Source organism: Neovison vison, chromosome 7, assembly GCF_020171115.1.
Source record: "Neovison vison isolate M4711 chromosome 7, ASM_NN_V1, whole genome shotgun sequence".
NCBI lineage: Eukaryota > Metazoa > Chordata > Mammalia > Carnivora > Mustelidae > Neogale > Neogale vison.
In genome coordinates, this window is record NC_058097.1 from 43280591 (window position 1) to 43504229 (window position 223639).

The 223639-nt window shown below is 39.5% G+C and overlaps 3 protein-coding genes across 30 annotated transcripts; 1 reads left to right on the plus strand and 2 right to left on the minus strand.

Annotated features, from left to right (window-relative positions):
* Window positions 1-8190: 8190 nt before the first annotated feature.
* Window positions 8191-78121, minus strand: ZNF568 (zinc finger protein 568). 9 transcript variants are annotated; one of them, XM_044256424.1, is made up of 9 exons: window positions 77963-78121; window positions 73666-73942; window positions 72145-72203; window positions 66928-67054; window positions 66564-66659; window positions 26300-26352; window positions 16564-16687; window positions 15465-15563; window positions 8191-11565 (listed from the first exon to the last, which is right to left on the minus strand). In XM_044256424.1, the coding sequence occupies exons 2-9, from the start codon at window positions 73739-73741 to the stop codon at window positions 10124-10126; spliced, it is 2076 nt and encodes a 691-aa protein (XP_044112359.1). In that variant the 5' UTR covers window positions 73742-73942; window positions 77963-78121; the 3' UTR covers window positions 8191-10123. The 9 variants fall into 9 exon arrangements, with proteins under 9 accessions (XP_044112359.1, XP_044112360.1, XP_044112358.1 ...); XM_044256425.1 differs by lacking the exon at window positions 77963-78121 and having other exon boundaries at window positions 15465-15560; window positions 73666-75287; XM_044256423.1 differs by lacking the exon at window positions 77963-78121 and having other exon boundaries at window positions 73666-75287.
* A 17-nt stretch (window positions 78122-78138) lies between these two features.
* Window positions 78139-207817, plus strand: LOC122911601 (zinc finger protein 30 homolog). Of its 20 annotated transcripts, none has more exons than XM_044256475.1 (8): window positions 152648-152754; window positions 153305-153376; window positions 158975-159059; window positions 160904-161030; window positions 161980-162075; window positions 166372-167722; window positions 206511-207514; window positions 207588-207817. In XM_044256475.1, the coding sequence occupies exons 3-8, from the start codon at window positions 159051-159053 to the stop codon at window positions 207752-207754; spliced, it is 2754 nt and encodes a 917-aa protein (XP_044112410.1). In that variant the 5' UTR covers window positions 152648-152754; window positions 153305-153376; window positions 158975-159050; the 3' UTR covers window positions 207755-207817. The 20 variants fall into 20 exon arrangements, with proteins under 20 accessions (XP_044112404.1, XP_044112407.1, XP_044112403.1 ...); XM_044256461.1 differs by lacking the exons at window positions 206511-207514; window positions 207588-207817 and adding exons at window positions 155629-155676; window positions 156066-156126 and having other exon boundaries at window positions 161977-162075; window positions 166372-169071; XM_044256460.1 differs by lacking the exons at window positions 206511-207514; window positions 207588-207817 and adding an exon at window positions 155625-155676 and having other exon boundaries at window positions 161977-162075; window positions 166372-169071.
* Window positions 112919-131072, minus strand: ZNF793 (zinc finger protein 793). The gene is made up of 7 exons (XM_044256520.1): window positions 130991-131072; window positions 129601-129742; window positions 126692-126801; window positions 122019-122064; window positions 117130-117256; window positions 116086-116181; window positions 112919-113942 (listed from the first exon to the last, which is right to left on the minus strand). The coding sequence occupies exons 4-7, from the start codon at window positions 122031-122033 to the stop codon at window positions 112990-112992; spliced, it is 1191 nt and encodes a 396-aa protein (XP_044112455.1). The 5' UTR covers window positions 122034-122064; window positions 126692-126801; window positions 129601-129742; window positions 130991-131072; the 3' UTR covers window positions 112919-112989.
* Window positions 207818-223639: the final 15822 nt, after the last annotated feature.

The window sequence follows — 223639 nt, forward strand, 5'->3', positions numbered from 1 at the left end:
CAGGACCCTGGGATCATGACCTGAGCCGAAGGCAGCGGCTCAACCCACTGAGCCACCCAGGCTCCCCTAGGTGATATTTTTTTAAAACAATAAGTTCTTCTAGCTTTCCATTACTCAGGTGTATTGTCCTTCAGACTTCTACTTCTTTGGTATCCCAATGCTACTCATGATTTCTCTGCTATAACCAATACATTCAGAACCTCATCCTCTAGGCCGTATGTGCTATTTTTTTTTTAAAGATTTTATTTATTTATTTGACAGGCAGAGATCACAAGTAGGCAGAGAGGCAGGCAGAGAGAGAGAGAGGTGGAAGCAGGCTCCCTGACAAGCAGAGAACCCGATGCGGGGCTCAATCCCAGGACCCCGGGATCATGACCTGAGCCGAAGGCAGAGGCTTTAACCCGCTGAGCCACCCAGGAGCCCCCCTATTTGCTTTTTTGAGGTAAGTACTGACACGCAACAAAAACCTTCAGTCTTATTAGATATTTCAAACAGTAGATACAAGAGTGGCCAATAAATGCACACAAAAGGATGCTCAACATCATTAGTTATCATGGAAATGCCATTTAAAACACAATCGGGGGGTGCCGGGGTGGCTTAGTCAGCTAAGTGTCTGACTTTTGGTTTCACCTCGGGTCCTGATTTCATGGGTCGTGAGAACCAGCACCATGTCAGGCTCTGAGCTCAGTCTGGAGTCTGCTTGAGGATTCTCTTCCTCTGCCCCTTCCCCCACTCATGCATGCACATGCTATCTCTATCTCTCAAATAAATAGATCTTTAAAAAATAAAAAGGCACAGTGAGCACCTGGTTCCGTCAGTATTGCATCCAACTTGGATCTCAGGGTCATGAGTTCAAGCCCCATATTGGGCATGTAGCCTATTAAAACAACAACAACAACAAACCACAATGAGACCCTGCAACTAAGCAATAGAATAGCTAAAATTAGAAAGATTGACAGTACAGGCTGAGGGTGGGGGAGGGAAAAAAAGATTGACAGTATGAAGTGTTGGTGAGAACATAGAGTACCAGGACTCTCCAATACTGTTTGTGGGAATGTAAAATGAAATGACCTCTGTTGAAGACAGTTTAGCAGTTTCAAATAGGGTAAAATATAAACATAACAACTGACTGAGGAATTCTACTCCTGGGAATATACCCAAAAGAAAACCATATGCCCAAAGCACTCTAAGTGAAAGAGCCATACATGAATAAATACTGTATGATTCCTTTTTGCAAAATTCCAGAAAATACAAGCTAATCTACAGTGACCGAAACCAGGTGTGGTGGGAAAGGTTATAGTTAACTTCTATAAAGGGCCATGAGGAATGCTCTCAAGCGATGGAAATATTCTGCATCTTACTTGTCATGGTAGTTACAGGGGTATCACCTTTAAAAATTCAACCGTAGACTAAGTGTAATTTATTATATATAAATTAAATCAGTAAAATTGATAAAACGACATTAAGCCGTGCACTTCAGATTTATGCTTTTTGGGTGCATGGTGGTTCAGTTGGTTCAGCGTCCAACTCTTGGTTTTGGTTCAGGTCATGATCTCTGGGTCCTGAGACGGAGCCCCATGTGGGGTTCTGTGCTCAGTGTGGAGTCTGCTTGGGTTTCTCTCCCTCTGCCCCTACACTATCTCTCTTTCTCTTTCTCTCTCAAATAAAATCTTTGGGGGAAAAAAGATTTATGCTTTTTATATAGTTGAGAAAGAGAGAAGCTGCTGCTGACATGTAAGAACTAGCCTGGTACTGTCAACGAGATCTTGTTATAAGTTCACGTAACATCAGCAGTAGGTAGGCAACTCTGTGATCCTGATGGATCAAGAACAAGGTCACCCTGTAATCATATCTAAATACAGAAAAAACATGAACATTATTCAAGCCACAAAATTCTAAACACCCCTGGACACTATCAATGACTGCTACTTTTTTTTTTTAAAGATTTTATTTATTTATTTGACAGAGAGAAATCACAAGTAGACGGAGAGGCAGGCAGGCAGAGAGAGAGAGGGAAGCAGGCTCCCTGCTGAGCAGAGAGCCCGATGTGGGACTCGATCCCAGGACCCTGAGATCATGACCTGAGCCGAAGGCAGCGGCTTAACCCACTGAGCCTCCCAGGCGCCCATTACTTTTCATTTTTGCTGTAAGTCATTAACAGATTATTTCAGGCTGAAGAGTCAGTCCTTTATTCTCTAAAAATTCAACAATTCCCTTAATATAATGTGTCATTTGTGAGTTCTAAATGAACTCTAAAGATCCCTTTACCCTGGAATGAATGCAGTTATGGTTTAGAAATGAAAGCAAAACCCATTATACGAAATAGGTAAATTAGCACAGGTGATCATTTTTTTTTTAATCCATAAGGGATGAATGAGTCATCTGAGGAATCTCCTTAATTCCATGAACAATGTGTTATAAAGATGCCAACTGTATTTCAATTTTAAAAGAATATATTACACATTTACAATAGCCAAAAACTGGAAACAAAAGAGGTAAATGTGTAAATAACTGAGAGGTGAAAAATCAATGTAATTATAGTATCCACCCAGTTTTCTATGTTGTCACTTAAAATTTTAATATGGCCTGTCACGTCAGTTATTTCTCTTATAGTGTTACTTTAAAAAAAAAAAAGATTGTATTATTTTTATTTTTTTTAAGTTTTTATTTATTTCTTTGACAGAGAAACACAGCGAGAGGGGGAACACAAGTAAGGGGGAGTGGTAGAGGGAGCAGCAGGCTTCCCGTTGAGCAGGAAGCCCGATGTGGGGCTCGATTCCAGGACCCTGGAATCATGACCTGAGCGGAAGGCAGACACTTAATGACTGAGCCACCCAGGCGCCCCTAAAGATTGTATTTTTAAGTAACCTGTACACTCAGTGCGGGGCTTGAATTTACAACCCCAAGTTCGAGAATTGCATGCTCTACCAACTGAGCCAGTGAGGTGCCCCTTTAACAGTTTCAGTTTGGTTCAATTTCATCCATTAGCTTACCTCTTCCATTGGAGTAGGGCGTTATCTTGAAATTTTCCTGGATTCTTCTCATATAACTGAATGAAAAACAAGGAGTGGGAGTTGGGGTGGGAGTAGGGAATAAACTGCAATGTAATCATCACATCTCTTTGGAAAGGGCTGAACGGCCCTGTGATTAAAATAGCAAAGTCCTGGGTCATTGCATTTATGTGAGAGTGGTAGATGGGGAGAGAAAGCCCTTTTGCCTCAGGACATATATACTAATATGTTAAGAACCAATATAAAATGATCCAACTTACCTTTATACTAATAAAAAAAAATAATTACATTTTTCTCTTACCTGTTTGTTTTCATTTCTTCATTCCCAATCACAGAATAGTACATCCTTTAAGCGTATACAACTTACAAAGAAATATTAAAAAGGAGAAATCAATCATATTGCAACTGAACTATTACAACCTTTTGTTACTTTCTAATTTGCAGCCACCTTCATAAATGTCAGACATTCACAGTACTAAAATTTTAGTTTTTTCTTATCTGGTGCTGTGGTAAAATAATTACCACATTATGATACAATACTGATTTTCCATAATTTTATAAGTAAAAATTTTAGGTTTTCAAATGTTCTACTATTTAAGTAAGTTAAAGTGAACATCTTTAGGAACATGATTTGCATTGGTTCCTTTAGATAAAGGGAAAAAAATTCTTACATTTACAAAGTATCTTTTACTAAATTCCTTGCTATTGAAAATACATAGAAAGGGGGAACTTGGGTTACTCAGACAGTTAAGGATCTAGCTCTTGATTTCAGCTCAGGCCATTATCTCAGGGTTGTGGGATTGAAGCCCCAAGTCAGGTTCCACATCAGGCATGGAGCCTGGTTGGGGTTCACCCTCTCCCCTTCACTCTGCCCCTCCCCCACCCAGTGTGTGCATTTGCTCTCTCAAAAATAGATTCTTACCTGTGATTGTTTTTCTCTATTTCATGAATAAAAAGACATATAAAACCCAGCACATAAAAAAAGATATTTTTCAATAGTTTTAGATCCTACATATTGTCAGTTAGAAAAATTAGAGAGATCTATCACTATTTTGCGTAACTTAGAAATCAGGGGCACCTGGGTGGCTCAGAGGGTTAAGCCTCTGCCTTCAGCTCAGGTCATGATCTCAGGGTCCTGGGATCGAGCCCCACGATGGTTCTCTGCTCAGCAGGGAGACTGCTTCCCCATCTCTATCTGCCTGCCTCTCTGCCTACATGTGATGTGTCAAATAAATGCAATCTTTTAAAAAAATCTATAGTCAGGGGCGCCTGGGTGGCTCAGTGGGTTAAAGCCTCTGCCTTCGGCTCAGATCATGATCTCAGGGTGCTGGGATCGAGCCCATCGGGCTTTCTGCACAGCGGGGAGCCTGCTTCCTCCTCTCTCTCTGCCTACTTGTGATCTCTCTCTGTCAAATAAATAAAATCTTATAAAAAATAAATAAAAAAATAAAAAATCTATAGTCATATGTACCATGTGTGTATATTATAGATACTACTTGCACTTATTGCCTCTGCAGACACAGGGAGAACAGGACTGAAGGGGTAAAGAGAAGGCTTTACCTATTTCTGAAATGATTTGCTTCTTTTATAAACATCTTTTTAAAGATTGTATTTATTTACTCGAGAGAGAAAGAGCACATGAAAGCAGTGGAAGGAGCAGCGGGAGAGGGACAGACTCTACCCTAAGTACAGAGTCCGATGTGGGGCGCAATCCCAAAACCGTGATATCATGACCTGGTCTGAAATCAAGAGTGGGATGCTTAACTGACTGAGCCGCCTAGGCACCCCTTTTTTAAATAAAATTTTAATAAAAAACAATTAGATGCCTAATTATAGGCAGCAGTTAAACAGGTGCTACTGTTCTCCTGAATTATTCTTAGTAGAAAATTTAAAAGCATAAAACAGAAGAAAATTTGTAAAGATTAGGAGTAAGAGACAATTTAGGAACAAAACCAAAACAGTAGATATCAAACAGCAAGAAAGAATTATTTAAAACAGGGATGGCATCTTGCTTGTCTGTGTAAATTGTTTTTTTTTTTTAATATTTTATTTATTTGACAGAGAGATCACAAGTAGGCAGAGAGGCAGGCAGAAAGAGAGAGGGGGAATCAGGCTCCCCGCTGAGCAGAGAGCCTAATGCGGGGCTCAATTCCAGGACCCTGAGATCAGGACTAGAGCTGAAGGCAGAGGCTTAACCCACTGAGCCACCCAGGCGCCCTTGTGTAAATTTTTTTTTTTTTTTAATTGGAACACAACCATACCCATTTTCTTACACTCAGGATTTCTCAACGTCAGTACTTAATGACATTTTGGACCAGATCATTCTGTTGGGAGGGGCTGTACTGTGCTTGGCAGGGTGTTCAGAGCATCTCTGGCTTTATCTACTAGATGCCAGTGGCCCTCTCCCTCAAAGTGACAACCAAAAATGTTTCTGGACACTGCCCAATGTCTCCTGGGGTTAGGAGGAGGAAAGGCAAAATTACCCCTGGTTGAGGACCACTGGTTTATGTATGTTTTCATATTACAAAGGCAGAGTAGAGACTCTAAGACCACAAAGCCTAAAATATTTACTATCCAGCCCTTCACAGAAAAAGTCTGTTGATTTCTTTTGTCATTAGAAAAGGCAGAAAATACATGCTAGGCTAAGAAAACCAACTGCAAAGTATATGACAAAACAAAATTCCTATAAACTGCTTTAAAAACTACTCCAATTTAACAAAGGGAATACATAAAAACAAGCAATTGTTTTTATGTATTGAGAGAAATAAAATTCAAATAACTCTTAGGCATGATACATACTCAACCTGACAATTAAGAAAATGCAAATTAAAGGCACTCTCTTTTCTTCAATTTAACAAAAGGTTCAGTCCTTGCTGAAATTGTTGGGAATGCACATAATTGCTAGATTAATGCCGAATTTAAGAAAATAAGGCATTATCCACTGCATTTGAAATATACTATGCTGTGGGGTACCTGGCTGGCTCAGTGGGTTAAAGCCTCTGCCTTTGCTCGGGTCATGATCCCAGGGTCCTAGGATTGAGCCCCACATCTGGCTCTCTGCTCAGCAGGGAGCATGCTTCCTCATCTCTCTGCATGCCTCTCTGCCTACCTGTGATCTCTGTCAAATAAATAAATAAAATCTTTTAAAAAAGGAAGAAAGAAATATACTATGCTGTAACACAAGGGATCCAACTGGAGGGAATCTACCCACTCAGCAAAAATATAAACACCAACATGAAACAGTACATGAGTAGTAAAATTGTACAATTGACTGTAAAATAATAAACCTGAACTTTCACTGGTGGCAGATTTGGGTACATATATTATGCTGTCTTTATGATGAATGAGTCTAAAGCTAAAAAGTTACACCTGTAGGTACTGACTGGAAGGAAGACCAGTTATGGTATGTTGCCAAGTGAGAAAAGGTGACTGCACTTCAATGTAAGCACAATCCCATTTCAACCATGCTAAACACACACATATACACCACCACCACCACCACCACCAAAACAAACTTTCTAAACATGGGCATGCTTCCTGAGTATGGCAGAAAGTATGGAAGGCTATTGGTATTGGCAATTCAGAGAGTAAGTGTAGTTTTTTTAAAATTTCATTTATGATCTCTACACCCAGTGTGGGGCTTGAACTCATGACCCCAAGATCAAGAGTTGCATGCTCTTTGGGCTGCCTGAGTGGTTCAGTTGGTTAAACATCTGCCTTAGGCTCAGTTCATGATCCTGGAATCCTCAGCAGGGAGTCTGCTGCTTCTCCTCCCTCTGAACCTCCCCCCTGCTCGTGGCTCTTGCTTGTTCTTGCTCTCAAACAAATAGAACAAAAAAAAGTTGCATGACCTTCAGACTGAGCCAGTCAAGCACCCCAACAGGTTTTTAAAAATCTTTACAATATACCCTTTTTTTGGGTAAAACATGTTCTATAAAATTAGAATACAATTTTTAAGTCTTGAAAACAGAAATATGTATACATGGGCAAAAACTGAAAGAAAATCATCTAACATTGTTATGACTGAAAAAAAAAATGTTAGAAATTTAATGAAACCAGTACCATGATCATGCCTAATTTTACCTACCTTTATAATCCTTCAGTACCTTCTATGGGCATAACTTGTCCTCTTAGAACAGTATACAAAACTTTCAGGAAGAGATTTATGAAATAATCATGCCAGTGCAGATAAAATTTAGCTATCATTTCCCACCTTTAAAAAAATGCTTAGGGGCACTTGTCTGGCTCCCTCGGTAGAACATGTGACTCTTGATCTCAGCATCTTGAGTTCAAGCCCCACATTGGGCATAGAGCCTACTTAAAAAGATAAAAATAAAAAATGCTTGAATTTTTATTGTAATTGTTATCCAATGGGCTGACATTCTCTATGACTGATTTAATGTACCACACATAATACATGTTTACATTAAACTTATTTGAAGTATGTATCATTTTCTGAAGTATGAGGCTAACATGGAATACACTCGATGGTGATTATTCCAAATATATCTGCAGCCCATGAGGTAGGATTAAGTGGATAACTGCAGTGACTTCATAGCAGTTGAATATACATACGCTGTAATAGTTTCTCATTTGCTACTTTCTGTGGGAAATCATCATTTTAGGGTCTAGTTTTCAATGTGTAAATACTACCTTTATGCATTACATTAAAAAACAATTGGACAGGTCACGAACCATTTTATTCCAAACAAGACAAAAACAAACAAAAAAAAACGCTTTCTTCAATGGGCTGCTAGATTTGATTTGCTATTTTAATTGGAATATTCATATACCATAAGTACAGTAGATTATTTTTAGAGCTGATTTGAATGTTGTCCTTTTCCAAGTTTCTTTTTTTTTTTTTTGGAGAGTAACAATAGTATTTTATTTTTTTTTTCCAAGTTTCTTTATAGGGTTATGCTAGCCTCATAGCTGTGACTGTATCTTGGAAACTTAGAAGATTTTATCTGTTAGATATGCTGATACTAGAGGAATCATGAATACCTCTTTAATCAGTTTTTTTTAATTGGTTCTTACTTTATTCAGAAAAATACTCTTTCAAGATTTCAGCCATGCTTTAAAGAGCTGAATATACACACACACAATACAATGCTGAATGTAAAAAGCAAACAAAAACCATTTCCCATGTCTTACTAAAGCAAAGTAGAATATATGTGTACCTGTTTAAAAAATATTTAATAATGCTCTTCCACATTTTCAGATATAATATAAAAAGCTGAATATAAACATTTCCTCATCTTACTAAATTAAAGGTGTACACACACACACACACACACATACATTTTTTCCCCAGGACTCAGGTCTATCATAAAAAATTGAGTACAAACTTAAAACAGATATGCATGAAGTTTGTTATTTTACTCAAAATTCAGGGGCAGGGCAGCTCTGCAGTTCCTCAGTTCAACAACGTCAAGGATGCAGGTAATTCCAATCTATCCTGCATATCAATCTCAGCCTTTCACCCCTCCGGTAGCAAAATGGCCACAATTCCAGTATCACACAGACAAACAGACATGCATCCTGTATATAAGAGGACTATTTCCTCCTATTTTGTTGGGCAAGAAAATTTAACCTGAAGCCTACTTGCAGAATTTTGCTCAGATCTTGTATGGCTAGGACTGTTACATACATGCCCAGATGCAAAGCAAACTAGGAGAGCAAGACCTAGACTTTAGATGAGCAGCGGACAGTCCTGGCAAAGGGAGAATGGCTAACACCAACAGATAGGCAACCAACAGTATCTGTCACAACAATATTGCCTTTTTTCTTTAAAACTCTTTTTTAGTTACATTTCCTCTCATTCATGATGCTTGAGGGTTTTTTCCTCCCACCTCAGGAATTTTTTTAGGATTGTTGTTGTTGTTGCTTTGTTTTTGGCTTTGCTCTTAACTGGTTAGTTAGAGCTTTTCTACACACTAGAGCTGACTGCTTATTCATTCACTCTCTCATTCCTCAGATATCAACAAGGGTTTCCAGGGAACCTATTAGAACAGGCTGTGTACCAAGTACAGTGCACCGACAATGAATCGTGGCCATTAACTGTCCATATTTTCTACACATATTAAAAGAAGTTAATTTTCCTAAGGATAGCTCTATTGCATCCTACAACTTTCAACATGGAGTTTTCTGTCATTCACTCCAAATTGTAACTTGCCTTGATTTTTTTTCCCCTAGTGAGGCAAGAGGGCAAGGTGAACAAAAAGTTTGGTTTTCAATTATTCTCCAGAAGGAATTACCTGACATTCAAAAGATGATAGAAGATGTTCCCATAGTCATGGTACATATAAAAGTCTTCCTCTCATATGATCTCTATCCACAAATATGAAAATAAATAGAAGCAGCTATTTAACTCACTTTCAATATGAGCCATACAATGTTCTATGGGATATAATGTAATTATTTAATCTTATAATGCTAATAAGATGGTGCTAACATTAATTTATAACTGAGAAAGTTTAGATCTAGTTAAGTAATTTGCCCTAAAAGGCAAGTAAGACTGAGCATTGCTTAAATCCTTTACCACTCTGCGTCAGTTTAAGTTAATTTTAGAGGAAAAGCTTGCAAATATTTAAGATCTGAGTGGGATGGAAGAATCAGCTGCACTTTTAACATTACTGCAGTCTTCCTCAAGTATGAAGTGAGATGAGTAATTTGTTAGCTAAAGCAAATTGGTCTCCTATATTTATGAAATTTATATTATAAATCCTCTTGATTTCCCCCAGGCCAAATGACCTTGATGTTGCGAATTGTTGGTATGAGTCTCTGACACATTAACTGCCTTCCAAAGCCTTCCCACTTTCCTTACATTCAAGGAGTCTTTTCACTTTTATATCATTTGAACCTTGGTATCTAGTAAATTTTGAAACATAAATAGAACCCTCTCAATCCCTAACATTTATAAAGTATATCAACATTAACACATGTCAAATAAATTATGGCCCTCAAATAAAGGCCCTGTATCCACAGTGTAAGCTCCGATATGAAGTTATTTTCAAAGGCTATCCCACATTTCTTAAAATCACAGGGGTTTTCGTGTTTTACTAGTTTGACTTTGCAGAGGTCCATAAAATTTTGAGCCTTCCCACATAACTTCATTCACTCCTCTTTCCTGTGTGAATTCTTTGATGTTTACTAAGGTGTGAACCACGAATAAAGGCCTTCCCACATTGCTTGCATTTGTAAGGTTTCTCACCAGTATGAATTTTCAGGTGTCGATTAAGTTCTGAGCCACGACCAAATGCTTTTTCACATTCCTTACACTTATAGGGCTTTTCACCACTATGACTTCTCTCATGATGAGTAAGTTCTGACTTTCGAATAAAGGCCTTCCCACATTCCTTACATTTATGGGGTCTCTCACCAGTGTGAACTTTTTGATGTCGAATAAGTTCTGTGCTACAAGTAAAGGCCATTTTACATTCCTTACATTTATAGGGTTTCTCACCAGTGTGAGCTCTCTGATGTCGAGTAAGTTCCGAGCCACGACGAAAGGCCTTCCCACATTCTTTACATTTATATGGTTTCTCACCAGTATGAACACTCTGATGTCGAATAAGATGGGAATCAGAGATAAAAGCTTTCCCACATTCCTTACATTTATGAGGTTTCTCACCAGTATGAATTCTTTGATGTAGACTCAGTTGTGAGGCACAACTATATACCTTTCCACACTCCTTACATTCATAGCGTCTCTCACCAGTATGAATGAGCTGATGAAGACTAAGTTGCGTGTCGTAACGGAAAGCTTTCCCACATTCCTTACATTTATGGGGTTTCTCACCAGTATGGATTCTCTGATGTCGAAGAAGATGTGAGGGACGGGTAAAGGCTTTCCCACATTCCTTACATTCATAGTATTTCTCATCGGTATGAATTCTCTGATGTAAACTAAGTTGTGAGGTAGACGGAAAGGCCTTCCCACACTCCTTACATTTATAGGGTTTCTCACCTATGTGGATCTTTTGATGTTTCCTAAGTTGTGAGTTAGAATGAAAGGCTTTCCCACATTCCTTACATTTATAAGGTTTCTCACTAGTATTAATGCTCTGAGGTTTAGTTGTTTCAGAGCCATGAATAACAGCACATTTCTTATTTTCTTTACTTTTTTTGCTTTCATGAATTCTCTGATGCTTAATCAAGTCTGACTTACTACTAAAGGCTTTCCCACATTCTCCACATTTAGAGTCTTTTTCCTTATTACGATTTCTTTCATGTTGAATATGGTGTGACTGGCACCTGGAAGTTTCCTTACATCTCTTGCATTCGTAGGTTTTTACTCTGGTGTGAACTGTCTGAGGCACTCTCTGAACTGTGTTCTGAGTGGAAGTGAACCTTTCCTCAGAGGTTATAACAGGTTGTCTGAAATGTCCCTCCTGTTGTTTCTCCAAGTGGCATTTGATTTCTCTGCTATTTCCAAACCTAGTGCACTCAAGGTCGGAGCTTGTGAGTCTTTTTATCTCTAGGTGCAATGATTTAATTTCATAACTGTGCTCCTTTGGACATAAATTCTTGGTTTCTCTTCTGGACTCCCAATCTGTAAGGTAACAAGAAAGAAAATAGGAGGTATTTTCATGTGGCAGGAGAAGGGAAGTTCTAAGGTAGAAATGACAAACTAAAAATAGTGAATAATTTAAATAACTCTTAACACAGCACTTAAATTTGGCAGGGTGGGCGGGGGGAGAGCCCAGGGTCAAGGGTCAGGGGAGAAGAGAATAGAGAATATGAGGGGAACTTGTGAAGGAAGTAGTTCTTCACCTCTGGTGAAAATCAGAATCAGTTGAGGAACATTACAAATACGATGTCCAGGAACCACCTAAGACCAACGAAATGAGAATCTAAAGGAGGAAGACATTAATTACATCTAACAGCAAGTCTTCTCATCTCTAGCTTCAAAATATATCCAGATCTTGACTACTTCTCTCTACCAGTATCTCTACCACCTTGTCCAAAGCCATCTCTCACCAGGTTAACATACTTTCTTACTTTCCCTGCTGCCCTCCTAATATCCCATACCTAACACAGTGGCAAGAGTGTTCTTGTTAAGTTAGATTAAGCCTTTTGTCTGCCTCAAAGTCTCCACCGGATTTCCCTCTTTGGCAGAGTAAAAGTCCAAGTCCCTATGTGGTCTATAAAACCCTCCCTGAACTTGTCCCACACTACTCTCTTTCTGATCTTAACTGCAAATCTCCTCCCTTCAGCTGACTCTGCTCCAGCTCCGTAACCAACTGGATGTTCTTCAAACTTGTGAAGCACATTTCTTCTTCAGAATCTCTGCCTCTTCCCTAAGATATCGATATGGCTTAAATACTTCATTCTAATCTCTACTCAAACATGAGGCCACTCTTTACAAAACACGCCCCTTATTACTCTACTGTATTTTTTAGCAGTGCACTTATCACGTATCATTTTATCGATTTCTCCATTATTTTTTAAAGATTTTATTTATTTCGGCCATCTGGTGGCTCAGTCGTTAAGCATCATGATCCTAGTGTCCTGAGATCGAGCCCCACATCGGGCTCCCTGCTCAGAGGAAAGCCTGCTTCTCCCTCTCCCACTTCCCCGGCTTGTTCCTTGAGAGAGAGTTCCTTGTTCCTTGAGAGAAGAGTTCCCTCTCTCACTGTGTCTCTGTCAAATAAACAAATAAAATCTAAATAAATAAATAAAAAGATTTTATTTATCTGGCACACAAGAGGGAGCGAGAGAGTAAGCACAAGCAGGGGGAGTAGGAGAGGGAGATGCAAGGTCTATATAATGATTGATAAAATGATGTTGGTATTTTATGCTGTATGGGAAGTTCCAGAGAGATGTCAGAAGATGCTATTATTTCAAATATTTTGGGGGAAAAATCTGGTAGAAAAGGAAAGCTATAAAAAGCATGGATTCAAATCATAAATTTGGACCTTAAAGGAATGCTCAAATCAAAAAGTAACATTCATCAAGGATGCTCCCGTTGCTCCTCTCCTGTGCACTCTTCAGAGCTACAGAATCATTCCCCTAAATCGACCGTGAGTCTCTCTGCTTTCCCTACTCCATGGTCTCATTCTAGCACAAGGTGAAATCACCTGGACTTCCCAAACAGGCTCCTTCCTAGCAAGTTATACCATTTTCACTCATGAATCCTCTGATTCAATCTGTACAGGACAGCCAGAGAGAGGTCTTAGAAATCCAATCCAATCATGTTCTCATCTTGTTTAAAACCTTCAATAGCTGCCAAGTGTCCTTAAGGGAAAAAATCCAAAGTCCTAGGCATGGTTGAGAAGGGCCTGCATGATGTGGACCTCCATTCAGGTCTACCAGGACACCCACCCAATACTTCTCTCCTCAGGGCCTTCAATGAATAGGTTCCTCTACCTTCTACAGCATTTCCACCATACCACCTAGATTCTACTACTGCTCCTTCCCAGCTTTGTATCCTTTGCCAAGACCTGAAAAGACTTACCAGTATGGTAATATTCTATTAGTAATGTTAGTAATATTACTAATATTGGTAATATTCAGCCCCTAATATTCTCTCACAGCAGACCCTTACCCATAACCTTCTCCCCCAAAGACCCTCATTTCTCCAGCCAGTTTTCTAAAAAAGAAAACCTGCAGGGTTATCAGTGATTAGGGATTTAAATCAGTCCTTAAATCAGAATACTTCTTGACCCTAGCTACTTCCTAGGTTATTCATGGTTACCTTTTATTTCATTCCAAATATTTTGTAGCATCCTTTTTATACAACTAAAACAATGCTGACTCTAAAAGTTATGTATCTGGCTTTATTCAACTAAGCCTTATACCACTGTTTCAAATATATATATATATTTTTAAAGATTTTATTTAGTTATTTGACAGACAGAGATCACAAGTAGGCAGAGAGGCAGGCAGAGAGAGGAGGGAAAGCAGGCTCCCTGCTAAGCAGAGAGCCTGATGTGGGGCTCAATCCCAGGACCCTGGGATCATGACCTGAGCCGAAGGCAGAGGCTTAACCCACTCAGCCACCCAGGCACCCCGTGTTTCAAAACTATTTTATAAAAATATCTAAAATGCTGAAGGTTCTGTATCCCAATTGTGGTAATAGTTATATAAATCATAAAATTTCATAGTAATATAATTTCATAAAATTTCATAGTAATATACACCAAAAAAATAAAAATAAAAATAAATGAGAGTATGTGAAAATCAGTGACTTCTGAATAAGGTTTACTTATTGTTTCACCACTACTATTCTGTCAACATCAATTTCCTGGTTTTGACAGTGTACTAGGAATCGGTAAGATGTTATCATTAGGAAAGCTGAGTAGGGTGTAAGGGAACTCTCTGTATTATTTTTGTAACTCCTTTAAATCTTAAATTATTTCAAAATAAAAAGCTAAAACAGAAATGGTAAAAGTTATAAGCATGTATGTACCTAATAAGAGAGCCCCAAAGTAGATGAAGCAAAAACAGAGTGGAAGAAAAACGGACAATTCAACAAATTGAAGACTTTAATGCTCTACTTTCAATAACGGATAGATCAACTAGCCAGAAGATCAACAAGGAAAGAAAAAATAACATGTTCTTAAATAACTGATGGGTCAAGGAAGAAATCAGAAGAGAAATTAGAAAATGCTTCAGGTGGATGAAAGGAAAACTTAACACACCAAAACTTATCGGGTACAGTTAAAACAGATTCTAAAGGGAAATTTATAGCTTAAAATGCCTATATTAAACCTCCCCCCACAAAACCCAATAAAGATCTCAAATCAGATTATGGAACTAGATAAAGGACAAAGTAAACCCAAAGATACCAGAAGGAAGAAAATAACAAAGATTAGAAGGCAGATAAACAAAATAGAAAAAGGAGAACAGGGAAACCAACAAAACTGTCAAACTTTTAGCCATACTGACCAAGAGGAAAAAAAAAAAAAAAAGAAAGAAGACAAATATTGATATCAGGAATGAAGGAGGGATAACACTACCAACCTTACAAAAATAAAGGGCTAGGGCTAGGTGTGGGGACTGACTGCTTATAGGTATGGGATTTCATTTTAGGGTGATGAAAAGATTCTAAAATTAGATGGTTGTTACAGTTGCAAAACTCTGTTACTGTATTAAAAACCACTAAACAGGAAACTTTAAGTGAATTTTAGGATATGTGATTTCTATCTTTATTAATAGCTGCTTTAAAGAGGACAAAACTGGACCCAAAGTGCTGGGAAAATGGTTGTCTCATGCGAAGGAGGAAAGTGCTTCCTTCCTGAAATCAGAAGCAAATATGAGGAAACGTAGCAAGAGTGGTAAGCAGAAAGAAAATCTGAGCCCTCATGCTGAGATATCCTTCCTTTTTTCTCCAGATCTCAGACCTTTTCAGCCAGCTTTCCTACTAAGAGCTCAGCCATGTTGCTTTCTCACTGGCCCCCTGGGTGACCACCTGCCACAGTTGTCCTGACAGGAGTCACCATCACTCACCTGGGCACCATTCTTTTTTATCCTGATTTTTAACCACCCAGGGCTCCTTTCCCTGCTCCAATAAGGAAATCACATCTGGCTTAGAATCAGAAAGTCCTGCTCAAAAAACAAAACAAAACAAAACAAAAAGAAACAAAAACAGACAATGTTATTGTATATACACCAGAATTAAAATCAATCCATGATCATCTTTTAAAAATTATTTATTTATTTATTGACAATTTTATTTATTTATTTGACAGACAGAGATCACAAGTAGTCAAGAGAGGCAGGCAGAGAGAGAGGAGGAAGCAGGATCCCAGCGGAGCAGAGAGCCTGATGTGGGGCTCAATCCCAGGACCCTGGGATCATGACCAGAGCCGAAGGCAGAGGCTTTAACCCACTGAGCCACCCAGGCACCCCTAAAAATCAATCCATGATTATCAAGAAAGAGTAAATAGGTTAAAGATCAATAGAAGGGGTGAAGGTCAGAGAAGCAAAACAAAAGAGAAAAGCTGTCCAATGGAACAGTCAATTATTATTATTTTTTAAGATTATTTATTTATTTGACAGAGAGAGAGAGAGAGAGTGCGCGCGCGAGCAGGGGGAGTGGGAGAGGAAGAAGCAGGCTTCTCGATAACAGGGAGCCTGATGCAGGTTTCAATCCCAGGACCCAGGGATCTTGACTTGAGCTGAAGGCAAACACTGAACAACTAAGCCACCAGGCACCCCTGGAGCAGCCAATTCTAACTTCATAAGGGATAATCCCTTTTTTGGGAAGCAACAAAGAATCATTAATTCAGCCAGGCATTTGAGAAGCACTCATGAGAAATTCATAACAGGGCGCCTGGGTGGCTCAGTGGGTTAAGCCGCTGCCTCGGCTCAGGTCATGATCTCAGGGTCCTGGGATCGAGGCCCGAATCGGGCTCTCTGCTCAGCAGGGAGCCTGCTTCCTCCTCTCTCTCTGCCTGCCTCTCTGCCTGCTTGTGATCTCTCTCTGTCAAATAAATAAATAAAATCTTTAAAAAAAAAATAATAAATAAATAAAAAGAAATTCATAACAAAGAACGTAAAATTCCAGAAGACCAATTCTGAATTGGGGGGGGTGCACATAACTTACCCAGTGAGATCAGGTTGTTATAATTCTCCAACATTACATCGCAGTACAAACCCTTCTGGGCAGAGTGCAAACATTCCCACTCCTTTTGAGAGAAGTAAATGGCCACATCTTTGAACGTGAAACCCTGAAACCACAGATCAATATATTTATTATTTTAAAAATTGACAGGCAAAATCTTTACAAGGGAATAAAAAAAAAATGGAGAAGGCAATTTAGTAAGGTAACAATGTTGACAAAACAGACCGTGCTGGGCCCTTCAGTGTAGAAACAAGAGAGACCAAGGTACACACTATTCTTGGTGCACACATCATGCTTAAGCATGCCTGGGACACTACAGGAGTAATCACTTGGGCTCTATCCTCTTCCATTAACCTCCCCTAGTCTGGGAATAACCAAAGTTTAGACAACTGGTGTTTCCCAATTAAATAAAACTATACAAGCAAGCATACTCTATGTTCACTGCACAACACCTGTGGCTATCTCCTTCCCATTCTCCCAATAAAGAAAAACTTCTTAAAACTCTGAATCATTCAAAAAATATTTTATAGGGCGCCTGGGTGGCTCAGTTGGTTAAGCCGCTGCCTTTGGCTCAGGTCATGATCTCAGGGTCCTGGGATCGAGTCCCGCATCAGGCTCTCTGCTCAGCAGGGAGCCTGCTTCCTCCTCCTCTCTCTCTCTCTGCCTGCCTCTCTGCCTACTTGTGATCTTTCTCTGTCAAATAAATAAATAAAATCTTTAAAAAAAAATATTTTATAAAATTTCTATTTCTGAAAATAGGATTTGAATATAACTTGGTGATTTCTATGATGCTTTGCAACTTAAGATTTAATAACTTCTTAACAACACATGCCCATAAATATGCCAGAATATTAAAGCTTGAGCAGTTTTCCATGTGACCAAAAATTCTAAAATAGACATCAATGTTCTTATTTTGGGGTACTAGGTTGCACAAGTTCTCTAAAGTTCTTTTGCAGTATGAGTCTTCTCTCCTCAACAATTTATACATATCTGGCTATAATGTTCCTGTTCCTGTAAACTGTCCTTCACTATACTCTCCTGATCTGCCAGAACTGATGGGAGGAAGATCCAGACTCACACTGATGTGACCCAGGATGAACATATACTACAAAAGTGTGTGTTTCTCCTTCTCTCTCTCTCTCCATGAGTATCTTTCTTGATTTGAGGGAGGGTAACAAAACTTTGCCTGCCCTGAACCCCTGAGAATCCAACTATATATTATGTATTTAGAGGAACCAACCTTCCCAACTGACCTGAGCCCCAGAAGAGCCTGTTCTGACCTGCCCCGGGCAGATTCTTGTTCTACGACCTGAAAGACACTGAGCTCCTCAGCCATGCAGGCATTCCAAAGATATGGTGGAGCCCCCAGGCCCAGGAGCACAGAATACTTGGGCAGGCCCAGCCCTGGACAGCAGTTTCTGCAACAGAGGTGTCCAGCCTCTCTCTCGCCTAACAGACTCAGTTTAGCAGGTACCTCCTTAGCTTTGTTCCCACATCCCAGAACTGGGGCCCTTAAAATCCCCGAATGAAATCTCTTACCACAAAGACCCTGTCCAGAATCACCACTACTGAGCCAGACCAGCACCCGCAGGTCCTAAGTAGTCTTGGCAAAGCTCAACCATCTGGACACAGGTTACATTGGCTTTATAAGAAACCACAATTCTCAGAATCTTTGTGGCCAACATATTCTGGTTCCCAATGAAGATCACAAGTTTTCTAAACTTGGCTTTCCTAATTGACATTATTCCCTCTCACTGCTACCCCTAGCCTTGTTGCTGATAGTCAGTGTTCACTGCATCGCAAGTACAGTTACTGCATTTTGAGCAGTTTAAGTTTCTGGTGACTTCTATGTCTGAATCCTCAGAAGAAGCCCGTAAGTCCTAATTCAAAGGAAACTTTAGCTCAAATAAGTGAAGTCATTTATTTAAATCTGCAGTTAGCAGTGGCACTGCTGGGTTTTGAATCTGGATTTCTCCAACTCTGTAGCTGATAGTCTTCCACTTCTGGCTCTTACAGATGCAGCCATTTCTGAAGAGCCTAAAAGAAAATCCTGAACTGGGCTCTCTACTTGTCGAGCAGAAGATGCTTGGTCTGCTCTGTGTGTCACTACAGAGCACAGCCTTCTATGAGGGAAAATTAAAGGTAGAAAGGAGAGGAAGGAAAGAAGCAGTTCTGCAAACAAAATGCCTTTATCTGATAATATAAAAATTTCCCATGACTCTGGCTCTGTGTGGGGACTTGGGGATGTGATGATTTAGATCCAGCACCTGCCCTTAAAAAGCTCAGAAGCAGGAAGGAAAAACAGAAAAGTAGAGACAATCACAGGATATCAAGCTCTGTGGGGACTGGTTACCATGACCAAATCACCAGTGAAAAATAACGTTCTGAATATTAAAAACATTTTGGGATGCAATGATGATCTGCCAAAGAAGGAAAGTAATCTTCAGAAGCTAAAATTGAATCAAACGGGGAACCAATAGAAGTGTGCAGAGCCAAGACGACCGTGAGCTTTGACATTCAGAGAATCGGTGGAGAGAAAACCAAGCCTAAAGCTTGTCAAGATGGGAGTCTAAACAGTTCTATACTGCAAAGACCTGGGACATCTAGACCATCCCCACAAAATACAGAAAAAATAGAAGCAATACTCCCATTTTTGGATGCTACAAGGAAAACAGGCTGACTTGAATCCTGGCAATTGGTAGAAGAAAAATATTTTCTCCTGAGGAATTATAATAACAAGTCAGCTCTCCCACAGGTCTGTGGCTCACATGCACATTACAAAGGTGAATCCATAAAACTTGTCATCTATAAACTACTTTTTTTTAAAATTTATTTTTTATTTATTTTCGGCATAACAGTATTCATTATTTTTTCACCACACCCAGTGCTCCATGCAATCCGTGCCCTCTATAATACCCACCACCTGGTACCCCAACCTCCCACCCACCCGCCAATTCAAACCCCTCAGATTGTTTTTTAGAGTCCATAGTCTCTCATGGTTCACCTCCCCTTCCAATTTCCCCCAACTCCCTTCTCCTCTCTAACTCCCCATGTCCTCCATGCTATTTGTTATGCTCCACAAATAAGTGAAACCATATGATAATTGACTCTCTCTGCTTGACTGATTTCACTCAGCATAATCTCTTCCAGTCCTATCCATGTTGCTACAAAAGTTGGGTATTCATCCTTTCTGATGGAGGCATAATACTCCATAGTGTATATGGACCACATCTTCCTTATCCATTCGTCCTTTGAAGGACATCTTGGTTCTTTCCACAGTTTGGCGACCATGGCCATTGCTGCTATAAACATTGGGGTACAGATGGCCCTTCTTTTCACTATATAAACCTACTTTAAGGTGGCTCTGGTTTGGCAGTGTTCTTGGCGGAAGCAAACACAGACCTGGCCTAGAAGAACAACCTTCAACCAGGCCTCAAGAATCCATAAACAGAATTTCAAGGAAAATGCCTACACACCACTAAATTGTACACTATAAAATGGTTAATTTATGTTACATGAATTTCCCCTAAATAAAAATAAAACATGCACAGAGGCATAATTCCAGGATCAGAGAGTCAGGAAAATCAATCATGCAATTGTTTCAAATTTCCACTATATTTTAAACTTTCCACAACAAAATAAAATGTTAAGGAAAAAATGTCACATCTCTAAAGATTCATACAAAACAGGTGTGTTACAAAAAAGGGGCAAGATGGTGAGAAACAAAACCACAAAAATGACAGGTAGATTTTTTTTTTTTTTAAAGACTTTATTTGTCAGAGAAAGAGAGCACAACTGAGCATAAGCAGGGGGAGTGGCAGGCAGAGGGAGAAGCAGGCTCCTCACTGAGCAAGGAGTCCAAGCTGGACTGGATCCCATCATGACCTGAGCTGAAGGTAGATGCTTAACTGACTGAGCTCCTAGGCACTCCAAATGACAGGTAGACTTAAAAGGAAAAAATAGTGGCACCTGGGTGGCTCGTAAGTTAAACGTCTGCCTTCATCCCAGGTCATGATCCCAGAGTCCTGGGATTGAGCCCCACCTCAGGCTCCCACTTGGTGGAGAATCTCCTTCTCCCTCTGCCCCTGCATTGTGTTCTCTCACTCTCACAAATAAATGAATACAATCTTAAAAAAAAAAAAAAAAAGGAAAAATTATTTCTAGAGCAAAAAACCCTAATATTTAAAATTAAGTCATACACAGGCTAGAATAAATACCTCCGAAGAGAAAAATTACTGGACTACAAATACAAAAAAAGATTGTGCAGAATGCTCTCTTCATTTCCACGTTGTCCTTTTTGATAGCAGGGGCAGTAAATGAAGAACTAATAGGGGCACCTAGCGGCTCAGTTGGTAGAGCATATGACTCTTGATCTTGGGGTGGTGAGTTTAAGCCCCACATTGGGCACAGAGCTTGCTTATTTAAAAAAAAAAAAAAAGGCCTAATGGCTAAGAAATTTTCAGAACTAGCAAAAGAAAGCATTATTCAGGATGCCTGGGTGGCTCAGTCAATTATGCGTCTGCCTTCTGCTCAGGTCATGATCCCAGGGTTCTGAGATCGAGTCCCGCATCGAGCTTCTTGCTCAACAGGAAGCCTGCTTCACTCTCTGCCCCTGCCTGCCACTCTGCCTGCCTATGCTCTCTCTCTTTCTCTGACAAATAAATAAATAAATCTTAAAAAAAAAAAAAAAAAGAACAGAACTATAAAACTTCCTACAATCTAAAAAAATCTACTACCTTAAAAAAAGAGAAAAAGAAGGCATTATTCAGAAGCGCAATGAGTCTCAAGGAGAATAAATAGAAAGAAACCCTAGACAATTATACCAAAACTGCAGAGCACTAAAAACAAAAGAGAATATGTTAGAAGCAATTTGAGATTAAAGACAGATTATCTACACAGAAACACCAGTCTGATTGACAGATGGTTATTCAATAGCAACAGTATAAACCAGAAGACAGCAAACTACTTCAGTTAGCTGAGAGAAAATTACCTTTCACAAATGGGGGCAAATCAAGACATTTTTCAAAAAAACCCCAAATCAAAACCCTCACAAAACTCATTAAAGTATGTACTTCCATCTAAAGGAAAATGATCCCAAGGTAGAGGGTTTAAGATATAAGAATAATGAACAAAGAAAGTGGTAAATATGTGGAGAGATAAGCTAACATCAAAATACATAAAATAATAAAAATGTTTTATGGATTAAAAAAAGTGTAGGATTAAAACATCTGACAACAGGGGCGCCTGGGTAACTCAGTCAGTTAAGCGTCTGCCTTCAGCTCTGGTCGTGATCCTGGGGTCCTGGGATCAAGCCCCGAATAGGGCTCTCTGCTCAGTGGGGAACCTGCTTTACTTTCTCTCTGTCTGCCTGCTGCTCTGCCTACTTGTGATCTCTCTCTCTCAGTCAAATAAATAAATAAAATCTTTAAAACAAAACAACAACAAAAAAATCTGACAACAATATAAATTGTTTAATCAGTTAGATTAGCCTAGTTCCCTAACTCAGCAAGAGCATAAAGATGTTCTTTAGTTTTTGACACTAAATTAAAATACATTAAAATTTCCTGGGGAACCTGGGTGGCTTGGTGGGTTAAAGCCTCTGCCTTCAGCTCAGGTCATGATCCCGGGGTCCTGGGATAGAGCCCCGCATCGGGCTCTCTGCTCCTCGGGGAGCCTGCTTTCCCCTCTCTCTGCCTGCCTCTCTGCCTACTTGTGATCTCTGTCTGTCAAATAAATAAAAATAAAATAAAATACATTAAAATTTCTAAGGTAACCACTAAATAACTGAAACTAGTTTATAATTTTCAGATTCACGCAGGGGTGAAAGGAGGTTAAAACAAAATGGAAAAGGTAGGTTAAAAAGCACAAACTAAGCCAATAATGATACTTTCAATTATATCAGCAATTTTTTTAAAAAGGACTTTATTTTATAAGTAATTTCTGCACCCATGGGGCTTGAACTTACAACCCCAAGATCAAGAGTCACACGCTCCACTGACTGAGACAGCCAGGTGCCCCTTTTTCAGCAGTTAGTATTAATGGGCTAAATGATCTCATTAAAAGACAAAGGTCAAAAACCAAAGCCCAAATATACGGTGTTTATAAGAGATACAACCAAAACATAAATAACCAAAAAGACTGGAGGTAAAAGATGAAAATAAACACTCCTAATAAAAAATAAATGTATTGAGACACACATACACATAAATAAAAGAACAAAATTATGACAAATCATCATCATTATGAGAGAACACATCACTTGAAATAACTGACAGACACGAGACAAAATCAGTAAAAACAGAAATTATTTAAATTACAAAATAACAAAATTAACAAGCTTGATTTAATGGTAATATATAGAATAATGCACCCAATTCAAATATGTGCCAGTTTAAGCACACATTCAGGTGAATTTCCATCACTATCACATTCTTCTCAGACATATCTGGAGGATTCAGAAAACTGATCACATTGGGTCTTAACACACGATAATCATTTTGCATGAACTCATAGTAATAAAAAGATGCACATTAATAGGATTGCCTGGGGGCAGGGGTGGCAAATGGAATGGAAAGGTCTTGGATGACAGGTCATCCCTGGCAGGACTAAATGCATCCTCACTTACTGCTTTATTCCAACATTAGGATTGGTGCTCCAATAAATATAGAATGTGCTTTACAGAAAATGTATAACAAATGTGAAAGAGTTAGAGCCTTGTCCTAAAAGTAACAGGGATTCACTCAATAAAGGATGTGACATGACTGGACTATTTCATAGGAAAGGAGTAAAAGTAGAGCCAGGGAGCCCCATTAGAGAACAATATACTATCCACCCCTACACAAAAGGTCTGATGTGGCATGCAGACAGTGGAGTGAGGTTAAAGGCATGAGATCAGGGAACTGGAAAGGCACAGAAGCAATGGGATTGAGACCAGGAGGTAAGAGTTGGGGGAACTCCAGGTTGCCAGTTAAAGGACACATTCAGGTGGATTTCCATCACTATCACATTCTCCAAACCTTATATAATGACATTATATAGAGGAAGTTATGAGGAAGTCCATGGTCATATAGAAAAATAGGTAAGACTCTACCATTTTTTTTTTTTAAACAGTACATAGCTTCTCATGAAGACACAGAAAGGGGGGCTCCTGGGGGGCTCTGTAGGTTAAGCGGCTGCCTTCAGCTCAGGTCATGATCCCAGGGTCCTGGGATTGAGTCCCACATTGGGCACCCGGATCCATGGGGAGTCTGCTTCTCCCTCTCCCTCTGCCTGCCTTTCCCCCTGATTGTGCTCTCTCTCTCTCTCTCTCTGACAAATAAATAAATTAATTAAATAAAAGAAAGAAAGAAAGTAAAAAAGGACAGTTCACCACTCTGAGGAGAGGAAATAACGGGAAATGGACAGTTGTCCAGGATTTAGGGCAAGGGAAGCTCGAGTTCCTTCCTTACCAAAATGTGCTAAGACTGGATGGGGAGGGTGTAGTTTTTCCTCTGAGAATCTGAGGAAGGTTCTAGCCAGGATGGGAATGGGAAAGCAAACACAACAAGTTCTCACAGAATTCAGAAGAAAAGGCAGAGAAAAGAAACAGATTAATCCAGAATACAAAAAGTATTTTATTAGTCTTTTGAGAGAAAGGAACCCTTGAGAACTAACTGACCAGAATTAATGAAGAGCCACACTCAGACACATCCAAGAAAAACACCCTGAACATACTACCAGTATTATGCCATTCTTTAAAACTCCAAAGTCACAGAAAAGAAAAATCTAAATAAACACCCCAAATTAGGAATTTTACAGCCAACATTTGCTGGTCATATCTCACACCAGATGCTTAAAGATCGAATCATTTGGGTAAAAGACAAAGTACTTTAGGAAAATGTGAATGACTTTTTAAAAAAAGATTTTATTTATTTGTTTATTTATTTAGAGAATGCAAATGGGGAGCAGAAAGAAAGGGGGAGAGAGAGAACCTCAACTAGACTCCATGCTCAGCATGGAGCTCGACACAGGCTCAACCTTGCAACCCTGAGATCATGACCTGAGCATCTAACTCTTTTTTTTTTTTTTTAAAGATTTTATTTATTTATTTGACAGACAGAGATCACAAGTAGGCAGAGAGGCAGGCAGAGAGAGAGGAGGAAGCAGGCTCCCTGCTGAGCAGAGAGCCCGATGCGGGGCTCGATCCCAGGACTCTGGGATCATGACCCGAGCCGAAGGCAGAGGCTTTAACCCACTGAGCCACGAGGCGCCCCTGAGCGTCTAACTCTTAATTTCAGACGCTTAACCGACTGAGCCACCCAGGCACCCCTGAATGACTTTTCCATATTTACAGTAGAGAAGGCCATGGGATAAAGGGAGAAAACATTTTTTGAAAACTCTGAATCTAAAACACATGCAAAATAGATTAACTGTGAAAAAATATTTTCAAAACATACGACAGAGAATATGTTTAACATAAAAACTTGTTCAACATAAACCAAAAAAGGTAACACTCTCTAACAAATGGGCAAAAGTAGAGGGATTCTAGTTTTACTACTTGTTAACTGTTTAATTTTGGAGTGACTTAATAGAATTTATTTCCTTATCTGTCAACTTAAAATAATACCGTATTTCATCAATTCTAGGGTACCACTGATTGTAAAGCCACCATTACTTACACCAGTAAAGAAAAAATACCACTGATGAAACTATGACTTGCCAAGAATTGCAAAACCAGTCCTGATTTCAAAGAAGTTTAACAGAATTGAAGAAACACAGTTATACCTGTCTTAAAGGGTTATTAATGTGGATTCAACAAGATAACACATGTAAAGAACTTGAAACTACAAGCTGGTTGCTTCTATCAGTAGCATGATCCCATTCTGAAAACAAAATTACATACCTACACATATGTATAGACAAAATTTAAAAACATTAATCATGACTATCTCTAGATGGGGGGACCATGGGTGACAAACTTCCTTAATCAACTTTCTCAAGTTTTGAAATTTTTGCAAGAATCCTGTATTACTTTTGTCATTAAAAAGAGAGCAGGGACACCTGGGTGGCTCAGTTGGTTAAGCAGCTGCCTTCGGCTCAGGTCGTGATCCCAGCGTCCTGGGATTGAGTCCCACATCAGGCTCCTTGCTCGGCAGGGAGCCTGCTTCTCCCTCTGCCTCTGCCTGCCATTCTGTCTGCCTGTGCTCACTCTCTCCCCGTCTTTCTCTCTGATAAATAAACTAAAAAATAAATAAAAAAAAAATTTAAAAAAAAAGAGAGCAATTAGGTTCTTTCTATCTTGGGGGAAGAAAGTATGTAGAGCTGATAGGAGCAGGCAGGCCCTCCAGACTGTTAGAAATTTGGAAGCAAACAGGCTACTGCATGTTGACTCTGAAGCGGACCACAAAGAAATTAATTAGTGAGGCTGAAGCGAGTAACCTCATTCTGTTCTTTAACTTCCCTGCCAAATCAGTGAGGCACATGTGTCACAGCTGTTCTGGGAATTAATAAAATCCAGGGAAATGGAAATTCTAGATTGATGAGACAATGTATGCAAAGCAGACAGCCCTGGTTTAGACTTCTGTCTGGTTTAGGAAAACTCCTCCTTAAAATTTAGTTTCCTTCTCTTTTACCCTTTTTCCAAATCACTACTGTAAATCTTTTGGATAGAATCCTGAAACAAGACATTGTTCTGAAAACCAGGAAGCCCTTTCCAAGAAGAATGCCAAATACAACTTACCTCTGCCATGACTTTTGATGTACAGTGGCTTTTCTCTCCTCTTCTGGATTCTTCTAGAATGAAAAAGGGTTAAACTATGAGACAACAGACCTTCCAGGAGCTCAGAGAAGGCCAAATCACAGCTAACCTTGGCTCCACTCCAGGCACCAAGGGTGAAACCAAAACCAAATAAGCCTGTAACCCCACCCCCACTCCTATCATCATCACACAAAGCAGGCCACCTTAGCTGCCCAGATGGGAGTCCTGGGAGAGAACTCCAGACTGTGGCCTCCTTTCTCCATAGGAGCCTGTCTGGGTTCTTTCAGGCCCTGTATCTTAGACTGAGCCCAGATCTGTGGCCCTAAAACACAACCTACGTGGTTCCATCAGTCGGAATCTCACACCCCTGTCCTGAGCCCTCAGAGTAAAAGCATAGGGAGTGGAAGGAAGTGCTCCCAGGGCCAAGCTCTGCAAAACCCTGGGACACCAGAAATAGCCCCGGGGAGAAGGCCATTCACCGCGCTGAAGAGCGAGTGGCGGTTTCTGCGTCAGTTTCGGCTGGAATCCAGAATCCAACAGGGACTACTGGGACTAAAAAGGCTCGAAATGCAGGCGGGTTATGAGACTGACCCACAACCCATCCATTCGCTGACCCGGCTCAACGTCGACCAAGAAAGTACGAAGGGAGGCGCTTTTCTAGTTCTAGCTCCAGAGGCAGAGCCGGCGACGTGGCCGGCCACATGGGGCTCTCACACGGGGCCATAGAGAGATTCCTAGTGTCCTAACCACGGCCCCGCCGGCAGTGGTTGCCACGCACTGGAGGTCGGACGCACAATCCAGTCCGGGGAGTATCGCACGGACTTTGTGCACAGGCAGGAGACCACACACAGCGACACCTCTGACCTCCAGACACCGCCAGCCAGCTCCAGAGCCAGCCTGAAACCGCTCGCCCACCCGGTGGAGGTGCACGGCTGATACCTCCCTCCCCCGAGGGAAGAGTAGCGGCCTCGACATTCCCAACTTTCCCGACGTCCTTTACTTTTTGAGCGCGAGGACGCAGCCTAGAAATGCCCCACGGCCACCCCTAAGTAAGACTCCAGACAGACCCCGGTCCCGCCCCGGAGCCCCTCACCTTGCACTTCTCCCGGGTCCTCACACACCAGTCTGGTCGAATCCGCAGGCGGACCGCAACGCCCCAAACCCTCGCGCCCGAACTCCCGCCAACTCACTAACCGCCAGCCAACTTCGGCCGGAAGTGGCAAATGCCGCAGAGCCCTCAGGAAAATGTAGTCCCGAGGAGGAAAAATCCAGCCAGAGCCTGGCCGGTACAAGGTTTCACCGCCCAGTGCGCGTCGCGTACTTAGCCTTCAGGCCAGTACTGACGGCCCACGCTAGCCTGAGCATCCTGAGGACCTGGGCGAACCAACAGGTCCAAGCAGCAGGAGTCGTCTGCTGAGGTTGGGGGTGGGGGGGAGAGAAAAAGTTGTGGACCGTGGAGGCTTCTGGGAAATGTAGCCCACAGCGGAGATAAGGGTGGGCTAGTCGGCCACCAGCACAACCCGAGTCCTCAAAGTTAACCCGTGAGCAACAGTCCTCGCTGCAGACTGCGCAGCGCACAGAGGCGGGAAGTTAAAAGCCGGGAAGCAGGGCGCCTGGGTGGCTCAATGGGTTAAGCCGCTGCCTTCGGCTCAGGTCATGATCCCGGAGTCCTGGGATCGAGTCCCACATGGGGCTCTCTGCTCAGCGGGGGCCCTGCTTCCCTCTCTCTCTCTCTCTGCCTGCCTCTCTGTCTACTTGTGATCTCTGTCTGTCAAATAAACAAAATCTTAAAAAAAAAAAAAAAAAAAAGCCGGGAAGCAGTTAAAAGCCAGGAAGCAAACGGTTCAGAGTTCTCTCCGCCAGGAACCGCGCTCTGAGAGCGGGATCAGAGGGGACGACTCCCCGCTACACCACGAATTAGGAGTCCTCCCGGACCCGGGCTATTCAGCCCGCCCCATGATCCTGCCTGGTGGAGTTTGGGTGCTCAGCTTTCGGTTGAGAATTCATCCCCCAGTCCCGGGCGCCACCAGAAAGTGCAGTACTCCCTTAGTCGATACTGCTGCAAGGTAGCAGCCCGGCATCCCGACCTTTCACCCAATTCGGGCGGGGCCGCAGGGACTCCCGGTTAAGGGCCCATCCTGGAGGCGTTTGGGAAATGTAGTCTCAGCCTAACGAGTTGGGAATGCGGCGAAGAACCTGAATGAGGACGGGTGGTAGTAGTCTTTTTTTTTATTTTTTATTTTTTTAAGATTTTATTTATTTATTTGACAGAGAGAAATCACAAGTAGACGGAGAGGCAGGCAGAGAGAGAGAGGGAAGCAGGCTCCCTGCTGAGCAGAGAGCCCGATGCGGGACTCGATCCTAGGACCCTGAGATCATGACCTGAGCCGAAGGCAGCGGCTTAACCCACTGAGCCACCCAGGCGCCCCGGGTGGTAGTAGTCTTGAACTGAAGATGCAGGGGTCTGAGAAGTCAATTAAAGGAGGATAAGCTGAGGTCCCGAGTAGAAGTCATAGAATACCAATACTGAGCTCTATATGCCACGTATTAATGTTTCCAAACTTTTTCTAAGTACATAAATACAGAAAGTTACACTAACATTTGTTAATAGTAAATTGCTAAGATGTGTATATGTGCTGCCGAAGCGAGCACAATTGCTAGGATGTGTAATTGGTTTTTGTTGTTGTTGTTGTTTACTTTAAGAGTATTCCCTTAGTATTTTGGCCATTATCGTGTCCTTATGAGACATTACCCAATTTTGTTAGATATAAAATGAGTAAGTATAGACTCTGAAATTGGTGAGCTAGAAAACAAAAAGTGGGCCAGATTTTTTAAATGCACGGTTTGGTTCTAAAAGATAATTGAGGGGCGTCTGCCTTCAGCTCGGGTCATGATCCTAGGGTTTTGGGATCCAGCCCCACTTGGGCTCCCTGCTCAAAGGGGAGCCTGTTTCTCCCTCTCCCTCTACCTGCTGCCCCCCCCCCACCGCTTGTGAGCGCACTCTCTGTCAAATAAATAAATCTTTAAAAAAAAGTTAAGTGAGGGGCGCCTGGGTGGCTCAGTGGGTTAAAGCCTCTGCCTTCGGCTCAGGTCATGATCCCGGGTCTTGGAATCGAGCCCCGCATCAGGCTCTCTGCTCAGCAGGGAGCCTGCTTCCTCCTCTCTCTCTGCCTGCCTCTCTGCCTACTTGTGATCTCTGTCTGTCAAATAAATAAATAAAATCTTAAAAAAAAGTTAAGTGAAACGCAATATTCATAAACAATAACAAAACAAAAATTAAAACACGAATATTACAAAAGGGAAAGGTTAAACCATAAACATGGAATTTAAAATAATTTTTAAAAAAGATTTTATTTATTTATTTGACAGAGAGACACAGTGAGAGAGGGAACACAAGCAGGGGGAGTGGGAGTGGGAGAGGGAGAAGCAGGCTTCTGGCTGAGCAGGGAGCCTGATGCGGGGCTCTGTCCCAGGACCCCAGGATCATGATCTGAGCTTAAGGCAGCAGGTTAACCACTGAGCCTCCCAGACGCCCCTAAAAGAATTTTGAGGCTGTTATCAGCAACTCCATGACAACGGTAGAGGTAATTGTATATTTTCCAGTAAAATTAAAGTTACTACTTTCTACTAAGAAGTAGAAAACCTGAATGGAATAGCCAAAATAAAACTTAAACATCTCTTTAAAACTGTACTGGTAGAAAGGTACCAGATAGTTATAGTTTATTTTTAGCTACTTTTTGAATAATGAATTTTCAGTTTATTCAGATCCTGGAAAAAGATGAAGTGCCTTTTTTTTTTTTTAAAGATTTTATTTCTTTTAGATCAAGAGAGAACTCTCCAGAGACTATGAGTGGGAGGAGAGGCAGAGGGAGAGAAAGAAAAAGAATCCCAAGTAGGCTCCTCACTGAGTGCAGAGCCCAATGCCAGGCTTGATCCCAGGACCCTGAGATCATGACCTGAGCTGAAATCAAGAGTCAGTTACTGAACCAACTGAGCCACCCAGGTGCCACAAGATAGAATGCTTACTAATTAATTTTGTCTAACTGGAAAAAATCTGACAAAGACAGGCCAAAAGAAAAGTATTGATTAGTTTCATTTGGGTTCAAAGGATAAAATGAGGCACTCTAAAAGTTTCAGGAATTTATTTGAGCATACATCTACTTGAATCAGGCAATATCAAACTGAAAGTGTTAGGAGTGCCCCACCAACAGGAACTAATGGAGAGGTTTTTACAGAGAAGACCCTGAAGCAAAGCAAGGAAATTATTTGATTAGCTATAGCTTAAGTAGTCGCCCTGTTTGGCAAAGCTAAGTTGGCTTTTTGTTATTAATTGTTCCTAAGTTTTATTTTCTCTGACTGGGTTGCATTGATTTTGACTTAGGTTTTGGTTTGCTTTCGTAGGCTAGCAATGCATAAGAACTACTTCAGTCTAATGGCATCCTTGTTTAATTATTTTAACATTTGTGGTTATAGGTGCAAAAATTCCCAATAAAAGGCTGATATCAACATGTACTATAAATTTTGCACAGGGATTATGTCAACAGATTTCCTATGTTGAAGAACACTAAAAGCATATGAAATGTATGAATAAATCAAAGGAGAAAAATATAAATGTCAATCAATGGCAATAAGATAATGTGGTAGATAGGATAATGTCCCCATTCAAGATGTCCAAGTCCTAATCCCCAGAAAGAACCTATGAATGACTATGTTATCTTACATGGCAAAGAAACTTTGCAGATACACTTAAATTAAGGATTTTTTTGAATGAGAAAATTATTCTGGATATCTGAGTAGATCCAATGTAATCACAAGCCTCCTTAGAGAGGAAGGCAGGAACATCAGAGCCAGAAAAGAATTGTGAAAACAGAAGAAGAACTTGGGATTACATGCAGTGAAGATGGAGTAAAGGACCATGAGCCAATGAATACAGGCAGCTTCTAGAAGCTGGAAAAGGCAAGGAAATAGATTCTCCTCTAGAGCCTATAGAAGAAATGCAGCTATGCCAACAATTTGATTTTAGCACATTGGAACCATTTCAGACTTCTGACCCCAATCTCTGAGTGAGGAAATCTTCCTTCAGAACAGGAGGATGGACTAATGTGTCAGTCATCAGAAAACCATGTTCTTGATAAATTAGTCCATCTGCCTTCCTGAGATACACTCCTTCCCGCCCCAACCAGGATATTCTGCATTCCTTCTCCTGAAACTTCTTTTATAGAAACAGATTGAGGATCTGGTTCCCTAGTTCTCCTGGGCTAGTGGGGTCTATGGATACATCCACAAGCGGCTCAGTGCCCTCCCACATTTATTTCTCCCATATGATAGAGTGCAGTCACCTAGTAGGTACATTGTTTTCAACTATTTATTTATTTATTTATTTATTTTTAAGATTTTTTTTTTTTTATTTATTTGTCAGAGAGAGAGAGAGGGAGAGAGAGCGAACACAGGCAGACAGAATGGCAGGCAGAGGCAGAGGGAGAAGCAGACTCCCTGCCGAGCAAGGAGCCCGATGTGGGACTCGATCCCAGGACGCTGGGATCATGACCTGAGCCGAAGGCAGCTGCTTAACCAACTGAGCCACCCAGGCGTCCCTTCAACTATTTATTTTTTAAAGATTTTATTTATTTGTCAGAGAGAGAGAGAGAGAGAGAGAGCGCGAGCGAGCGCACAGGCAGGCAGAGGGGTAGCAGAGGCAGAGGGAGAAGCAGGCTCCCTGCCGAGCAAGGAGCCTGATGCGGGACTCGATCCTAGGACGCTGGGATCATGACCTGAGCCGAAGGCAGCCGCTTAACCCACTGAGCCACCCAGGCTTCCCTATTTATTTTTTAAAGATTTTATTTATTTATTTGACAGAGAGAGATCACAAGAAGACAGAGAGGCAGGAAAAGAGAAAGAGGGAAGCAAGCACCTTGCTGAGCAGAGAGCCCGATGCGGGACTCGATCCCAGAACCCTGAGATCATGACTTGAGTCAAAGGCAGCGGCTTAACCCACTGAGCCACCCAGGTGCCCTGTCTTGAACTATTTATTTTGAAAAATTTCAAGTTTCCAAAAGCATTGAAAAAATAGTACAAAGGATTCTTATATATGCCTATCCCTGGATTCACCAATTGTTAACAATTTGCCATTTTTGAAAATCTCTCGCTACCATTTGAAAATAAATTCAAGCATCACAACACTTCACTATTAAATATGTCAGCATATATCTCCTAAAAACAAGGACATTTTCTTACCACACATAACTAAACACCATATCTTACATATATATCAATATGTTCCACAAAACACAGTTTCACACTTACATCAGTAGACACAGTAGTACATTCCATGTACCTCTAACTACAACACTATGATCAGATCCAAGGAAATGATTAATTCTATAATTCACTTATATTCAAATTTCCCTCAAGTGTCCCCAGAATGTCTTGTATAGGTTTTTAAGTAGGACACAAAGTTCAAGCATTGCATTTAATGTTATGTCTCTAGTCTCTTTATCTAGAACAATCTCTTCACCTTTCGTTTTCTCCACTGACTTTTTTAAAGAATCTAGATTATTTGTTGTACAAAAATGTCTTATATTCTGGACTGTCTAGTTATTTCCTTATGGTAAAATCCAGATAAAACACCTTTGTCCTCTTGCTGTATCACATTAGGGGAAACATGAGGTTGTGTCATTTCACTATTAGCAATGCTAAATTTGATCATTTGGGGGCACCTAGGTGGCTCAGTGGGTTAAACCTCTGTCTTCTGCTCAGTTCATGATCTCAGGGTCCTGGGATTGAGCCCCACATCCGGCTCTCTGCTCAGCAGGGAGCCTGCTTCCCCCCCTCTCTCTGCCTACTTGTGACCTCTCTCTCTCTCTGTCAAATAAATAAATAAATAAAACTTAAAAAAATAAATTTGATCATTTGGTTAAGGTGGTAATGGCCAGATATCTCCATTGTGAAGTTATGCTTTTTTCCTAATTGGCAAGTAACTGGAGGGCTCATGACTTAGGACCATATGAATCCCCCATTTCCCAACAATCATGTGCATATTTACTATAAGGTATATATTACTCTTTCATATAAGTTAATATATGTGTTACTCTTTCATATAAATATGAATCATGAAATTATATTTTGTATATAATTATATATGCATTTTGATGGTGTACTTTTGACATACATATTATTCTTTAGTATTGGATAAGCTATGTTATGTTTTGTGAACCATTTAAGATATTTTATAGAATAATTTAGAATACAACAAATTTTATTTTGTTTCTGACTTTAGAACTTAAACCCCTTAAAAATATAACAATACTGTTAAAAGGTCTTCACTTTTAAGTTGTTGAACTTCTCCGTCTCCTGTGTTCTGTTAGAGCTCTGACCAGCAGAAATACATATCTTGGAGAGAAAGATGAGAGTTTTTAATGTGGAGATTCTCATCTGCCACAGAAACAGAAGGCAAGCTGTCCTGCCTTATGAGACTTCTAAGAGTTGGGTATCATGGAGAACCTAAGTGTGAAAATCTTGGTGAATGATGGTGGGCTTCTGCCAAAAATGGAGAGAAGCTTTTTGTATCAACATCCAATTCCTATAGTCAGTTTGCATTAACTTGGGTTCATTCAGGAAACAGAAATCCCACCAGAATTTAAACAGAGTTTTAATATAAAGAACTGTTAAGCAATGATGAGTAATATAAAGACATCAAAGAATTCTGAAGGGCCCCTGAGGGCTGAAGGAGAGTCCCTAAGGAAGGACAAACTTGGATCCTTCCCAGAGACTTGGTTTCAGACCTCATTGGAGAAGATGCAATTGCATCCCAATGGATGGCAGAGAAATTTCCTGGGTTGCCAAATGCTTAGAGAGCTGGAGCAGGACTATAACCTAACAGCCAAGATGCATGGTATCCACATCAGGAAGGCGGCAGGAGATACCCCTCTGTGGCAAATACAAGCCAAGACTATGGGCAGGCATACAGAGAAAGCTGGGATGCCACTGTGCACATGTGACCTGGAGCACACAGTGTGTCATCAGTATGGTCTCAGCAAGGTGGTCCCTGGGTCCAGGTCAGGTCTTTGAGGTCTCTAAGACATGTATGCTCTGGGGCACAGCTGAGGCTAAGCATCACTTAATATTTTCACATACACATAACCCATAGACCATGAAGCAAGAACAAGAAAAAGCAAAATGCAGCAACCAGCCAGAAGAGAAACCAGGAAGAGAAGCCCCTTTCCTTCTCCAGTGCCCTCTACTAACATAGCCTCACATCATACTCACTGTAAAGAAGAAATGCTTAAAGAATCCAGTCCCTTTTTACAGAGCAGGTATTGAAGGCTGAGAGGCAATAAATTGATAATAGCACACTGGAAACCTCTGGCCCTCAGTTTCTACACTTCTACACACATATGAGCTCTCATACAACAACAAAACAACTTTGTATTTCTATCTAGCAAGTGGCTTTATTAATTACTCCTTATATTCATTTGTAGTGCCACTGAATATGCTGTTGTCTAAAGAGTAAATTGTAAAGAATATAAAATCAAAATGAGAGAGAAAAAAATGGTAGTTAGTATATACAAATAAACAGATATAACAATCAAAGAGAAAATATGCAAGGCTACTACAGTCCTCATATTTGTAATTGAATATGAGGTCAGTTGATGTTTATGACTTCCTTCTTTGACAACACATTCCCTATTTCTGTTGCTTTCAGCAAGAACCTCAAATGCTCTATGTTTGTTATCTGGTAGAGTGACTCAAGCCCTCATTCCTGAAGATTCTGAGTCCTCAATCATTCTATATGTTTTTTTTCTCTTTATTGCTGTCATTTTCCCACTAACCTTTATAATTGGACATACACAGTCTAAAAGGAATGCCAGAGAATCCCCTGGGTTTCAAATACAGGCCCATTTACCTCCATTGCATATCATTAACCTGATTCCTTCTTGGTAATTAGGATCAGTCATTCCAGGCAGTGGATCAACTTTTTTTTTTCTTGTTCAGTGTTAATTAAAGGAGGTAAAAACGTTCAAGATGTAAGTCTCATCTTCCAATTCAGTAGCACTATTGCTATAGGTGTATCTCCAGGTGCAAGCATTGCCCTTAGGGGACTAATACCTCTATACAAGCAAAGCTCAAATTCTTTGAGTAGGCCCTTAGGTATTATAGTGAGAGAAGTCACTCCCACTTAACCCCTTCCTGGAGCATGTATTTGAGTATGGGGGGAGGCCATAATGGTCTCAAATTCAGAATATATTCTATGTCCTATAATACAGAACTCCTGCCTTTTAGAATGATGTCTCCCACTGGCACTTTCAGTTGGTCTAGCTGATTCTAGGTGATGGAATTTGTCTTAAGACCCGTTAATTCCCCAGGCATGAATGCGTTGCTCAGACAAAATGCTGTGCAGGATGCCAAAGAGGTAGATAAACATTCTGCATCTGTGGTTGGTGATGTTGTCAAAAACATCATAGGCAGAGAAGAAAATCTAAGAAAATATGTGTCTATACTTGTGAGGTGACTCTCTATCCCAGCCATGATGGAAAGAGACATCTAACATAACTGACCTTCTACCAGGTGGTTGTCTCTTCCTCACAGGGAATGATGCCTTATAAGGGACTCAAGGTTGGTCACCACTGTTTAGCAAAAATTAAGGGGAAGGACTGTGCTAGCTGATTATATCCCTTTTATTACAAAAGAAAATGTTTTCAAACACCCTTACCCCCAAATATTTCTGCTTATAACTAATGGCCAGATTCATGATACATGGGCTGCCCTTAATCACAGGTAGGCTTGCCAAACTGTGGAAAGAGCCAAGATGCCCTTCAACAGATGAATGGATAAAGAAAATATGGTCCATATATACAATGGAATATTACAGCCACTGGAAAGGATGAATACCCAACTTTTGTATCAACATGGATGGGACTGAAGGAGATTATGCTGAGTGACATAAGTCAAGAGAGAAAGTCAATTATAATATGTTTTCACTTACTTGTGGAGCATAAGGAATAACATGGAGGAGATTAGAAGAAGGAAAGGAAAAGTGAATTGGGGTAAATTGGAGGAGGAGATGAAGCATCAGAGACCGTGGACTCTGAGAAACAAACTGAGGGTTTTGGAGGGGAGGGAGGTGGGGAGATGGGTGAGCCTGGTGGTGGGTATTAAGGAGGGCACGTATCTCATGGAGCACTGGGTGTGGAGTATAAACAATCTTGGAACACTGAAAAAATTAAATTTAACAAAATAAATTTAAAAAAGAAAAATATTGAATTCTTCTAACATCTCTGATGGAAATCAGCAGAGAAAAGATAGACTGGAGCTGTCTGTTGTGCTGAACACAAGTACTCACCACCAGAGAATTGGCTTCTTGTAGAAAAGATATGAACTTAAGCCCCAGAGTGAAGATTCCACATAAAGGGACAATATCTTGGGGCACCTGGGTGGCTCAGTGGTTGGGTGTCTGCCTTTGGCTCAGGTCATGATCCCAGAGACCTGGGATCGAGCCCCGCATCAGGCTCCTTGCTCAGTGGGAAGCCTGCTTCTCCTCCCAATCCCCCTGCTTGTGTTCCCTCTCTCGTTGTCTCTCTGTCAAAAAAATAAATAAAATCCTTAAAAGAGAGAGAGAGAGAGAGAAAGGGAGAAAGAGAGAGAGAGAGAGAGAGAGAGACACCATGTCTTTGGCTTTAAACATCAGCAAAAATCACAGAACTAAAGATACCTGCAAATCAGATTCTTTGGAAGGAAGGAAGAGAACAATGCTTCAGGAACAGAAATCACTCTTGAGAAGAAGCCCAGGTGAAACTTGTGAGGTGGTTGAGACTGTTGGAAGTGGCAGAGGCATTTCTTACTAGGGTAGAAGAAAGAAGGTAGACTCTGGGGCCTGAGGACAGATGTGAGAGTGAAAGGTGGCTGGGGATTTGGTGGCATAGGAGAGAGAAGTTCCTACTCCACAAATTAAACAGCTCATTTGTCACAGATTAAACAGCTCATTTGTCACAGAAATTCTGAAAAATGTTATGTACTGTGTGCAATTTGTGCATATAGACACCTTATGGAGAATTGCTATTTTTTTTAAAGATTTTATTTATTTATTTGACACAGAGAGAGAGATCACAAGTAGGCAGAGAGGCAGGCAGGGTGCGGGGAACAGGCTCCCTGCTGAGCAGAGAGCCCGATGCGAGGCTCGATCCCAGGACCCTGGGATCATGACCTGAGCTGAAGGCAGAGGCTTTAACCCACTAAGCCACCCAGGCGCCCCGAGAATTGCTATTTTTTTCATATTTCATTTGCTTATGATTATGAATCTATAAAAATTATGTGTAATAAGAATTCTGCATATCATTCATCCCTATGCACAAATTAATGAAAAGTGTGAACAGATATTTATACTCTTTTTTTCCCTATGTTATGTTTGTTCTGGTTATATTTATGGAAATCTAATTCTATGTCTGTTAAAGCTAAAACTAAAAAAAAATTGGAGCTTGTGTTCTGTCTTTTTTTCTTTTTCAAGCAATTTGTATTTATTATATTTTCAAAAATTCTTGGTTCACAACAGATTGCAGACTTTAAAAAAGGAAAAAAATCTTTGTATTTCATCACAGACAATTTTAGAAGCACTACTTGAAAACACAAATGATGTGATTGGATATTCACTTGGTCTTTGAAGAAATAGCTAAGTGGCTTTCTGTATTCTAATTAATGTGAACAAAGACTCCCAAGAAAACAAGATCACATTTACATCCTTAATGAAAATTTCAAGACTGGCTATAATCTCCCTCTTGTAGCACTTGTTTGTCCCACCCTGGGGTGTATACTAAAGATTAGACTAGTGTCTAAGAAAGTGCAAGAGATAAAGTCTTTTATTCAGAGGTGCCCCTCTTGCACCTCTAACATGAAGGCATTAGTTATCCTATGGGACATGCCTTATTGCCTTCTGCTGCAAAGTCATCCACCTTTGTGTCCACCTCCACTTTATCACTTTGATTTAAAGATCAGATCATTTTTGATGCCTCCCATTTAAATAACTCTTATGGCTTATTCTCTCCCCTTAGTATTTGTCCCTTCAAACAACTCCCAGACAAAGCAGAAATCACACGTGCACCTTAGACTAACCAGATCTTAGAAAGTTACTATCCAACATGCAACAAGAAAGTAAAATCAGAAAGGCTGAGGCTAATACAAATTTGATTGTGACTTGAACCTCTCTAAAACTTGCAGAAGTATCATCAATGGGAAGAAACAACTTTGGAAGGGGGCACCAGTCATAGCATAGCTCTCTACCAAGCTCATGTAACAGAAACTATATTGGGAGTATTACCTAAAATGGCTGCTCATGTTGCTTTCAGTTGTTAAATTTAGGTAGAGGAGAAAGAGCAGCTGGTTATCTGGGAACACTAGACTAGTCATTAATTATGCTCCAGAAACAGCTGCTGAAGCTCTGCCTTGGCACTCTAACCAAAGCAGCTGCCAGTGAAGCTGATGTTCATCTGTATTTGTTGGTATACAAAGATATCAGTATAAATCAGTGGCTAAGTTTCCATGACTTGCCAGGCTAAGAAAAATGAATCTACTGACACTGAATTAACAGTATCAAAAATTGAGAACTTTCATAAGCATATACATCTGTCTGATCCACCTAATCCACTCCTAGGTGTTTATCTAAGAGAAATGAAAACATAGATCTATACAAAAGACTTGCATATAAATGTTCATTGCAGCTTTATTTGTAATAGTCCTAAACTGGAAAAACCCGATTATTCATCGACTGGTGATTGGATAAACAAATTATGCCCTGATTACTCAGCAATAAAAAGAACCTACTGCCACCACAGAAACATTGGTGAATCTCACAGTGTCTAAGCAAATGAAGCCTGATACCAAAAACACTGTCGACTCCATTTACATAAAGCCCTAAAACAAGAAAAAACTAATCTATGGAAATGGAAGTGGGAAGAATGATTATCTCAGAAGGGGATGGTTATTGTCCAGGAAGAAGCCAAGGGAACTTTCTTTCTTTCCTTTTTTAAAAAAATTTTATTTATTTACTCGACAGAGAGAGAGACATCACAAGTAGGCTGAGAGACAGGCAGAGAGACAAGCAGAGAGAGGGGAGGGAGGCAGGATCCCTGCTGAGCAGAGAACCCGATGTATGGCTCAATCCCAGGACCCTGAGATCGTGACCTGAGCCGAAGGCAGAGGCTTAACCCACCGAACCGCCCAGGTGCCCCGCCAAGGGAACTTTCTGAGGGAATGGAAATACTCTATTTCTTTAGCTGGGTGGTAAATACACAATTATATACATACGATGCATACTTAAGATTTTTCTATTTTTACTGTATATAAATTATACCTCAATTTTAAAAAGAATAAAAAAGAAAAGAAAAACTTCAGTCATTAAATAAATGGGTGGGGAAGTTTTAGAGACAAGAGTCAGGGCTGAGAAAAGGAAAAAAGTAATGATGGGCAAACAACCTGACACCTGTGGACTAATCAAGGGCCTACACATATTTTGGACCTATATAGAGGCTTTATGGTATGAGAACTACAATATAAAAATTGCCATTTATAATCTCAAGTCTCTAAAATTCAATTTGCAGATTTAATTCTCAACACAGTTTTATGTAGACATATAAAAATAATCTTGATGTAGGCTGTGTGTTTTTTTTGGTCACATTTGATTTTAAGTGTGTTGAAGCCTTCATAAGTCCTGAAAGTTTATTTCAATCTTACAATAGCACTGACCTTTCATTTCCTCTTTGCCCTCATTCCCACACTTCTTTTTTTTTTTTTAAAGATTTTATTTATTCATTTGATAGAGAGAAATCACAAGCAGACAGAGAGGCAGGCAGAGAGAGAGAGAGAGGGAAGCAGGCTCCCTGCAGAGCAGAGAGCCCCACGCGGGACTCGATCCCAGGACCCTGAGATCATGACCCGAGCTGAAGGCAGTGGCTTAACCCACTAAGCCACCCAGGTGCCCCATCATTCCCACACTTCTGAATTGGAAATAACCCTAGACCCCAAGGATCTTGGCCTCTGCCCTACACATTTTAGAGTGTTTCAGCATACTCAGTCCCCATTCAACTGGTTAAAGGACTTACTCTAGGCTGGGTAGGGATCAATAGGTCATGGGATTCTGTCCCGTTGGAGATCTTGCCCATTTCCGCCCCACCCATACAGACCTCAAAATAATCAAACTTTCTCACAATCAAAACTAACCTAGATCTAGGTTGCCTTTTGGCAAACTTTGAGACCCACTACATTAAATCCAAAAAGAAAGGCTAATGTTAACATGATTAAATAAACCATGTACTCATCCTTCTTACTTGAGCAAAATCCTACAAACCCTTCCTAGTAATTCTTGGGACACAGTTGATAGAGAAATGGAGACTTCCAACTCACCTTCTGAAAATCATAGGACACCTAACTGCACTCTTGCATCACAATTTCATCTGAAAATTTTGACTTTACAGATATTATACCTTAATCACAGCTTGGGAAGAAGATGGTCTCATATGTATGTATATATACATATACATATATGTATTTTTTTTCTCTCCCAGAACTACTTCTTTTAGAGCTCATTCAGTCAAGTTTTAGGACGTTGTTTGGATTTGAGAATTATAAGGAATGTAATTCAATTGAAAATAAATGTAAATACCAGATCCATGCCTCCTAATGTTATCTTTTGTTTTGCTTAGTTTTGATACTTTTACTTCAGGTGCACATAGGGAATGCACAAAATTTTTTTAAAAGTTTTTTTTTAAGAGTTTAAATAATCTCTACACCCGATATGAGCTCAAACTTACAACCCTGAGATCAAGGTTGCTCCACTGACTGAGCCAGCCAGGCACCTCTCAGGTGCACATAGTTATAGTTTCATATATATATACATATATATATGTATATATATATACACACACACACACACACACATACACACACACATATATATATATATATATAAATTGTGCTGTTATATATAAAAACAAATATATTTATTTTAATATAGATTATTATATATATTTTTTCTATATAAATATATAAATATAAACCCTTGGGTTATACACATACAATGCCATCAAGTCCACTCAGGGCCTACATTGGGTTATTTAGTTGGTTAGTGTGGTAGATTTCAATATTAAAACATAATATCAGTATTATGCTTCCTGTCCACTGATACCAGACATGGAACTATGTAAAAATGAAATATGCCAGTTCAGAGAAGAAGCTTTAAGAGCTTTAAATGGTTTTACCATCTGTCTTTCCCTCTGCCATGAGACTGTCATGTTCTACGAAGTGCTGCTTCTTCCATCTGGGTCCTGCAATAAAGGTGATATGGAGCAGAACAGCTGCCAGTTTACAATGGATGTGAATATGAGAAATATTTCCTTGTTGTTGTAAGTCATTAAGACTTTGGACACATTTGTCACAATATCATAATTTATCCTAAACTGATTGATGAAATTATTTATTTTAAATAATGTTATAAGCACTCATGAATCCACCACCCAGCAAAATATCTATAACCTTGATAATAACCTATATATAATTATATATAGCCCTTCCCATCCCCCTTCTGCTCCCAAAGGATCAAATATCATCCTGAATCCTATGTTCATTCATCCCTTGTATTGCTTTTTCTTTTAAGATTTTTTATTTTTGTATTTGAGAGAGAGAGATAGACAGAGAGCACAAGCAGGAGAGGAACAGAGGGAGAGGGAGAAGCATACTCCCTACTGCATCTGGGGAGCAGCAGGCAGAGAAAGCAGGCTCCCTGCTGAGCAGGAAGCCCAAAGTGGGGCTTGATCCCACAACGTTGGATCGTGACCTGAGCTGAAGGCAGATGTTTAACCAGCTGAGCCACCCAGGTGCCTCTTAAGTTTTCTTTTTAACATGAAAACCCTTCATCTATGGCTTTATTTCTGTGTATTGTTGAAGGTCAGATTTCATTGTTTGGCAAATAAAATACCAAATTTTCCTGCTCCACTGATTCAACAACTGTTCCTTCTTTCTCACTGGCCTGATATGGTTTCTCCCTCAGTACTGGAATGAATGGTGGCCTAAAAATACCACTTCATTGATTTCTAAAAAAAATTCTAGGGTTGCCTGGGTGGCTCAGTGGGTTAAAGCCTCTGCCTTCGGCTCAGGTCATGATCCCAGGGTTCTGGGATCGAGCCCCACATCGGGCTTTCTGCTCGGCAGGGAGCCTACTCCCCAACCCCCCGCCTGCCTCTCTGCCTACTTGTAATCTCTGTCAAATAAATAAATAAATAAAATCTTTTTAAAAAATTCTAAAAACTATTTATTTATTTATAGAGCACATACGAACAGGGGCAGAGGCAGAAGGAGAGGAAGACAGAATCTCAAGCAGACTCTGCACCAAGCAGGGAGCCCAACAGGGAGGACCAATCCCATGATCCTGAGATCATGACCAGAGCTTAAATCAAGAGTTTAAAGCCCAATCGACTGAGCCCCCCACCGTACTCCCCACATTCTTTGATTTTAAGATTGTTATTAAAACATCAATTTTCACTCAAATTGATCTATAAATTCAATGTGCTCCCAATAAAAATTGCAGCACAATTTTTGTGGAAACTGGTAGGCTCATTCCAAAAGAAGTACAGAAATGCAGAGGATCTGTAAAACTAAGGAAATGTGAAGAAGCTGACAGATTAATATTACCACATATGGAGACTGTGGTGAAGTCACAGTAAATAAAACTGGTTTGGTGCAAGAATAGGTAAGCAGATCAACAGAACAGAATAGAAAGTCCAGAAACAGACAGCATATTTAAATATATGGTTTATGACAAAGAAGCCACTAAAATTCAATGGTTAAAGTATGGTCTTTTCTTTCTTTTTTCTTTTAAGATTTTATTTATTTGAGAGAAAGAGTGAATGCAAGAGAGAGCATGAGTGGAGAGAAGGGCAGAAAGAAGGGAGAAGCAGATTCCCTGCTCAGCAGGGAGCCAGATACAGGACTCCATCTCAGGACTCCAGGATCATGACCTGGGTTGAAGGCACATGCTTAACCAACTGAACCACCCAGGTACCCCACTAGAGGCAAAGATATTTAAAACTGGACACAAAAAGCACTCACCATAAAATAAAATATATTGATAAATTAGATGTCACTAAGAAATTCTGCTCACTAAAAGACACCATTAAAAAAAGTAAAAAATCAGGATGCCTAGGTGGCTCAGTTGTTAAGCGTCTGTCTTTGGCTCAGGTCATGATCCCAGGGTCCTGGGATGGAGTCCCCCGCATGCAACGTGGAGTTGAGCTCCCTGCTCGGTGGGAAGCCTTCTTCTCCCTCTCCCACTCTGCCTGCTTATGTTCCCTCTCTTGCTGGGTTTCTCTCTGTCAAATAAATAAAGGAAGTCTTAAAAAAAAAAAAGTAAGAAATCAAGCTACTGGGAGAAAATAATGCATACATCTGACAAAAGTTATATATCCAGAACATATATCCACAGATTAATAAAGACAGACAAGCCAATAAATATATGGGCAATAGACTACAATAGGCACTTCACAAATGAAGATTCTAAATGGCCAACAATATATGAAAAGGTATTCTACATCATTAGTCATCAGAAAGATGCAGTAAGTTACCACTATACTTACAAACATCTTTTTGCTATTGTTTTCATAAAAAAAGTACTCAAATAGGGTTCATGCATTGCATTTGATCGTGGTCTCCCAAGTCTCTTAATCTAGAATATTACTCTTTTCATGTCATTGTCTTAATGAATTGGGTAAGTGAGTTGTACTAAAAAAATATATTTGGGACTTAACTGATTGCTTCTTTTTGGCATTATTTAACTCTTTTTTTTAAAGATCTTATTTATTTGCCAGCGAGAGTGAGCAAGTGAGCACAAGAAGAGGAAGTGGCAGACAGAGGGAAAAGCAGGCCTCCTGTGGAGCAAGGAGTCTGATGCAGGACTCGATCCCAGGATCCTGGGATCATGACCTCAGCCACAGGCAGACGCTTAACTGATAGCCACCCAGGTGTCCCATGGCATTATTTTTTTCCTCCTCATTTTATGTATATTGTTAATTAAATGAAATTAAATGTTTGATTAGATTTTAAAAACTATTGGCTCTGTCTTTATATAACATCAATTAGTACATAATATTTCATTGTTCTACTTTGAGGCTGAGATTGGCCAGTGGTGAAACTGATCTTTCCACTTCAAAGTTGCATTTTATGTAGAGTGACATTTTGGTATCCTAAAAATATCCATTTCTCAATCAACTTTTATTTAGTTTTAGCATATATTGATGCTTAATGCTTGAATGGGTATCTTGTTGTGGTCATAAAATACTGCTTTTTCTAATTCTCGCCTTCTTCTTACAATTATTAATTTAAAATTTTCTGTATAGAACTTTTTCATATAGATTATTTAGCTATTTGATATTTCTATTAGGACTATTTGGTACTATGAAATAGAATTCATATGGAGAAAGCAGGATACATTTTTAATTGTTTTCTAAAAGATATTTTCTATTTATTTGACAGAGAGAGAGAGAGCATGCTCACACCAGGGGGAGAGAGAAAGAGAGAGAGAGAGAGAGAGCGTGCAGCAGGAGTAGGAGCAAAGGGCCAGGGAGGAGCAGGCTCCGTGCTGAGCAGGGAGTTTGATGCAGGGATAGATCCTAGGACCCTGGGATCATGACCTAAGCTGAAGGCAGACTTTTATTTTTTTTTAAAGATTTTATTTATTTATTTGACAGACAGAGATCACAAGAAGGCAGAAAGGCAGGCAGAGAGAGAGAGAGAGGAAGCAGGCTCTGAGCAGGGAGTTTGATGCAGGGCTTGATCCCAGGACCCTGGGATCATGACCTGAGCCAAAGGCAGGGGCTTTAACCCATTGAGCCACCCAGGCACCCCGAAGGCAGACTTTTAATCCACTGAGACACCCAGGAGCCCCATATTTTTTCTTTTCCTTTATCGTGTTTTCAATATAAGGAGTTGGTACCACTACCATTGACAAACAGTGAGTTTTGATTTCTTGCTTTCTTCCAGCATTTGATCTTACGGATTTTACAAATTGCTGTATTTCAGTCCTCTGTAGTCATTAGTCGTTTCCTTGTTATAATTATCTTTGGCCAGTAAAAGTCCTGTCAATTGACTCCTATGTCTTTTTGAATGACCCCAAGAGTCTTTGGTAACTTGTTTTCTGATACACTGAGAGGTCGTACTTTTTTTTTTTTTTTCCACTGGGTCGTACGTTTTTTGTAACAGATGGCTGGTCTAACTGCAATGTGATGAATGCAGTTTGAGATACCATTTACTGATATTTGGTTGATACTTTTTTTTATTGAAGTATAAATAACATACAGTGTTACGTTTCAGGTGTACAATAAGATTCAACAATTCTATACATTACTTAGTACTCACCATGATAACTAGAGCCTTAATCCCTTTTATTTATTTCACCATTTCCCCCACCCATCTTTCTTCTGGCAACCACCAGTTTGTTCTCTGTATTTAAGACTCTTCTTTTTGGTTTCTTTCTTTTTTTCTTTCGTTTCTTAAATTACATGAGTGAAATTGATCAACTTCCATAAATGCTTCATATTTGCTTGGAAGGAATGTGTATTTTGAAGTTGCCAGCTACATGTTCTAGGTATGTCCCAATAGATCAAATTTGTTAATTGCTGTTCAAATTATCTATAAGCCTAATAACATTTGTCTGCTTAATCAGGCAATTAGAGAGATTGTAAGTCTCCCATCACTAGAGTCATTTTACCTCTTTACTCTCAGAATTCTACTAGGTCACCAGTGACTTTAACATTGGTAAATAACTCAACAGTTTTTCAGACTTGTCTTCACTTGACCAACTAACAAAATTTGATAAAGTTCATTATTTTCTCCTTTTTAAAACACTTCCTTCACTTTTCTTCCAGTACGTTACCCTCTTTGGGTTTTTTGTCCTAATTCCCTGGCTCTCAATTTCTTGCCTCCTATGCTACTTCCTCTTTATTTCTCTGACATCTAAATACTGGAGTTCCCCCCACCAGTCAGTCGCTAGATCTTTTCTCATCCAGTCCATTGACTTTAGTTACAATGAATATTCTGCAACTCATGAAAGTGTACCACTAGTCATACTTCTCCCCTGGATTCTAGATCCTTCTGTCTAGGATATTCCTGTGTTTGGAAATCTAGGCATGTCTTCCTATCCATCTAGACTCTACTAACAGTTTACCCTGCAACTCTTCCATCTCAACAGAAGGACACTGCTTCCTTCAAGTTGATCAGGCCAAAAATCTTCGCAATGGCTTTGATTCTTTTCTTCCTCTAATGAACCACACCAAACCTAATGGCCAAGTCTTTAAAGCTCTACCTTGAAAATATCTCAAGAAATTTCTATTTCTCAATACATCAACCACTATCACCCAGATTTAAGTGACTATTACCTCAAGTCTCTTGGTTTCTACCTCTGGTTCCATACTTCCTCCTCTACCCTCTATTATCATTAGGTCTTATAAGGCAATTCCTTTAAAACATAAAAGTCAGATTGTGTCAATTCTTTGCTCAAAGCCTTCCAATGGTTTTCCATTTTTTACAAAACCTATTTTCCCTCCTAGACTCCTCTTCAAGGTACTACTTATCTGATCTCCAACCTCTTAATAAACTTCATCACTTACTACTATCTTCTTTTACTTTGACCATAGTGTCCTACTCCTTACGATTCTTTGAATATGTCAAGCATGCCCTCATTGCAAGGTCTTTGTTGTTGTTGTTTTTAAGATTGTATTTATTTACCTGAAATAGAGAGCAAGCGAGCGAGAGGGAGAAGCAGATTCCCCACTGAGCAGGGGGACCAATATGGGGCTTGATCCCAGGACTCTGGATCATGACCTGAGTTGAAGGCATACACTTAACTGAGTCACCCAGGTGCCTGGACCATTGCAGAGTCTTTGAAGTTTGTTCTCTATAGTTAAGTGTTCTTTATCCTCCATCACTCATTCCCTCACTTCCTTTGCTCAAATGTCATCTTCTAGTTCTACTTTTGCTAGTGGCAAACTACCTTATTTCAGACTACCATAAAAGATAATAAACTCTAGACTACACAGATTTTACACACACACACACACACACACACACACACACACGAGTACAATGTGAAGGCATTGGGGAAGAACTAAAAGCAGGCAAAAAAACGAAGGGGAGTTGACCTTTGGAAAAAAGTATACTATGAGACATTAATATTTATACAGATTATCACATAATGGTACTTCCAAGCCTCTGTGGCATAGGATAGCTGAATTCAAGTAGAAAGCCACAGTCTAAACGGCCTGAGAAGTTGGACAACAAAGTTTGAGGCTGCTAAAGTAGTTCAAAAATAGTTAATCCCCAAAAGGAGGGAGCTACAGAGAGGAAATTCAATATCAACATAAAAATTTGGCCCAAATCTTTGACGGATGCCTGAACCTCACAATTTTATGTAAACTCCATAGTCTATAGGAATCAACAGAAGACTGAAAGAATAGCAGATATTTCAGCTACTGCTTTTCTGAGGGGAGAAAAACAGGATTTTAAATCTAGCCAAGGTAACTGTTTTCAGGACAAAAGTCAACATTCTCCAGAAAATTATAACAAAATTGAGAATCTCGGGTGCCTGGGTGACTCAGATGGTTAGCCATCTGCCTTCAGCTCAAGTCGTGATCTCCAGGTCCTGGGAATAAGCCCCACATTAGTCTCTTGGCTGGTTCAGCGGGGAGCCTGCTTCTCCCTCTCCCTCTGCTTCTTCCCCTGCTTGTGTGCTAATCTCTGTCGCTCTCTCTCAAATGAATAAATAAAATCTTTGAAAAAAATAGGGAATCTCTACAACATATCATTTACAATATTCAGTATACAATCAAAACTACTACACAAGCAAAAATATAGGAAAGGTGAGAAAGAATCAAGAGAAAAAGTTATCAACAGAGAATGACTTAAATAACTCAAATGTTGGCATTACAAAATAGGGTATTTTTAAGCTTGTGTATGTGCATGTGTGTTAAAATATAAATAACATAAGACAATATTTTAACAATTTTTATGTGTACTATTAAGTGGCATTAAATACATTCATAATGTTTTATAATCATCATCACTATTTTCTCATATGCAACAGAACCAATGTCCCCATTAAATAATAACTCTCCATTTCTACCTCCCCACCTCAGTAAACTGTTTATTCTACTTTCTCTATGAACTTGCCTATTTTAGTTACCTCATATAAGTGGAATCATACAATTTTTGCTCATAAAGGAACATAAAAGTTCGGCTTAATTCACTTAGCATAATGATTCCAAGGTGTAAATTTACATTGTGGTATGGGTCCGAATTTCTTTCTTTTGTGTGGCTGAATAATATTCCGTTATATGTCTATCTCACATTTTGTTTATCCATTCATCTACTGCTGGACAGATGGATTGTTTCCATTTTTTGGCTATACTAAATATGTTGCTATGAACATTGGTGTACAAGGATGAATTTGAGAGAGAGCAATTGAAATTGCTTTCAGTTCTTCTGGATGTCTACTTAGGTTCTGAAATGCAGAATCATATGGTAATTATAAGTTTAACTTTTTGAGAAACTGCCCAACTGTTTTCCTCAGAAGCCATACAATTTTACATTTCTACCAAAAATGCACAAGATTTTCAATTTCTGCATGTCCTCATCAAACACAGGCCTTGTTACGCAGATAACACACAAAGGTTGAAAATTATTTTTTAAAAAGTCTACAAAAATTAGCTGTGCTGGCAAAATTGGACTTAGCATAAAACCTGTTAAAGAAGAGACTATGAAATGACAGTATTCATTTAGATACTTAAGTTTTGGTAAACTGTTATTTACATGAAAATCACTCCCTGCAATTTGTAACTGTAATAAATCACTGTCAAGCTTTTAAAAAAAGCTAATAAAAGTAAAAATTGAAACAGTCATGCTTATATATCACAACTGTAGTTTGAGGTTTTGTTTTGCAGAATCACCTTCAAACAAATTTACTTAACATTTAAACATTCATTGCTAAAGTTCCCTTTTGATCAACAGCCCCAATTCTAATCTCCTTTTTATAAAGGCACTAATGGTTTTCTGTATATCAAGTAATATTGTAGAGATGTTTTAATAAAACATTACCTTAAGGAAGGGTTGGTTCATATATTGTTATAGAGAATGAGATCTTTTTAGAGGAATTCTGTTATCACTGCTCAGGGTCTGAGACCACTACCACCCAAAATGAGACAGGTCATGTAAATTAGGGGTTGAGAAAGGAATAAAATGATCTGTAGGTTTAAAGTGAAGCTATGTTACAAAACTGCTTATGGCCATCTCACGAAAATAAAAGGTTTTCTCATTTCAAAATGTTGCAATGATTAACAATGATATTAATGTTTATCTGGGTTGTATGGACAAGACAACTGATGTCACATAGTCAATTTCTCAGGACAATCTTACTGTCTCCACAATGACTTTAAATATATTACTAATTAAATCACTAAAAATACGACAAATCTATTGCCAAGTAACGTGAGACATACTGAGAGAAGGGATCATTAGTAGACAATGATGCCCTAAAATGGTAAATAAAATCACACTGCCATCTGATTTTCAAATTCTTAGTAAGTACATATTTACTTAAATCTAAGACATAATTGATTGAAAGACAATTTTAGAAATGTTAAAATGTGAATAAAAGCATCAAAAGATTGATAAAGTATGATAATTTCATATCATATGTAGTAAATAGGACTATTACTTCCAACTACTACTTTTCTGGAAATATTTTTGATAAAATAGTTCAGCATCTGATAGGGCATAGGGATCCATCATAATATTTTTTTCTATGGGCACAGGCTTCCTGTAGCCCATTAATTCTAAGAAATAACTATAAAAAACTCCATTAAGACAAGACATCCATATTGCCACTGCTTATCATTAAGATTTTATATGCTATCTATCTTCTTTTTTAAGGCATAAAAATTACAAATAAAGCTAAAGCCCCTTTTGATCAACACTTTCAAACCTAATCTCTTGCCAGAGACAATACTAACAATAATTTGGTATGTACCCTTCTAGTCTATTTTACATACATACATATTTCAATACTAAAAACATATTTCAATACTAAAAACTGTTCATGATTTAACTCCAGTTTACATGAATGTCATTATTTAATGTTTCATTTGGGGATTTTTTTTTTCACTCTACACTGTTTTACATAACTATCTATGTTACAAAATACAGATCTAGTCTTTTACTTTTAACGGCTGTATACTATTCCATCACTCGACTGTATCACACTTTATTTATCCATTACCCCATCAGTATTTAGCTTGTTTTCAATTTATATATATATTTCTTATGGGTGTTTTTTCTTTAGAATGAACATACAGAAATGGAACTGCAGAGTCTTTCCATCTTTTAAAAAATGTTTCCCTGCCTCAAAGTCATAGACAACATCCTGTATTTCCTTCCAAGAACTTCAGTTTGCCTTTCAGATTCCAGTGTTTAAATCCTTTGGAATTCTGTTTCTTTATACATAGAAGGTTGCATGTAGTTATTTTCTCCCTAATATGGAGAACCAAATACTTCAACAAATTTTATTGGCTGTTTCATTTCTCTACTGATTCATGATATCATGTCTACTAATACACCAAATTCATGTATATTCACTGATTTCTAGGCATTCTATTCTGTAAAATCTGTTTATTTACCTATTTATGCTCTAATATAAGACACTATTTAACAACCACAACTTTTGTGTAGTATATGGTAGAAGATGTGTCCTGTCTCCTCCTTTTCAAAATTGTCTTGGCAATCCAGGGACTTCCATTTCACATGAATTTTAGAATTATTTTGCAAAGATCCTAGAAAATTCATGTTAGATGTTTGGAACTATATAAGGTCTATAAATTAATTCTGGGAGAACTGATATTTTTATGATATTGGGTTTTTCCATCTGTATATATGGTATTTCTCTCAATTTATTCAAGTCTTATGCCCTTCAATGAAGCTTTACAATTTTTCCATAAAGATCTTGTTCATTTTTTTGAGTTTATGCCAGTAAGTTTCAAAAGCAAAGCATGGGTTGAATTTAAGAAAAGACCTTTCCCTCATTTAGTACACTCGGCGTTTCTCACCTGTATGCCCTCTCTTATGTATAGAAAGGGATGCTCTTTGAGAGAATGCTTTCCCACATTCATTACATTCAAAAGGTTTCTCACCGGTATGACTTCTCATATGTATAATAAGTAATGAGCATTGAGAGAAGGCTTTTCCACATTTATTACATTCGTACGGTTTCTCCCCTGTATGACTTCTCACATGAAGAGTAAGAGATGAGATTCGAGAAAAGGCTTTACCACATTCATTACATTTAAACGGTTTCTCTCCAGTATGAATTTTTTCATGCTCAAGGAGATTTTGTCTCTGACTGAAAGCTTTTCCACATTGATTACAATTATAGGGTTTTTCTCCAGTATGAATTTTCTCATGTTCGGTGAGATTTGATTTCTGACTAAAGGCTTTCCCACATACTGTACATGCATAAGGTTTCTCACCAGTATGAATTCTCTGGTGTCTAATGAGGTTTGACATCTGAATAAAAGCTTTCCCACATTCATTACATTCATATGGTTTCTCTCCAGTATGAATTTTCTGATGTGTAATGAGATTTTCTTTCCTGCTGAAGGCTTTTCCACACTCGTTACATTCATAGGGTTTCTCAGCTGTATGATTTCTCATATGTACAGTAAGGGATGAACTTTGAGAGAATGCTTTCCCACATTCACTACACACATAGGGTTTCTCACCTGTATGACTTCTCATATGTATAATAAATACTGAGCATTGAGAGAAGGCTTTTCCACATTTATTACATTTATAGGGCTTCTCCCCTGTGTGACTTCTCATGTGTAGAGTAACAGATGACATTCGAGAAAAGGCTCTACCACATTCATTACATGCATAAGGTTTCTCCCCAGTATGAATTTTCTCATGCTCAATAAGGTTTTGCTTCTGGCTGAAGGATTTTCCACATTCTTTACATTCATAGGGTTTTTCTCCAGTATGAATTCTCTCATGTTCAATAAGATTTGATTTTTGACTGAAGGCTTTCCAACAGTCCTTACATGCATAAGGTTTCTCCCCTGTATGAATTCTCTGGTGTCTAATAAGGTTTGACATCTGAATGAAAGCTTTTCCACATTCATTACACTTATATGGTTTTTCCCCAGTATGAATTTTTTGATGTGTAATAAGATTTTCCTTCCTGCTGAAGGCTTTTCCACATTCCTTACACTCATAGGGTTTCTCTCCAGCATGAATTCTTTCATGTCTGATGAGGTCAAATTTATGACTGAAGTCTTGTCCACACTGATTACACTTAAAGGGGGTTAGAGCATGGGATGAGCAGTGGTAAAAAGGCTTCCCATACTTATTATAGTCATAGTTTTTCTCTCTTACACAATTCTTCTCATAAGTAAGTAAATCTAAATTATGTTCCAAACCCTTATCAAGTGAGTCACAGTCAAAGAAGTTTTGTCTTGAAGTAAGAATATCTGAGCTCAAAGGAAATATTTTTGTAACTCTTTTACATTCAATGACATTTTCCTTAATCAGAGTTTTCTTGGAGATGGATGTGACTTTCCTCACAAGTGTTTCCTGTCGCTTCTTGCTCTGTTCATCAACTTCCCAAACTTCTAAAATGGAGGACCAAAGATTATTACTTTTGAATTTTTCTGCTACTACACTATTAATAATATTTCAGAAATTTGCTCTTATAAGAATTGATTTTTTATGTTGATTCTAGTTTCCCAATATGAAAGAAATCCAAAGTGCAAATTACCCTAGTTTCTAAGTTTTAAGAGGTTAACTGCTATAGAAAATATTTTGGAGAGAAAACTGACATTGATAGGCCTAAATAGCTTTGACTGCTTTTAAAAGTATGCTTATACAATGCAGAAATCAGTAACATGAACAGAATAATTAAAATGAAAAGGGTGACCATATAAATGGATAGGGAGTCAAAATGATCAGAGGATAAAATTAACACTGTGGTTAAACACAGTAGATTGAATGTATATGTTTATTTCTCCTCTTCCCTTAAATTCCATTAAAATGACAGTAAAGAAAATAAAAGGTCAAACCCACAACAACAAAGGAAATAGGGGTGTAAAGAAGGGTGAACAAGAAATTTCAACCAAAGAACAGAGATGAAAGGGATAAAAGGAACTATTAACTAATGGAAGAGCTAAGTTAACATAAAAGAAGTTAAAGTACATAAAAATGAAAATCTCAAACAACATACTGATTTAGCCACAAAACAAAAGAAAAGCTAACAAATTAGAGGATTCAGGTACTCAAAAGGTACAGGAAAGATGTCTGAAGAGGATTAATTTAAGGTCTGAATAGGAAACACTTATACTTTCTAGGCAAATATTTCAGACTTGCCTAAGTTAACATCTTTCCAACCTCATTCTATGTTTTTCCAACCTGCAAAGGGTGAGTTATAACTGTATTTCCTAGACATACTTGCATGTAGGGTTCTGGATGTGATTTAGATTATCATCATACAATTTTTTAATTCAGAAATGAATTAAAAGTAGAAATAAAATAGGCATTTTACCTAAATATTATAGGAGAAGTGGTAGGGTTCTGAAGCTCATGGTTATAGAAGCATTTCCCTGGTTCAATCAGAAACCATTTTTTTTTTCTTAAAGATTTTATTTATTTGAGAGAAAGAGAACACGAGCAGGTTGGGGGGGGAGGGCAGGTAGAGAGAAAAGCAGACTCCCCACTGAGCAGGGAGCCAGATGTGGGGCTTGACTCCAGGACCTGGGATCATGACCTGAGCCTAAGGCAGATGCATAACTGACTGAGCCACCCAGGGGCCCCCTATTTTTTTTTTCTTTTTTTAAAGTAAGCTCTATTCCCAATGTGGAGCTTAAACCCGGAGATCAAAAGTTGCATGCTCCATCAACTGAGCCAGCCAGGTGCCCCATCAGAAGTAATTTCTTGATCATGGGGGAAAAGAAACTCACTTAGCAGCGTACTCTCTGATATAATGCTGTAACTCATTCCTAAAAGCTTAGTCAGTCCTCTCAAAGGTTTTCTAGGACATTTAATACCTTCATGTAAATCCCTTCCTTCTTAAATTAGCTGCTAATAAGCTCTTTGTAACTGCATCTTTACCATTACCTCCCCACCCTCCACACACAACCCACACAGGAAGTGGCTATGTATCCATCATCTGAGCAGGAAAAGGAAGGCTTACCTCTTTAGAGAAAATGAACTATACATGCTCTAAACTTAGCAGATGTAAAGGGAGGCTCATACTAAAAAACTAGGAATTATGGGGGCACCTGGGTGGCTTAGTGGGTTAAGCCTCTGCCTTCGGCCTAGGTTATGATCTCAGGGTCCTGGGATGGAGCCCCACATCAGGATCCCTGCTCAGCGGGGAGCCTGATTCCCCCTCTCTCTGCCTGCTGCTCTGCCTACTTGTGATCTCTCTGTCAAATAAATAAATAAAATCTTAAAAAAAAAAAGCACTACGGATTACGTAAACTCGTCATATTGAGTGGTATGCTTTCTACTGCTTGCCCCTCATGAATGCTGGCATTTACCTCCAGATAGGAGATGAGAAGATTAAAAACAAAAGACCCACAAAACTGGAGCTCTAGAACTGGCATTTGCAGCTCCACAAAAAAACTCCTAGGTTCTACTAAAAGAGCATCAAAAATTTGTTAGATTTTTAGAATTTCTTTTTTATCCTTTCATTCATCAAAATGAGGAAAACTAGTAACACTGATGAATTCCCTATTTAAACAAAGACTTGAGTCTCATTAAAATTAAATACATATAGAAAACAAAGCAAACAGAAAAATTAGGCAAGTAGTAACTCCAGGAATGACAAAAATCTGTATAAGGATATGTAATTAATAGTCATTTCTTGGCTCAGTATAACAGTATGTCAATCAAAAGAACAAAGTAAACAGTGAAAGCCAATTTGGCCACAAATTGTGATACATCTATATCCAGAGAAAAAGGAAAGGGGAAGTGGTGGTGTAGGAGTACTAAACCTCATCTTTCATTAATATCAAGTTGATGATAGTTAGGAATTACCAATCAGCAGCATATTCAGAGAATAATAGCTTCCATCCTATCTCTGAAACAATGATTCTTCTTCCACTGCCTGACATGTAAGCATTTTTATTAATTTTGGGGTTAGTCTCATATTCTTTTAAAATACATATATTAAATATATATGTATATGTGTGTGGATATATATATATGCATATATATATATCCACACACATATGCCTCTCCCACTCATTATAAAAAAGCATATCCTAAATGCTGCTCTACACACTGATTTTTTTCCACTTATATATCCTGAGTGGAAGCATGACATCTTTGACTTGTTTTATAGTCACTGGAATCATTTAGGTGTTTTACATAACAAAAAAGTTAAATCAAAAAAAGAGGAAAAAAACCCCAAAATAACTCTTAAAAATTGAAAACGAATAGAAATGGGTAAATCTACATATGAAGTTAGGACCATAATCATTCAAGTGACTTCAAACACAGTAATTTGACTATATCCTAAAGGAGAAAAAAATACAACCAAAGAAACCTTAAACTACATCCAGCAGTCTCCCCCAACCCGACCCCCGATTTATATATTTATTTTAGAGAGAGAGAAGAGTGCTCATGTGCGCAGGGGAGGGGCAAAGGGAGAGGAAGAGAGAATCTCAAGCCAGACTCTACACTGAGAACAGAGCCCACATGGGGTTCCATCTCACAACCCTGAGATCAACACCTGAGCTGAAACCAATAGTGGGCTTCTTAACTGACTGTGCCACTCAGGCACTCCAGTAGTCTTTCTCATTATTAGTAAAATTGGTATTATTGCTAATTTGGAACTAACTAGCTAACTAACTGAATATATATATATATATACATACATATATATATTGAGAGAGAGAGAGAGAAATATCAGTTTGGGTCCACAAGGGATATTCGGCAATGTCTGAAAGATCTGGAGACATTTTTGGCTGTTACAACTCAATGAAGTGGGGAAAAAGGGGATTGATGCTCCCAGCACCAAATAAAGTAGAAGACATAGAGGCTGCTAAACATTCTACACCTTATATAAAGATCCTACAATGCACAGGATAGTGCCCTACAGCAAAGAATGATCTGAACCAAAATGTCAGCAATGCCAAGGTTGAGAAATACATATGTACTAAGCAAATAAATATTTTAATGCAGTAAGGAGCCAGGATTTTCAGTATAAATGATATAAAAACAAAACAAAAAAGGTAAGTAACAACCCCTACACTCTTTAATTTGAATTGGCCATATCAATATAACTACATTTTTTTCTTTCTAAAAAGTGTGTTTTCCTAGCTTTGTCCACTTACAAACTCTATAAGCAATGACAGCCTAGTACTAATGAGTAACCATTGTGTCCAGATTGTGGTCTCCGAATAATTTCCCACTAAAGGAAGCAGGAGTTTCTAGAGAAATAGCTATTTTATGTCTGGAGCAGGAAATTTATAAAATTAGCTAAAGAATCCTCTGGCTAATGATATGACAATTTGAACATTAAAATAAATATTATATTGTTAATAATATAGACTTATTAATAAATAACACATATAAAATATATCTAAAACATAATTTACATATTTTATAAATACATAAGCATATTTTTAAATGTTTTCCATATATATCATTTATATGTGCTGAATAATATTTATTTTGATGCTCATTATATAAATTTATAATGATTTAACTTGGCAAACTGGAGAATGCTAGGACACCAATCATTCTCAAAGGTTTTAAAGGGGGATGCCTGGGTGGCTCAGTCAGTTAAGTGTCTGACTCTTGGTCTCAGCTCAGGTTTTTTTTTTTTTTTTTAAAGATTTTATTTATTTATTTGACAGAGAGATCACAAGTAGACAGAGAGGCAGGCAGAAAGACAGGAGGAAGCAGGCTCCCCGCTGAGCAGAGAGCCCGATGTGGGGCTCGATCCCAGGACCCCCGAGATCATGACCTGAGCAGAAGGCAGCAGCTTAACCCACTGAGCCACCCAGGCGCCCCTCAGCTCAGGTTTTGATCTCAGGGTTGTGAGTTCAAGCCTCATGTTGGGCTCCATGCTGGGAATGGAGACTACTTGAAAAAAAAATGTTTTTGAAGGAAAGGAGTCAAGTATTTTTCTTTCCTGCCCTGCAAAAACTATATTTCAGAGTAATCAAACAGTTACTGACAAAGGTTTTTTTTTTTTTAAGGTTTTTTTTGTTTGTTTGTTTATGTAATCTCTACATCCAGTGTGGGACTTGAACTCACAACCCCCAAATCAAGAGTTGCACACTCCACTGATGGAGCCAGTCAGGCACCCGTTGAGCTCTTTTTTATGGGAGAATTTCAGCTAATAAAAGCAGAAGGAACCTCTAATAAAATATTGGATCTAGCCAAAGATTACCAATGGCTGCTAAAAGCCTTAAATGAAAAGTTAATAAGAATCTTTAAAATAGATGGATTCTGATTCATAATACATGAATCTATTCATCAGTTTTTAAAAAATATTTTATTTATTTATTTGACAGAGACCACAACTAGGCAGAGAGGCAGGCAGAGAGAGAGGAGGAAGCAGGCTCCCTACTGAGCAGAAAGCCTGATGTGGAGCTTGATCCCAGGCCTCTGAGATCATGACCTGAGCTGAAGGCAGAGGCTTTAACCCACTGAGCCACCCAGTCGCCCCATCTATTCATCAATTTTAAAAAAGATTTTATTTATTTACTTTGAGAGAGAAACAGAGTGAGAGCAAGGGGAGGGGCAGAGGGAGAGGAGAGAGAGAATCTCAAGCAGACTCCATGCTTAGTGTGGAGCCCCAGCTGGGTCTTGATCCAGCACCCCATGTTTTTTACATTCTTTTTTTTTTTTTAAAGATTTTATTTATTTATTTGAGAGAGAGAGACAGTGAGAGAGAGCACGAGCGAGGAGAAGGTCAGAGAGCGAAGCAGACTCCCCATGGAGCTGGGAGCCTGATGCGGGGACTCGATCCCCGGACTCCAGGATCACGCCCTGAGCCGAAGGCAGTCGTCCAACCAACTGCGCCACCCAGGCGTCCCTGTTTTTTACATTCTTAAAGGGTTGTTGAGAAAGAGAACATGAGACTGAGACCTTATCTGGCCCTCAAGCCTATTTATTATCTGGCCTTCTAAAGAGAAAAATTGCTGACCCTTGTTTTAAAAGACAAATGACCTGGATTCTACACAAATAAAATATGTGGGGAAAAACGGGTTGGGAGGAAGGGGGAGGAGAAACACTTATGAATTAGAACAGACCTAAGAGATGTATCAACCAAATGCAATGTGTTAATCTTTATTTAGATCCTGAATCAAATAATCCAACTATAACAATAAATTCTTGAGACAACTGAGGAAATAGGAACAGAGACTAAATATCAGATGATATAAGAAACTATTATTAATGTTATTAGGTGTGATAATAATATTGTAAATATTTAAATAATTTCACCTGTTAGAGATACCTACAATGGTATTTAAAGGTGAAATGTAAAATAGTTCAGCAAACAAAACTAAAACAAAACTGGGGAAGACAGATAAACCAGTCTGGCAAAATGCTGATCACTGCTGAAGCTAAGTAATGAATACCATGAGGATTCCTTATACTCTATTTTTGAATGTCTGAAAATGACTACAATAAAATTCTTAAAGTACTTATTTAGAAACAAAGATCAATACTAAAAGAAATAGCTAAGTAAGCTGAAATGAAAATAATGGCCTAAATGGGGGCACCTGGGTGGCTCAGTGAGTTAAGCCTCTGCCTTTGGCTCAGGTCATGATCTCGGGGTCCTGGGATCGAGCCCTGCAACAGGTTCTCTGCTTGACGGGGAGCCTGCTCCCCATACCCCCGCCTGCCTGTCTGCCTACTGGTGATCTCTCTCTCTCTGACAAATAAATAAAATCTTAAAAAAATATATCACAGCATTATCCCACCAACACATGTATTTAAAAAAAAAATTGCCTAAATGAGGTGAAACATGAGGTCAGATGAAGGGACTGTCATAAGCCTTGTATTTCTGTTTTTAAGAAGTACATGTATTGGGGCACCTGAGTGGCTCAGTGGGTTAAAGCCTCTGCCTTCAGCTCAGGTCATGATCCCAGGGTCCTGGGATCGAGCCCCGCATCGGACTCTCTGCTCAGCAGGGAGCCTGCTTCCTTCTCTCTCTCTGCCTGCCTCTCTGCCTACTTGTGATCTCTGTCTGTCGAATAAATAAAATCTTAAAAAAAAAAAAGAAGTACATGTATTACTTTGAGAAAAATTAAAAATATATATTAAAAAGGAAAGAAATAATATAAAAAGAAAATAATAACGGTAACATAGAAGCAAATTATAACCCAAGTTCTCATTACTTTTGCATAGATTAACTGCCATATGATCCTAGGAAATTTAGCACTCGTCTAATCTGCAGATGACAAGTATACCAATTTTCGTAAAGTTTTAATTCCTTTATTTCTGTATAAAAACACTTGAAGCTTAGGCTATCCAAACTAAATCCAGCCCCAAACTGGTAATAATGATGGAGACAGCTTCAATTTTCAATTTAATTGTAAGTCATTCTCATATGTGTTTAAAGAACAAGGCATATAAGTAAATATCCAATGAAAAGATCACAAGGCAAGTCATCTTTGTTCAATATCTGATGCACTGCATTGTGCTAATAGCAGGTACTATCATTTTATCCTGTGTTCATTTCTCGATGCTGAAACTGTCCTTACCAGCAAATCCTGCTGTGTTTTGCTTTTATTCTTTCTTCATGGAGGACATACTGTTACCCAAAATAATATTCTTTTCTACATTATTAGCTCTATAATGGCTTCTCTAGATTCAACTGTGGGTAACTTAGAATTCAGATAATTAGATATTTTTTAATCTTTATATTCAGTTATCTTCCAACTCCCTGCCTGTAAACTACTGTTGTAATCTGTCACCATATATAAGGTAAAATTACAGCTCTAGTTCAGTGATTAAAAAAGGGAAAAAATCTTTTTAAAAAATAAAAAAGGGAAAAAATTGAACTAAATTATCAACAAAATTTAAAAATACAAAAGAGGGCATGAAGGTTGGCAAAGTTCAGACTTCTCTGGCTCTCTACACTAGATAATCCAGCCTCCATTTCACTAATTCCTTAAGGTCTCCCCTTTTCCAATTCAGGCTATGCTTCAAATTTTACCCCATGAACATGTCATGCTAATTTTACTCTCTAAACTTTTATGTTTTGCTTTTATTTTAATGTTATGGTTTTCTCATTTTTATTTTTTTTAGAGTGTGTGTGTGTGGGTACGAGTGGGGGTGAGGGAAAGGGAGCGAATCTATGGTTATACGCCCAGCATGAGCCCATCAAGGGGCTCAATGTGGCGCTCTATCTTAGGACTCTGAGATCATGACCTGAGGTGGAATCAAGTTGACCCTTGGGGCGCCTGGGTGGCTCAGTGGGTTAAGCCTCTGCCTTCAGCTCAGTGGGAAGCCTGCTTCCCCTTCTCTCTCTGCCTGCCTCTCTGCCAACTTGTGATTTCTCTCTGTCAAATAAATAAATAAATAAATAAAATCTTAAAAAAAAAAAAAGTTGGATACTTAACCGAGCCACCCAGGCACCCTCATTCTTCTCATTTTTAAAAATAAGTCTAAAGAATCTACAAATCTTACAAGAAAACAGCTTTAATGTCAAGGTTGCTTAAACATTTTTTTTCATAAACTTCCTCAAACTGATTCTTCCTTCTATAGCCCTTCTCTTAAAACTTTTAAGGTATTTTCTGTCTGAGTCTTTCATTTGCTAAATAAATGCTTCACATGCAATTTAAGATTTCAACAATATCTTATGTGGCTCTGCCCTGTCTTTTTATTCTGACCTGAAATCCTCTACATTTACTTGGAAGGTCTTCAAATAAATATTTTATTTATTTATTTATTTATATTTTAAAGATTTATTATTTAAGATTTTATTTATTTATTTGACACAGAGAGACAGTGAGAGAGGGAATATAAGCAGAGGGAGTGGGAGAGGGAAAAGTAGGCTTCCCACTGAGCAGGGAGCCCAATGTGCGGCTCGATCCCAGGACCCTGGGATCATAACCTGAGTCGAAGGCAGATGCTTAATGACTGAGCCACCTAGGTGCCACTGTTTTAAAGATTTATTTAATTTATCTGAGAGAGTGAGTGAGCACAGAGCAGGAGGAGGGGCAGAGGGAGATGGAATCACAAGTAGACTCCCTGCTGAGCATGAGCCCCAGGCAGGGCTCAATCTCATGACCCTGAGATCATGACCTGACCTGAAATCAAGAGTGGGGCACTCAACAAACTGAGCTACCCAGGAACTCCAAATAAATATTGTATTTATTTATTTATTTATTTTAAAAGATTTTTATTTTTTTATTTGACAGACAGAAATCACAAGTAGGCAGAGAGGCAGGCAGAGGGAGAAAGGAGAAAGCAGGCTCCCTGCTGAGCAGAGAGCCCGATGCGGGGCTTGATCCCAGAACCCTGGGATCATGACCTGAGGCTAATGCAGAGGCTTTAACCCAGTGAGCCACCCAGGCGCCCCCCAAATAAATATTTTAAAACAACAAAAGCAATAAGAAAAATTTCTCCAAATATAGCTCTACACCAACCAATTTATGAATCATTACATGAAGAATAAGATAGTCTTTCTTTGGTAGATTAAACCTCAGAAATCAAGTATGAAAATATATATAAGCAGTAGATTTTAAGACTCCAAATCACTCTGGTATATAAACTAGAAAGTTAGCTCAAAGATGAAGGCAGATCTATAATGGCTAGAAGTGTTGGGGACCATTTTTTAAAAAAAAGATTTTATTTATTTATTTGACAGACAGAGATCATAAGTAGGCAGAGAGCCAGGCAGATAGATAGAGGGGGAAGCAGACTCCCTGCTGAACAGAGAGCCCGATGTGCGGCTCAATCCCAGGACCCTGAGGTCATGACCTGAGCCAAAGGCAGAGGCTTAACCCACTGAGCCACCCAGGTGCCCCAGTGTTGGGGGCCATTTGTTAGAAATTGAGCTCCAAGATAATAACAGAGCCAGAAAAGGTAAGAACCCTCATCATTAAAGGCAAAGATGTGAAGCTTTTCACAATATTAGAGACATTAAATGTTGCCATTTCTGTAGTTAAATACTGATTTAAAAAGACATGAACACACCTATGTCATGAAGGTACAAAAAGGATAAAGGATCTATATGTAATTTATAATGACTCTGGATAATGTCCAGTGAGGGCCGAAAAAAGAAGTAATATAAAAGACATTTCCTAAAGGAACAGGAAATAAACAATAAACAGGAACTAAGGCGATATCAGAATCCTTTAGACAGGACAAAAAGAAAGATATTTCCAAGAAGGGAGATCCACATGATCAAATATAGCATTGAGAACTTCCCATTTCAATATGGTGAAATTTAACATCACTGTCTCCTCTCCTCTCTCTCTGCAAAAGTGAAGAAGAAAACAAAAAGACAATGTGTCTTGAACTAAAAGGTTGCTAAATGCCAATTCTAGAAAATAAAGAGCAGAGGATAAATTGGACCAGGTAGTAAAGAAACTCAAGAGACAGTGGCTGTTCTTTCTTATCTCGACAGAAAACACAGTGAACAGAGTTCCCCCAAAATAGAAGGCACACTCTGTGGGCAGAATGAACTAGTTATTTTTTGCAACAGTGGGATCTAGATGTGTGGACACTGGTGGCAGGAACATGATAGCCTTCATCTGGCCCTGTCAAATGGTAGGGAAGACAGGGCTAAATAAGAAGATGCAAATAGCCATGATTCTTACATAAGCAGTCTGCTGGCATAGGAGAGTAGAAAGGACACTTCACGCTGGAGGAGGCATGCAACTGATAATGTCTGATTTGGAAGAAGTAAAGGGCAAACCAATTCTCAATACAAAACTCTTTTTTTTTTTTAAAGATTTTATTTATTTATTTGACAGAGAGAGAGAGAGATCACAAGTAGGCAGAGGCAGGCAGAGAGACGGGGGGAAGCAGGCTCCCCGCTGAGCAGAGAGCCCGATGCGGGGCTCGATCCCAGGACCCTGAGATCATGACCTGAGCCGAAGGCAGCGGCTTAACCCACTGAGCCACCCAGGCGCCCCTCAATACAAAACTCTTAATGCTAAAGTAGGTTGATATGAGTGACAAGGGCTTCCTATTCACTCAGAGCATTTTTCTGGCCAATTTTCAACACTCTTTTATAAATAGTTGGTCCAGCAAGAAGTAACCTCATTTAAAGATAAGTAGTGGTGATTATAAAAGCAATCTGCATAAGCTCTATGCAATAATGCTAACTAGAACCAAAAAAACATGAATATACAAATCAAAATGAAAAACTGATAATCATTTGATCAATAGGACTCAAACTTCCTAAAGTTTTAAAGAAAAAAAAAACTATGGGCATCCAAGGCAAACAAATCAAGTCACCTATGAGGGGAACCAATCAGTTTTCAGAAGTCTCCAAGCAATATTCAAAGCCAGGAGACAGTAGAGGATTATCTAAAGTCTTCAGAGAACTGTCTACAAAGAAAGCAGTCTAGAAAAAAAGTATGACTTAAGAATTTTATACACAGTCAAATAATAAAGGGTAAGAAAAAATATGTGTTTTCTTACATGCAAAAACTGAGGGACTTTAGTTCCCACTAAATTTATAAGTTCCATGAGGACAGGACTTTGTTTTGTAGGGTGTTATATGTTCATGCTCCAAATAGTATTTTATCTTTATTGTTACAACTATAAATGTGGTTTTCTTTCCTTTATATCTTCTACTTGGTTGTTGAAGTATATATGAAACCTGCTGATTTTTATTTGTTAACTTGTATCTTACCATCTCACTGGATTCTTTTACTGTTTGCTATACTTTTTCCGTTGATTCTCTTGTGTTTTTCAGGGATACAATTTTATCTTAAAATAAAGATGACTTTATAGATTCCTTTCCAATTGACAGAAAGCACAGTGCTGAAAGCAGAAACAGCAAGTACAGTACTGATTTTTTTTCTCTTATCTAATACTTAGGTATAAACTTCAGAAATATACAAAAGCTATAAAGGGAAAACTTGGAAAGCATTTCTGAAGGATACAAAGTAGATTTGAAGTGGCGGGGGGGGGGTGGGAGGTTGGGGTACCAGGTGGTGGGTATTATGGAGGGCACGGCTTGCATGGAGCACTGGGTGTGGTGAAAAAATAATGAATACTATTTTTCTGAAAATAAATAAATTGAGAAAACAAAACAAACAAAACAAAAAAAAAGTAGATTTGAAAGAAGACAGAGCAAGTTCTTTAACAGAAAAATCTCAACATTCTAAAGATGTCAAATTTCCAAAAGTTGGGGCACCTGGGTGGCTCAGTGGGTTAAAGCCTCTGCCTTCAGCCCAGGTCATGATCCTAGGGTCCTGGGATTAAGCCCCACATCGGGCTCTCTGCTCAATGGGGAGCCTGCTTCTCCCTCTCTCTCTGCCTGCCTCTCTGCCTACTTGTGATCTCTGTAAAAAAAAAAATTCCAAAAGTTTATTTATGTATCTAATACATTCCCAATAAAAAGTCCAATAGGTTTTTCTCTGGAAATAGAGAGTTGTATCTAAAATTCATATGGTAGGGGTACCTGGGTGGCTCAGTGGGTTAAGCCTCTGACTTCAGCTCCAGTCATTATCTCAGAGTCCTGGGATTGAGCCCACATCGGGCTCTCTGCTCAACAGGGAGCCTGCTTCCCCCTCTCTCTCTGCCTACCTCTTTGCCTACTTGTGATCTCTCTGTCAAATAAATAAATAAAACTCTTTAAAATTCATATGGTAAAATAATACTAATCAAAAAGAGCCGGCACAACTCTGAGAAAGAAGTGTATGCAACTGGGAAAGAAAGGTATTTGGTGTCAAGGATAAGGCAGAGACTTATTTTTTAATGTAAGAGACTTATTTTTTAATGTATCTTTTGGATTATTTATGTTCTTTAACCGTGTGTGTGTATGTGTGTGTGTGTGTGTGTGTGTGTGTATTTTAGAGTGAGCAAGTAGGTGGAGGACGAGCAGAGGGAAAGGGAGAGAAAGAATCTCAAGCAATCTCCAATGAACCCAACACAGGGCTTGATCTCATGATCCTGAGATAATGGCCAGAGCCAAAATTAAGAGTCAGATGCTCAGTTAACGAGTCAGTTAAGGAACTGAGCCAACCAGGTGCCCTGAAGGGTGCATATTTACATTAAAAAAATTAATGTAATGGAAGATGGGAATAAGTAGGAATAGGGCACCAATTTCTAATCCAGAAACTTAGATTAGAGGGTTGTGAAGATGGGATGTGAGGGTTGTGAAGTACAATGGAAACTGTGAGTACTGTTACAGAATACATGTTTATAGCTTTTCAAAATGGAAAGAAACTGAATGAAATCTAAGTGTGAAACAAATATACTTTTAAAATACTACACTTCTGGGCCCTGGGTGGCTCAGCTGGTTAAGCAACTGACTTCAGCTGAGGTCATGATCCAGGAGTCCCGGGATCGAGTCCCATATTGGGCTCCCAGCTCCATGGGGAATAGCTTTCTCCCTCTGATTTTCTCCCCTCTCATGCTCCCTCTCAAATAAATAAAAAAAATCTTAAAAAAGGGGGGGGAGGGGCGCCTGGGTATCTCAGTGGGTTAAAGCCTCTGCCTTTGGCTCAGGTCATAATCCCAGGGTTCTGGGATTGAGTCCCGCATGGGGCTCTCTGCTCCTCGGGGAGCCTGCTTCCTCCTCTCTCTCTGCCTGCCTCTCTGCCTACTTGTGATCTCTGTCAAATAAATAAATAAAATATTTAAAAAAATAAAATAATACATATCTGTGAAATACTGAATGCATAAGGAAATAAAACTAAAACTATGAGCACTAAGGAAAAAGAGAGATCACAGTGAAAGAAAATAATCTTGAAAGTAAGGTCATAAATGAGTTAGAGAAGGCTGGCATCCTGAATTCAGCTGGGATTACCAATCCTTTAAAATCTGGAAAAGGAAGATAACTCCAGTATAGGAAGTGGAATCTGGAAATATATCTAGAAACGTCACAGGAATTCAATCCATTTATACTATTTGTCACCCTAGAACACTAGGGCCTTTAAGAAAATCTTGGAAAATGTAAAATGGTATCAACCACATGAACTACTGTCATGTGGCTTTCTCATTCAGAGCTGCCTTTTTACTTATTCACCTGGACAGTGCCTTCCAAGCATTTCCTCCTCTACCACCCATGGTTCCTCTTCGTGCTCCAACTTGAAGATCACATCTGGTTTGGTGACTTGATAACCTATTACAGGAAACAGCAAAAGACTTGGATGTTAATGCTGGGGACCACCATCCATACCTTGGGCTGAGTCTTAGGGGCTTGAGGGCCTATGAAGGATGAAGACAAAGGAATTTCAAAAGTAAGACAAAGTAATCAAGCTTTACCCTGAAGAGGAGTACACATAATCATGTGAAGTCAAGGAAGGGTAAATTCACCTGGCAAGTTAAAAGTCTTCATACACTTCGAAAATGGAAAGGAATTCCATTAAAAATTATAAAACTACCCTTACCAACTGTGACTAGGTTGCTATAGTTCTCTAGCATTACATCCCGATACAAGTTCCTCTGAGCAGGTTTCATTTGCTGCCATTCCTCCTGGGTGAGGTCCACAGCAACATCCTTAAATGTCACCGTTTCCTGTAAAAACCAATCCTAATTAATATGAAGTTATCAAACTTCAATGCAGTGGTGAAAGTATGTAAGAACTCATGTACATCATGAACTCAGGGATCAGAGTTCATTACAAACTGTATAGGAAGTCTTCATATTTACCTAACCTTATTTTACAGTGTGAGGGAAAACAAACCATAATAGAAATATCCTGTAAGATGTTGACTATTGAGGGGTGCCTGGGTGGCTCAGTGGGTTAAAGCCTCTGCCTTCGGCTCGGGTCATGATCCCGGTGTCCTGGGATCGAGCCCCACATTGGGCTTTCTGCTCGGCAGGGAGTCTGCTTCCTCCTCTCTCTCTGCCTACTTGTGATCTCTCTCTGTCAAATAAATAAATAAAATCTTTAAAAAAAAAGATGTTGATTATTGAGTTAGCAAACTTAAACATTCATCATCTATTACGCAGGAAAACTAAACATAGTGGTCACTGATCTGTACTGGTCTGTGATGGAAGTGAAAGAGTTAGACATGACTCACAGGTAACTGTCTCAGAACCTGTCCAAATGAAAATGTGAGCCAGTGAGAAAGGGAGCATGGAGAAAATGGGGATGGAAGAGAAATAAGGCAGGAGGAATGAGGAGAGGTATGAAAATCTGAATATCCTGGGCGCCTTGGTGGCTCAGTTGGTTGAGCATCTGCCTTCGGCTCAGGTCATGATCCTAGTCCTGGGATCGAGTTCTGCATCAGGCTCCCTGTTCCGTGGGAAGCCTGCTTCTCCCTCTGCCTCTACCTCTCTCTGTCTGTCATGAATAAAAGAAAAAAAATCTTAAAAAAAGGAAAATATGAATTTGCAAAATTTGAAATTCCTATGGAACTTCTGGATGGAAATGTCCACTACATAGTTAAGAGGTATAAAGAAAGATGAGAATTAGCTATCAACCTAAAATTGAGAGCTGAATTCATGACTAAAGGATAGGAATAATTGTAGAGAACATACATAGTGGATAAAGGTCCAAGGACAGAATCAATAGTTAGGCATCAGGGAAAGGGAATCAGGTTTTTGTTTCTTATTTGTTTTATTTACAGAGGATGACAATTAAAACCATGACAGCAATGTAACAAAAGCCAAGAAACTAATAAATTTCTGGAAAAGAACATTACTTGATCACATCATATCCAACTCTTTCCCCCACTTAAAAACTTCAATATTCATGTTAGGAAGTAAGGAAAAAATATTTATCTGTAAAGGCTCTAAGATAAAAAAGCACCCACATATCCCACATTTGGGAGAATTTATTCAAGAAACAGTACTGATAAGATAAACAAAATGGGAAATACAAATGAAAATCCCCAAACACTTGATTGCAATTAGTGTTTCTTTTTTTTTTTTTTGAAGATTTTATTTATTTATTAAAGTGAGAGCGCATATGTGCACATGAGCTGGAGGAGGGGCAGAAGGAGAAGCAGACTTCCTACTGAGCAGGGAGCCGACATGGGGCTCCATCCCAGGGCCCTGGGATCATAACTTGAGCCAAAGTCAGACCTTAACTGACTGAGGCATGCAGGTGCCCCTGTAATTTTTGTTTCTGAGGCACCGTCTTTATGATCTATGATCATTACTACCATCATCATTACCATCACTCTCATCTATTGAGTAGTTATTATATACTAGGTAGTGTAATAATTTCTTTAGGTATATTAACTACTAAAATAACCTGAAAAGGTTATGCAGTGGCTACTATTATCCACTTACAAAGTAAGGAGGGGCACCTGGCTGGCTCAGTTGGTAGAGCGTGTGACTCTTAACAGGACAAATCTTTTTTTTTTTTAATTTTATTTTTTATTTTTTTAAAGATTTTTATTTATTTATTTGATAGAGAGAGATCACAAGTAGGCAGAGAGGCAGGCAGAGAGAGAGAGGGGGAAGCAGGCTCCCCGCTGAGCAGAGAGCCCAATGTGGGGCTCGATCCCAGGACCCTGAGATCATGACCTGAGCTGAAGGCAGAGGCTTAAACCACTGAGCCACCCAGGCGCCCCTCTTTTTTTTTTTTTAGTAACGTTTATAGTAAGAGCATAAAGGCAATTACATGTCAGTTCTGCAGTATATATGATGACTGGCAACTTTTTCTAAAAAAGGATTTTTTCTTAAAGATATATAAATATTAAATATGCCTTTAAAAATTTGGAATATGACACACTTTTTTCATTTTTTTCTTGGATATTTTATATTCTTATCTTTCAAATATATTCTAGACTCAGCTTGAATAGACTTGCCTTACTCTAAGAAAAATACTTAGAATTCTTTTTTTAAAGATTTATTTGAGAGAGAGACAGACAGTCAAAACCTAACCAAATGAGCCACCCAGGTCCCCAAAATATTCAGAATCTTTATTCAGGTAAGTCTGACGATTAACTTAAAAAGAAGTTATAGGGCGCCTGGGTGGCTCAGTGGGTTAAACCTCTGCCTTCGGCTCAGGTCATGATCTCAGGGTCCTGGAATCGAGTCCCACATCGGGCTCTCTGTTTGGCAGGGAGCCTGCTTCCTCCTCTCTCTCTCTCTCTCTCTCTGCCTGCCTCTCTGCCTACATGTGATCTCTGTCAAATAAATAAATAAAACCTTAAAAAAATAAGTTATATTGGTTGAATAATGATAGATCCTATCCAAAAAGGATGTTTTAAAAATGTACTTAAATCCTCTTTCAGGCCACATCAATATTATAGAAGTTTTTTTTCCCTCTCACACACATCAGATAATTTTTTTCTTTATCGTTTCGTCTTCTCTTACCATCTTCCATTTTATTTTTCAGCTGATTGTGGTTTATATAGAGAATGCTATTGGTTTTTGTGTAAATTAATTTTGTGTAAATAAATTTTTTTTTAAATTTTTTTTTCAATTTATTTATTTTCAGAAAAACAGTATTCATTATTTTTTCACCACACCCAGTGCTCCATGCAAGCTGTGCCCTCTATAATACCCACCACCTGGTACCCCCAACCTCCCACCCCCCCGCCACTTCAAACCCCTCAGACTGTTTTTCAGAGTCCATAGTCTCTCATGGTTCACCTCACCTTCCAATTCACCCAAATTCCCTAAATTTTGTTTAAAAAATCCATATTGGATTCAGTCATTATTTCTCTTCAGCTGCCCACATTTATAACTATATTATCTAGCTATCATAATTTTGCATGCACCTTCCCAATTTTTATCTCCCATTTTTCTCTCTTTGTTGTATGCCTAGGCAGACAGAATTATAGTAAATAAATATGGTAGTATTGGCAATCTGATTGTGTTTCTGACTTTGTTGGGAATGCATCTCATTTTCCCTAGTAAACATGTTTACTCCTATTAAAGAGATTCTTTTAAGATCTAAAGTTCTGATTCTTTAAAAAATTAGCAGCTCTTTGAAGCTGATTATCTTTTTTCTTTAATATGATGAATTGTATTAATAGAGTCCCTTAACTTGAAACATCAAGAAAAAAATTTCACTCAATTCTTCTCTAATTAGTCTATAAATTCTTTGCAATACCAGTTAAAATCTGAACAGAATTTTTATTCCTTTAGAACCAGATAAATTAAATTGATTCTAAAATTCAAATAGAAATTTAGGGGGTCCCAAGCTAGCTAAGAAATTTCTGAAAGACTAGGAACAAGTTGTGTGTGGGGCGGAAGTGGGGAAATCCTTGCCTAAGCAACAGGGTTATTTTAAAGGTACAGTGATTAAAACATTGTAAACACACACACACATACACACACGGAGTACAGTACTGGTATAGATATAGACAAATAGACTAAAGGAACAGAATAAAGAGCCTAGAAACAATTAAGAATGCACATGATAAACATGGCATCACAAAAGAAATATCTATTTAACAATAGTGTTGGAACAACTGGTCTTCTACATGTACAAATAATTCTAGTGATAGAATCATCAGTTCATTCCTACCTAAAATCCATTACAACATTAAATTCCAATTGGACTAAAGACGAAATACGAAAAACAAAGTTTTGAAAATAGACTATCTCTATAACCTAACATGAAAAATGTCTTAGAAAAGACCACGATTGGCAACTTATGAAAAGGACAATTAAATACTGATGCTGTATGTTAATGTTGACTAAATTCTTATTGTATGCATATATGAATCATAAGCTAAATATAACTATCCAAATTTAAAGTGTCTATAGAACAAAAGATACATGTCAACATAAAAGTGGCAGATTAGGAAAAGGTATCTATACATAAATCCTAATGCTAAAGAAGGCATTCTTTTTTTTTTTTTAAGATTTTATTTATTTACGAGACAGAGAGAGACAGAGAGAGAGAGGGAACACAAGCAGGGAGAGTGGGAGATGGAAAGCAGGCTTCCTACCGAGCAGGTAGCCCAATGTTGGGCTTGATCCCAGGACCCTGGGATCATGACCTGAGCCGAAGGCAGACGCTCAACGACTGAGCCACCCAGGTGCCCTAAAGAAGGCATTTTAAAAATTCCCTAATTTCAAGTAGAAAAAGGACTAAAATCTCAGCTGAAGAAAATATATATGCAGGCTCATTTGAAAGACATCTTCCATTTACTTTTCCAGATAATTTTAGTTTTTAATCTTTGGCCAGGGCAGACTTTTTTTAAAAAAATCTGAGCTTAAAATTGTAAGAATTATGAAATTATTTCAGCATTTCTTTTTGACCTAGGTGCCAATGAGAAGCTTTCTCTTTCCAGGGGCACCTGGCTGGGTCAGTTGGTACAGCATGCAATTCTTGACCTTGGGATTATTAAGTTTGAGCCCCATGTTGGGTATAATGATTATTTTTTTTTAAAAATCTTTGAAATGTTTTCTCTTTCCTTAATTATTAGTTTTCCCCTCATAAACAGTATAAATTATGGAATAAACTTTGTGTTCCAGTTTGCTTTGACATTCAAACTGAAATCCACGTAAGAACTTTGTTTGGACCTGTTCCTGCATAGCCACATCCCAAATTTTCACCTGGTTCTGCTACTCTATTTTTCCTCACCTTAATTTTCATCAGTTTAGTTTTTCCAATTTACTGGTAGGTCAAGGTAACCCACTGCAACTGCACTGCAAAATAATGCAGGAAACAAATAAATATGCTTAAAACGTACAAGAGACCTGGTCATATTCTCTTCTTCCTCCAAAAGATCAGAGTCCTGAGGATGCCAAGCTGAGGGAAGAGAAATAAAACAGATTTATTTCAGAGCTCCAGACAAAGGCATATAGAAATCTTCAGTACCAGGTGGCTATAATATTATCTAAATGATCCTTAGAGCACTGAGAAATGCTAAGCACCATCAGGCAACAGAGATGCTGAAATGTACATAAAAGTCTAATGTCTTTTATGGGAATTTCTGGAGGACTAAGTATAGGGTGCCCAATGAATCTACTGACAATAAAAGCTTTCCCTAGGATCCTGGTATTTTATTCTTAATAGAAAGTTTATCTCAAATACATAATAATAAATACCACAAAGATTAAGAATAATATAGTTTATGAAGCACTGTAAAAAATATGGAGAAAACTCTAATCAAGTACAGGTTTAGGCATTGTAAACCAATTATATGATGGAATAAAATGCAGTCATGATTCTAATGACATTTTTGAGCAACTATTTTTTGATCTAAAAAATTCAGGCCCTTCAGGTAAAAAAATGTAAGAATGAATATTTGCATTTACATCTCTCTCCCAAACCCAACCAAAATGAAAGAAACAAAGGAAGCTGAGTCTCATAGAGAATATAGAAGACTTCAGCAGATAAGAGATGTCAACAAAATTTTGGAAGCTAGAGATTAGACGGACGGCTGTTATCTAATTTAACTAGAGAAACCTGAAGCTTAAGTGAGGGTGGGGGAAAGGGGGGGAAACCATGGCAGAACCCTTGAAAGGCTTAGGAATGGAGGCTCTAAATACTTCTGCAGGCAGGAATGGGATAGGAACTGAATGTAAGGGGTTGGAACCATGTAGAGAAAATAAGGGAATTAAGTGAAAGTTGTAATCCTCAAAGATGAAGTATGTCCCCCCCAGTTCCCTACTTTCTACTGTGTTTGCCTTCCAAAAGCAGTTCTGGCTAATACTACTCAAGCAAAATCTAGGATTTCTTGCTGGGGAAACTGACTAGCGCCACCCCCCCAAAAAAGATACAGATCCTGACATTTAGTCAACTTTCAACCTCTAATAAAACACCATATTAGAAAGGGCAAGAAGGTGGGTTGGGGAACGGTGGGGTGAGGGAGACAAGAAAGAGGTTAGGTAGAAAACAGAGATAACTCCTTATCTCTATTGTCAAAAAAGTCAGCAGGAAAAATCAAGCATGAATGAGCAGTATGAGGATATTCAGGGAAGTGGAGCTGAATACCAAAATGGTTGCCTCTGGGGAGTGGGATCAGGGGATGAGGAAGGATAGAGTAGGAGATTTTGTTTATGGTTATATACTTAATAACCCTTTAAAAAAATCTAAATGTAAGAAAAACAGAAACTTCAAACAATAGTCAAGTGAATAAATAAAAAAACAAATGTCTACCCTGCAGTCAACACCCATGTGAGCTTTCTTGGTAGGGGTACTGAATTTTCTAACCCCTAAATGTACAGCTTCTCTCTCCCAAACTTTTCCCATCTCTGAGCCACCTTACCTCTCCTTTCCATCATCTGGGTTAAACGCTCCATTGTCACACAGCTTTTGCTGATCTCTGAAGGCTGAGATGTCATTCAGGCCTTGCCCACTAAGGGCAGAAAGGTTAAGGTAAGCTGTAGATCCAGCAATTCTAGGGTCTGCTCTATCTCGGGCTTCCCCAGCCTCCAGGAGAGTTCTCAGGTCAGAAGGTCTCCTTCCATGATGGACACCTGCTCTCCGGGCTTTTTACTCACACCGCAGATCTATCTTATCGCCGTGGAGGCAGGACCTGTGGGCTTATAATATAAATTCAATTTACTTGATGTTTCCTCACTAGATCCCTCTGGTAACCCAGATGGCTTCCAATGATCACTGCCTTATGGTATTCATGGGTTTTTTTTGTATACCCTTTGCACACTGAATAAAGTTGTCCTGTTTAACCAACAGGATACTGCAAAAACTGACAGTGTGTGACTTCCAAAGTTAGGTCATGAAAGACATGGTGGTTTCTGTATTGCATATTTTTGAATCATGAACATTGAAGAAAGTCGGCCACCATACGATGAAGACATTCAGCCAGGCCTGGGGAGATGCTCCTGCCAGCAGCCAACACTAACTTGCCAGCCATCTAGGAGGCAAATCCTCCAGCCATCTAGCCTTCCAATGACTGTAGCTTTGTTAACATCTTGACTGCAACTTCATGAAATATATGATCCAGAGTATCCAGCTAAGTTGTTCCCCACCCCCACAGAGTGAGCGATAATAAATGTTTATTGTTGTTTAAACCACTGAATTTTGAGGTAATTTGTTACACAATAGTAGATAATTAATACAGTCCCAATTAGCTTCCTTGCTTGTAATTCACATTCTCTGGGGTTACTGCCCAGAGATGGTGGATACAAAGACAGCAAGAATTTAGAGGAAAACTCAAAAGACTCAGCAACCTAGGTTGAACCAGGCATTCAAGAAAACATCAAGACTTTAGAAACAAGGTAAACACAACAGTGATGTTCACATAATATCTGCTTTTCAAATATCTTCTGTGAGCAGAAAGGTGTAGACCCAGTGCAGTCACAGATACAAAACTGAGTCAAAGAAGATTCATATTTACAATATCCCTAGATTTGGAGTAAAAGAGAGTTGGAGCTATTCTGTTTCCTATTTATCTTGGCAACTGAGGTAAAAGACATGCACAATTTAGAATTCCCATACTCTTCATCTGAAATGAGAATTATACTCACATCACAATGATACTGGATGAATAAAATGGTTAAGTTAAGAAATAATAATTTTTCGTCTGCTTTGAGCCTTTACTAGGTAAAAAATAATTATATGAGAGTAGACTAATTTTTTTTGAGAGCGACTAATTCTTGCACTGTATGATAGAACAGAATAAAACAGAAACATTCAATTGTAATAAATTTTGAGATATTCCCAATATCCTTCCACAAGTTCCATTTTTTTCCTCTGTGGGAATTATCACAAACAAATTACATAATTTATTTACCATACATATTGTCTGTGTAACCCCTCATATAAATTCCATGAAAACAGGGATTTCTTAAATCTCTCTTGGTCACTGATGGTAGGTGCTCAAAAAATATGTTGATTTAAATGGTGTAGCCACTATGAAAAACAGTATTGCAGTCAAAAAACGAAAAACAGAATTACCATATGATCCAAAAATTCCACTTCTGGGTACATACCCAAAAGAACTGAAGGCAGGGACTTGAACAAATTTGTACACCCATGTTCATAGCAGCATTATCTGCAACTGTCAAAAGGTAGAAGCAACCCAAGTATGCACTGACAGATGAATAGATAAACAAAATGTGGTATATACATATAATGGAACATTATTTAGCCGAAAAAAGGAAGGAAATTCTGACGTGTTAACATGGATGAACCTTGAAGACCTTATGCGAAGTTAAATAAACCAATCACAAAAAACCCAACACTGCATGATCCAACTCATATGAGGTATGTAGAGTAGTCAAATTCGTATAGAAAGAAAATAGAATGGAATTTTCTGGGACTAGAAGATCCAAGGAATGGGGAGTTATTGTTTAATGGGTACAAAGTTTCTGTTTTGCAAGATGGAAAGAGTTCTATGGACAGGTGGTAGTGACAGTGGTACAGCAATATGAATATAATGACATTGAACTCTACACTTACAAGTAATTAGAATGTTAAATGTTTTTGTGTTTTTAGCTTTATCGAGATATAATTAGGGTACAAAAAATCACACACATTTAATGTATATATCCTGATGAGTTTGAACATATGTATATATTCATGATACCGATTCCATAACCAAGGTACTAAACATATCCCTCACCTCCAAAAATTTCCTTGTGTTCTTTTGTGTTTTGTTTTTGTGGTAAGAACAATTAACACAACATATATACTCTTAACAGAGTGCATAATACTGTATTATTAATACAGGTTGTGTTGTACAGATCTCTAGAACTTATTCATCGTGCATAATGTAAACTTTGTACCCATGGAAAAATAATTCCCCATTTCCCTCTACTCCTAGGCTCTGGCAACCATTATTGCATTTTTGTGCTTCTTGAGTTTATTTTAGCTATATCATACAAATTGAATCATGTAGTATTTGTTCTTTGACTAGCTTATTTCACATAGCATAATGTTATTCAGGTTCATCTATGCTGTCACAAATGGCAGGCATTCCTTCTTTGACTAATATTCCATTATATGTATATACCACATTTTCTTTATCCATTTATCTATTGATTAATGTTTCCCTATTTTGACTATTGTAAATAATGCTGCAATGAAAATGGGGGTGCAGATATTAAGATGCTAAATTTTATCTTCTGTGTTATGTAATCTCTATTTTATCACAATAAAAATATATATACATATATACACATAGGTATAAAAAGACAAATATACACATTCATATACAAAAGATGCATATATACACATCCAACAAATGAATTCTACTAATTTGGGGAATTTAAAATCAGAGGAAAATAATATATTAGACTAGAATACCACAGAAATAGGTTCAAGTGGAGTTCAAGTGTTCCAGATTCTTAAGGTGGGGTTTTGTTAAGTACGCATGTTAAAAATTCAAGGAAAACAACAAAAACTAAAGCAGTGGAGAAAGAAAGGGGAATAAGCTAAATCTACACGATACAAAAGCCACAAGTAAATAGAAAACAAATTTGTATCAGCAATCCCAATAAATGTAAATGAATTAAACTCACCTATTAAAATAACATTCAAGCAGGATAAAAGGATAAAAAAGCCCAGCAATATACTCTTTACCTGAAGTATAAAATCATAAAAAGAAGGGGATGGAAAATCAAATTCCTGGATAATACAATAATAAGACCTGAAAAGGAATATTATTGGACAAAAGAACTAACAGCATACTGAGGAGTAGAGGTTTTTAAGACTGTTTGTACAGTCTGTCTTGTGCTCTGTTGATCCATGATGAGAATAGGTCCTGGCACTGTCCTCTTAGTGTGAGCAGCAGAAAGAACACATGTGGAGAAGCAGATCTAAAACCACCCTGCAGTCTAGCTACTCAGCCCCAGCCTAAACAGGCTGAACAGAGAACCAGGAAACAGGTGAACATGAGAATAAATGCTTGCTGTTATATGCCACTGACTTAGGGGTGGTTTGTTAGGCAGCATTACTATTCTGGCAATAGCTAAGTAATACATATGATAAAAGATGCGGGTCATATGATGTTGAGATACCGACTCTGGAAAAGATCAGGAAAACTGGAAAACGACAGAAGAGAACCAAGAACTTCCAGGGGTAAAATAAGGAAGCAAAGAAGACTAAGGGGGTGGCCACAGGGCAGGGAGGACGACTTAAAACCAAACACAAAATTTTACACAGATCTTTTCCCATGCAGTTATCAAGTATGAGAAACACTATACAGAAGTCAACTCAAGACAAGAACCGCTACACATACTACGAACACCTACCCACAGACCTTTCACGACAACCAAACACTATACAATCACACGCAACCAAGTATCACCATAACACAACACACCGCAATCACACATCCCGTCACAATTAGTCTGTCACACTCACACGCAGTTACACACATCACTGCAGTCACACACACACTGACTCCCACCACAGTTTCTCGGTCCAACAATTCCAACCACTCTCCAGGAGCATATTCCCATCCTGGACACTTGTCAAGGCTGCCACTCCAGACTCGTTGGGCCTCCTCAGAGGCTCAGCCCCGTCAGCCGCTCCGCGGTGCAGCCCAGAGAACTCAAGCCCCTCCCCCATGCCCCACTGCTGGGACGCGGTAGCGTCACCTGCCGGAAACGCCCGAATGCGCATTCAGCGCGCGGTTTCTGGGAGGATAGGTGAAGGCGACCCACAGAAAGACCCAAGCCAGGGGACCGGTAACGCCGAACCATCCCTTCGTGCCCGCCTCCCAACGGACGTTCCTGAGGACAACAACACCTCCCAGAAGGCTTCGCGGCTCGATTCAACTTCCGGCCAGTAAGCTGTCTGCGTTTCCTCTGTGAGGAGGAGGCACCGTAAGTCCTACACCGAAGGCCGGGTTGGAAGGTGCAAACCTACCGTGCCTCGCAACCCTGAGACCTGGCTAGACGCTGAGAATTGCAGTTACAGTCGTTGAGGGAGGGTCCGGGCAGGGCGCTGAGAGGAATTGGCCGCGGGTGCGTCTCTGGACCACATTTCCCAGAGGGCCCGGTGGGCCCGTCGCTCTTCTCGCAAGAACGCGAACGTTTCGTCACGCCTGGCGGGACCGTTAGATCGGTGAGGCGAGAGCCGGTGGGTGGCTGGGGACTCGAAAGGCGTAAATTGAGGAGCCCGGAGATAGGTACCAAGGTGGGTCCTCCGGCCTCTACCGTACGGGTGGAGCGGCCTGTAAAGGGGATTGTGTGTGTGAGAGATTGAGACCTGTGTGCGGTTATCGGTTGCCTGTCATTGTGGGGGTGTGATTGCATGTGTCCCGATGACGGTTGTGACCCCGAGACACTGTTGGGGGGGTACCTAAGGCTGTAGGAGAGTAACAATGTTCGGTGGCGGGTATGTGATTATAACCGTGTTACCATGGGTAGCTCTGTGTGCGCGCGTGGAGTACTTGTCTCATTGGTTTCAGTATGTCCGTGCTCAGGTTATGGGGCACTTTGTGTCAGGGTATGGGGTTCCTGTCATATGTAAGATTGCAACTCCAGAACTTTGTCCTCAGGGAACTTCTGTGAAGTTTGGTCAGGTTATAGCCCTTTGGCAACGGTGGCCTCAGCTTTTTCCAGACACACGGATTAGGCAGAATGCTCCATTCTCTGATCTCCATTCCCTGCGTGTGGTGGGGGCTGGGGCTGGGACTGGAGGTGACTTCTGACCAGACCAGTTTGGGGAAAAAGAAAACATGGTGTTTTGCAATTACCTTTTCCTCTCACCAGTTCCACCTTTCTCCACGTGCAGAAGAGAAGAATGCACAATGAACTGCTACAAGCAGTGTCCAAGGTGTGTTGGGGTTTTCTCTTTGCTTTCTTTCTTCTGAAAGTTAAATGCTTAATAAAGATATGCCATTTAATTGTAGGTCCTTATAATTAAAGGGAAGGTTGGTCCAGCCTGGTTTTAAAGCCCAACAGCACCCCTATATGTATTGTTCACTTATTTGGGAAATGGCTCTACTTCTGTTTGTTGAGTTTTCTTCTTTTTAAATGCAGTATTATGATTTTTTTAAAAAGATTTAATTTATTTATTTGACAGGCAGAGATCACAAGTAGGCAGAGAGGCAGGCAGAGAGGAGGAAGCAGGCTCCCTGCTGAGCAGAGAGCCCTATATGGGGCTTGATCCCAGGACCTTGGGATCATGACCTGAGCCAAAGGCAGAGGCTTTAACCCACTGAGCCACCCAGGTGCCCCAATGCAGTATTATGATTTAAATGCAATTGTTATGATATTAAAATAAAAACACGGGGCGCCTGGGTGGCTCAGTTGGTTAAGGGACTGACTCTTGATCTGGACTCAGGTCTTGAACTCCAGGTCCTAAGTTCAAGCCCCACACTGGGCTCTCTGCTGGGCATGGAGCCTACTAAAATAAAATAAACAATAAAATAACATGTAACCTAATGCAACACATAACACAACACAGCACATAACAACACAACATAATATATAACATAAAACACAACATCACTATTAGTTAGAGATTTTAAAAACAATTACCAAGAAAAAATAAAGTGTGATCACTCAAATATCTAATGTTAATATTTTGATTAATTTTTAAAATTATTTCTTTATTTGACAGAGAGAGATCACAAGTAGGCAGAGAGGCAGGCAGAGAGAGAGAGGAGGAAGCAGGCTCCCCGCTGAGCAGAGAGTTCGATGCGGGGCTCGATCCCAGGACCCTGAGATCACAACCTGAGCCGAAGGCAGAGGCTTAACCCACTGAGCCACCCAGGCGCCCCTTGATTAATTTTTAAAAAGATTTTATTTATTTGAGAGGCAGAGTGAGCGAGAGAGAGAGAGCATGTAAGCAGGGGCAGAGGGAGGGGGAGAAGCAGGTTTCCTGCTGAGCAAGGAACTGGATGTGGGACTCAATCCCAGAACATGGGATTATGACCTGAGTAGACGCTTAACTGACTGAGCCACCCAGGTGCCCCTTAATTAATGTATTTGACAGACAGAGATCATAAGTATGCAGAGAGAGAGGGAGGAGGAAGCAGGCTCCCTGCCAAGCAGAGAGCCCAGTGTGGGGCTCAATCCCAGGACCCTGAGATCATGACCCGAGCTGAAGGCAGAGGCTTTAACCCACTGAGCCACCCAGGCGCCCCTAATTCCTATAAATTTGTATGTGATCTATGTTTTCTTCTTGCAAGCTTTTAGAAAGTTCTGTTTTTCCTTGATACTCTGAAATTTTACTCCAAAATGTATCATAAGATTTTTTTCTTAAGTACATCACATTGTTCCCTCTTTCGGGTCTTAAAGGAAAAATATGGGAAGGGGGAAAGGATTCACATATATGCACACCTTACTATAGCCGGACATCGAGCATTGAGCTGTATGATTGCTATTTTATGTTGTAGGAGAAGTTTACTTGCATGTTCCTTGATATATCCCTCTGTACACAGAAGATATGTTTTCTACTGATATAATAGAGTTCTAATCCCTTCAGTTTGCTTAATAAGCTCTAGCACCATCTCTACTACCATCTTTTTTCTTTTTAAGATTTTATTTATTTATTTGAGAGAGAGATCTCACACACAATCATGGGGAGCGGTAGGCAGAGGCAAAGGGAAAAGCGGGCTCCCCCACAGAGCAGAGAGCCTGATGTAAGGGTTGATCCTAGGACCCTGGAATCAAGATCTGAGCTGACTGAGCTACCCAGGTGCCTCACCATCTTTTTTTTTGATCTCCTTCTACTGTGAAAGCATGTTTGTTGTTTCAGGGGTCAATGATGTTCAGGGATGTATCTATAAACTTCTCTCAGGAGGAATGGGAATGCCTGGATTCTGGTCAGATGAATTTATACAAAGAAGTGATGTTGGAGAATTTCAGCAACCTGGTTTCAGTGGGTAAGGATAACTATCCCCCAAAATTCAGAGTCTGCCCTTCGGAATGTCTCCTTTCTCCATTATGAATTATTTGTTTCAAGTAACCAGCTAAATTTCTGCTCCCTGTTCCTCAAGGAATGGTTTGAGTTGGAATGGAATGGAATGGAAGAGTTGGAAATGATCACCTTCAGTGGGTTGAAGCTTCATCTTCATCTTTCTCTGGTCCTTCCTATAGTGGCATCTTTTTCTTGATCACCAAGGGACTGCATCTGATTTCTGGGACACCCACAGCATAACAATGTCCCGTGTCTTTTCTTGTGATCAGGACTTTCCAATTCTAAGCCAGCTGTGATTTCCTTATTGGAACAAGGAAAAGAACCCTGGATGGTTGAAAGAGAGCTGACAAGAGGCCTTTGTTCAGGTGAGATGATAGGTAGTGATTTTGTCCATTTTTTAATTGGGTTGTCTTATTATTACTGAGTTTTGAGTTAATTATATATTCTAGACACAAGTTTTATCAACCATATGTTTGTGAGTGTTTTCTTAGTAGGTATGTTTTCACCCTCTTGATTTTGTCCTTCGAAGCACAAATTTTTAAATTTAACGAGATCCAGTTTATCTATTTTTTCTTTGGTTGCATGTACTTTTGGTGTGAGCTCCTTTAAGTTATGACCCTTCCATAATTAAGTTTATTAATACTTTCTGGAAGTAGGAAAATATTTCACACTTATCCTATTATTAGGTAAAGGATTTTTGTCAATTTTATCTCAAAAAAAAAATTGAAGATAAAACAAAAAAAGCTTTCTCAACTAGATACAACTTTAGTTTTATAATTTAGCCGTAAGATAGAATGAACAAAGAACTAAAGAACTCACCAATGCAGATTTCCCAAGATTTATTTTCCTTTCCAGGAGGCACCAAATATTATAAACAGACCACTGGAAGATAATAATCCAAATTCTCTGTCATCTCAGTTAACAGAGAATGAGGGGATCCCCAGATAACTGGAACAGATTTCCATTATCCCTATAGAAATTACCATAAAATCAGTGGCACCCGGGTGGCTCAGTGGGTTAAATCCTCTGCCTTCGGCTCAGGTCATGATCTCAGGGTCCTGGAATCGAGCCCCCCGCCAGGTTCTCTGCTCAGTGGGGAGTCTGCTTCCTCCTCTCTCTCTGCCTGCCTCTGCCTACTTGTGATCTCTGTCTGTCAAATAAATAAATAAAATCTTAAAAAGAAAAAAAAAGAAATTACCATAAAATCAGATTCCTAATCACTATAACTTACCAGCCTTGCACAAACCAGTAGCAAAACTAGACTTAGTCCAAAAACAAAACCCAGGATGCATTGAGGAGGGTGTAGTGGAGAGAAAGTGAATTAAAGTAGCATTTTATTGCTGCTTGGAATTTACTGAGGCAGCGAAGAAGAAAGGACTGCTGGGCCTTAAATAGCCCATGAGATACACTTCACAAGTCATACTTTATTGCCTCCTGCAAATAAGGCCATTTGGACTTCTCAGTGGGACCTTCAGAATTGTCAGAGTATAACATTTTCAAAACTTTTCAGAAGTATAATTATTCAAAAATTAAAGATGATTCTTCTAAGTATATGATATTTGAAATATTTATTTAGCTCACTAATGAGAGAACCAGAGGAATGGTAAAGCTCGTTCAAGTTGTCTGGGAGACTCTGAGTTTATATTATGATTATATACATATGTATGTAATTATATTATAATGCAGGAATCACATCACTATTGTGGATACAAAAACTAGTTACTGTCTTAGAGGATAGTAAATTTGTAACCTTCAGGCTGTCTTTTCACCAGACAAATAAATCATTTATAACTGTTGTTCTTCATAGCAATTTTTTGTTCTTTGTTCAGTTACTTTCTAGATTTTTCAAGTAGATTGTAAGATACTACAATTTTCTAATTGGTATTATTGGTATAGAGAAATAGTATAAGCTTTTTTTTTTAACACGTGGAAAGGAGTTTAATTTTATTATCGGGGAAATGCAGTGGGATATCATTATGTCATCTGTAACATGGGCAAAAATTTAAGTCTGACATTAGTAAGAATAGATGAGAATGTGGAACAGCACCTTCAAGCTGCTGATAGGGTATAACTTCATACAACTGCTTTTTATTCTTTCTTTTTAAATTTAATTGTGAAGGGCACCTGGATGGCTCAATTGGTTGAGCATCTGCCTTTGACTAAGGTCGTGATCTCAGGATCTTGGGATCAAGCCCCATGTCCACCTCCTTTGCTCGGCAGGGAGTCTGCTGCTTCCTCTTCCTCTGCCCTTTCCCTCTGCTCGTGCTCGCTGTCCCTCTCTCTGTCTCTTTCAAATAAATAAAATATTTAAAAAAAAATTTAATTGTGATAAGATCATTTAACATGAGATCTACCCTCAACAAATTTTTAAGTGTATAATACAATATTGTTAACTTTAGGCGCAGTATTATATAGCAGATCTCTAGCACTTATTTGCCTTGCATAATTAAAGCTTTATACTTATTGATTAGCAACTGCTCGTTTCCTTATAACCCCAGCCCTTGGTAACCAACTACTCTTGGTAACTACTCTTTTGTTCTGTGAGTTTTGCCCTTTTTAGATATCTCATATAAGTCAAATAATGCTGTATTTGTCCTATAACTTGTTTATTTCATGTAGCTTAGTGTTTTCATGTTGTTTCATATGGAAGGATTTCCTTCTTTTTAAGGTTGAATAATATTCCATTGTAAATATATAACACATTTTGTTTATCCACTCATCCATCTGTGGATTTAGGTTGTTTTCACATCTTGACTATTATGAGTAGTACTGCAATAAACGCATGAGTGCTAATATCTCTTCAAGATCCTGATTTCAAACGGGGTGCCTGGGTGGCTCAGTGCGGAAGGCCTCTGCCTTCAGCTCAGGTCATGGTCTCAGGGTCCTGGGATCGAGCCCCGCATCCGGCTCTCTGCTCAGCAGGGAGCCTGCTTCCCCCTCTCTCTTTGCCTGCCTCTCTGCCTACTTGTGATCTCTCTGTCGAATAAATAAATAAAATCTTTAAAAAAAAAAAAAAGATCCTGATTTCAATTCTTTTTGATAAATACCCAGAAGTGGGATTGATGGATCATATGATAGTTCTGTTGTTAATTTTTTAGGAACAAGAGTTCCAATTTCTTTGCATCTCCACCAATATTTGTTACTTGTTTTTTGTTTGTTTGTTTGTTTTAATGACAGCCATCCTAAAAGTAATAGGCAATGTTTCTTCATGGTTTTGATTTATGCTTCTGTAATGATTTGAGATTTTTGAGCATCTTTCATATACTTCTTGACCATTTATACATTTTCTTTGGAAAAACATCTACACACGTTCTCAACTTATATTTTAATCAGATTCGTTCTTTTGCTATATATTTAAGAAAGTTAACCACTATCAAATACATGGCTGGCAAATATTTTCTCCCATTCCATAAGTTACCTTTTCACACTTTTGTTTCCTTTGCTGTGCACAAGCTTTTAAATTTAATGTAGTCCTGTATGTCTGTTTGCTTTTGTTCTCTCGCTTTTGGTGTCATATCCTGAAATCATCAATAAGACCAGTGTCATGAAACTTTTCTCTTATGTGAAGCTTTATAGTGTCAGGTCTCATGTTTAAGTCTTTAATACATTTTGAGGTGGTTTTTCTGTATGGGATAAGATAAAGGCCAAAATGGGACACCTGGGTGGCGCAGTTGGTTAAATGACTGCCTCCGGCTCAGGGCGTGATCCTGGAGTCCCGGGATCGAGTCCCACATCAGGCTCCCAGCTCCATGGGGAGTCTGCTTCTCCCTCTGACCTTCTCCTCGCTCATGCTCTCTCTCACTGTCTCTCTCTCTCTCAAATAAATAAAATAAAATCTTAAAAAAAAAAAAAAAGATAAAGGCCAAATTTTGCATATGGATGATCAGTTTTCCCATCATCATTTGTTAGAGACTTTCCCTTTTCTTTCTTTTTTTTTTTTTAAAGATTTTATTTATTTATTTGACAGACAAGAGGTCACAAGTAGGCAGAGCAGCAGGCAGAGAGAGAGGAGGAAGCAGGCTCCCTGCTGAGCAGAGAGCCCGATGCGGGGCTTGATCCCAGGACCCTGAGATCATGACCAGAGCCGAAGGCAGAGGCTTTAACCCACTGAGCCACCCAGGTGCCCCTCCCTTTTCTGTTATGTAGTCTTGGCATCTTTGTTGCATATTAATTGACTGTGTATACATAAATTTATTTGTTCTCGTTTGTTCTCTTGACTTATATGTATGTCTTTGTGCCAGTACCATACTGTTTTAATTACTGCTGCTTTACATTTTGGAATCAGGAAATGTGAAGCCTCCAACTTTGTTGTACTTTCTGAAGATTATTTTGGCTCATTGGATTTTTTTTTTTCTATTTCTATAGAAAATGCTATTGGGATTTTGATAGGGATTGCATTGAATCAGTAGATTGTTTTGGGAATATGGACATTTTCACAATATTCTTCTAATCCATGAACACAGAATAGCTGTCCTTTATCTTGTGTATCTTTAATTTCTTCATCAGTGGTTTGCAGTTTTCATTGTACAAGTCTCTTACCTCATTGGTTATGTGTGTTCCTAAATAGTCCTTTTCCTTTTGATGCTATTATAAATGAGAGTGTTTTTCTCATTTCTCTTTCAGGTTATTGTCAGTGTAAAGAAACAACTAATTTTTATATATTGATTTTGTGTCCTGAAACTGCAAACTGAAACCATAATTTAATGGTTTATTAGTTCTAACAGTTTTTATGTGAAGTCTTTAGAGTTTTCTGTATACCAGATGTAGAAGTGGCAAGAGTGGGTGTTTTTCCTTCATGATCTTAGAGGGAGAGTTTTCAGTTTTTCATCAAGTATGATATTAGCTGTGCACTTTTTATATGTGGCCTTTATTATGTTAAGATAATATCCATGTTATTAGTTTGTTGAGAGTTTTTCATTCTGAAAGGGCGTTGAATTTTATCAAATGCTTTTTCTGCATCTGTTGAGATGATCATGTAATTTTTATCCTTCATTCTCTCTTTTTTTTTTTAAGATTTTTATTTGTTTATTTGAGAGACAGAGCACGAAAGGGGGAAGAGGGAAAGGGAAAAGCAGAGTCCCCACTGAGCAAGGAACCAGACACGGGGGCTCAATCCCAGGATCCTGAGATCATGACTGGAGCCAGAATTAGATACTCAACCTACTGAGTCACCTAAGCACTCCAATCTTTCATTCTCTTAATGTGGTGTATCACATTAATTGATTTTGTGTGTTGCATCCGAGGGATAAATTCCACTTGGTCATGGTATATGACCCTTTTAATGTGCTGTTGAATTTAGTTTACTAGTATTTTGTTGAGAATTTTTGCATCAATATTCATTGGGGAATTGGCCTGTTGTTTTCTTTTTTATGGTGTCTTTGTCTGGCTTTGGCATGAGGGTAATGCTGGCTTCATAAAATAAGTTTGAATGTGTTCTTTCCTTTTCAGTTTTTTGGAAGAGTTTTAGGATTGGCAGCCCTTTCCCAGCCCCAGGTTGGCATTATTATTTTTATTTAAATGTTTGGTAGACTTCACCAGTGAAGCCATCTGGTCCTGGGCTTTCCTTTATTGAGAATTTTTCTTTTTTTAAAGATTTTATTTATTTATTGAAGAGAGAGAGCATGGGGTGGTTGGCAGAGGGAGAAGCAGACTTCCCACTGAGCAGGGAGCCCAGTACGGGGCTCTAACCCATGACCCTTGGATCATGCCCTGAGCTGAAGGCAGACAGTTAACTGACTGAGCTACCCAGGCCTCCTGCATTGAGAGATTTTTTATTGTGAGTTAATGTCCTTACTAGTTCTAGGTCTGTTCAGACTTCCTATTTCTTTATGATTTAGCCTTGATAGGTTACATATTTCTAGGAATTTATTCATTTCTTCCAGGTTATCTACTTGTTCATACTAGCCTTTTAATGATCCTTTTAATTTCTGTAACATCAGTTACAGATTTTTGATTTTACTTATTTGAGTTTCCTCTTTTTTCTTACTATAACTAAAAGTTAATCAATTTTATTTATTTTTTCAGTAGACTGTTAGTTTCATTGATCTTTCCTGTTTTTCTATTTTATTTGGTTTGTATCTGCTCTAAAATTTATTATTTCCTTCCTTATGCCAACTTGGGGTTTAGTTTGTTTCTTAAGGTGTAAGGTCATATATTTATGTTTTTTCTTATTTTTTGATGTAGGAACTATAAACTTCCCTCTTTATACTGCCTTTTCTTCATCTCATAAATATGTTTTTGTTTGCCTCAAGGTATTTTCTAATTTCTCTATTTCTTTTTGACCTATTGCTTATTCAAAAGTGTATTGTTTAATTTCAACATATTTGTGAATTTTCTAGTTTTCATTCTGCTGTTGATTTCTAGTTTCATTCACTGTCGTCAGAAAAGATACTTGGAATGATTTCATTCTTCTTAAATTTCTTTCTTTTTTTTTTTTTTTAAAGATTTTTTTTTAACTTTATTTATTTATTTGAGAGAGAGACAGTGAGAGAGAGCATGAGCGAGGAGAAGGTCAGAGAGCGAAGCAGACTCCCCATGGAGCTGGGAGCCCGATGTGGGACTCGATCCCGGGACTCCAGGATTACGCCCTGAGCCGAAGGCAGTTGTCCAACCAACTGAGCCACCCAGGCGTCCCTCATTCTTCTTAAATTTCTTAAAAGACTTGTTTTGTCACCTAATATATGACCTGTCTTGGAGAACATTCCATGTGCACTTGATAAGCATATATCTTGTTACAGCTGAGTGAAATGTTCTGTATAGGTCTGTTAGATCTATTTGATCTATGGTAGTTTTCAAGTCACTGTTTATTTTCTGTCTGGTTGTTTTTTCTATTATTGCTAGTAGGCCATTGCAGTGTCCAGTTATTTTGGTCTATGTCTCACTTTAGTTTTGTCAGTGTTTGCTTTATGTATGTGCTCTGATGTTGGATCTGTATATATTTATAATTGCTGTGTCTTCCTGGTGAATTGAGCCTTTTATTATTATGTAATGTCTTTCATCTCTTTTGACTGTTTTTTACTTAAAGCCCGTTTTGTCAGATATAACTATAGCCACCCTAGCTGTCTTTATGTTACCATTTACATGGAATATCTTTTTCCGTTTCTTCACTTTGAACTGATATGTGTGTCCTTAAATCTAAAGTGGGTCTCTTGAGGACAGCATATAATTGGATCTTGTTTTATCCATTCAGCCACTATGTCATTTGATTGGGAAGTTTAACCCACTTACATTTAAAGTTACTATTGAGGGGCCCCTGGGTGGCTCAGTGGGTTAAAGCCTCTGCCTTCGGCTCAGGTTGTGATCTCAGGGTCCTGGGATCGAGCCTTGCATTGGGCTCTCTGCTTGGTGGGGAGCCTGCTTCCCCATCTCTCTTTGCCTCTCTGCCTACTTGTGATCTCTCTCTCTCTGTCAAATAAATAAGTGAAATCTTAAAGTTACTATTGATAGGGAAGGATTTACTGTTACTATTTGTTGTTTTTCTGTTCTTGTAGTTCTTTTGCCCCTCTTTTTCTTTTTTTCTGTCTTTTTGCTTCTTTTATCTATTTATTTTTGCATTGATATGCTTTGAATCCTTTATTTTTCTTTTTTGTAATCTTTATAAGTATTTGTGGTTATACTGGGGCTTTCATAAAATATCTTGTAACAATATGTTTTAAACTGAGAACTTATTTCAATCACATACAAAACACTTAATTCTCATTCTCCCATATATTGTGTTGTTACCAATGTTGTAATTTAATCTATTTATAGTTATCAGCATATCCATTAATATATTTTTATGCATAGTTATTTACAATTCTTTCACCTTTTTACTTTTATACTAGAATTAAGAATTAAATAAAAGTAGTTTACCCTCCTGTGTAACAGTATTACAGTATTCTGTGTTTGTCTGTATATTTGCTTTTACAAACAGAACTTTTATGCTTTTTTATTCCCTTATGTTGCTGTTTACCATCCTTATGTTTTGTGTTGAAAACTTTCTTTAGGCAGGTCTAGTGGTGATGAACTCCCTCAGGTTTTGTTTGTCTGGGAAAAGTCTCTCTCTCCTTTGTTCATGAAGAAAGTTTTTTTGGGTATATTGTTCTTGAGTGGCAATTGTTTTTCTTTCACCACTTTGAATATATCATCCAGCTCCCTTCCAGCCTTCAAAATTTTGCTAAATAATCTGTTCATTGTCCTATAGGGGTTCCATTGTATAAGACAGTTTGTCATCTCTTGATGCTTTCAAAATTCTCTTTGCCTTTGAAGTTTTTATTTTACTTTTTTAGTAATCTCTATCCCCAGCATGGGGCTTCACAACTCACAACCCCAAGATCAAGATTTACACACTCTTCCAACTGAGCCAGACAGTTGTCTGAGCCAGACACCCCTCTTTGCCTTTGACTATTGACAAAAACATTATAATGATGTTTCAGTGTGACATAGTGTGTCTTGGTGTGCATTTCTTTTGTGTGCATCTTTTTTGGAATACTGTGGCTTCCTGAGTCTGGATGTCCATTTCCTTCCCCAGATTTGGGAAGTTTTTATCCATTACTAATTTGAGTAAGTTTTGTTGTTCTTTTTCTGCCTCTAACTCCTATGTGTATATTGGGCTATTCCTTGGTGCCTCATAAGAACCTTAACCTTTCTTCACTCTTTTTTATTCTCTTTTCTTTTTGTTCCGTTGATTGAATAATTTCAAAAGACCTGTCTTTGAGTTTACTGATTCTGTCTTCTGCTTGCTCTAGTCTGTTGAATGTTGAGTCTGTTTATTGAAATTTTCAGTTCAGGGGCACCTGGGTGACTCAGTGGGTTAGGCCTCTGCCCTCGGCTCAGGTCATGATCTCAGGGTCCTGGAATGGAGCCCCGCGTTGGACTCTCTGCTCAGTGAGGAGTCTGCTTCTCCCCTCTCTCTCTGCCTGCCTCTGCCTACTTGTGATCTCTGTCAAAGAAATAAAAAAAAAACTTAAATTTTTTTTTTCAGATAAGTTATTGCATTCTTCAGCTTCAAGATTTTTTTCTTTTTTCCAAATTTTTTGTCTCATGGTTGGAATTCTCACTTTCCTCATGCCTTGTTCTCCTGAGCTCATTGAACATTTTCATGATGGTTATTTAAAATTCTCTGTCAGGTAATTCCTCTACCTATATTTCATTAGGGTAATTTTCTGGAGCTTTATTTTGTTTCCTTGTTTGGATTATGTTTCTCTATTTCTTCATTTTATTTCCTTGATTTTTTGTGTTGGTATCTACGTGTTTAAAAAAAATGCCACTTGTCCTGTTCATTATGAATTAGCCTCATAGAAGAGAAGACCTTCACCAGTTGGAGCTTCTGTGAGCCTCTCAAACATTCATGCTAGTCTAAACTACTGTCTTTATTAGTAACTTCCAGGTGTTTAGAGTATGCCAAGTCTCATCAGCACCAATTCCTCATGTAAATCCTGAAGAAATTAGAACATTGGATGTGTGGTTCAGGTTCTTTCCCTTTCCAGAGAGAATGTGGAAGCTGGAGTGTTTTGCTTGCCAGCTCTGCTCTAGAATGGGGGAAAGGGCTATGGCAATTGTTTGCATGCTAGTTCGAATCATTTTTGTTCTCAGTGGCTCCCAGTTTCTAAAATATGCCAGGTCCCTCCAGGGCTCCAAAATAGAAGCCAATCTCTCAAGTAATCCCCAGAAAAGTTGAAATATTTGATGCACTCTATCCCCCTGTAGGAAGAAACTGGGAGCTGTGGTTTTTCCTCCCATTTGCTATGAATTAACCTAGGACAAGAGCTATAGTGCCTTCATGCTTGTTTAAAATACTCCCTTTGTTTTTTGTAGTCCCTGGGGGGTCCACTGTATGCCAGGTCCTGAGATAGTGAGATAGAAGCCAGTCCCTTGGGTAGCTTCCAGAGAAGTTAGAAAATTGGATGCAAGGTCCAACTCTTTTCATCCTCAAGGAGATGATGGGAGCTGGAGCTGGAGTTTTCCACCCATTCATTCAGCAGTAGGCCAGGAGGAAGAGCTATGGTGAGTTTGTGTGCTAGTTCAAACTACCTTCTTTGTTCTTGGTGGCCCCCAGATATCTTGAATCTGCTGGGTCCCATCAGCACTCTGAGACTGATGAGATAGAAGCCAGTCCCTTAGGCAAACCCCAGAAAAGTCGGAATGTTTGACACACAGTCCACCTCTTTCCTTCTCCAGGGAGAAGCTGGGAGCTGAAGTTTTCCTCCCACTCACTCTGCATTGAGCAGGGAAAGGAGCTGTGGTGAGTGCCTGCATGCTAGTTCAAACCAGTGCTTCTGTTCTTTGTAGTCCCTAGGGCCTAGGGTATGCCAGGTCTGATCAAGCCTCCAAGACAGTCAGGCAGCACTCAGAAAAGTGGATTCAATTAGATGTGCACTCCAACTTCTTTTCTCTTCAGGGAGAAGCTGGAGGTTTCCTCTCAGTTGTATGGAACTATCCCACAAATGGGGATCATGGTGAGAAGGTGTCTCCAGTTTTCATACTAGTTTTGATATGACTGGCTTTACCTTGCCTAGTGTACAGGATTCTCTTAATGAGTTTCTAGATTTCTCACAAAGGGAATTGATCCATGTATTGCTGTTGAGTTGATGTGTTTGTGGGAGTCAGGATAATCTAGCTCTTATTCCACCATCGTGCTAATGTTACTCAAAATACTATTTTTGTTAGTGATCTTTAATATCCAACAACTTTACTAAAGTTAATTTTTTATTCTCTTGGTTTTTCTAGTTCGATCATCATATTATCTGCATGTTGTTAGATTTATCACTTCCCTTACAGTCCTCATACTGGTTATTTCCTTGCTTATAATGGTAGCTGGGACTGTCTTAATTGATAACATTGATAATGGGCATCCGTTTCTTTTTCCCCATCTTTTAAGGAGCATATCTGAAGTTCTTCACTTAACTGCAGTTTTCACCATAGTTCTGATAACTTTTACCAAGTTACAGCTATTACTTTGCAGTGCTAATTGGTCAGAGTTATCATAAGTAGGTGTTGGCCACATCCTACAGTTTTTCTGTATCTGTCAAGATGATCATGGTAGTTTGTGGTCTTATTTCAACAACAGTTGTACCCTCTGGTATATGTCCATTTTGGCCTGTGAGTTCATGTTCCCAAGAGAATATCAATCACCTTGTGTGGCAGTGTGCCTGGGGAGGGGCCAAGAGAAAGATCCAGGCCTGTGCCCCTCCAGGTAGATTTAGGAGGTGGGAGGAGATGAGCTCAGGATGATAAGCCCTAAGACCTCAGGATTCACTGCTCATAACTTTTATTTGCTACTGCTCTACCAGGTAATTCTTCTCATCAGGGTTTGCTCTTTCAACATTTACAAAGCAGCAGCATCTACAGGAAGAGTATGTCTTCCCTTTTTGTAATCCACCAACTCTAGGGGTTTTAATAGCTAAGAAGGTAGAGGAGCAGATGCTTGAGAGCAGATGGTCAGCCATATTCTTCTGTCAAGCAGGACTTTTTCTTTACCATTAAGTTATCCTACTTAGCTGCTTGAGCAGTTACTACCAGTTTCTGTGATAGAGGCACAGGCAACAGTGGTCCCAAAGCATTTCAGGGAAAGGCTAAATCAGAATTTAAAGACCTTACTACCAGGCCATCCTCTCCTTGCCTCCTGTTACCATTTCTCTAGGCAAGTAGCCTCCACCCTCAAATACACACAAGTTTGCACCAGTCTTCAGTCTCTCTAGAATATTTCACGATTTGCATCAGTTCCATGGAAAGCCAAATTCTCTATAATTTCTCCAGGGTTAATTGAGAAACAAAGCCAGAATTTTGTGTACATTCTGAGATTAGACAGGAACTTTTGGGATTTTTAAAAATATTTTTTCATTATTGTATTATCAATTTCTAAGAATTTTGTGTGTGTATGTTTTCTTAGTGTTCCTTTATTTAGCATCTTGAGCCCTTTTAATTTGGTTAGCTCTCTGAGGTTATTCATTATATGTTTTGACATTTTCTTCTGTTCCTTGCTCTGAGTGTTTCCTCACAGATACTTTTTTCTCTTTTGGGCGCTTCTTCATGTTAAGAAACATTTCTCAAATGTCTGATAAACAATGACTTACTGCTCATTTTTAAGCATGAGATGCTAAAAAGATGATTGGAACTTCTGTGTAGTAGTTATTGGGTCTTGTTGATTTTAGGATGATCTGGTTGGGTTAATATACTGAGGACAGCCCACTTTTGATAACTTGGTCTTTTATGCATAATCTTCCTGAGAGAAGAGACATTTACTTTCATTCCTAATTGAGGGAGTTATTATCAGGGTTCCGGTGGTTAAATTGGGGTGAAGTCAACAGGGTTATTTCAGTATTGGGGCCTGGACAAATTTTCTGGCAACAAATTGATGTCTTATACTTTAACTCAATTCTGACACTTCCCTGGAGTTAGCATCAGATTCCACAAGTTAAAGGGCAAGGTGCCCACCAGTTCAGATACTAGTTGCAACCAGGATCCCCAGGCTACCCATATTTCTGTCTGGCTGACAAAGTTTAGAGTTAAACATACCTCCTCAGGTTTGATAATTCATTAGAATAACTCACAAAACTAAAAAACCAAAAAGAACAACTCACAAAACTCATGAAAAGCACTGTACTTATGATTGCCATTTTATGTAAAGGATACAATGAAAAGTTAGCTGAAGACATAACACAGGGCAAAGTCTAGAAATTCAATGCCTATGAAATAGAGGTGTGTTATCCTCCAGGTATGTTATATAGTTACCAACCAGGAAGTTAGTAATCAGAAGGTTACCCCAATCCTTGCCCTGAGTTTTTTATTGATTATGTAGTCATGAGTGGCCAGACCCTCCCTTGAAGCTAGGTGCCTACTGTGAATCACCACATTAGAAAAACTTAGGTATGATCACAAGGAGCTTGTGAATAACAAAAGACTTTCCGGTCAGGAAATTCCAGTGGTTTGTGGGGCTCTGTGCCAGGAACTAGGAACAAAGACCAGTTATATTCTTTATTTTATCACAAGTGTATATATTTTCTGTTAATCTTTGTCCTTAATTCAATATTGGTAGCCACAGCTATACCTGATGTTCCTGAATCCAGATTCCTCTGGTTCCATATTTCTATATTTCGAGTTTTCTGTGAGATTAAGGAAATATAATCCTGTATGGGATAGGAGAAGGAATCTTAGGGGTCTTACTAGTCATACAATCTTGAATTCATTCTTTAGCTTTCAGCATTCTCTATGTATCCCACTATTAGAAATGCCTGATACCTTCAATTTTTGTTCATTTTAGGGGATCTGCACTATCAATTAGTGCTGTGGAATTCATCCACTGCAGGCTCAGTTTGACTTTCTCGGGTCTGCAGACTCACTTATCACTCATTCATTGGCTTCCTAGCTTCCAGATTTTATTGTTACTGTCTCTTCTCCAGTGTTCACTGTCCTAGTGAGGTTTTTCTTTCCTCTTGTTAAGCTTCCACTGTAATTTTCCTCTGAATTCATGAAGAGGCAATGGAAAACTCATAGGTCCAGTCTGTCATTTTTTTTTTTTTAAAGATTTTATTTATTTATTTGACAGAGAGAGATCACAGTAGACAGAGAGGCAGGCAGAGAGAGAGGAAGGGAAGCAGGCCCCCTGCTGAGCAGAGAGCCCGATGTGGGACTCGATCCCAGGACCCTGAGATCATGACCTGAGCCGAAGGCAGCGGCTTAACCCACCAAGCCACCCACGTGCCCACTTGTCCCCCTTTTAAATTAGATGTACAGTCGACACTCATTACAGATTCCATATGTATGAATTCACCTACTTGCTGAAATTCGTAAACTCAGAATCAATACTTGCAGTGCTTTCATGGCAGACGTACAGAACGACAAAAAATTGGACTTGGAGTACCTATCTTCTTCTCACAGAGTATATTTCATTCTTACTCTCTTCTTTCTCATATTCAAGCTGCCTGCTTTCTTAGTCACTGCCATGAGATTCCATTCCTCTCTCTCCCAAAGTCAGCATCAGAGAATTCCAAGGTAAACTATTTTTAGTGAACCCCCAATATATCGAGCCCTATCCATAGAATTACCTGAAACCATTTTTGCCAATTTCATTCAGCAGCTTAGACTAGGGTATCCCCCCAATATGGATTTGCCAACAACACACCTTTTGCACAGTCTCAGACTGTACCCCCATTCATACATTTCTCCACATTTATTATTATTATTATTATTATTATTTTAATTTATTTGACAGAGAGAAAGATACAGCCAGAGAGGGAACACAAGCAGGGGGAGTTGGAGAGGGAGAAGCAGGCTTCCCACAGAGCAGGAAGACCGATGCAAGTCTTGATCCCAGGACCCTGGGATCATGATCTGAGCTGAAGGCAGAAGCTTAATGACTGAGACACCCAGACGCCCCCATTTCACCACACTTACTCCTCAGTGGTCTTCTTATGTAGGTCAAACAGTTATCCACAAATTTTAAGATATTCAGTATGATGCTGTGTGTGAGAGTATATGCTTATAAACATGTATATATGATTAGAATCACTGTGAAATACAGAGGGTATCCCTGAATAGGGTGTATTTATGGAAGTTTCAGGTGATTCTGCTTGACATCAGAATTTCAGAATACATTTATTTCTCTAATTACCCTCTTGAATTTCCTCTCTTGGCTCTCCTCAATGTCCATGCTTTTGTTACCAGTTTTAAAAATTGCTTAGCCATATTCAAGAACTATTTAAGCATTTACTTTCCCAGATATTATTTTTACTTTAATCTTTTTTCTTTTTTAGAAGTTTCAGTCTCTCCCAAGATAGGAAAAATGAACACACGCATTTTTATTTCTTTCAGATCTGGAATCTATGTGTGAGACCAAGATATTATCTCTAAAGAAGAGACATTTTAGTCAAGTAATATTTACCCATGAAGACATGCCTACTTTTATTCAGCCCACATTTCTTACTCCACATCAAAAAACTGTTAATGAAGAGAAACCTTCTGAATGTAAGATATGTGGAAAGGCCTTTAATCAGAACTCACAATTTATTCAACATCAGAGAACTCATTCTGCTGACAAAAGCTATGAGTGTAAGGAGTGTGGGAAGACCTTTAGCCGTGGCTCACTTGTTACTCGACATCAGAGGATTCACACTGGTGAAAAACCTTATGAATGTAAGGAATGTGGCAAGGCTTTTAGTTGTAGTTCATATTTTTCTCAGCATCAGAGGATTCACACTGGTGAGAAACCCTATGAATGTAAGGAATGTGGAAAAGCCTTTAATTATTGCTCAAACCTCAATGATCATCAGAGAATTCACACTGGTGAGAAACCCTATGAATGTAAAGTATGTGGAAAAGCCTTTACTAAGAGTTCTCAACTTTTTCCACATCTGAGAATTCATACTGGTGAAAAACCTTACGAATGTAAGGAATGTGGGAAGGCCTTTACTCAACACTCAAGGCTTATTCAACATCAGAGAATGCATACTGGTGAGAAACCTTATGAATGTAAGGAATGTGGGAAGGCCTTTAGTAGTGCCTCAACACTTACTAACCATCATAGAATTCATGCAGGCAAGAAACTCTATGAATGTAAGGAATGTGGAAAGGCCTTTATTCAGAGCTCAGAACTTATTCAACATCAGAGAATCCATACAGATGAAAAACCTTATGAATGTAATGAATGTGGGAGGGCTTTTAATAAAGGCTCAAACCTTACTAGACATCAAAGAATTCATACTGGTGAGAAACCCTATGACTGTAAGGAATGTGGAAAGGCCTTTGGTAGTCGCTCTGACCTTATTCGTCATGAAGGAATTCATACTGGGTGAAAGATAAGCCCTTGTTGATAATCTTTATAATAATATACTTAAAACAGCTAATGGAAAAAAAAAACAAAACAAAACAGCGTAGTAGTTTTTTTAGGCTACTGTAACAAAGTACCGAGTACCCCAAAATGGGGTAACTTAAAACAACAGAAATGTATTCTCACGGTTTTGGAGCTCTGAAATCCAAAATTGAAGTTGTTGGTAAGGTTGGTTCCTTCAGAGGACGATTTTATTTCGTGTCTTTCTCCTAGCTTCTGTTAACAGCATTCTGTGACATTCCTTGTCTTGTAAATGCATCACTCCAATCTCTGCCTCCATCTTTACATTTACATTCTCCCTGTATAAATTTGTCTCTGTCTTGTATACAAGAGGAGACTCATACAGGACTCAGTCATATTGGACTAGGGTTCACCCTTATGACCTTCCTTTGATTACATCTGCACAACAACCTTATTTCCATATAGGATCACATTCACAGGTGCCAGAAGTTTGGACGTCAACATGGTTTAACCCATAACACTGTTAACAATGTTTTTCTAACATATTTGTAGTTTTCTTATATACATAATTTGTGTACAAGAAATATAATAAAAGTAATTTGTTGAATCTATTTCAAAATGTCAGTTCAGTGTTTAAGTTAAACCTCCCTGCCCTCCAAAAAAGATTTTGTCTCAAACTAGTTCTTAAATAATTCTTCCCACCCCATTGTTTTATGCTGCTTGAGTTTGAGTTGTTAGCTTAGTTTTAGAGCCATCTTTTCTATTGCTCTGCCCTATAGATCTGTTTCTACCAATACTATACTATAAGTTACATTACATAGACTATCTTCTAATTCCTGGCAGAATTATAACTCTGTTTTTGAAGGCAGCTCTATTTCTTTCCCTTTGTAACACGTTTTCTTTCTTTTTTTTAAAGATTTTATTTATTTACTCGACAGAGAGAAATCACAAGTAGACAGAGAGGCAGGCAGAGAGAGGGAAGCAGGCTCCCTGCTGAGCAGAGAGCCCGATGCGGGACTCGATCCCAGGACCCTGAGATCATGACCTGAGCCGAAGGCAGCGGCTTAACCCACTGAGCCACCCAGGTGCCCCTAAAGTTTTCACGTTTTCAAAACGAAACAAAACAAATACAAACAAAACCCTTCACACACACAGTGAAAAAAAAGTAGGTTATTTGTAAGCCTACCAAAAAGAAATTACTATTTTCAAATTACACAACATATCTTTCCAGACTTTAGTGTAATCATGATGTGCATACTATACCATAACCTGTTTATCATTGTTTTTAATGGTATCATAATAATCTTTTCTGTGGTAGATTATCATTTTGCTAAATATTACTGACATACTCTATGGTGCTCACTGAAATTTTAGTTATAAAAGTTGCCTTCTAAATACAAAGTTAGTGCTTTTGTTTGTTTTTCTTTAAAAATATTACATTTCAGTGTCAAAATACTGTTCAGTATTTTCTCCTTGAAAAATATTGCCAATAGTTTCAGTCCTGTCGTAATCATGTTATCGGTTTATCCTTCCAGACCCTTTTTCTATTTTTGCTTATAAAAATGTGTACACACTCAACCAAATACATAAATACTTGCAATACTTATAGAAAATTAGTGCTGCTTTATAATTGATATGTAGAATTGTATGTATGAGTGTACATACACACACACACACAGAGTAATGTGTTGGATTGCTGTGAGGATTAAATGAGTTAAGAAATGTAAAATGAAGGGCACCTGGATGGCTTTCATTTGGGTCTCTGCCTTTGGCTCAGGTCGTGATCCCAGAGTCCCAGGATCAACTCTTGCATCGGGCTCCCTGCTCAGCGGGGAGCCTCCTCCTTTCTCTCTCTGCCCCTCACCCTGCTCATACACCCTCTCTCTCCCTCAAATAAAGAAATGAAATCTTTAACAACAAAAACATAAAATGATGGTTACTGGGGTGGCTCAATTGGTTAAGCAACTGACTCTTGATTTTGGCTCAGGTCATCATCTCAGGATCGTGAGATCAAGCCCCGTGTTGGGCCCCATGCTTGTTGAGAAGCCTGCTTGGAATTCTCACCCTCTCCCCTGCTTGAGCTCATTCTTTGTCTCAAAGGGAAAAAAGGGGGGCTTGTTCCTAACATGTAGTAACTATCTAGCAGATGTTATGTAATACTAGTATCAGTACCTCCACCATTATTATTATTTGTAGAAAGGATTTTAACCATGTTATACACCTTAATTGACATCAAACGACCAATAGGTGTAAATGTTTGTAGAAAAGCTTCTCACCCACATTTATTCCTTATTCAGCGTGAAGTTTTAAAAAGGAAAAAAAAATCCTAGGATATAAAAGTTGAGAAAGAAAAAGAATGGTTGAATGAGTCTACATTTACACCCGTATTTCATGCTGTGCAATAATTTTATGCCTGTCCAAAAACCTATTTACATATGGAGAATAACAAAATTCATTTGTCAAAACAGTAGGGAAAGATATGAAATATTTACTCAATCACTTTCCACCCAAGGACATGTGGGTCACATTCTTTTTCAAAATGGGAAATAAAACTAATTGTGGCCGCCACCAATAACTGAATATTGATAATACCCTTCCAAATAACATGAATCAGAAGGAAATCAATCCCTGAATTATACTTAAATGAATGAAAATGAACATATTATGTAGAAAAACCTGAGAGCAGCTAAATCTGTATTCAGATAAAGTATAGCCCAATGGGCATGCTGGTGTTTTGTTTTTTTTTCAAGTTTTAATTTGAATTACAGTTAACATACAATGTAATATTAGTTTCTAGTATAGAATTTAGTGATTCATCACTGACATAAAACACCCAGTGCTCAACGCATCAAGTGTTCTCAACAATCAAGTGTTCTCATCATCCATTTAATCCATCCCCTGCCCACTTCACCTCCAGTAACCTTCAGTTTGTTCTTTATTAGTTAAGAATCTATTTTCTGGTTTTAGGGATGCTGGTAATCAAACACCAAAAGATTATTAATAAATGAACAATGTACAAGACAAAAAGCAAAAAGAATAACAGTAAACTACATTTAAATATATTAAAGGTATTAGGAAAAATAAAAACAATTCAAGGAAAATAAAATTACTTGACAGAAAAAATATAGATATAAACTGGTAATTCTGAGGAAGAAAAATAGAAGATGAATACATGAAATATGGACATGATTGGGAGATTAGCATATTTACTAATTGGAAATCTAGACAAAGAATACAATATTTGTAGAAAAATGTAATTTGTCAGAATTAGGAGGTACAAACACTTAATAGAGTAAATGATAAGTGCAGGGAGGAAGAAGTTTTAATGTAGTCAAATAGGTGCACTTAGAACACCAAACCAAGTGTTATGGCCAAAATTTATCAAATATTTAAGGAAATTCCAAATTAAATGAGATAGCAAGCTCGCCATCAGTTTTTATGAATCTTTCATATTCCTGATGTCAAAATAACTAAATCACAAAGTATAATTTATTATCATAGAACTAAAAGCACAAATTTATTCTTCAGTCTATTAAAATAAAACCAGTATTCACAATCTGAACCCATTACCTGAAATCATAAATCAAATACTTCATTTTTTGTTCTTTAAATATTTTACTTATTTGTTAGAGTGCGGGTACACACAAGCAGGCAGGAGGGGCAGAGGGAGAAGCAGAAGCAGGCCCTCCGCTGAGCAAGGACCTAAACTGAAGGTAGACGCATAACCGATAGACATCCAGGCATCCCAGAAATCAAATACTTTAAATAAAACCTTACTATCACACTGAAAATCAGGAGAGAGCAAGCTAATTTAGACCACTACCTGTTTTTGTATGGCATGCAAGCTAAGCATGGTTTTTACATTTTAAAGTGGTTGAAATAAAAAAAGTAACATGAAATTATATGATATTCCAACTTCAGTGTTTCATAAAGTCATTAAAACAGAACCACATAAGTTCATACATTGTCTGGCTGCTTTCACACTATAACATAATTGAGTACCTGTAATAGACAAAATGGTTTGCAAAGCATATAATATTTGCTATCTGCCCCATTACAGAAAAAAATTTGTCAATTCTTGCTCTAGATAGTCACTTGCTAAAAAACAGAAGTCCTATTGATTTGGTTAACTTAGTATTCTGTGCTATCCAAACTGAGAAAACAAGTAGATTTTGGATAGAGAGGGATTCTTGAAATGCAACGAAAGATAATTCTGTGGCAAATTCTGGAGTTTATATATCTAAATAGGAATAGGAATAGGAAGGCACAGATTTAACAACAAGTCAGAAAAATAACTGAGAAATCCAGAAACCAGTCAAGAGGTCCTTACACCCCAAGGCAAGCACAAGGCCAAGGGCGCAGAAGGCTGGTAGGAATTTCGTGATATTCCCTGTTTTTTATCAAAGCATACCCACATGCCCCCAAACCAAGGTACATTTAGTTGGAAACCCCCAACTTCCATCTTCTCTCTGGGGATGGAAAGGAGTAGAATGTTAGTCTCTAAGTGACTTTTAGGCAGGCTACACAAGGGGACCAGTGTCTGTCTTGCTTGTATCCAAGTACAGTCCAAGTAGTGACAGGTTGAGGGGATTTCTGAGAATAAAGACCTGAACTGAAGTGTGTGCTAGAGTCTACAGTACCACTAATAAACACTAGGAGAAGCCCCAGACCATGATTTACTAACAGCCCCACGGGTAAGCTGCAATATCATAGACAGACACAAGGGGGAACGCCTGAGTAGAAACCAGTAAACCTTTTCAAGTAGTTTACACACACAAGCCCTGGAAGGATGCATGCCCAGAGAAGGCTTGAGAGGTCTCCAGAATCTCTAGCCAGGCTATGTGGAAAAAGTCTTGCCTGTAGTAGAGGAGACCACAGAGTCTGAGACAGCTGACTGCTTCTTCAGATGCTGAATCTCCACAACAAAAATAAGGCAGGCAACGATGACACATTTAGGAACCAATTAAATCTTTAAAAAGCCAAACCTAAGTAAAGATATGAGTTGCCCAAGAATTCAGAATTACCATCATAAGGATGTTCAATGAATTAAAAGAACTCAAGGGTCCACTGATAGATGAATGGATAATGAAAATGCAGTATCTACATACAACGGAATTTTATGCAGCCTTAAGAAAGAGGACATCCTGTCACATGCTACAATATGGATGAACCCAAAAGACATTATGTTAAATAGGCCAGTTGCAAAAGAACAAATACCATATTCCATTCATATGGACTATCCAAGCTATTCAAAATCATAGAAACAAAGTATATATACCTAGTCAAGTATATATGTACAGGTATTTTTTGATAATGGTATCTCAGTGTATTTTGTGGTTCAAGGTTTCAGGCCCAGCAATCATGTTGTTGGAGGATATGAACTGATAATTTAGCGAAGTATGTGAGACAATTAGTGGTATTTGTATGTAACCAAATAGTTATGGTTAGAGATGCAGGGCAGATAACGTGAAAAGTTGGAGGTGGGATAGTAGGAGAAAGCCCTGGGGAGTGAGTGGTCCTCTCATCTGGGAATCAAGGAGTTGACTACTATGAGATGGATGCCTCCTGGGGAAAGCAATGATCTCCATTAATTTTTAGAATGATACAAATAGTAGTGACTTTCACCAGATTTCCCTTTATACATGGGACTCCAGAGGTATAAATTTTGGCAGGGAGCAAAGAGTATATGAAGATAATGAGCTAAACACAATGAGCTTGGGATACGTAATGGATTGCTAATATCAAGCAGGAGAAGCAATAAATGTCCTTAGTATGTTGCCTTAGGAGAGGCAGTCCATAGGTGTCACTGGAGTGAAGGTTTTGGTGTTCTGGGCATAACTGTCTGCAGTGAAGGGGCAAAAACATCTCGGTCTTGGGGTGGCGTGATGTCATATAAGGTGATGTCATCTTCCACAGAAAGCTCCTGGAACAAAGTGATCTCATCTGGGATATGGGACTGAGGTGACATTTCTTTCTTTTTTTTTTTTCTAAAGATTTTATTTATTTATTTGACAGACGGAGATTACAAGTAGGCAAAGAGGCAAGCAGAGAGAGATGGGGGGAAGCAGACTCCCCGCCGAGCAGAGAGCCCGATGCTGGGCTCAATCTCAGGACCCTGGGATCACGACTTGAGCCAAAGGCAGAGGCTTTAACCCACTGAGCCACCTAGGCGCCCCTGAGGTGACATTTCTAAGTGGGTACCTGCTTGAATTGATATGAATCTTAGCATTTGCCATGTTTTATTGAAAGCGTGGCTTTTTTGGAGGGTTGGGGCCTCTGAACTGTAAACCAGTGAAATCACCCAGACCAACAGTGATAAGACAACAGGATGCTGTGCAGCTGCACTTCACACGTTTTTTGTTTTATGATAGAAATTTAGCTCAAATGGGCCCCATGTCAGATTGGCAGCTACCTGGCCCATGAAACAATCTATGGTTAATGGATCTCAGGAGGGTTTGTGCCCTCAATCTGGCCTCCAGTTCTTATGGCAACAAAAAAATGTATAAAGATGGGGACAGGGGTGCCTAGGTGGCTCAGTTGGTTAAGTGCCTGCCTTCAGCTTGGGTCATGATCCCAGGGTCCTGGGACAGAGCCCCACAATAGGCTCTGCACTCAGCAGGGAGTCTGGTTCTCTTTCTCCCTCTACCCCTTCCCCTGCTTGTGCTCTTTCCCTCTCTCAAATCTTTAAAAACAAAAACAGAGACATTATTAAAGGACCGCATGTATAATGAGTCTTTATATACATGGAGATAAGACACATTTCCCTTTTATTTTTAATTTCTTAATTTTTTGAGAGGTGGTGGGGGAGGGCAAAGGGAGAGGGAGAGAGAGAATCTTAAGCAGACTCCATGCCCAGTGCAGAGCCCAACGCAGGGCTCCATCTCACAACCCCGAGATCATGCCCCAAGCCGAAATCAAGACTGACTGAGTCACCCAGATGCCCCACATTTCCTTTTTTTTTTTTTTAAAGATTTTATTTATTTATTTGACAAATAGAGATCAAAAGTAGGCAGAGAGGCAGGGAGAGAGAGAGGAGGAAGCAGGCTCCCCGCTGAGCAGAGAGCCCAATTCGGGGCTCTATCCCAGGACCCTAGGATCATGACCCCAGCCGAAGGCAGAGGCTTTAACCCACTGAGCCACCCAGGTGCCCCCACATTTCCCTTTTAAATACAGGAAACGGTAATGAGAGAAAGTTTTTTAGAGTTGGTATGAGGTATAAATTAGCCAAGGAACCTTGAATTAAGAGATTAAGTCCCAGGGCAAGAGAGAGGCCCATTTGGGGGCCTGTTTGTCAGACTGGCATTAGAAAAAGAGTTGAGGACACCATTATGTCTCAGTTAAACTATCTGGGACCTATTTGGGACATGAAAGTTCTGTTGGATGCCTCTTTCAAGTGCCCAGTATTATACAGTCTCAGAAGTGAATTGCATGCCTTGGTTACTATCAGTAATGGCTAGAACTCTGAAAGAAATAAGGTGTGTCCTGACAAGGCCTTACATTGTGGTCTTAGTATATTGTAGAGCCATGTCTTGGGTCCTATCATTTATAAAGAAAATCCTGGCTAAGGGCTGGGAAGCAGCAACATGACACTGAGTTTTATCACACAAGATGGTTAGCAGTGTTATCTGTATAGTCTACAAACCCTCATTACTATTCAGTTGATCCCAAGAGCTCCTAGGTGTGAGGTAATGAGGGGAGACCTTCTCCAGCATTATGGCATCTGGCAAGGGACTGAGGACAGAGGAGTCCAGCTCTCCTGCAGGAGGCATATGTTAGTCCAGATTTGGCTCCATCCTGTCTTAAGGAGGTCTCAGGAGCTGTGTCGCGCTTGTGAGGCAGTTTCCATTACCCAAAGCATAATGAGAAGCTGGGTGTGGAGGGTCACAACATCAGGGTCTGTGAATGCCTTTCTTTCTAGGAGAACTCAATATGCAACCAGTTCCTGGTTGTTTCTGGTGTGAAGCATGAGGCCAAGATGAGCAGTTTCTTGCATCAGAAGTCCTTGGATAACTTATGGCCATTTTAAGGGGTCCTCAGACTCCAAGAGGCATGAGAAGAAGTTACCAAGGCCCCTATGGTGAAGAAATCTCTGAGGGCACTAATAAGAGTGCCTGTTGACTTTAACTTGGAGATTTTAAGCCATTTGTTGAATAGAGACCCATTTAAGGAGGGCTGATTTACCCATGGCAAAATCATTTAGATAAAGTAAAATTTACAAATGAAGACTACAGACCCCCCAAAGGACTAAAACATGTCGGACTTGTATGCCTGTAATGAGTGTGTCAAGTGAGTCTCCTTGCAGGAATATGTCATTAATGTAGTGCTATACTTGGTACTCCTAGAGAAAAGCAGGTACAGTTATTTTGTTTGCAAGGTTTGTGATGACAAAGCTGTTGAGGTACCCCCTGGGTAGCCTGGAAAAGACATATAATGTCCCTGTGGAGGCAAAGACAAACTGCAAGTGAGAGGCTGTGGAAATAGGCATTAAACAGAACATGTTAGCCAAATCTGTAAGAGCAAAATTTTTACCAGTTGTTGAATAAATAGAATCAGTGGTTTTAATAATACCGGATATTGGTATTATGGATGGGACCACAGCATTAAAGTTGTAGTAAATTCACTAGGAGGCATCATTCATTCACTTTATATACTTATGTTTTATTTATTTTCTTCTAGGTTTAAGGCAGGCAAAATTGGGCTGTCAAAGGGAGAAGTAGCAGAGATAATCACCCCTCTATAAATTACAGTTTATAGAATACATTTTAATCCTTGGAAGCTTCTGTTTTAATTTATATTGGGTCATATTACTATTTTAACTAGGAGTCTGTGGCATCCCGTATTATCAGGCCAATTTCCCCACCCCCCACTCCACTGGCTTGTTTTTACTTTAATTAGCTTCAAACTAAGTTTTTAAAGTAGAATCAACCAGAAGGTGAGAATGTTAAGGGAAATGATTCTCCAACACTTCTCATGTACACTAAAATTTTAGGTTTCTTTTTTGGAAGACAAGAGGCTCTTTGCTGTTTACAAGGTGTGTGGGAAAATGTCCATTCTCCTGTTTCTCCTTTACTCTCACACTACTACCACACTTATAAAACGTATGACACCAAATGTATGGAGGTTTCCCCACTCCATGCAATTCTGTGACAGCACCTGGGGGCCTACAATTTAACTCAGTTATGACACTGTCTACCTGGTGATAGCACCAGGTCTCATAAGGGTCAGTCTCACATGACTATCCCCTCACCACCCCAACCCCCACATATACTTCAGATAGAAATCACAAATCTGGGGCGCCTGGGTGGCTCAGTGGGTTAGGCCGCTGCCTTCGGCTCAGGTCATGATCTCAGGGTCCTGGGATCGAGTCCCGCATCGGGCTCTCTGCTCAGCAGGGAGCCTGCTTCCTCCTCTCTCTCTCTGCCTGCCTCTCTGCCTACTTGTAATCTCTCTCTGTCAAATAAATAAATAAAATCTTTAAAAAAAAAAAAGAAATCACAAATCTAGGTTGTTACTTATGGTTTTGACCCATCAGCTGTAATGTAGAGGTTCCCAAGATGCCCTCCTCTAAGATTTGATTAATTTGCTAGAGCAGCTTACAGAACTCAGGAAAAACAGTTTACTTGCTGTTTACCAGTTTCTTACAAAAAGATAAGATAAAGGACATAGATGAACATCCAGATGGGAAGGTTCATAGGACTGGGTCTAGGAAGATCCTGAGTGCAGGAGCTTCTCTGTCCGGTGGAGCTGGGGTGTGTCACCCTCCTAGTATATGAATGTCATCAATCTGGAAACTCTCCAAACCCTGTCCTGTTGCGATTTTTATGGAGGCTTCCTCAATAGGTGTGATCAATGAACAACTCTGTATCCAGCCCCTCTACCCTCTCTAGAGAGCTGGACTTCAGAGACGCCCCTATGGCAAGTAACTGGGGGTAGCCTCTGGCCCAAAGCCAGCAAGTGATTGAGGCCCTTAGTCTAACCACGTGATCTTGCAAACAGATCTTTCCCTAGTTGAGGATCAGATAGACCATAGTTCTGGCCAATATCTGACTACCGCCTTGTAAGACCCTGAATCAGAGGTCCTAGAAAAGCCATGTCTGGACTCCTGACAGAGAAACTCTAAGATAATAAATGTGTGTTGCTTTAAGCTACTAAGTCTCTGATCATTTGTTAGGTAGCACTAGATGACTAACACACCTAGGTTACTAGAGACCGTATTCATAAATGTCATAGCTTAGTGTTTCTCATTACTATCTTTTCTGTGAGGATGATGCTTTGTTTCAGAACTAACAATTACGCGTGTGATGCACATCCAAAGTCCGCTCTTGTCTGCCTATGAGAATTACTAGGGATGTTTGAACCCTTAGCCAGAGCTAATCAAAGAGAATCTCTGGAGCTATGACCTGCTCGAACGTATTTTTAAAGAACGCTTTAAAAATTATCTTCCCCAAGAGATTTATTAACTACAAAGGAAGAAATAGTACCTTTAGAGTGGAGAAATCGAAGCATCTTAACCATGTGATCAGTGGTGACATCACCAACAGGATACATCAACATTGTGTATCCTCTGGTATTATCTCTGAGGATATATTACTTCTGTAGTATTAATGCATAACCTTAATGTAGTCAGAGAAAATACTGAATCAAACCCAAATTGAGGAATATTCTACAAAGTAACTGGCCAGTATTCTTTAAAAAAACAAAAACAAAAACAAAACTAAGTCATGAAAGACAAGAAAAGACTGAGGAACCGTCACAAATTGGAGACTAAAGAGAAATAACAAGTAAATCCACCACAGGATCTGGAATCAGTGGCAAGGACTACAGTAATTACTAGGTTGTACTGATGTTAATTTCCTGGTTTTGATAATTATACAAAGGTTATATAAGACATTAACATTAGGAGAAACTGGATGAAGACTATATAAGAACTGTTTTTGCAACTTTTTAAATCAAATTTTATTTCAAAATAATAACAAAAAACCTCTCTATACTTGAGAGTTTCTCAAAGTAATTACTTTTGCTCTTCAGAAACACAGAGGCATTTACTTATACTTTGGTGACAGCCAAAGGACTGAGCTGGAGGAATAACAGTAGACCAGTTCATGGTGCCATGACTTTGTCAGAAAAACAGAAACACTTGCAATGCTTCCTGCATTTTGAAACATTTCCCCCCTTTATTTTGTTTTTCACTTACAAAAGTAATATATGTTTTAACAAGTAAAACAATACAAAGGTAAATAAACAACTGCTTATTTTTCCCTTCCCCCACCAAGATAACCAATGTTAATTAAGACCTTGCTGTAAATGCATCCATACTTTCCTTTGTTCATAGAAACATACATGCATATATATACACATACAGGAGTTTTACTTTTTTTTTTTAAAAATAGATTCATATACATTATTCTGCAATTTGCCCTTTTCACTTAACAATATACCACGAGCAAATTAGCAGAGTTCTAGTTACCCACTCAAATAATTTTACTTAATCATACATTTGATATATCATACTTTTGTATATATATGTTTTTCTATTTGGCTTTCATTTTCCCTCTCTGACTCCCTCATTACCAACCTGCATCACCCACCTCCCTCTAACCTAATGTATACTCTTCTATACTTTTCATCATGCATAGAAAAATCATAAACAAGCGTATATGGATACATGTTTTTTCACTCAGACAGCTAGAGGAGTTCTGTCACTGATTTACAGAAACAGGCTATTTTATGTACTTACTTGTACTTTTTTTTTTAAGGAAACAATGTGGAATTCTATTCAAGTCCACTAGCATGGCTTAATTTTTCCACCTTAATGGCTATATAAATAACAATCTATGGAATGGATATACTAGTTTCTCCCCTCTTCCAGTTTCCCTACTGATGGGCATTTATTTTGATTCTAGTGTTTTATTGCCAGTAGGAAAAATTTTATAGAACACATATTCATCTGTCCTTTATGTATTGGGGTTTTACTTCTAAGAGAAGATTCCCCAAAGTGGCATAAGTATTTTAAGTTATAAAAGATGTTGCCAGACTGTTTTTCGAAAGAGCTGAATCTGTGTGTCCACCAGCAGGGTATAAGAACAACCTTTGTTGGGGACAGAAAAAAACATTCCTGCTATTTTCTGTCAGTTTGGTTGCATAGTTATCTCATTATGACTTTAATCTGTATTCCCCAACAACTACCAAGGTGACACATTTTTTGATAGTCCCACCAGCTACTTGGATTTGCTTTTTACAACCTTCTATTCATATTCTCTACCATGTTTTGCCATTGAGTTATCTCCTTCCTGTCAATTTGAAAAGCACTTCTCCACTGAATGGCTTTGCAAATATTTCACCCCAAATTATAATGTATTGACTTTGTTGATGGCGTCTTTTGTCATACAAAAGATCATAGTTTTACATAGTCAAGTTTTTCCTATTTTAAAAATTTGTTTAAAAGATTTATTTATTTATTTGACAGAGAGAGAGAGAGAGAGAGATCACAAGCAGGCAGAGGCAGGCAGAGAGATAAGTGGAAGCAGGCTCCCCACTGAGGAGAGAGCCCGATGCGGGGCTTGATCCCAGGACCCTGAGATCATGACCTGAGCCGAAGGCAGTGGCTTAACCCACTGAGCCACCCAGGCACCGCATCCTATTTTTAAATTTTTATTTAAGTAGACTCCATGTCCAGCATGGAGCCCAATGTAGGGCTTGAACTCATGAGCTGAGATCAAAAGTCAGAGTCTTAATGGACTGAAGCACCCCAGCACCATAGTATTTAATAGTTTTTATCCTGTGTTGATAAAGTTAATCTAACTCCTAGATTGTACATGTAGTCTTTCATTTTCCTTTAAGAACTTTATTATTTTAAAAATTTAAATCTTAGGGACACCTGGGTGCAGTTGGTTGGGCAGCTGCCTTTGGCTCAGGTCATGATCCCCACATCCTAGGATCAAGTCCCACATCGGGCTCCTTGCTTGGCGGGGAGCCTGCTTCTCCCTATGCCTCTGCCTGCCACTCTGTCTGCCTGTGCTCACTCTCTCTAACAAATAAATAAATAATTAAAAAAATAATTTAGGGGCACCTGGGTGGCTCAGTGGGTTAAGCCACTGCCTTCGGCTCAGGTCATGATCTCAGGGTCCTGGGATCGAGTTCCGCATCGGGCTCTGTGCTCAGCAGGGAGCCTGCTTCCTCCTCTCTCTCTCTCTGCCTGCCTCTCTGCCTACTTGTGATCTCTCTCTGTTGAATAAATAAATAAAATCTTTAAAAAAAATTTAAATCTTAAATCCACCTGGATTTTTTTTTTTATATGGATGGGGCTGCTAGCCCAACTTTACTTTCTTCCTGATTAAAAGCCAATTGTAACAGAATTCTTTATAAACATCTATTTCAGGATTTTCTATGCTGTTCCATTGAAAGGAACAGGTTCCTCTGCCAATACTTTATTAAAGTGACTTCACATTATATTCTGACATCTGGTATACAACTTTCTTTTTCATATTTTTCTTGTTTAGACCATTAGAACAAATGTTCTTCCATAAGGACTTTAAGATCATTTCACATAAGATTTTTTAAAAAAGGCACAGATATTTAGTGTAATTCCAAAAGTAGTGCATTTAAGTTATTAGATGTTTACAGAGAGAAACTTTTAATTTCTATACTGTCTTCTCAGAAAATTATCTTTTAACTCAAAACAATTACTAGTCTCATTTATTGATATAAAATCACATCAGCAAAAAGTTCTACATTTTTTTGTTTATACCAATTATTTATTTTCCATTGTCTTCTAAGACAATATTTAGTAAAAATAGACAGCAGTGAACACCCTTATCTCTAATACTATTAAATTCTTAATCTTCAAAAAATGGTTTTAACATAATATATGCTATAGAGGGACGCCTGGGTGGCGCAGTTGGTTGGACGACTGCCTTCGGCTCAGGGCGTGATCCTGGAGTCCCGGGATCGAGTCCCACATCAGGCTCCCAGCTCCATGGGGAGTCTGCTTCGCTCTCTGACCTTCTCCTCGCTCATGCTCTCTCTCACTGTCTCTCTCAAATAAATAAATAAAATCTTAAAAAAAATATATATATATATGCTATAGAGTTTTGGTAAAGATACTCTTAAGTGTTTATTACATACTACAATTTAACTTGTATTAGATTGGAAATATTTGCAAAATCCAATTAAATATTTTCCAGCATCTATTGATGGCATCTTCTCTTTCATACTATTGATTTTATTGATGTATTTCCTATTACTGCATTGACTCTGCATTCTTGGAGCAATTCTTCCTTGGTCATTATAATACATTGTTCTTAGGTATACTGCTGAATTCCATTTGCTATTATTTTAATTATAATTTTTTATTTCTAAGCTCATGGGTAAGACTAGTTTGGGGTTTTCTTTTTTCCACTGCTTTGATTTGGTTTTGGAGTTAAAACTTACTCTGACTTCATAAAGTAAATTGGGGATCATAGTCTAAAGGCTGAGATATTTCAAGTAACACTGTTATTACTCTTTAAAAGTTAGATGAGGGGCACCTCAGTGGCTCAGTCAGTTAATCATTGACTCTTGATCTCAGCTCAGGTCTCAAACTCAGAGTCATGAATTCAAGTCCCTCTTGGGCTCCATATCTTGGGCTCCATGGTAGGCATGGAGCTTACAAAAAGTTAGATGAAACTAATTATGAAATCATCTGGGCCTGGAGCATTTTTCAATCCTAGATCTTTAATCACTTTTCCAAACTCTTCAAAGGTAATTGTTCTATCAAGTTTCTTACTGCAATTTTTATAACTTACATTTTGTAAGAAAAACATTTATTTCCTCTTTTAAAAGCATGTTGATCTAAAAAAAAATAAAAAATTCAAACATGTTGATCTAGATTGGTTAAGAAGTATCTTTTATCATTCTTATAATCACATCTTTATCTGGGATTATGTTTCTTTTTTTTTCCAAGTTTTTATTTAAATTCCAGGTAGTTAACATACAGTGTAATATTAGTTTCAGGTATAGAATTTAGTGATTCATCTCATAAACACAATATCCACGTGATTGCTTCCTTTCTCATTCTGGATCAGGCATTCTTATACGGAGTCAAATCTTGAAAAACGTGGCCATTTGTTTTATTTGGATGACACAGCAGCTCAGGGAAGTAGATTTTTTTCAAAGACTGGAATGATGAAATGACTTGGGCTTTAGTGCCTAGGACATTCACAGGGAAACTGAGAGGGAAGAGAAGTGGATGTTGCTGAATTAATTTGCAAAAAGAAAAAAAACAAAAAAAAACCTCCTCCTTTGGTCTCTGCATGAAGCATTTCTGAATTATAAGACTCATATAAACAGTGTCTTTCCTACTAATTTTCTGCAAGGTATGTTAAGCAAGACTAAGAAAATAGAAGAGGTGCACAATATACCACGGCCATACTAGTTTTTGTCAAACAATGGCTGGATTGAGTAATCAAGTTTATAATGTTTTGTTCATCCAATGTTGGTTGTGAAACTATTCCTAAGCTTTGCCTTTTTAACATTAACAAATGTTATTATCATTTTTTATATTGTTAAGACGCTAAAAGACAGGGATGATATTTAGAGTGCAAAAGTTGGTGAACAGCATTCTACATACTGTGTGACACACATACACTTGATATTCATAATTTACATTAAATTAACATTTACATTTCCAAAATATAAATAATGCTTATTATGTGGCTCACTGTGGAATATACCATAATATACCAATTCTCTTTACATATATTCTGTATGCTGCTGTCATTCCATTAACATACTTTTAAACTTTCATAAGCCAGAGTGACCATGTTTATGTTTTACAAAGTATTTTCTATAATCCTTGTATAAAAATTTCTACAATTAGAACAAGACTTCCCTTATGGTAAAACATTTTGTCCAGATTCATTAAATCCATGAGATTTCTCCTAAAAATGAACGCCTGCACATATAATGAAATAGGACACCTTGCTTAAGGCTTTCTCACAAGAACAGGTTTTAATTCCTATAGGCATTCTTCCTGGCATGAATTTTCTGATGTCTACTGAGGTTTGGCTTCTGATAAAAAGCTTTGCCACATTCACTGCATCCATAGGGTTTTTCTCCTGTATGAGTTCTCCAGTGTTTATTGAGGCATGATTTTTGACTGAAGGATTTCCCACATTCTCTGCAACGGTATGGTCTTTCTCCTGTGTGTATTTTTCGATGTACATTGAGGTATGACTTCTCGCCAAATGACTTCCCACATTCACTGCACACAAAGGGTCTCTCTCCAGTATGTGTTCTTTGATGTTCTCTGCGGTGTGACTTCTGAGTGAAGGCTTTCCCACAGAAAAAACATTCGAAGGGTCTTACCCCAGTGTGAATTCGCTGATGTTTAATGAGGGTTGACTTATGTGAAAAGGCTTTCCCACAGTCAGTGCATCCATATGGCTTCTCCCCAGTGTGACTTCTCTGATGCCTAATGAACTCAGACTTGTAGCAGAAGGCTTTCCCACACTCGCTACAGACATGGGGTTTCTCTGCAGGTGGAACCCTCTTACGTTTGTATGCAAGAGAATTGGTTCCTGCTGGTTTATACATAAGTGCTGGGTTGTGGCTGAAAGCTTTCTCACAATGACTGCATTCCCAGAGTTTTTCTCCATTAGGTCTTCTATCATGGTCTGTATGTTGTAACAATTTCCCACAACCACAGCACTCATCTTGCTTTTTTGAATAGTTTCTCTTAAAACCAATCAAATCTAAATTATGGTTTGCACTCTTTCCACAGGGATCCCAGTTACTGGGATTTTGAATTGAAGGAGAAAGATTAGTGCTCAGAGGTGGTATTTTCCCAAACTTATTGTTTTCATGGCTTCTTTCCTTGGGCAATGTTTTCTTGCTGATGAATGCACCTTGGTTCAAAATCATGTCTTGTCTTTTCCTCTGGACATTAACTTGACAAATGTTTTCTGGAGAAAATACAGCAAACCTTTCTTTATTCTATTATTATGATCTAGAATAAAATTACTTGGGAAATACCCTAAGAATTTAAACAATGCATGGTATATGAACAGAAAGCATGAACCATAACTAAATGCAGGGAAGGGTGATGTACAAGTAGAGAAGAATCACAACAGTAGCACAAATGAAATGGAATATGTCATAGAGTACATAAAGAAGTAATTTTGAAGATGGGATAGTGTAGAGCAGTAGTTGGCAAACATGTTCTTAAAGGGCCAGAGAGTAAATTTTAGGCTTTGTGGGCCATATGGTCGCAGTCAAAATTACTCAACTCTCCCATTGTACTTGGGAAACGCAGACAGTATATAAATGTAAAGGCACAGCTGTGTTCCAATAAAACTTTATTCACAAAATCAGGTGGCCAAACTATAGGCTGTAGTTTGTCAGTCCTGTTACTGAGGTGTCATCTAGCACCTTGCTCTTCAACGTGTGACTCTTAAAAGAGGGAAAAGAAAGGCAGCTGATGGCCAGGTTACTATGGTTTCAGGAAGGTTGATGAGCATAGTTTAATGAAGTAAAATGCATTCTAAAGGGCACCAGAACGCGATGGTTAAGAGTACGGGTTCTGAGGGTGCCTGGGTGGCTCAGTTGTTTAAGTGATTGCCTTCAGCTCAAGTCATGATCCTTGGGTCCTGGGATTGAGTCTCGCATCAGGCTCCCTGCTTGGTAGGGAGCCTGTTTCTCCCTCTCCCTCTGCTGCTCTGCCTGCTTCTGTTCTCTCTCTCTGTCAAATAAATAAATAAAATCTTAAAAAAAAAAAAGATTTCTTAAAGAAAAAAAGAGAGTACTGGTTCTAAAACCTGATCATGTGGGCTTAAATCTGTTTCAGTCCCTTACTTTGCTATATGTTCTTTTTTTTTTTTAAGATTTTATTTATTTCCTTGAGAGAGAGAGAGAGAATGAGAGGAAAGAGGTCAACGGGAGAAGCAGATTCCCTGCTCAGCAGGGAGCCCGTTGTGGGACTCGATCCCGGGACTCCAGGATCATGACCTGAGCCGAAGGCAGTTGCTTAACCAACTGAGCCACCCAGGCACCCTCTAAGTTTCCTAACTTTTCTGTGATTGTTTCATTTGTAACTGGGGTAATAAAGGCTGGATATCTCATAGGTGTTGGAAGGGTTGAATGAAATGATATATGTAAAGGGCTGAGAACAAACCTAGCACAGAGTGAGCACACAATTAGTGCTGGCTGATAATTCTAGTGCTATTGCTGCTACTTCTACAGCCAAGTTGGATGAACAGCAGATGGCAGTGATTTCAGAGACATCATCTTGGGGAAAAGCATGAAAATGACTTGAATATTTTGGGGGATCATGTAATATTTAATTCAATTATGTGATTATAACACCAAGTGTAAGTAGCATAAACAGACGTGGGAACAGACAGCACTAACTATTCTTGCTAAGCCCACGACTCTTGTGGAGAAGTACAAGTTCAGAGGCATCCTTAAGAGTAGGTTACCAACACTTGGGGTACCGTGGGTATTGTTGGGATATTTTACATAAGCTGATGGGAGGGGGGCAGTTATTCTGAATGTTAAATGAAAGTGGTTAAGATGGGCCAAGCTCAGTCATATGCTTTATCGCCTCACAGTCCTTGGTTACCTGAAATTTAATACTTCCTCCTCTTAGACTTAAGGAAACTAAAGGACTAAGGGATAATTTAAGGGATTAAGGAAAGGATGGGAAGGGAGAGTGTGAGTATGGAGGGCAGGTCTGGGGCATTTTACCTGGGAACTGGAAGAACAGGAAATAGGAAGGGACCAGCAGGAGTGGGAGAATGACAGAAGCTTACTTTAAGAATGTCTGAATGTGAAAGAGAAGGTGAACTGAAAACCTTAAGACAGACCGAGGATTCTAGAGAAAGGGCAATGGAGCAAGAACACAGGGAGAGGTGAGATGAGGAGGAGAAGGAATGCCTGGATAAAGGAGGTGGGGTGCATGGAGGAGGACGGGTCATCAAGAAGGCTCAAGTTCTCAGAGGATGTCTCCAGCTGCTTGCAAAGCTCTAAGCCTTTTGAGAGCTGGACTCTGCACAGAATCCCAAAGGTGCCAGCCTCCCGTAGTACCTCTTTTGCTGGACTGATACTTACCCTGACAGTGGCAGCCTGAGCATGCTGCCTCACAAATCCACGGCGCTTCTTCCTGCTCCAGCTTCAGGATCACATATGGTTTCGTGCCTTCATAACCTGTTCCAGGGAAATGATCCAGGCCTTGGGCTGAGCTCCTTGGTCTTCAGGGCCACTCAGGCAGCATTAAAGGCTGCACAACAGACATTGTACTTGGGAGAAGACTGTACACGCACCTTGTCTAGAACCCAAAAGGAATTAGTAACCCAGGACCACTGAACCTCAAGGCAAACTCACTGAGGCAGCACAATGTACGAGTGAGGAATGCAGACTGTGGGGGTGCCTGGGTGGCCCAGTCATTGGGCATCTGCCTTTGGCTCCGGTTGTGGTCCCAGAGTCCTGCGATTGAGCCCTGTTTCGGGCTCCCTGCTAGGCGGGGGGCCTGCTTCTCCCTCTCCCACTCCCCCTGCTTCTGTTCCCTTTCTCCCTGTCTGTCTCTCTGTGTCAAATAAATAAAATCTTAAAAAAAAAAAAAAAGGAATGCAGACTGTGCAGCAGATTGCTGGGGTTCAAATCCTACTCTGGCTCTGTATGTCCTACATGTGGTGACACGGGCAAGTTACTTCACTCATCTGCCTCTGTGTCCAAACGTGTAAAATTGTGGTACTATCAGTACCTACCTCATAAGGCTCTTAGGAGAATTAAGTAAGTTGATATTTTAAAAGTGGCTGAAGAGGGGCGCCTGGGTGGCTCAGTGGGTTAAAGCCTCTGCCTTCGGCTCCAGTCATGATCCCAGAGTCCTGGGATCAAGCCCCGCATCGGGCTGTCTGCTTGGCAGGGAGCCTGCTTTCTCCTCTCTCTCTTTGCCTGCTTCTCTGCCTACTTGTGATCTCTGTCTGTCAAATAAATAAATCTTAAAAAAAAAAAAAAGTGGCTAAAGAAGTGTCTGGTACATAGGAAGTTTTTGGTACTTCTGAGGCTCTAGGTACCCCAGTTCCTTTTAGCAACTGCAAAAGGGAAGGCGGTCGTTCAGGCATCATCTAGATTGTGAGATAGAGCTGTCCTTACCCACGGAGACAAGGTTGCTGTAGGTCTCCAGCATCACATCCCGGTACAGTGCCCTCTGAGCAGGATTCAGCCTGTGCCACTCCTCTTGAGTGAAGCCCACTACCACGTCTTTAAAGGACACAGGTCTCTGCTGAGGATGAAATGACACTGAGCCATGTGGGAAATGCAGCCAGGGATAGATGGTATTGAGTTTTTATGTTCCTAGGTCAGAGCTTACCATGATCATTTATCTACCCAACATGGCTTTTACCTTCCTGCCTTTGGGCTATATATGGTAGGGAAAGTAACAATCACATTGGAACCCACTGTCATATACACTTTGAGTCAACCTATACTGACTGAAGATGACTTGCTGTGTGTCACCCAGTGCTGGCTGCTGGAGACACAGTCATGGATGGTTCCTGACCTCAAGGAGCTCACAACCTGGTGGAAAGCATTACGTAAAGCCACCCAGGTGAAAGTATACGAGCTACGGTGGCAGGACATCTAGGTGGAAAAGTGTGAATGGTCCATTAAATGTTTCAAGGTCTCGCCAGGCTTCAGAACTAGGGGACTTGTGGAGCTGAGTCTTCTCTACAGAAAGATGGAGAAACTATAGTCCTTGCAGAGGGAGCAGCATGAACACAGGCATGTGGACAGAACAGTGACTTTAAGGGCTGCGAGGCTCTCAGTAACAGGAACAGTATACAGGGGTCTGTGAGTAAGGAGATGATGGGCTTTAAGACAATGGAAAATCTACCAAGGGAGAGGTAAGTGTAGAGAGCACATTCTATTAGGCATGTGTTAAGTTTCTTGTATCCCATGTCTCCCATGTCAAGTGGTACTGTGGTAACTCTAAGCAGACTGGGGATATATCGTATCCCCAGAGGAACCACTAAATCAGAGTGCAAAGAGGTGTATTGCAGTAAATGAATTCCAAAAATTGTTCGTTTAATCCACACAAACACACATGTAAGAGAAGAGAAGAAAGAGAGGAACAAAAGTGCATGGGACAAATAGAAAACCAAATACTAAAATGATAGATACAAACCCAACCATGCCAATAATTATACTTCTAGTCAATGATAGTAAATTATAATATAAAATTAATATATGACTGTAACACTCCAAAAGGCAGAGATTGTTAGGCTGGATTGAAAAAGCAATGCTGCCTGTAAGAGATACAAAACTCAGATAATTTGCAAGTGAATGGATACAAAGAAAAATGTGGTGGGTGACCTAGAGGGAAGGGAAAGCAAAGACTGTAATAACGCAGGTACAAGATGTAATTTGACACCCAAAAAGGCATGTCATTTTTCATCAAACACAGGGATGAAGAACAAAGATGGAAGAAACATTAAGGTTGTAAAATTACTATCATGTAGTGACTGACTGTGAGAAGGGGAAGGCAGAGAGAAGTCAAGGAATAAATCTCATGGTCCTGGCTTGTCCGGTGGGGGATGGTACCATCTCCTGAGATGGGAAACTGGGGCACAAAGAGGTTCAGAGACTTGTGCAAGGTCATACAGATGGTAAGGTCTGGGATTCAAATTCAGCAGTCTCGTTCCAAGTCTGTGCTCTCACCCAGTATAGGCTCTTGCCTTCTGCACAGAAGGGGCTTTGCAAAAAGTACAGTCTAATTTAGCAGAACAGTCAAAAAGCATCTTCTGATTTCAGCTTCAGCAAAGTCCCCTGGGCTCCTGACCAGAAAAGCTTTAGTAAAGTGGGACAAGAGGATGTTGGACTCAAGAAAGAATAAGAAACAGGATATGGAAACATCAAGAGCAGGAAGTCACTACAGGAGATGGAGGAGGAGAGAAAAGAAAGAACTCTGTGGTTTGGAAGTGGTGATGGTTTCTAGGGTTGGAGCCATTGTAGGGTCAGGGAAAAGATCTGGGAAAGCAGAGAGGAGGGGTCTCCAGAAAGAGATGTCTCTTCCTGGAGGGAGGGCTCCAAAGAGGTGGAAATGTAGGAACTCAGAGGCTGAGGGGGAGTCCTATCAAGACACAGGGCGCTTCACCATCTTAAGATGATGAGGAAGGTAGGGGAAGCTGGGAACTCTTCACACCAAGACTTGGTGGGGAGTAAGATGTTTACTGTTTGCTGCCAAACTAGTAAAGACAGTTAAGGGAATGACAGTAATTTAAGTAACGGACAGCTCATCTGTTCCTCAGTCTAGATCAAGGACACAAATACTCTGGACCATAATCAGGGCTTCCATAAACATGAAGGAACCTTCCTGCCCACTCCCTTTGAAAATAATATTTGTAGTTTTGGTTTCCTCTAACTGAACTTCAGCATTTTATTCTGTTACATATGTGGCTGCAAAGCACAGAGGAGTTAAAACTTCTCGCAACTCTGACACAGATAGAGAACACTAACGCAACATCGGGAAGCTAAGTCATGATGCTCTTGATCACCTGGAAATCCAGGAGTTCTGTGGGACTAATACTCCAAAGGAAGAGCTGAACCACTGTAGAAAACAGTCCAATGAAGAGCCATTGTGATTCTGCATTTGTTATCTTTAAGAATTTTATACTTTATGTCAGTGCTTCTCACAGTTACAAGAGCATAAGGACCACTGAGAACTTGCTAAACACAGATTCCCAGGCTCCACCCTCAATTAACCCAATTCAAGAATGTCTGGGGTGGGGCCTGCCATTCTGTGTGTCTAATAAGCTCCTGGAGAAGCCCAAGTCCTGGAACCACATGGTTAGCAGCAGTGTTGCTCTATTCTACCTCAGCCATAAGAAGGCTCCTCAGGGAAATGTCTTTAGAAAACATCCTGAAAAGCTAGTTTTCGGGGCACCTGGGTAGCTCAGCGGGTTAAGCCTCTGCCTTCAGCTCAGGTCATGATCCCAGGGTCCTGGGATCGAGCCCTGTATCGGGCTCTCTGCTCAGCACAGAGCCTCCTTCCCCCCTCTCTCTCTGCCTACTGCTCTGCCTACTCTCTCTCTCTGTCAAATAAATAAATAATTTTTTTTTAAAAAAAGGAAAGAAAAGCTAGTTTTCTCTTAGAAATAATAGCATCAGACACATGAAAAAATGTTCATCATCACTAGCCATCAGGGAGATTCAAATTAAAACCACATCGAGATACCACCTTACACCAGTTAGAATGGCTGAAATTAGCAAGACAGGAAACAACATGTGTTGGAAAGGATGTGGAGAAAGGGGAACCCTCTTACACTGTTGGTGGGAATGCAAGTTGGTGCAGCCACTTTGGAGAACAGTGTGGAGATTTCTCAAGAAATTAAAAATAGAACTTCCCTATGACCCTGCAATTGCACTATTGGGTATTTACCCCAAAGATACAGATGTAGTGAAAAGAACAGACATCTGTAGCAGAAGCAATGTTTATAGCAGCAATGGCCATGGTCGCCAAACTGTGGAAAGAACCAAGATACCCTTTAACGGATGAATGGATAAGGAAGATGTGGTCCATATACACTATGGAGTATTATGCCTCCATCAGAAAGGATGAATACCCAACTTTTGTAGCAACATGGACGGGACTGGAAGAGATTATGCTGAGTGAAATCAGTCAAGCAGAGAGAGTCAATTATCATATGGTTTCACTTATTTGTGGAGCATAACAAATAACATGGAGGACAAGGGGAGATGGAGAGGATAAGGGAGTTGAGGGAAATTGGAAGGGGAGATGAACCATGAGAGACTATGGATTCTGAAAAACAATCTGAGGGTTTTGAAGGGCGGGGGGGGGTGGGAGACTGGGGGAACCAGGTGGTGGATATTATGGAGGGCACATATGGCATGGAGCACTGGGTGTGGTGCATAAACAATGAATTCTGTTACACTGAAAAGAAATTAAAAAAAAAAAAAAAGAAAGAACAGCAAGCTTCTATCTTATGGCCAATGCAAATCATGGGCTGTCTGTGTTTGCCTTTTTGCTGGGCCACCAGGAAGACCACAGTTAATGACTCTTCGTTGGACTGTTTTGTATATCTGTATTCCAACAAAGAATGTTACTTGCATCATTCCTTATAATATCAAATTTGGAAATTACCTGAATGTCATAAAATGGGGGGCTACTTAAATAAATCATATTCCATGCATATGATGGAGCATTATGTACCTTGCTTTAAAAAAATGGTGTGGGGGCACCTGGGTGGCTCAGTGGGTTAAAGCCTCTGCCTTCAGCTCAGGTCATGGTCCCAGGGTTCTGGGATCAAGCCCTGCATTGGGCTCTCTGCTCAGCGGGGAGCCTGCCTCCTCCTCTCTGCCTGCTTGTGATCTCTCTCTGTCAAATAAACAAATAAAATATTAAAAAATAAATAAATAAAATTTAAAAATGGTGTGGTCCCAAGTACTAATATGTACAATCTCTAAGATATTTTAACTGGGGAAAAAAAAGGGATAGAGTAGTATGTATAATAAGGGTCTTGCTGTTGTATCTATGTGTAGACAGAAGTTGTGATGTTTCACCCAAATCCCCCAAAGGACTGAGGTGTTTCTCCCAGCTGTTAGGAGAAGACTGGCTACCACAGGCTTAAGCCCTTTTGCAAAGAGCCCTTGATCAAAGGGAGCTACCCACACAAACTTACGTCCCCTCCCTGGAGCAGCCTACAACCAGTGACTTGTTGATTTCAGAATATAAATGCTTCCTTCCCTCCATTCAGGACAACAGCAAGGGCCATCTCAGCTCCAAAGCATCTTGTAAGGTCAGCTGGTGCCTCTGTTTAAATCCCTCTGCCTAATCTTGCTTCCTTTGCTCCTTATAGGTATTCTAAGAGTCTCCCTAGTAAACCTCTTGGGTGCAAATCTTTCACCTCCAAGTCTGTTTTCTGAAAACCCAGCCTGTGGTAAAGTATAAATGCCTGAAATGCACATGTTTTTTTCTAGAACAGTTTCCCAAGAAGGGAAACTTGGCTACTTTATGCCACACTTACCTGGTACTCAATCATTTTCTGCTGTTCTTGGAAAAAAATTTGAGTCCTGTGAAGATAGAGATTGGGGGGAGGAGGATGGAGAAAGAGAGAACAGAGCTGTGAGGGACCAGGCCCATCTTGGAACTTGTGAAGTCCCTACATAAACCCAAGCTTGAAATCACTGTGGTAGAAGAAGAAGAAGAAAAAAAAACCCGTTGCCATTCAATGCAGAATGTGAATACATAAAACAGATCTCCCGTGAAGTAAAAGCTGCTACCAAGTAAGAAGTAAAAATTTATAAAAAACCAGAATCTTTAAAACTTAAAAATTGGCCCCATGGGAGATGGAGCCAGATACATGCTCTGAGTGGGATCACCCCTGCAGAACAATACATTTTCTCTTAAAGGCAAAAAAGTCTTGGGTTTTGCCTCTTATTTACTTTTAAAGTTGCACTTGTTCACCTACCAGTGTTTATGAAATCCTATATTTGGGATGCTTTTTCTATAATAACGTTATCATGAAAAAAAGTATATACTGAAAAAGGGCTTTTGTAACTTATTACAGAGAACTAAAGGCAATATAAAATAACTGTATAACATTAGTAAAACTAATGGTTACTTATACTGTGCTACGAATTATTACTGAAAGGCTAACCCTCATTATTCATCCAGCGTATTATTGTTGTTAAAAAGTAATTTTCAACAGATGAGAACAAACAACTGTCATTTTTAATTAAAGATGTTTAGTTAACGAGGTAACTATGTGGCTTAATTATAAAAAAGAAAGGGTAAATCATAGATCACGAGTGTAAATACTTTATGACATACTTGGATGGTATGGTAAAATGGTAAAATCATGCTACATCTGAAGCAAAGAATGCAAGAAGCACCTCTGTAATTCTGAGTGCCAGAAAGCAAAGACACTTCTTCAGTGATGGGTCCTGGCAAGGGGGCAGAGGAGGCAGCCTCAAGGGCTCCAACCATGTGAGAAGGAGCAGTAAGACCAAACTGGTCAAATCTACCAAAGCTAAACATGAATACTTCATGGTCCAGTAACTCCATGTGAATGCATATGTTCACAAGCTTTTAGTCTATAAAAACCATGAATTTATAATGAAATTCAAAGATCACAATATTACCTTTTTTCCCCCTAAAATAACTGGTACTGTAATTAAATAGGACTACTAAAACATGCAGGTTCCCAATTTCCCAAACATCCATACATTAGGAAATGTGGAACTAAATCGGTACAAAAAAATTAATAAAGACTGCTTGGGTTTTTCACTCACAGAAGTGAGAAACCCTATAAAAGGTCCAAAAATACTGTGTCAATAATTGACATCCTGGAATTAAAAATCCACATTCAGGAGTGACAAGAACTCTCATGTATGGTTGACAGGATTATAACTTGGTTCAGCCATTTTGGGAAACTGACCATATCTACTAGAAGCTTCCATTTAGTTTAGTGATTAGCAGAAGACACCAGGGGAAAAAAATTCCTTCAAAATGAATACATTCTCCTAGCTTTGTTTTACAGAAGTCTTTTCTCACTAATCTATTGACAAATCATCTTTCAATAAAAGAAATGATTCTAAAGTGCCAGAAATATTCTCGGTCATGATCTGGGTGGTGGGTACATGAGGGTACACATGTGGAAACATTCATAACACTATAGTACTAAATGAGTTAATGATTTACTTCATTCAGTTGACAATAAATACCCACTTTTTTTTAAAAGATCTTATTTATTTATTTGACAGACAGAGATCACAAGTAGGCAGAGAAGCAGGCAGAGGGAGAGGGGAAAGCTGGCTCCCCGCCGATCAGAGAGCCTGACGCTGGGCTCAATCCCAGGACCCAGAGACCACACCCAAGCCAAAGGCAGAGGCCCAACCCACTGAGCCACCCAGGCGCCCCTCCAATATCTCTTAATTGTATGAAAATGCTTTGAAATATTGTACAGGTCAGAAAGCATGACTCATACAGCACAGTTAGTGTAAAACAGACATTTAGCTATCAGGACTGTGCAGTGAGCTTATTATGCCTTTTAAAAGATTTTTTTCTTTACAGAAGTGTAATTTACATATAATAAATGAATCCAGTTGAATTGTATAGTTTGATGAGTTTTGACAAATATATTCATTCACCCACATAACTCCCACACAATCAGGATATGGAACACTTCCAGGAACATCCCGTTCACAAGATATAATAATGAATTTGTCTTAATGGTGTTAAGATTAACTACTTAGATTCCTGTCTCTTCTATAGATGAAATTTAAAAAGTGATTTCCTTGAATGTTAAAATACAGATACTTCTTTGCTTAACTAATACATTAATCAAGTTATACCAGTAAGTCAAAAAAGTAGTTAAATAAAAATGTGATTTACTGTTTGAATTTCACTTATCTGAAGGTCAGAAACAGACACCCCTAACCTATATGATAGCTCTGACTAGGCACTGCTTGGGAGGATTGGGGGAAGGCTTTGGGGTGCTGGAAATGTTCTCTATTATGATACGGGTGGTGAGTATGTGACTGCGCACATATGGAACAATTCATTAAGCTACACACTGTTCTCTATGCATGTTACACCTTAAGTTAAAAAAAAATCCCCACAATCCCATTATTTAAAAACATGTAGAAAAGCTTTTGGTATGAAATACAATAAAATGTTATTAGTGCTATGACTTGGGTGGCAGAAAGTTTCATATTCTGATCTATAACTAAAACACACACACACACACACACACACACACACGTATCATTATTTACATATCCCTGTTCTACTGCCTTTTTTCATCATGAGGGAAGCCACAGGAGGGCTTTAAAAGGGGGAGGAGGCCCTCTGAAAGAACTGAACTGTCCACCAGGGATTGAGCTAGCAGGAAAGGCCTGGGGCCAAGCAGCCTAGGGCAGTTAATCCATCTGTGGATAACTATTTGATTCTCTGAAAGAGTACACTCCCTCCCTCCTCTTTCTGGACTTAGCTACTTGCTTCAGCCTGGTCTCTCCATGGCTGCAAAGTGTGGCAGATGTGCTAGTGAATGTGTGTCCGGAGGCCTGTGTTCTGGCCTGGCTCCGGGACCACCTGGGAAAGTCACTTCATTCCCCTTTAAATGAGATGGCAGCATCAGTGGATGAGAAACTGTTGGTAAGAGCTGGAGGAAAAACAGAATACCTATATAGTATCAAAATCTCCTGCCCCCAGATATTTATTCATTATAAAATGAAAAACTGTAACTCTGCCCTAGAGAAACCTGGCAGATAGCACTGGTAAGTGATAGTTAACACACAGTGATGGGACAGGAGTCACGTGCCCCGGATATGATGAACTATGACAGGCACTGCATCCCTTCTGTGATATTTTGCCCAAAATACATACTTGAATCTAATCATGAGGAAACATCAGACAAAATCATGTGAGTGACAATAATACAAAATAACTGGCCTGTACTCTTCAAAAATGTTGACTTCACGAAAGACAAAAAGACTGAGGAACTGATTCCCATTAAAGGAGACTAAACGGATATGTCAACTAAAGGTAGTCTGTGATCCTGAACTGGATTCTGGAATGAAAAAAGAAATGTTACCAAATGACACTATTGGTTCACATCTGAATATGGACTGTGGATCAGATAATGGTATTAAATCACTGTTAACTGCCTGACTTTGAAAATTGCATTATGGTTATATAGGAAAATGCTCTCATTCTTATGAAATGCACACTGAAATATTTTGGGGGTAAAGGAGCATCATGTCTGTAACTTATTCTCAAATACTTGAGAAGAAAGGAGAAAAATAATATATATTTATAATATAACATTTACATATACAGAGACAGTATGAGAGTGTATGCTGGGTGAATGTACATGAAAGATAGAAAAGCTGACAGTAATATCCCTGCAACTTCTCCAAATAAAGTTTAATTTTAAAAAATCTATAGCTAGGGGCACCTGGGTGGCTCAGATGGTTAAGCATCTGCCTTTGGCTGAGGTCATGATGCCGGGGGTCTAGGGATTGAGCCCGGCATCGGGCTTCCTGCTCGGTGGGGAGCTGGCTTCTCCCTCTCCTACTTGCTCCCCTGCTTATGCTCTCTTACTCTCTCTGTCAAATAAGTAAATAAAATCTTTAAAAATAAATAAATAAATAATCTATAGCTCTAGTAGATCTGCTGCCACTATCACTCTGAGAATCCAGGGACTTTTCTGTCCCTTAGTCAGGATGGAATAAACTCCCCATATGCCTTGAGGCCAGGTGAGGTGGCAGAAATGACAAGGGAGCAACTTAGAAAGTGCCAGTAAGTGTAAGAGAGTGGGCTGGCTACATCACATGCTATAAGATGCAGAAGGTACTGTGTTGGACCGATATCTCCTTCACTTGAGAAAGCATGCCTATCACACTTGGCTTTCCTTGCTTCCCCCTTCGCTCTGTTTCTCTGAAACTTGGGACCAACCATTCCCTTACCATGGAGGAACCCTGGAAGGAGTGACACCAAGTTGAGTCTTGCTCAGCTTCTGGCCCAGGGATGACGCTATTTCCAGTTACTTAGGAGTCTTTGCTCTGGCAAGAGGTTTTGGAACCTAGTTTTGTCCTTCAGAAGAGATTCTTGTCCCAACTTACCCCTCTCCAAATCCAGAGGGTCTTCAACTGGCTTACTAGTTCCTCACAGCTCCATCTCTCAACAGTAACTCACCTTCAGCTGCAGCCCCAGGCAGGGCCTTCTGGAGACTTGACCAAGGTCCTGTGAAGCCCTGCTATCAGCGAGGTGGTGGGACCCACAGGTATACAGGGTACTCAGGTAACCTGAAGATAAAAAGACCCCATGGTAAGAGTCATCCAACAGTCCCTCCCCAAATATTCTCTGAGGCCCAAGAGGAAGAAGCCTGCAGAGGACTGTGTAGGAGATAGAGCTAAATGATGGCTTGCTTTGGGTTTGGGGCAGGAGGATCTTCTGGAAGGACTGTGAGTCTCAGAACCACTCAGAGAGAAGTCTGAACCAAGCAATTCTGCTAACCAACTGAGGGGAATCCAAGCCAAACAATTTATCTCCCTGGGGGTGTTTTCTTATCTGTGAAAACAGGAATGATAAATGATAAACATAATTTTAAAAAGCCCATTTCTGGAGACTTTCTGTAAGTTACCTCTTTTAATACATATTCAGGTAAGGTTGAAAGGGGCTGAATTATGAATTAACACCTGCTTTCCCAGATAAGTCAGGTTGGATGTGAGGGACAGAGGCTTCTCTGCCCCTGAGTGAATCTACCAGATGTTCTAGGTTCCGTAAGAAAGATTCCTTTCAGAATATCCTACATTTGCTGAATCATTGTGTCTTAGCTCCAGTGCAGGGAATCCCTACAAAGACTCTTTCAAGATGCCTAATTTTGGTCTCTGCAGCCAAAAGTCAGTCTCTAAAAAGCTAATAAGAGATTTTGACCACGGGGCTCTGAGATTCCCTTCTGAATATCTATAGAGAAGAGCCATCCTCAACTCATTAACAACCTTAAGAGGACAGCCCTTATTCGAAGTCCACTCCAAACCCACAGAGTCCATTTCACTGTGCATGTTTTTGGCTTCTAGAAGGACTAGCAGAAAACAGGCAATCTCAAATAGCCCAGCCAGGGCTATAGGTCAGAATTTTGTTCTGGTGTTTGATTTTAGGGTCTTGGACAAAACTTCCCCATAGTGTGAATGTTTTGCCCCCAGATTATTTCTGTGATTCCAGTCAAATCAAGTTCAAAAACGGACAAAATTACTCCATTATATTAGACCCAGAGGTGGCAGTGGGTACTGATAAAGAAGGCTTCAGGGTGCTAGAGATGATGTATATCTTGATCTTGGTTGTATTTATGTGGTTTTTCACAATGTCGAAATTCACTGAGCTGTACCCTTAAGATAAGCATACTTGACTGTATGTATACCTCAGTTTTAAAAAAAAGAATAATAATCTGGAAAAATGTACAAATAAAATGAAATAATCTGGATTCAAACTTAAAAAACGTGGGGCGCCTGGGTGGCTCAGTGGGTAAAAGCCGCTGCTTTCGGCTCAGGTCATGATCCCAGGGTCCTGGGATCAAGGCTCGTATCTGGCTCTCTGCTCAGCGGGGAGCCTGCTTCTTCCTCTCTCTTTGCCTGCCTCTCTGCCTACTTGTGATCTCTGTCTGTCAGATAAATAAATAAAAAATCTTAAAAAAAAAAAAACGTTCATGCATAGACTCATACTGCCTCCCTCTTCCTATCCCCCCCGGTCCCAGGTATGAATGTTCCATCTAATTAGAGTTCAAAAACAGGCAAAATTAATCAGTGATATTAGAAGCTGGAAGAATGGTTCCCCCTGGCAGGGTAGTGACAGAGAACACATATCATGGAGGCTTTCAGGATGCTACAATGTTTTTTTTCTGATCTGAGTACATTACTCAAGGGAGTACCTTTTGTGACAATTCACTGAGCTGCATATTTAAGTATATCTCTGTATATATCTTATATCTCAGTAACAGGTTCATATTAAAAATTTTAAAAAGAAAACTTATTTGTTCCCAAACCTGGCACTGAACACATCATAGGCGATGAAGGAAAATAGCCACAAGAAAAAGAAAATACCTTCAACCCCTAACTCCTTGTCCAAGCTAATGACTTCTGCCCCAGAGCAACTACCTATCTTTGATTCTGTGCAACTGAAAACAGAGGCTATCTGCTCTAAAAACTAAAGCTTGATGTGTATGGCTTCTGAAAGATATTTACCTGCCTTACCTTTCAGCTTCCTTTGTTTCAGAAGATGTTATAGTTATTGTGCTTTGCCTGAGAACTACATAAGGATCAGATATAATACTTTAAAACAAGAAAATACTGTTTTGGCATTTCACCCCAATGGTCAAAATCTTATCTCCATTGTATTTGTAGTCTTGTCTCGGCCCATCTTAATTATCAGTAGTTTGACATTAATTTCCTTGAAGAGCAGTTTCTACAAGTAGCTTTAAGTTTTGTTTTTGTAGTTTTATCTTCATTAAATTATTCTACCAGGATATTACAAAGAACAGATTCAAGGAGGTCAAAAGTGTCATGCCTAAAAAAATATAGACCAAGGCAAAAGGATTCTTAGAACACAGTTTTGGGGCACCTGAGTGGCTCAGTGGGTTAAGCCTCTGCCTTCAGCTCGGGTCATGATCTCAGGGTCCTGGGATCAAGCCCCACATCAGGCTCTCTGCTCAGCAGAGAGCCTGTTTCCCACCCCCACCCCTGCCTACTTGTGATATTTCTCTCTCTGTCAGAATAAATAAATAAATAAAAATTTAAAGAACTCATAAAAAAAAGAACAGTTCCTTTTCCTTACATAATTTGTTTTTTCCCCAGCCTTATTGAGGTATGTGACATATAATATTGCATAAGCTTAAGGTGTACAATACCATGATTTGATATACATATATATTTCAAAAAAATTACCACAATAGGGTTAGTTAACACTTCCATCACCTCACATAATTACTTTCTGCATATGTGTGGAGAGAACATTATTTTTAAGTTAAGCCTAGATAAAATTATTTTCCAAACACCCTCGAAGTTTGTTCCTTTGACCATATCTTTTACAGTATCAGTTTAGATACTTACTCAGTAAATTCTTTGTTTTCTAACCATAGGCAAAGTCACATCCATCCTAGCTGCCATGGGGTCAGACTAGATTTCCAGAAACCAGATTCACCCTTGGGATATTGTCACAGATGGATACGTCATTACCGTTGCCAGAAAGGGCCTTAAAGGAAACATTGAAAGAAATATGCACTAAATCCTTGGCAAAAGCAATAGAAGCCACATTTTTAATAACGGCACTTCAAGTAAGTTTAACATTTGGTCTTTTCAAAGCACTTTCATTAATGTGGGGAACAATAAAAAGGGGAAGAAGGTTTCAAAGAGGTTTGTGTGTGTGTGTGTGTGTGTTTTTAGGTTTTTAAATTTATTTGACAGACAGAGATTCCAAGTAGCCAGAGAGGCAGGCAGGGAGAGAGGAGGAAGCAGGCTCCCTGCCGAACAGAGAGCTTGAAGCGGGGCTCGATCCCAGAACTCTGGGATCATGACCTGAGCCGAAGGCAGAGGTTTTAACCCCCTGAGCCATCCAGGCGCCCCTCAAAGAGTTTTGATGTGGGCTTTTGCAGAGTACTAGACTGAACTGAACTGAATGTTCATCAGCTGGAGAGTGTCACAGGGGAAAAGTGTGTTCCCATTATGCAGGGCTGCAGCCTCGAATCCTTAACTCTCCCATCCCCAACCTCTAAATTTATTACACAAATCCCTAATCGCGAACCCACACTGCTCTCCAATGATATCCCAATGAGTGAAAAACAATCGCTGACCCCCATAGTCCCACCTCTCCCGGCAATTACGGACAGCCCCAATCACTGACACCCATTGATCCATGTGTTTTCCATTCCCTGATCTACGAAAGACCAATCTCTAAAACCTTCAGATTCCTCCTCCCAACCAAGATCTAAAGGATGTCTCAATCACTGATGGCCTAAAGCATTTCTCTAAACACTGGCCCCCATAAGCCCCTCCCATCACTTAACCTCAAAGTTTCCACAATCATCACTTTCAGGTACCCAAAAAGAACATGGAACCTCCAATCACTGATCCTCTCAGGTTTCGAACACTGAGCTCTAATGCTGTTCAAACCAGTGCTTTTGAAGCACCCCACTTGGCACCAAACCCCTGAAGACCACTATAAATTGACCACCACTCACTCTTCGAATCAAGAAATCGAGAACCCTCATTTATGGATTCCCAAATACTCCCAATCCATCTTCACAGACACTGCCACTGACTCCCACAAACCTCCACCAGCCACCACAGACCCTCACGAGGCTCCCACGTCCAATTACTTAACCCTTTCTGTACCCTCCTCTCTGACCCTTACGGGCACCCATGACTGACCCAGTCGGGCCACCGTAGTCCTCCTATCACTAACCTACAGAGGTCTTTAATTTCGACTGTTTCTCACACTGACCTTTCCCATTTCTCCTGGATCCGCGTCCATAACCCGAAATTGATAGCTGGACCACGGTGCCTCACCGCAGTATAATCTCTTCCCATCGCAACTGGCCAGTGCGCAGACTCAGTCACGACTTTGAGGTTGTCGGCCGCCACCTGGCAACCTTCCAACGAACAGGATTCTGGGTTTCTGAACTTTAACGGGAGGTATAATGGCTGCACCCTCTTGACATCCTGTTGGGGGAGGCCATATTTAAATCTGTGCCGTACAGCGGTGAATTAGCCCTTTGTTAGCCTAGAGGGTTAAGCTATTTCAGGGCTGAGAGAAGCAAGTGCTCCGGGATCCGTAAACACTGACGTCCCTGCTGCATTTAGCTTCTCAGAAGCCCAAACCTCCTGCAATCAATATGGAGGCGCCCTGACCTCCAAGATGAGCTTTCTTTGTCTCCAGCAGCGCAGGCGCTTAAGTAATATGGCCACGAACATTTATACAATTTTTTTCCGTGCAGTGGGCGGGGCCATGTCATAGGAGGAGCTCCCCAAAGCAAGGTGAAACTTTTTCTGGGGCGGCTCTAGGAGTTAGAGACCCCGAAGGGACGCTCTTCCTCTCTGAGGGCTCCAGAAGAAGGGGTGAGAACTCCGGAGTGGGCGGAGCCATGGGAGACTGGTAGTACGAAGTTAATGACTTATTGAAAGAAAATGTTGAAAGCAGAGACTTTTTTTTTAAGCTTTCAGCTATTTTAAATAAATTATAATTAAGAGTTTTAGCACTCTATGTTGTTGCTGTTGATTTGAAAGATTCAACATGAAATTAAAAAAAAAAAAAATTTCTGTCCTGGGCACCTGGGTGGCTCAGTGGGTTAAAGCCTCTGCCTTCAGCTCAGGTCATGATCCCAGCGTCGGGGGATCGAGCACCACATGGGGCTCTCTGCTCAACAGGAAGCCTGCTTCCCTTCCTCTCTCTGCCTGCCTCTCCGCCTACTTGTAATCTCTGTCAAATAAATAAATAAGATCTTTCCCCAAAAAAAATCTTAAAGAAAAGAATTTCTGTCCTCTGTTAATTCTGAGCCATGTAGGTGTACAGGGACTTTATCTTAAGTAGTGTTACAAAATAAAATTCAGCCGGGTAAATTTGAATATCTATGTGCATCCTATTAAGCAAGTCAAAAGGAATGCCTCCTCGGAGTTGTACAAAATGGAAGGTTTTTGTTTTATTTTGTTTTGTTTTTGTTTTAAATGGAAGGTTTTTATAGGAAGAAGGGATGGGGAAATGGCAAGAAAGTTATTAACAAAAAGAACCTGGAACCCTGTTCCAGGCAGGGTTACCTTCCCTTAGGTGGAAGAGCAGGGATCTTATTAGGTGGATAACTGACTCATATGCGTCTCCAAGTTTTTTACTGAACACAAAGGGCTCCTGGTTTGGGGTGCATCAAGCCAAAAAATGAGCCCAAGTCTTTTGGTTTGAGCAAATGGTTGTTACTACGCAGCTAAGGAGATAGAGTCCACAAATTTCTCTCTAATGCAAATTGCTGGACCAATTCATACTGCCAGATGGCAGCCTTTTGGTGGGTTTATTCTTGGAGTTACGAAGTGATCACAGAAACTTATAAAACCTTTATAATCATTCAGGCATGACTGAACAGAGGTTTGCTTAACTGCAATTTCCCAGGAACTTGTGATTTTCTTTCTTTCCAGACATCTGCTCAGTTGAGTAACTTTGGTGGGCTTCCAGGAACAGGAATGTTCTCAAGAACTCCTGAAGCTGAAGAACAAACGTGCTAGAAGAAACAAGATAGTTTATTTGTTATAATTTCTCACTGTGGTCCCTGATAACCTAATCCCTAACATAATCTCATTTTTGGGGGAATGGAGAGGCCCCAAATAACAGCTTATCTCATTGATGCTAATCAGAAAATTCCCAACTGACTTGTTAAGACTTACATTTCTTTACTTTTTTAAAAAAGATTTATTTCTTAATTTAATTATCTGATAGAGAGGTTACAAACAGGGGGAGTAGCAGAGGGAGAGGGAGAAGCAGGCTCGCTGCTGAGTGGGGAGCCCAACGAGCCCAAGTGAGGCTTGATCCCAGGACCCTGGGATCACCACCTGAGCTGAAGGCAGAGGCTTAACTGCTGAGCCACCCAGGTGCCCCAAGACTTACATTACTAAGGGAGGTTGAAACTACAGTTAGGTTAAGTATTATTAAGCCCTGGTTTGGTGGCCTGGATAAGTGACACCATTTTAGGCCTGTGGTTTTCTTTCTAAGAGTGGCTTCCCCCAGATGCTGACTGATGTAGGAAAGATGATAGGTTTCAAAGTCAACAGCCAAGAAAGAGTTTTTAGACATCTTTAGTACAAAAAGGTGATTTTATAATAGAGCTGCCCTATGACCCAGCGATTGCACTACTGGGTATATACCCTAAAGATACAAACGTGGTGCTCCAAAGGGGCATGTGCACCCGAATGTTTATAGCAGCAATGTCCACAATAGTCAAACTATGGAAAGAACCTAGATGTCCATCAACAGATGAATGGATAAAGAAGATGTGGTATATATATGCAATGGAATACTATGCAGCCATCAAAAGAAAGGAAACCTTGCCATTTGTGACGACATGGATGGAACTAGAGGGTATTATGCTTAGAGAAATAAGTCAATTGGAGAAAAACAACTGTCATATGATTTCCCTGATTTGAGGAAGTGGAGATGCAATGTGGGGGTTTTGGAGGATAGGAAAAGAAAAAATGAAAGACGATGGGATGGGGAGGGAGACAAACCATAAAAGACTCAATCTCACAAAACAGACTGAGGGTTGCTGGGGGTAGGGCGGTTGGGAGAGGGTGGTGGGGTTATGAACATTGGGGTGGGTGTGTGCTATGGTGAGTGCTGTGAAATGTGTAAACCTGACGATTCACAAACCTGTACCCCTGGGGATAAAAATACATTATATGTTTATAAAAAATTAAAAATTAATTTAAAAAAAGGTGATTTCATTAAAGAATAGGCACAGGGCCCATGGGGAGAAAGAGCTGCCCTGGGGTCATGAGGAGTGGCCCATTATACACTTTCAAATTGGGAGGGTGTTAGGGAAAGCATAAGTCTCTAAGGAATTTTGGAAACAAGGTCTCCAGGACCTTGAGGGGGCTAGCTGTTGTTAGGAAAGAGTCGTTTATTATTGTCTACTAAAACCCGAGTCATGAGACCCTTCAGATGTATATCAGCAGGTCATATGCTCAGGGATGATGGATAACATATATCTTAGGAGGTGGGCATAGAGATAAAGGAAGTTTCCAAAGGAATTCTTTATATGTTAAAGTAGACTTACAGGGTCCTGGCAGTTTGGGCTAGGATTGCATTTTCCCCTCAGCGAAGTGTCAATATCGAGGCAGCTGAGCGCCTAGAGGAAGGTCACTTTGCCTGTTTCAAGGACTTGTGAATGGCCTATAAGTAGTGAGGAAATTTAATAATTTTTCTTTTGCGTTTGTTTCCCACATCACTGACCTGAGACGAGAATGCGAGTGTGGGCAATTTATTTGGCAGGTGGAAAATAGGCAAATGACAATGGAGGAATGGAGCCCAATACAGACTGTATCAATGAGGGGGTTATCCCTGTGAGCAATAGAGGCTCAGTCCTGCGGGGAACTCTGGAAGATAGTGTAGATACAAATTGTCCTGTTCAAGGGTGCTGAAGTTGAGATATTTGTACATTGTCTCTTGTCCCTCATTATTGGGTGCTATAGCAAGGACCTTAAACCACTTCTAGTTCACCTCATGGGCAAGGTTTCAGGCAGAATCTGTAGGTACTTGAGGCAGAGTTTCTGTTAAGCACCATTTACTTGTGTTCTGTACTTTGCCTCTGAATAAGCCAAGTTGAACAAGAACATGAACGAGAAGCCATGTTCCCACTTCAAGGAGTAAGCAAGAAAGTTAATGATTCTCTGAGTTTTTTTTTTTAAAGATTTTATTTATTTATTTGTGAGAGAGAGAGGGAGAGCGAGCACAAGCAGACAGAGAGGCAGGCAGAGGCAGAGGGAGAAGCAGGCTCCCTGCCGAGCAAGGAGCCCGATATGGGACTCGATCCCAGGATGCTGGGATCATGACCTGAGCTGAAGGCAGCTGCTTAACCAACTGAGCCACCCAGGCGTCCTAGGCCCCAAACACCTGATAACATCCAAGGAGAGTCAGATCCCAAATATGTGCCATGACATAGTGTCAAACAAACCTCAGCTGATGCTGGCATCAACACCCCCTGGGTGTTGGATCCTCTTGGCTGGTCCTGTGGGACTCTCCCCTGGGTCTTTAGACCCAGCCTGCCTGCATCATACTGACAGCATTCATTTCATACGACCCGAAGCTGTGCTCTGCACATCAGAGGCATTGGAACATCTCTAAGAATGGTTACCTTGCATTATGAAGATAGCTTTTTAAAAAACCCTAATTCCGGGGCACCTGGGTGGCTCAGTGGGTTAAAGCCTCTGCCTTCAGCTCAGGTCATGATCCCAGGGTCCTGAAATCGAGCCCCGCATCGGGCTCTCTGCTTGGCAGGGAGTTTGCTTCCTCCTCTCTCTCTCTCTGCCTGCCTCTCTGCCTACTTGTGATCTCTATCTGTCAAATAAATAAATTAAATCTTAAAAAAAAAACCAACCCTAATTCCATTTGGTCATCATACTAACATATAAGAGGTGACCTCCAAAATGGCTCCCAACGCTTCCTACCTCTTGGTATTAACACCCTTGTGTAGTCCTTTACACACTGGACCAGGGCTGGTCTTTGAGGCTAATAAAATACAGTAGAAGTGATGGTAAATCACTGCTAAGATTAAGTTATAAATGATACTCAGCTTCTGTTTTAGAGGTATGTGCTCTTGCTCTCCCTCTCTCTCTCTCAAATAATTTACTCTTGGAGAAGTTTGTTGCCATGTCATGAGGCACAAATAATAATAAGGAACAAAACAAGCAATGAAAGTTGTAGGTACCTTGTTTTTAAAAATTAAATTGTTTGATATCAGGTCCCAGGCTCTTGCGCTCAGCCAAAGCCTCTCCATTCTTTCACCCAGGAAGCACCTCCTCATCCTTCAGCAGATGTTATCTATCTCCTGGAGGGATCAAGATCTCTTCTCCATGTAGTAGGAGGTGGAGGAAGGGGTGAGGACAGTTCCAGGACATTAGAACATCCCTAGGCTGAGGCCACAGGAGGTCTTCAATTCCCAGTCATTATTCTTGGCAGTCTTAAACAGAAAGAAAAAAATCCGCCTCTGCAAACTGAATTTCAGTTTCCAAATGCCAAAAGAGCAGGGAGGACCTGTCAGGAGGCTGACTACTGAGCACAAGCGGGCCCAGGGCATGGGAGCAATGTGCTGCAGGGAAGGTGCCCCAGTCCTTCAGATGATAAGTCCCTCTGTACCTTTACATGTTCTCCTTCTCTCACTCAGGTCTTCTAGTCTTTTGGAGGAAGCCCTAAACAATGCCCTCTTCTTGGCAGAAGCGGAGAGGATTTAGGGGTACTCTGGTCTTGCTGAGTTGGAACCCTCCCAGGATGTGGATGAGACCCCTGCAGACAGGCCAGATGCCCTCCTGGAGCAAAGCCTTCAGCCTCTTGGGGCATGGAAGGAGGAAGTCCAGGATACCTGGCAGGGAATGCAGTGGCTCTTGTAGAATCAGTGCTTCCACAATGAGCAGGGTTTAGACCAAGACTTTGGTGTGCTGAAGGCAGTGAAGATGAGCATTTGCAGACCAAGGGGGTTTCAAGCCCAGCTCTTTCCCTTTGGGAAAAAATTAAAAAATGCCTTAACTGTAAGTCTAGATTTTTTTCCTTTGTGCTAAAATGAAAATAATGTAACACAAATTAAGTAAATCAGTCTTAAACTGGAGGAATTAATGGCTGCCAAGTGTGAGGCTGAAAAGGAAGGATGCACAGTTTAAAAGACTTTTAAAAGCAGAAGCCAAAGATGAAGGAGGTGTTACTAGAAAGAATGAGCTTAGGAGCACAAGTTCAAGAAATTCTAGAAAGATAGGACTTGCACTTCTAGGCTGTAACACTCCCAATTGTCAGAATTTTACTAAGTGATTTCTTTTATCTCCTTGTGCTAAAAGTATATCAGAACCTTTGCTTTCTGACTCCAAAAGCCGCCCCCCGCAAAAAAGGAAATCCCAATCACAAATGGGCTATGTATTCTCTTAAGGAAAGGTTTGAAAGTGCTCAAATATTTCAACATATATTCTTTTCTTTCTTTTTTTTTTTTAAGATTTTATTTATTTATTTATTTGACAGACAGAGATCACAAGGAGGCAGAGAGGCAGGCAGAGAGAGAGAGAGGAGGAAGCAGGCTCTCCGCGGAGCAGACAGCCCGATGCGGAGCTCGATCCCAGGACCCTGGGATCATGACCTGAGCCGAAGGCAGAGGCTTTAACCCACTGAGTCACCCAGGCGCCCCAACATATATTCTTTTCTTAGAAGATTTTATTTATTTATTTGACAGAGACACGGTGAGATTTCTTTTTTTTTTTTAAAGATTTTATTTATTCAACATATATTCTAAATAAAGTATTCCTCTTGATTTGAATGTGCAGTGTTTCAACAGAAGATGGTCCATTTACGGTGATACAAGTACCCATATCTTAAAGTCCCCAGTTCCACCATTGTGGGTATAACTTATATTGGAATCTATTTGCCAAAATAAGAAAAAATTTATTTTACTTTTCTTTCTGTTTTCTCAGTGGCTTCTATTTTTAGAAGTTAAAACATCCTTAGAATAAGTATCTATAACTATTTTGAACAGAATGGAAAATGCCTAAAACAAAGTATATATGGAATTACAGGCCTTATTTTAACAAACACTGGTAAACAGGCGCTAGCAACAAGGACACATCTTCATTATGTCTTTCTCTATTGAGAGTAGGGGGTGCATTGCTCATATCACCACAATTCAACATTTCTTTCCTTCCTGCCTTTGTAGACCTTGTTAAGGCCAATTTTTCTTATTTATATCTAATTATCCTTATTTCATCTATCCATATTTGGGTGATGCCGCTATATTTTTCTAGAGTTGTATGTGCTGATTCCATTCGATTTCCTAGTACGAGTTCCCTGGAGAGTCTTCTGGGACTGATAACTGCAAGGACAACTCTTGCTGTACCTAATCCCTGCTCCCATCTGATATCCACGTTCTCCTTTTTTTTTATTATTCAATTTGCTCAGTCAAGGAATGTGCCTACATTAAGATTACTGAGGAACTAGCAGAAGATCTGAAGTCAAAACTGCTTTAATATTTTCTTTTTTTTAATTTTTTAAAGATTTTATTTATTTATTTGACGGAGATCACAAGTGGGTAGAGAGGCAGGCAGAGAGAGAGGAAGGGAAGCAGGCTCCCTGCTGAGCAGAGAGCCCGATGCGGGACTCGATCCCAGGACCCTGAGATCATGACCTGAGCCGAAGGCAGCGGTTTAACCCACTGAGCCACCCAGGCGCCCTTGATATTTTATTATTAGTTAAAATTATTAGCGGACTTTATTCAGATTTCCTCAGTTTTCTTACGGTCTTGTGTTCTAGAATCCCACCCATGATACGACATTACACATAGACGTTATGTACCCTTAGGTTGCTCTTGGTTGGGATACTTCTCTTGTTTTTGATGACCTAGAAACTTTTGAGGATTACTGGTCAGGTATTTTATAGAATGTTTCTATTGGAATTTATCTTAGGCTTTTCTCGTAAGATTTGTATCATATGTTTTGGGGAGGAAGAAGTAAAGTACTGCGATCTTCACATTGTATCAAGAGTACATACTACTAATATGACTTACCACTGTTGATGTTGACCTTAATCACCTGGATTGCATTGTGTTTATAAATTTTCCCCACTGTAAAGTTACACCTTTTTTCACCATTTCTATACTGTATTCTTTGGAAGAATGTTATTACCCACACTTAAAGAGTGGGGAGCTTTGTTCTACTTCCCTAAGGGCATAGTATTTACATAAAATTTTTTTTTTTAGTATTTACATAAATTATTTGGAATTCATCTGCATGGTAAACTTGGTTTTTTCCCCAAATCATTTATTTATTCAATCATTTATGTTCAGTGTAGACTCATGGATATTTGTTTAATACTTTGAGTTATAATCCAATTAATTATTACTAAAATTGTTGTACCTTTGGCAATTGGGAGTTCTTTTAGTTGACTCTGTATCTCTTTGACATAGCCCCCTTGTGGCAAAAATGGTTTTGTGTTTTGTTTTGGTTTTTTGAGCTCTTTTCAGCACTAAAAGTTGCTCCAACCTCATCTTGTATATTTCCCGCAATCAGTCATTTATCCAAGGATTTCTGGTTCCTTTCAGGGGAAAATAGTATTAGGAACCGAGCTTTGATTGCTAGGGTGCTCATTTTATGGAGGTGATGTTGCTTCTAGACCCACTCAATAAACAGAGTAAAGAGACATATGTCTCTTATAAACATATTTATAATAAGGGAAACTAGGCATGTATGGAAATTCTCTGTACAATTTTTACAATAGTTCATTAGAATTAAAACTGTTAATAAAATGTTTACACATACACTTACACCAAAGTCTCCAAAACTGTAGGACAATACAAGAAATTCTAAGATTCATTTCACTGGAGTTCCAGAAAGGGGAGGGCAGTTTAGTGAAGAAAAAAATATTTGAGGAAAAATAGCTGAAAGTCCCCAAATTTGGTGAGAGATTCAGGAAGCTCAGAAAAATCTCACTCTGAGACATTGTATTTAAACTGCTGAAAACCAAAGATGAAGAAAATTCTTGAAGGTAGTCAGAGGAAAAAAATACATCTACAGAGAGGGGAAAGTTACAATTTGAACAAGTATGGGTTATTCATCAGAAACCACAGAGGCCAGAAGTGGAAAAACATCACTAATGTCCTGAAACAAAAGAATTGTCGACTGTAGAATTCTATTCAGCAAATAGAATTCTTTTTTAAAAAATTTTTATTTATTTGACAGAGATCACAAGTAGGGAGAGAGAGAGAGAGAGAGAGAGAGAAGCAGGCTCCCTGCTGAGCAGAGAGCCCATTGCAGGGTTTGATTCCAGGACCCTGAGATCATGACCTGAGCCGAAGGCAGAGGCTTTAACCCACTGAGCCACCCAGGTGCCCCTCAGCAAATAGAATTCTATTCACCAAAAATATCCTCAATGAATGAAAGGAAAATAAAGACAGATGCAGATGAAGAAAAACTAAGAAAATTCATTACCAGTCAACTACCCTAAAAATATGTGAAAGGAACTTTTTCAGGCTGAAGGAAAATGATGCAAAAAGAAAGCTTGGAACTTCAAGAATAAAGGAAGAGCAACAGAAATAGTAAATGTGTGCATAAATATGATAGTCCTCTTAAATTCTTTAAATGGCAATATGGCCTTGAAAACCAAAATTATACCACTGTTGGGGGTGGGGGAAGTGTTTAATATATACAGATGTAAAACATATGGCAAGTATAAAGAATGAAGAGTAAAAGCTTTCTACATTTTACCTGAAATGGTAAACTAATAGACATACACACACATATACACACTCAAGACAAAATTATAATCTGAATATTCTTTTATCTAAGAGATACGAATGAATAAAGCAGCAAAAATCATTCACATACAGGTTTTATATGATCCTATATTTTTGTTTCTCTTGAGTAATTACCTACTAGTGGGATTGCTGGGTCACAGGGTAAATTGTCTGTCACAACCTATCACCATGGCCCCCATGCATGAACAGGATCTGATGGTACCGTTGCTTCTGTTCTGAGCAGCTCTCTCCTCCAGTATCCCCAGGAGAAAGGACAGATGGACATATATGGTGATTGGCCCCAAAGGTGTGTTGTCTGGCCAGCACTAGAGATCCTGAATCCAACTCCCCAGGGGTTCCTGCTCTGCTGGTTCAAGAACCCCTGTCCTGCCCAATCCTCCTAGGGCGCAGGAACTGGAGTGGAGGAGGAACCACTATACCTCCCAATAAGCTCCTCTCCCTTCATCCAGCAGGAGGAGGTAGGTCCAGAAGAGTCAGAAGGTATCTGGCAACCCCCTCCTCCAGCTAGGGGCCTTGGAGAAGGAGGCATTGTGCCGTGGAGTCAACGATGTGCTGGGGACTAAGGCTGAAGCCATCTCAGACTGCAGGGCCTCATAACCATTTCTTTCTTTCCCCTGCCTGCTGCAAGGACTGTTCCTCTATCAGCTTCCCCTACAGCCCTCAGCATTGATCCACAGAGAGGAGATGCAAAAAGAAGCAAGCTCACTGGCCATCCTGGAATCTGCTGGAATGGCTACCTCTATGGGTAGTTTGTCCCAGAAGAAGGCAACTCACCTGCCGGCTACCTCATCATACTTATTGCCCTCAGCCTTTTGCTGACCCGTTACATCCCATTATTTCAGACACTGACATAGATGGCCCTGTCTGGTCATCCCCCAAATCCTCCCATCTCTGATTCCTTCTCCACACCAGGCATGGACTATAAAATGAGAAGGTCAACTCCTGATTCACCCTCTCTTACAAGTGCTACTGTGTGTCTTCCATCCTTCAAGTTTCAGCCCATCTGGGGTGCCCTCTGAATGGGGAGGAAAGAGGTCCTCTGCATCTCAATGCCTCAGTCACAACTGCAACAGATTCCAGGTCCATCTTCCCTGGTGCTCCCAGCACTTCAATCCTTCTCTTGTATCCTAAGTTCTGCAGAATGGAGTCACCCACACCTGTGCGTGTGTATTCCCTACTTCCTTTCCATAGACCACCCCCTTTCCAACTAATGATACCAGCATTCCTCTCTCCACTGGCCTAATTGCTGTTTCTGAAGTCAATTTCAGCTCCTCAACCATCATGTCTGCAAGCTTGGCTCTCCAGCCTGTGTCTGATTTTTGGCCACCCTGTGGACATCCCTCCATCTTCCCATATTCTCCTCTTGGCTCTAATGTGTGCTTCTTTCCACTTGATCAGGCCCAACAGATACTCTCTGGTGGCAGTGCTGCTTCAGCCATAGAAACAACCAGCCTGCCTCCCTGCATTGAGGATCTGAGGCCCCAGCCTCAGGGATAAACTTTCCTTGGATTCCTGGAACAAATTTTGAATAGTCCAGGATAAAGTGAAATGTGGGAGCGGTGAGGAGGTCACTGAAGAGAGTAAAGGTATAGGAGCAACAAAATTTAGGCCTATCCTAACCTGCTTTATATGTATGAATTTTTTCAAATCTTGGGAAAACATGAAGTTCAACTGTGAATAGTATAAACTACCTGTGTAACCAGCAGTAGATTCAGTCAGTTACTCACTTAACATATTTATTGAGAACTTGTTATATGTTAGGCACTGTTCCATGTACCAGAATTAAGAGAGAAAGTCACAGAAAATTCCAACCCATTTAATACCTGTGTTCTTTTTGGAGGAAAAAAATGAGAAGCAAACATAACAGTTTTTTGGTGGTGTCTGTAGGGTTTTCAATATATAATATTGTGAGGGGCGCCTGGGTGGCTCAGTGGGTTAAGCCGCTGCCTTCGGCTCAGGTCATGATCTCAGGGTCCTAATCTCAGGGTCCTAGGATCGAGTCCCGCATCGGGCTCTCTGCTCAGCAGGGAGCCTGCTTCCTCCTCTCTCTCTCTCTCTCTGCCTGCCTCTCTGCCTACTTGTGATCTCTCTCTGTCAAATAAATAAAATAAAAAAATATATATAATATTGTGTTGTCTGCAAAGAAAGATAATTTTATCTCTTCCTTTCAGTTTTGGATGCTTTTTATTTCATTTTGTGCCTAATTGCTCTGGCTAGGACTCCCATTAATATGTTAAATAGAAGTAGCAAGAGTGGGCATCCTTGTTTTATTCCTAATCTTAGAGGAAAACCTTTTAGCTTTTCATCATTGAGTATATTTAGTTTGGACTTGTCATGAGGCTTTTATTATGTTGAGTAATATGCCTTTTATACCTAAAGTACTGGGGGTTTTTATCATGAAAGAGTGTTGAATTTTTGTTAAATGCTTTTTTTAAAGGTCTATTGAGGTGATCATGATTTTTATCCTTCATCCCCTTAATGGATGTATAATGTTAATTGATTTGTGTATATTGAACCATCCCTGGATCCTAGGGATAAATTCCACTTGATCATGGTGTATGATCTTTTTTATGTGCTGTTGAACTGATTTGCAGATATTTTGCTGAGGATATTAGTGTCTGTTCATCAAGTATATTGGTTTGTTGTTGTCTTTCATCTGTCTTTGTCAGTGGTTGGTATTAGGGTAATGCTGGACTCATAGAATGAATTTGGAAGTTTTCCTTCCTTTTCAATTTTTTGGAAGAGTTTGAGAATGACTGGCATTAATTCTCCTTTCAGTGTTTGGTAGAACTCACTAATGAAGCCCTCTTGTCCTGGGCTTTTCTTTGTTGGAAGGATTTTGATCACTGATTCTATCTCTAATTATTGACCTGTTCAGATATTCTATTTCCTCATGGTTCAGCTTTGTAGGTTATATGTTTCTAGGGTTTTGTCCATTATTTTAGGTTATCTCATTTATTGGCATATAGTTGTTCACAGTAGACTATTACGATCCTTTGTATTTCTGTGGCATCAGCTGTAATGTCCCTTCTTTCTTTTATAATTTTCAGTCTACTTTTTTAGTTTGGCTAAAGTTTTACCAAGAAAGGTGGGGGGGTTGTTTGTTTTTTAAATCAGCTTTTAATTTTGTTGATATTCTCTATTTTTTTTCTAGTCTCTATTTAATTTTTTCCCACTCCAATCTTTCTTATTTCCACCTCCTAACTTTTGGTTTAGTTTGTTCTTTTCTCCATAAAAAGTTTGTAGAGCTTATCATATCCCTGCTTGTTTTAGTTTGAATTTACCAATCCAGTCTTAGCCCAGGAACCCCTCCACCATGTGAGGACACGGCAAGCAATGAGGATACTGCAAGAAGTTCACAGCATGAAACTGGAAGAGGACCTTCATCAGAACCTGACCATATTGGCACCCTGATCCTGGACTTCCAGCTTAGTAAAAGTACTTCCAGCTTAGTAAAAGTAAAAATTCTATTGTTTATAAGCCACTCAGTTTATGGTATTTTATTATAGCAGCCCCCCAAAATTAAGGTAACTCCATAATGCATTATTGAACATAATCAAAATTAAAAACCTTTCTGCTTGAAGGACATCATGAAGAATGTAGAATGGCAACCCATCAAATGGAAAAGAAATTTTGTGAATCATCTATCTGATAAGAAAATTTTATCTAGAGTACATAAAAAACTGTTACAATTCAGTAAAAAAGACAAATAATCCAATAATAAAATACAGGGAAAGGACCTGATTAGTTATTTCCTCAAAAGGTATGTAACTGGCCAACCAGTACATGAACATCATTAGCCATCAGGGAGATAAAACCAAACCTCAATGAGATACCACTTGACACACAGTAAGAATTCTATAATGAAAAAGACAAGTGAGGATGTGGGGAAACTGGAACCCTCATACATTACTTATGGAAATGTAAAAAGGTATAGCTGTTCTGGAAGTTTGCCAGTTCCTCAAACATTCAAACATAGAGTTACTACATAACCCATTGATTCAACTCTAAATGATGAAGTTCTCGAATCTAGGTGAGGTTCAGTGGGGTGAGGTTCGGAGCCGACGGCTAAAGAAAGAATTCTTAAGACGTCTCTGGTGCAAAAAGGTGGTTTATTAGAGCACGGGGACAGGACCCGTGGGCAGGCAGAGATGCGGCTGCCCTGGGCCTGTGAGGAGTGTCTGGTTATATACACAGGAGTTGGGTAGGTGAGGACAAAGGGGTGTTCAGAAAAGGCTATTGGGGCAAAGAAGACTGTCAGGATATTGAAGGCCTGGTTACTATCAAGCCAAGGCCACTTTCCCTCTAATGAGGCACTAACATAAAGACAATTGGGAGTCTCCTGGTGGAATGTGACATTCCTGCTATCAAACGTCCTTGTTAGTGAGATTTAGGTTTTGAAAGAAATTTAACTTTATTTACTTTTCCTTCTACCTCCGTCTCCTTCGGTTTTTTATGGAGGCGAGGGTGACGTTAGGGCCTGAGGAACTGAGTTATGTGTCTTTGGAAATTGGGCTATTGATAAGGTAACTTCTTTGTTGTAAATCTCAAGGACATTTGTAAACCAAGAGAGACTCCTGCCTTGCAGGACTGTGATCTCTGCAAGATAACCATTTGCTCTTCCTTAGGGCAGTCAGGGGTGCCTGTGAAATGTCACACATATTACCAAGGGGAGTGGGTGGAGAGGCGGTGCAAGGCGCCAGCCCCTGCTCCGTTCTCAGCCAGCCTCCTGCTCCCTCATCATAAGTAGATACTCAAAAGAAATAAAAACATAGGTCCATGCAAAAACTTGTAAATGAGTAATCACAACAGCATTTATTTGTAACAGCCAAAAGTAGAAACAGCTCAAATGCTCATTACTAGATGAATGGATAAAATGTAGTATATCCATACAATGGACTATTACTTGGCAATAAAAAGGAATGAAGTCCTGATACATGTTACAACATAGATGAAAACAGTGAAAAAGACAGTCACAAAAGACCACCTATTACATAATTCAGTTTATATGGAATCGCCAAATTGCCAAGTCCATAGAGACAGAAAGTAAAACAGTGATTGCCTAGGGAAGAAGGATTGGGGGGGGTGGGGAGAATAGGAGTACTAATGAGTTTAGGGTTTCTTTCTTTTTTTTCTTTTTTCTTTTTACAGATTTTATTTATTTACTTGACAGAGAGAGAGCACAAGCAGGGGAAGCAGCAGACAGAGGGAGAGGGAGAAGCAGGCTCCCTGCTGAGCAAGGAGCCCAATGCAGTGCTCAGTCCCAGGACCCTGGGATCATGATCTGAGCCAAAAGCCCATGCTTACCCAACTAAGCCACACAGGTGCCCCAAGTTTAGGTTTCTTTGGGGGAGGTGATCAGAATGCTTTAAAATTGTGGTAATTGGGGCGCCTGGGTGGCTCAGTGGGTTAAAGCCTCTGCCTTCGGCTCAGGTCATGATCCCAGGGTCCTGGGATCAAGCCCCGCATCGTGCTCTCCGCTCCTCGGGGAGCCTGCTTCCTCCTCTCTCTGCCTGCCTCTCTGCCTACTTGTGATCTTTGTCAAATAAATAAATAAAATCTTAAAAAAAAATAAAATTGTGGTAATTGTTATACAATTCTGTGAATATACTAAAAATCACTGAACTGTACACTTTAAAGATTTTATTTATTTATTTGAGAGAGAGAGAGAGAGAGCATGCGCCACAAGCTGTCGGGGGCAGGGTGCAGAGTGGGAGGGAACGAATTTCAAGCTGACTCCACTGAGTGGGGAGCCTGAGGAAAGGCTTGATCTCACAACCCTGAGATCATGATCTGAACCCAAATCAAGAGTCATTTAACTAAATTGAATTAACTGAATGAACCACCCAGGTGCGCCCTCCCTTTATTTGAGAAGGAGAGTGTGCATGTGCAAGTAGGGGGAGGGCCAGAGGGAAAGGGAGAGAGAATCCTCAAGCAGACTGCCTGCTGAGCACAGAGCTCAAGGTGAGACTCAATCCCAGGACCCTGCACCATGACCTGGACTAAAATCAAGTCAGTCACTTATCTGACTAAACCACCTAGGGATCCCTAGTTTGGGTCCTTTTAATCTTCTGTATTCTCAAGTTGTGTTGTGTTTTTTTTTTTTAATAGTATGTTTAAGCACAGGTCTTTTTTTGTTTCGTTAGTCCCACCTGGGATATATTGTACTTCCTGGATTTGTGGGTTCAATTTTCTTCAATTCTAGAAACTTTGCATCCATTATCTCTTTAGATACTATCTTTTGCATCCATTATCTCTTTAGATACTATCTTTTCTTCATTCTTTTTTTCCCCTTTTGACACTCCAATGAAACTTATATTAGACCTTTTCATTCTATCCACCCCTAATTTTTAGTGAGGTATAATTGAATATTAAAATTATATATATTTAAGGAACACAACTTGATGGTTTGCTATATGCATACATTGTGAATGTCACCATAATCAAGCTAACTAACAAATCCATTCTACATTCTAGCCCTCTGTTGGATACATGGTTTACAAATATTTTTTTCTTGACTATACCTTTTCTATTTATCCTCTTAATGTGAACTTTCATAGACCAGAGACTTTATTTTTAATGAAGTCCAATTTTTCCGTTTTTCCTTGTATGGATTATGCTTTTGGTAGTAGGTCTAAGAACTCTACTTACCTTAATCCTGAATCTTTAGTCCTAATCTCCTCTATTTCTTCCTACGAGTTTTATAATTTTAATGTTTAAGTCTGTGATCCATTTTGAATCTTCATATAAAGTATGAGAATTAGGTCAAAGTTCATCTTTAAATTTAATTCCTTCTGCTTGGTGTGTATATCGCTTCCCTCCCCCCTAAGTTCTTCAGGTGGGAGTTTATAAGATTATTGGTTTCAGATTATTCTTTCCTAATGTATTCCTTTAGTGCCAAAAAAGTTCCCCATAGTACTGTTTTATCTTTGTCCCGTGAATTTTGATATTTTATATCTTCATTCAACTTAATGTAATTTTCTATTTAAGGTTTCCTTTTTGACCCACAGTTTATTTACAAGAGTGTTTAGTTTGTTGTTTAGTTTCTCAGTGTTTGGAGACCTTCCTGTTTTCTGTTACTGATTTCTGATTTGATTCCATTGTGGACAGAGAATATCCTCCATGTGATTTCAGTTCTTTTAAATATTAGGAGTTTATTTTATGGCCATGCATTTGATATATCTCATTATATGCTCTGTGAACATTTGGAAAGAATATGATTTCTGTTGCTGTTGGATCAACCCTTATAAATGTCAATTAAATCCTATTGGTTGCTGAGTTCTATATTCTCGAAAAATGATAAACCTAGAGAGGTATGGACCTGGAAACAAACGCATTGAAAATTTGTGCACAAACTGGTTATTCTCCCCTTTTACTTTTCCTTTCTTATGTAATCAAATACACTGCACAGGAGGTTTGATCTCTGGGTAAAGTGACCCAGAAAGGATGTGCAACCGCACAAATGAAGACAGGATTGAGGCATAGGGAGTCTGAGTGAAAAACCATATCCAGAACTGTGGGCCTCTCAGGATCTTCCCTATCCTACCTCCGAACCAGTAATTAGGAGACTGGATCTATTTTCTGCTCTAAACCAAAGAGCAGAGAAGAGAGCTTTCTGGAAGTTTTCTGGTAAAAAAGCTGGCTCTAATGTCTGCCGGTCGAGAAATTTTACCTCTTGACTGGAGGCAAGGATTACCACACATTTCAGGAAAGAATCCCATGTAAAAGGAAGAAAAAGAATTCAAGCTTTTTTGAAAAGAAATTTGAGGGATGCCTGGGTGGCTCAGTGGGTTAAGCCTCTGCCTTTGGCTCAGGTCATGATCCCAGAGTCTTGGGATCGAGCCCCGCATCAGGCTCTCTGCTCTGCGGGGAGCCTGCTTCCCCCCCTCTCTCTGCCTGCTGCTCTGCCTACTTGTGATTTCTCTCTATGTCAAATAAATAAGTAAAATCTTTAAAAAAAAAAAAGAAATTCGATTTGGACATAAAAGACAAAAGTGGACACAAAAACTTTGAACAACTATAATTATACTGAGAGATTGAAAATTATATTGCTCTCATAAATAAGAACAGGAAGCTATGAAGAAGGAAAAAGTAGCCACAGCTCAGGAACAGTCCTTTCAGCAAATACAAATTCCAGGAATAAAAAACCTGAAATAGAGAAGACTGCAAAAACCAAAAATATAAAAAAAATTCTCAGATCTGGAGCCTACAGACTAAAAATCTCATCTATATCTAGCATAAAAAATATTTAAAGATCCATGCTATAAGTCAAGAAATTTCAGTACATTGGGGATATAAATAGCATCTAAAGCAAGGTGTTGGAAAATAACTTTAATGTAAATGAAAAATTAACTTAATTCCAAGAAACAGTAATCCAGTTCAGGAAAATAATGGAAGTAAGTTTCAGGACAACTGTAGAGTCCAACTGAAGCCCCAGAATGGTAAACTGAGAGATTCTAATGGACATTTGAACAATTGAAAAAAAAATCATCTGTGAACATTTATCATAAATATGGAACATTTATCTGTGGAACATCTCTAAAAATTAAGAACAGGTACAAAGAGAATTAATTAAATCCTTAACTTTAATAAAGAAAAAATATCTAGAAAATCTAGTTGATTTTGAAGAAAAAAATAGTTTACATTATTAAATAAATACCAGATATTGACTTAGTGAGTAATTGAGATATAACCCATATTTGGGTGTGGTCAAGGAGAAAGAAAAAGATGGATTTTTTTACTTTAAATGAAATATTATTACACCAGATATTTTTATTACTAAAGACATTTTTAATTACTAAAATGAAACTGATCTTTTAGCTAAAATTGTTCAAAGAAACTGGTATCATCCAAGACTGATTGAAAACATCATTGAATTCATCCAAGATTTCATCTAGGTACAGGTAAAAAAACCCCAAAAACCAAAACCTAAAAGCTAAACTAAAAAAAACTAATCGACAGATGAATATTGCAAGTGCAGCTAAAAGAGAAAGTAAAGTGCCCTTCTATTGTTTTATGAAATCCTATTAATTTCAGCTTCCTGATTATATAATCCTACAATCTTATCACTCAGAAATAACAATAATCATATTATATATTTTTTGCCTTTAGTTATTTTACTCATTTAAATGCCATAGCACCACATTCTCGAGGGCACACTTAATGGCCAAGATTCTGACCATCAAGATTCCAAAACCTGGGGGTGCCTGGGTGGCTCAGATGGTTAAGCATCTGCCTTCAGCTCAGGTCATGATCCTAGGGTCCTGGGATCGAGCCCTGCATCAGGCTCCTTGCTCAGCAAGAAGCCTGCTTCTCCCTCTCTCACTTCCCCTGCTTGTGTTCCTTCTCTCGCTGTGTCTCTCTCTGTCAAATAAATAAATAAAATCCTTAAAAAAAAAAAAAAGATTCCAACACCTGGTAACATAGTGATTTATGCTGGGGAGGAAAAATTTTTCTTTGCTCTACAAGATTCTTCTGGCTGATCTAAGAATTAAATTGACATGAGACAGATTAACAGGAGGTAAACAAAAGTTTAATAACATGTATATTTCCTGTGTACAAGGGAGAGACCTAGGAAAACTGAGTGACTCCCCCAAATGGCCAAAGTCATCACCTTCATTACCATCTTCAGCTAAAGACAAAAAAAGATGCTCGGGGTGGACGGTCAGTTATGGGGGTTACCACGAAAAGCAGAATAAACAAGGATAAGGCTGTTTTTTGTTTTGTTTTTTAAATTTTATTTTTTTGACAAACAGAGATCACAAGTAGGCAGAGAGGCAGGCAGAGACAGAAAGAGAGGGAAGCAGGCTCCCCACGGAGCAGAGAGCCCAGGACCTGGGCTCAATCCCAGGACCCTGGACCATGATCTGAGCTGAAGGCAGAGGCTGTAACCCAATGAGCCAGCCAGGTGCCCCAACAAGGATAAAGTTGTTATGTAGATTTAAGTCCATGCCTTCTCCACTGATAATATTCTAGAAATTTAGGTACCTTCTTCTTGGTACAGTGAGGGAGACACCCCTACAAATGGAGATTTCCCTTATAAATGTAAAGGTTTCTTTTTTAAAAAGATTTTATTTATTTGAGAGAGAGAGAGAGAAGACAAGTGGGATGAGGGTCAGAGGGAGAAGCAGACTTCCTGCTGACTAGTGATCTTGATTCAGGACTTGATCCTGGGATTCCAGGATCATGGCCTGAGCTGAAGGCAGACTTAACGACTGAGCCACCCAAATGCCCTAAATGTAAATGTTTCTTACAATAAGTAACTTCTACCCAGTTTCAGACCTTCTGTGTTTGCAGTTTCTTAAAAATAATCAGCCTAAAATAATCCTTATGCTAAAGAAGACATATTTTCGGTGGCAAATTCTGCTCCCCTACACCCACAAGCATAATGTCCATGGAAAGTTAAGAAGCAGAAGTGCAGGCCTATCAAAACTATGCCAGAAATAACACACAATAGGGCTACAGGAGAGAAAATTTTTTTACCTCTACCCATTTGGGGTTTTCAGCTGGGGCTCTGTAACAAAAAAGACAGATAACAGGAGACAAATAATTTATTAACATGTATGCACACGTCATATGGGAGAAAACAAGAGTAACTCAAAAGTGGTGGCTTCACATCAACAAATAATAAGTTTCTAGAGAAATGATAGGATAAATTAAAGCAGTTTTAGGCTTCCAAGGATGGCAATCTGTGAAAGCAATTAATGGAGTATGGTTTATTTGCAGATTCCTTTGGTGCCATCTATGGGCTAAGAGTCTAGAGTTGTTTCCAATAAGGGAGAATGTATACCCTGTGTTTAGACAGAAGTTGGGGGAGGGAAGAGAACGCTTTTCTTGACTTTCATGCTTATAAATTGCCTCTAATTCAAAATAATTCTTATGTCAAAAAGGTATATATGGAGGTAACAGTCTCTGGTTTCCTTCCTTCACAGAACATCCACTTTCAATGATACACACATTTTGAGGCACTTCACAATTATAAAAGAAACAGGCCCACAAATGGAATCACTTACCCACAGAAAGCAAGCCAAGATTAACAATTTTAAATAATTAGCAACTGCAGTTTTAACTACTCCCAGATATGTGACCTTTGAACAGTCCATTTGAAACTTCCTGATTAGCAGTAGAAAGGCAATCTGAAAAATAAGACTCCTGTCTCTTCCCTTCCCTCAAAAAAGATGACCTGGCGTGAAACAACCCTTTCTTTTATTCTGTTAATAATTTCCTTGCCCCACCATCCTGCCTCTAAAATTTTCCATTCTGTAAAACTCCTGGGATATCTATTTATTAGTAGGGATACTGCCCAACTCACGAATAGTTAAATAAAGCCAATTAGATCTTCTGATTCACTCCACTGACTTTCACTTTTATTATTATTTTTTTAATGCCACAAACCACAGAGACTTCAGACAAACCTGGCATCACAGTCAGGCATAATCACGCACAGTATTCTCTGTGGTGCCTTCCCAGTCCTTCCCAGTGCATTGAAAGACTGGCACATATGCGGGGAAACAGCTCCAAGCAGGAAAAAAACAAACCCGGTCTTCGATCACACACTCAGGCACTCGCGACACCACGCCAGTACCCCAGCAAACAACACATGAACCATGAGCAGAGCACTGGTTATCGCTCAGGGTCATCCCTTCAAATCTAAATAAACATCTGAAGAGGCCCCAAGCCAGGCGTAGGCTCCAATGGTTGTTGCTCCAAGAGTCTCCCCAACTTCAGTAAAGCTCAGGGTTCGTCCCGCCCCCAACCTACTCCCGCGCCTGCGTACTCTGGACAGAAACGACAACTCCCCGAAGCCTCAGCGCTCGGTGCTCGAGGGCGGCGTTCGCGGCACAAACGGGGAGAGAGCCAAGAGCCAAAAGTAGAAAGCTAGAATACACAGTGATTTTGGACTATATTTCCAAAAAGGGAGCAGGCTCGGATTTTATCCTCGGTAGCACCGGTCACTCACAGGGTCCCCTTTGCAGGCTTGAGAAACCCTGGCCCTGCCGGAACTCTACTTCTCCACTTGGAAAACTGACGGCCTGGCCCCATTCTTCCCGGCCAGCCCTTCCTGAAGAACTGAGACAGTTGTCCCCGCCCCCTGCGCGCCTGCGCACTCGTGCCGCGATAGGCTATCTGGAAGCTTGGGAGATTTGAAGGCTGGGTGGTCGTCAGAGCCGGTCGCGGCAGCATCGCGCGGAGCCCGGCTTTGCTGTGGCCACTGCTTTTCGGAAAGAAACGAGTACGGGAAGGGCCGGATTCTGCGGACCGGACCGGGGGGTGGGTCCTGGGGCCTCGGACTACTAGGCGATTCCTCCAGAGTGAGGAGACCCGGACCGGGTGGATTTAAACTCGTGCGGCAGTGACGGGGCCGGGCCGGGCTTGTGGGCGCGGCCTATTCTGCAATGCGAGAATTGCAGTCCTACGCTCCTCGCTCTTCTCCTCAACCACCTAGGCCCGGCCTTAGAGGGCAGTCGGAGGTGGAGCCCCAGAATAAAGGTCCCCTGAAAACGCTGGAGCTAGATTCAGGGCTCACCTCTGAGGTCCGGAGTATCCGCTGGACAGAACAACGCGGTGGGCCGTCCCACGGGGTGAGCCCTAGCGATGTCCGAACTACCGCGTTCGCAGAGCGGCGAACCTGGACACGGGTGACCGCAAACCTTTCCACATTTGCCTCTCGTTTCCGTTTGTGCATAACTCTGGTGGTTAGGGAGGGTCGCAGGGCACGGAGGGTGGTTTCTAACCGATCAAGAAAAGCCTGGGGTGTTAATGAACACTGTCTGCTTCCCCAGCCCTGCCAGTCTCCGGAGAAGGCCTTTGAAGTGAAAGGAATCGCCTCGGCGCCTCGGCAAGCCAGGTTCTGTGTGAGTTTGTGCTGCTCTTTGTTTCCGTGAAATGCATTTGATTTTCAGAACACTGGGCTTCTTGATTTTCTTCCCTTGGAATGTGCTGCTTAAGAATGGTCTATTCATCGATTTGGGCTTTAAGATTTCCCTGTGTAGATAACGGCAGGGGACCTAATTAATAGGTAACGCTCTCTAATGTCCATTTAGTGCAGTTCTGCTGTTAGTTAACCGTATGCTATATATTCAGTTGCTTTGTGAGCACTTTCTCTTAAGGATTCTGATTGTGGAAATCCCGCTTTGGGAAGTCAGTGTTCGTGCTTTGTTTTTGACTGTGGTTTCTTAAGGAGTAGTTTAGGGTTTGTTTAGATACCTTCAGTGATTCCAGATTAGGGGTGGGGATTTTTTTTCCAAAGAACTCCGTGATTGTAAATTTTTGCTACCAGGCAGATGTGGTTGGAGATTTGGTTGCATGGGTATGTTTTGCTTATTTTTCACAAATACAAAATGGTATATATTTAAGGTGTACAACATGCTTCAGTATATGTTTACATTGTGGAATGGAATGTTTACCATAGTCAGACTAATTCAGGTCCATCACCTCAGAGCTACTTTTTGTGTGTGGTGAGAAAACTTAAGATCTACTCTCTTAGCAAATTTTAGGTGTATTATACAGTAACTGTACTGTACTTTTGGTGTTCAGAACTTACTCATCTTATGACAGAAAGTTTGTAGCATGAATTTGTTTGGGCTGTGTTTTCAGTAGACTCAGGTATGTAAGGTGTTTAAGAATTTTGAACCTAGGGGCACCTTGGTGGCCCAGTAGGGTAAGCCTCTGCCTTCTGCTGGGATCATGGACTCAGGGTTCTGGGATGGAGCCAGCAGGGAGCCTGCTTCCCCCCCCCTCTCTGCCTGCTTGTGATCTCTCTCTCTCTCTCTTATTTATCAGAGAGAGAGAGGGAGAGAGAGCGAACACAGGCAGACAGAATGGCAGGCAGAGGCAGAGGGAGAAGCAGGCTCCCTGCCGAGCAAGGAGCCCAATGTGGGACTCGATCCCAGAACACTGGGATCATGACCCGAGCCGAAGGCAGCTGCTTAACCAACTGAGCCACCCAGGCGTCCCATGGGAATGGCTTTTTTAAAAAAAAATTTTATTTTTTTATTTGATAGATCACAAGTAGACAGAGAGGCAGGCAGAGAGAGAGAGGGAAGCAAACTCCCTGCTGAGCAGAGAGCCCAATGCAGGGCTCCATCCCAGGACTGTGAGATCACGACCTGAGCTGAAGGCAGAGGCCCAAACCACCCAGGTGCCCCCCCACCCCGGAAAATGGTGTTTTTTGGTTTTTCTTAAAAAGATTTTATTTATTTGACAGACAGAGATCATAAGTAGGCTGAGAGGCAGGCAGAGAGAGAGAGGTAGAAGCAGGCTAACCGCTGAACAGAGAGCCCAATGCGGGGCTTGATCCCAGGACCCTGGGATCCTGACCTTAGCCGAAGGCAGAGGCTTTAACCCACTGAGCCACCCAGGTGCCCCAGGGAATGGCTTTTTAAAACAATATTTCTGGTGGAGTTAATGCAGGCGTGTAAAATAATAAGTAACCAAGGGACCTAAAAGGGAAGAAATTAAAATTATCCATGGTCTCAACATCCAGAAATAATCACTATTAATATTTATGGCATATTTTCTCAAAATATTTCTATAAGCATGTGTTTTTGTGTATGGTTTTATTTCCAAATAATGAGGTAACCCTAATAGAAAATTTAAAAGAAATCAAGACCTCTAGTTATTAGTTTAAGAGACATTCAGTACCCTCATGGATTATCATGGGTATATGGAGAAAGGTAAAATCCCAGCATCCCCCTTCTTATTTGAGAAATCTTCCAAGTAATTATAATTCTTGTATAGAAATAGCATTTAAATTGAGAGACTTAATTATAATTTAAAGTTAATTGTAAGTGTCAGAATGGAAATAGGGAAATTTTCCCCCATCTACTGAGGCCTGTTTCACATTAATGATTTAAATAGCTAATCATATTATATATTGTTTTATAAACTGATTTTTTTTCTTTCAGTGTATCTTGAATACTTTCTATTCCTTAACAGTCTTCTAGAACTTAGTATTTAATGATAACTTTAGTATTCTATTTTATGGATGTTTTATAAATCACATAAGAAATAAGCTATTGGGCAGTAATGTTCAGACTGCGCAATTCCTTCAGCAGGCTTTCTGTGTGCTATTACTTACTCAACTTTTCACTTCATGGTTAGGCAGGATCTCAAAGAGAGGAACACTACGGAATACGGCATTGCCTTTTACCAGGTGGGTTACAGGTGACACTCTGAAGTGTTTGGCTGAATTTCTGAAGGATTCTCACAACATGAAATAGACCAGTCTGCTTTGTTATGCCAAAAACTTCATTCATCCTTTTGATTTGGGTGAGAGTTTGAGAAATGAATGAATGATAATTTCCTAGAAAATTAAGCTTACAAAAAACAAAATTATTTTAATTTCAGCAAAGAGTGACTAAAACTAAAAATTCAGAAGTAAAAATAGTAGCATGTTAAATGTATGGAGTTAAATACCAAAAGAAATAGCTGAGAGAGGTAGTTTTTAGATTTAGAAGCTAGGGAAAAGGATAGCAGTGATGTAACTTTGGGGCTTTTTGTAATATAATATTCCTTGCAGAACTATTTTAAATTTATGTCCAGGTATGTGATACAAACTGTTAGAGAACAAGATAAAGATCACCTGGGATATCATCAAGTAGAGGTAACACAGTAAAATTTTATTCTAACTCCATTCCCAGATTGTTTTATGAACCTCTGTGTTCATGTATGCGTATGTATGTTGTTTTTCTGTCAAACATACAATTACAGTATAAAATTCTTTTCTTTTCTTTTCTTTTTTTTTTTTTTAGATTTTGTTCATTTATTTGACAGAGATCATAAGTAGGCAGAGAGGCAGGCAGAGAGTGAGGGGGAAGCAGACTCCCCACCAAGCAGAGCCAGATATGGGGCTCGATCCCAGAACCCTGGGATCATGACCTGAGCCGAAGACAGAGGCTTTAACCCACTGAGCCACTCAGGCGCCCCCCAAAATTATTTTCTAACCTACCTTCTCCCGACAATTTGTAGTGATCATCTTTCCACGATATCAGATGGAATTTTACCTTCATTTTTAGTTTTTTTTTTAATTAAAAAGTTATTTTTTGGGCGCCTGGGTGGCTCAGTGGGTTAAGCCGCTGCCTTCGGCTCAGGTCATGATCTCAGAGTCCGGGGATCGAGCCCCACATCGGGCTCTCTGCTCAGCAGGGAGCCTGCTTCCTCCTCTCTCTCTGCCTGCCTCTGCCTGCTTGTAATCTCCATCTGTCAAATAAATAAATAAAATCTTTAAAAAAAAAAAAAAAGTTATTTTTTAAATGTTTGTTTACTTTTTTTTTTTACTAGCCTCTACACTCACCATGGGTGTTGAACTCATGACCCTGAGGTTAAGAGTCATATGCTTTCCAACTGAGCTAGTCAGGCATCCCCATTTTTAGTGGGTTTTTAGTGCCATTGTGTGAACACGATAATTTATTTAACCTGCTAAAGGATATTTAGGTTCTCTCTAGCTTTTTTTTGGTCCCATTATAAACACTTTACACATATTTTTTCATTCTTTCTATATCGTGTCCATTTCCCTTCCTTTTAGTAATAAGTACCATCAATTTTTCAAATCTGCCAGTCCAGTTCCTTTATTTTTTTTTTTTAAAAGATTTTATTTATTTATTTGACAGAGAGAGATTACAAGTAGGCAGAGAGGCAGGCAGAGAGAGAGGAAGGGAAGCAGGTTCCCTGCTTAGCAGAGAGCCCAACATGGGACTCGATCCCAGGCTCCTGAGATCATGAACCGAGCCGAAGGCAGCGGCCCAACCCACTGGGCCACCCAGGCACCTGTCTAGTTCCTTTAATATGCATTTCCTTAGTTACTAGTGAGGTTTTTTTTTTTTTTTTAAGATTTTATTTATTTATTTGACAGAGAGCCATCACAAGTAGGCAGAGAGGCAGGCAGAGAGAGAAGGGAAAGCAGACTCCCCACTTGAGCCGAGAGCCTGATATGGGGCTCAATCCTAGGACCCTGGGATCATGACCTGTGCCGAAGGCAGAGACTTAACCCATTGAGACATCCAGGTACCCCACTAACTAGTTTTAACTAATAAGTTGTTTCTACTTTCTAGAGAATTAGTCATGCTTAGGTTTCACAAATTCACTTTTCCCAGCCTGGGTACCAAGAGAGATGGGTTGATAAATGAGATTCTACAGGCAGTATTGATGATTCTGAACAGGCAAATGGTGACTGGTGAGCTCTGAGGGTTTGGGAATGGTAGTTCACTCTTCCCCCAGGGAGGGATTCCAGTGTGCAAGTATAGTTTTGTCATGATAAATTCTGCTAGCGTGGGCTATATACAAGTAGTTCTCAAATTGTGTCAGTAGGACCAGCAACATCAGTATCACTTTGGAACTTTTTTTTTTAATTTCTTTCCACATGAATGTATTGACTTAAAATTTTTTTTTAATTTTTACTTGTTTATTTATTTATTTATTTTAAATAAACATATAATATATTTTTATCCCCGGGGTACAGGTCTGTGAATCACTTGGGAATTTTTTAGAACCACAAATTCTCAAGCCCAACCCTACACCTCTACTGAATGCCAAACTCTAAGAGTGAGGCCCTGCAAACTGAGTTTTAATAAGCCCTCCAGGTGATTCTGATGTACACAAAGTTTAATCATCAAACTTTGTTGCCCATTATGATGACCTGTCAGAAATTTTATAAAATCTGAGGGAGATTTAAAAATCCTGATTCCCAGGTCACACTCTATACTAATGAAATAAAAATGTTTGGGAGCTAGGAGCCAGGCATCAGTATATATATCAGTATATATTTTAAAGATCTGCAAGCAGTTCCAGTGTCTAGCAAAGTTTGGGAAACTCTTGTCCAGAGTATTTTATTCTAAAGATTTTATTTATTTATTTGACAGACAGAGATCACAAGTAGGCAGAGAGGCAGGCAGAGGGGGGTGGGAAGCAGGCTCCCTCCTGAGCAGAGAGTTCGATGCTGGACTTGATCCCAGGACCCTGAGATCATGACCCAATCCGAAGGCAGAGGCTCAACCCACTGAGCCACCCAGGCGCCCCCAGAGTATTTTCTGTTTCTACATTTAGGGAGGCCAACCACATTCCTGAGTCTTAGAAAGATGTCTGGTTCAGATGATGTAACAACCACTCCTCAGCTGGGAAGGTGGGAATGGAGGGAGATGGATCTGCTCAGGACAGACCTGGGCAGCCCGTGCTCAGTTCCAGATCAGCCTCCCTAGGATAGGGGACTAATTGGAAACCCTCCTGCTAAAGTGTCTGGACATGATCTTCCAGGGCAAGTCTCTGCTGTCTGTCCTTGTGCAAGTGATTTTCCTGTGGTTTTGAGGAGGACGTGTATTTTTCTAAACTACCTCTTATCTCTCATTGTCTGTGTGTTGGAGCAGGGAGGAGTGTAGGAAGGGAGAAATAGTGTGATGTTTTAAAATTGGAGAGTTCTGAGGCAATTGTAGTCTTATGGCTTCACTTTCTTCCCCCAGCTCTAGCTTCTGTGGACTCTGCTTCTCCAGTAAATGACCTTTGAGGAAAACTGACCAATTCTTGGAATCTAAAATCATGGCTCATGTAAGTTGGTGTTTCTGTTTGAAGCACTGTAATGTTTTTCAGGTTATGTGAAAATTCTCATTAGCTATCCAGAAAGTTCCTAACAGCCCTATCCAATAGCTTTTACCCAGTCTTTCCCATTCTAGTAAGGGATGGAACCAGGCAGCCAGGCCCCTCCCATGTGCCTCACTCTTTTCCACCCATGTCCATGTGTCTGTTGACCAAATTATTCAGTGTATTGACTGTGTTCAGTCTTTGTCTAGAGCAGAGATAAGATAGAAGTGAAGTCCCTAGAGGGAGTTGTTTGATCTTAGACTCTTAGTAGTGGAGAACACTAGAGTAGCATTGTCCAAAAGAATTATAATGTGAGTGACCTGTATAATTTAAAATTTTCTAGTGGGGGTATTTTTAAAACATAGAATTAGTACTTTCTTAAGGGCAGTAGGCAGCATGTCAGTCTCATAAAAAGTATAGAATAATATGCGAGGCACTTATATAATCTTGAACTTTTTTGAAGTTACATTAAAAAATTAAAAAATAACATGCAGTTAATATTTTTTTAAAGATTTTATTTGTTCATTTGACAGACAGAGATCACAAGTAGACAGAGAGGCAGGCAGAGACAGAGAGAGGGAAGCAGGCTCCCTGCTGAGCAGAGAGCCTGATGAGGGGCTCAATCCCAGGACCCTGAGATCATGACCTGAGCCGAAGGCAGCAGCTTAACCCACTGAGCCACCCAGGCGCCCCATGCAGTTAATTTTAATGTTTTATTTAACTCAATATAGCCAAAATTTATATATATACGGCACCAAAATATTACCATTTCAAAAGTGTTTTATGTTTGTTTTTCTTTCTAAAGTTTTTTATATCTGGTATGTATTTTTGAATTATAGCATATCTAAGTTTGGACTAGCCACAATTTAAGTGTTCGATAATAACATGTATAAGCCAGCATATTGGACATTGCAGCTTCAGAGATTTTGTGTAACCTAAATTCTAAATATAACTTAATACCTTTTAAAGTATAGAAATACCTAAATATAATCATTCCCACGTCTAACACAAATGGACTATTTTTTAGTAAATTAAAAACATTCAGTAAAGTATTTGTTATAACAAAGAAAAATGCTATAGTGATGAAGTCAGGTCTGGAAGAAATTCTTTAATTTCACACAGACTCTACTTTTTATTTTTATTTTTATTTTTTTTTTTTAAAGATTTTATTTATTTATTTACAGAGAGAAATCACAAGTAGATGGAGAGGCAGGCAGAGAGAGAGAGGGAAGCAGGCTCCCCGCCGAGCAGAGAACCCGATGCGGGACTCGATCCCAGGACCCTGAGATCACGACCCGAGCCGAAGGCAGCGGCCCAACCCACTGAGCCACCTTCTACTTTTTAAAAATAGAGATTTAATGGTTCATTTGGAGGAAAAGAAATCCATCTGTTTTTTTCCCTCTAATCCTTTAAGGAAGAGAGGGTAGGATAAAGCATACATTTATTGAGAATTTTTTTAGGCCCACTTAGGCCCAATGCAAGCAGTGTTCTTATGAACGCTATTTCAGTTACTTGTGAAATTCTGATGAACTATGTGAACATACCTAGAAATAAGTAAAATTAGATATCCGATGGTATATACGAAGTATTTTCTTTAGCGGTGGTTGGCAGACTACAACTTGTGAGCCAGATTCGTTCCTTGGCCTGTTTTTTCCAGCCTTTGAGCTCATTATGTTTTGAAAGAATTGTTTTTAAAAAGAAAGGAAAGGGGAAGGATATGAAACAGACCATATGTGGCATGCAAAGCTTAAATATTGGCCCTTTAGAGAAATAAATAATTTTAGAAATAATACACGGGTTTGTCATTTCAGCATTTGGTGATGTTCAGAGATGTGGCCGTAGACTTCTCTCAGGAAGAGTGGGAATGCCTGAACTCATATCAGAGGAATTTGTACAGAGATGTGATACTAGAGAACTATAGCAACTTGGTGTCAGTGGGTAAGCTTATCTGTGTCATATAATTTAGAAATTCACAGGACTGAATTTCTTCCTAGAAACTAGCTGAATATCTTCTTTGTAGTTAGGAATAGGCACCTGTTGTTGTTAAGCAATTAAATAGCACTTTAGCTTCCCCCATAATCCAGTGACCTTTATGTCTTTCTGTGCCTTTTCTGTAATTACTCCTCTTTAGTGACAGCTAGATATAAATTCTCAGACACTTCACAGCAAAACCATTGTCAAAGAAATCAGGTTTCTTATTGCTCTAGATGGCCTGTTATCTGTTATTCACTTGTAATGTGAGTGGGAAGACTAGAGGTTCTGGCTCCCCATATCTATTTAAAAAGCTTATACAACATATATGTTGCTGGGTTCAGTCAACAGTTTGTTAAAACTCAAATTGACACATTCAGTTTACCCCAGCAGACATAACTACCTTTTAATTAATTTGTGATTAAAAGTTTAAAATACATGAATTTTTGCATTTAATATTAGATGTATATCCTGATAAGAAACTAATTATTTTCCTCTTAGCAAAATACCTAATAAAAGTATCTAATAAGTATTTACAGTGTTTACTATGTACTAAGTACTCATCCAGGCACTTTACATTTATAAAATCAAACCTTACAACAGTCCAATGGGTAGACATAATACCTCCTTTTAACAACTGAGAAAACTGAGGCCATAGTGACCCAGGTGGCAGAGGGAGGATTTGAAGCCAATGTTCTCAAATCAATACTTCCTCATAAAAACTCAAAAAATCATTACTTCCTCTCAATAAAGAGACTATATGAGTTTAAATTAAAGTAAGACAGTGTTCCTATTTCTCTGTTTTTATTGTTCTTTGTGGTCCTGAAGTAACACCAATTCGAATGTTTTTCAGTCCCTGAAGGCTCGATCAAGTTAATTCTTTCTTTATTATGTACCATTATGTTTTTTCAAGCAGGATGTTCCATTTCTAAGCCAGATGTGATCACCCTACTAGAGCAAGGGAAAGAACCCTGGATGGTTGTGAGGGATGAGAGAAGAAGAAGGAGCCTTGGTGAGTAAATGCTAATCAGGCAGAGATTTCGTGGTTCTGGCATGGCACAGCCTGCTGGTTGGCAAGGAAACACATCCCATAGACGTTGATAATGAAGAGAAGACCTGAAACTTGGGAAGAAAACTTAGATCTCCGCATGAGCCCGCAAGGAAATTTCATCTATACTTCCACTTACTACTTGTTTCTTCACTCTCATATTTCCCTGTCATTTCAGTGGGGGGAAACTTCATAATGGCAACCATTTTACCTGTATTTTGGATCAAATTCGTTTTTGGTTCATCTTTTGTATATATATTTCTCTGGTGCTCTCTTTTCATGAAGTTTACATTGTAGTAGGGAAGTCAAAAAATACACAGATAAACAAATGGATTACCAAATATCATGAAGTGATTAAGTTATGAAGAAATGTAAGTAGTGTAAGAAAATGGAGAATTATGATGGCTTGAAAGGGGTAACTTTAGATAGGGTGGTCAGAGAAGAGGAACCAGTTATAAGAGGCTCCAGCTGATCAAAGATGGAACCACTTGACTATCTATGCACATAACTGCAATGTAACATAACACATAAAATATGCTTAATTCCACAAATTCTTAGTGATACTAATAGCAAATTGTTCAGCATTGGAAACTACTAGAGATTTAACTAATTCGGGAAATATAAAGGAAAAGAAGTATTTTCCTTTTCTTATAAGAAATGTACCAATAGTAGATAGAGGGATGTTTTTCTTAATAAATGAAAGATGACAGAATTAGAATATTACCATTTTGGAACCCATAATGAACAGTTGGATGTGGGCATTAAACATCAATACTGATAACATCACAGGAATGGGGATAATCAGACCTGTTTCTTCTAGTGAAAGGATACAGTATCATCTATGAAATAACTTTGCCAATAAAATTAGTCCTACATCTGATGAGATTCTAAAGGCAACTGCCAATTTATGGGAAGAAGATAGAGGAACGGGACACTTGGGTGGCTCAGTTGGTTAAGCAACTGCCTTTGGCTCAGGTCATGATCCTGGAGTCCTAGGATCGAGTCCCACATCGGGCTCCCTCCTTAGCAGGGAGTCTGCTTCTCCAGCTGACCTCTCTTCTCTCATGCTTTCTTTCTCTCAAATAAATAAAATATTTTTTTTAAAAAAAAAGGGGGCGCCTGGGTGGCTCAGTGGGTTAAGCCACTGCTTTCAGCTCAGGTCATGATCTCAGGGTCCTGGGATCGAGTCCCGCATCAGGCTCTCTGCTCAGCAGGGAGCCTGCTTCCCTCTATCTCTCTCTCTGCCTGCCTCTCCATCTACTTGTGATCTCTCTCTGTCAAATAAATAAATAAAATCTTTTAAAAAAAAAAAAAAAAGAAGAAGATAGAGAAACATGTTCTGCGGCACCTTGGCATTATAGTCAGCAAAATTAAGCAATAGGAAATCCTGTAGGGTTAAAAAATAGTTTCTTCAACAAATAAATTATAAGGGAAATTCAAAGAAAGCAGCAAAACCTTTAGATTAAAAGATGTAAAAGACCTGTCCACCAGTTATACTCTATGGACTTTTTGGGGGGATCCATTTACTATTTTTGAATTATTTAAAATTTTATGTTTGAGATGATTGGAAGTGTGAACACTGTTTCTTATAATCTTAAAGAATTACTGTTCACTTTTTTAGGTTTGGATAATAGTATATGATTAGAGATAAATCCTTTAATCAGAAAAAATTAGTATATGGGATTTGCTTCAAGTAATGTGAGGAAAGTGGATTGGGGTGTGCATACAGCCCTGGATTGGGCACGGGTTGGTGGTGGTTGAGGTTGGATCATAGATGCATGGATATTCATTATACTGTCCTACTTTTGTGTATGTTAGAGATACTCTGTAGTAAAGTTTTATTTTAAAGTTACGGGGAGATAATAAGAAAATGAGAGGTGAGACAGCAGTGAATACAAGTATATGCAAGTCTTGGAGAAATTCTGCCCTAAAAGCACACACATGGGATATAGGAAATGTCTTTTAAGATATGAGGCATTAGAACATATTTATATGTTGAAAGGAATGATTTCAAAGAGAAGAAAATTGATGGAGTAGAGAGGATAATTTTGTAAGGAATGACCTTCAGTAGATAGGAAGGAGTAGGAGCCAATTTATGAAGAAAACCCATGCATATGAAAAGGATATGGACACAGGTTGGTTGAATAATGTGAAGGGAAGAGTACATGTTTTTTTTTCAATTGCTTCTGATTTCTTGTTGAAATAAAGAGTAGGATTATTGGCAGAATATGAGGATTATTTAGTATTTTATTGGAATTCAGTATGGATTACTCAGTATTTGGTCAGCATTGATTCTGAGTAGTACACTCCATGGTCTTAGGGTTTTAATATTTATAGATTTCTTAATACATTCACCCTGGTGTTATTGTGACTAAAACTGCCTCTGTCATAAATACATATCCCATATCCTCTTGCATCAACAAAAGAAAAAAGGTGATTAAAGACATCATTCCTTGGGAAACAAATTAATTTTATAACCAGGTAATATGCTCCTCATTTTCTTTTTAATTAAAGCTGATACCCTGCAAATGGAAATAATGTTTCTTCTTTTATATTGATCTAAGAGGGGGTAGTATTTTGCTTGCACATTGGCGTTGTTTACTAAAGTTCTTGATTCAGTAGAATCCAAACTAGTGTTTGGTTTATTATTTTATTTTTTTTAAAGATTTTATTTATTTACTTGAGAGGTAGAGATCACAAGTAGGCAGAGAGGCAGAGAGAGAGAAGGAAGCAGGCTCCCTGCTGAGCAGAGAGCCTGATGCGGGGCCTGATCCTAGGACCGTGGGATCATGACCTGAGCCGAAGGCAGAGGCTTTAACCCGCTGAGCCACCCAGGCACCCCTGGTTTATTACTTTTAAATGGTTAAATATTTTACATATATCTTAAAAGTTGTAACGTTAACATTTCTTAATGTAGGCCAATCTTTTGATATTTAAGTTCAGCCTTTTGTTTCATTGTAGGTCCAGCCAGTTCTTTCTTGATTAGATCACACATACATTGTGAAGGCTATTATTTCTAATTTCAGTTTGTTTAAAGTAGAACAAGATTCTAAAGTATTCAGCTTTGTTTTTATAGGAATGATGGTCTTAGTTGCTTGCAGGGATAAGAACTGGCATAAACAAATTTGCGAACATATATGGCTGACTTTTTGTTTATACAGATCATAAGATTACAACTCAGCGCTCATGCTGTAGTATCCGAGCTGAGAATATTCAAAATGCAAAGTCTTGATTTGGCATGTCTTCTAAGTGTCAGGGGCATATATGAGAGTGTCCGTTTCATTATATCCACATTGAGAATGTTCTGTTTTTTTAATGAAAAGCTTTAAGTTTTATAGAAGGAGTTGTTTTATTTTTTAAAGATTTTATTTTTAAGTAATCTCTATACCTGAAGTGAGGCTCAAACTCACAACCCCGAGATCAGGAGTCACATGTTCCACCAACTGAGCCAGCCTGGTTCCCCATAGGATGAGTTTTATAACTTGTTCTGCTTTGTGATAATAAAGAGTATAAAAAAGTAGGAAAATTTATGAATATATATGTAAAACAAAATTGAAAAAGTGTTAAGAAACAGGGAACAAATCTCTACTGGGATAGAAAGTAAAGGATATAAATTAGATGGAATCAGCATAGTCTGATTTTTAACATGGCACCTAAAGGATAAAAGGACCCCAACTATGTGGAGAATGCAAGCTGGCAGTTCTGGGAGATTTAATAGCCAGTGAAAGCTCTAAGAAATAGAAAGATTATGACATATTCTAGGAGCTGAAAGGAGGCTAGAAAGGAGACAATGACAAGGTGATATGGTAAACAGAAGCCATGTTATTCATGTTTGTACATTATTTTATTTAAAAGGAGTAATCATTTAAAAATTTAAGGGGGTGCCTGGTTGGCTCAGTCAGTTAGGCGTCTGCCTGTGGCTCAGGTCATGATCCCAGGGTCCTGGGATCGAGTCCTGCATTGGGCTCTCTGCTCAGTAGGGAGCCTGCTTCCCCCTCTCCCTGTGCACCTCTTGTGTGCACGCTCGCTCGCTCCCTCTCACTGTCTCTCAAATAAATAAATAAAATCTTCAAATAAATAAGTAAAAATTCAAGTAAAGATTCTCTAACTGCATCAAATACATGATTACGTTAGAGGTTTTTAGCTCATTTACTTCAACTGAGTTTTATTTTCTATTTTTTTCTATTACAAAGTTTTTACTTGCTGTTTTACTTTTTCTAGAATAAGAAAATAGCATGTATTTATCTTGTTTTCTTTCAGATTTAGAATCCAGATATGACACTAAAAAGTTATTTCAAGAAAAGGATATTTTTGAAATGAATTTATCTCCGTGGGAGATAATGGGAAGAATTAGAAGTTGTGGCCTTGAAGACTCCTTTATCAGAAAAGACTATAAATATAAAAAGTTTGAGGGACAAGAAAATCCTCAAGAAGGATATTTCAGGCAAGTGAAAAAAATGCCCACCTACAAAAAACTCACATCTCTTACTCTGTATCAGAGAATTCATAATAGAGAGAAACCCTATGAATGTGGGGACTGTGGGAAGGCCTTTAGAGTGCGCCAACAACTTACTTTCCATCAGAGAATTCACACTGGTGAAAAGCCCTATGAATGTAAAGAATGTGGAAAAGCCTTTAGACAGTGTGCCCACCTTAGTCGACATCAGAGAATTCACACTTCTGACAAACTCCTCGAATGTAAAAAATGTGGAAAGATCTTTACATGTGGTGCAGATCTTCGAGTACATCAGAGAACTCATATTGGTGAGAAGCCCTATGAATGTAAGGAATGTGGGAAGGCCTTTAGAGTGCGAGGACAACTTAATCTCCATCAAAGGATTCATACTGGTGAGAAACCCTATGAATGTAAGGAATGTGGGAAGACCTTTAGGCAGTACGCACACCTTACACGACATCAGAGACTTAATATTGCTGAGAAATGCTATGAGTGTAAGGACTGCGGGCAGGCTTTTTTGTGTAGTACAGGCCTTCGAGTACATCACAAACTTCATACTGGTGAAAAACCTTATGAATGTAAGGAATGTGGAAAGGCCTTTAGGGTACGGCAACAACTCACTCTCCATCAGAGAATTCACACTGGTGAGAAACCCTACGATTGTAAAGAATGTGGGAAGACCTTTAGTCGTGGCTATCATCTGACTCTCCATCAGAGAATTCATACTGGTGAGAAACCTTATGAATGTAAGGAATGTCAGAAGTTCTTTCGCCGTTACTCAGAACTTATTTCACATCAAGGTATTCATATTGGAGAGAAACCCTATGATTGTAAGGAATGTGGGAAGACCTTTAGACTGTTTTCACAACTTACTCAACATCAGAGTATTCATTTTGGTGAGAAACCTTATAAATGTAAGGAATGTGAGAAGACTTTTAGACTGCTGTCACAACTTACTCAGCATCAGAGTATTCATACTGGTGAGAAACCCTATGACTGTAAGGAGTGTGGAAAGGCCTTTAGACTTCATTCATCACTTATTCAACATCAGAGAATTCACTCTGGAGAAAAACCATACAAATGTAAGGAATGTAAAAAGGCATTTAGACAACATTCCCATCTAACTTACCATCAGCGAATTCATAATGTAACTAAGTAATTATAGGAAAGCCTTCTACTGTGAATTTTGTATTAAAGGGCATTAGAAAATAAATTCTAGGGGAGGTTATTGAATATAGGAATCCCTTTTGCTTCATGCTTAGAACTCAGCTAAATAAGAGGTTTTATTTGAAGGAAAGGATATATTAATTTCACGAATTTGTAAAAGCCTTTCCTCAGCATTAAAAACCATGTTAAACTTCAGGAAATTTGTTCTAGAAAGAAACTCTTAAAGGAGTAACTATAGGAGAGCTTTTGATCTTATCTATTGTATCACATCTATTCTTCCCATCTGTGTAATATACCTATGGAGGTTGCTAGGGCACTAACTCATCCCAAAAATGACAATTGAAAGGAAAGTCATTTAGCCTGCATTTCCTATTGAACTGTATTTTAGGGCAACTAGAAGTTGATGAGCTAAAATTCTTTATTAGAGTTTTGCAACACATAATGAAATAGTGGATCTATTTCATTCATAATAGTGAAAAAGTGGATCTAGGCACAATTCTCAGTAGAGGTTAAGACCAGTAAATACCCATCAATTGATTTTAATCTCATGAAAAGTAGGATAAAACACTTTGTACCCCCAATGAGTTACAATAAAGCATATGCATCTTGCCCTCAAATATTGAACCTGAATCTAAGCATCAAGATCTAACTCCCACTTTAGAGAAAATTCAGGGAACAGAAGAATATGATACAAGAAGAAGCAATTAAACTAATCTAAAATGTGAGTAATTCTACAAGATGAATGACCTAGCTTCTCAAGCAATAAAATGGCATTGAAAAGGGGAGGTGGAACTCTAAGATATTAAATGAGTCTGAAGAAATGCATACCAATCAAATGTAATGAATTAGATTCACAAGTTGAACAAACATGTAAAGAGGACATTTTTATAACAATTGGGGAAATGGGAGTATGGACAGCATTAGATAATATTTAAAAATTATGTTTTTGTTAGGTGTGATAATAGCATCGTGGTTATGTAAAAATGTTAGAGGTAAGTTTATACATGACGATGTTAATGTCTGGAACTTTTAAAAAATGCTTATGCAAAAGAAAAATTAGAATGGATAACTTGTTTGTCAGAGTGATGGTAAGATGAATCTTGGGTACATGGTTTTTGTTTATTTTGTTTTTGTTATTTTCTCTATTTTCATGTATTTCAACTTTCCCATAATATTATTTTAAAGATAAAATTAGCTATGGTATTATAACCCAATTGAAGTAAATGATTTTTAAAAAATTACTACATAACAAAATTTGTGGATGTTGTCAAAGCTCTGCACAATGGTATATTAAATATGCTATATCATCTTTGGGAAATAAAAACTGAGGGTCCAGATTTTATCTAGTTCACCTGTTACTACTTCCGTTACCATGCCTGTCCCATAGTACTTCATATGTTTAAAGAATGAGTTTAAAAGTAATTACTACACCTAAATGTGGAAATTAATGGACTGGACCTTCAGTGTTTAATAAGATAGTTACCAGCAATATGTTGAGCACTCATAACTGAGCACTTGAATTGTGGCTAGTTTGAATTAAAATGATGGTAAAGTGTAAAATACACATGAGGTTTTGAAGATTTAGGGTTTTTTTTTTTAAGATTTTATTTATTTATTTGACAGAGATCACAAGTAAGCAGAGAAGCAGGCAGAAAGCCCGATGCGGGGCTTAATCCCAGGACCCTGGGATCATGACCTGAGCTGAAAGCAGAGGCTCCAACCCACTGAGCCACCCAGGCACCCCTGAAGATTTAGTTTTTTTAAAAGAATGTAATTTATTTTGTCTCGCAGAATTTCTCTGTTGTGATATCCAGTGGGTTGCATTATTACATAATACAGAACCCAATTTAAGTATCTTTCTGCTCCTAAGTAGCATGTTTGCATCCTGAGGTCTTGGTTCTACCCTGAGTCATGCTCCACCGCCCCCCGCCCCCCTTCATGAAAGGTAGCCCGTGTTTACAGCTGAGTAGTTTTCTCAGACTGTTTTTAGCCTGGAGATGTTTTGGGATCCCAAGCCCCTTTCACTTTGTATTGTTTCTGTCCCATTAAGTTCAAGCTAGTTGTCTTAACAACTGTATTTTAAATGGATTTTATTAGGGTTCAATCAGACAAAAGATCAACAGGCTCGTCATTGTGTTGGGCTCCCTATGAGGCCACTGTGGAAAAATGACTTTGAAATTCTTAGAAGCCCTGCTATTTCACAGAAAGGCTAAGTTAGGTTCATCCTTATTCTGAGGCTTCATTTTTAGGACAGCACCATATTTTTTATTATTTTTTTTTCTCCTCTCAGTCCCAATTAGAACTTTGAAAACCCTTTGTTATCTGGAAACACTGCCATGGAACCCTCTGTATTTCCTTGAAATTCTACTTGAAATATTCACCAGTTGATACAATAAGTAAAATGTGATTTTTCTCTTTTCCTGTGTTATGATGGATTACCTTCATGAATTTCCAAATATTGGCTAAGCCCTGCATCACTGGAATAAATTCCATTTGTTTGTAGTGCATACTTCATAGTAGTACATAAATATATTGCTGGATTTACTGTGATTGCTATGATGTGCTAATATTTTGCTGAGGACTTTTTTTTTTTGGAGGATTTTTGTATCACTGTTCATGAGGAATACTGGTATACTGATCTGTAGTTTTCTTTTATTCAACTGTCCCTCACTTTGCTAACATGGTGATGGTGGCCTCAAAAATGGGTTTCGAAGTATTGCCTCCTTTCAATTTCTGGAAGAGGAAGTGTAGAATCATTAATTATTATTTAAATGTTTGGTGAAACCCAAGTGAAACCACTGGGCTTTGAAATGGACTGAATGTGTCTGCTCAAAATTCATGTTGACATCCTAACCCCCAGTATGCTCACAGGAAGTAGAGCCTTTTGGAGGTACTTAAGTGATGACGGTGGATCCCTCCTGATTGAGATTAGTCCCCTTATCACAGGGATCCCAGAGAGCTCTCTTACACTTTTCTGTTATGTGAGGATACAAGAAAATGGCAGTCTTTTTTTTTTAAAGATTTTATTTATTTATTTGACAGAAAGAGATCACAAGTAGGCAGAGAGGCAGGCAGAGGGAGGGGGAAGCAGGCTCCCCGCTGAGCAGAGAGCCTGATGTGGGACTCGATCCCAGGACTCCCAAGACCACGACCCAAACCGAAGGCAGAGGCTTAACCCGCTGAGCCACCCAGGTGCCCCCAAAATGGCAGTCTTTATTTTGGAAGAGGATTCTCACCAGAAACTGACCATGCTGGCACACTGGTGTCAGACTTCCAGCCTTGAGGATTGGGAGACATTTGTTTATAAGCCACCCAGTCTATTGTACCGCATTATAACAGCCCAAAATCAGTAAGATGGAAATTGGTCCCTGAAGTGGGGTGTTAATGTAACAAATATATAGAAATGTGGAAGTGGCTTTGGAACTGAATAATAGGTAAGGGCTGGGAGAGTTTTTAGATGCATGCAAAAAATAAGGACATAAGTGCCAATTTTGGTGATACTCAGAAAAGAGAAAGAGCTGAAAAGAAAACTTCAGTCTTAGAGAATACATTATTGACAGAATGTTGGTAGAAATACGGATGGTAAAGGCAAGGACTAATGAGGTTTTGGATGGAAGTGAGGAACATGTTACAGGAAACTGAGGAAAGGCATTTCTTTTTATGAAGTGACAAAGAACTTGGCAAAATTATGGTCTGTCTAATCTTTTGTGCAAAGTAGAACTGAGTAATGAAAATGAAGGGTGTGGCTTGGTTCCTTGGCTCCCTGACTGATTAAAATGCAAGAAGAAAGACAGATACTTGGAAAATTCTTAGCTGAATAGTTAAGTGGTGTTAAAATGCTATTAAAGTGAGGGCATTGATTGGGAAAGAATGGAATCCTTTAAGATGGCATGTGGACAAGTGGGAAGGCTCTGATGTAGCTGGGACATTGAGCTCCTAAATTCTGAGTCTTCTTTACCAGTGGAAGCAGCCTCATCAGCAGATGTGGCCTTTCCACTCCTAGTGACAGTGGAATCCCCACCCACAGTGGCATCAGTCTTTACATTCCTATCTTATGGAATTAACTCTTCATTGCCTGAAGAAACTGTAATGACCTCCCTTTGAGACAGTGGCCATGAAAGGGAATAGAAGCCCCCAAACCATCCCCTTTTCTTTGCAGACTCAAGTCCCAGCAGGCTCCTAGAAGTACAGTGAGAAGTGTGAACCATGAGGAGGAGTGCTGTAGTCCAAAAGAACTACTTGAGTTTCCTAACTTATCCAGACAAATCCGGGAACAAGGGTGGGAATGGATATAGTGGATATATGTGTTATAGTGGAAGGAACATGATTGGAAATGTGAGCAATAAAATCTGGGGAAGAGATAGGTGAATAGACCTCTGAATCAGGGCAAAATTTGAAGATACCTGTGTCTCATATAAATAAGTAGCCTCAGCAAAGGAGGATTTAATTAGTAGATGGAATGGACTTTTCTGTAGCTAACAGCTTTTTCCCCCCAGCCACCCATGTTATTGTCCAATGGGCTTGTGAACAAAGTGCTCGTGGTGGCAGGGATGGAGATTATGCGTGTGATCAGCAACATGGACTTCCAGTCGCCAAGGGTGAACTGGCTGTGGTGCTGAGTGTTCAGTCTGCCAGTAACAGAGACAGACATTGAGCAGACATCTAGCACCATTCCCTAGAGTGTGCAGCCAGCTACCTGGAAGGAGGCTGATTACATTAGACCATCAAGGAAGAGGCAGTGTTTTGACCTTACTAGAATAGAAAATTACTTGGGATATGGATCTACTTTCCCTACATGCAAAGTTTCTCATAAAACTACCATCCATGGACTTACAGAATGCTTTATCACTGTCATGGTATCCCTCACGGCATTACTTCTGGTCAGGGAACTCACTTCATGGCAAAATAAGTGCAGCAGTGGGTCCATGCTGATGGAATAAACTGATCATTTTATGTTTCCCAACAATCTGAAACAGTTGGCTTGGTAGAATGATGGAATGACACTTCAAAGATGCAATTATAGCACCAGCTGGGTGTGAAAATCTTGTACTCTGTATATGCTCTGAATCAGCATCTGATATAGGGCTGTTTCTCCAATATTCATAATTCATAGATATGCGGGTCAAGGAGTAGTGTGAGAGAATAGGAAAAAAAAAAAAATATATATATATATATTGGTTTTTGCTTCTGGTTCCTGGCACAGAGCTTCTAAAACTTTTATTTTCCTAAGTAATAACGATATGATCATCTCTTGTTCTAATATTTGGTCTTTCACATGGTTGCTAACACAGGGCTCTTAAACCCTTTGTGATTTCCTAGGTGATAGTGGTGTCTTTTGTTCTAATGAGGCAACTCTGGGTCTGCAGCTGGATGACTTCCAGATGGGGACTGGTCCTGAAAGAGACCAAACCATGATTAGAAGCTTGGAATTTTCAGCCCTACCCCTTTTCCTTTGCAAAGTAGATGGCTGGAAATGGGGTTAATGATCCATTATGCCTAAATGATGAAGCCTCCATAAAAATACCCAAACTAGGGGCGCCTGGGTGGCTCAGTGGGTTAAAGCCTCTGCCTTCAGCTCAGGTCATGATCCTGGGATCCTGGGATTGAGCCCCACATCGGGCTCTCTGCTCAATGGGGAGCCTGCTTCCTCCCCCCTCTCTCTCTGCCTACTTGTGATCTCTCTCTCACACTCTCTCTGTCAAATAAATAAAGTCTTAAAAAAATACCCAAACTATAGGGTTCAGAGGGCTTCTAGGTTGCAAATATACCCCACCAAAAGTGTGATGCACCCCCAACTCCATGGTGACAGAAGTTCTTGTACTTGGGGTACTTTAAGACTTTACCCAATGTGTCCTCTTCATCTTGCTTTTCATCTGTATTCGTTATCATGTCCTTTGATTAACTGGTAAATGTGTTTCCCTTGGTTCCATGAGCTACTCTAGCAAATTAATTGAAACAGAGGAGGTCATAGGAACCTTCAGTTTGTAGCTAAATTGGACAGAAATTTTGGGTAATCTGGACACCTACTACTAACAGTTGGCATCTGAAAGGGTGAGCAGTATCGTGGGACTGAACCTTTAGCCTGTGGACCCTCTAGTTCCATCCACGTCATCGCAAATGGCAAGATTTCATTTCTTTTGATGACTGCATAGTATTCCATTGTATATATACCACTCTTCTTTATCCATTCATCTGTTGATGGATATCTAGGTTCTTTCCATAGTTTGGTTATTGTGGACATTGCTGCTATAAACATTCAGGTGCACATGCCCCTTCAGATCACTACATTTGTATCTTTAGGGTAAATACCCAGTAGTACAATTGCTGGGTCGTAGGGTAGTTCTATTTTCAACATTTTGAGGAACCTCCAAGCTGTTTTCCAGAGTGGCTATAACAATTTGCATTCCCACCGACAGTTTAGGAGAGTTCTCCTTGCTCCATATCCTCGCCAGCATCTGTCATTTCCTGATTTGTTAATTTTAGCCATTCTGATGGGTGTGAGGTGGTATCTCATTGTGATTTTGATTTGTATTTCCCTGATGCCAAGTGATGTGGAGCACTTTTTCATGTTTCTCTTAGCCATGTGGATGTCTTCTTTGCAGAAATGTCTGTTCATGTCCTCTGCCCATTTCTTGATTGGATTATTTGTTCTTTGGGTGTTGAGTTTGCTAAGTTCTTTATAGATTTTGGACAATAGCCCTTTATCTGATATGTCGTTTGCAAATATCTTCTCCTATTCTGTCAATTGAGACTGAGAATTTCAATCAGTATTGTGAAATTATAGTCAGTCAAGCAAATTCATTTCAAGAATAAGTGCCCACACCATTTCTTTGAAGGTGGTTTTTAACCTAGTATAGAATTCTAGTTTAACGTTTTTCTTTCAGTATGTTGAAGATCTCATTTAGTTGCTGTGGCTTTAGTTTGTTGGTTTGGATATATCAGCTGCCTTATCTCTACTACTCTTTTTAAAAATATTTATTTATTTATTTATTTGAGACAGAGAGCGTGCGCATGTGCCAGCGGTGATGGGGGAAAGAAGGAGAGAGAGTCCAAGCTAATTGCATAGACTGACATGGGACTTGATCCCAGAACCCTGAGATCATGACCTGAGCTAGAATCAAGAATCAGACAGTCAGCTGAGCCACCTGGGCACCCCACTACTCAATACTTTAAAAATTTTCTTCCTTCTTCTCTTCTTCTTTTTTTAAAATATTCAGCAGAGTTTTCTTTGTATTTATTCTTCTTGGGCTTTTGAGAACTTGAGACTATAGCCTGATGGGCTTTAGTTTGGGAAATTTTCCATCTATTTTTAAAAATACTCTTCTGTCCCATTCTTTTTCTTTTTTCCTTCTGAGTCTTCAATAGCATGTGTTTAAAACCTGTTCATTTTATTTTAAATGACATGTAACTCTAAATTATTATCTCCACTTTAAGGTAAGATGATGAAACTGGACCTCAAAACACAAGTTGTCCAATGAGATGTCACCATCTCATGCACATGGTGAGTTTTTATAAGAGCTGAGATTCACATCTGAGAAGTTTTACAACAAAGCCCACTTTAAAAGTTGTGAAGGAGGGAGGGAGGGAAAAAGTTATGACTGAATATTGCCTCCCAATTTCATGCATTCAGTGCTTTACATCTCAGTAATTCATCAGGAATACTGTTCTTCAACAGTTCTGTGGAATATATACCATCATTATTGGTATATGGCACAATATATTACTAAATTGGTGACCATAATTTGTTTAACTTTTATTAGATATGTTTATTTCTAACATGTTATTCTCTGATGCATCCTGAGGTATGTCTCATTATGCATTTTATAGTTCTTTCCCAATGATACGTTCCTAGAAGTTGAATTTCTGAGTAATTGTTATACATTTAATAATTGCTCACAATATACCAGACTGTATGCTAGTGTATAAGAGATAACAGCATTAAAAATGTAGTTGCTGGGGCGCCTGGGTGGCTCAGTGGGTTAAGCCGCTGCCTTCAGCTCAGGTCATGATCTCAGGGTCCTGGGATTGAGTCCCGCATCGGGCTCTCTGCTCAGCAGGGAGCCTGCTTCCTCCTCTCTCTCTGCCTGCCTCTCTGCCTACTTGTAATCTCTCTCTGTCAAATAAATAAATAAAATCTTTTAAAAAAATGTAGTTGCTGATTTGGTCAAGATGGCAGAAAAGTAGCAGGCTGAGGCTACATCAGGTAGCAGGAGATCTGCTAGATAGCTTATCTAAACATTGCAAACACCTACAAATGCAATGGGAGATCGAAGATAAGAAGAACAGAAATTCTAGAAACAGAAAATCAACCACTTTCTGAAAGGTAGGACTGGCGGAGAAGTGAATCCGAAGCAATGGGAAGATAGACCGCGGTGGGAGGGGTCGGCTCCTGGCAAGTGGTGGAGCAACAGAGCACAAAATAGGGACTTTTAAAAGTCTGTTCTGCTGAGGGACATTGCTCCAGAGGGGTGAAGCCCATGCGGGGTCAGCGTGGCCCCAGGTCCCACAGGGTCACAGAAGGATTGGGGGTGTCTGAGTGTTGCAAAGCTTGCAGGTATTAGAATGGGGAAGCCAGCTACAGAGACAGAGTTGAGCAGTGAGCTCTCAGCTTGGGGTTACCTTGTACCAGTTGCAGCCTGGATGAGCTCGGAGCGGGGCCGGAGGCCAGGGAGACAGGAGTTATTGGGTGCTATTCTCTGAGGGCGCACTGAGGAGTGGGGTCCCGAGCTCTTGGCTCCTCTGGGCCGGAGACTGGGAGGCCGCCATTTTCATTGCCACCCTCCAGAACTCTACGGAAAGTGTTCAGGGAACAAAAGCTCCCGAAAGTGAACCCGAGCGGATTACTTAACCCAGCCCCTGGTAAGGGCAGTGCAACTCTTCCTGGGGCAAAGACACTTGAGAATCACTACAACATGCCCCTCCCCCAGGAGATCAACAAGAAATCCAGCCAGGACCAAGTTCACCTACCAAGGAGTGCAGGTTCAACACCAAGGAGAGCAGCAGGATTCCAGAGGAGGAGAAAGCAAAGCACGGAACTCATGGCTTTCTCCCCATGATTCATTAGTCTTGTAGTTAATTTAATTTTTTTTTCAATTTTTTTCCTTCTTCTGCTAAATTTTTTTTAACTTTTACCTTTCTCTTTTTAAACTTTTTAAAACTAGTTTATCTAATACATATATATTTTTTCTTTATTTGTTTTCTTTTTTTTATTGTTTCTTTTTTTTCGGAACCTCTTTTTATCCCATTTCTCCCCCCTCCCCCAATGATTTGGGGTCTCTTCTGATTTGGTTAAAGCGTATTTTCCTGGGGTCTTTGCCACCATTTTAGTATTTTACTTGCTCCTTCATATATTTTTATCTGGACAAAATGACAAGGCAGAAAAATTCACCACAAAAAAAAGAACAAGAGGCAGTACCAAAGGCTAGGGACATAATCAATACAGACATTGGTAATATGTCAGATCTAGAGTTCAGAATGATGATTCTCAAGGTTCTAGCCGGGCTCGAAAAAGGCATGGAAGATATTAGAGAAACCCTCTCGGGAGATATAAAAGCCCTTTCTGGATAAATAAAAGAACTAAAATCTAACCACGTTGAAATAAAAAGAGTTATTAATAAGGTGCAATCAAAAATGGAGGCTCTCATACTAGGATAAATGAGGTAGAAGAAAGAATTAGTGATATAGAAGACCAAATGACAGAGAATAAAGAAGCTGAGCAAAAGAGGGACAAACAGCTACTGGAACACGAGGGGAGAATTCGAAAGATAAGTGACACCATAATACAAAACAACATTAGAATAATTGGGATTCCAGAAGAAGAAGAAAGAGGGGAGCAGAAGGTATATTGGAGAGAATTATTGGAGAGAATTTTCCTAATATGGCAAAGGGAACAAGCATCAAAATCCAGGAGGTGCAGAGAACCCCCCTCAAAATCAAAAAGAATAGGTCCACACCCCATCACCTAATAGTAAAATTTACAAGTCTTAGTTACAAAGAGAAAATCCTGAAAGCAGCCCGGGAAAAGAAGTCTGTAACATACAATGGTAAAAATATTAGATTGGCAGCAGACTTATCCACAGAGACCTGGCAGGCCAGAAAGAGCTGGCATGATATATTCGGAGCACTAAATGAGAAAAATGTGCAGCCAAGAATGCTATATCCAGCTAGGCTATCATTGAAAATAGAAGGAGAGATAAAAAGCTTCCAGGACAAACAAAAACTGAAAGAATTTGCAAACACCAAGCCGGATATACAGGAAATATTGAAAGGGGTCCTTTAAGCAAAGAGAGAGCCTGAAAGTAGTAGATCAGAAAGTAACAGTATACAGTAACAGTCACCTTACAAGCAAATACAATGGCAATAAATTCATATCTCTCAATAGTTACCCTGAATGTTAATGGGCTAAATGCCCCAATCAAAAGACACAGGGTATCAGAATGGATTAAAAAAAAAAAAACCCATCTATATGTTGCCTACAAGAAACTCATTTCAGATCCGAAGACACCTCCAGATTTAAAGTGAGGGGGTGGAAAACAATTTACCATGCTAATGGACATCAGAAAAAAGCAGGGGTAAAAAAAAAAAAAAAAGAAAAAAGCAGGGGTGGCAATCCTTGATCCTCAGATCAACTAGATTTTAAGCCAAAGACTATAGTAAGAGATGAGGAAGGACACTATATCATACTCAAAGGATCTGTCCAACAAGAAGATCTAAAATTTTTAAATATCTATGCCCCTAACTTGGGAGCAGCCAACTATATAAACCAATTAATAACAAAATCAAAGAAACACATCAACAATAATACAATAATAGTAGGGGACTTTAACACTCCCCTCACTGAAATGGGCAGATCATCCAAGCAAAAGATCAACAAGGAAATAAAGGCCTTAAATGACACACTGGACCAGATGGACATCACAGATATATTCAGAACATTTCATCCCAAAGCAACAGAATACACATTCTTCTCTGGTGCACATGGAACATTCTCCAGAATAGATCACATCCTGGGTCTTAAATCAGGTCTCAACCGCTATCAAAAGATTGGGATCATTCCCTGCATATTTTCAGACCCAATGCTCTGAAGCTAGAACTCAATCACAAGAGGAAATTTGGAAAGAACCGAAATACATGGAGACTAAACAGCATCCTTCTAAGGAATGAATGGGTCAACCAGGAAATTAAAGAAGAATTGAAAAAATTCATGGAAACAAATGATAATGAAGACACAATGGTTCAAAATCTGTGGGACACAGCAAAGGCAGTCCTGAGAGGAAAATATATAGTGGTACAAGGATTTCTCAAGAAACAAGAAAGGTCTCAAATACACAACCTAACCCTCCACCTAAAGGAGCTGGAGAAAGAACAAGAAACAAACCCTAAACCCAGAAGGAGAAGATAAATAATAAAGATCAGAGCAGAAATCAATGAAATAGAAACAAACAAGAAAAAAATGAACCAATCAATGAAACTAGGTGCTGGTTCTTTGAAAGAATTAATAAGACTGATAAACCCCTGGCCAGACTTATCAAAAAGAAAAGAGAAAGGACGCAAATAAATAAAATCATGAATGAAAGAGGAGAGATCACAACTAACACCAAAGAAATACACACTATTATAAGAACATACTATGAGGAACTCTACGCCAACAAATATGAAAATCTGAAAGAAATGGATTCACTTCTAGAGACATATAAACTACCACAACTGAACCAGGAAGAAATAGAAAACCTGAACAGACCCATAACCAGTAAGGAGATTGAAACAGTCATCAAAAATCTCCAGACAAATGAAAGCCCAGGGCCAGATGGTTTCCCAGGGGGATTCTACCAAACGTCTGAAGAAGAACTAATTCCTATTTTCCTGAAACTGTTCCAAAAAATAGAAATGGAAGGAAAACTTCCAAACTCATTTTATGAGGCCGGCATCACCTTGATCCCAAAACCAGACAAGGATCCCATCAAAAAAGAGAACTACAGACCAATATCCTTGATGAACACAGATGCAAAAATTCTCACCAAAATACTAGTCAATAGGATTCAACAGTACATTAAAAGGATTATTCACCACGACCAAGTGGGATTTATTCCAGGGCTGCAAGGTTCGTTCAACATCCGCAAATCAATCAATGTGATACAACACATTAATAAAAGAAAGAACAAGAAGCATATGATACTCTCAATAGATGCTGCAAAAGCATTTGACAAAGTGCAGCATCCCTTCCTGATCAAAACTCTTCAAAGTGTAGGGATAGAAGGCACATACCTCAATATTATCAAAGCCATCTATGAAAAACCCACCGCAAATATCACTCTCAATGGAGAAAAACTGAAAGCTTTTCCGCTAAGGTCAGGAACATGGCAGGGATGTCCATTATCACCCCTGCTATTCAACATAGTACTAGAAGTCCTAGCCTCAGCAATCAGACAACAAAAGGAAATTAAAGGCATCCAAATCGGCAAAGAAGAAGTCAAACTATCACTCTTCGCAGATGATATGATACTGTATGTGGAAAACCCAAAAGACTCCACTCCAAAACTTCTAGAACTTGTACAGGAATTCAGTAAAGTGTCAGGATATAAAATCAATGCACAGAAATCAGTTGCATTTCTCTACACCAACAACAAGACAGAAGAAAGAGAAATTAAGGAGTCAATCCCATTTACAATTGCACCCCAGACCATAAGATACCTAGGAATAAACCTAACCAAAGAGGCTAAGAATCTATACTCAGAAAACTATAAAGTACTCATGAAAAAATTGAGGAAGACACAAAGAAATGGAAAAATGTTCCATGCTCCTGGATTGGAAGAACAAATATTGTGAAAATGTCTATGCTACCTAAAGCAATCTACACATTTAATGCAATTCCTATCAAAGTACCATCCATTTTTTTTTCAAAGAAATGGAACAAATAACCCTAAAATTTATATGGAACCAGAAAAGACCTCGAATAGCCAAGGGAATATTGAAAAAGAAAGCCAAAGTTGGTGGCATCACAATTCCAGACTTCAAGCTCTATTACAAAGCTGTCATCATCAAGACAGCATGGTACTGGCACAAAAACAGACACATAGATCAATGGAACAGAATAGAGAGTCCAGAAATAGATCCTCAACTCTATGGTCAACTAATCTTCGACAAAGCAGGAAAGAATGTCCAATGGAAAAAAGACAGTCTCTTCAACAAATGGTGTTGGGAAAATTGGACAGCCACATGCAGAAAAATGAAATTGGACCATTTCCTTATACCACACACAAAAATAGACTCAAAATGGATAAAGGACCTCAATGTGAGAAAGGAATCCATCAAAATCCTTGAGGAGAACACAGGCAGCAACCTCTTCGACCTCAGCCACAGCAACATCTTCCTAGGAACATCGCCAAAGGCAAGGGAAGCAAGGACAAAAATGAACTATTGGGATTTCATCAAGATCAAAAGCTTTTGCACAGCAAAGGAAACAGTTAACAAAACCAAAATACAACTGACAGAATGGGAGACGATATTTGCAAATGACATATCAGATAAAGGGCTATTGTCCAAAATCTATAAAGAACTTAGCAAACTCAACACCCAAAGAACAAATAATCCAATCAAGAAATGGGCAGAAGACATGAACAGACATTTCTGCAAAGAAGACATCCAGATGGCCAACAGACACATGAAAAAGTGCTCCACATCACTTGGCATCAGGGAAATACAAATCAAAACCACAATGAGATATCACCTCACACCAGTCAGAATGGCTAAAATTAAGAAGTCAGGAAATGACAGATGCTGGCGAGGATGTGGAGAAAGGGAAATGCTCCTACACTGTTGGTGGGAATGCAAGCTGGTGCAACCACTCTGGAAAACAGCTTGGAGGTTCCTCAAAATGTTGAAAATAGAACTACCCTACGACCCAGCAATTGCACTACTGGGTATTTACCCTAAAGATACAAACGTAGTGATCTGAAGGGGCACATGCATCTGAATGTTTATAGCAGCAATGTCTACAATAGCCAAACTATGGAAAGAATCTAGATATCCATCAACAGATGACTGGATAAAGAAGATGTGGTATATATACACAATGGAATACTATGCAGCCATCAAAAGAAATGAAATCTTGCCATTTGTGATGCCATGGATGGAACTAGAGGGTATTATGCTTAGCAACATAAGTCAATTGGAGAAAGACAACTGTCATATGATCTCCCTGATATGAGGAAGTGGAGATGCAACATGGTAGGTTAAGGGGGTAGGAGAAGAATGAATGAAACAAGATGGGATTGGGAGGGAGACAAACCATAAGAGACTCTTAATCTCACAAAACAAACTGAGGGTTGCTGGGGGGTGGGGGTTTAGGAGTGGGGGGGTGGGGTTATGGACATTGGGGAGGGTATGTGCTATGATGAGTGCTGTGAAGTGTGTAAACCTGGCGATTCACAGACCTGTACCCCTGGGGATAAAAATACATTATATGTTTATAAAAAATGTAGTTGCTATCCTTTGGATATTCATAATTGAGCAAGAAAGATGTAATCTTCATAGGGATAAATCTGAAGTAGAGTGTGATAAAGGCCTCCAGAAAAATTAGATGGTATACCTCTGAATATGTGAATGAAAGACTTTCTGACAAGTTGCAACTTAATTTAAATCCATAGGCTCTCTAGAAGTGAATGGATTTATGCAGAAAGCTACACGCCTTACACCTCTTATTAAAATGACATTAGATGCAAAGGGAGATTATTAGGATAAGATGTTTGAAGAACATTTTGAGGAACATTATGTCTAGAAGGTATTTGGAAGCAAACAAACCCATTTCAGAAAGATATGGGAAAAAACAGCAATGAATCCTTCATCAATACCTACATCACTCAGGAACTTCTAGACGTAATTTCCTATGTAGTAATCTAACATACATCTCGATCTGGGTGGTGGTCACTCTCGTATACACACAAGTGAAAAATAAGCTATATACATCAGTGTGCTTTATACACTTTTGGGGGGTTTTATTGTCGTGGTTTCTCAGGCATGGACTGTGTACTCCTATAGCTGGTACAGCTGCTACTTCCGCTGCTGTTGCTTGGTCTTCGTTCTTCTGGTCATTCAGCAGGAACGTGTCTTCTTCTTCTTTTTTTTTAAATTAAGATTTTTATTTATTTATTTGATAGATATCACAAGTAAGCAGAGAGGCAGGCAGAGAGAGAGGAGGAAGCAGGCTCCCTGCTGAGCAGAGAACCGTATGTGGGTCTCGATCCCAGGACGCTGGGATCACGACCTGAGCCAAAGGCAGAGACTTTAACTCACTGAGCCACCCGGGTGGCCAAAGCACGTGTTTTCTTGAGCCATAGATCCAGCGGTTTGTACTTTCCCTTGTAGAATTTCCTGAGGTTCTCATTCTGTGTCTGGTTGATGACAGTAAGAACACAGGGGTTGGATATGGAGACAACTTAGATCTTGGAGAGCTTGGAAGCTGTGCTGCCTGTCACCTTGGTGCTGTTATTAGGGACAGCTCTACCTTTAGGTCTCACAGCTGTTTAAGCAGCTTCTTCTTGCCACAAAGATCTTCAACCTTAATCTTGGCCATGTCTGCACAATCCACTGCTGCTGCTGAGGGAAAGATGATGAGGCCCTTTATGCACTTTATTATGTGTGTATTATACCTCAATTTAAATAATCAAGGGGAAGAAGAATGAGACTGTATGGTAGTTGCCTCTTTATATCTCTTCTAAGTATAACCTAATGCATATGTGTTGTGGGCACCTGGTCCTTCAACAAGGTATGGTAATCTATGGTGTGTTTTTGTTTGTTTGTTTTTTGGGTTTTTTGTTTGTTTGTTTGTTTAAGTAATCTCTGTGGCTTGACCTCAGACTTGGAGATCAAAAGTCAACCAACTATGCCAGCCAGGTTCTTCACACTGTTCTTAATCTCATAGCAGGGAGTGATAGATTAGGGCTTTGACCTGCAAAAGGAGAAAAAAAAGGACAAAAAGTATTTATTTTTGTCTAGAGATAGTGGCCATGATCTCATCCTCTGAATACTAAGTGAGATTGGTGAGCCCTGAGAGCTCTGGAAGTTGTAATCCTGGCTAGGAAAAGGGCTGCACATGTGTAACGTGTAGTTTAGTCACTGCCAGGTGTGGTCTGTGCAGTCTTCTTAGTTCAGATGTGGAAAACCAGGCAGTTTCCCAAAGCCTTAAAGGAGCTTCTACATGGATGAAATGGTCCCTCCTAAAGCCTAGAAAAGGAAGTCTGAACAGTCTGGTCACAAGTGCAGCTCAGCATCCCAGAACAGAAGACTTCTGGAAATCCTGTTAAAGTGCTGACTTTTGCCTTTGTGCAGGAGAGCTTCTGCTAGAGTCCATCTGTCTTATATCAGAGTTCTCTGGAGTTTGAGAAAAGCATAGAGATATCTAAATTCCTGCTAATCTTCCCAGTGTATATATGAAGGTGGGGGGTTGGTTTGGAAAAAAAGAAAACTGGACATTTAAACTCCATGGCAAATTTGGTCTCATTTTTTCCTCCTTAGGGATATGGCTTCCCTGGATTCTAGGCTTCTCAAGTAGATAAACTCCAAGAGGCACTCTTTGGTTCTTGCAATTCTAAAACTACAGCTCAAGTAAGTTGGTTTTCAATGTTGAATTCTGCTTATGTGAAGAGTTTAATTTTTTACTCTGAAACTTCTTTATGTACCAGAACTGCTCCCCAGTTCCTCCCATTTTTAGAGGGATGTCATCCAGGTCCCTCTTATGTGCCCCAGTTTTCTTAATATGTATACTAAAAAATCCCTTCATATGTGTACTAAAAAACCAGCATATCCTCTATACACAGTCTTTGGCCTAGAGCAGAGATGGAGCAAAAATGAAGTCCCTTCAGAGAGACACTTGACCATCTCTTGTCAGATCTCCATTTGATGATAAGGAAAGGATGATCTCATTTGATTGCCCTCAGAAAAGTTGACTGGCCTCAGTTTAAGTATGTGGTGAAATCTCAGGCTTTTTGAGTCCTTTAATGGTGGGTGTGGAAATGATTGGAGCCTGCTTACAGATTGGTAAAGGGGTCTCTCCTGGGGATCCTGAGAGATGAAAACCTATAGGAGCGTTCATTTTTTATCTGAAGAGGTACATATTTCAGGGACATGTTCGTGACTGTATTAACCTATAATAGTATTCTCTGGCTCAGGCATGAGCCGATGCGAGGCTCAGGCATGAGAAATTTGGGGAGAAATGGAAAATGGCGTAGCAAATAAGAATATATGGTAGGATGCTTCTAAAACAACTTCCAGGAATCCCTGCCTCCAAATATTCACATCCTTTTGTACTTTCTTTCTTTTAGTGTGGGTTAGATTTAGTGGCTTGCTTCTAATGAATAGAACATGGCAAGAGTGATGGGATTTCAATTTTGATATTAAAGTGATATTAAAGTTACAGTTAAAGTCTGTAACTTCCGTCTTGCTCACACATTCTGGTTCTTTGTGCTTGCTGGCTCTGATGAAGTAAGCTGCCTTCCTGTGAGCTAAGGATAATCTCTGGCTTGCCAATGAGGAACCGAGGCTCACATCAATAGCCATGAAGACTGAATTCTTTCAATAACTGTAATAGAGAACTTTGAAGCAGATCTTTCTCCATGTGAGCTTTGGCATGACTGTGGCCTCAGCTGACACCTTGATTGCAGTCTGTGAGAGATCCTGAAAATGAGCTCAACTGCAAACAGATTTCTGACCCAAACTAATTTGTTGTTATTTGAAGGCATTAAGCTTTGGGACCATTTGTTACATAGCAATAGGTAACAGAGAAGATCATCCAGATAATCACAGCAATAACACCAGGGGACAAATGTCCTGGGGCCATTTTAGAACTCTGCCTACCATACTATGCACATCACACAGAGGCTATCATCCCGTTTCAATTTCTTTAAATTAGAACAACCTAAAGGAATTTCTGAAGCAATCTGAGGGAGAAGCCATTCTTGATTTCAATGTTTCCACTAACATTCTGTTGTTGTCCTATATACACGTGATTTGATAGCAATGTTTTTTTAGCAACTGTAATTATAACTAGGATTTCCAAAGATTTTAGCTTGTTTTATTTAGGTCGAACCAATTGTCTTTTCACACTCATAATTATTAATAATTATTATTTTAAAAGATTTTATTTATTTATTTGACAGTCAGAGATCACAAGTAGGCAGAGAGGCAGGCAGAGAGAGGGAAGCAGGCTCCCTGCTGAGCAGAAAGCCCAATGCAGGGCTCCATCCCAGGATCCTGGGATCATGACCTGGGTTGAAGGCAGAGGCTATAACCACTGAACCACCCAGGTGCCCTATTAATAATTATTAAATATGACCTGTCACTTGTTTTGGTGGGCCAATGACCTCAGAAAGTTTCTACATTTTTAAAAGATTTTATTTATTTATTTGACACACAGAGAGAGATCACAAGTAGGCAGAGAGGCAGGCAGGGTAGCTCAGTGGGTTAAGCCGCTGCCTTCGGCTCAGGTCATAATCTCAGGGTCCTCAGATGGAGTCCCGCATCAGGCTCTCTGCTCAGCAGGGAGTCTGTTTCCCTCTCTCTCTCTGCCTGCCTCTCTGCTTACTTGTGATTTCTCTCTGTGTTAAATAAACAAGTAAAATCTTTTAAAAAATGAAAAATTCATTCCTCAAACTAGCCATATTTAAGAGGCTCAACAGCTATATATGGCTAGTGCCTACGGTTCTGGACAGTGCAGAAACAGAACACAGAACCGAGTTTTACAGAAAGTTCAATTAGACAGCGGTGCTCCAAAACATTACATAAATGTCAACCTCATTTTACAGGTGAGGAAACAGAAGCTTAGAGATACCACTATTACTCAGTGCTGCATGCGCTTCTTTCCCCACACTCACTGCTACAGGTGAACTCTGTGTATCATTCATTAAACAAGTTTAGAATTACATAGGAATCTATTCTAAATTCATAACCATGCAAACATAGAAAAAGCATTTTCTTTGTTAAAAGTTATAAAAATACTTAGTTGCAGACTGTCTGATTAATCCCAGACAGCAGCCTTAGAGTCAGTCACACCGTCCCCGAGACGCGCGCACATAATCCCGAATGGATCCCACACTTATTCACAAACATCCCTCTCACAGTTGCAAACATCAGCTGACACATGGCACACTCCCCACAGTCCCCGCATCCTCTGCAGAGGACACTTGGATATAAACACGCTTCCGTGAAGTAAGCGTCAAACCCCCAGTGCCTCTTGAGCAGAAACCTGTACTCCCAACTACTGCGACGGAGCCAGAGCTCTGGTCTGAGAAAACCAGACCCTGCCTACTGGCCTTGCGCCGCTTTTCCGATCCGGACTACATTTCTCTGAAGGCATCGCTACAAGACCCAATTTCTGGGAACCTCCATGGGATTTTCTGGGGTCATTTGAGTAAAAAGGAAATAGGTCGGCTCACACCTGAGTAGCGCGAGATCCCCCACTGGAGCACGGGAGACTCAGGGCGCGCCCGATTCAGGGCAGAATGTGGCCACTGCCTCTGCATTTTCTGGGATCGAGCGGGGGTAACACTTTTGACTACATTTCCCGGAGGCCACCGCGTCCCTGCGCCATTTCGTCCACTTATTCCGTTACGTCTTGATGCAAGGATCCAGTCTGCAGCGGCCAGGTGAGTGGACCGCCTCACTGGGACCCACACGCTGCATTTGGTTTGTGGCACCCAGAAAAAAGTTGCCGCGTGGTGCTGGGAATACTGGTATGCCGGCTGGGGCTCGGTGCCCCAGGACAGGACAGCACCCAGGACGACCCTGGCTCTGGACTACATTTCTCCTGACTCGTAGCGCTCCAGGTTAATTCCTTACGGAAGTCGGCCTTGCGGTTGCGGGGTGCTTGTGCCCTTCTCCGCCGGCCATATCGGCGCCGTCACTTCGGTTCCGAGCGGCAGGGGCGGGGTGTTATTAGTTTCGTTCCTTCGCCCCGGTGATAGCGGAGTGCACTTGGCACCCCTGTCCGCTGGCAAACTCAGCACCGTGACTTTCGTTCCGGGAGGAGGGAATCAGGAATATGTTATCCTTAACGTTCCACTGCGCGGTGTGAGTGTGTGTGTCCTCATCTGCGGCGGCACGATGGGCTCACTTGTCATCTTCTAATGCTTTTGGCGGCTGGGATCCTTCTCACCTGTGTACTTAAGCCTCCTCTGTAACAGGGACAGAGTCCTTTGGGAATCGCGCGGTTCCAGCTGCTGTAATTCCTTCGCCTTACTGTGCAGAGAGAACGTGCCTATTTTGAAACTGCCGCTATAATGAGTATTTGCACCTGGAAGTGCCCTAAGAAGGGAGATCATCGTAACAGGACGCCCCATTCTACTTGGAGAGTCCTGTGGGGAAAGCCAACCCCTTTCTCTGGCTTGAAGTTTTAGGAGATGATCCTAAATTGTTTTGTTGGCTCTGATTGTTTTTTCCGTTCTTTTAACAACAGGGCCACACAGGAAAGGAAAAATAATCTTGCACGTTTAAAAAGCGTGCCTAAAATAACTTGTCATTTTCTTTCTTCCCTCAAGTTTCTTACTTTTCAGGATATTGCTATCTCCATCAACAAACATCCTAAGTAGGAACCAGCCTTTCAGTGACTGGTCGTTAGGCTTAGCTGTCCCCATAAATGATGACGCTGCAGGGATGAGCTCACAAAGCTAACTCCATTCTCCAACCACACTAGTCCTCTCCTTTCCACCCAATGATAGATCAGCCCTTTCTGGCCTGAATTTTGATGAGAGAGAACTAGACCTTCTGGAAGAAATCTGAAGATTTTTATTTTAATTTGATTTATTTTAATTTAAAAATTTAATTAAAAAATTAAAATTTATTTTAATTTGATTATGGAAATTTTCGAGCATAGAAGAAAATAGTATGAACCCCAGTGTGCTCAACACCCAGCTATAATTTAAAACATTTACAAATACCCTTATATCTATCCTTTCTCCTTTTTTCTGTAGCATTTCAAGAATTACATAATTTTATCCATGTGTATGTATATGTAACCAAAACCAATATCATTTTTAGATAATATCTGTGATGTTATCCCAACTTTAAAAACTAACAGTTAATTCCATAATAGCACATACACAGTACATATCCAGGTTTCTTCATTTCTTTCAAAGATAGGGTTTTACAATTGTTTTGTTCAAATCATGCTCCAGATAAGGTCTACACAGTGCATTCCGTTGCCAAGCCTCTTAAATTTCTTTAATCTACAAGTTTCCCTTCTATTTTTTGCTTTTGTTGTATTTTAATTGGTATCACTGTTTTGTTAAAAAACAAAACAAAACAAAACTAGGTTGTTTATAGAATATTCTACGTTTTGCTTTTGGCTAATTACTAACTTGTGTTGTCATATAATTTGTTCCCCATTGCCCCATATTTCTGTAAACAAGTAGTTAGATCTAGGGGCTTCATCAAATTCAGATATTTTGCATAAGCCGTATATTTGGGCAAAAATAATTCATAGCTGGTGCTGTATACTTCCTATTCACATCCTGTGGCTTTTAGAGTCTGGTGTCCCACTTCTGGTGATGCTATATTGATCAGTGTTTAAGTGCTGTCCACTTAATCCATTTATAATGTTCTCCCTTCCTTTTACACCTATTAATAGAAGAAGGTATTGCGCTCTACCCCCACGCGCCCCACCAGAAGGGGCTAAAACTTGGTTTTTAGTAGGGAAGGGTACAATGGTTTGTGGCCCTTGAGGCCACAGAGTACACAAACACATAAATACAGTATATTTGTAGTATTAAAATTTCATAATTGGTGATGGGAAAAAAAGGTGTCAAAAAGGCTCTTTGGGAACTAATGAAAAATAAGATTAAGAAACAATAATCTAAAGGTTATAACATCCATTTATGATTGATCTGTTATTCCATTAAGGATTTCACTATATCGCATATAGTGATATTTATTTGTTTGTTTGTTTATTTATTTATTTATAAAGGAGATGGAAGTTTATTGAATATACCACAGGGGGATGGTGGGCAAGACAGCAAAGCAGAGGCTGTCTGCCTACTTTTAGTGATTTTAAAAAATTCTCTCACTTCCTTCTGGATTTCTTAGTTGGGGTTCTATAAATAAGAACTTTTCTTTGTCAGCTATTTGGTTATCTTAAAATTTAGTTCACATAGACAAAAATTTATTTGATTCTTTCCCTTTATGTATTAATTTTCAGAGAAATTCATTGGTGTCATACAACCTCCTAAAGAGTCCCAAAAGTAAGTGAGTCTGTTTATTTTGAGTACCACCTGACTCCTGCTTTTTTTTTTTTTTTTTTTAAGATTTTGTTTGTTTACTTGACAGAGAGAGACACATCAGGAGAGGGAACACAAGCAGGGGGAGTGGAAGAGGGAGAAGCAGGCTTCCCACTGAGCAGAGAGCCAGATGCAGGGGTGGATCCCTGGACCCTGAGATCATGACCTGAGGGGAAGGCAGAGGCTTAACCAATTGAGTCACCCAGGTGCCCCTGTTTTTTCCTTTTTAATAACGATTTTTAATTTTTCTCTTGATTTTTAAAATGAAGCTCTTTTGGTCTTAGGAAGAGTCACTTTTTTTTTTTTTTTTAGGTTGCCGAGATCTTCTCCCAATTTATTTGTGTTTGTATTCTTTTCTCTAGGCAATTTTTAAATACAGTAAAATGTATTCATTTGACTGTAAGAAATAGAAAGGCTTTTCACCTCTCAACCTAAAAGGAACTCAACCATTTTTTCCCTTAGCATGCCTGTGTGCTGAATGTTTGACCCTTCCCAAAAAACTCATATGTTGAAATCTTAATGCCCAGAATGATAGTGTTTGGAGGTGGAGCCTTTGGGAGGTAATGAGATCATGAGAGTAAATTCCTCATGAATGAAATTAGTGCCTTTATAAAAGAAGCCCAGTGAGGATACAGTAAGTCTGTGACCAAGAAGAGGGCTCTCATATGGCCAAGCTGACTCCCTGATCTTGAACTTCCAGCCTCCAGAGCTGTGAGAAATAAATTTCTGTTGTTTGTAAGCTGCTTGGTCTGTGGTATTTTGTTATAGAAGCCCAAATGAACTAAGATTGGTATTTTTATGATTTCAGGTTTTAATACTTAGATCTCTTAAACATTTGGAGTTAATCCTGGGATGTGTATAAAATGTGGGTCCAATTATACTTTTTTCAATAACATTAAATAATCTGTCTTTCCCTAGAGATCAAAGGTTCTACAATTCCATTAATCTGAATGTCTATTTGGGTGCCAGTAGCCAGTATTTTAGTGGTAGAGATTTTTTAGTATCTTTAAAATCTTTGTTCTCTTCCTTTTTTTTTTTTGCATTTTCTGGCTATTCTTGCTTTTTTATTTTCTTGCTTAGTGAATGTAAATTTAATGTGTCTATTGCCATACTTGTTAGTATTTTTATTTGGAGCATATTTAATTTACAGTTTAACTTATATGTCAAATATCCCATCCATGTTCAGAGAATTAACCTCTTTACTTATATATCAAATATCCCATCCATGTTCAGAGAATTAACCTCTTTAATTCAGAGAATTAACCTCATTTTAGCCCATGTGTTCTCAATAAGGGTGATACTGCTTCCTAGGGGATGAAAACTGGTGTTGGGTGGGGATGGAGCAAGGAAATCTTAGCTACAGTAATGGTTTGTGGCTCTCAGAAGTGCAGTTAAGCCAACAAAATCTTATTCTTCATTATTTACTCTCTCACTGGCGTTTCTTGGGTATCATATGAACAGCACTGACATTGAGGTCATAGAATATGTATGTATGCAAGATAAATGCTACCACAAAAGATCAGTGATCCAAACTGTGGCAAATAGGTGTCTGGAAATGGAGAACTTTCTTTCAAATGATGGCTCAATCTTGAAGTTGTATCACAAGAGGAGGCCTTGCATGGGCCCACTGGCTGCCTTTGATCATGCTTCTGTGTTTGACTTGGGATTTGAGGATTAAATAAAAAGAATGTTTTATTATCTATAAAGTTATTCAACATGTCTCATAAGAGACAAATTTGGACTTAACTAAGGAATGACTTTATTCAAAGGATCACTGCAGTGAGGGGAGGAAGACTTGTCATTGGGAGAACATTACACCCAATTGTAGATCTGCAGGCATTTAAAAGGTCAGGCAGAAAATAATTTTCTTTTATAAGGAAGGTAAACAAGGCCAGAAAGAAGTGGCTGTGGCAGTGTGGGATGAGTGGGTGGTTAGTTGTGTAGATTGTGTTCTTTGCAAGTCAGCTGCAGAAGGGTTTGAGTCATTGTTAAGAGGGTTGTTTGCATCCTGTGCTGACTCAGAACACAGGGTAGGCCTGTGAAGTTCAAGGGCCTGAGAGAAGGAGAGAAATTTGACCACTTTGGTCGGGTGAAGTTATTAGGCATTTTGTCCAGATTAGTCAGTGGCGTCCAGCAGCTCAGCTAGTCATTTATGAGACAAAGAATAGACATTTGGAGGCTCTGCCTGGAAAACGGGGGAGGGGTCATCCTCCAGTCATATCTAAGTTATGTGGGGAAAGGAGATTAATTTGTTTCCTAATCCACAAAGATAGAGTGGGTATCTCTCATCGCGGCTATTTTTCAGGATCATAGATCTTGGGTAAATTTTAATATTGTGAAATCCATCAATTATGTCAAGCACTGAGAAGTTAAAATGTTGACAATATAGGAATGAAGATCAAGCAACTAGTTGAAGGATTTTTCTATCTAGTAAAAGTTAAGTTCACTAAAAATTTTAAGAAATTATTTTTTCAATTGTTTTACTTTTTTCTGGAAAAGAATGGTTTGAATGATATGTTAAAAATTTGGTTACATTGTTTATATTATATACTTATATAAGTACATATCTTACAGTATACCTGTCCTATTAAAATTTCATGGTGGAGGGGGACAGGAAAAAAAGTGTCTAAAATGGCTCTTCAGAGGGGCAATGATGGAAAAAGTTGTTGAGAAATGCTGTACAAACCATTTGCTCAAATCTATTTTTAGGTCTTTCGGGGTGGTTCAAGTTTTTCTTTCTTTCTTTTTTTAAATTTTTTTTTAAAAGATTTTATTTACTTATTTGACAGAGATGATAAGTAGGCAGAGAGAGAGAGAGAGAGAGAGAAGCAGGCTCACTGCCAGGCAGAGAGCCCAATGCACATCTCCATCCCAGGACCCTGAGATCATGACCTGAGCAGAAGGCAGAGGCTTAACACACTGAGCCACTCAGGTGCCCCTCTTTCTTTATCTCTCTCTCTCTCTTTTTAAAGATTTTATTTATTTATTTAACAGAGAGAGAGAGATCACAAGTAGGCAGAGAGGCAAGCAGTGAGAAAGGGGGAAGCAGGCTCCCTACTGAGCAGGGAGCCTGACTCAGGGCTTAATCTCAGTACTCTGAGATCATGACCTGAGCCGAAGGTAGAGGCTTAACCCACAGAGCCACCCAGGCGCTCCTCAAGTTTTTCCTCTTGCACGTTTTATGCATTTCTTGTCAAGCTTGGGCCTAGGTATTTCATCCTTTTTTGTGGCTATTGTTTATTATATTTTCTGTGTGATTATTGTTTTTTATATAATGGTCATTTCTTTTCCTGCTAGTTTTATATCCTGCTAATTTACTAAGTTCTCTTTTTATTTGTCGTCACTTTTTCTTTCATTGCACTCCTGGGATTTTAGGCATGCTATCATATCTCATAGAGGGAGTTTTGCTTATTTTCTATTCTTGTTGTCTTGTTGATTTCTCTTGCCTCTTTATATTGGCTAATATAACTAATACAGTGATAAATGACAGTGAGAATAGTGGGTATTCTTGCCTTGTTTCTACTCTTAGCCTGGAAATAGTGTGCTTCAATGAAAGGCAAACAAGCATTTATTAGGATAAAAAAATTTCAATTCAGGGAGCGCAAACTCAGGCAGAAACCAAATAATGTACCACTTGGAGAGTGAAAGCAAGGATTTTTTTTCCTACATTAGTTAAGAGAAAAAAAGAAAAGGCTAAGCTATACTTGGTTATACACTGATGGACTACTGATTATTTCTTTAGAAAGTCCATAACCATCAGTCTTATGATCAGACTCTGTTTTCCGGCTGACATTTCAAGTAGTTGCCTGAAACAATTGCTGTTTTGCTCAGTCTGCAGGTTTTGGGCCAGTTCAAAAGGAGAGGCATAAGACAGTTTCTCTCAAGTGGTCCATCTGGCTTCATTTTAAAAGGCTTCATTCATGTCAGTCTTTCCAGCTATCATTAAAATAGTCATCAATTCCTATTTCTTATTGTGTTCTTGTCAGAAGTGGATCATGAGTTCTGGGAAATTTGGGGGTTATTTATGAAGATAGTATGATTTTCTTCCATAGAATGATTAATATCATGGATTATATTAGTGAACATGGTAATATCGAACCATCTTTTTATTACAGAGAAAGTCCCACTTAATTATGATAGTTTTTTAAACATGCTGTTTGGTTTTTGTTTGCTGGTATGTCAAATTTTGCAGTAGTATTTGTGATATATATATAAATATAAATATATATAAATATAATATATAAATATATATTAATATAATATAATAATATATTATATTATATAATATAATAATATATTATATATATAAATATAATAATATATTTGATTTTTTTTTTTTAAGATTTTTTTTTTTTTTTATTTGAGAGAGAGAGACAGTGAGAGAGAGAATGAGCGAGGAGAAGGTCAGAGAGCGAAGCAGACTCCCCATGGAGCTGGGAGCCTGATGTGGGACTCGATCCCGGGACTCCAGGATCACGCCCCGAGCTGGAGGCAGTCGTCCAACCAACTGCGCCACCCAGGCGTCCCTATATTTGATTTTTTTAAAGATTTTATTTATTTATTTGACAGAGAGAGAGAGATCACTAGTAGTCAGAGAAGCAGGCAGAGGGAGAGGAGGGGAAGCAGCTCCCTGCTGAGCAGAGAGCCCGATGCAGGGCTTGATCCCAGGACCCTGAGATCATGACCTGAGCTGAAGACAGAGGCTTAACCCACTGAGCCACTCAGGTGCCCCATATATTTTGTTTTTATCGCTAGTTCTTGGCACAGAGCTCCTAACACCCTTTTCTGATAGGAGTGTCTTTCATTTTTCATAACAAGCCCTGAATTATCCTAATGAAGTGGCTAGGGGTGGGCCCCTATATCGTCTCCAGAATAGAGTTGGGTTCACCAGAAAGACTGAGTGATTAGAGGATTGGAACTTTCCAACCCATCCACTGACCTCCAGAAAGGGGTGGTTGGCCCTGGAGGTTAAGGGCCATAAAAACTCTTGCACTAGGATATTTGATGAGCTTCTGGATTGGTGACACACTGAGTTGTTGAGAGGGTGGCATTCCTAGAGAGGGCATGGAAAGCTCCAAGCATTCCCCCTGCCAATACCTTGTCCTATGCATCTTTTCCATTTGGCTGTTCCAGAGCTGTATCCTTTATAATAAATTCATAAATGTAAGTAGAATACCTTCCTGAGTTACGTGAGCTATCCTAGCAAAGTATAAAACTTAGGAGGAGATTGTGGGAGCCCCCAGTCTATAGCTGGTTTGTCAGAAGTACTGGTGGCTAGGGATTTCAGTTTGGCTTCTGGAGTTAGGCACAGCCTTGTGGGATTGAGCCTTAAGCTGTAGGAGCAAAGCATCTCACTTTATCCTTGTATGTATGTGTGTGGGGGTGGGGGAGAGATACCTGGGTCAGCTGTGCTCCCCAGGGCTTCCTAGGTATGCCCCTATATCAGGATGTGAGATACCCTAGAAAACTAGCACTCTCTGAAGTCCTGTTAAGCATCATGGGGATTAAGGAAAAGTCTGGCCTGAATTCCTTGTGCCACAGCTGTATTCCACTGGATTTGAAGGAAGGCTAAGATTTTTCCAAACTCCCTCAAAGAGGTGAAATAAAGTTAGTCCCAAGATGCTCATTTTGTAGGCTCTGAGGCAAGCCTGACCTCATGGCTTCTTTTTTCCCTCTCCAGCCCTGCCTTCTCTGGACTCCACACATCTCCAGAAGAAGCAGCCAGAAAACCGATCAGTCCTGACAATTCTAAAAAACATGCCCCATGTGAGTTGCTATTTCATTTTTCCTCCTTCAAGTGCAGTCATTTGTTGTGTGATGTGAATATCAGATTTCTTTATCTCAAAATGTTCTGCTTTCCTTAGTTCCCTAAGGGAACTGCTCCCAAATTTTTCCCATTTCAGTGACTGATCCTAGCAAAGAGATCCATTCTTCTCTAAATGCTTTCCCCCTCATCAGTGTTTAGGTGTTTTTGTTTGTTTGTTTGTTTTTTGTTTTTTTCAGCTCATTCTACATTTTTTTGTCTTTCTTTTTTTTAAAATTTTTTTATTTTTTAAATTTATTTATTTTCAGCATAACAGTATTCATTGTTTTTGCACCACACCCAGTGCTCCATGCAGTGCGTGCCCTCTCTTAATAACCACCACCTGGTTCCCCCAACCTCCCACCCCCCACCACTTCAAACATTTTTTACATGCAAAGTCTTCTGCCAGGAACCCTAAGGAAACAGAAATGCCTCCCCTTATGAGCAATATTAGTATAACGGTTTGGTGAGGTAGTTATATGGGACCCATAACACTGATCTCTACAAACCTAGGTTTCCCACTTGGAAATGACAGCATTTCTGCTGGATGTTCCAGGTCTCAGTGTATGATGACGTTTTCTGCGAGGCTTTTAAGATTGAGTCTGAGAAGGAAGAGATCTTGCCTCTTGTATAGTTGCCTGTTGATGTTATCACAAATTTTCACAAACTTAGTGACTTGAAACAAGCCAAGTTTATTATCTATAGTTTTGGAGGTCAAAGTCTGAAATTGGCTTTATAGGCTAAAATCAAGATGTTGGTAGGTCTGTGTTCTTCTGGAGGTTCTAGAGGAGAATCTATTTCCGTACATTTTTCCAGGTCCTGTAGGCTGCCCACATTCCTTGCTCATGGCTTCCTTCCATTTTCAGAGCCAGCAGTCATCATTCTGACTTCTGCTTTCATTATCCTGTCTCCTTCTCTGACTCTTCTGCCTGCCTCTATCACTTAAAATACCCTTATGATTACATTGGGCCCAATGAGATAATCCAGGAAAATCTACCCATCTAATGTTCCTTAATCACATCTATATTTGTCATATAACGTTACATACTCAAAGGTTCCAGGGATTCAGATGAGGACATCTTTGTGGTGGTGGGGGGCTGTTATTCTATACACCACAACCCTCTTGCTCCGGAACCAATGAGAGGATGATCAGCAGTCAGGTTTACCTTAGAGTTGGCCAGAAATGTGTCCATGGTGCCTATTACACCTAGATTGGCATCCATCAGCTTGCACAAAAGGAAGTAGAAATAAAATCTGCCAGATGCCTACTCTCTTGAAAATTGTAGATTCTTAGGACTCAAAGACATTAGAGAATTTAATTGAAATATTCCCAAATAAGCAGATCATTTCATCCATAAAATGGAAATGTCAGTTATATTCAGTGACATAATATTAGGACTTCAAGGATTTGAATCTTCAAAAAATTCTTTTTTTTTTTTTTTAAGATTTAAAAAAAAATTTGCTTGGAGAGAGAGAGTGTGTGTGTGAGTGGGAGGAGGGGCAGAAGGAGAGGAAGAGAGAGAATCCCAAGCAGACTCCTTGCCCAGTGGGGCACCCCATGCAGGGCTTGATCCCAGGACCCTGGGATCATGACCTGAGCCAAAGATCAGATGCTTAACTGACCGAGCCACCCAGGTACCCCCCAATCCCCCAAGTTCAATGTTTTAGCCTACAGATTTCTTTTTTTTTTTTTTTAAGATTTTATTTATTTATTTGACACAAAGAGAGAGAGATCACAAGTAGGCAGAGAGGTAGGCAGAGAGAGAAGGAAACAGGCTCCCCACTGAGCAGAGAGCCCGATGTGGGGCTGTATTCCAGGACCCTGAGATCATGACCTGAGCCGAAGGCAGAGGCTTTAACCCACTGAGCCACCCAGGCGCCCCAAGAACTCATATTTATTGAGAATTTACTATTTTTTGGAATTTGAAAGCTTAATATGTTGTGTTACTGCATATACTATTTTATTTAATGAGAGAACTGCATTCATCTGGCCTTTTGTATTCCTGGACTTTTCTGGTTAATAGAATTATCCTATCATACATAGGAAGTTTTATCTTCCTCTGTGCAATAGGAGTGATCAAGGATCCTGTTGACACTATAGTTCAGGGACTTAATTTCCTTTAATGTTACAAGGTGTTCAGCCATGGCCCATTTACTGTGTCATCCCCTTCCTTCATGGCCTGCTCTTTTTTTCCTCACTTTGCCTCAAAGTCATTGTCATATTTTTACCAATAACACTTGGATTTGTTGTTTCAGTGGTTGGTGACTTTCAGGGATGTGGCCATCAACTTCTCTCAAGAAGAGTGGGAATGCCTTAACTCCACTCAGAGGGACTTGTACAGGGATGTGATGTTGGAGAACTACAGCAACCTGATCTCACTGGGTAAGATCATCTACAATACTCAGAACTTGACTCCCATATTTTCTGCCTGTGTCATTATGGTTTTCTGATTTTTATTTCCTAAGGAAAGGTTTGAGTTTTTTGGAGGTAGAAGTGTAATCAAAGTCAAGTAGTTCACAGCATGGCCTGCACCAGATCAAGCACAACCCAAAGGAAATGTTGAAAGCAAAGACCATTTTATTATTTGTTACAAGTAAGGACCCCGGGAGATCACTCTGAAAGCATTGTTTCCCTGTGGGGTTAGTAGAGGAAGTTCTTACGCACTGTGGCAGGGCGCTGGGACAGGGGGCTCATATGTACCCTTCTGATTCAGTTGGACATGCCTGGCATTTCAGCATGCCAGTGTGTGTATTGTCTGTTCAAAACATGGCAGAAAATTCCACTCACAGGAGGATGTCTTTGTATATTTTTAAATTTAAATTTATTTAGCCAACATAAAGTACATCTCAGTATTACAGCGTGATAAAGATAACTTCAGGTCAGCTCAGCTGAGGCTTCTGTACAGGTCCTTAGCTCCCTTCCAGCTCAAACTGACTCATGCGAGGGGCTATCTGGCTGGACACACTTAGCAAGGGGCTCTCAGGTGAAACACCTACTTCGGTGTCTCCTTGGCTGGAACTGGACCTGTGGGTTCTGCAAAACAAGACACATTCCTTCCCTGCTTTTGTCTCTTCTCCTCCTCCCTTCTGCCGATCGCTTTAAGACACATTTGTTCTTTGAATAACTTCCCCTTGCATCCTAACCGACAGAAGTCGACAGCTCCACTGTGTGCCTTCTTGTTTTTCATCCTTCAGATCTTCATGTTGTCCTCTGTCACTTCCTTCGGTGTCTCTCTTTGATGACCAATGGCCTGGATTTGAATCTGGGACTCCTATACCATGACCATATCACATTTCTTTTCTCTTAAGCTGGATGTTCAATCCCTAAACCAGATGTGTTTTCTTTATTGGAGCAAGGGAAGGACCCCTGGATGGTGATGAGAGCCATGTTAAGAAGGCGCTCAGGTGAATAAGAGCTAGTCACATAGGAGCAGCTCTTGCTGACAATAAGACAGCTGGTCTGTGAGGTGGCCGCGCTTCGAGATGTTTGTGTGAAGCTCTCTTCAAAGGCCTGTGGAAAGAAGTCTAAGGTCTCAGCAGGAAAGTGATATCAGTATGAGTTCCCAAAGGAACTTCCTTTCTAACTCACATTTACCACTCTTCCTCTCTCATATTCCCCTTTAATTTTTCCCCCTTTAGGTTTTTTTGTTTTTTGTTTTTGTTTTTTTAAAGATTTTATTTATTTATTTGACAGAGAGAGAGATCACAAGTGGCAGAGAGTCAGGCAGAGAGGGGGGGAAGCAGGTTCCTTGTTGAGCAGAGAGCCCGAGTGGGGCTCGATCCCAGGACCCTGAAATCATGACCTGAGCCGAAGGCAGTGGCTTAATCCACTGAGCTACCCAGGCGCCCCTTTCCCTTTTAGTTTTAATGAGGAGGGTACTTTTGGTCTCTTCCAGAGATAATTCTCTTACTTATTTTTTTAACTGGGTTTGTATCTCCAGCCAGCAAATGTTTGTGGAGAGCTTGCTGTGTTCGTAGATTAGGATAACCAGGGACGATCTCCCAGAGGAGGTAATTTTGAACTGAGGCCTGAATGAAATTAGCCATGCCCCCCCCAAAAAAAGTGTGTGTTGAGGCAGATGGTGCAGAAGTGCAGAGGTCCTGAGGAGATGCTGTACTTCACTTATCTGAGGATCAGCAAGAAGGTTAGTGTGTTTAGAGCAAGGAGAGTGAAAGTGGAAATTAATGATGAATTCAGAGAAATAGACAGAAAACAGATCGCATGAGGCCATAGGCCATTGCAAGGAACGAGATTTTTTTTTTTTTTTTAAGATTTTATTTATTTATTTGACAGAGAGAAATCACAAGTAGATGGAGAGGCAGGCAGAGAGAGAGAGGGAAGCAGGCTCCCTGCTGAGCAGAGAGCCCGATGCGGGACTCAATCCCAGGACCCTGAGATCATGACCTGAGCCTAAGGCAGCGGCTTAACCCACTGAGCCACCCAGGCGCCCCTGCAAGGAACGAGATTTTATTCTAAGCATGATAAGAAGCTGTTGGAGGGTTTTGTGCAGATGAGTAAGGGATCTTTGTTTAAAGATCTCTCTGGGTGCTTGTGTAGAGTGAGGGTAAGAATGAAAGCAGGAAGACTAGTTAGAGGGCTAGTTCAGAATTCCACATTAGAGATAACAGTGGCTTGGAATGGGGTTTAATATGTGAAGGTGATGAGAATGGGTTATATTCTGGTTATATTTGATGGTACAATTAGTAGGATTTGCTGAAGGATTGGAAATAAAAAGCCATTAGAGTTTGGAAGCCTGTAGAAGGAAGTCAAGAGTAATGCATTTGAGGGGCACCTGGGTGGCTCAGTTGGTTAGGCCTTCAGGTCAGGTCATGATCCTGGAGTCTCAGAATCAAGTCCTGCTTTGGGCTCCCAGCTCCAGGGGGAGTCTGCTTCTCCCTCTGACCTTCTCCCCTCTCATGCTCTCTCTCACTCTGTCTTTCTCTCACATAAATAAATAAAATCTTTTTTATTTTATTTATTTATTTATTTTTAAAGATTTTATTTATTTATTTGAGAGAGAGCATGAGTGAGGAGAAGGTCAGAGGGAGAAGCAGACTCCCCGCGGAGCTGGGAGCCCGATGCTGGACTCGATCCTGGGAGTCCGGGATCATGACCCGAGCCAAAAGCAGTCATCCAACCAACTGAGTCACCCAGGCGCCCCTAAAATCTTTTTTTAAAAAAATAGTAATGCATTTGAGATGGCCAGTATATGTCCTTAATAGAGAAGTTAGATAAGCATTTAAAAGCCTACAGGATGATAGTCAGGACTGAGGGATAAATATGGGTTAATCTCTGGATAATGGGGTTAGATGAGATTATGGAGAGAAGTGATCTAAAAGGAAGTCAAGGTGAAGTCCAGGGACTAAGCCATGGGGCATTCCAGCTGGGAAAAGGAAAATGATCTAGCAAAGGAAATTCAGGAGTAACATAAGTAACCTATGATCTAGGATGCAATCAGGAAGGCAGAGGGCTGGAAGCCAATGACAAACACAAGGAGGGATGACACACACAAGTGACAGATGATGCTTTGAGGTCAAGGAAGATGAAGGATGAGACCTGGCTACTGGATTTGGCAAGACAAAGGGTACTGGTGACTCAGACAGAGTAGGTTTGGAAATGAGAGGAATAACAACTTGATTGTAAAGGATTACAAAGAGAACAAGGAAGAAATAAGCCAACAATAAAAACTGTTGTGGGACAGTGACTTAACTCACCAGGCAGTGTTGAGGGCCCATTTGAGGAATTCTCAAAAGTATAAATAGAGTTTTAAAATGTATTAGAAGTTTTTATTAATTTTTTTAAAGACTTTTTTTTTAAAGGTTTTATTTATTTGACAGAGAGAGGGAGATCACAAGTAGGGAGAGAGGCAGTCAGAGAGAGGCAGTGGAGGCAGGCTTCCTGCTGAGCAGAGAACCCAAATGCATTGGCTCGATCCCAGGACCCTGAGATCATGACCTGAGCTGAAGGCAGAGGCTTAACCCACTGAGCCACTCCGGCACCCCGTATTAGAAGTTTGTAATAAGGGCGCCTGGGTGGCTCAGTGGGTTAAGCCGCTGCCTTCGGCCCAGGTCATGATCTCAGAGTCCTGCGATCGAGTCCCGCATCGGGCTCTCTGCTCAGCAGGGAGCCTGCTTCCCCCTTCTCTCTCTCTGCCTGCCTCTCTGCCTGCTTGTGATTTCTCTCTCTGTCTAATAAATAAATAAAATCTAAAAAAATAAATAAATAAATAAAAAAAATAAAAAAAGAAGTTTGTAATAATAGTGCTATGATAATTAGGACAAAGAAGTGTGAAGTGTGATTCGAGTTTGTATATATAGTAGTATTTCAACTGCATAAAAGTGCAAGGGAAAGAGCCTGGAAGGATATATGGCAAAGATGTTAGTTAGGAGGATGGGAGAGAAAGGGGAAGAAAAGTTTTGACAGGAAATACAGACATTTCTTTTGAGAAGTTTTACCAGGAAAGAGTACAGTAAATGAAAAAGAGCTGCAAGGTGAACCGCAGAATCAAAGGAGAGGTTGTTCTTTTTTAATTTCAAGGAAGAGTCTTTAAGATGGAGATGAATATTGGAGAGATGGTACAAGACTAAGTGATCTGGAAATATGGGTGGTAGCAATCAGAAAGGATCGTTACTCAAAATTGAGATTTTGGAGGTCTTGCTATAATTGGAGGTAGCAAGGTCTGTTATGTGTGTATTTGATATTAGAGAGAAATACAGGTGTAGCATTGCTGGAGTCTGTGACTGGGGACAGCTTTTCAGGAATAGCAAAGGGACGTGAAGTTTCAGGGGGGCCCTGAAAGGATGTAAAGCAGGTGGGGAGGCTGAGGATAGAGGGCAGAGCATTCTTGGCAGAGGCAACAATGTCCTGAAGGCCACAGGAGGATGGAGCTTGGTGTAATATGAGGTATTCAGAGAAGGACCTTGTAGTTGGAGCCTAGTGCAGGACAGGTGCCAGGTGTGAGTTTGGAGAGTCTGACAGGGTCTAGGCCAGAAAGAACCTTCTAGGGGTTCTAAAAATGACTCGGTGGAGGTGCTTGGGTGGCTCAGTTGGTGCATCTAACTCTTGATTTTGGCTCCGGTCATGATCTTGAGGTCCTGGGATGGAGCCACATCACTGGAGAGTCTGCTTGAGGATTCTCTCTGTCTTCCTCTGCACTTGTACGTGTTCTCTCTCTCTCTCTCTCAAATACATAAACAAATCTTTAAAAAAATAACTTGGTGGGTTATGAGCAGCATTTATTTTTATTTTTTTTGGTTTTGTTTTGTTTCTTAAAGAAAATAACACAGAAGAGAACATTTTAAAAAGTATCAGAATGCATCCCATGTAGCAAAGATAATTTCATGACCTATTTGTTTTATGTTTATGTATTGGATCATAATATAACATGTATTTCTTATCTTCGAATTTTGTCCCCGAAGCATTTGCAAGCTAATGAAGCATCTTGAGTAGGACAGTGAAACAATGCAATTTACATACTTAATTTACATCACTCTTGACTGCCAGTTGGAGATTAGAAGAAAGGGTCTCAGGACTTGATGGAGTGGGTTATTGTTCTGCTTCAAACAGGAGGTGACCTAGTCTTCCTCAGAGTGCTGGTAGTGGCACTGGGGATAAGGAAACAGATTCAAGGGCAATTTAGTAGATCAGTTCAGCAGGAGTTGGGAGGGCAAGAATGAAAGAGGTCTCTCAGACTCCTGCTTTTCAGATTCCATTTTGTCATCACTTCTTATGCACTTTTCTTGTTTCTTCCATTTATTTAATACAACAAAAAGAACTGTTTAATCATGTTATTATAACTTGGAGAGCACTTGGTTATAAACTGGATTTGTTTGATCCCTTACACTGTTCCATTAATCACCATATTCCAGTTGGGTTCTTTCCTAGTGGTATGTGGTTTTTCTAAGCCATATTGTGCTTCTCTTTCAAAAACATAGTAAAACCCAGATACGCTCATCCCAGTACATTTTGCTGACATGAGTTGATGTTAAACTGAGCTGCGTGAGGATTTCTGTTTTTGTTTATAATTTCTTTCTGCTTTTTAGCAAAAGCATGCTCCTTGGATTTCTGACTCATTTCTTTTTTTAAAAAGGATTTTAGAGTGGGGAGGGGCAGAGGAAGAGGGAGAGAGAATCTTAAGTAGGGTCCATGCCCCGCAGAGCCCAATGTGAGGCTCCATCTCACAACCCTGAGATCATGACCTGAGCTGAAATCAAGAGTCAGATGTTTAAGTAACTGTGTCACCCAGGCGCCCCTCTGATTCATTTCTAAAGACTGTTTAAACTTGATTTTGCTGGTTTATGTTGATTTTTCGCTCTTAGTACCATCCTCTGTGCCTCACGCTCCAGTCCTATTGGATAGTGTTCTACATTTAAAAGTTATACCTACTCGTCTTTATTCAGAATGTCTTAAAATTTCCTTTACTGTGTTAACTTGTCAGTATTTTTAGAATATTGTGGAAATGCTTTTCTGGGAGATATGAGAACATTTGACCTTGAGTTGAATTTACTGGGAAGGGAGACCTTAAAAAATGTGTAAAGAGAGAAAGAAAATACTGCATATGCTTTCTGTGTTCTGGTGAATAGCTAAAAACAGGTATATTTTTTCTACACTTACAAAGCTTGAGGAGCAGGAAGATCAACATAAACAAATGAAGTACAATTCCAGAATTGGCAAAATTGACACAAGAATGAAGAATAAGGTAGATGTGTAGAGATTAAGATAAAGCACGGACCAGGTAGAGTTTTCTGGGATAGTCTTCCTGAGCAGCTGCCATTTAAGTTAGGACATTTCTGACAAAAAGGAATTGGCCATGCAGAGAGCATTTCTGGAAGATGGAACAGCATGTGAGAATCTGAAATGGGAAAGAATTTGATATGTTCCAGGAACTCTAATAAAGCCAGTAAGAGCATTGTTTCTGAAGATAGTAATGGTTCAAAATGAAGTCAGAAAGGTAATCAAGGAATGGATCATGCAGAGGCTTTTAGGCCGTGAACAGGAATTTGGATTTTATTTGAAGTACAAGGGGTAAACCACTGAAAGGTTTCAAGCTGTATTTTCAAATTTTTTTCCTAGACCAGAAGCATCTGGGGAGATTGATAAATGAAGGAAAACTTGCATTTTTCAAGTTGTCGATAAATATTGAGTATCAATAATGTGCAAGTAATGGTTCTAGGCACAAAAAGTAAAGCAGAAAGTGAAGCAAAGTCATTGCTTTGACTAAGCATGCGGGAGACAGACAAGGCACCAACTTTAAAAATAATGTATCTGTTAGTGATAAATGTAATATAGATGCAATTCTATATTAGGTGTTTTGGTAATGTGACATTTGAGCAGAAAACTGAAGTAAAAAACAATCTGAGGGGTTTGAAGTGGCGGGGGGGTGGGAGGTTGAGGTACCAGGTGGTGGGTATTATAGAAGGCATGGGTTGCATGGAGCACTGGGTGTGGTGCAAAAATAATGAATACTGTTATGCTGAAAATAAATAAAAAATAAATAAATAAAAAGAAAGAAAACTGAAGTGAGAGAGCAGATATCTGGGGAAAGAGCATTCCAAAAGGTAAACACAGAGGCATATGCTTGGCATTTTTGAACAGCAAGGAAGCCATTGTGCTGAGAACAGAATGAGTAATTAGGAGTGGTAAGAGACAATATCAGAGAAGGGCAAACTCTTATAGAGTAAGGTCTTGTGGGCCATAATAAGTAAGGACTATTCTGAGATGTAAACTCTTAGAAGATTTTTGCAGGGGAGTAATATGATATGAATTACATTTTCAAAGAATTCTTCTGGCTTCTGTGTGAAGGAAGGTAGGGGCCAAGTTCAAAGAACAGAGACCAGTTAAGAGGCTATCACAGTGAGAGGCAGATGGCTTGGCCTTGGGCGATAGTAGTGGATGTGGTCAGATACTTGATAAACTTTTAATAGGAGAGGTAATAGGACTTGTTGATAGATTGGATATCTACCCAGACATTTGATTGAATGTTTCCAAGGGATGGTTTTTGCAGTTATTTTATAAGCTCCCTTGGTTGGATTCTAATCTACTCCAAAGTTTAAGCACCACACACTCATGTTTCTATAATTACTTTCTTCCCTATAAACTCCCCTTATTCTGTGTTTCCTCCTTGTACCTTTTATTTTAATTGCACAAAATCTTTCAGCACTGTTTCAGCCATTGTGTTCTTGTAAGAACTTTTACTTTATCTATCATTTTTACTTTAGAAGTTTCATTTCTCCTTATAAACAGAAGCAGCAGGAATTTGCGTTCTTGTTATCTTCTAGACTTGGAATCCAGTTGTGAGACCAAAAAGTCATTTCCAGAAAAGGGAGCTTATGAAATGGAATCACTGCAACAGGAGAATATGAGGAAACCTATCAGCCATAACCTTGATTACAGTGGTCTTAGAGATACAGTGGAGGGAAAAGGAATGTTTGAAGGTCAACAGAAAAGCCAGGAAGGACTTTACATGCACATGAAAATTACCTTTGGTGAAAAAGCCACTCAGAGCCATTCTGTGTCACCTACTCTTCAGATAAATCCTACCAAGGAAAAATTGTACAAATGTAAGGAATGTGAACAAGCTTTCAACTACTTGCCTTGCCTTACTCAACATGAGAAAAGTCATAATAAAGAAAAACACTCTGAAGTTAAGAAACGTAGGAAGACCTTCAGCAAAAAGCCAACCTATATTCAACATCAGAGGATTCAGAATAGTGAAAAGCCTTATGAGTGTATGGAATGTGGGAAGGCTTTTGGTCGTAGTTCTGATCTGATTCAACATCAGAAAATTCATACTAATGAAAAACCTTACCAGTGTAAGGCATGTGGGAAGGCTTTTATTCGTGGTTCACAGCTCACTGAACATCAGAGAGTTCATACAGGAGAGAAACCATATGAATGTAAGGAATGTGGAAAAGCCTTTAGTTATTGTTCACAGTATACCCTCCATCAGAGAATTCATAGTGGTGAAAAACCCTATGAATGTAAGGAATGTGGGAAGACCTTTATTCTTGGCTCCCAGCTTACTTACCATCAGAGAATTCATAGTGGTGAGAAACCCTATGAGTGTAAGGAATGTGGAAAGGCCTTTATTCTTGGTTCACACCTTACTTATCATCAAAGAGTTCATACTGGTGAAAAGCCTTACAGATGTAAAGAATGTGGGAAGGCCTTTTTATGTGCCTCCCAACTTAATGAACATCAGAGAATCCATACTGGTGAGAAACCCTATGAATGTAAGGAATGTGGGAAGGCCTTTTTTCGTGGCTCACAACTAACTTACCATCTGAGAGTTCATACAGGTGAGAGACCCTATAAATGCAAAGAATGTGGGAAAGCCTTTATTTCTAATTCTAATCTTACTCAACATCAGAGAATTCATACAGGTGAAAAACCCTACAAATGTAAAGAATGTGAGAAGGCCTTTATTTGTGGCAAACAACTTAGTGAACATCAGAGAATTCATACAGGTGAGAAACCCTTTGAATGTAAGGAGTGCGGAAAGACTTTTATTCGTGGTGCCTATCTTACTCAACATGAGAAAATTCATGGTGAGAAGCATTATGAATGTAAGGAATGTGGGAAGACCTTTTTTCGTGCCACACAACTTACATATCACCAGAGAATTCATACAGGTGAGAAACCCTACAAATGTAAGGAATGTGACAAGGCTTTTATTTATGGCTCACAACTTAGTGAACACCAGAGAATTCATAGAGGTGAAAAACCCTATGAATGTAAGCAATGTGGGAAGGCTTTTATTCGTGGCTCACATCTTACTGAACATCTAAGAACTCATTCCGGTGAGAAACCCTATGGATGTAAGGAATGTGGGAAGGCCTTTAGTCGTGGCTCCGAACTTACTCTACATCAACGGATCCATACTGGTGAGAAACCTTATGTGTGTGTTCAATGTGGTAAAGACTTTAGACGTCATTCACAACTTACTCAACATATGAGGCTTCATAATTGAAAAAGCCTTGAATATGATTTAATATAAGAAAGGCTTCCAAAAAAAGAAAGAATGGAAGAAAGAAAAGAAAAGAAAGGCTTCCATGTCTTCAACAACTCTGGAATGTCAGAGACCCATGTTATGTTCATAATGAATTTAGGACATCTTCTGCTTGTGCTCAAAATCTATTAATTTTTAGAAAGCTTATATTAATGAATGCAGAAGTAACTTCTGGAACCCATTAAACATTTTTAAGAATCTCTACACCTTGGAATGTAATGCTGAAGTATATATACCCTTTATTGAACCATTTCTATTTCACCATTTTCTGTGCAATTGGAGAAGTTACTTAACTTCTCTATACCTCAGTTTATTTGTGTAAAATAATGTAATGATACCACGTTGATTAAATTATAAATGATTAATTGTATGCAACTCCTGTTGGAAGGTATCTATTATTGCCATTATTATATGCTATTAGAGAAGTCAAATGGTAAGAATATTTTTAAGTACAGAAAGATGTAAGCATTTTATTACTATCTATCTCATTTTTTGTTTTTGCTTTAGATTTTATTTGAGAGAAAGAGAGAGAGCACATGTGCACAAGTGAGTTTGGGGGGTGGCTGGGGGCGGAGCCTGATGAGGGGCTCAATCCCAGGACCCTGGGATCATGACCTAATAATAAATACTGCAAACAAATTATAGAAAAATTCCTTCAGGGTTATAGAGCTTTTTTATAAAATCAAGGAGAGTTGATTTTTCTGAAGCAAATTCCAAAAGCAGAAGTTGTTATTCTACATTTTCTAATTAATACTTTAAGGGGAAGATAATATATCAAGAAAATAATAGCCAAGTAGCTTCATTAAAAGAAAAAAAATTACTAAAAGAAGAAAAACTATGTAAGTTACTACTGTCTTAAATGAGAAATCAAAATTTACCAACTATAGTTTTTTCTCATTATCTGTATCTAATCCATTCCTGATAATATATTGAGTAGTACATTTTCAGATGCCAAATTTCAGAGTCTACATTGCATTATTTTAAATGGGAAAAATGATAATATGTTTTTAGCCCATTCAAATGTCCTGATTAGGGGGCACCTGGGTGGCTCAGTGGGTTAAGCCTCTGCCTTCAGCTCAGGTCATGATCCCAGGGTCCTGGGATCAAGCCCCGCATCGGGCTCTCTGCTCAGCAGGGAGCCTGCTTCCTCCTCTCTTTCCCAGGCGCCCCACATGCAATGATTTTAAACATGAAGTATGGATTATGTTTTCCTTCTACACTTCAAGAAACAGATACTATGATATAAATAATGCAATGCATTAGTACATAATGGACACAAATAATAATTAAGAAAATAAAATAATAATAATAATAGTAAAATAAAAACCACTGATAGAGTAATTGAAACAGAAGTTCCCCAAACAACACTTAACCTTTTCTACATGTGATGTGCTCTGCTGTTTTCTATTATATTGTCTGTAATAAAGACTACAGCCCACTCCGTTGTATTCACAACTTAATACTGTTCATTATACTCATTCTGAAAGACACTGCTTTTATAGTTTATTGTACAAAATTATAATCCAGGGCCCCCTGGGTGGCTCAGTCGGTTGAGTGTCTGACTCTTGATTTTGGCTCAGGTCATGATCTTAGAGTTACGAGATTGAGCCCTGCATGCACACACTTTCTCTCTCTTAAAAAAATTATAATCCAAGTGCTAATTTGCCATTTTTAAAGGTATAAAAAAATTGAGAACCATCAGAACTCCCCTAATCATTAGAGTAACCACCGTGATGCTCATGCAGTTATGCATTCCCTGCCGAGATTGGACAAACTATGGCATCATTACCACATTGAATTTAAAGAAAATGTAAATAATGAAATGTAACTAAAACTTTATTTGCTACATTTATTGTAAGTCATTGGTATGCATCTGGCATGTAACATATTTGCATATTAGCAGAATATACCCTGAGTCAAAATCTCCCAAAATATGTTCAAAACATAATAACCTCCAAATACCACTGGAGAAGAGGGGCTTGTCTCATTGCATTCTGCAGTGTATAACTGAATTCCCTTACCGGCCAGTGAATTCCACTTGAACAAGCCAAATTAAAGGTTATGAGAAGACCTGCAATAAAGAAAATATTACCATTGTTTAACCCATTGTTTCCCAGTCCTGACCATGAATGCTTTCTCCAAAATACTTACTATCTTTGGGTTATGAGAACACTTTGAGAAAGCCATTGCTGACCAAAAGGAATAATTATGAGAGGAAATTTAAGGCATGATTGCAGTTAGCTAAATTTGGTGGGTGCTGTAGTACTTTTCTGTTCTACAATTAGTACACTATACAGAGAGTCCCACTAGCTCAAGTTTTCACAACCCTTTCCCTGTTCTCTCAATCTAGATTGATGTAGTTAGATTTTTATTCTTTATGCTGTTGTTATGAGATTGTTTAATGTGAAACTTGAATGGATATTAATTATCTCAGTACTTTTTATTTATTTCATAAATTGTTTTGAAACTTAGGATTTCTCTGTTGAGGTAGTGGTGAAGGGAAAGGAATGTACACTAATCAAAGAATAAAGACAAACAGAAGTGACTGGTACAGTGCCTTAGTTGCTATTTTAAGTTATATTAATACCATCCCACCCATTCAAAATTAAGTTTTATTTCCCCTACATCATATAATTCTTAAAGGTCATTACATTCATCTTACAAAGTTCCATAACAAAGTTTACCCCATACCAAAGGAACAGTGCAAATTAAAAAAAGTCACATTCAGTATCTCCCACCCATCTTCTGTCAAAACTTTGGTTTTTATCTTGTGATGTTTCCTTCTATACCCAAATATGGTCCACATTTGAGTCTAAAAAATAGTTATGTTTTAATGGGATAACTATCCACTGTAACTTCTTTTATTTTGTTTTGACTTTTTATTGTAGAACATTTCTTTTTTTTTATTTTTTATTTTTTTTTTAAAGATTTTATTTATTTATTAGACAGAGAGAGATTACAAGTAGGCAGAGAGTCAGGCAGAGAGAGAGAGAGAGGAGGAAGCAGGCTCCCCGCTGAGCAGAGAGCCCGATGCGGGACTCGATCCCAGGACCCTGAGATCATGACCTGAGCCAAAGGCAGCGGCTTAACCCACTGAGCCACCCAGGTGCCCTATTGTAGAACATTTCAAACGTAACAAAAATAAGATAGTAAAATGAACGCCATGTACCTGTCACACATTTTTATTTTTTAATTTAAAATCCAGTATAGATAACATACAGTATTACATATTTTTAATAATCGCTCCTATTTTACCTTTCTTGTTAATCTTCCAAATGTTTTTGACTGGGATATTTTAAAGCCAAGTCAGTATATTTTAGCATTTCCCCTCTACATATTTCAGTATGTATCTTGAACAGATAAGGACTTAATATCTAGTAATTTTTCAGATATTAATGATTATAATTGGTTTATTTGAGTCAGGATTTAAAAGACATCTGCTCATTGCATTTTGTTGGTATGTCTCTTATACGCTTGCTTTTCTGACTTAAAATGCCTACAGAACAAAACATGAACATAGTGACAGCAATGCCATGATATAGCCTTCCTATTCCCCCCAAACTGAGTCTTCAGGTTATTTCTCTGTTGCTGCAAACCACTGCAATAAATGTCCTTATATGCTTATTCTTGCACATTTGTGTTTTTATTTCTACAGAATATATTCCTACAGATTAGATAAGTCAAATTATTTGTACATTTTAGAGTTTTAAGATTATGCCAAATTTTGAAATAGTCAGTTTACATTCTCATCATTAATGTATGAGAGTGCTCATTCCCCATACTGTCACCAGGAGGGAAAAATAAGGACTTTCTTTGGAGCCATGATGGAGTAACCAATTTAAACAGAGACTGTTATCCCCAACAAAAGAGATACAAATTAAGTGAGCACTATGATTGCACCAACTTTCTACCTGGAGACACATTCTAAATAATGAGAAAAGTTATCCCAGACAGAGCATGCTGGTCTGACTGTGTTGAGAAGATGGAGATCAAAGAGATTGATGTGTCTGGAAGTTGCAGAACGGTTCCAGAGAGAAGGAAGCTGTGCAGAGAATTTCAGAAATGTGTGAAAGTTCCTCTTCAGTCTTTCCAAATATTAAGTACCACATGCATAAGGTGTGACTCTACAAGATGGAGAAAAGTATTATCAGAGTGCTGCAAGTTGTAAAATGCTCAGAGCTGACACAGGGCAGAGATACTCTAATTCTGACCCAGATGATCACCCATAGCATTCAGTAGATAGCCCAGAAGAGTCACACAATAGGAGTAGAGGTCAGCTATCTCTAAAGCACTTTAGACCTGTCCTAAACTGCTTTTTTAAAGTTTCAAAAGAATCAAGCAAGTAACCTAGCTGCCTACAGAGCAGAGCTCAACACTCTAAAAGAAATGTAACAATAGCCATCATTCAAAAATGTGAATGTCACAATGTCCAGTATCTATATAAAGAAGGCAAAAAAGAAAAAAAAAAAGTAACACAAAACCAGAAAAAAAAAAATCAATCGGTTGGCCAACTGAAATGGCAGGAGAAATGGTATCAATATAAAATTACAAAAGCTTTTATGATCAATATGCTTAAGAATTTTTTAAAATCACAACATAATGAGGACAGATATGGAGGATACCAGATGGAATTTCTAGAAAAGAAAAATAACTGAGAAGAAAATTTTATTGGAGATTAAACACAGAGAAAAGAAAAATTCAGTGAAACTTGAAAACATACCTGGAAAAATGAAGTGCAGGGAGAAAAAGACTGAAAGAAAAGAACCTCAGTAACCTGTGGGCAAACATAAAGCAGGATACAACATATGTAAATGAGATGTCAGCAAGATGGTAGAATTGGCTGTCCTGGACCCTTTCCCCCCCATCAACAATTCAGCAATTCATGGGAAAATTCCCTTTGTGAGAAATCCAGGAACTGAGTGAAAGGCTTCTGCACCCAGGGAGAATGCAAAGCCAGACTCATCAAAACCCAGAGAGTAATATGGGATCCCTCCCACCAGAGTCCTGATATATGGTGTAATACTGTATCATCAGTGAGAGACCATCTGGCTACGAGCTTCACCCAGGGGAGAGAAGGGGATGGTTTACTCATCCTCTACCTCAAATTTCCTGAAGAAGCTCAAACACTGATTTTGGTGCCAGTTGTGGAGTTTTGACAGGTTCAGTAAAATCTAGTCACTGGGTGAAAATGAAGATGGTGAGTCAGGTTGGTAGACCTTAACTCTATTCAGCACAGAGCAAACAGTTGAAAAGTCCTAGCCCTCAGCTTCCCCATGGGGAAGAAAAGAGTTCATCTATGTGGCCAACATCCCAATGTTGCCATGGCTGCCCAACAAACTGGTATTTGACTTAGTGTCAGGGCTCTGACAGGGCTGGCATAGTCTATCCACCTGCGGGAGAATAGAGACAATGGCTTCAACTGATAAATGCCATAAGCCTCCATTTGTAGGTCAGCACAGAGGGAGTGTGCAAAAATAATAGGTGCCCACTTCTTCCTGGGGAAAGAAAGAGTACCAATGGGTTCCCAGATAAAGATGGAGACTGGCAGAGAATTTTAAAATGTGACTCAACTATATATTGGATACAAGAGATACATTTTATTTTTATTTTTTAAAAGATTTTATTTATTCAACAGAGAAAGAGAGAGATCACAAGTAGGCAGAGAAACAGGCAGAGAGAGAGAGGAGGAAGCAGGCTCCCCATTGTGCAGAGAGCCCGATGCAGGGCTCGATCCAAGGACCCTGAGATCACGACCTGAGCCAAAGGCAGAGACTTAACCCACTGAGCTACCCAGGTGCCCAGGAGATACATTTTAGATTCAAATATCATATACTAAAACAAAAGGACAGAAAAAGATATACCATGCAAACAGCAACCATAACAGAACTGGAGTGGGTATACTATCAAATCAATTAGACATTAAGACAAAATTACCAGAGACAAAGAAGTACATTTTATCATCAAAAAAGGTTAATCCAGTTTTAAAGGTCAGTGACCTTGGCTGGGTTAGAGACCTGAGGGCACTGTCCTACTCCTGGAAAACAGGCAGACAAACAACGTGGGTGCAGATGGCATGATTTGAGGCATGTCTAAGGCACCTGAGGGGTGGGGAGGTAATTGCTCTTGGAGTGCATCTATGAGAGATGGCATTCACAGAGATGCCTCTCCAGGGACCAAAGAGCTGGCAGGTGATGTTTCCCTCCCTTGCTCCTCAGCAAAAACACAGAGAGCTACCTGACCAGGGCAGCTTAGCCCTGTCACTGGCTGTCTAGCCTGCTTGCTCCAAATCTTATACCCCTGCACTCTGGTGCAACTGCCCTTCTTGATCAAAGATGCATCTGGCCCAGTGCAGCAAGACCCTCCCTCCAAAGACCAACACAACCCCTGACTGCACCATGTTCCTAAAGTTTGCAGTTTTAAGTCAGCACGCTTGGCTTGGATAGACCCAGGGGGGCACTGCTCTGCTCCTGGAGAGAAGGCAGGCAAATAACAGAGACAGACTGTGTGACCTGAAAAATGCCTGGGATGCACAGCAGGGATATTATTCGCTCTTCTGGGAGTGCTTCTCTGAGAGCAGCAAGCATGGAGACTTCTCTCCAGGGACAAAGAAGCTGGCTAGCACCATTTTTCTCCCCCACTGCTCAGCATAAGCACAGAATGACCTGTAGTAAACAGCATAGTCCCAACACTGGCTGACTAACCTGCTTATACCAAGTCCCTGCACTTGGACAGGGACTTCTTGGGAAAGTGTGCCTCAGTCCCAGTACAACAAGTCCCTTCCCCAGAACACCAGCAGAAAACACCACCCATACCATGTCTCCTGACCACAGGATTCTGCAAGGCTTCAGTTCTATTGGAAGTAGCATCAGGTCTCATTTAACTGGTAGACCAGAGCACACCTCATTAAAATTCGCCACACTCTGGACAAGGTCCAAACACTGCCCACTGCAGGCAAGGAGAACCTCTGCAGATGCCTGGCCTGAAGGACAGAGCAGCCAAAACACAGCAACAGAGTGCATGCAGCACACAACAGAGACAGTCCCTGAAGCATCCCCACTTAACACCCCACCTACATCAATGGAGAGATCATCCAATCAGAAATTCAACAAGGAAATAGCAGCTTTGAATGACACACTGGACCAGATGAACTTATCAGATATATTCAGAACATTTCATTCTAAAGTAACAGAATACACATTATTTTTGAGTGCACGTGGGACATTCTCCAGAATAGATTACATACTAGGTCACAAATTAGGCCTCAACAAATAAAAAAAGGTTGAGATCATGTCGTGCATAATTTCTGACCATAATGCTATGAAATCTGAAATCAACCACAAGAAAAAATTAGGAAAGACCACAAATACATGGAAGTTAAAGAACATGCTACCAAACAATGAATGGGTCAACCAGGAAATCAAAGAAAAAATAAAAAATACATGGAAATAAATGAAAATGAAAACACAATGGCCACAAACCTTTGGGATGCAATGAAAGTGGTCTTAAGAAGGAAGCCTATGAATTGCACTACTGGGTATTTACCCCAAAGATACAGATGTAGTGAAAAGAAGGGCCATCTGTGCCCCAATGTTTATAGCAGCAATGGCCACAGTTCCCAAACTGTGGAAAGAACCAAGCTACCCTTCAACGGACAAACGGGTAAGGAAGATGTGGTCCATATACACTATGGAGTATTATGCTTCCATCAGAAAGGATGAATACCCAACTTTTGTAGCAACACAAATGGTACTGGAAGAGATTATGCTGAGTGAAATAAGTCAAGCAGAGAGAATCAATTATTACATGGTTTCACTTATTTGTGGAGCATAGCAAATAACATGGAGGACATGGGGAGATGGAGAGGAGAAGGGAGTTGACGGAAATTGTAAGGGGAGATGAACCATGAGAGACTATGGACTCTGAAAAACAATCTGAGGGTTTTGAAGGGCCTGGGGGTGGGAGGTGGGGGAAGCCAGGTGGTGGGTATTATGGAGGGCACATATTGCATGGAGCACTGGGTGTGGTGCATAAACAATGGATTCTATTATGCTAAAAAAAAGAAGAAGAAGGAAGCCTATGTAGTAATACAGGCCTACCTCAAGAAGTAAGAAAAGAAATCTCAAATAAATTACCCCACCTTATATGAAAAAGAGCTAGAAAAAGAAGAACCAATGAAGCCTAAAGTCAGCAGAAGGGAAATAATAAAGATTAGAGGAGAAATAAATGATATTGAAACAAAAAAGAACAAATTGATAAAACCAGAAGATGACTCTGAAAAAATTAATAAAATTGAAAACCCCCTAACTAGACTTATTAAAAACAGAAAGGGCCTAATAAATAAAACCATAAATGAGAGAGGATAAATAACAACAACAACAACCAAAAAACCCCACAGAAATACAGTTACAAGAGACTATTAAGAAAAACTATAGGTCGGGGCGCCTGGGTGGCTCAGTGGGTTAAGCCGCTGCCTTCGGCTCAGGTCATGATCTCAGGGTCCTGGGATCGAGTCCCGCATCGGGCTCTCTGCTCAGCAGGGAGCCTGCTTCCCTCTCTCTCTCTCTGCCTGCCTCTCCATCTACTTGTGATTTCTGTCAAATAAATAAATAAAATCTTTAAAAAAAAAAAAAAAGAAAAACTATAGGTCAACAAATAGGACAACTTGGAAGAAATGGATAAATTCCTAGAAACACATAAACTACCAAAACTGAAACAGGAAGAAATAGAAAACTTGAACAGACTGATAACCAGCAAATAAATTGAATCAGTAATCAAAAAAAACTCCCAACAAACAAAAGCCCAGGACCAGATGGCTCTACAGGTTAATTCTACCAAACATTTATTGTTTAAAAAATAAAAATGAAATTTTATTTAAATTAAATTTTAAATTAATTTTAATTATATATATACATATACATATATACACGTGTGTGTGTGTATTTGTATGTATATGTATTTTCCAAAGCTGTTTTACCGTTCAAATTCCCACTGGCAGTGTATAAGATCCAGCTCCTCCTCACTCTTGCCAACATGTGGTATAGTCAGCTTTTTATTTTTTTTTAAGATTTTATTTACTTATTTGACAGACAGAGATCACAAGTAGGCAGAGAGGCCAGCAGAGAGAGAGGAAGGGAAGCAGGCTCCCCGCTGAGCAGAGAACCGGAGGCTGGTCTCTATCCCAGGACCCTGGGATCATGACCTGAGCTGAAGGCAGAGGCTTTAACCCACTGAGCCACCCAGGCGCCCTATAGTCAGCTTTTTTTTTTTTTTTAAGATTTTATTTATTTATTTGACAGAAATTACAAGTAGATGGAGAGGCAGGCAGAGAGAGAGAGAGGGAAGCAGGCTCCCTGCTGAGCAGAGAGCCCGATGCGGGACTCGATCCCAGGACCCTGAGATCATGACCTGAGCCGAAGGCAGCGGCTTAACCCACTGAGCCACCCAGGCGCCCCTATAGTCAGCTTTTTAAATGGGGGCATCACGTTACCTGATTTCAAGCTTTACTACAAAGCTGTGATCACCAAGACAGCATGGTACTGGTATAAAAACAGACACATAGACCATGGAACAGAGTAGAGAGCCCAGATATGGACCCTCAACTCTATGGTCAATTACTCTTCGACAGAACAGGAAAAAATATACAGTGGAAAAAAGACAGTCTCTTCAATAAATGGTGCTGGGAAAACTGGACAGCTATATGTAGAAGAATGAAACTCGACCATTCTCTTACACCGTACACAAAGATAAACTCAAAATGGATAAAAGACCTCAGTGTGAGACAGGAATCCATCAGAATCCTAGAGGAGAACATAGGCAGTAATCTCTTTGATATTAGCCACAGCAACTTCTTTCAGGATATGTCTCCAAAGGCAAAGGAAACAAAAGCAAAAATAAACTTTTAGGACTTCATCAAAATCAAAAGCTTCTGCACAGCCAAGGAAACAGTCAAAAAAACAAAGAGGCAACCCACGGAATGGGAGAAGATATTTGCAAATGACAGTACAGACAAAAGGTTGATATCCAGGATCTATAATGAACTCCTCAAACTCAACCCACACAAAACAGACAATCATATCAAAAAAAGGGGCAGAAGATATGGACAGACACTTCTCCAGTAAAGCCATACAAATGGCTATCAGACACATGAAAAAATGTTCATCATCACTAGCCCTCAGGGAGATTCAAATTAAAACCACATTGAGATATCACCTTACACCAGTTAGAATGGCCAAAATTAGCAAGACAGGAAACAACATGTGTTGGAGGGGATGTGGAGAAAGGGTAATCCTGTTCCACTGTTGGTGGGAATGCAAGTTGGTGTAGCCTCTTTGGAGAGCAGTGTGGAGATTCCTCAAGAAATTAAAAATAGAGCTTACCTATGACCCTGCATTGCACTCCTGGGTATTTACCCCATAGATACAGATGTAGTAAAAAGAAGGGCCATCTGTACCCCAATGTTTATAGCAGCAATGGCCACGGTTGCCAAACTGTGGAAAGAACCAAGATGCCCTTCAACGGATGAATGGATAAGGAAGATGTGGTCCATATACAGTATGGAGTATTATGCCTCCATCAGAAAGGATGAATACCCAACTTTTGTAGCAACATGGACGGGACTGGAAGAGATTATGCTGAGTGAAATAAGTCAAGCAGAGAGAGTCAATTATCATATGGTTTCACTTATTTGTGGAGCATAACAAATAGCATGGAGGACATGGGGAGTTAGAGAGGAGAAGGGAGTTGGGGTTAATTGGAAGGGGAGGTGAATCATGAGAGACTATGGACTCTGAAAATAATCTGAGGGGTTTGAAGTGGCGGGAGGGTGGGAGATTGGGGTATCAGGTGGTGGGTATTATAGAGGGCACGGATTGCATGGAGCACTGGGTGTGGTGAAAAAATAATGAATACTGTTATGCTGAAAATAAATTAATTTAAAAAATAATAAAAATTAATTTTTAAATTAAATTTTAAATTAATTTTAATTATATATATATACATATATACACGTGTGTGTGTGTGTATTTGTAGGTATATGTATTTTCCAAAGCTGTTTTACCGTTCAAATTCCCACTGGCAGTGTATAAGATCCAGCTCCTCCTCACTCTTGCCAACATGTGGTATAGTCAGCTTTTTATTTATTTTTTTTTAAGATTTTATTTACTTATTTGACAGACAGAGATCACAAGTAGGCAGAGAGGCCAGCAGAGAGAGAGGAAGGGAAGCAGGCTCCCCGCTGAGCAGAGAACTGGAGGCTGGTCTCTATCCCAGGACTCTGGGATCATGACCTGGGCTGAAGGCAGAGGCTTTAACCCACTGAGCCACCCAGGCGCCCCTATAGTCAGCTTTTTAAATGCTAACTATACTCATAGGTGTATACTATTAGCTTATTTTGCTGTAATTTGCATTTCAATAATGACATGATGTTGAATATCTTTTCATGTGCTTATTTGACATCTGCATATGTTCTTTAGTTATATATCTGTTCAAATCTTTTGCTCATTTAAAAATCAGGGTTGGGGCGCCTGGGTGGCTCAGTGGGTTAAGCCGCTGCCTTCGGCTCAGGTCATGATCTCAGGGTCCTGGGATTGAGTCCCGCATCGGGCTCTCTGCTCAGCAGGGAGCCTGCTTCCCTCTCTCTCTCTCTGCCTGCCTCTCTGCCTACTTGTGATCTCTCTCTGCCAAATAAATAAATAAAATCTTTAAAAAAAATAAAAATCAGGGTATTTGTTTTATTATTAAGTTAAACATTTTTAATGTTCAAATCCTTTATCAGATATGATTGGAAACTATTTCCCCCGGTTGGTGACTAATCTTTTCATTTTAATGGTTTCTGTTGAAGAGCTTTCAATTTTCATGAATTATCATCAACTTGTTATTTAAGGATCACACTTTCAGTAGAACATTAAAAAAAAAAAAAGTTCTTCCTAACCCAATGTTCTGGAAGTTTTGGGGTTTTAGGCTTTACATTTTACTTATTTTTTATATGGTGTGGCATATAAATCAAAGTTATTTTTTTGCATATGCATACCTAATTCATCTCAGCACTATTTGCTGAAAAGACTATCTTTAACCCATGAAACTGCCTTTTTGCTTTGTCACAAGTCAGTTGTCCACATATTTATGTGTCTCTTTCTGGACTGTATTCTTTTCCATTGACCTATTGGTCCATCTTGATGGCATAATACACAGTCTTGATTACTTTAACTTCATAATATGTCTTCAACTTAGATAGTCCATGTCCTTCAATTTTGTTCTTTTTCAAGATTGTTTTGCTTTTCTAGATCCTTTGCATATCTATGAATCAGTTTCCATAAAACAAAACAAAACAAAATGCTTCTTGGTATTCTGGTTGGCACTTTATCAAATCTACGTGTCAATTTGGAAAGAACTGACATCATAACAATATTGACTATTCCAATCTCTAAACATGGTGTATCTCTGTTTATTTAGGTCTTCTTTAAGTTCTCTTGGCAGTGCTTTTTAGCTTTTCTGGTATCCTACTTTTTCCAAGTTTATCACTCAGTGTTTCACACTCTTTGTGGTGTCATAACTGGCACTTGGTTTCTTTTGAAATTGAAGTTTCAGATTGTTCATTGCTAGCAAAAAGAAAATTTGATTTATGTATATTAATCTTTATCCAATAACCTCACTAAACTCACTTATTAGTACTAGTAGCTTATTTGTAGATGCCATAGACATTCATTTGTTAATAAAGATAGTTATAGGTCTTCCTTTCCAATCTGGATACCCCCTCCATCCTTTCCCCCTCTTTATTGCCCTGGCTAGAGCCTCCAGTACAATACTTAGTGGAAGTCAAGACATCTTTTTCTTTCTCCTGATCTTAGGTCTTTCAGCATTAAGTATGATGCTAGCTGTAGAATTTTCAGATACTCTTTATTGGTTGAGGAAATCCCCTTCTCTTTTTCTTAGGGGATGTCTTCTTATTAATGGATGTTAGATGTCCAATACTTATTTCCTAGATGCCAGATATAAACTTAGCCATTAGGTGCTGCATATTTTTCTATTTCTAAAAATATTCTTGATCTTTGGAATACTGTCATTTGGAAAGTGTTATTCTTTTGGAGTTTTCTTGTAAGCTTTGTTAAGTGGGATCAGAGTAGTGGTTAGTCTGTGGCAAATTTTCCCCTATTAAGGTAAAATCCTCTGAGTACTCTACTTCATTATGTGAAGTCAGGTTGTCCACTTTGACTGTTGGGAGCAGGAATTACATCAGGACCTCTGTGAGTTCTGAGAATTATTCCCTCCAATTCTTTCAGGTGGTGATATCCCTCTGGCTTCAGGTAGTTTCCTCACATAAATGTATTGATTAGTATTTAGCTGAACTTAAGGGAAATCTTCTGCTGATCTCAGGACATCTTTGGTGTTCTGTCCTGTAAACTCAGACCACATTGGCCTCATCATCCCATCATCAACAAGAGGAAACAACTGGGCTCTGCCTGGTTATCCCCCCCATTCATAAGCTGGGCAATCGTAGGGCTAACCTCATGATCTTCGGATATCAATGTCCTTCACTGGAATTAGACACTTCAAGATGTTCAGTGTTTTGGAAAACCATGGTTTCACCTATAACTTTTTAGTTATTTGGCCAATTTCTCCATCTTGGCCAGTGGCAATCAACTGTTCACTCTTAAAGTTGACTGTTGATTAACAGAATTAATGAACTTAATGCAAATAGAGAACACTATTCCTTTATAGTTATATTTAAAATACTTTCTCTTATGAAATAGTCTTAGCTGTTTTCTAAAAATGTTATTTTTGTCTTTTGTTGTAAAGTCTATCAATCCATATGGAACAAATTTTTATTGTATTATTTCACAGTTGCCCAATTGCATTCTGTTTTTCTTTTCATTTATTTATTTTCAGCATAACAGTATCATTATTTTTTCACCACACCCAGTGCTCCATGCAATCCGTGTCCTGTATAATACCCACCACCTGGTACCCCGACCTCCCACCCCCCCACACCACTTCAAACCCCTCAGATTGTTTTTCAGAGTCCATAGTCTCTCATGATTCATCTCCCCTTCCAATTTACCCCAACCCCCTTCTCTCTAACTCCCCATGTCCTCCATGCTTTTTTTGTTATGCTCCACAAATAAGTGAAACCATATGATAATTGACTCTCTCTGCTTGACTTATTTCACTCAGCATAATCTCTTCCAGTCCCGTCCATGTTGCTACAAAAGTTGGGTATTCGTCCTTTCTGATGGAGGCATAATACTTCATACTGTATATGGACCACATCTTCCTTATCCATTCATCCGTTGAAGGGCATCTTGGTTCTTTCCATAGTTTGGCAACCGTGGCCATTGCTGCTATAAACATTGGGGTACAGGTGGCCCTTCTTTTCACTACATCTGTATCTTTGGGGTAAATACCCAATAGTGCAATGGCAGGGTCATAGGGAAGTTCTATTTTTAATTTCTTGAGGAATCTCCACACTGCTCTCCAAAGAGGCTACACCAACTTGCATTCCCACCAACAGTGGAACAGGATTCCCCTTTCTCCACATCCCCTCCAACACATGTTGTTTCCTGTCTTGCTAATTTTGGCCATTCTAACTGGTGTAAGGTGATATCTCAATGTAGTTTTAATTTGAATCTCCCTGAGGGCTAGTGATGATGAACATTTTTTCATGTGTCTGATAGCCATTTGTATGTCTTTATTGGAGAAGTGTCTGTCCATATCTTCTGCCCCTTTTTTGATATTATTGTCTGTTTTGTGTGTGTTGAGTTTGAGGAGTTCATTATAGATCCTGGATATCAACCTTTTGTCTGTACTGTCATTTGCAAATATCTTCTCCCATTCCATGGGTTGCCTCTTTGTTTTTTTGACTGTTTCCTTGGCTGTGCAGAAGCTTTTGATTTTGATGAAGTCCCAGAAGTTCATCTTTGCTTTTGTTTCCTTTGCCTTTGGAGACATATCTTGAAAGAAGTTGCTGTGGCTGATATCGAAGAGATTACTGCCTATGTTCTCCTCTAGGATTCTGATGGATTCCTGTCTCATATTGAGGTCTTTTATCCATTTTGAGTTTATCCCAGTTGCATTCTTAAATGGATACTCAGTTGTTCTAGAACAATTTATTGAAGAGGTGTTCATTCCCCAGAGCTCTGCATTTCTGCCTCAATATCTCAAGTGCCCCTGTAAGCATGGATCTATTTCTCAGATCCTGTTTGGTTTCACTGGTCTATTTATCCATATATATGATACCGTATTGTATTATTATCTATACACTTACATTTTAGTGTATATTGAATGTCCTCCCACGTTGTTCTTATTCAAGTGTCTTGCTTGTTTATGACACTTTGTATTTCCGTATAAACTTTTAAATCAGCTGGTTGTTTAAAATTTTTTCTGTTGTGACTTTTGTCTTGAGTTTGCTTGATCTCTAGTTTGATAACTAGCAACTCTACAATATTGATTCTTCCACACATTGAGGTATACAGCTAACTTTATCCAAGTCTCTAATTTTCTCTCAATATGCTTTTATAGTTTTCTGTATAGATGTTTTAAACACCTTTTTAAAAAAAATATTTTATTTATTTATTTGACACACAGAGGGAGAGACAGAGACAGAGAGCAAGCACAAGCAGGAGGAACAGTAGGCTCCCAACTGAGGAAGGACCCCAATGTGGGGCTCAATCTCAGGACCCTGGGATCATAACCTGAGCTGAAGGCAGTTGCTTAACCCACTGAGCCACCCAGGCACCCTAAACATCTTGTTATATTTATTACTATCAGTTTTTAATGCTATTCTAAATGTCCATTTAAATTTTTTTCTTTCTTTCCTTAATAGGAGAACCAAGAGAAG

Bases quoted from the DNA above. Each gene is read 5' to 3' on its own strand.
- ZNF568 (XM_044256431.1), bottom strand. From the start codon at position 73,741: ATGACATCTCAGCCTTCAGAGATCAGCAAAAGCTGTGTGACAATGGAG. The intron at 67,055-72,144 runs GTACGTTTTAAG...TGGTTTTTACAG, and splicing joins AGAATATGACCAGGTCTCTT to GAAACGGTGACATTTAAGGA. The intron at 53,002-66,563 runs GTGAATAAGTAA...CCTCCATTTTAG, and splicing joins GCTTGGAAGGCACTGTCCAG to AAGTTTGGGAAGTTGATGAA.
- LOC122911601 (XM_044256475.1), top strand. The intron at 167,723-206,510 runs GTAATTATAGGA...GATTCAGAATAG, and splicing joins CGAATTCATAATGTAACTAA to TGAAAAGCCTTATGAGTGTA. The intron at 207,515-207,587 runs GTGAAAAACCCT...TGAACATCTAAG, and splicing joins ACACCAGAGAATTCATAGAG to AACTCATTCCGGTGAGAAAC.
- ZNF793 (XM_044256520.1), bottom strand. The intron at 116,182-117,129 runs GTAAGGACAGCT...TCCCTGGAACAG, and splicing joins CAGCAACCTTGTCTCCGTGG to GTTATGAAGGCACGAAACCA. The intron at 113,943-116,085 runs GTAAGTATCAGT...TATTTTCTCCAG, and splicing joins CTCAGGCTGCCACTGTCAGG to AAAACATTTGTCAAGTTAAT.